General features: G+C 41.9%; 2 protein-coding genes across 3 annotated transcripts; one reads left to right on the top strand and one right to left on the bottom strand.

The window, feature by feature from the left end:
• Positions 1-64,089: 64,089 nt before the first annotated feature.
• Positions 64,090-249,361, top strand: CEP85L (centrosomal protein 85 like). Of its 2 annotated transcripts, none has more exons than XM_060238619.1 (13): positions 64,090-64,543; positions 83,645-83,806; positions 139,939-140,723; positions 177,438-177,559; positions 201,346-201,466; positions 205,412-205,594; positions 207,358-207,510; positions 211,030-211,184; positions 219,234-219,351; positions 221,110-221,160; positions 234,254-234,361; positions 245,399-245,612; positions 247,754-249,361. In XM_060238619.1, exons 1-13 carry the CDS (start codon positions 64,492-64,494, stop codon positions 247,912-247,914), a joined length of 2,385 nt encoding a protein of 794 aa, XP_060094602.1. In that variant the 5' UTR covers positions 64,090-64,491; the 3' UTR covers positions 247,915-249,361. The 2 variants fall into 2 exon arrangements, with proteins under 2 accessions (XP_060094602.1, XP_060094609.1); XM_060238626.1 differs by lacking the exon at positions 64,090-64,543 and adding an exon at positions 71,940-72,073.
• Positions 153,098-159,044, bottom strand: PLN (phospholamban). The gene is made up of 2 exons (XM_060258680.1): positions 158,886-159,044; positions 153,098-153,590 (listed from the first exon to the last, which is right to left on the bottom strand). The coding sequence occupies exon 2, from the start codon at positions 153,483-153,485 to the stop codon at positions 153,327-153,329; it is 159 nt and encodes a 52-aa protein (XP_060114663.1). The 5' UTR covers positions 153,486-153,590; positions 158,886-159,044; the 3' UTR covers positions 153,098-153,326.
• Positions 249,362-259,532: the final 10,171 nt, after the last annotated feature.

Genomic DNA, 259,532 nt, shown 5'->3' with positions numbered 1-259,532 from the left:
CATTCGGTTATCAGAGGACATATTCAGTGGGTGTTATCTACCAATCAGAAATCAACTGATGTATCTGTGTGAACCAACCCTAAATAGCATTTTACAATTTATCAAATTAAAGTTGACCATACATTTTATACCATGCTGAATATTTTGCCTAGTTTTGAAATATAGACCAATATCTCTTTTTTGGGTGCTTTTACATTCAGTTTGATCCAGAGTTTTAGAGTTTTCAAATCGCCTGCCACTGTTCCGCTTTAATTATTTTCCTTTTACATTGGTGGATTTGCTGCGCTCATTTTGCAAAGCCAAACTTGTATATTTCCTGCTGAAAGCATTTCAATCTCGCCAAAACAAATGTAGATGCTTTGGGCAGCAACAATGCAAAACAGTTGTGAGAACATTATGTAGTGTAAAAGGTGAGTTCCCAAAGTGGAGATAGAGAGTCACAAACTGTCAGTGTAAAAATACCCTTTGTTGTTGTAGTTGTTCAGTCGCACAGTCGAGTCTGACTCTTTGCAACCCCATGGACCAAGTCACGCCAGGCCCTCCTGTCTTCTACCATCCTCCGAGGTCTGCTCAAATTTGTGTTAGTTACATCAGTAACGCTGTCCAGCCATCTCATCTTTTGCTGTCTCCTTCTTCTTTTGCCTTCTGTCTTTTCCAGCATCAGAATCTTCTCCAGTGAGTGCTCCCTTCTCATGTGGTGGCCGAAGTATTTGAGCTTCAGCTTCAGCATCTGACCTTCCAGGGAACAGTCTGGGTTAATTTCCCTTAGGACTGACTGATTTGATCTTCTTGCAGTCCAAGGGACTCGCAAGATTCTTCTCCAGCACCACAGCTCAAAAGCATCTATTCTTCTGCACTCGGCCTTTCTTATGGTCCAGCTCTCACAGCCATACATTACTACTGGGAATATCATTGCTTTTACTATACGGACTTTTGTTGGCTGAGTGATGTCTCTACTTTTTAGTATATTGCCTAAGTTCGCCATAGCTGTCCTCCCAAGGAGCAAACGTCTTTTAATTTCATGGCTACAGTCACCATCAGCAGTGATCTTGGATCTCAGAAATGTGAAGTCTGTCACTACTTCCATGTCTTCCCCTTCTATTTGCCAAGGTGTGATAAGGCTGGATGCCATGATTTTAGTTTTTTTGATGCTGAGTTTCAAGCCTACTTTTGTGCTGTTCTCTTTCACCCTCAACAAGAGGTTCTCTAGGTCCTCTTCGCTTTCTGCCATTAGAGTGGTGCCATCTGCATATCTGAGGTTGATGTTTTTCCTGGCAATCTTAATTCCAGTTTGTGCTTCATCCAGGCATGATGTACTCTGCATATAAACCAAATAAGCAGGTTGACAATATGCATCCTTGTCAAACTCCTTTTCCTATTTTAAACCAATCAGCTATTCCATATCCTGTTCTGACAGTTGCTTCTTGACCCTTATACAGGTTTCTCAGGAGATATGTGAGGTGGTCTGGTACTCCCATCTCTTTAAGGACTTGCCACAGTTTGTTGTGATCCACACAATCAAAGGCTTTAGCATAGTCAATGAAGCAGAAATAGATGTTTTTCTGGTACTCCCGTGCTTTCTCCATAACCCAGCGAATGTTGTCAATTTGATCTCTAGTTCCTCTACCTCTTTGAAACCCAGCTTGAACTTCTGGTAATTCCTGATCTACATAGTACGGAAGCCTAGCTTGTAGGATCTTTAACAAGAACTTGCTGGCATGTGAAATGAGTGCAATGATGCGATAGTTTGAACATTCCTTGGCATTACCCTTCTTTGGGATTGGAATATAAACTGACCTTTTCCAATCCTGTGGCCACTGTTGCGTTTTCCAACTTTGCCAACGTAATGTATGCATCACTTTAACAGCATCGTCCTTTAGGACTTTGAATAGCTCAACTGGGATACCATTATCTCCACTCACTTTGTTGTTAGTAAAGCTTTCTAAGGCCCATTTGACTTCACACTCCAGGATGTCTGGCTCAAGATCAGCAATTTCACTGTCATAGTTGCCAAGGACATTGAGATCCTTCTTGTATAATTCTTCTGTGTATTCTTGCTACCTCTTCCTAATCTCTTCTGCTTCTGTTAGGCCCCTACTGTTTTTGTCCTTTATCATGGCCATCTTTGCACGAAATGTTCCCTTGCTTTCTCCAATTTTATTGAAGAGATCTCTTGTCCTTCCCGTTCTATTATTTTCCTGGGGGTTTTTTGCATTGTTCCTTCAGGAAGGCCTCCTTATCTCTCCTTGCTGTTCTCTGAAAATTTGCATTCTGTTGGTTGAATCTTTCCTTTTCACCTTTGCCTTTCACTTTCTTTCCTCAACAAATTGTAAAGCCTCATCAGACAGCTACTTTGCTTTCTTGCATTTCTTTTTCTTTGGGATGGTGTTGATTGCTGCCTTCTGTACAATGTAACAAACCTCCGCCCATAGTTCTTCAGCCCTTTGTCTACCAGCTCTAGTTCCTTAAACCTATTCTTCACTGTATATCCATAAGGAATGTGATCAATAGGGCAAAAGTGCTTTTAAAAAATACATTCAGAGTTAATTCACAGTGTAGAAAATACAGATTTATACAGTGTATTTTAAATTAGACAAAATGAGCCTTGTCTACTTCTATTGCCCATTTCCTTATTATTGCAAAGACCCCTAAAGAAATAAGGAAGCGGAGCAATTAATCAAACTTGGGACAGTGCCGGATCACTGGGAAAAAGTGCCTTTGGAAATCAAGAGTTTTCTTTGTTCTCGGTTGTACCAAGCAACTTAGAAGGGATAGAATTGCAGCCTTCTAAAGCCAGTTGACTTCCATAAACTTCATAGAATCATAGAGTTGGAAGGGGGCATACAGGCCATCTAGTCCAACCCCCTGCTCAATGCAGAATAAGCCTAGTATCCCTGACCAATGTTTGTCCAGCCACTGCTTAAAGATTGCCAGTGAGAAGAATCTTACCACCTCCCTCAGTAGCTGATTCCACTGTTGAACAACTCTTACAGTAAAAAAGTTTTTCCTAATATCCAGTTGATACCTTCCCACCCTTCGTCTAAACCCATTATTACAGGTCCTCTCCTCTGCTGCCAACAGGAACAGCTCCCTGCCCTCCTCTAAGTGACAGCCCTTCAAATACTTAGAAAGAGTAATCATGTCTTGTGAGCAAAAAGCCCCTAACTGCAGAACATCGTAGTCACTCATTTGGTTGCCAGGCTGCCTAGAGATCAGACTCACACACATCTGCCAGAAACTTTGGGTTTTGCCTAGCAAACTGGAAGGGACTTATAAGTACTAACAGTACTAACGTTGCAGCAGCATCCCGTGTCTATGGAGGAGTGCTAAGCAGGAGAACAGATGGTTTCCAGTCGCTCTGCACAACCCCCCACCTTGGCCGTTGTAGCGGAAGAAGTTGTGCTGCCAGGAGCTGTCCAAGCAAGTGGTTTTCAGCCTCAACCATAGAATCGCTAGAGAAAGGCTAACAGCCCCAGCAACTATCTTTCTGCAGCACCAGACTCCATAACAGCAAAGCAAGAGGCTCACGTACTCAGCGGATGTCACCTGTGCAGAGGGCAATCAAGCTCACCCCAGGAGGGGACCCTGTCAAACTGCCTAAACGTTTGTCCCATGGAACCCGAAACAAAGGATGGTGCCAGCAGAGGAGCAACATCTTTACACCTAAAAACCAAGTATCTTTGTGTAGACCTGGTGTTACCTAGGTAACAATTTGGCCAGCCACTGTCACCTTTTAGACATGTTTAACAGCTTTCAATCACCCTCACCCCAGGAGTTTTCCTCCCCATTCTTTCCATTAATGGTCATTCTGGAGCCTCCCCCTTGGCCCATTGTTACCTGGTAGCCCAATCAGATAACTAAGGCCAAATCTGCTCATTGGCTAGCTATGAGCATCCAAACAGGGGTTGCCAATTAACTGGCTATTGGCTACTGCGTAAGTCCAGCCCTTATGGTCACTGCAGAGCCTCCCCTTTTCCTGAGGTCATGCACCAGCTGACCACCTGTCATCCGCCCCTGTACCTCCCATCCCCTAAGGGCTCAGGGGAAGCTTTATAACCTCTGACCCAACTTTTTACACGTGTGCATCTTAGCAGTACCCCAATTCTGCTGTCTAGGTACATCCCTGATTCTTGGCCAGTTGAGGGTCCCCTCCCCCAGTCCTCATTTATCCACCATTGGAGCCTTCCTTGGAGACTACGATTGGTAATTATCACCCTGTTTGTACTATGTCTGAATCTCTATTTTTATTAGGACTGTATGTGTGTTGTATAAATTCATGACCTTGTATGTGTGTGTTCTATATTTTTCTGTAATAAAGTTTTGGTGGTTTCTCTTAGCGTCCTTGGTAATTTTAAGCAATAATTTCTGGAAGTGGAATCCTGTATACACAGATTCAAAGATCCTTTTTAAGCCAGGTGCCCACCTGTCAATTCCCCAACCTCGTTTTGAGGGCATTTTGACTTACAGTCTTCCTCAACCTCCTCTTCTCCAGACTGAACATTCCCAAGTCCTTCAGCCTTTCCTCATTGGACTTGGTCTCCAGGCCCCTGATCATCCTCGTCACTCTCCTCTGAATCCACTTCACTCTGTCCACATCCTTCTTAAAATGAGGCCTCCAGAACTGCACAGGATATTCCAGGTGTGGCCTGATCAATGCTGTGTACAGCAGAACTATGACTTCTTGCAATCCGGAAGTTATGCCTCTGTTGATACACCCCAATATAGTAGTTGCCCTTTTTGTTGCTGCATCACACTGGCTGCTCATATTTAACTTACGGTCCACCTGTACCCCAAAATCTTGTTCACACACACTGCTACCCAGAAGTGTATCCCCCATCCAGTATGCATGTTTATCACTTTTGTTACCAAGATGTAGAACTTGGCACTTATCCTTGTTAAATTGCATCTTGTTCACTTCTGCCCACTTTTCCAGCATGTTCAGATCTCATTGAATTCTAACTCTTATCTTCCAGCGTATTTGCTGCTCTTCCCAATTTGGTGTCATTTGCAAATTTAATTTAACTTAGAAGGGTATAACTCTGTTTAGGATCATACTGTGTATCTGCAGTTAGGTTAATTAAAATAATTATAGTAAGATTAATAATTAACTTGTTAACATGTGCAGCTATAGTTTGTTAGTTAATTTAAGCATGTTGCAGGACAGATTGCATATTTACCTAAATGCTGTATAAAATCTGTTGTATGTAAAGCCATTTGAAATATAGCATAGCCAATCTTATACGTAAAGCTCTGATTCCATACAAGCAACTTCATGTATCACATGCCTGTACCATGTTAGTTTTTTTAAAAAAAAAATTAGACTATCTTTACATTTTTCAACAGAGACTCTTTGGTATTCTATAGCTGCTATGCTAAATATGTTTATTTGCAAGAAATTTCACTAAAGTGAAAGCAAATTTGGATTTATGATCAAGGCACCAGTCATTCATTCTGAAACAAGACTTCTAAGGAGGATCCTTTCTCTCGAGGATCTCTTCTTGCCAATATCTCACAGATGGGCTTTAGATAAAGTCTGTGTGGCTCCAAATTTCTGCTTCCACATTTGTCATTTTTTTGGCATTTTTTCCCAGATAGGGATTTTCCTGGTACAGTTCTTGTCACTGGCATTTTTAAGCCCACAAAACAGAAAAAGAAAAGATATTCTGAAAAATACTCAGAAGATACATAGTTTTTATTCATATAGAGGAATTTGAGAATATAAATATCTCTTCAACAAACTTGTGCAACTATTACTGTTTGCTAAATTGTCCTAACCTGTCAAATATTTACCAGAATTTACTTGTATCTATAATTTGTTTGCAGCAGAAGAAAAGCAGAGTCCAAACCTTGCAATTCACCTCTTTGAACTGAGGAGCAAACAGCAAATCTTTGTTTTTCCGCACCACAGCAAGCCAAAGCAGGAAGTTCCAACTCAGCAAGAAGTCAGGTGATCCAAAAACTCCAATGATATGAGTCCTCACCCCAAAATGTGGATGGCAATATGATTATTCTGATACCTGCTTGTGTAGTTAATGACAGAACTTGATGCTGAATTTAGCCCCAGGGGCAATAGAATCATAGAGTTGGAAGGAACCTCCAGGGTCATCTAGTCTAACCCCATGCACAATGCAGGAAATTCACAAATATCTCCCCCCCCCATACATAAATCCTCAGTAACCCCTGTTCCATGCCCAGAAAATGACCAAAAAGGCCTATTTCACATTGGAAGAATGCTCCGAGGTGACTCCTGGTCCTGGAATGTTGTTTTATACTGAAACTGCATTCACCCTTGCATTTATCCCGGAGCAAAATTTGCTTTTACACCAATCCATGGCAAATCCAGTGTCATGCCCCCTTTGCCTCAAGATATCTCAATGCTGGTTTTCCAGGGGTTAGTTGCCCCACTTTGCTTTGATCTGATATTAACTGAGGCTGATTCTGCATTAACCTTGCTCCACACCAGGCTTCCATTTCTCTCCGGAGCAAGTTAGCAATTTCGCACCTGCTGCTCCACATCGCCATTTTCCACTGGGGCCACCTGCGATTTGTTTATGCTGAGGTTTATGCTGTGGCACAGCAAATCGCGAGTTGCGTCGGCACATAATGGTGGTGTGGAGCAGCTGGTGTGAAATCGCAAGTTTGCTCCAGAGAAAAACAGAAGCCTGGCGCAGAGCAAGGTTAGTGCAGAATCAGCCTGAATGTGAGAACACAAGGGGGTTTATTGTTCCGTTCCCTCCTGATGGCTGTCCTGAATTTCTGACTATCCACTACTTGTCAGTGCATGAAGGGCTGAATTTCCCCTGTCTTGATTCCACATAAATAAAATCTGGACCCTTCATCCTCTTTGTTCTTCAAAGAAACTGTTCAGGCCAAACTGGCCTGGAGAAAAAACTGCTGCCTGACCCCAAAGTGCTGAACAGCATTTCCTGGATGTGTAAGAAAGGGCCATGAGAATTAAGCACTGATGTAACCAATGCTCCTTCAGTCTAAACTATGGAGTCTAGTGAGCAAAAATTCTACTTTGCGAGCTAGGCATTAAAGTTATGAGCTACTGCATAAAGTTGTTTGCTTTGGGGCCATTTTTCCTGTGCTGACAAAAATGTGTAAACCAGAGGCTAAAAGACTGTGAGATAGCTCACACTATGCTGTGTATGTAACATGATGCTTTAATGGAAGTTGTTTGTTCCTGTCTGGCTCACTGGAGCCTTTAGGACTGAGCTTGGGGGCACTGAAACAATGGGAAGCAGGATCTAAATCTCTGCTTCCTCGACCAATAACAAGCCCCCTGCTGGTTCTCCAATCGTTGCCATGCTATAATCACTAATAAAGAGCTGTGATCCACTGTTACTGAATTGCTAGTCATTTTGAAAGACAGTTTTTTGTTCCAAATGTAGCCACCAGGATTGCTTTCTTGAGTGCAGTGGGAGGGTATCTATTTAACCCTTTCCCTGCCCATTATTTTCCCATTTAAAAAGCTGCCTTGAGCTATTTTTACCCTCACTTAAGGGAAAAAATAAGTTTTCCCCAGAGGGGATGAAAATGGCTTGCAGGTGGCATTTTTAAGTGGCTCCAGGTGGATAGCTGTGTTGATCTGAAGCAGTAGAGCAAAGTTAAAGTCCAGTGGCACTTGCACACGAAAGCTCATGCCCTTTATAAAACGTTGTTGGTCTTAAAGGTGTCATTGGACTCTAACTTTGCTCTATTTTTCAGTGGAAAAACATCAGGGGTGGGGGGGTTAAATAGTCCCCTCATGTCATCCCCCCCCCAAAAAAAAATTGGAACATTAAAAAAATGCCAGTTTGGTGTAGTGGTTAAGTGTGCCGACTCTTATCTGGGAGAACCAGGTTTGATTCCCCACTCCTCCACTTGCACCTGCTGGAATGGCCTTGGGTTGGCCATAGCTATTGCAGGAGTTGTCCTTGAAAGAGCAGCTGCTGTGAGAGCCCTCTCAGCCCCACCTACCTCACAGGGTGTCTGTTGTGGGAAGAGAAGATATAGAAGATTGTAAGCTGCTCTAAGTCTCTGATTCAGAGAGAAAGATGGGGTATAAATCTGCAGCAGTCGTCATCTTCTTAACAGATCCTGGAGCTAAACATACTATGTAGCTCTGCCATAAGTCAGACAGCCAGGTACCAGAATAACAAAAGATTTCAAAGTGTTTTATAATATCCTTTTGGTCAGATATATTATTTAAAATGCAGTTGCATGCCTTTATTCTCCAGGCTGTTTATTAAGTGTAAATGAATAAACATCTATGGTTTTATCTTGGCTAGCCTTTTTATTTTATCATAAGACTACTGTAGATTTTCTTCAGATTTTTAAAAGCTGCCCCCCTTCTAAACGTTATTGTAGTTTTTAAATAGAGCAAAAAGCTTTACCAGAGTAGCTGACCTGAAAGTTCTGGCCATAATGCTGAATTTCCTTCTCCATTGCAAATTGCTCAGCTGGAACTGAGGCTCATGCTAGCTAGTCACAGAACGTACAAAGCACAAGGATAATGCCCCACTTCCCACCCACTCCAATCAAATCCATGGACTATACTTACCTATGACTCAATCACTTTGAATACTGACTGACTCAGCCTTCAAAGAGACATGCTGCAGGATTTAGATTTACTCTAGGAAAAAAGGGACTGGTTTGCATTTGCTGTTATAACCAAACAGCCTTTTCCAACCTGTCTAGCCGAGATCATCTTCCAAGTCCAGCTCTTGGATTCCTGCTTCCAGTTTAGCCCTCTTGTCCCATTTAACATCAGTTTTACCCTTTTTACTGCCCTAGAAAGAATCTTTCCACATTCACAGGCACTTTCTCTTCTTGCCATTCAGGTCTCCTTTTAATGGAACAATGGTTCATTACAAATTGTAAGAGATGTGCAGAAGATCTGCATCTATCTCCTTCATATGTATACCCCACTGTTGCCTGCAGGTGGCCTTAGAAAGTCCCAAAGAAAGTACTACTTTCAGCTCTTTGCTGTATCAACTTCCCAGCAGTGCTGCTCCAGCTGCAATCTATAAAAGAGATGGTGGGGGTCACTTCTCCTAAGGCATCTCCAGCATCAATGGAGCCTGTATTTTGTGCTATAGCAGCAGTGCTTGTGCTACTATTTCTTTAATGTTTGCTTGGAAGTCAGTCCTACTTTATTCCAATTAAGTGTCCATAGGATTACAGCCTTCCTTGGTAAAACTGAGACATTCTCTGATACTCCTGTTTAATTAATTATAATCCGCTTTTGTGCCTCTTTTATATATTTACTGAGTTCTGTATGCTTACTTTATTTATTTATGCTTTATATCGATTTTCAAAAGCAAATAACTTGAGGGTATTGAATGAAGAACTGTTACATGCACGTGAATGAAAGCAAGCATGGTGAGGCCTTAGTGTAACTTGCTGCTTCTCCAAATAGAGAGATGGGAAGAAATGATGCTAGGCAGGCCAGTGGAAAAGCTCTTCCCCTCCCCCCTTTGAAGGCTGGTTGGTCACTGACAGAGTATCTGAGGAAGGGTCCCAGCGACAGCAGAGCCAAGCAGTCTGATGGAAGGTACCTAAAAAGCCCCATTAAGTTGAGTGATCCTGACCCTATACTGCATGAGGCTTCTCACTGTATTTGGCTTCTTTGCAGTTCTCTAGAAATTTATATGAAGAATTCAAGTTTGATTGTAAATTATTACTACGGTGGCCTCAAGAGTACACACTGACTTCTTGGGAAAGGAACATTTGCTACATAACTTTCTCATTTTTATGCACCTGGCTTACTGTCAAAAGGCCTTTCACAGGGCCAGAGCAAATGCACAAGGCTTCTTAAAGAAGTCCGCAGTGGGCAGACAATGAGGCAAAATACTCTGGATTACCAGTCTCATTAGTTAAGGCTGCACAAAGGGCCTTCCCAGCAGAATAACAAGGATTCAGGAGCAGCGGCTGCAGAAGCTGCCACTTCAAGGCTGCTTTCTCAAACCAAATCATAAGACAGCAGGGGAGGCAAATCTGACAGGTCACATTTGCTGTCACTTGAGTGAAAAGATTAATATTAATGGATGAGAAAAATCAAATTAGCCAGCCAGCCTTCTTTTTATAGATGCTGGCGTGTCAAGGGCTATTCCTTCCCCTGAGGGAAATGGGGCTCAGGTGGCTCAGAAACCTGTCATGACTTCATACAAACCCAAAACAAAATAAGCCAGAAAATGTTGGCTCTGGCACTCACAATTTTTTATTTTTCACCTCTGTTCTCTTCTCTTTTAAGACGGAAATCATATCTCTGAATAGCTGTTCATCCTTCACTCCAGCCAATTCCATCTGGAGTAATCTTTCCTTTTTAATTGAACAGATTCTCGCCCAGATTGGGTAGCCGCATGACATAGTTTTTATGTGAATGTCAATAAACTGACTTCAAAACAGTGTTATAGATATTCAAATGAAACCTCTTTCCCATTCATTTTTATTCCTCTTCAAAAGCATATATTTCTCCCAAGGGGAACAGGGCTCAAGGACAGTCTTTGGAATGGAAGGAAAGTATAACAGGTTTCTAGTTAGTATGCATCTTTCGGGATTTATTGTTTGTTGTGGTGGTGGCTTATTGAAGGATTCCCCCCACCCCCCACAATCACCTTCAAATATACCAGTTCCACTTCATTTTGGCCTTGTTGTTTCTTCCTTTGTGCTGGCGTTCAGTTATATGGTTTGGCAAAGCACTCGGAAGTCAATGCATTTTAACTGCACTAGTATCTCCATTAAATCACTCATTATCTCTTTCCTCAGTGAAGTGCAGAAGAACGTATGGATCATTAAAGTTACATCTCCCTTTTCCTCTAGAATGTAGAATTTCACAGGATTTGTCAAACTGGATTAGCCTATAAATCCACTGATCACTTTTCTCTACTTTCATAACTAGAGCTTCAGAGGAAACTGAATATTTCCTATAATAATCAAACCAGAGAGCTTCACAGCCAGAAGTCTAGCAGTGCAATCCTAAACAGATTTACACCCTTCTAAGACAACTGAAATCATATAGGCAAAATGGGAACATTTGCATCTTGATACAGACAGAATGAGTATTCGTATTAGCTTAGAACCCAGTATTTGAGAGGATGTGTATATGGAGCTCCTGTGTGCCCAGAACGAAGTAGAGAGCACTGCATTCACATCACCTTGGCTTTCCCCCTCCACTGAAATCAAGGGGGAAATCATACAGATTGGCAAATTCTGTATGGTCACAAATTGCTCCATAAAAGATTGCTAGATCAAATGCGAACTTCTATCAATTAAATGGGAACTTTAATCAACAGTTGCTTTGGTACCCCTCTTGATACCATTTTAGTACATCAAGTCTTTCAACAGCAGCCAAACTACTTATTGTTTACTACTGATTGTTTTTGGAAAGCTTATGATTTTTAGAAGCAGGCATCTTTGCTTTTAGAAGTCTAATCATATGTTCTAAATATATAAAGTGTGCATTACTACACTTCCCTATGCAAGAAATGGAAATATATATCGTTAGATGTCAGATATGCTGTAGGCTGATTCTGCACTGAGCAGGGGGTTGGACTAGAAGGCCTGCCCCTTCCATCTCTGTGATTCTATGGGCTAAGCCCACTGATTTCAAAGGGCTTCAGTAAATCCCCCCCCCCCATCATGGGGAGTCTACTATTACCCAGGAACACAATTTTGGGGAGCATTTCACATTGCTGCTAGAGGGGAGAGGGGAGATAGTTCTGCTCCACAAGTGGGTATTCATCTGCCTATGGAAAAACTCTGGGGGACCTAACCCATGGTGTGTTAATCTGTGTCTTTTAGCCATCTGTCAGCATTTGGAATGTATAAAAGCTCTGTGAATAGCATTTCAAACAGCATTTTAAACAGAGTTACACCCTTCTAATTCCATTGATTTCAACTGACATTCATAGGCTTAGAAGGATGTAACTGCACTGTTAGCTGGTAGTTATCTCTTGAATTGATAAATCAGTTCACCAGATTTCCAGACAGTTCATGCAAACAGGCCTCCAGGAATTAAATTTTGAATTCCAGCCAATTTAACCACAACTTTCTTAATCCATCTCTTTTCTCAAGATAGTTCTCCAGTTCCATCCAGTATAATCATAGGATAGCGGACTTCTTCTCTTCTCAGCCCATAGGCCTGCTTCTACAGCTGGATGTTTTCCATTTCAGCTGTGGCCTCTTCCTTAGCCAAGTTCTGACTTGGTCCCCTACATTGTGGTTTCCCTGGTAATACTTGTAAACAGAAATAAAAATTGTTGGACTTTAAAGCCCTGTTCTATTCTACAGGCTCAAGACAGCTCACAGTATCCCCCCCCCAAGAGAGATTGCTGTAGTTATTTATACTGTCCTTATGAAACTGAGCTGAAAGATTAAAATTTAAATGTTAACTATGATGAGAATATGCCAGATGGATAACCTACTCTGAGGCACTCCTACCCAGGCAGCCCCACTGTGCTCAAGGATGCTTACTTCCACGTAAGACCCATTCAGCAGCATCGTTCCTCCTGCTTAACACCCCTGCTCCATTTTAAGTCACCTCTCTCTAACCCACATGTTTCACTGCTCAGCTATTGATTTTTATTTTCAGTGGACAGCTTAAATAACCCTTCATAAAGAGAAAATTAGGCATACCACTTTAAACAATTGCTTACCAGCAATTTATTGCCATTCCTTCCTTTTTGATCAATAGGGTGCAATTGGAACAAAATAAAGCAGCAAGAAATCTAATCAGCAGACAGACTAGTGCCTCTCTGTTCTCTTTCCCTGTGCACTAGTTATAGCACTCTAAATAGGCATGATTGAATAGAGAAGCTTGTCACTAATGACAGCAAAGTAAGTATTTTCAGAGCCAGATACTCATATAGGTGATGAAATTGAACAATCTCTGGCATGTTGTTATTATATGAACCTAGTTCATCATGGATCTTAGTCAGCTACTTAACACTAGATGTCTGTGTGCTTATTATATATTATTTTTTGTATATTATGTCCAAGATTGTACTTAGTCTGTATTTTTAGTGTAGCTTTGCAGAAAGGAATCCTACATTCTGCACTTGGAAAACTACCTTGCCTAAATTATATAAATGATGGGCATATGTGCGAATTTGCTTATTTTGCAGCAATTCATTTAATCTGCACACTATTTTACAAAACAGTGTTTACATTCTGTGAATTTGGAGGTGTTCTTTTTGGCAAGGAACAATTGGAATGTAAGGAAAGAACAAAGGCTGACATAAAAGGACAGCTCACAAAGCAGAGAACTGATTACAATACACGGAGAGGAGCAAGTTAAAGGACAGGTTTCTTACCTGTAACTGATGATCTTCGAGTGGTCATCTGTGCAGTCACACATATGGGTTTATCCGCCAGGATCGAGCCCATCTTGGAGAATTCAAAGCAATCCTAAAGCGTTATTTTTGGCGCGCCTTTCCCCTCGTCCCGGGGAGGGGGCAGTGACTGCGCATGCCCAGACGAGGGGGAGGCGGCCAGCCCACTCAGTTTCTTCCCGCCGCCGGGTAGGTGTATAAAATGCAATGATGTGAAAGTCCAGCAGCGGGGAAGGCTGGGTGGGTATGTGTGACTGCACAGATGACCACTCAAAGATCATCAGTTACAGGTAAGAAACCTGTCCATCTTCATCGTGGTCTCTGTGCAGTCCCACATATGGGTGACTGGCAAGCTACCTTGCAGGAGGCGGGTGCTGGATCTGTAAAGAAGGTCTGCAAGTTAGAGTAGGATAAGTAGAATAAATTTGTACTCACAATAGGTCGCAGATGACTTCAGTCGAAGATTGATCTCAGCACAGCCTGCCCAAAGGATGTGTCACGCCGGGCACGAACGTCGAGAGCGTAGTGCGAGGCGAAGGTAGATGGGGACGACCAGACCGCAGCAGCGCAAATGTCCTCCATCGGAACGCCCTTACAGAAGGCTGTTGAGGTTGCGACCGCTCTGGTGGAGTGAGCTCGCAAGTGCTCAGGTACGGGCTGCTTAGCCAGTTCATAGCATAAAGATATAGTGGAGGTAATCCACTTAGAGAATCTTTGAGTCGAGATTCTGGCACCCTGATTATGGGTAGCATAAGAGACAAAGAGTCTATTGTCCTGTTGGAACTGTTTAGTCCTTTCGATGTAGAAGGCCAGAGCTCTACGTACGTCTAGGTGATGCAGGGTGCGCTGGGCCGTGTCTGTAGGGTTTTGAAAAAACGCAGGTAAGACGGAAGGTTTCCCAAGATGGAAAGGCGATACCACCTTAGGTAAGAAGGCGGGATCAGGGCGCAGCACCACCTTGTTATGGTGGAAAATAGTGTACAGAGGGTCCGACCTGAAAGCGCAGATGTCGCTTGCTCGTTTGCCAGTAGTGATGGCTACTAGAAGGGCAGTCTTCCACGTCAGAAGGTGTAAGGAGATGGAACCCATTGGTTCAAATGGTGGCTTCATTAACTGACTGAGGACCAAAGATAGGCTCCAAGCAGGTTGTATTTTGTGAATTGGAGGGTGAAGGTGAAGGATTCCCTTCAGGAAGGCCTTAGTGGCGGAGTGCGAGAATACAGTGGAGCCATCGATGCATGGATGGAATGCAGAGATAGCTGCCAGGTGCACTTTCAGAGAGGAGTGAGAGAGTCCAGCCTTCGAGAGAGTCAGGGTGTAAGTTAAAATCTGATTGATATTGGCTGACTCAGGTCGAAAGGAATGTAATTCCACATACTTAGAGAAGCGTTTCCATTTGAGGTTATAGGCTTTTCTGGTAGCCAGTTTCCTAGCATTGAGGATGATATGACGGACTTCTGGTGTGAAAGTTAGGAATTGATTCTCCATGCTGTAAGGCGGAGGAGAGTAGGGTTGTGATGAAGAACCCTGCCCCTCTGCTGAGAGAGAAGGTCCTGAGTTTGCGGGAAGCAGTGAAAGAGACCGTGAGACAGCAGGAGGAGAGTGGTGAACCACGGTTGACGTGGCCACCAAGGAGTCACTAAGATGCAATTGGCACTGTCCGTCATGATTTTCTGCAATACTCTCGTAATGAGAGGCATTGGTGGAAACATGTACAACATTGGGCAGCTCCAAGATTGCAGGAAGGCATCCCCTGCTGACAGTGGAGACGGCTGGCCGCGGGTGAAGAAGCGTGGGCATTGAGTGTTCTCTTGCGTTGCAAAGGCATCTATGTCCGGCGTACCGAACTTCTGAAACACGGGAAGGAGATAACGGCGGTTGATGGACCACTCGTGATCGTTGATGGGATGTCGACTTAGAGTGTCCGCTTGAGCATTTTGGACTCCGGGTAGATGCACTGCAGATAGGAAAATGCCGTGGGCAATGCTCCAGTGCCATAGGCTCAAAGCTCTCTTGCACAGTCTGATGGAAGCAGTGCCCCCTTGTCGGTTTATGTAGAAGACAGTTGCAACGTTGTCCGATGCGACTTGGACATGCTTGTTGTGAAGTGATGGAAGAAAGGACCGCAGAGCCCTGTGGACTGCCATCAACTCCAGACAATTTATATGAAGGGAGCGCTCGTATTCTGTCCATTGGCCTTGTACGGTGAGCTGTCCTAAGTGGGCTCCCCATCCCCACTTTGAAGCGTCCGTAGTGACAATCACCAAGGGAGGAGTCCGAATAAAGGACATTCCCTTGAGAAGGTGATGGCGCACAGTCCACCATTTGAGAGACGGAATGATGTGAGCCGGGACAGTGAGCACAGTGAGCTGATGTTGACGCTGAGGATGAAAGGTCCTCACGAACCAAAGCTGAAGAGGGCGCATATGTAGTTTGGCAAACAGGAGCACAGAGGTGGTGGCGGCCATGAGGCCTAGCATCCTCTGAAAGGTGAAAGCTGTCTGGGAACGATGTAGGACAATGTCTCTGGCCAGAGACATGATGTGTTGTGCTCTGTCTGCTGGTAGATATGCCTTGCATGACAGAGTCGAAAGATGAGCCCCTATAAATTGAATGGATTGAGTAGGTGTTAGGTTCGATTTGGAGGTGTTGACTTGAAGGCCCAGAGTGGCCAGGAGGGACAGTGTCGCGGAGACATCGGACTGGAGCTGTTCCTTGGAATGGGAGACGACCAGCCAGTCGTCTATATAAGGGTAAATGGAGATGCGCTGTTGTCTCAGAATCGCTACTACTACCGCCATGCATTTCGTGAACACTCTCGGGGCTGTAGAGAGGCCGAAAGGAAGGGCACGGAATTGGTAGTGTTGATCCCCTATGGCGAATCTGAGAAATCTCCTGTGATGATGGCTGATGGAAAGGTGAAAGTATGCATCTTGGAGGTCTATCGAGGCCATCCAAGCTTGTTCTGGGAGCAACGGAAGGATGGATTGGAGTGTGACCATCCGAAATTTCTTGTGATGAATATGGTGGTTGAGTTTTCTGAGATCTAGAATGGGACGCAGGCCCCCGTCCCTCTTCGGAACGAGGAAGTAGCAGGAGTAGAACCCGGTGCGATGGTATAAGGGGGGGACTGGCTCTATAGCCCCCTTGGCCAGCAAGGTTGCTACTTCCTGGAGAAGATGGGGTGACGGAGGAGTAGAGATGAACCTGCGGTGAGTTGGGGTCGAATTGAACTCTATTGAGTACCCGTTTAGAATGATTGAGAGTACCCAGGAGTCGGATGTTATGGTTTCCCAGTTGTGGAAGAACGGCTGCAGTCTGATGTCCGAGCGATGAGGTGTTAGAAGGGGAGCAGGAGAGTCAAAGAGACTGCTTATTGGTGGGTGTTGTCTTCTTTGAGGTCTGAGGGCGAGCCCTTTGTTGGAATGGCTGCTTAGTCTGGGTAGGCTTGCGTCTCCAGGGCTCATTTTGGCGTGGGGATCTGGACCGTTTGAAGTAAAAGGTCTTTGTTTGGAGATGGATTGTGGCTGGGTGTCAGGGCCCGGGTTGCAGATAAGGAGCGATGGCTGCCAACGTCCGGCAGCTGGCCAGAACTCTAGCAGCCGGCTGGGGAGGAGCGCAGGGGTGGTCGTTAAACAGTCCAATTATTTCAACACCGTAAATCAGTCCGGCCGAAGGAGGAGACAGAAAGCTTGGTCGCAGGAATGCAGGGGGTCGGAAGCCAGAGAAAACAACGCCAATTACCTAGGTCAGTCCACAAAGCAAAGTCAGAGTCCAGAAGTTCAAGTCCAAGGTTCAGGCCGGGTCAGGAGTTACACGGGTTCTCGCAGCAAGCAAGAGGGTGCAGAGCGTAGTCACGTCCCAGGAGGATCGTTCGTTGCCAGCACAGTTTGCCTTGAGGTCAGGGTTACAGATATACTGTGCTGGCTTGTTAACTTGTTAGTACTCCGGGCTGAGATCTCTCCTCCCACGCATGCGTGCATCTCTCCGTCTGTTTCTGAACTCCTGTCGCCTCCTCTCACGTAGCCGGCTTACAGGAGGTGGTGATTCAGGAGGGGATGCGCTAGGGCCTGGTGTGGCCTGATCAGTTTCAGGTGGCTCCTGCTCTGAGTTAGCAAGGGCGGGGGCTGAGCTAGGGCCCGGTGTGGCCTGATCAGTTTCAGGTGGCTCCTGCTCTGAGTTAGGAAGGGCTGGGTCTGGGGCAGGCACGACACTGGGTGACTCCTAGCCGCTTTGCTCGTTTTCTGCTATCGTCGACGTTGGTGAGTATGTCATCCGTGGTAGCATTAAACAGTCCTAGACCATCAAACGGCAAGTCCTCAATTTTGAATTTGATGTCCGGCTGCAGAGAAGAAGACCTGAGCCAGGCGTGCCTGCGCAGGGCAATGGCTGAAGCTAATGTCTTGGAGGAGCATTGGGCTGCATGATGGGCAGTATTTATCTGCTGCTTGCTCACTCTAGAAAGTTCCTGAAGGGCATGATTGGCTTGCTTTTGGGCAGCTTCCGGAAGGGCCGTGACCAAAGAGCTCAGTTGTGTTGTAAGGTTGTAGGCGTAAGCAGAAAAATATGCCATGTAATTATGTATCTTGGTAGTAGCAGTAGTGAGGGAGTAAATTTTTCTCCCAATGGTATCTAGTTTTTTACCCTCTTTCTCGGGGGGAACAGGGTGCCTGGTTTGTTTGGATTTTGAGGAAGAGTGGACGATCATAGAGTTGGGAGCTGGGTGGCTGAAGAGGAACTTGGACTCTGGCGCATGCACCTTGTATAGCGCCTCAACTCTCTTGGACGTCGGCGGAACAGAGGCCGGCTTGTCCCAGGCTTCCTTTAAAGTTTCCAAATGGACTGGGAGCATAGGAAAGGATGATCCCATAGGGAGGTCCGTATGTACGAGGTCATAGACCACGTCAGAGACTCTTGGGACGTCCGATGTTAGTTTTACATTAAGAGATGTAGCCATGTTGGGTAGAAGGTCAAGGTATGACTTAGGGCCCTTGGATGGAGAGAGGTCTGCCGGCTTGGCTATGTCTGAATCCGGGGAGTGGAGGTTTGAAGCTGAGGAATTGGATGATACGGATTGTTCAGCCTCCGAGTCATCTATGGTTTCAACCTCTGGAGTTTTTCTGAGCTGCTCAGGTGCAGGAGGCTCAAGTGCAGGCGGTTGTGTCGGATTGATAGGGGACGGCAGTTTAGGCCTGGGGTCACGGTACTGATGGCGATCGTGGTGGGGCCTCTGGTAGTCGTGAGGAGACGGGTCTCGGTACCGAGGGCGGTCACGTTCGCGGGAGTAATCCCTGTAATAAGGTCTCTCTTGGGATCTGGAGTCTTCACAGGCCCGAGAGTGTTCTCGGGTGCGATGTCTGTAGGAGCCGGGTGAGGGTGATCTAGAGTATCTGTGGTATCTGCGAGGAGATGGTGATCTAGACCTCGAAGGGGAATAATAATAATAATGGTCCCTGCGTCCACTTCGGGATCTATCATCTCGGGGCTGAGGGGGTTCTCTCGGAGTCGAGGGGTTCCTCGTTAACACCGGTGAAGTGATCGGTTGTAGCGTAGGGAGCTCACGGAAGCGGTCCTCGAGAGGAATCAGGCGCTGGCTCCTGGGCGAAGTCGGAGTCTCGGTACCTAAGATTTGGTCTGGTGGTGACTCGTGCACCGATGGGGATCTTGAACTAATGCGCACAATCTCCAAAGGCGTGATGGCCGGAATCGAGGTGGATATCGAAGCCGGGGTAGTCCGTGTCGAGGCAGCAGCAGTCATGGCAGGCCGAGGTGTAGGAGGCCTAATTATGACGACGGGTTCGAGAGGAGGTCGAATTGCGGCGTCGGGTTCGAGAGTCTTATGAACAAGTTTTTGCTTCTTGGGAGACTTCAGATTCGAAGGGTCCTTCGGAGTCGAGGTCGAAGGGTCCCTTGGGGTCGACTCGGTACGATGCCGTTTCTTGGAGTCGTCAGACTTCTTGTGGTGCTTGCCGGATTTATGCTTGCTGGGAATCTGCGCCACGGAAGCAACCGGCTGAGTCATTCCCTTTAGAAGTAGGGAAGACGGCGATGACTGCGAGGCTGCGGCTTGCGCCATTCCCGGGCGTAGAGACGACTCTAGCAAATGGCTTTTGAGTCTTGCCACGCGGTTTTTCCTCGCCTGCTTGCCGAACTGGCTACAGTGCACACAAGAGTCTGTTTGGTGTGCTTCCCCGAGGCAGAAAAGGCAAAGAGAGTGCCCGTCCGTAGATGGTAGTTTCGCCGAACAGCGAACGCACCTCTTAAAGGTAATTTTTTCTTTTTCCTTCCCTTCCATCCGCCCGGAAAGAGAGGGGGGGGGGAGAGGGGGTCGAAAAAACGAAGTAAAGAGAAAGATTTTTTTTTTTAACGATACCAGAATGAAGAGAAGAGGAATTGGAAAGAAGAACGTAGATCGAAGAACGGGAACGTAGATCAGTGAAAGGACTGCAATGAAGCGGGAGATCAGCGAGATAGGTGTTTTCCGGACGGCGGTAAAGAAGAAACTGAGTGGGCTGGCCGCCTCCCCCTCGTCTGGGCATGCGCAGTCACTGCCCCCTCCCCGGGACGAGGGGAAAGGCGCGCCAAAAATAACGCTTTAGGATTGCTTTGAATTCTCCGAGATGGGCTCGATCCTGGCGGATAAACCCATATGTGGGACTGCACAGAGACCACGATGAAGATAGTATAATTACTGCAGACCCAAAATGACAATGCTAGAGACAATGGCTGAAACTAAATTTTTCTTTCTTTCTCTCTCTCTCTCATTCTCTCTTCCTTCCTTACAAAAATGTATGTTCTTGTCATCATACTGACAGGTTTTGCCCTTTCCTTCTAGTTAGTCATCCGTACTAGAAATTTCCTTTAGACTTGCTCATTTTCTTTGATTAGTTTTGTTCACATTCTTAAATATCATTATATGACATTTGCTTGGGCAGACTGTTATATTTTAACAATATTCCTATTGAAACCAACAGAAAACACATTTCATTGGCACTTCCTTTGACTCCTAACCAATTCTGATAAAATTGGGATTGTGCACCTTACTGAAGGTCTCTTCTTTTCCAACTTTCAAGCAGATAGCCTTCGTTCCATGCCCAATTACATTAGCAGGAGAAACAAATGCTTCCTGCAGCCAATCACTCAGTCTAGCAACATTAATAAGGGGTAGCAGAACCCCTCCCCTACACCTACAGAAATGGGAAGTGAGAACAGAGTCCCACTGCAGACATCACTGCACTTTCAAAGATAATGTCTGGATGTGGTCTATTCAGCTCCCTGTCAGAATTTCAGTTAGATGGTTACCTTCCAGGGTTAATGAACAGAATGTGCTTGGTCTGGATTTTGTTTAGTTTCTTTCTGAATACACATCCCTAGTTTAGCCACCATGGAAGAATAAGGAATATGCATCACAGTTAGTTAAGGGATATCTCAATATTAGAACCAGGAGTTAGAGGGTTTTTACCCCACCCAGTGCCATAATAACTCCTATCACTTTTTGTGTAGTTATGCAAGAAGCAAAATTAAAGCTACTTTTTTGTTGGGCATTTAGGTACACGGTGGCAAATGCTTTGCATTTTCTGACTGGTGTTATACAAAATCTGCACATCTGAAAGCCCTTGGCCAATAAAAGACATACAGCTGAAGTCCAGGTGTGGAGAAAGGGGAAAAAAAAACATTTACTGGAATAACCAAAGATCAGAGCCAAGCCAAAGCCAAGTTGCTCTGACTACTTTCAAAATGGTCACAATCTTATATAACCTTGATGTCATGTTGGTACATGTTAGCATATACGCAAACTAACTGGTTGCAACATGCAGCATAATTTCATTGGGAGAGCCAGCTATACACTACTGATACTCTTTGCCATTGTGGCATAACTCCATTGGACAGGATCTATGTCACAGAAAGAAATGCAATTTTGCATGTGCGTTGGCCAGATAAAACCAGTTTGGGCTCTACTTCTAATGTTGCTTAGAAACACACTAGAGATTCAATAAGGCATAGGACAAGTTATGCTTATGCTAAGACCAGAATGCTGGTAACTCTTCTGTTGTTTTTGGTCTTCTGTCAGGCCTAGCTACGTGCTAACCCTTAAGGATGTCACTTCAGCATGCTTGTGGCCTTTCCAACTAAACCTGTGTCCCACAAGGCAATGAGTATCAAGAAGTTTTTTACCAAACCATTGACAAAAATGTATTCAGTTTCTCCAAAACAACAAGAAACAACAACAAAATGTTGTATTAACTGTCCATTTCCACTTTATTATTAAATCCCAGTCAATGAAAGTAGTAGGAATTGACACTTCATTGTGTCACTCATTAACAATGATTAGCTGATACTACCTCTTTCCTTAAACAAAGCCTTTTATGTATCCACTTCCAGGGAGTTCTTGTGGGTGCTAATTAACTGCTGGCTTTTATATTCTCAAAGGGGACAGTGGCTTTTTTTTTTTTGTCACAGTAATTCTTTGGTACATCTTCAGTTCTCTTTTGCACCCAGCACCATCTGACCCAATTAATTCTGCAACACACTCTGTATTCAATTTTATTACTACAAATGGTCTATGAGAAGTCTATGAGCTTTAGCATCATACCCTAAAACACACCTCTCAATCAGGGCAGTTTTGTATATTGAACATCCAGCCTGATTAAGAGATGAAGTATGGCAAAATCAACAGCTTACACACTCTGTTGTACCATTTCAATGTGTCTAATAACAAGGTATAACATTACTGATGCTTATGGATAGTGAAACTCCAGTGTATACATGGAGTTCACCCCACACACAGTTTCTAGGGATGCCAGCCTTCAGATGGGACCTAGGGATCCCTTGGAATTACAGCTCCTCTCCGGACTACAGAGATCAGTTCACCAGGAGAAAATGGCTGCTGTGGAGGATGGTCTCTATGGCATTGTACCCTTTTGAAGTTCCTGTCTTCCCTAGGCTCCATCCCCAAATTTCCAGGAGTTTCCCAACCTGGGGCTGGCAACACCTTTCCCATGTTTCCCATCACTGTAACTGTCACAACATCTCTTGCCCCCGCCGGCTTTCATCCATCACAAGATGATTGACTCTTCCCCTGAGCACTATGAGATTCAAAAGCACTTGCTCAGATTGTGCCTGCAGTTTTGTTACACTGACATCACTGCATTTTATTCAAGGGGGAATGGAGCACTTCTACCGCCACAGCTATCAAGCTCCCTCAACAACAATTCTGAAAGGCTGGTAGATACTTTGTATGATTATTTTAAGAAAAACTATAATGACAGTAAAATTATAGTTGTCTTGCATGCAACAACAGTTACAAATATTTCAGCATGATCCTTTTATAAAGCTTAATCTCCTATAATTCAAAATGGCAGAAGAACAAATTTCTGCTATTCTGTTAACCAAAATCCGAAAGCAGTTCAGAACAGGAATAAGATACTTCTGTTTAAACTACCACTGGAATACAACATAATTCTTAAATGAATGATCAGTCATTCATAGATGCTTACATACTCTTCAGTAACTAGCAAGTGGAAGCACAACATTTAAGGCCAGAGGCACCTTTAAGATCAACAAGGTTTAATTCAAGATGTAAACTTTTGTGTGCATGTACACTTCTTTAGAGTTTAATTCTGAGTATAAGCTTTTACGTGCATGCACACAAAACTGCATTAGGTCCTGCAGGGCACATGGATGCTGTTCCATAGCCAAACAACCCAATTTCTAGCTTAGCCAGAAACAGCTATAGCTGGGAACAGAAAAAAAGAATGTAAGGTTTGAGGAGAATATGGAGCTTTGCTTGGCCGTTTTGAAGAAAGAGCATAGCTCTATTCTCCTCCCCAGATTGGCTGTGTGTGGAGCATTCATATGGCGGCTCTGCCTGCCTGAATGGCCTTCTTCAGAAAGGAGGGTTTTTTTCCCAGTTTGAAGGAGATAGTCCTGGGAACTACATGAGTTATGCTCAGAAAGAGCACATCATTGTACTGAAACTCACCCCCAAAATATGAGGGCTTGCCACTTTCCACATGGACTAAGGGTGGGGGGGTTGTCTTTTCTTCTCCAGGCTACAGTGAATTCTCAATTTAATAATTACTTCTTTTTATTGTAGTTCAATAGTACTATGTCACATATTGGGTCCATGGCAAAATTATATTTTTAAAAAATGTAGTACTGATGAAACAAGGAAAATCCCCATGGTCTGATGATTCCTTTGGTGTTATATGCAATGTATAGTGGATTGTCATAAGTACAGCTGGTGAGGTTTCAGCAAACAGATTGTTGGCAATGTACAGGATAGAATGGTATTCAGAGCTCCTTCTGTACTAATGGAGAGCCAGGTCCTAGACAGCCCTTAGCACTTTCCTTACTATGATAATGAAAATAGTAACATGATCAGAATGCGAGAGTAGTATGGGTCTAACCATCCTCCAACAAGTGACTCTTCTGTTTGCTCATTGAAGTGGTAGGATAGGGAGAGAAGTAGGATCCACCTACTAGTTCTATACTTAGGCCATTATTCTCAAACAAATCAGTTTTGTTCTGGCATGACCTGTATGCAGAATTACAGCTGAGAATCTATGTCTTGGTAAATGTTTTACCCTTGGAACTATATTTATTTCTTAGATTTTTCCTGTCTACACAGAGGGTAGTTCTGTTCTGGTCATGACTCTGCCCCTCCCACTGCCTATTGAAATCAGCAGAAATATGCTTCCATGATCTTTTTTTGTGAAAACAAAACAAAAATGCCATTTCACAGTATCATTTCATGGCACCATGTTGTTATCTCACTGTCCTATTAAATAGGAAATCCACAAACCTTGCATCCAGTTTCCAGGGAGAATTTGTGTGACCTCCCTGCCTCCCTCAGTCAGTTTCAGGCAAGTGCCCCTAAAACTCCAAATTCTTCCTCTCAAATTCTCCCCCTCCCCTAAAATCACTTGCAAAGCAGATCTAACTTTAACACCATTATAGTGTCAATAAAAACATTTTTTTTAAAAAATTGTGACTGTAGCAGCTGTACCTAGAGATTTCAGATAATATGGGCGTGTGGGGGTGGTTGGGGGATGCTAGAAAACAGAAGTGTAAAGATCACACACAACTGAGATTGTGCTTCTACTCCAAGCAAAAACTGCAGTAAATTGGCTCTTGGAAAAATCAGAAGTCAAATGGCAAAAGAATAGGAGAACTACAGGATCATTATAACTGCATATGATTAATGGCAATTGTCAAAGGTATAAATCTGCTTTATTTGAGCTGCAGCACACAAAGCCTCAGCCAGGCATCCATCTTGGAATCAGGCCTAACTTACTCCACTTTTCACAGGAGCATGCCTGGTGTGACTGTTCAACACAAGGTTATCTGCCGTTTGACCTTCAGGTGACAACTAACAGGAACATATATTACACAGAAATTCTCAAGACTGAACATTTGGGGAGTGTGAACATACAGAGTGTGCTGTATGCCTTATAGCAGGGGCAGGGAACCTTTTTTCTGCTAAGGGCCATTTGGATATTTATAATATCATTCGCAGGCTATACAAAATTATCGACTTAAAAAACAGTGCTCCGCTGAGGGAGAATGATTCAGGACAGCAAAATTAATGTAAATAATTGTTTTTCTATTTGAAGTTATGTGGGGAGAGTCTAATTTGGCACACACACAAACGCCCAACCCACCGCCCTAGGCAAATGCCTAGGTTCAGAGTTTTTGTAGAAAAAGCCCAACAGGAATCTATTAGCATATTAGACCACATCCCCTAATATTAGCATCCCCCTGATATTAGAAATGAAAAGAAAGAAATGGGGAGAAGAACGGAAAATAAATGGGGAGAAGAAATGGAAAAGAAGGAAATAAAGGAGGGAAGAAAGGGGAATTAAGGGAAACAAAGAAATGGGGGGAAGAAATAGAAAGAATGGGAAATAAAGAAATGAGGGGGAAACTTACCTGAACTGTGACAGTGACTTTTCCAGGCCCCACAGCAATCCTGGCCAGCCAGCCAGGCCCCAGGGATGCTGCTGTGATCCCTGCTGGCCAGCTGGGTCCCAGGGAGACTGCTGCACAGCGTGGCGGGGCCCCACGATCCTCACTGGCTCGCCAGGCCCCAGGGAGGCTGCCACATGGCTAGGCTCGGGCCAGCAGTTCCCGAGGGCCAGACCAAGTGATTTCAAGGGCCGTAAATGACCCTGGGGCCAGACGTTTCCCACCCCTGCCTTATAGCTATTTCCCATGCTATAGAAAAACAGTGTTTACAATGCGTCTTCCAACTTTCCCATGGTGAATCCCATAACATTAGAAGGGAAAGCATACTGCAAACAACATTTTCATACTATGAGTTTCCTTACTATGGAAAATGGTAATATGAACAGAATCTGGGGGCGGTAGTTGACCTACCTACCCTAAAGCGTAGTGACTGAACTGGCCTTTTGAAACTGATTAAGGTGGGAGGGAGAAATGTTTAATTTAAAATAGTTTTAAATAGGTTGACTTCCTTGAGCTAAATTAAAGTGACCATGACTTCTGAGCAGCTCACAGTGAGATTTTTGCAAGCTACAGCCAGGCTGTTGTGAGTAGTGCCTTTTTAGTATGTCATTTAAAGATAGGCATGTAAAGTGCAAGCAGAGCAGAGGAGAAGAGTGCCGTTCCATGTCTTGACTAGCATGCTCTCTTTGATATATGTTATCATTTCTCACATTTGAATACCACAGTTTCCTGTCATTATCTGTTCAAATGAAAATGTTCACAAGGACAGTAGTTAAAACATATAAAGTGCTACCAATTTGAGATATTTTATTAAGATTCCTCCCCCCACCCTTTGTATAGCTTTTGTGATTTAGTCAAAGTGCTTCTTAAAATTCAGTACAAATAGGTGAACTCTGAATCAGAGGGATATACCCAGGACTTTTTTTGAGCAGGAACGCAGAGGAATGCAGTTTCTGGCTGGCTTGGTGTCAGGGGGTGTGGCCTAATATGCAAATAAGCTCCTGCTGGGCTCTTTCTACAAAAAATTGCTTAGCAAAACAATGGTGCCATCAGGGGGTGTGGTCTAATATGCAAATGAGTTCCTGCTGGGCTTTTTCTACAATAAAAGCCCTGGATATACCATCTTAGTTTAAAATTGTACCTTCCTCCTTTCCCCTTTCAGCTTGTAGTTTATAACATGCAGCTGTAAGTGGTTAAAGGAAATGCTTAAATGTAGTTATTCTGAAACTGTTAGGGCAGCTTTTAAAAATTTGGCTGTGAAACATTATGTGTGGAAGATGCTAAATCAGGAGTAGCCAAACTTGCTTAACATGAGAACCACATAGACTAAATGTCAGATATTTGAGAGCTGCCAGACATGAATGTCAGATATTTAAGGGACGCATGACAAGATGGAAGGAAGGAAGGAAATAGATGGGGAGGAAGCCGAGCAGAGGTGGAAAGAAAGCAACTTTAACTTCAAATGCATTCTCCAAACTGTTGGCTGGCTTGGCTTGAAGAAGTGATGTAAAGAGACAAATGCCTTCTCCAAGCTGGCTGATGGGGATTGGGGACTTCAGGAGCCACATATAGGTGTGAAACAGCCACATGTGGCTCCCGAGCCACAGTTTGGCCACCCCTGTGTTAGATGAACAAACAGAGCCTTTTGCTGTACAAAACTAAAGCCTAGTGTACATGTACCACAGACTAAGATGGGAACCTGGTGGTAGAATCCTGAGGCACACAATTGGACTATATTCCTTAAGAATGTAGGTGGGAATAAAGCTTTGAATGCTCTTTGTATTTTCAAAAATTACTTGCAAATAGAGCACTGAGAGCCAGTGCAGTATAGTGGTTAAGGTGCTAACTAAACTAAGGTCAGTGATCTATCTAGGATCTAGCTCACAGCATTATGAAGATAAAATGGAGGAGAGAAGAATGATATAAGTTCATTGAGGAGATAAGCTGGGTATTCAAACAGAAAACTGGCCACGTAGGAAACATGTTGCGATAGGACATTTTTCTCTCTTGGGCTAGCTTTTTACATTCAGGGAGTTATTTATTTGTGGAACGTTTAAGAACAGCACCTCCACTTGTAGCCCCTTCATTCTGTTGCACACATAGTCCAAGTCTTATTGTTTTTAGAAGCAAAACCCCAAAAAGCAAATGCAAATTTTCAAAGTGACAAGAATTATTTATACCTTTGTTTACTACTAGAGTACAAGCTGCAGACCTTTCCTAACATTAGCCATAACACAGCTGATTTAGTATGAATATTATTTGTACCTTTAGCTTAATGGTTTTGGTTTCCTGACCTCAAAACAGGAAATGGGGTGGAGGGGAAAAGTGAACAGACCTGCCACTGCCTGACCTGCTCAGATAACCTGTTCCAGAAGCGTTGAATTATGGTGCTCTTCAGGGGAGACACTATCAATACAAACCCATTTAGAGGCGGATCTCTCAGCCACTGCAGTTCGATTTTTAAAATGCACTTACATTGCAGCTACATTTCAAAAAACAAAGGGCTGTTCAACAAAAAGAGAAGGCTTTTTTTCTCTCTGAGTAAGGAAATGTTGTGAGAAAATTTGGGTTGCTGTGCAGCTGTTTCGCTGGCAACGTGGGAGGTGAGCCAAACGCAAGCAAGACATGAAGGCTGTTTATACCGGATTTTGTAGCAACACAGGGCCCTAATAGTTTGCTTGGCAATCCTAAACTTCCATAGTCTTCACACTATGCAGTTTCTTCTTTAGAAAACAGTTACTGGAATGTACACTATCTAGGTGCAAGAAACACCAATGAACAAACTGGTGCTTGAAGTTTCTCACTGGTATGTTCGCTTTTCCTCACAATACTGATTTGGAGTCAGATCTTGAAATGCATCAATTCACTTGTATGTTAAAACACTGTTACTTGTGTAGGAATGATTGATTTGTGCTTTAAAAAAAAGTTAGCAGCGAAAACAAGTAACAAAGGATTTCTGATCAGTGTGGTAGTTATTTTTGCAAGATGCCGCACAGAGAATAAGATCCTCTAACATTTTGAGGAGACATTCTGCTTTTTGGTGTATAATGCTTTATTGACAGATTGTTACTTAATATTATTAAATAACCAATCCAGTTGCTTGGTTCTTGGAACAATAATGTTACTATAGCTACACTTGCTACATTCCTCACAAACAGTAGTGGATACATAAAATTTTTCTTTTTTAAAAAAACTATCAGAAAATGCAGACCTTCTGGAAAGCAAAGATGCCAGTTTATATTACCCAGGGCTCTGTAGTGATGCAGTAGGGAGACACTGAAAGAGATCTCTGAGTTTGAGGAAACTTGAATATGCCAAAATCTTGAGGCCAATGTTTCCTTAATTGGAACTCATTTCCATTTCCGAGTTAACGCTAAGAGTAAAAATTCACCTCCCTGGATAATACATGGATGCAGTTCAATGCATTGCAAGGGGAATTAAGCATTTCACAGAACTAAAAATGCAACTCTGATCAAGAAAGCAAGAAAATGAACTGGACAGAAGCAGCTTCCCGAACTGCACTGATACTCCCAAAACAGCATTTTTAAATACAGTTGATTTGTAAATATTGTTAGGAATGCATGTACACTGACTGGATAAGGGAGGGTGAAGAGAGTGCAACTGCACCCATTCATATCCAACTGCACCCATTCATTTATTAAACATTGCTATAAAATTAATACTCCTGGACTGAAAATAGCACAGTCCCAAGTTTATCAGTCTACAAATATTATCGGGTCCTGGAAAATCGCAAGACACTATATGTATATACACATTGCCTGTATACTAGTTTCTGTATGTGTAGTTGGGTGGCTCTGAATTCTGCAGGGTTCTTGATACGCATGCACACTTTGTACACATAGCCTGTTGCATAAATTATGGCAAAAACGCAAAGGGAATAGGGCAGAGCCAGTGGATACTATCCTGCTCCCCTCCAGCTATAGCATATATAAAAGCCCTGTTCACAAGTTACAGTGAATTCATGTACAATTTGTGTAGTGTATACCTGATTTGTTTTAAAATGTGTTGAATAATTCTCATGTTACACTCAATGCATGTACAGCTGAAGATGTAATACGAACTCCACATTCATTCAGATACTCTTCCTTAGTTTTGACTGCAAAGTGAACACACACTGGCTCTTTCTTACAAACAAACTGTTATCCACTGTTGGCCCACTTTTGGGTAAAGCGATACAGGGATGGAGGTTTCATACAGCAAATTTAATGTTATTAATGAACTGGCTCTGAAGTGATCTGGCCACTTCAAACAGCACTGCACTTCCCACCCTGTCTTTTTTGCCACATGAACTTCCTCAAACTTTAAAAAAAAACAATTTAAGTTGAACACTAGAGTTCTAGACCAATATAGCTCTTCAGTGCTACAGCAGCACAACTGAGATGCCTTGACACAACTGAGATACATTGAGATTGTGGCTGTTCTTAGTAACTTCAATCACTGATGCCCTGAGCACCAGCTGCCCAATGAGCTACTTCTCTCCTCCTGTATACATGTAACAACAGCTGCAAAAAAAGAACAAGGAAAAAGCGTGGTGCTATTGGAATCACTGCACACAGCGATTCAGGAACACAAAGAAAAAGTGAAAATGGAGGGGAACAGTTCTGGATTAGCAATTAGACCAATTAGGCACTGGCCTATGGGGCCCCACGCCTTTATGAGCCCAGGGCTGGCTTTCCCCCCAGTCTCCCCCCTGCTTGCAGCCCTCCCAGTCTGAATGCACAGCCAGCAACTGTTGCTCTTTGCCCAACTTGCCTGGTGTGACTGCTGCTGGCGTCATTGCCAAGTCTGCCTCTCTCTGCCTCTCCCCCGCAGCTTAGTAAAAGGGGCTTTTAAGAAGGTGCCTGCACGCTGTAGCAGGGATCATGGGCGGCCAGGCAGGTACTCTGATTCTGAGACAATTAGTGAGGTTTCAGGGGAAAGTAGTTTACCTCAAGAATAGCTCAACTACACTTTGCTAACTGGACACAAGCAGCTTTGTATAAAAAGGTAAATAAAATCTATTAGCAGCTGGTCAATAGAATGATGGGAAAGAGTGTTTGCATGTTTAATAAATAGGCATGGGCACAGACCTGGAAAACCTGGTTTGGTCTGGGGCTCGTAAACCGGACAACTCCAAACCGAACCCTGAACCAAACCTCTGAACAAAAAACCTGGCCAAATTAAACTGGTTTAGGTAGCATTGGGCCCAGGCCCATAGCCAGAAAATTTGGGGGGGGGGGCATGGAATAAAATTTCTGATGAAGGGGGCCACCAGTCTGGCGGCCCCCGCTCTCTCCGCTGCCATTGCTCTGGCAGCCCAATCTCCCACCACTGTGGTGGCCCACGCCCTCCTCGGTGCTGCCTCCCGCCCACCCGGTGAAGCACCAGCTCCTGGGGCTCTTTCAAGGCCCCCCTGCACCAATGAGTTGATTGGCGGGAAAAGCCGCACCGAGGCTGGCACTCCTATGCCGACCATCAGGTGCTCTCCTGACCAACAGGCCACTGAAAAAGTGTCCGCCGCCTCCACTCCCTCCCGGGGAGGGAAGTGGGGAGGAAGCAGAGAATTTAACTCAGAGGATCACTGGATCTATTACTGTGGGAGACAGCAGGGGCCGCCAGAGCTGTGGGGAGAGCAGAGCTGCTAGGAGGAGCCATATAGGTTGAAGGGGGGGGGGTTGGTGGGGAGGCCAGGCCCCCCCCAGGCCTATGGGCCTGATTGGGCCTCGCCCCGGCACACCCACATTACCTGGAAGTTACACAGACATGGTGACATGCTTGTGTGGCATGCTACAGGTGTGCCCACCCAGATGCCAAACATGCAAGCCAAACTGAACAGAAAAGCTCAGTAAGTGCTTGGGGAAGGTGTCTTTCATGAACCTTGGCTCATGAACTGTGAACCGGCCAAAGTCCAGCCCTGACTATGGCTCAGGGTTGGGTCTGTGCTCATCTCTAGTAATAAACATATTGTGATGAAGATAAAAAATACCACTGGAACCAAAAGCCATATAGTAGCACCCGTAAAGAACAGATGTAGCATAGTGGCTTTGAGAATGAACATAGGGCCCTGGTTTAAACCTTATCTTATTTGGTAATCCACTCCTTCTAAGCCTCAGTCCCTTCTCTACAACATTAGAATACTACTACTCGCCTACTTTACAAGGTTATTTCAACAAATCAGTGTGTGTGAAATGTTCTAAACATTGAATGTGTTATATAAATTAGGAGGAGATGATGATAGAGAGCATGGAAGAACAAAGTTATCTATGTCAGCTGTTTACATTTACAAAAATAAATGGCACTTTAATTAGCATATTGAACATGTAATTGGTGGTTTACCTGCAGAAGGCTTGGTATTAACCAATCCCCATTATTTTAGCTTATTTATTATAATAATATTAATAGTGCACTGTTTAGGTCAAAAGTGCTTGTGGATTCAGCTACATTAAGCACAATATAAATATAGATGCATCCTTAACCTTTATGTATGCAGGTAAGAACTGCCACTTCATGTTTTTTAAAGTTCTTTAGTAAAGCTAATCCTATATATAAAGGTTCTTCAGTAAAGTTAATCATATGTGTGTGTGTATATACACACATACACACACACACCTAAGAGTATTGGCATTTTCTGGCTCTTCCATTGGCTGTGCTGCTTGCTGCATCAGCCATTTGACTGTCAACCACCATTCAAGTGTCCAAACATTCTATTGGCTGGGTCTACTGCTCCTCCTCGCCCATTGTCAGTCTTGCCATGTCTTCCCTGTCTCAATAAATCGCAAAAACAGATATCTCTCCTGAGGAAAACATTTCTACTGCCACTCCTTCTCATCTGGCTGCCTACTAAACTGCCTGTTTCTGCTCAGGAAGGGCCTTCTACTGCCACTGCTTCTTCTGCTTGGCTCCTCCATGGCTGGCTGCCTACTGAGGTGAGCCACCAACCCTCAAACTATTCTCTTCTCCTGGGAGACAGACAGCATGGGGCCCAGTGGCCACTGTTTTGCCCTCCCTCCATGGTAATAACCACCAACGCCAGCCTCCTATCCATATCAGCATTAGATTCCACCGAGCCTTTGTGAGGCCTATAGCCAACACTTTTTTCTCCCTCCTTCTGGGCCACACAAAGAGGCTCTTGTTGCTGCCTGGGTGGCCAGTCCGAAGAAGCTGCTTTTCTGTTCTATAGGCCCTTCCCTCTGGGTCCTCCATTTTCTCTCAGCAGCTGTTGCTAGGTGATGATAGCAAAAGATGGGGGGAGGCCCTTTCCAAGCCTATTTTGGCCTTTGAGGGAGCAGCAGCCCTCCATGACAGCCAGTGTGCGGTAGTAGTTAGCACTTCAGAGCAGGGTCTGTCAGACGTGGTTCTTGCTGTGGAAACTGACTGGATGATTTCTGACCAGTCAGACTTTCAGCCTAACCTACCTCACAGGTTGGTGTGCTGATCAAAAGGGGAAGAGAAGAATGATGTAAGATGTTTTAGTCCCCACTGCAAAGACTGTACTTTTTCTAGGTAGAACCTTCAGGGACAGGGGAGGAGATGGAAAGCTGAAGTCAGAGGGGCAGATAAAGGTAGGTTGATGGTTGGCTGGGAAAGAGATAAGGTTGCCAGCTCCAGGTTGGGAAATCTTGGAGACTTAAGGAGCGGAGCCTGGGGAGGGTGGGGCTTGAGGAGGGGTGGAACCTCAGAGAGGTACAATGTCATAGACTCCACCTTCCAAACCAGCCATTTCCTCCTGGGGAACCATTGCTGCCAATCTCCAGGTGGGGGCTGGAGATCACTCAGGGCTACAACTGCTTTCCAGATGGCAGACATCAGCTCCACTGGAGAAAATGGTGGACTGTGTCATTATATCCTGCTGAGGTCGGCCTCCCTATGATAGCCAGTGTGACATAGCTGTCAGCATTTCAGAGCAGGGTCTGCCAGACCCAGGTTCTTGCTGTAGAAGCTGAATGGGTGATTTTGGAACATTTACAGACTTCCAGCCTAACCTACCTCATAGGGTTGTTGTGCAGAACAAAATGGGGTGAAGAGAATGTTGTAAGCTGTTTTGGTCCTCATAGCATCTGTGTGACCATCGTCATGCATCCCCCCGCATAATTATTCTTCCTTATTTCCATTCTGGGTCTATTTCAGAGGTTTGAGCCACCACAGACACAGGGACATACACACACACACAGAGGGGAAGCCTGCATCTGTTTCAGCTGCAGGGTGGGTGGGAAGACAGCAGGGGAGGAAGTGAAGGCCAAGGGTTGGGGGCTGGGTGAAAGTCATGGGTGGAAAGAGTAGTAGAGTGCCAAGGGTGTGGGGGTAGTTAAAAGGAAGGGTGGGTGGTAACTAAAGGGGGTGGGAAGTTGGGGGTGGGAAGACACCAAGAGTGGGGGGAGTGAATGCCTTCACTTGGGTGGGTGAGAAGATAGCAGGGATGGGGGAGCACTCGCCCAGATCCCCTTTCTAGAGTTTGTTGTTTTTTCTCCCACAATGGGCTGTATTCCTAGTGTAATATAAATTGCTTTCATCCACAGATGAGAGTTATTATAGCATGGCTAAAGGGCAGCATTCCCTTTATGAACAGATTCACATCATTGATTTCACTTAGTTTTACCATTTAATTAAAACTCTATAGCTTTTGAATAACTGCTACCAGTTAAAATCTCTTTTTACAAGACATACTTAAATGTTTCTCTTTATCATATTTCAGACACCTTGAACTGGGAACAAAAAAGGTGAATAAGATTGGTTGTGAAGACTTCCTAAAGCAGCTCATGTATGTCTCTATTTTCATCCCACCTTGGCTTGAAGGAGATCAGGACAGTGCAGTCTTCCTCCTTATCCTCCAAATAACTGGATGGAATAGGTCAGGCTGAGAGAGAAACTGGCATAAGGTCACCCTGTGAGAATTTGATTGGAAGCTAGGCCATATCCACTTGCAAACAATTGCTAAAGTGGATTGAAATACATTATTCAGCATGTGTGAAAAGTGCCTTTGTCAAACACTAACCTCAACACACTGGCTGTCAGGATTCTGGCTACAACTGTACAAACTGCAATGCCAGTTCAGTATTTTAAAACAGCATATTATACCAAAGAAGTGGCACTGTCCCAGATAGGCTCCAATATAAATGTTTTAGACTGTGCTATCTGCTGCCTTTTAAGGATTAGTAAGTCTTGTACAATCATTTTTTGAATGCCAAAATAAATGCTATATTAGCACATGGAGGAATGTAGTCAAATACACATAGTTATGACTTTACTATTACAGAGTTTGGGGGTTGTTTTAGAAAAAGCAAACACAATGCTAATTTCTTGCCAGATACAACTTTGTGCAGTTAAGTCCCAACCGTCTGCTGAAATTACATCATTGTTCAGCTTGGAATAATGTCTTCTTGTTTTTTTAAATCTTACTTGGCAGTTCTGATGATACTCTGGTTTGTAATTTGAGGTTTTCTCCATAGTGCATTTTTGTCAGCAGCAGTATGCAGGGCTGGTTTCAGGATGGGGGGAGGGGCTGAGCTGGGAGTGCCCAGGGGTCCCTTATGCCCACTGCGAACCCCTCTTCTTGCTCACCTACCCACTCACATGCCCCACCTCCCTGTGCATCTTTCTATTGTCCACACACAAGCTCTTATGCCACCTGCAGTCACAGCTGCCCTCATAGCCTGCATGTCCTTTTCACAGAGTTGCTGGATTTGGGATGCAGCTAACAGTGCCACTGTCGTGGCTACCAGGAATGCTGATGCTTTGTGCACCAGCTGCAGGCTGTTCTTCAGCAGTTCTAGGCAGCATATACAGCTGGGAGCACAGGTGACAAAGTCCTCACAAGTAGAAAGGGTGTAAGTGCAGGCATCAAAAGTGCAGGCATGAGTAGAGATCCATTAGCAGTTGGCCCTGCTAAAATCTATGGGCCCAGGCAGCTGCTCCACTTCAGGGTATGCTGATGCTGGCTCTGGCAGTATGACTAGTGTACAATATAAGCTTTTGTGCCACCTTTCACAATACCTCAGAGTCATCAAACTAAATTGAGCAACCGTAGATTCAGCATAGACAAAAGGAAGTACAGTGTCCCATAATTCAGTTAACTTAAGGAAATCACTACTACAACATGCAGTGATGGCCTAGTGGCCTACACATACAGTACAATAACTTGTAAGGGTCATGAGTTCTCACAGCAAGGTTTATTCTACATTTGTTCTTTGCATGGGGTTAACAGTGCAACCCTAGTTATACCCTTCAGCGTCCATTGAAGCCAAGGGCTTGTCACTTGGTTTAGGGTTAATCCTGAACAAGGGCTTTCTCTGTGGCAGCTTCCTCATTGTGGAATTGGCTGCCCAGTGAGGCAAGGGAGATGTCAAGCTTGTTAGTGATCAGCAGGCCTCGGGTTCAGTGGGAGCTCACAGGAGTACAGCTCCTGAACCTTTATGAGAGTTCCACCTCCTTGTCCAATGAATAGTAGGTGCAGCTGCATAACAATCCTTGGATGAGCTCCACCACCTATTTTTCTACAAAACGGCCCCTGGTGATCAGGCAAATGTAGAAAGCTGACCTGATTAGAAAGGCTGTGAGCTGATACTGTGTGTTTTCTGCTTATTTTTATTATAAATCACGGATACTGTGATTTGATTGTTTCTGTAAACTTTGATTTTTTTTCTTAGAGAAAGATTTTTATGCCCTTACAGGAAAAGAAAACCTTCAATTCCAGTAGAAAACTGCAAAGCAAGAGTAGCTATAACAGTTCTTCATTTGCTAGCATTTTGATGGTGGAAAGTGCTTTCAAGTAACAGCTGACATGGTGACCCTGTAGGGATTTGAAGGCAAGAGACATTCAGAGGTAGTTTGCCATGATCTGCCCCTGCATAGTGATCCTGGACTTTGATCATCCAACCAGTACTAACTAGTGCTGACTCTATTTAGCTTCTGAGGTCTGACAAGATCAGGCTAGCCTGGGCTATCAAAGTTGGGGCACTACTGTCTTACTATCAATGATTTTACTATGTAGGGGAGCATTTTAAAAATGGCAGCCCATGAATGCTGTATGCACTGGTACAGTTGATTCTACCACCTCATGCTCCTGCAAATGTAGGCCAGACCTCTACTGGCATTGGAAAGGGGTTAGACATCTTCAGGGAGTATATATAAGCTATTAGCTATGGTAGCTAAGCAGAGCCTCCAAGTCTAGAGGCATTATACTTTTGAAAAGTAGATGCTGGGGACAAGCAACAAGGAAGGGCTTGTATCCTTATTATCCAGCTGTGAAATATCTGGTTGGCCACTGCTGGATGGATGGGCCTTGGGTCCAGGCCAGCTAGCTCTATTTCCAGTTTTGTATTTTTAAAAAATATATATTTTAAGAAAACTCACTAAACAGTTTTTAAATTACTATGTCAGTCTTGTAAATAAAACTAAATAGTATACCAACATGAATTTATTTTCTTAACTTTTATAAACTGCCTTCTGTGGGCCTGGCTGGCTCCTTCTCCCTCCCTCCCTCCTTTGTAGAGGTGGGGCCTTTTTCCAATGCCATTTTTCCCCTCCCAGTCCATGTTCTTGCAAGTAAGATGCACCTTAGGGTTGCCAGTCCCTGGCTGTGAAATACCTGGAGATTTTGGGGGTGGAGCCTGAGGATGGTGATATTTGGGGAGGGGGAGGGGCTTCGGTGGGGTATAATGCCATGAAGTCCACCTTCTCCAGGTGAACTGATCTCTTTCACCCAGTTGTAATCCCAGGAGATCTGGAGGTTGACAACCTACTGCACCTTATTTAAATGTCTATAGGATTGTATCCCTTAGTCCAATTCACTTGAAAGTAGAGAGTTATTTAATGGACAAGCAGCAATAGATCCCCTGCAATTTTGGTATAATTTGGGTGGAAAAAGCCACTCCATCCTTGTCCAAGTCCCCCACAGGGAATAATGAAAGCCAAATAATTCAGGATAAATTCAAACTGGAATAAAAAAAATCTAAATTTAAAAATACAATTTTTTTTTCAGATGCACATCCCTCATCATCAGTATGTAGATAACACATTTCTGGGTCATCTGGTCTCAGGAAGATAATAAATCTGCTAAACCAGTGCTTGGAATCATTAATGGACTTGAAGAGGGTGATCACATAAATAAAGTGGAGTTGCAGTTCACTAAGGATTCACTGGACCCAGAATTCAAGGTTCAATTTATTTAATGGGACTGTCCATTCCCAAGGATTCGAGTTCACAGTCTGTGAATTCTCCTCAACCCATTCCAAATTCCATATATAAACCTCATCTGGGGCCAGATTTTGGGGTAAGGTATGGGACCTTTTTAATATCCTGCTTTTTACATTGAGGCTTGCACTAAAGATAGAGACTCCTAGGATTTCCAAACACCACACTCACTTTATGCATATAGGAAGAGTAAGAGCTTCCAGGCAGCACTACATATTTATTCTCATAACTTTTGTGTATAATGTTACAAATGAGGGATACGAAACACAGCTTAGCCAATGGAGATTCTGCAGCTCTTGAAGTCTCTGCTACCTCTTTCTGCCAGGAATGATACACTATAATTAGAAAGCTGTTTACTCTCTCCTGACCCTCCTTGTGTTTCTTATACATTGCAGCCCATGTGGAGCAACACCACCTCATATTGAGCACATGTTGTGGAACGTGCTGCATGTGACAACAGCCCTTCACAAGTTGCAACCTGAGATCCACTTCATAAGAAGAGAAAGAGGGCAAAAACAGAGCTCCCCCCATCTTGTTTTCACAAAGCTGATCCATCTTGGGTGGTTTGTAAAGTGAGACTCCTCCACACCCATTTCAGTGCAGGCTGAAGAAAGAAAATAACCTGGGCCCATTATGCACTGACAACTTATTCCGGAGAATCTGAGCAGTCAAGCCTTTAAGCGTGACTTCAGATTTGTGTGCCTGCCATACTCACCATTCTTTTTCTCCAGTGTATTTATGCAGTAGTCTGCATATTCTGCATCTACAACTGAAGCCCATCTTTTTTGCTAAATTGTAGAGGAAACATCACTTGTGACATGTGAGGGGTGGTGGAGTCCAAAGGGTTTTTTAATTGCCCTATTGCAACTGTGCGGTTGTAGCCAATAACCACCTTCCATTTAAATCCTCCTCGTTCGGTTCTGTGAATGAAACTGACTAGAGCTAAGCTCCCTTTTCTTACTGCCAGTGGATTCTCTATTGTGTTATTGGCCACTGTGAAAAAAGAGCCAACCCGATGCTAGTCTTTCTCCTCCTGGAGAACTGTTTTCAAAGCAGTGGAATTCCCTTTTCTTATTGCCAAGCTCTAGTGGGGAGGAGTGCCAAGCTGTGGTGGGAGCCTACCAGCAGGCAAATCGGGTGGTGGGACATATGGGGCTACATGCATATCCAATGGGAGGCCTGCAGCAAGAGAGGTGGAAAGTTGGAAAATCAAGACAAGGAGCGGGTGATGATGTTGAGTACAGGCAGATGACCTATGGGGATGCATGGCAGGAGGCATGGAAGGTGAAGATCCTAGGGCCCAGTGTTCAAAAGGGGGGATCTAATGGGTGGTCTAGCACAGGAGGGGGGTGGAAAATTGGAAAAACAAAATGAGGGGCAGGCATAGCATGGGTAGCTGATAATGTTAAGCCAGGGGCTGGGTGCCCGGAGGTGCATAAGTCGAGGATCCTAGGGTGCAAAGTGCAAGGGGGGGGGGAGAAATCATGCATGCAAGTGCCCTGAATTAGAGGAAAAGTGGCAGGGAAAGGACCAGCGAATAGCCAGGTAATCATTTGTGGGGGGAGACCACTGTTTTAACTTCGAACATGGACATGCTTTTATAGGAAGGAGTGCCAGTTCCTCCACAAGAAGCTTGACAGCACCACCGCCTCCGCTGCCTTCCCAGGCCTGCCACCCTCAGGTACCTTGGCAGGCTTCCACTGGGCCCTGCTGCTCCTCCTGTTGCTGCCTTGGGGGCTACCCAGGGCATGGGACAGTGGCAGCAGTGCCTAAGAAAACTCCTGGGTTTGTGGCATGGGTGGCAGACACGGAGGAGCAAGCAGTGGAGCAGGGATGTTCAAACCCCAGCTGGCCATTCCAGAAATAGATGGAAGTGCTCTAGCTGAAGCTACTCTTAAAGACTCCTACTTCAATATTGATTTCATTGTTGTTAATGGCTTCCCATCCCAGTGTCTCTCTTTACATTTATTTACATTTTATTCTGCACTGAAATCCCCCCTCTTGTTTGCATTCAGTACTGAAATTGTACACTGATGAATGGGGGAGGATAGCAGCTTTGTGGCTGCTCAGGTGCACTTGGCTTGGAGTGGCAGGCAGGTGAGGGAAGGAGAGATAAAGAGAGGCAGAGTCTCAGGGCAATGCATGCCTGCCTGCTCACTCCCTTCCTTTTGTCCTTGGTGGTACACCCACTGCTGCCTCTCTGACCATGTGTTCAGTGTCTCCCCTGAAGGCATGGCTCTTTCAAAACATTCAACTGTGCACACATGTGCATGCTGTATCTAGCCAAACCTTTAAAGCATTCTCTGCCAATGACTTTTTTTTTCTCCAACAATTCTAGCAAAAAAACCAACAACCTCATATTGCTAGACTAAATTTCAGCACTACAAGGTCCTCTTCCCATAACTGAAAAAAATGAAACACAGGTTTTCTAAATCTGACAGCCATACTCTGTGGGAGATGGTACACTTGCTGGCATTTCCCTCCCTCCCCCCTTTAAAGGGATACAAGGTCATTTCTATGCTTGATTTAGGGTTGCCAAGTCCAATTCAAGAAATATCTGTGGACTTTGGGGGTGGAGCCAGAAGACACTGGGGGTGGAGCCAGGGGCAAGGGTGCAACAAGCATAATTGAACTTCAAGGGAGTTCTGGCCATCATATTTAAAGGGACAGCACACCTTTTTAAATGCCTTCCTTCCATAGAAAATAATGAAGGATAGGAGCACCTTCTTTTGGGGCTCATAGAATTGGACTCCCTGGTCCAATCTTTCTGAAACTTGGGAGGTACTTGGCGGAGAGGCGCTGGATGCTATAACGAAAATTTGGTGCCTCTACCTCAAAAAACAGCCCCTCCCACAGAGTCCCAGATACATGGATCAATTCTCCATTATTCCCTATGGTAATAATACTCCATAAGGAATAATAGAGTTCTCAGCAGACATCCCCCCCCCCCCGCTGCTTTCTGATGACCCTGAGGGGGAGGGCCTCCAAACCGGGGGATCCCCTGCCCCCACCTGGGGATTGGCAGCCCTAGCTTGACTGGTCTAGTAGGACAGATTTAAATAAAGAAAAAAAGTTCACAAACACTCTGGCTCAAACAACACATGATGGAAGCAAATTCCTTAATTTAAATCTAGATCTGCCCCAATAATGTATAACACAATGGGAGGAGAGGGAGGGAGGGAAGAAGGGCAATTTTAAGATTAAAAGGGTAGGACACTGAAACTCCTCAGTGGCCATAGGCTGGACTATTCCCCTCTTCCCCCAATCATCCAGAAGTGAACGCTTCTGACTGAAAAGTGTCCAATATACCTGGTGCCTGTGATAGTAATATCATAATAAATAATAAAAATACACATCATTCTATCCTACACATGTCCCATAGAGCTCACTCCAAGTAAGAGTACGCACGATTAGTCTGTGAACCAGTCCAATTGATCATGCATAGGAGTCTAGGGAAGTATGTAAGTCTGCCAACAGGCTTCAAGGAAAATTGTCCCTTTAACAGACTTAATGGAATATAATTTACCAGATAATGTTATGTATCTCCATGCCAGGAAAGCTTCAACTGTTCATTTCAAAATGCTCAGCCTCACTTAAAGGGAGAGGACATTTTTCTTTAGGCCTTTTGGCAACCCTAACATTAATTATGTTTAGGTTAGTATTATGGTTTCCAGTTATAGGTACCAGGCATTCTGCAGGTTTTCAAGCTGACAAAGATCCTACAAAACAGAGCAAGAGTCCCAGAGTGAGCTGCGCCCTGAGAAACTGCTTGGCCCTCGTCCCTTCCCCATCTCCCTTCACTACCAAACAAAGGAACTACAGCAGAATATGGTTTTACTTAATGCACAGAAGGTTTCATTTAGCCTTCCTTGGGCAGGGGGTCCTACTTTTGTATAAGGCTTGTGTATATTGAAGGTTTTATGTTGGATTATTCCAGAGGTAGGATAATTTAAAGTCACCAGGCATGATTCTGCCAGTCTATATTTCTGCATACTAAACTTTGAATGAAAGTCTTAGGAAATCTTATGTGAGGCAAAGCACCCTTTTACCAAGTGTTAGCACGAATAATAATGGCTCTGCTTCAGCTTGCAGGTGTTTCTAATTAGCCTTTCCCATAGCTACTATCTGTATCTCTTACAAGGCCTGGTATCAGAATGTGGTAATTTTGGCTAAGTGAAAAACCTGCGCTCAGTTCAGTAACTAAGTGGGAGGGGGGAGCCAGGAGCAAGTTGCATCATCTCTTGGAGGACTCCAGTGAGTAAGCCCTCTGATTATATTCTGGAGACTGCCTGATGCCAGAGAGCAAGAAACTATAACTGGGCCTTGGATAAGGACAGGCCTTTTTTTAAAAAAAGAAAAAGTTCAGCAGGAACTCATTTGCATATTAGGCTACACCTCCGGACACCAAGCCAACCAGAACTGTGTTCCTGCTCAAAAAAAGCCCTGGATAAGGACGATGTTACACTAACTTTTGATCCCATGGGACAGATGCATAAGCTTCTAGCCTAGACTTTGCAATTTTGAATGGTGCACCAGTTAATACCACATACTAAAGCATTGCATGGGAAGTTAGCTTTTGTTGTGTTCCTTGCTAATTAACTCTAGAGACTGTTGCCTAGTAGTATTTTTAATTTTACTTGCTTAATAAATCTGTGTGTACTTTATATATTTATTTCTGTACATTTATAGTCTGCCCTTCCCCACGAAAGGCTCAGGGTGGATTCCAACAAGCTAAAACATTAAAATCAACAGTAAAACATCAGAATAGTTAAAACAATTAAGCCAATAAATTAAGATTAATTGTTTAAGATGGCATGGATAGTATGAGCACGAGGCGTAATTATCATGGGCAGCCTAAGTTGCCTAAAGATGTCAATAGTATTGGCCCCAATCATTGCTGGGAGGCCAGTTGGATGGTATAACAGGATGAGGATGTCCGCTTGCCTCAACCACAGACCTGGCGGAACAGCTCTGTTTTACAGGCCCTCCGGAATGGTAACTAATTCAGAAGCGCCCAAATCTCTATAGAGATCTGATTCCACCAGGTTGGGATCAGGGCCAAAAAAGCCCTGGCCCTGGTTGAGGCAAGCCGGACGCCCTTTGGGCCAGGGATGGTCAGAAGATGTTGGCTGGCCGATCATAATGGCCTTCAGGGCTCATATGGGGAGAGACGATCCCGCAGGTATGCCAGTCCTAGGCCGCGTAAGGCTTTAAACGTCAATACTAAAACCTTGAAGTGAATCCAGTACTCAATTGGTAGCCAGTGCAGACTGTGCAGCATCGGCCAACTGCTTGCCCATAAAGGCAATTCAGTTCGCAAATCGTGCTGCTGCATTCTGCACCAGCTGAAGTTACCGGATCAATCTCAAGGGCAAGCCTGCGTAGAGTGAGTTACAGTAGTCCAACCTGGAAGTGACTGTTGCATGGATCACTGTAGCTAAATCCTGAGGAGCCAGATAGGGTGCTAGTTGTTTGAAGATGATGAAAGGCAGATCGTGCAACAGCTGTGACCTGGGCATCCATAGAGAGGGCGGCATCCAGTATCACACCCAGACTCCTCACCTTCTGAGCCGGCACAAGAAGTGCACCATCCAGGGTGGGGAGCCGGATGCCCAATCCTGGCCCTCCATGACTCATGTACAGTTGGATTAAGCTTCAGCTAGCTCAGTTGTAGTCAACCGGCCACTCCTTCCAGTGGCCTGGTCAGATGGTCTGGAGCAGAGTCTGATTGGCTGTCCATCATCAGATAGAGCTGGGTGTCATTTGCATACTGGTGACAACCCAGCCCAAAACCTAGGCACATTTTGTAAAGGTTTTGGTCTTCTTGTGTGCATTGAACCTCAGGGACCCACGAGTTTGGGCACTGCTTACTAGCCTGAGAGTCAGTGGTTCAGAGGGACTTAGGTTTGAGATTCCTGACAAGGTGTTTTGTAATAGCTTATGCACAACAGGGACAGGAAGGCACATCGGAAAATCGCGATGGAATCAAAGCCAACCTTGGAGAAGACCCTACAAATAGCCACCGCTGCCGAGGATGCACACAAAGAGAAGGCCCGCCACCCGGGGACCAGCACTCACCAGCTGCGACCGGCCGCAGAATCAGACGACTCAGACAGGAACAACGCCCTCAAGCATGGCTCCAGGACTGTTTCAGAACTTGATGGACTCCCTTCTTAAAGGCATCCCCAGGGTCCAGCTGTTCTTTGACGATGTGCTGATTGCGGCAGCCACCGAAGACAAATTCGGCAACTGCCTCCGAATGGTGTTACAGCATTTCGAGGGGGCAGGGTTAAAGGTAAAATGGGAAAAATGTGTATTGGGAGTTCCCACCATAGATATTCTGGGATGAACGGTGGACACGAGCGGCTTTCATCCGGCCCAGGACAAAATAAAGGCCATTTGTGATGCGCTGGCTCCCACCAACAAGGCAGAATTACAATCGTTCTTGGTAATTCTCAATTTCTATCATGCCTTCCTTCCCCACAAGGCGGCGGAAGCAGAGCCCTTACACAGACTGCTGGACAAAAGGGCACCGTGGGTTTGGGGTCATTGGCAAGCTGCCGTGTTCCAAGCAGTAAAAGACATTTTGACTTCAAATAGCTTGCTGGTGCACTTCGACAAGCAGCTACCCATCGTGTTTGCATGTGACGCTTCGCCTTATGGGGTCGGCGCCGTGTTGGCCCACAGGCTGCCGGATGGTTGCGAGGATCTGGTAGCTTATTATTCAAGGACTTTACAAAAACCGGAGCGAAACTATGGTCAGATAGACAAAGAGGGCCTGGCTATCGTGGCGGGGTAAAAAAAATTCCATGATTACCTGTCACGATCTTGACGGACCACAAGCCCCTGCTAGGCCTGTTTGCCCCCAACCGACAAATGACCCAAATGCTTTCACCGAGGGTGTTGAGGTGGTCCATCTTCCTGGCGGATTATCTGTATGACCTTAAGTACCACCCTAGGAAAGTGATGGGTCATGCTGATGCTTTGAGCCGCCTGCCGCTACCCTCCATGGACCCGACGTGCCTTCCTGTCCCTGAGGCCGTGAGTGAACTTCACGAGCCGGGTCTCTTCCAATTGTGTGCTGTACTCCGCCTTCCTGCCCAAGTCTTACAGGCGGGCTAGGAAGGTCGCTACGGTCTCGTTTGGCTCCTGGAAGCTGTCGAGAAACTGTAGCTTCTGGGTGAGGAGAGTAGGCTTTGGGATGAAATGGCCGGTCAACGCCTTGATGATCTTGTCAAAGGAAGAGATCTAGAGCGTCTCTGGCACGACCAGGCTCTCCGCTAGCTGTAGTGTGGTGATGCCGCAGTTGCTCAACAGGATGGCCTTCTTGATTTCGGGTTCATCATCCTTGATTCGCTGTGCCACGAGGTGGTACTTGAGTCTTTTGACTCAAGCTTCCCAGGCCTCGGGCTATGCCATGTTGAACTCCGGAATGGAGTTTTGCGATCGGATGTGGCAGCTATGATTGGGCTGGGCGGCGGTGCCTGTTGCACGGCGGCGCTGGAGCTCGGTGCGCTTGGTGGTGCCGGAGTGCCCTGGACCTCGCTCATCCAGATCCCACCTTCGTCACCACTATAATATAGTGGGTTCTATGCATGGCAGAGTCTTGGAGTAAGGGATAACAAGCTCTTTAATCGGAATCACATAGTAAAAGGTTACAGTACAAGACTGGCTTTGGGGACCACAGGCCGAACTTATATACATCTCTGGGTTCCCGCGCAAGCACGTTATTGGGTCATTCAAACTGGTGGGGGCTTGTGATTGGTCCTGGGCTGCGGGGGTTTGAATCCTACAGCCCTTTGTTCCGAAGTCCCCAAGCTCAGTCCGTATGGCTCCAATGAGCCAGGCAGAAACACCAAAGTCTTCCCTTGAGTCCACATACATAACAATAGACATCTACTGCACAACAAAAACAGAGAATACTGCAGTCAAGGAGTAGTCCTCCCAGTAACAAGAGCCCCAACCAGCCACCACATCAATATGATTTTAAGGAAAAAACTGTTTGGTCAACTGACTGGAAGGCATTTTTTTTCTTAACCAGGTTTGAAAAAAAGAATAGTGAGCAATTCTGCCTTTTCAACCTGTGCTAAACAGAAGCACAAGCTGCCCTTCTTCCATCTGTATCTGCTTCAGTTTCCTGCCCGTTCTCTACAGAGTCAAGGTAAAGTTTTGCTTGAACACATAAAATATTTCAAATGTGAATTGTTTTTTTTTTTCTTTGTCAGGGCTGTGAAAATAAAGCACAACAAAAATCAGGTTTGAAATGAACCAACTATGTAAAACGAACCATCCCTCAACACCCCTGTTGAGTTCTTTGTTTCCCTGCCACCAAACAATTTCAGTAAGACTCCTGTGTGGCTATTACATAGACACACAAACAAGATTTCTGTGTTAAAGGCTAAAGGAACCGGACAGTGAGAAGGCTGGCTACTTCCTTTATTGACATGTAGGTCATTAGATGATGCCCTCTGGTTCCTTCATCATACATGAATAATATATGCTGAGGGCTGCGCTAGGCATTTCAGTCTGGAGACGCAGTTAAGTTGTAAACTTCCACAAATGGGTTTATGATGCACTCAGTGCCAGTCACATCCTGAAGTGCCGTAATGAAAGTAGGTGCTATTACAATAATAGAACCCCAAAGGAAATCTCTGGCATATTTCACAGCTGCTTTCTATTGTTCCCTTTTTTCACAACCTGCAATTAATTGTATGGAAAGATGGGAATCAAACAATATGTAGAAAAGGGAGAAAGAGCAGAGGCCAAGGAGGGAAATTGGATTGCTGAACTGGAGTCCTTTTGCTTTAATAATTGTTGCTGCTGTTCCTTAGAAACACACACTGTAGCCAGTGATAAGAGTCAGCTGTTGGGTTTTCAGTAGATCTGTGTCTGTTTACTGTGACCAAAATAATTTTTAGGAAAGGGTGAAGGCTTGTAGGGAAACTGCAAAGCTCAGAGCAATCATTTCTTAAAGGGACAGCTGAGCTTTCAGCAAGACACAGAAAAAATATTAAAAGCTGGTTATTGTCAATCTTTCTGGGTCCCATTGCACATATTTAACTTAAAGATATACCAGAATCTATTGTGATTTAGTTTATGTTGCTTGATTTGTGGTTTCATTCTGCAGAAATAAGTAATTTTTAAAAATGAGAATGTTTAAATAATCTGTAGAGGGATGAGTTCTGAAAGGGGTATCTTGTTAACTTCCATAGGAGGAACCCAGAGAGATGATGCTCAAGGATGGGGATTGCAATGCTTGTAGTTGGAATAGAAAATCCAGAGCTATCTGAACATGGTTCCTAACACAATAGAAACTGCTTGTAGGTATCATTTTATAATATAGTCATATAGTGGGTTCAACGCAAGGAAGAGGCAAGGTGGTAGTGATCATAGCTCTTTATTCCAGTACAGCATAGTAAGGACTGCACTCTAAGACTGGAGAACTGGGCCAACAAGGTCAACTAAATACGCCTCAGGGTTCCTGTGCAAGCACGTTATTGGACCATTCAACCAGCAGGGGGCCTACGATTGGAGTGGAACAGCAGGAATTTGGATCCTACTGCCCATTGTTCCTGAGTCCCCAAGCTCAGTCCTACAGGCTCCAATGAGCCAGGCAGGAACACCCTTTAATATATATGCTTTAGATCACATACACAACACATTTAAATGCATTATTTTGCACTTCATATTGCTACAAGTGGAAGGAAGTGACACTATTCATTCAGTAGCAGTTCTCTTGTGGAAGGAGAATGGAGACACAGGCTCAATTGGGATGGCCAGGAGCATGCTGGGAGCTCCCTCCTTCCATCTCCCTCTCTCAGATGCAAATCATTTCCTCCACTTCTGCCTTACTGGCAGATTGAGAACAAAGATAGCACTTGGACTGTGGTAGAAGCTGTGCTAGCAACGCCCTGGAATAGAAGTACTTGAAAGCCCACCTCTGCCTGTATTGGCCAGCCTATCAGTTAAGATCCCCATCCCCTTCCCTAATCCCTGCTGTCTGTGCACCCTGCAGAGGAAAGGCTGATGACAACTAAAGGCAGGGCTTGTTCTGTGGTGGTGCCTTACCTTTGGAATGCCCTCCCTCTGGAGGCCTCTTTGACACCTGCCTCAGTGTCATTTAGGTGTGAGGCCAAAACATTTCTTTGTTACCCAGGAAATACATCTTTTTTAGATGTCTTTTGGTTTGTTACTAGGGTTGCCAGGTCCCTCCTGACCACCAGTGGGAGATGGGGGTTGGGTTGCCAGATCCAGGTTGGGGAATTCCTGGATATTTGGGATGGAGCCTGGGGAGGATAGAGACCTCAATGGGGTGCAATGCCATAGAACTCACCCTCCAAAACATCCATTTTCTCCAGAAGAACTGATCTCGGTTATATGGAAATGAGCTGTAATTCCAGGGGATCCCCAGGTCCTACCTGGAAGGTGCCACCCCTATTTGCTACTAGCCTGGACTCTTTTGCAGATATCATTTTAGGCTGCTGACTGCTGTTCTATGCTGTTATTATGCTTCTGGCTTGTTTTATTCCTGTTGTTAATCTATCCCCCATCTCTGACTGTTGGGAATGTTCCATTCCCATGTTATCACTCTAGGGTCTCCCCCGCCCCCGCAAAGTCCAACTTTGGGGACCCTAGAGCGATAACATTGGAATGGGACTCTTAGACCTAAGGACTTCAAGGGCCTGTATTCATGATGCAAAACTCAGCCTGAAGTCTGTGCTGTATTTGATTAGCTGCCGTAAAGCAATCAGAATCTCTCATGTCTGATTTAGTGTTTGGTGCAGCTGAGATGTGGCCTCTTTGGTCTCCTTTAAGATTTTGCATTTTGTCTTATAGCTTCAGCAGAATGACCATTGGTACTTACCGTGAGGGGTCATTCTCTGAGTACAGGAGGACATCTTGGGTGCTTTCCACCATCTTGTCAGGGAGGCAGGAAATAGAATAATTCTTCTTCCTCTTCCTTGACCCTGGAGCACCCAGATCTCCTCATTTGGGATACTCCGAGAAGCAGTTTCTAAATTATCAACCATACTCAGAAGAATGAAACAGTAATAACAGTAATAACATTAATAACAGTCAGTTAATATGCTAAAGGCATAACAGAAAAGAACTGTAAAGCAGCAAGAAAAAATGAAATAGATATGGCAGAACAGACCCTAGCATGAGCGATGTGATGTGGCGGGCAAGATGTCCTCCTGTACTCAGAGGAGAATGACCTCTCACGGTAAGTACCAATGGTCGTTCTTCCTCTGAGTCAGAAGCCATCTTGGGTACTCCTATAGCAGTAGATTAATGACTGGGTGGGGCATTGATCTCTTCTGGTAATACATGTTGTAACACTTTTCTGCCAAATGCTGCTTCTGCTGAACTGTAAGTATTTAATTTGTAATGTTGAACAAATGTTGAGATGGAAGACCATGTCGCAGCCTTGCACACTTCGTCCACTGAGGCATATTTGTTAAAGGCTGCATTAGTTGCCGTGCTTCTGGCTGAATGTGCTGTAATCCCTTTGGGTACTTCTAATTTCATTGCTCTATACACTTCCGTGAGGCATTGCTTAATAGCATAACTGATGGCTGAGGCTGACATCTTCTGGCCCAACCTTGGTTGCGTAATGTTGATAAACATGGCATCCGTCTTCCGAATTGGTTCTGTCCTGGCTAACTATGCCTTCAGGCAACGTCTAACATCTAAATTGTGCCACATTCTTTCCCTAGGGCGTTTAGGGTCTGGACAGAATGATGGCAAATGTAGTTCCTGTGATTTGTGGAATTTAGATATGACCTTGGGTTGAAAGGTAGGATCTGTACGAAGAACCATTTTGTCTTTGTGAAAGATAGAGTTCTTTCTTTACAGACAAAGTATTAATCTCTGAAACCCTTCTTGCTGATGTGATCGCTATCAGGAAAATGGTCTTCAAGCGTAGCCATTTTAGCGAAATATCCTGTAAGGGCTCGAAGGGTGATTTTGTGAGTGCCGACAAGACTGTTTAATGCCACATTGGAAACCTGTGTGTTTATGGAAGGCCCCCCGTAAGAATCTTTGTACGTGTGCATGTCTGGAAAAATCTTTGCCCTGTATCAGGCCCAATACAAAGGATATGCTGCTACTTGCCTATGTAAAGTGGCTGGTTTCAGGCCAGATTGTAGCCCATCTTGCAAAAATTCTAAAATGTATTGAATTGAGGGGTTTAGTGGATCCCTTGCTTTCCTTCGGCACCACCTATGAAACGCTTTCCAAGTAGCATTGTAAATCCTGGTGGTGGACTCTTTTATGGAGGCCAATAATGTATTAGTAATCTCTGAAGAGTAACCTAACTTCAGGAATGTGGACCGTTCAATTTCCACGCGGTCAATTGCAGCCATTCTGGGTGTTGGTGCCAGATTGGGCCCTGTGTCAACATGTCTGGAAGGATCTCCAACCGCAGTGGTTGAGTGGTCGATAGTTTTTGAATAGAAGAGAACCATGGGCGCCATGGCCACCACGGAGCTACTAGGATAATTTGTGCTTTCTGTTGTTGTACTTGCTGAAGGAATCTTGATAGTACCGGAATCGGAGGGAAAGCATACAGAAGTCCCTGCAGCCAAATCCCTGTGAAAGCATCCACTGCCACTGCAGCCGGATGGAAAAACCTGGTGTAAAATGTTGGTACTTGATAATTGATGTGAGAAGGTGGAGAACAGAACCTGGGAGGTGATGCTGGAAAAGAAGGCATTGTGAAGGAGGTGGCTACGTGGTGGGCCAGGGAAAGGCCTGAGACACTGGGAGAGACCTTGGGGCAGCAATATGAAACAATATTATTTTCATGCGCTATGGACTTACCTCTACTTTAAAACAGTTTCCCTTGGCAAGAGCAACAGGTTTCTTGCGCTGTCCGGCTGCTTCCCCACTCACCCGCAGCCACTATCAGGCATCCTCTCATTTGAATCTTATTTTTTAAATTTTGTTTCAATAATTTTGTGATCTCACAAGTGACATCATACTCCCTGATTGCCGCTCATGAACTTTTAGGCATTTTTTTAAAATGTTGTTTCCACAAAGAGGTTCTGGAATTCCGTTCCAGGGCATTTCCCCAGAAATAAAGCCATGAATAAATATAGTTACATCTGTTCTGTTTGGCTGTTTCACATCACCTACATTACACTTTGGAAGGTTCTTGGAGGAGGCTGGGATGACGAGAGGGCCCAGGACAAGCCAGGAAGGCTTGGTAATCCTCAGCCTGAGGGAGGGGCCTATCTAGGGTTGCCAGGTCTGGGTTTGGAAATATCTGGAGAATTTGGCGGTGCAGCTAAGGTTGCCAGGCCCAGCTCAGGAAATATCTGGGGACTTTGGAAGTGGAGTCAGGAGCCTTGGTGGGTGGAGCCAGGAGCAAGGTTGTGACAAGCATGATTGAACTCTAAAGGAAGTTCTGGCCACCACAATAAAAGAGACCGTTCTCCTTTTAAATGACTTCCCTTCATTGGAAATAATAGAGGATGGGGGCACCTTCTTTTGGGGCTCAAAGAATTGGGGAGGGTTTTTTTTAGGAGAGCCACCAGATGCTATGCTGAAAATTTGGTGCTTCTATTTCAAAAAATAGCCCCCTCAGTGCCCCAGATACTCAGTTTGATTCTCCATTATACCTTATGGGGACCAGTCTCTATAGGGTATAACGGAGTGCCCAGTGGACTTTCGACACCCTTTCTGATAAGCCTAAAGTGGGAGGAGGGCCTCAAAACCAGGGAATCCCCTGCTCCCAACTGGGGATTACAAATAAAAAAAACATACTGCTCCAGGCACAACAAGAAACAATTTAGCAATTGCCAGTCAAATCCCAAATATAAAGTATGGACTACGGTAGGTCGATCCAATACACCATTTCAAATCTTCCTCAGGTCCAAGGATGCATAGATTGAATCCAAAAATTGTATAGTTTTCTATCATTCTGAAGTGGGATCAAACCCGACTCCAAAGAGTTTACAATCTTAATAAAAAGAACTTGTGTTTATGTGGGAATCACGCAAACACTCACCAGTAGCTAAAGCCTACAATGATTATACAGGGAAATAATCTTTTGGGGTTCATAGAATTGGATCCCCTGGTCCAGTCTATCTGAAACTGGGGGGGCAGGTTTTTTGAGGAGAGGCACCAGATGATATGCTGAAAATTTAGTGCTTCTATCTCAAAAAACATCTCCATTATACCCTATGGGGACCAGCAGCTGGCCCCTGACAAAAGTTAGGCTGCTGTATTCTGGAGCAGTTGTAGTTTCTGAGCTGTTCTGGACTGCTTATGTCTCTTATGTCTTTTAAAGACATTTTGACTGTTCAAATGTCTACCAAGGGAAAAAAGGAGAAAGAGGGAGCAATTGTGAATAATCCACAAATTTAATTCTATGCTACATGCACTGGTATGGGAGCTAGCCCTAATACTCAGAATCTACAACTCAGGGTCACTGAAAAAATTGTGCAATACATATACTGTTTCCTCAAAACATATTATTTTTATTTGCCACCAAGCTTGATTGAAATGCTTAGAGTGTGAGAAAAATAAACTGGATCTTTTTTAGCATTTAAAAAATAGACACCTCTAATGTGCTCTTCCTTAATCCATGGCCACATGACTAAGTGCCAAAAAAAGTGTTTCATAGCTACTTTTAGGTTTCATAAAAATAAAAATAGCAACCATAGCAAATGGAACAGAAGACTGGAGCATGTCAACAAAGATGTAAGAAAAGAGCAGAGTACATAACATCACAAACTTTTCCACAAGCCCTTGTTTTCAGTTGCTGAAGATCATTTTGCAGATCTCAAATAAAGCAGCTGCAGAATGCCTTGTGTTAGCGAACCTAGACAGAAGGCCATTCATAGGGAGCATATGGGACAACTGTTACCTGTGGTAATCAGCACAGATGCTTATGGGTGCAGTACATGATGACACAGTGGTGGTTAGAAAGTGCGGGAGTACCTGAAGACTAATCTGAAGTGCACCTGTTTCAACCAAGAGATGGCACTATAGGGATGAGCATAGGGTTGCCAGGTCCCTCCCGGGAACCAGCAGGGGGGTGGGGAGCAGGAAGGAAATGTGGGAGGGCTTCTAGTGTCCTGGCCCCACTGATGGACCTCCTGATGGCACCTGGGTTATTTGGCCACTGTATGACAGAGTGTTGGACTGCATGGGCCACTGCCTGAACCAACATGGCTGCTCTTATGTTCTTAAGCCAAGGCTATATCACTGGTAACATGGCAGTGGAAATGACATCATCACACTGGAAAATCCCAGCAACGCTCTAACATTTGGACAACACTGTTTTCTTTTCTGTCATAGAGTTTTTGCCCAAATACCAGAGCGTCTCCAGACATTGTCAATGTGATTATGTCACTTCTGGCACATACTGGAAATGACATCACCACACTGCCAGGAACATAGCCTGGACCTCCCTCCTGCTCCTGTTAATCCCCTAGCCATCCAGCTGATCAGCAATGGAGTCAGGGTGGGGGTGGAAGATCTGCCTCCAACAAGGGGCTGGCAACCCTGCATGAGCACAGGATTTCCTAGGCTGCAATCACACACACACACACACATGAAATAATGCATCTTCAATCCACTTTCAGTGCACTTTCCACCTGGATTTTGCCAGTTCACACAGTAAAATTCAGTTGGAAAGTGGATTGAAAGTGCATTATTTAGCATGTGCAATCTCAGCCTTACAGTCAGGGCTGGCTCTGCCACTAGGCAAATAAGGCATTTGTCTAAGGCACTGGGGAGGGGGGATTGGAAGAGAAGAGTGAAGCCAGCCGGCCAGCCTTTTATCTCCTTTCCCGGGTGCTCTCCCTGCCCTACTTTGCCATGTGGTTGGCAGGATGCAGCACTGCAGAGAAAGGCGGGGTGGTGGGCCTGCCTAGGGTGCTGTGTGCCCTAGGGCAGGCCCTGCTTACAGTTTTAATTTGGTTTAGAATTACTCTAATAAGGTTGCCAACTCCAGGTTGCAAAATTCCTGGAGATTTGTGGATGCAGCCTGGGGAAGGCCGGGTTTGGGAAGGGGAGGAATCTCAGCAGGGGCGTAGCTAGGGCTTTGGGGGCCTGGGGCCCAAGATTTATGTGGGCCCCCCTATGTGTGTGCACGCCGCCACAAACAGGATATGATGTCACTTCCGGTGATGTCACTTCCGCAGGCTGGCCACCACTTGTGAGGGAGCCCTGCTGGAAACAGGAAGTGATGTAACTTCCCCAAAATGGCCACCACTTGTGGGGGGGGGAAACAGGAAGTGGTGTCACTTTGGGGGAGGCACCCCCCCCCCAAGATGGCACTGCTGGTGCGATCTAGGTCATGTGATTGATAACCTGATTACCCCACCACACCATGTGACAGGGAGAAATGCCACAAGCAGCCTGCTGGCCCAGCTGTTCCCCTTGTGCCCTGAACTTGTGGGACTTCTATATTAAGCAAGCTTACAAGAAAAACAAGGAAAACAAAAACTGGCATGCTGATGTGGTTTTCAACAAGCAAAGCTATAAGGAGGTCCCCATGTACGCATGTATGAAGCAGTTATGGAACCTTTACCTACATGTTTAATCAGAAACAATGCCTCTTGGCAGAGTTCCCAGTCACCCAATCCAGAGGAGACCCCTGAGACAAAGTAGAATATTTGCTCACAAGCCTCCGCAGCTTAGAGGGAACACTGCCCCAGAGAAAACTAGTTTACGCAGTAGCTCACGACTTTAATCCCAGTAGTTGCTCACAAAGTGGAATTTTTGCTCACAAGCCTCCACAGTTTAGAGGGAGTTGTCTCCAGGTCCCACCTGGAGGCTGGCACCCCTAGGGCCGGCCCCCCCACCCTCCAGCGTCTTTTTTGTCTTCCCAACTTACCATCCGCTGGGCCCGTAGCTGTGCAGCAGCACCGAGTAGCCAAACAAGGTGCCCTCTGGCCCTTGGAAGACCAGGGCGCTGGGCGCGTCCAGGTTGTAGGGCTGAGCCGCCCGGAGGCAGCAGCAGCAGCAGAAACCCAGGGCCAGGAGCAGCTGAGTCCCTGAGAAGAAGAAGCCGCCTTCCTTCAGCTCCTTCCCCACCGCCCTCATCCCTTCACAAAGCGGCCCGTCCCCAGACTTTCGTTTCCCCCCTTGGAAAACCCGTCAGGCGCGCGGGCAAGGGGACCCCCGGGCAGGGCAGGGCCGAGGTGGCGCCGACGGGGGGGGGGGGAAGGATTTGCCCGCCTTTTTGCGCCCTCATGGCAGAGGCGGGAGCCGGGGGAGAGAGAAGGCGATACACAAGCACCCCCCCCCTTAGGGCCCGGCTCCCCGACCGACGACCAGGCGGCCTCTCCGGCTTCCCCCCAACGATGCGCTCTGAGGAGGGCGAGGGGAGGGAGGGAAGTTTGGCGGGCCGGGCAGGAGACAGCGAGCGAGAGATAGGGCGGGGAATGGCCGTGGGAAACGGCTGCCTGGGACACCCCCTCCCCGTCCTCCGTCCCAGCTTCCACTTTTTTACCCATCTATGGCGGTTTTCCTTGCAGTTGTAGGGGTGGGTGCCAAGCCTCCTGGGGATCTCCCGGGATTACAGCTCATCTCCAGAGTAAGGAATCCAGTAGCACCTTTTAAACTAACGCATTTAGTTGTAGGCATAAGCCGAAACAAGTCTCCAGTGCATCTCACGATGTGTTTCTCGAAAGCTTATGCAGCGCAGCAACACGGCCATTGTTCGGGGACCCCCCTTGGCAATGCAGGGGCCCCCCAGGCCCCCCAGACCTGGGGCGACCCGCCCCCCCTCCCTACGCTACTGAATCTCAGCATGGTGTAATGCCATAGAGTCCACCTTGCAAAGCAACCATTTTCTCCAAGGCAAATTATCTCTCATCCAGAGAGGAGTTGTAATTACGGGAGATCTCCAGGCCCCCACCTGGAAGTTGGCAACCCTACTCACATTATTCTTTTTAATACCTGCCCTCCTGTTTAGATAGAAATTCCAGCTTTCAGGGCCTTAAGCAGCATAATTCTGACTCCAATGTCCCATTGTGCTTAACATTTCCTATCAAAATGCACATTTTTTTCTGTGGGAGAGATGCTAACTAACGAACTAGCTAACTACACACATGCGCGTGCACACGCATACTAGAATGGTTCAAGGTATTCAACTACAATCAAAACATGATGTAGCAGCTTTGCAAAATGAATTAACCTCCAAGGCTTGAGATATCAACTATACACCTTCTCCAAATATGATTTTGCAACAGGAAATGTTATCAGTTTCTGGTTGCTTATACTTTCGTTTGAACCATAAATACATCATAATCTCTTCCTGATGCTAATTTATTTTGCAACAGTGGCCACAACTGTGATAAATAATGTCAAAGAAAACACTGCATGGGGAGGAACGGTGGCTCAGTGGTAAAGCACCTGCTTGGTAAGCAGAAGGTTCCAGGTTCAATCCCCGGCATCTCCAACTAGAAAGGGTCCAGGCAAGTAGGCGTGAAAAACCTCAGTTTGAGACCCTGGAGAGCCGCTGCCCGTCTGAGTAGACAATACTGACTTTGATGGACCGAGGGTCTGATTCAGTACAAGACAGCTTCATATGTTCATATATGTTGGCCCATTAGGAAAAAAATCCAAAAGCAGTATTACCACATGAGCTGCCTTTCATTTGTATTGATATGTGTGGACTCTCTAAATTGGGCTTGGGACAATCACTCAGAACCAGTTTGTGGGGGATTAAGCTCAGTGCGTTGAGGGAAACCTCTTCCTGCTTCCACAGCCTGGCTAACTTGGAAAACTGACACAATTCACCAACTAAGTGGGGACAGAACTAGCTCTAAATGCTGTTACTAGTAAACATGAAACAACCAGATCTTTTCCAAAGGAAGGTTTAGAGTTTATTTAGTTTAATACTGGGGAACAGGAATTTAAAAGGTACTTGAGCATAAGAACAATTTAATTGTATTCAGGGGGATATGCATACAAAGAGTTCCATGTGAGGACAGAAATTAAAAGAGAACTAAAGCTTTGGCTGAGTGGGAATTCTGCACTAGGGAATAGCCACAAGGAGAAGCCTCCCCCCTCAAATTTAAAGAACGGGAAAGAAGAGAATGACATGATGCTTGGGTGTTTTGCCTCACTTTCATTGTGCGCATCCCTTGGCTTTTCTTTTTCATTCTGCATTGTTGTTCTTCCCTTCAGCACTCAGTTTGCATTCCATTCACTGTTTCCCAGGTTTTCTGAGAGTGCTTTTGTGCCATTTTGTCCCTTGCTTCACTTCCAAGCTGAAGGTAATTCAAAAGCATGTAGATTCCCTCGGATTTTCCCCGTCCTTCCCCCACCCCTTGAAGATCACTCCACTGTCCGCATTGAGGTTGTTCTGGTAACTCTGCACCTTCTGCCATCCTCCCCCCTTCATCCTGTGTACAAGCTCCCTTGTTTCAAATTTTTAGTTTTGATAAGCAGCATGAGCCTAGTGATGAGACTGTTGTTAGTCTCAGATTGCTGAATAAAGAAAATTAAAATGATTGGGGGGGTTGAGTTTAAAAGGAGCTGTGCGAGGTTTAGTTCCCTGCTAGTACTGACTTGAAAGGGGGATTGAAGTGGACACAAACAGCAGCATTCTCAGTGCAAAAAAAAAGATGATTTCAGTGCTGCATGCAAACAAAGGGGGGAAGGGTGGAGTCCTCTGCAGAATAAAATTGATATGAGATGTAAAGAGAGAGAGAGACACTGATATGGGAAGCCTGAAGCTTTGAAAAATACCTACTTCCCAATTTTTCTAGTCTTGAGCCATCTCTCCCTCCATCCTTGCACCTCCCATGAAGCTATGGTTCTTCCAGGTATCTCTGCTTCTTTCCCCTCTTCCTCCCTTCCTCCCCCCTCTCTATTGCCTCCCAGTCTGCCAAGCATCTTTCCCCTGTGCTTTCCCAAGCCAAGAAGTCAAAGCTAGAGGGAAGAGAAATGCAAGGAAGAAAGTGGGGTCAACTCACCTCAGCCAGCCCCCCTCCCCAGTCAGCCTAGCCTGCTGCCTGTCAGAACTTGTAACTATTGCTGATGCTTCACTGCCTTGTAACCAGCACTTGTATTGTGATCTCAGTATTGCTCATGTATGGATTGTAACTGAACCAAACTGACTCCATGTTGTAACCTCCTAATAACCCCAAGTGCCTATGTAGCAATTAACCTTGCCCTACTGGTATCCAAAATATTTAGGGCTGTAGACTGAATTATGATGTGTCTCTGTACATTCTCACACTGGTGCCCTTTGAAGCCAAGCCGTGTGGCCTTCAGAGCGAGGAGGCAACCTCCCCGCTGATAGTGGATGGTGGGAAGACAGATGTGCTTGTAACGGTGTGAATTGTGGCTTTGTGATGTGTTTGCTTTAGTGTATAAAACTGCGCTGGTGCTGGCCCTCGCCATCACTGTTATCTCGTCTCTTCCAGTACTTAGTTCTCTCTAATAAAATCCTAGCTTTGTAACCAAGTATGGGATCCGTTTGAAGTTCTTAAGTTCTGACATTATAACAGTGATCCCATTGTCTTGTGGCTTATCTGAACTGGAAACCTGGTCCGATGGCGGCAAAAGTTCCAGACAGCGGAGAGCCCACCACCCCTACAGACGATCCGCCGCTCGACCCGAAGGTGACGGGGGTTAGGCGCAAAATTAAGGTCCCAGCGCCTTTCTCGGTCGACGCGTTCCCCGCCCCGCGACCCTGGAGCCCGCGGAAGTCCACGGCAGCGATCGACGCCGCGGAGCAACGGTACCGAAGCATGTTGGGCGAAGGAGGAACCGGAGACGACAACGAGGACCAAGGAGAAGGTCCGGGGGCGCGAAGTGGGGACGACCCGTTCCGGACCCTCCGCAACGACTTGTTCGACTGGGTGCGGGAAATTCACGACGACGTGCACAGGTCCCGCGTGTCGATGGCGGAGGACATGCAGCAGAATCTGGGCGCGATCTACGATCAACTCCGAACCCTGCAAACTGCGGTCCTGGGGATCCCGGCTTTAGGAGGAGGGCTGCCGCTGGGGCCGCCGCCCGCAGCGCCACCGGCCCCGCCAGTCCCAGCACCGCCGGTGGCGCCCGTCCCGGCCCAGCCGGCCCCGCCGCCACCAGCACCGCCTGCCCCGGCGCCACCGGCACCACCCGTTCCGGTGCAACCAGCGCCACCCGCCCCGATGCTGCCGGCCCCGCCGGGTCCGATGCCGCCGCCAGCGGTACCCCAGGCCCCGCTCCCAGGGGGACCCCCGGTGATCCCTGGCCCCGCTGCTCCGGGGGGGGGGGGGCGACGGCAGGGGCAGAGAGCTGAAGATTACATTCGACGGGAATGCAGAGGACGTGGAATATTTCACGATACAGTGCGACACGTTCTTCACCCACTGGGGTGCCGACTACCCGACAGAGGCCAGCCGAGTAAACCACATCGCGTCCCGACTGAGGGGCCCGGCCCGCAAGTGGTACGTGGGGCTCTACACGGGAAGGAAGCCCGAACTGGCAACAGTAGCGGGGTTCCTGCACGCAATGCTTCGCCAGTACGGCGACCCTCTTCGAGAAGAGAAAGCCATCGCTGCCCTCCAGCGCATAGAACAAGGCAACCGCACTACTCGCGAGTATGCCACTGAGTTCCTAGGATACTGTGCGGCGGCCCGGGGGTGGAACGAAGTCATGAAGTACACCGCGTTCCGCAATGGCTTGAATCCGAACATCCTCGACCGCTGCTACAGCCAAGGGAGGCCCGACACACTGGTCGGATGGATCCAACTGGCCGGGGAGGTGGAGACCAACCTCCAACATGTGGGGATGCGCCGGCAGCAGTTGGGGAAGAAGGGGGCCAAACACACCCCGACTAGAGCGGAAGGGAGGAAGACCCCAACGACCTCAACCCCCTCCGCCGCACGCAAATGCTTTAGATGTGGAGACCCGGATCATCTCGCCGCCAACTGCCCCGTTAAAGCAGGAGCCACACCACCCTCGGCGAAACCTGCCGCCTCGGGGCCGAAGAAGAAAAAGGGTAGCCGCTCGAAGGAGCCCAGTCGGGGCTCCGTCGCCACTTCCTTGGCGACTGACGAGGATTTTACCACCGATCTGACAGCCGTGGAGGAATCAACCGAAGAGTCGGATGACACCGAGTCGGCGGGAAACGACAGCGACCTGCTTTAATGGGTGCCGCAAAGCAGGTCCAAGAACAGCCGGCACTCCTCACGCCTCCTTCGGAAAGACCCTGGTGCTACGTCATTCCATCCCAGGGCCCTGCCGCCCCCTCCGACAACAGTGAGGGGTCAGAGTCACCATGAGGTCCAGGAGATTCTGGATTCCAAAGTAAAAAGGGGCCAGTTGTATTACTTGATCAGATGGAAACACTTCCCTCCGAGCTGTGACGAGTGGGTCAAGTCACAGGATGTATCCGCACCGCAACTGCTGAAAAAGTTTCACCTACTGTACCCGCACAAGCCCAAGTTGGCTCCCCGGAGGGGGGGCGCTTGGGGGGGCAGTATGTCAGAACTTGTAACTATTGCTGATGCTTCACTGCCTTGTAACCAGCACTTGTATTGTGATCTCAGTATTGCTCATGTATGGATTGTAACTGAACCAAACTGACTCCATGTTGTAACCTCCTAATAACCCCAAGTGCCTATGTAGCAATTAACCTTGCCCTACTGGTATCCAAAATATTTAGGGCTGTAGACTGAATTATGATGTGTCTCTGTACATTCTCACACTGGTGCCCTTTGAAGCCAAGCCGTGTGGCCTTCAGAGCGAGGAGGCAACCTCCCCGCTGATAGTGGATGGTGGGAAGACAGATGTGCTTGTAACGGTGTGAATTGTGGCATTGTGATGTGTTTGCTTTAGTGTATAAAACTGCGCTGGTGCTGGCCCTCGCCATCACTGTTATCTCGTCTCTTCCAGTACTTAGTTCTCTCTAATAAAATCCTAGCTTTGTAACCAAGTATGGGATCCGTTTGAAGTTCTTAAGTTGTGACACTGCCACTGACTCCAGTGGACCATCACCCCCCACACACACTTCCTGGGACTGCCCACCTTGCAGTGCTTGGGGAGATCTGCTTGGGCTCTTCTTCCCCCTTTCCCGCTTCAGGCTGGAGCCTCCAGGCAGATGAAGGAGCTCCACCTACTCCAGAGTCTGCCCTAGGCAACCAGAGAGTAGGTGAAGATGTTGGAGGTTCTGCCCTATGGTAAGAAGCTGAGGCCCTATGGATTTTTCTTTAGCCTCCAACGGGTACTGCTGACCTGTGTAGCCTTTTCTCAGTACTTCTTTCTCAAAGAGGTATGATGTAAATCCAATTCATTTTAAAGCGGACAGCCTAATTTCAAACATCAATTTTCACGGAAAAACTCTTTCCCAGTAATTCTTATGCCAATGTATTTGTCACATAGCATGGGACCAGGAAAGGCTGCCATCATTCTTGTAAGGGTCTGGATGGGAGTGCCCAGAGCTCCCAATCACCCCTGTATCTTCCTTTTTAGCAAAACCTTTTAACTGTAACTGAAGAGACATGAGGACCCAGGCAGTTTAACAACAAGAAGTTTAATATAAGTGCTCTAGAACAAGTGGGTAGTAAAACATTTAGTGCAACAGTGAAATAAGAAACAGTAAAGGTTGGTGTAAAGAAATAAAAAGGCCTAACGCAACTAACTGGATGTTCCCCTCTTCCAACTTCAAATCAACTCACCTTCTTTGGATGAGGGATCCCGCTTTGGCTGCAACCTGCCTCCAGCTCCACAGAGAGCCACATAATACCATATACAGCCTCTCCAGAAGAGAACAACTTCCCTTTCCAGCCAAGCCTATTTATGCTTTCCTCCCAGGTCCCACCCCCTCTGGGCTAGTTTTCCCTCCAAAATGTTGCTACCCAATCAGAGGGACAGAAGGAATCCTGGGAGATGCAGGCCCCTGTATCTACTCCTACACAGACTTCTGTCCTTGTCCTTTAGGCTGCACTAGGCCTCAGATAATGACAGTATTATTTGCCATGATGTCCAGGACTACCTTTCCTTCCACTCCAAACCTTTAGGTCTGCTTGACCACATTATTCCTGCCCTCCAGTTCTCACTTATTCTTACCTTACTGCTACCTTCACTGTATTTATTTAGATTTTATTTTAAACCCTTCCTTTATAATCAAAAACAATAAATATAACACAGTATTATACATAAAATCAAATGCCTTTCATAAGTCAGCCATTAAGAACACCCTGCTCACTCCTCAAGCTTAAAGTACTTATTCTGAAAGGGCAATACCCCCCCCCCCCCAAAAAAAGTCTTGCATTCAGAAGATGCTCTGGAATGGGTTGGTCATGCTTATGGGAAAGGGATTGCATTGCACACCACGGGCCTTTCCTTTGAAATAATATGTTCAAAATATCTTTGTCACATCTGCTATAAATCCTAAATGTTTTGTCCTTGAGAACATTTTAAGAAATTGTATTTTTCCAATCAAGTTGTCTGGACATGGTTAGTAAATATTCAACTCTACAGTGATGGCACTGCTTTTATTCTTACCTGGAAAGTTATTATCCAAATAGGGACAAACCATCATCATCGATTTGATGTCAGTGCAGCAGCACAAAGTGTTCCTTATGTTTAGTGAAATCCAGGGTGCAGTAAAGCATACGAAACTGTATAATTTCACATTTCTGGGTCAGGTGCCTTCCATTGGTCCTATTCCAGCTAAAATTGTCCAGGATTTAATGCGCTTGCTTCTATTTTTGTGTGTTTTGATTTTGAGGTTGTTTAAAGGAGATTGCAGCATTTATACATCCACAAACAAAAGCCACATGATACCATTTATTTATTAGGACCAACCAAAATGACACAGAATAGTGGGCAAGTTTTCAAATTCTCTAGAACACTTTATCAGGAAAGATTAGAGGTTGCCAATGTCTAGGTGTGGCCTGGAAATGCTGACTGTGTGTACTGGGAATATTGCAGGTAGTACACACTCTTGTTGGTGAGCTTCTGGTACCTATGGTGGTCATGTCTGAAAAGGACTCAGCTGCCCTTTAAGCATTCTGTGGAAGACTGTGAGGAGGCATGCAGATCTGAAATGGTATTGTTGCATTCCTGCCCTTCTGAGGCCACATTACAAACATGAGTCGAGTTAAAGATGTTGCACACAATCCACTAAGAATTTCTTCTGCATATGCTCTTGCATATTTCTGTTTTAACACATATTATGTGGGAAACAATTGTGCTCATTGTGTTTTTAAATGCCAGTAAACCAAATGTATTCCCATGTCATTTTATTTCAGTTTGGCCAGTCACAAGACAAACATTCATAATAACCATAATCTCAAAATAGGTGTTCAGGATTCATTTCATGCAATGTTTGTCAAAAGCTCATAAAAAGACAATACTGCAAAATAAGAGCTCAGTTCTACAGTGCAACTATAGCAACGGCAGTGTACTGCACATTTGACTAGAAAATCTGAAAGTATAAAAATTCAGCCATACAAATCTAAATGCCTTACAATGTGATTTATAGAATCCCCCCCCCAATGAACCTAATTGGGAAGAATACAAGATCCATGTATTTATATTCAGTTTATTTATTTAAAATGTTTTCTTCCTTATGGATTTCAAGGTAGCTTATAATATAGATAAAATATGTTTAAAAGAGTACATTTATACATTAAAACCAAACTTTAAAATCACGGCTTGGGACTGCTAGCAAATTCAATCAAATTTAGTCCTAAATAAAACCATCTTCAATGGCATCCTAGAAACTGAAAGTAAGGGGGTCAGACACACCTCCCTGGCGAGGTTGTTTCATAATAGTGGGGCTGAAGGGTTGCAAGGTCTCCCCTGGCCACAAGAAGGGGATGGGAGGGTAGGGTTGCCAGATCCAGGAGAGGAAACTCCTGGAGGTTTGGGGGTGGAGCTTAGGGAGGACAGGGACTTCAGAGTCCACCTTCCAAAGCATCCATTTTCACTAGGGTAACTGATCCTACTGGAGTCAAATGCTCCTGGTAGCTGGCCCCAACCAGCAGTCTAGCCACACTTGCAGCTTGTGGACACTCTTCAAAGGTAGCCCCAATTAAAGTGTGCTGCAGTAGTCCAGTCTTGATGTTATTATGACATGAATCAGTGTGGTTAGATCTGACTGAACCCAGCTGATGCACTAGTGAAGCTGGATAAAAGCACTACAAACCAGTGCAGCCACCTGGTTTTCTCAAATGACTGCTGTGTTAAGTAGTTATTTGGAATTGATACTCTACTACCCCAAGCTGCAAACCTGCCTTTTCAAGCACTGTATAACCCCATTCAAGACAGGAGAAATCTCAAGTCTTTGGCCAGAAAACCTCTGCCATGTCAGGATTAGGTTTCAGTTTGTTCAGCCCTTATCCAGCCAATTACTGACTCCAAGCCCTAATTCAGAACATCATCAAGATCCTCTCTGAATGGGTAATTTTTTTTAAAAAAAAGAAGTACGTGTTTTTCAGCCTCTTGCGTGTGAGTGGCTTGCAAGGTCTTTGCACGTGGCCAAAGCCACTTTTGCTGTGAGTCGCTTGCCTGTACTTGGCCAGACTGCACTCTCTTCCATGAAGCCCCTCCTTTCCTGCTCTCGTTTCTCCTGTTACCCTCCGGGGCTCAGTCGGGTTACGCGGCCACATCCTCTCCTGCCTGTAAACTCCCCCCCCCCCCCCTCCAGAGTAGCGGCAGCATCTGCTGAGCTCCCGCCTCTGTCTCCGCCCGGTGTGAAGTAGCAGCAGAGAGGAGGAGGAAGGAAGCTGCAGTGAGTGGGAAGCAGCAGTAACGGAATAAAGCGAGTCTTGTCCTTTCTGCTCTGCTGCTGCTGTCACGGCGAGGAACGGGCCGCCAATACTATGGCCTCAGCTCCCCTCAGGCCAGAGGCGGGCTGCAGCGCGGCAAAACCAGCAGCGGCAGGAGGAGCACACGCGCGGCAGTGAGCGGCCTCCCTCCCGTCTCCATCCGCCAGCCCCCTCTCTGGGCCAGGCCCCGTCCCTCAGCATCTGCGGCGCGCGTGTGGGCAACCGGGTGGCCGCTCCGTCTCGGCACCCCGCTTTTTGCCCGCGGCGGCGGCACCACCACCATGTGGGGGAGGCTCTTCTCCGAGCTCGGGCAAGGCAGAGACCTCACAGCGGGTAAGGAAAGGCCGGCAGGGAGGCGATGTGGGGTCCAGCCCCTTACGCGCGTGTGTGAGAGAGAGGGGAGGGGGAGGGCATGCCTTTGGGCAAGCTCGATGCCCTTCTGTTCGCTTGGAACGTCTGAATGATGTGACCTGGAAGACTCCTGTACATCCCGCCCCTCCCTTCAGTTTCCTGCTTAAATCTTCTGACTCAACTTTGACACTCCCGTGTTTTGGCTCTTTAAATGCTTGGTCTGCGAAGGGCTCCCCTCTCTCAGAACAGGGTGAATGGTCGTTAACGCACGTCGCCATCTGGTTTAGAGATTTGGAGGCGGGCGGGTGGAAGTGAGAGTTTGCTGGGCGTGAGTCTTAGGAAGAAGGTCACTGCAACAAATCCGCACGGTCGCTGGTGCAGATTGCAGCCAGCCTGGCCTGGCTTGGATGGCAAGGGGGGCGGGGGCATGGCGCTTTAGAGAGCCATTTAAGCTTTAAGTAAAGGCAATGCAATTAGCTGCCGGCTATATTTAGGGCGGCTTTCTAATCGCTATTAAATCTAGAAGTCGTCATAACCACGATTTTTTTAAAAAAATCAGCCCTTGGTCTTTTAAAAAATACTCCCACCTAGCTTGTTTCTTTCTTTTGAAGTTCAACTAACGAATTTGAGGTTAGGTTTTCTTTCTATCCGTTTTTGCACAAAGTATTTAATAATTAAAAAACCTCGGCGAGACTGATCATGGAGCCCCGTTTCCTTGCTGGGAATGCGTGAGCTTTGCTTCCGGGAAGCAGCGATAAATCATATTTAGGACGTGGTTTTTGAAGAGACGTTTTCCACGCTTCGTAGCGTTAAAAACATGCATTTCCGTTGTGACTTCAGTGTGATGATGAAGTAAAAAAGCAGTAGGAAGTTCCTTTGCCACATCATGTTCTCACTTGATTAATTAAATAATGCAGTTACTTCTCTAATTAAACTTCCCCAAGCCAGGAAAATGCTGGAGATTCTTGCACCCAGGGTCAGGACTGGGCTTTAGCCACCAAGCTCCAAACTTTATTTCTTGCAGTGTCCGAGTACAAGCCGTACTTGGCTGCATAGCATTTTGGAATAAATTATCATTCTTTGGCTACACTCTGAATTATTGTGCTGTACTTCTCAGGAGTGGGATATATAGTATTAAATCGTCAGATGTTCCAGGGAGTTAACTATTTATGGGCCATGCAGATGTCAGTGTACTGTGCTGCATTCATTAGGTACTTTTGTAATTAATGACCAAAACAGGTTGTTTAAATAACATTGGCTTTTCCTTTAGTTACTCCACAGTCCCAAGTGAAAAACGTTTCATTAAAAAAATGTGTTAGTTTGGGTGACTGTCACCAATACCAGAAACAAGTTATAGAATTTATAAGAACATAAGGGAAGCCATGTTGGATCAGGCCAATGGCCCATCCAGTCCAACACACTGTGTCACACAGTGGCAAAAAAAAATATCTATCTATCTATCTATCTATCTATCTATCTATCTATCTATCTATCTATCTATCTATCTATCTATCTATCTATCTATCTATCTATCTATCTATCTATCTATCTATCTATCCACACACACACACACTGTGGCTAATAGCCACTGATGGACCTCTGCTCCATATTTTTATCTAAACCCCTCTTGAAGGTGGCTATGGTTGTGGCCGCCACCACCTCCTGTGGCAGTGAATTCTACATGTTAATCACCCTTTGGGTGAAGAAGTACTTCCTTTTATCCGTTTTAACCTGTCTGCTCAGTTTCAAAATAATTATGCATAATTCCCCCAAATAATTTTGTTTTAATTGATATATGTAAAGGAAGGCAAAGGTAGCTGTTTTCTGTGTCAGTGTTTCTTTCTAGTACAAGTGGTATACCTCCCCATAAAGCTGCTGATTTGCTATAATTTGAAACAGTCTATACACAGTTGCTTTTTATAATTACCTATTACTTTCCAAGCACAGCACACAAAATTTGCTGAATATGTTTAACTTTTAAAAGATTGTCTACTTTATCCTTATGTTTTGGGAGCTTTCTTGGTGAAGGGGGAAACATTTTGTATTTCACAAAGGTGGAACACAAGTAAGTTGGAAACACTACAACAGTTCAGTTATATAGACACAAATATGATGGTAGTAACTAAGATCTTGCAGTGGATTAACTAGTATAGCATATGAACCATTCAAGTAATTTGGTTGAGCAATTGTAAGTGCATCTACTGAATCCTACTCTGCTCTGTTCAATGGGGTTTTCTTTCAGGAAAGCGTTCTGCCTATATAGTGCCATTCTAAGAATTATACACTTCCCAATCCATTGAAGTAAATGAAGGATGGCAGTAGCTTGCTAACAGAGGCTTTTTGTGTTGTAGAGCCAAGGAGCAGCCTGTTAAGACTCTATTAAAGGAGCAGGACATATTTTTCTCAGACAGTTTAGCTACCCAAACTGTAAGGCAGGACCAGAGGTTGAGGAATTACTACCCCTACTCCTCTGGGCCAAGTAAGCAGCGGCCATTGCCCTGTCTGAGATGAGTGCAAGACAGGTGCCTGAGGCCCATGTGAGGCAGGTACAAGTGGTGAAAAGAGCCTGCTCTTCTTCTCCCCATTGAGGGTGCTGGGCTGTAGTCAGTCAGAGGCCCCAAGTGCAGAGCCCAAGGAAGCTGTCCTGTTGCCCATTTGCTTACACTGCTCCTCCTGTAAAAGTAGGTACTATGCTTCTAAGCAATTAAAAACAATGAAATTGCTTTTATCCTTCATGCAGTATTTGTGAGAGAGGGTGTGGGAAAAATCTAAAAATTATGTACAACATTTATTCTCATCTGTACAAGACAATATGTAGCAGAAGAACATATTAAGTGATTAAAAGTCTTTCTAGTTCAGGAGTTTCAGGGCAATCAGTAGTTATGTCCAATATATTGAGGCTTAATTTAACTGAAAAAAGGAGTAGAGAGGATTGTGTGAAATGCACAGATGTTATAAAGAAATGACAGTGCCTCCCAGCATGTTCTGCTGTTACATCAATGTTGTTTGTGTACCTAGTTTACGTAGATAATGCTGGAATGAAGGATAAAACCAATTTGTTAAAAAGAATGTTGCCAGGGGATAATAGTGACCTGCTGATAAGCAGAATGTTGTCTCTCTTGTCAAGACTGAAAATCTTTTTGTGCTATGATCCTTTTGCTGTATGTTTACTTAAAATCTATATCACCAACTTGAAGCAACAATTATGCCTGCTGAGTGTGAGAATACTGGGGCAATTGAATGTACTGTTATTGACCAATTGGTGATGCATTGTGATTGGTTGAACAGCATATAGCTCAGATCAGTTTAGCTATGAAGGCACACTGATATATCCTGAAGTTTACTTTTATATCCATGGAGAATATTTCACTCTGATGGTTAATAACCTCTTGCTTTATAATGTAATTTTTAGAGAGCCCTATATTTGTTCAGTGTTCTCACCACAATGTTAATTCTTAAATATTTATATCAATTCCAAATAACTATTCTGTGGGGAATGGTGATTAATTCATAAATGTCCATTTAAGAAACTGAACATTTTAATTCTGACTTTCTCATAATTTATGTCCCATTGTTTGGGTTTGTTTTACTGAAGCAATGAGACCTAGTCCTGTGTGAATAATCGTTTAAATGAAAGAACACCCATGGGTTATTCCATACAGTAGGTTTTTAGTGCAGCGGTTGAATAATTGTCACATATGGGAGTGTTCATGTATCACCTGTGGTTCTTTTGTCTGCAATTTCTAGAGGGGAGATGTAAAAGCTGGGCATTAGCCTATAAATGGCATGAAGAACCATTATGGTGCAGTGGTTAGAGTATTAGATATGGACTAAGACTGGGAAAATGTAGGTTCAGATCTCCACTCTGCCCTGAAGTTCAGCTGGTGGTCTTGGGTCAGTCCCTGTTTCTCACCCTCATTTTCCTGTTACAGCAATTGCAAGAATAATATAAGGAAGGGTTTAGGTGAATGATGGACAGTTGTGTGTCATACTAGTCTTTTGTTCCTGCATTTTATTTTGCTTTATACCGATGTGAGCTGAGACCACTTCTAGACATTATTTTATGAGAGAGGGGGCTGCAGATTAAATCATGCATATCCATGGCATGCAATTAACCACTTTTATATAAATTCTGTTAATCTAGCACAGGGGTGGCCAACGGTAGCTCTCCAGATGTTTTTTTGCCTGCGACTCCCATCAGCCCCAGCCATTGGCCATGCTGGCTGGGGCTGATGGAAGTTGTAGGCAAAAAAAACCTTCTTGAGAGCTACCATTGGCCATCCCTGAAATTCCTATTGGAGATGCTAGAAAAAAAGAGGGAATATGTGATTTGACAGTGTCTACAGAAATTAGTATGTTTCTTATGCATTGGTACTTCATAGTGTGTTTAGTGTATTGTGCACTTTGAATATTTTAAGTTATGTTTATGTAATGTATGACATTGAACAAAGGATGTGAAAATTGAAACACAAACCTGGAAGATTCCAATTTATGGTCAGTTAACATGGGATGTTCATTGTGCTGCATTTTTAAAAAACCTTTTGTCTTTGGGGGAAAGGCATAATTCATATCATGAAAAGGCATTAATATTTATTTATTGTGATAAATTTATTTATACTCTGCTCTCCCCAATGGAAACCAATAGGGATTTACAACATTATTCTTCCCTCCCCCATTTTATCCTTGCTACATCAACCCTGTGAAGTGAGACTGAGAAACAGACAGACTGTAATAGTCCAGTGAGTTTGCATGGCACAATGGGGATTTGAACCTGGGTGCCATGGGTCTGATAATCTACCATATGGCTCACTGATGCTTTGCTTATTCATTTATATGTCATGCTTCTCAATTGGGACCTTTCCATTTTATTTTTGTAACAACCCTGTGAGGTGGTAGATTAGGCTGAATGTGCATGACTGGCCCAGTGTCACCTAGCAAGCTTCTATAGTGGAATGGGGATTCCTCCCTCCCCCTGCCATCCTACTTGAGCACTCTAACCACTAAACCACACTGGATTTTAAAACATGCAAATGTAGAAAAATAATGAGTTCAGACTTTTTATTACTTATCTTTGATTGGTGGCCTTTTTGCCATTTTTTTCAAACTTCACTTTAGTGCTTTGGGAAATTGAGATTTTTTTAAAAAAACAGCTAGAGTTGGGACTCTCTATAAACCTAGTAAGCATTTGATCAGCATGAATGTTCTGTAGGAGCTTTTAAACTGCAATTTATGTCCTCAGAGGCGGAGGACATCTTGGGTGTTTCCCACCATCCAATCAGGGAGGCAGGACTTTAAAAACTTCCTCTTCCTGTATGGTGTGGATACTCCCCTTTCTCAGTTCTTTTCCTGCCTCAACAGGGAGAGCAGTGCTTAGGATAGGCTGCTATCTCTTTTTTAGCTGATTAAATATCCTTTCCCGCTTCCATTTTTCACTCTCTCACCCTGAAATGACCTCCACAAGTCCACAGGTTCCCAACTTAGCATTTACATACAGTTGTCATGGCCTTAATGAAGCCACCCTTTGAACCTTTACACTCAGTTGCTATGAAGTGGCTGCGAATGAAGACCATCTTCTTGGTCGCAGTGACATCCGCAAGAAGAGTATTGGAAATAGGAGCTTTTTCTGCTAAGCGAGAGCTTTGTATTTTTCATAAGGACAAGTGATTTTGCGTACAGATCCCACATTTGTACCAAAGGTGACATCAAGGTTCCATAGGGCTCAGGAGGTGTTCCTCCTGCCCTGATCCTAAGCACCCCAAGGAGCAGGCATTGCGTACTCTGGACATGAGGAGAGCTCTTAAGATCTATTTGCACCAAACAGCGTCTATTCGAAAGGCAGAAGCAATGTTTATAAACATCACCAATCCTAACCTAGGCTTGCGCATGTCCAAGTCTGCCATCAATTACACCATTCACCAGTGCATTGCAGAAGTGTACAAGTCTCTTAATATTCCAGTCCCTAAAGGCATAGTAGCTCATTCCGTCAGGAGTGCAGCCACTAACGCGGCCTTCGACAAGAACGCATCAGTAGAGGAGGTGTGCAGGGCGGCCACCTGGTCCTCAATCTCAGCCTTTGTATGACATTACAAGTTGAACGTGTTCGATTCAGCATATGCTGCCTTTGGCCGGAAGGTGCTGCAACACGTCCTAGCAAACTAGGGCGACTCCCACCCTTACTAACCTACTGCTATGGGAGCTCCCAAGATGTCCTCCGCCTCTGAGGGAGAACGACCCTTGGCACTTACCGTGAGGGGTCCTTCTCCTCAGAGGAAAGGAGAACATCTTGCCCTCCCTTCTGTCGCCCTATGTTCTACTACCTACCACTATTCTGTGCACTATCCTTCAGCTTGTTTTTAAACTGCTGTTTTTCACCGTAGTTAACGGTTACTTGTTACAGTTTTTTGCTGCTCATTTTGTTTTATTTTGGAGTTTCATTACTAGTTATATTTAGAGTTTTGTGGGAACAGCTTCTTGGAGTTTCCTGAAATGAGAAAGGGGAGTTTCCACACCATACAGGAAGAAGTTTTTAAAGTCCTGCCTCCCTGATTGGATGGTGGGAAACACCCAAGATGTCCTCCTTTCCTCTGAGAAGGACCCCTCATGGTAAATGCCAAGGGTTGTTCTCATCATGTGGTTCCTCAGTTCATATGGTAGAAGAGCACTCCTTCATTACACAGACAGTGTGAATTGTGGGCACACCACATAGATGCCCATATATGAAGTGGACTAGTCAATGTAATTTCTCCCATTTAACAATAAGGAAGACATTGCATCTACAAGCAGATCCTTGAGAGTTTGAGGCCATAAAGTCTTCATGTACGGAGTGCCCATATAATGTACATGGAGGAGGCCCACTGAGAATATGCTGCAAAGCTCTGAATTCTTATAGTACCCATGTGCTTCAGTTAGCAGGAAAGCATTTCTAGCAGGTCTATACTGTGTAAAATATAGTTTCAATTTGTAAACCTTTTGGGAAAAGGGAATTTGGCTAATTAATAATTTAACCATGTTTAGATCCTTGATCCATAAGCTGATCATAAGGCATTCGTTAGTAATATTATCATAACCTTAATTATCCCATAGGAAAACTTACCTGACTTTATGGGCTTGGTAATGGTTGTCATCATCTGCAGCTTTTTTTGTTGTAGTTGCCAAACCTGAGCCACAGGTAGCATGTAACCAGAGTGAATAGCCTCAGAGGCAATGTCATAATTTAAAATGTAACAGATTTAGTGAGCTCATCGTAACCTATTATGAGCTTTGTGGCCCTAATTGGATGGCTATGTGAAAACATAAAATAGCTGCTCAATTTTACCCTATAGATAACTGGCTAGCTAAGATAATTTATACCCTACTTTTGTTTGGGCTGGGGGTGAGATGGGTTGAGGGAGGAACAAGTCATTTTGAACTTTTCTGAATCAAAATAAAAATCAGAGCACTGCAGATGAGAATGCACTGGGAGTGTTTGCCTGTAAGAATGCTGCTATGCTCTTACAAGAAGGTGGATTAATGGTGAGTTAATAGCACTTTTGTGTAGTGGCACTGGCATGTGTGCCCTTCGAATTCTTAGAATGAGATTGCCTGATGCAGTCTAATTGTTACTGGGATATCTTTGGTTATGCACTATAATCTTGTAGACTTCTCACTAGTCTGTGTCTCTGCTGCAGGAGTCTCAGGATTTATAGCATATCTGTTTTGTCATCTTATTTTATATTTGGTTTGACTTTTAAATTTTATATTCTGTTTTATCCTGTGGTATTTGTACTGTCATTTCAGTGTAGAAGGATTGCTTTGTCTCCCAGTTTGACCTTTTTAGTCTCTTATGAGGGCTGTGTTCTCAGATAATGTTGTAACAAGTATGCATGGGTGCACAACTGCATAATGATTTAGCAAGAGAGAAAATAAAACTGAAACCATATGGAGACACATGAGACCCTTTTATCCCAGGTGGATAGCTAAAATGGAGGGAAAAAGAGCCCAGCTGGGTATACTTGCAGCTAGCATTTTTGAAGGCTGATTTCTGGAGCTAATGTGCAATTGTTGTATCCATATAGTTGGTGGGAATATTCATGAAGGAACAAGTGATGAGATATCATACTGGTAACTTTATTCGTTTTTAAAAATTAATTCTTTGGTATTTTATGTTTTATTCCAAATTAAAAAATACACACTTTAAAAGGAACTATAACTATTTTAAATTTCAGTGTAAAATAAAATCAGTATTATTATGAAACAGCAATGAATAGAAAGTTTATTCAGTATGCCAGGGGTGTTGAACTCATTTGTTATGAGGTCTGGATCTGACATAAATGAGACCTTGTCAGGCCAGGGCAGGCTGTGTCAGGCCAGACCATGTGTGTACCTATTTAAGATTAGATAGCAGAGATATGAACTTTTTACAAACACGACTTTAAAAAAAACCCCTTAAAACATGCTTAAAACATTGGTCTTAAAGGTGCTTTCGTTGTATTTCTCCCATTGGATCCAGGGAACTGGGCAAAGGAAGCTCTGCACTTTTCCTCCCTCCCCAGGGGACCAGGAGGGGGAGGAGCTTCAGCCAATGGAGAAAATTGAGGTTTTGCTCTGTAGCTCCTGTGTAATTGAGCAAGCCTTGCAAATCAAGTTGAAATGCAGAAGGAAGCAAGAGAGAGGGAGAAGGAAGCAGACAAGAGCCAATTGCTCGGGGCCTGATAGAAGCCCTCCGGGGGCCTGATTCAGCTCCCGGGCTGCATGTTTGACACCCCTGTGCTTTAACAAAGACTTCAGTCTTCTCAACTGCATGTTGTTTTTATACTCTTTTGGCACTGGAAGCTACTCTTGGCTCTCTGCAAACATACAAGCATAGAACCTAGCAGTGTGGGCATTTTATTAAATAGTTAATTTTAATTTATTAATATATTAAGAACAGTACACTTTGGTTTCCTATGAAATGCTTTTGTATACTGCTTTTCCTTACTTTGGCAATCCAGTTTGATAGATGAAAAATCTCTTCATTTTTTTGGAGTCTGAAATGTCCTGAAATGGTTTCATACGTGTGGGAGCAGATGTCTGGAAATCATTGTTAAAGAAAATCCCCTTTGTTTCTGATAGGCTATTATGGGAGAAAGGTTGCTTCTACACTTCTGTATCAACTGCCTTCCAGATAATTTTAGAATACTATCTTTGGTTTGTAACCTGACGTCTAAAGGTCGAACATGCAACCTTATAAGCTGCTTATTGATTCCAGTGGTGTACATTTCATAAGTGTAGCGGTACAGGAGGCTTTGTTAGCGTTGTTGGCATTTCTTATATAATGGTTATAGTTCAGTCAGTACAGTCTTTCAGAACGTGGAATATTCTTCTAACAGTTAACAAATTGTAACTCATTTTTCTACTCTCCCTTATGCAGCTAGATGTATTGTAGGCAGTGGATCTGTCTTCAAGTCATTGTACTGGAATTGCATTGTTAGTGTATACATAGTGTATACATACATATGTTGTAAGCCGCCCTGAGCCACTCGGTGGGAAGGGCGGGATATAAATCCCAGATAAATAAATAAATAAATAAATAAATATTGTTTGCAAAAATGCCCTCTCAGTTTCATTTGTTTCACTTTCTGAAAGAAAGCTTTTACAGCCAGTCATAGGATGAATTCGTTAGGTCAGAAAGATGTGTGTTCAATAATTTAGAGATTAGGCCTCAGTAAAGTTGGACTAAGTGACCAGTGCCCAGATTGTTGTTTTTGCTTGCTTCTAGCAGAATGTACAACAGTCTAAAGCCGAGAATTCCAGCCATTCAGAAAACTTGTTGAAATGGTTTCCTAGCCATTACAATAAATTCTGTTTTTCTGAAGCTTAAATAGTGTGTATAAAATGTGGAGTGTAGTCATATGCAACCAATCTTTTTCTGTAATTGGGCAATATTTGTGTAAATATATATAGAATGTGCAAAATTTGGGTTCCTTTTTGGGAGTTGCAATCAGTGGTAATTGTCCCCTGACTGTGAAAACAGTTTGAAGTGTGGACTGACCTGTATATAATCTCAAGGATGATAAAATATTTGTTTAAATGTACAGCTACCCTTAACTGAAACTGAAAATAATTTAGCAACCCACGCTCCAAGTGCTTTTAAGTCTTGCCACTGCTTGTCAGAAGAGACTATTCCATCAGGGGTTGAGCTGCGGCTTTTCAGGGAAGTCTATTTCACCTGCTCACCCCACCCCACCCATGGCTTCTGTTCTGTAGTTATATCCTGATTTACAGATCATTGTTCAGCTGCTTTGGGCCCTGTTTTGCAGGAGAAAAGTGACATAAAATTTTACATAAAATCTAATAAATATTTAAAGTCTTTTTTAGTGTAGTGTAAAATTTGTGAATACAGGTCAGGATCCAGAAAATGAGTCTGTTCCTAATTAAAATAAACCAGCTATGTATGATGAGTGGTGTTGCCAGGGTCCCAGGCAGGGGCCCCTGTGCACACGCTATAGTGTCATGTTTGAAATATTGATTAGTACCTGAAGAACGGCCCATATTAAGCCTGGAGTCTGTCATTATCTTAGTGCACCAGTGCTTGTGATCTTAAAAACACAAATGTCTATATCAGATGGTGATATGAGTTTTCTGGGAACAGATGAATGGGAAAGTTTTCTGATTTAAATTTAAATAAATAAAGTAAATAATATTAGTAAAAGAAGGCAAATACTGATGTCCATGCTTTGTTCCCCACATATAGCCCACCTAACATGATCAGTTAGCAGCACAATATTTACATAGGTGGGGTGCAAACTTTTCCACAGATGACTATACCAATGGAAGTTTTTCTGCTCTATATGACTAATATCATATCTATATCAGATCTAAATAGAAATTCTAGCATGATCAAGTAGTATTCAGTTTTGTGTTGCAGAAGAACATTGTTTAGATCTATATCGTATCAAAATAGAAATTCTAGAATGATTGAGTAGTGTTCAGTTTTGAGTTGCAGAAGAACATTGTTTTAGGCTCTAAAACAAAATTGCCTGGTTCTGATTCTTTTTACAATGTGGTTTTCCCAGATGGTTTTGAAGGTTTTGTTTTACTGCCAAGGCTTCTGAAATTCTGATTCTTTTTGCAGGAGGAAAAAAATGTTTTTAAATGTATAGCCATGAACTGCTGCCATGTAGTGAGATAACGCATATGTATAGCCATTCTTAAATATTTTGGAATTTCAGTTGCATGAGCAGAAAATTAATACATAAGAGCATCAATTTTTAACATTGTTTGGGGGCTGTAGCTTCTGTGGGTGCACTTACACAGATGAAAGAGACTCAACCTAGCTGGATATTGGAAAAGATAGGGTGAGTACTTAATTTTTTAAAAAAATCAGACAAATGCATGAGCATCTTTGCGCTTGTAGAGATTATACGATTAGTGTACTTTTAATTTTGGTTTTGTTCTGACAATCTTGAATGGTATTCAGCTTCCTGTTAAATTCATTGACTGTGCAGAGTGGTACTGATAAAGGTCCTGTCCAGCTTTATGTTCCCCTTGTAAAATGGGGATGATAGTGATCATACTTCAAAACCTGTCAGCAGAATATGGATGTGAATGGAGGCATAAGAATTTGTTTCCTGTTTTTTTTAAACATATTGCAATGTAAAATGACATTAATAATAGGTATTACAACCTCATTTACTTTCCCCATAGGGAATTACAAGAATGGATTTAGGTATGTATATATGCCATTAGGTTACAGAAGGCCCTCAAGACAATTGAGAAGTAGAGGCAGTTTACCATTGCTTACCTCTGCAGAGTCTTTCTTAGTGATCACCCATCCAAGTAAAAGCCCTGCTTGCAAGATTTCATGTGGTAGCTATTGAAGGGGGGGGGGGCTCAGAGTCCTTCTGGACTGGAACATTCACTTTAAATGGCTTTTGCAAGTGGGCTCTGTGCATGAGTGAGTTCCAAGCACTGCTTCACTTGTGCTTTGTGCCCATCCAAGTAAAAGCCCTGCTTGCAAGATTTCATGTGGTAGCTATTGGAGGGGGGGGGGGGGGGCTCAGAGTCCTTCTGGACTGGAACATTCACTTTAAATGGCTTTTGCAAGTGGGCTCTGTGCACGAGTGAGTTCCAAGCACTGCTTCACTTGTGCTTTGTGCCTGCTTGCAAAAGCCTTTAGCAGAGTGAAATGGATGCAAGCCATTTCAATGATCCCTCTCGCCCCCCCTCACCACTTCCCAACATGAAACCCCAAAAACCATGTGGAGGGTCGTTGAGAAATATTTATTCATACCATTCCTCTGCTTGTTTGCGGGGGTTACTACCTCATCAACTGTTTGTGAACACTAGGACTAGAGAAATAACTTTCTAGAAACTTCAGAACTTTGTAAATACTAAAGGCAGCATTCCAAAAGTTAAATTCATTAATTTAGGTTATTTGTAGTCCATCTTTCTCACTGAGACCAAAGGCAGATTACATAGTATACATCAGTACAGTCAACAGGATGGGATGTCCAGGAACCAGTGTAATAGGTCCTGGTGGGCAGCCGTGTTGGTCTGAAGCAGTAGAACAGATTTTGAGTCCAGTGGCACCTTTTAAGACCAACAACAGTTTATTCAAGGTATGAGCTTTTGTATGCAGGCACACTTTCTTAGATATATAGAAATGGAAGTTAACAGTTCATATATTTGGTGATCACCTATGCAGAGACATCTGCCTGTGTATATGAACTGTTAACCTCCATTTCTTTGAGGAAGAGTGCCTGCACGTGAAAGCACATACCTTGAATAAACTTTTGTTGGTCTTAAAGGTGCCACTGAACTCAAAATCTGTTCCAGTGTAATAGGATTAGGATTGCAGAATTCTGAAAAAAACCCTTAACTACCAGCATGGTATGTTAAAACACACATATAAGTAATATGTGTGTATATGTTTTTTGTGGTAAATTTCTGCAGAGAGAAGGGATTCAGTGAGGGAGGACTCCGCCCCTCTCTTCCTGCAATCCCAAACGCCCCCGGGGCCCTTCCAAAATGCTCCTCCTGAACAGAGAGCCAGAGGTCTTCAGAAGGAAGGAAAATTGCTCCCTCTGTTCTGTCAGCAAAAGTTTTCTGTGCGATCCAACTCATCATCTTTACAGCACAGCAGTATAATCTGTGCAGCATGGAACTCTTGATATGAAATGGGCTAACAGTGAAGTGGTTTATGGTACTGTTCCCTGATCTTGCAAACAAACCACTCTGCTTGCATTAATTTGGTTGAATATTGTGCAGGAGAAGAACTGTTACTATGAGGTGAAGAGTCCATTGGTTAGGAAGACAGGGAGGTGAGCCAGTATAGCAGGCATGAGCTAATGCATTCATTGCCTTGGTATGCCAAAGTAGAAATAAGAAACATCTGTTGTTCAGATTTCCATTTCTGCTATGTATTAACAGTTCATGTAAAAGTTGATAGGCAAAGAAAAAGCATTCTGTTCTGGAATTCTCAGATTCTGCAGGCATTCCCTGCTTCCATTTTCATATTAAAAAAACATGAACACTCCACGTGGAATAACTGGAACCAACTCTTCTACTTTGACAGGTTCATACTATTTGCATAGTTCCAAAAATTTGTTTGAGGAGGAATTTTATTTTGGGATAGATTCCCTCAGTTTAGCTTTACTGTTACTCCTCTTATGTGCTATATGTAAAACAGGGGGGGGGCATAGTGTGCCAGTAAGAGTTTTTATTTTTTACTCTTAATTTTAAAAAAGTTTTTGCAGGAGAATGGAATTGCTGCTCTTCTGCTACATAAAGGCTCTTTGTATTTAAAAAAAAGTTTTTCTTTATTATGTAGAAGAGTGTAATTGTGCTCAACTTCTACATAAAACTCTCAAAGAAATAGCCTCAAAATTTAACATGTGGTTAAAAACATACTTTTTAATTTAAAATACTGGGACTGAAAGGTTGAATTTTGAAGGGGTCTCTTTGAGGTTTTTTACCTGCTGCCATACAATAATTCCTGGAGTGATCCTTATCCTGACAGTGTTAATCAAAGAAAAAGCATTCTTTAAGGTTCTTTTTTTTTATTAACAGCTGCAATTTGGATTCATTAGGTTGTATTCAGTGCCAAATTTTGGTTTGCACTAGAGATCTTGCGTAAACAGAGGAAAAGGAAAATGTCTGTGAAAGTTTCTTGTACTAAATCAAGCGTATTTTTCTTGCTTGCACAAGATCTTCTGCAACTAATTTCTGGGTGCTATAATATATATATAGAGAGAAAAGCCCCAGGTGTTGTGCAGTTGGAATTTAATTTCCATTTATGTTTCTGCTTGCGCATTCTGTTTTGGCCTCACCTACCTCATAGGGCTGTTGTGAGGATAAAACAGCAGAGGGAAGAACAATATAAATCTCCCTAGGTTTCAGGGAGGAAGAGTGGGCTGAAAAATTTAACAGTGGAAACTTCTTCTAGAGAAAGACAAATTACCATGCGTCAAATTGGGAGCATCTGTTTCCCTGCTAGAACAACTGTGAGAAATTCACTGAATGTAAAACAAGAACATAATGTTTTTATTTTTGTAACAGGTGAAAAGACAATTCAGTATTGTTGAAACTCCCTGACTGTTGGGCTTGAAACTGCCTTTTAATAGGTTTTAGTCTGGGAATTCTGATTTTAGTTTTTTAAAAAAATCCAGTGAACATAAGAACATAGGAGAAATCATGCTGGATCAGGCCAGTGGCTATCCAGTGTCATTATCTGTGTCACACAGTGACCCAAACCCGGCACCATCAGGTCCACAAGTGGGGCCAAAACTCCAGAAGCCCTCCCACTGTTATCCTGCAAGCACCAAGAATACAGAGCATCACTGCCCCAAACATAGTGTTCCATCTGTACGTTGTGGTTAATAGCCACTGATGGACCTCTGCTCCATATGTTTATCCAGTCCCTCTTGAAGCTGCCTATGCTTGCAGCCACCACTGCTTCCTGCAACAGTAGAGCACACACAAGCAGGAACAAAATGTGGTGCTTGTGATGGATAAGAAGCACCATGATGCTTGGGAGATCTCTGGAACCTGAAGAAATTCATTCGCAATAAATCATTGTATTTCTTTGGGTTGGTCTGACTTTGTCTGGAAATGAGATGTCCACTGGCTGCAGCACTGTGTATACTAAATAGAAATAGAAACAATCAAAGTGCAGACCATTCATTCCTGCAGAACATTTTGCATGCAGAAATTTGGAGTGTAATCCTAAGCATGTTTACTTGGAGGTAAGCATGTACAGGATTTAGTCTAATATATACTTACCTGAAAATGAGCCCTATCGAACTTGGTGGTAGCTGAATGTGAGGCAGCAGTTTGAGGCAACTGCAAAAAGGTCAGTGCTATTTTAGGCTACCTTAATAGAAACATAGAATCCAAGACACGCAAAGTAATAGTTCTGCTCCACTCCATGCTAGCCGAACCCCATTAGGAGTACTATAATCAGTACTGGGTGTTGCACTATAAGAAAGAGATAGGCAACTTGCATTGTGTTCCAGGAAGTACAGCTGAGATGTCTGGAGTCTTGAGATCAAGTCTTCAGAAAAGTGGTTGAAGGAAAAAGAGAAGACTGAGGAAGCATGACCATGCTCTGAGGGGCTGACCTATGGGAGAGAGTGAAAATTTATTCTCTGCTGTTCCAGGGGATAAGACTAAATCTAATGACCTTAAATTACAGGAAATTTCAATGGAATTTTAGGAAGATTATCCTAATAGTAAGGGCACTTGGACAATGGAAACAATTATCTGGGCAGAAGCCTCCCCCCTCTTCCCCTTGTTAGAGGTATTTAAGAGACTGGAAAGCTATCTGTCAGGAGTGCTGAAGCTCTGGATTTTGTATATTGAGTGGGGGTTGGATACTCTTGTGCTTTTGGGGAGGGCACAGTGGAAGGGCTTCTAGCCCCATTGGTGGAACTCTTGATGGCACTTGGGTTTGTTTTTTTGGGGGGGGGCACTGTGTGACACATAGTGTTGGACAAGTATGCTTGTCACAAGAGTAGCATACTGAAAGTGAAGATGCCTTGGAGGGGGCAGGGAGGCTACTCCTTTGAGAGGTTGTCCTACAATTTGCTCCACTTTTGGATTCTTTTGAGAGGCTACCCTACAACTTGCTCCATTTGCACTGGGTAAGCTTCAAAATCAACCATATTGGATTGATTGCTGAGCAAACTGAAAAATACTTTAACATCCATTTATATTCTGTTTGCTTTTTAGGAAAAGGAAAGGTCCCCTGTGCAAGCAAAAGTCGTTTCCAACTCTGGAGTGACATTTCTTTCACAACGTTTTCACGGCAGACTTTTTAACAGGGTGGTTTGCCATTGCCTTCCCCAGTCATCTACACTCCCCTGCCCCCAGCAAGCTGGGTACTCATTTTACCGACCTTGGAAGGATAGAAGGTTTAGTCAACCTCGAACCGGCTACCTGAAAACCCAGCTTCCGCTGGGGATTGAACTCAGGTTGTGAGCACAGCTTAGGGCTGCAGTACTGCAGCTTTAACACTCTGCGCCACGGGGCTCTTTTTGTTTGCTTTTTAAGCCTTCTGTAAATCTGTGTGAAGTAAATTTATCCATGCAAAAATTTTTGTGGTGTTACATAAAATATATAGCTTCTACCCTAATTGTGTGTAGACAATCACTTTTTTTAGTAGAAAAGGCAGTTTGCAAATACAGATGTGCTTTAATATTGGCTTGGTATAGAAAAAGTACATTTCAGGGTACTTTTTGTATCCTGCTTCTGTCTGTCTGTTAAAATAAACTAGAGTTGTTAATTGTACTTCTTCATTAACAAAACATTACATATAGAAGAACTGGAATTCCCATTTCTTCTCTCAGCAGAAAATGTGATTTTAATCAAATTGTTGTTGTTAATATGTAAATAAGACAAGTTATCTTTTGACACAGTTAAGAAATTGGGGATGAAGAAAGGCAAAATAAACACTGTTGAGAATTATATGGGCTTAAGGCACAACCTCATCTGGAATCTAAATTCAGATCTTAGCACAAGGAGCAGAATACTTTCTCAGCTAGTGTTCACCTATTCCATTGCTGATAGACCTCGGCTGTGCAAGGTAAACATGTTAGCCATGTAAACTTTACTAGGTGAAGCTTAACAGGTTTTAAAAAAACAACAACAACCCAGTAGCACCTTAGAGCATAAGCTTTTGAGAGTTAAAGTTCTCCTTGTCAGAATGAGGGGCAGAAAATTAGCATCAAATGCTAATTTTTTGCCCCATAGCATTTCACATTTGCTCTAATGAAGCTGATTACAGTGTGCATTATACTTTTGCATCCTATGTCCCTTCTTTGCAACTCTCCTCCCACATTCTTATTAGGATATAAAGTCTTGGGGATCTCCATTCTGATTAGTATCTGACAAAGGGAGCATTGACTCTCAAAAGCTTGCACCCTGAATATCGTGTTAATCTCTGAGGTGCTACTGGACTTGAATCTAGCTGTTCTACAGTTGACCAACACAGCTACCTTATTAAATTAGGTGAAATTAGCATATAGCACATGGCAAGGTTTCCCCAAAACTAGTTTTCACGCTGGTACTGATTTTAAAAATCACCGGAGTTTTTGAATGCTTTCACTTGCATGTGTTAGATTGGAATATGTCTGACTTTTACTAAACTTGCTGTGTTTTCCATTGTATTTGCTACCTCTTAACAGTCTTATGTATTCGATTTAAACAGAACTCTATTGCATTGGAAACAGTTGAAAACCACTTTTCAGTACCTTGGAGTTTGGTAAACTAAATTTTTTACATTTTTAACCGTAGCTCTTGTAAATTATTTCAGCCAAACAAAAAAAGTTCTAGACAGAATCAGCTTTTAAAAATCCTAAATGACACATTCCATATTTATAAGTCTTCCTCTCAGTATTTGTGGTGAAGCAATATGCATTAAAAAACAAACAAACTGGATTTTGCAATATGTAAGGCTCAGTCAATTCAAGTCGATGGTAAGCAAAATAAAAACAAAAGTGAAATGACTGGGTAATGCTGTTTGACTTTATATTATCAAACGCCTTTAATTTGTATAAATAAATTAAAGGCGTTTGATAATATAAAGTCAAACAAGCATAATCTCAAATTGACAAGATCTGCTGTGTACAAGGAGAATTTGTACAAAATGGTGTATCGTTGGTACCTCACTCCGGCACGATTGGCAAAGATATACCCGGAGTATAGTAACAGATGTTGGAAATGTAAAAAAACGAAAGGAACCATGTACCATATATGGTGGCAATGTGACCAGGCAAAAAAATATTGGGCTCTGATTGGTACTTGGATCAAAAAAATTTTGAAAATTGACTTACCCCACGTACCAGAACTATATCTGTTAAGTATTTGTACAAGTAATCTCTCTAAACCCATTATGAAACTGTTACTACATATTGTAACTATAGCAAGAATTCTCTATGCCAAATACTGGAATACAACTATAATACCTAACAGAGAAGAGTTTATTATTAAGCTATTAGAGGCCGCAGAAATGGATATTCTAACTACTAGATTAAGAGAGGGGAATATCCAGAGATGTAATGAAACGTGGAATCCAGTATATCAATGGGTTAAAGGAAAAGGTGTTGGTTTGGAATAATAGAACTTATAATTTGATAACCTCAACCGCTCCTCGTATGAATGAGGAGTTAGTATGATGTTAATATGTTGTCAGTCTGTTAGTATGTTGTGTTTGTTGATTGCTTCTTTTTTTTGTGTACTTTTCTTTTATTATGCAATAAAATTATCAAATTGGGAAAAAAAAAAAAGGATCAAGTAGAAATGGTCATGCGAAGGTCTTGTCCCTGGCACCTCCCGCTAAAAGGATCAAGTAGTATTCTGACCATTTTTATTGCTTCATCTCACAATATTTTTTCTTTAAAAAAAACCAAGATTTAGAATTTTTTTTTAAAACCCTGTAAATTAAAAATGTAAATAGTTTTAATTTGTATAAATACAAACCCATGTTTGGCTTGTGTAATTGCTGTAATTTTATGCCATGATTATTAAATGGTTCACAAGATCCTAATTATACAAATGAGAGGACCTTTCTTCATAATTCTGTTTCTTGCTGCATTGTATGAGACTGACTCTGGAATTTCTTTGCAGGCTCAGAATATTCCTCATCGGGATGGTTACCTGGCACTGAATCACTGTGGCAAGCCACAGGCGGCCCATCAAGCAGTCGAAGTACCCATATCAGAAGACACAGCATAGCTTCTGACAGTGGGGACACTGGCATCGGAACCTCCTGTTCTGATAGTGTAGAAGGTGAGTAGATGGGCTTAAAACCAATGATTGTTGCTTTTATGGGAAGTGGAGAAAAAGAGTGAGGCTTAAATATTTAGGGGTAGAGTGTAATGTAAAATATGAATGATCAAACTTAGCTGCTGAATGAAGAGTCAGTTTTCCTGGTGGTGTGAAAGGGACTGTGCCATCCTAAGAGTTATACCAGAGTGTCAAACTCATTTGTTAGGAGGGCATAAATGGGACTTTCCAGGGCTGAGCCCTGCGTGTCCTAAAACATAATGCCAGATAGCAGCGACATAAACTTTATAGAGGACACAGGCCAACACAATTAAAGATATAATTTTTAACTTAAAATACAGACATGCTTAAAACTCTTGCAATATTGTGTTTAAAATGGAAAGGTGGGGGAATAGTAGAATTTTGCAATGCAATTTTAAAAATAAGACATCAAATAAAAGCACAAGGATCACAGCAGAACTAAAAAAAATAAAATGCTCTCAGCCTGGGAAAACATTAAATGGCAGGGCATTGCAAGCTTCTTTCCCCCCCTCCCCAGTCTACTCAGATTAGCAATGGCTCTCCAGTGTAATATCCCCCTTTGGCTGTGGGTCCCCAAGTTACTCAATAGGCACTAGTTCTCATGTCCATTGAGCAGACACAAAACTGACTCACAGCATCAACACTTGATTTGCAAGGACACAACTCCAGGAAGCTTCAGCTGGCCATAGGAACACTGGGAAGTTAAACTGAGTTCCATTCGATTGAAACACATAGACAAAGTTGCAAGAAAAACATGGAGTGGATTTTCCATTCAGGTCTGCTGTGCCCAGAGGCCTGAATGAAAATCCATTCCGCATTTTCTTTGCAACTTTGCTTTCTACTTTAGCCTTTGCATAGAGAAGGAAGAAGGAGCTGGGACACTGGCAGCCTCAGAGCCTCAAAAGGTGAGGGGAGGAGGGGTGAGAAGAGAACCCTGTGGGCCTGATTGAAACCCTAGGTGGGCCGTTTTGACCCCGCAGGACAGACACTTGACACCCCTGAGTTATACCTTTTGAAGCCTGTTGACTTCAGTGGATTTAGAAGTGTAATTCAGTTTAGGATTGCACTGTGAGTTTCTCAGAGTTGAAACTGAACTTTGTTCAGTAATTCTTAGATATTTTGAGGGAAATAAAGGCAATTATACATTTAAATATACTAGGTCTCCAAAATAAATGATCATGAGACAACTCCGTGATTGCTTCTTGCTTTTTTCCATTTCATAGTATCCTACAAAATCACTAAAAATTCAATTTGGGGAAGAAACCATGTAAAATTGATAGCAGTAGTTTGCTTTACAGGTTTTGCTGTACTGCTTGGGAAGCTGAAGGGGAAGGCATTGTTTTTTCAGTTCCCTGTAGATTCTTATCTAGTGAATTGTCCCAGTGTAATGCTGTCCCCATACTTTCCATTAAAAACTCCAGCTGTCACTATTTAATATTATTACCAGTCTTCAAAGAACTTTAAACAAAATTATTTTTAAACAGGCTATTTAGCCACTGAGAAAAAGGTTATCAGAAGAATAGGAAAATTAAGCTGTTAACCAAATACAAGGAAGTCTTATAAAGCTGTATTAACAGTGCTATCATAGGAAGTATACATCATTCCTACTTTGGTCAGGATTCCTCTGTATTATTTGTCTTATTTGGTCACATTCTTGTCTTATTTGGTCATAATGTTTCAGAATTATGCAAACAAACAAAAAAAGGAACCTGAAGAGAAGAATTGATTTTGAATATATGATGTACAGGGGGAAACTTAAATAAATTGATGTTAGAAAAAGTAGACTGCAGGAAGGGGGGGAGTAAGGTAAGCATTCTAAAATAAAAAAAGAGAGAAGGATGAATTCTATAGTCATTGAAAGAAAATGGGATATCAAAGTTTGAGTTTGATTCCGGGAAACAATTTGTGATTGTAAAAGTAGTTTTATAATGGAACCTTGTGGCACTTTCTTGCTTGAATGTTTTTAAAGAGAAAACCAATGGAATATGGGTTTTGGGGGATTTTTATTTGTTACCCAGCAACATAAACCCAAAAACAAAATCTGCAGTTACCAAAACAACCTGCAATTATCAGAAGGCTAATACATACTCACTGGTAAGTTTTAAGACCTCATAGATAAACTTTATTAGACTCCAAGTTTAGAAAAGCAAAACAGTTTATTAGACTCCAAGTTTCTTCTTTAGGAAAAGGAAAGGTCCCCTGTGCAAGCACCAGTCGTTTCTGACTCTGGGGTGATGTTGCTTTCACAACATTTTCACGGCAGACTTTTTTAACAGGGTGGTTTGCCATTGCCTTCCCCAGTCATCTACACTTTCCCCCCAGCAAACTTGGTACTCATTTTACCGACATCGGAAGGATGGAAGCCTGAGTCAACCTCGAAACAGCTACCTGAAAACCCAGCTACCGCCGGGGATCGAACTCAGGTTGTGAGCAGAGCTTAGGACTGCAGTATTGCAGCTTTAACACTCTGCACCACGGGGCTCTTGTTTCTCCTTTAGACAGAAGGCTTAAAATATATGGATAGAAAAGCAAAACAGAAAACAGTTTAAATAACTTTCACAAAACAGTTACACAGTTAGAATTCAGTCAAGCATAAAGCATAGCTCTACAATAAAGCAGAGAGCATTATGAAAAATATAAGTCCCAACAGGGACTTCACCCTGTTAGTCACATTTTTTCATTTAAAATATAAATCCCAAGTCCCATTTGTTTGACTTGATCAGCCTAGGGATAATCTCCTGTCTCTATTCAGATCAGGCTTAAATTAACAAAGGTTTGTTAATTTCTGAGCTGAGCAGCATGGAGGTACCTGTCTCTCATGCCATCCAGCCCCTTCTGCTCAAAAGTGCAGGGCTTTTAAAGGAAAGCCCTGTTAGTCACATTTTTCCATTTAAAATATAAGTCCCAAGTCCCATTTGTTTGACTTGATCAGCCTAGGGATAATCTCCTGTCTCTATTCAGATCAGGCTTAAATTAACAAAGGTTTGTTAATTTCTGAGCTGAGCAGCATGGAGGTACTTGTCTCTCATGCCATCCAGCCCCTTCTGCTCAAAAGTGCAGGGCTTTTAAAGGAAAGCTTTATCATTAGGGTTTGTAGAATCTTTCGGGCCCAAGTGAAAGCTTTATCACTTATCTCTATTTCATCTAATGTTATGAATCCAGAAAACTTCCAGCTGCATTTTAAAATAAACAATAACACTTGCCAAATCAAAACATTGCCCTCAGTTCACTCTTACCTTTAACCTACTTATACAAATGGCTAGTTCTCTTGCTTCCTGCCATACCATATAAGGATCATACCAAATAAGGAGATTCCTGTTCTGAGACAGCTATGAACTTACACACATTGACCCACTTATGCTTTTCTCGGAGAGCAATATGATTGCTATGAACAGTGCTGAATAGCTCAGAACTCTTGTTGTCCATTCCATAAAGAGTATGGCTACTTTCATAAAGAGTATGGTTAAGATCATAAAGAGGGCCAACTTAAAATAAATCCTGCCGCATTCTGTATCAAAGGAGATATCTGTTATTAATTGGGTGTGATTCATTATTGTATCTGGCTGCAGAGATCAGCTGGCTGTTCGATTATTTCATTGCTGATTCAGGATCTCTAATCATGGGCTGGATTCTGAGCTTGCAGAATGGAATTTTTCCACCTTTCCCTTCCAGCTGAGGAATGCTGTGATCCCTGAAATTTTGTGATTGGTGGTGGACTCTTGGGAACAGTATGGGGTCTGCACAGAGCCTTGTGGGAAAGGGACATGCAAGTATCTCATATGGGTGGAAGTGCTCCTTGGGAGAATAGAGTAAGGTATCAGATCAAACACTTAGAAATTGGGTATGTATGTGTACTGAGATACAAAATATAGCTGTGCTGCCTCAACTCAAGTGATTTCTTCCACTTTTAAATTAACAGTGAACAGGAAATACTTGGACATATGATTTATTTTAAAGGGAATTGTTGCAAGCCTCTTGCATGGTATGTATATAGTTGTAAACAGGTATCTGCTTCAAAGTACAGAATATCTTGTGACAGTTGGCCTTTAGGGATACTAGTTGCTTCATCACCAGAGAACTGAAACATTTTGTTCATTTCATCATGCACTGACTGGTGAGCTAAACAAGTGATGAAGTGATCAGATGACCACTTGGCTATGAAGACTGTTCCAGTTCAGATTAATTTCATCATGTTCCTTTAAGACAAGATGCAATGCACCCTTCTTGAATTGACTGAAGGTCTGGGACACTATGTGGTTCTAGTTTGGAATCTTGTTTAATCTCCTAGTTTGCCAGTTCTTTTTTGTGTGTCTTGTTTATACTTCCAGCAAGAATAAAATAAATCACTTCTACTGATGGCACATATCTACATTGTTCTCTTGTGTTACGCTAAATCATTTTGCTGTTTTCTGATTGATATTCTTGCATAAAGTTAGTTTTCAAGGAAAAATGAAAATGCTTGGAGGCAAAACCAGGAACTCTGAATTTGATTCCCTTTTGGTCAACACTTGAATAGGCTTTGCATTGGCCTCCTTTTGAGGGAATATTAGGATGCAGCATAATTTATGATGCAATCTGGGTAGGCTTTTTCAGGAAGACTTTTTTCCAAGCTGTTACTTAGCCATGTGTTCTCCATTCCAATGCTGAGAATGCAGAACGTCTGTGAGTGATGGCAAAAAACATAATTGAACATCCTGGTAAATCATGACAGTTGCAAATCTGTAAGAAAAGGAAATTGCATTGTCTGAGCATCTGAAAGTATGAAAGGTTAAACTAACCTCAGATTTTTCTTTATCTCTTTTTAAATTTCATTAGATTTAGTTATATAATTTAATCATGTATATTTTTTGTCTCATAGTATAGTATCTTTACACAGCTAACTTTTCTTTCCTCTAACAAAGTGCTATATGCCCAGTTTACCTTAATATATTAGCAAGGATTAGCTATTCTAAGGAATATTCTTGTATGAGAAATTCAGTTTATTAAGAATTTTCACACTTTCCCCCTCTTCCCAACAGAAAAATGTTTATGCTGTTTGCAGATCAAGAGGAATGAGTACATATATTTTTCAAGATTTTAATTGGTGGTCAAAAGTGATGCAGTCTTTTGGAGAATTTCCTTATTTTTCTTGTAAAACATTTTCTCTAGAGTTGGGACAAAAAAATCTCAACTTCAGGTGTAGACTAATGTGGTCTGAACTTGCTGAGATTCAGAGGGAAAAAGATTTTGGGGGTCATAGTGGATAGCTCAATGAAAGTGTCAACCCAGTGTGCTGCAGCAATGAAGAAGGCAAACTGTATGTTAGGGATAATTAGGAAAGGGTTTGAGAATAAAATGGCCAATATTTTAATACCCTGTCTAGAACTATGGTGCTGGCTCATTTGGAATACTGTGTACAGTTCTGGTCACCATATCTCAAAAGGACATTGAGAGCTGGTAAAAGTACAGAGGAGGGCAGCCAAGATGATTAGGAGTGGAGCATTTTTCCCATGAGGAAAGGCTGAAGAGTCTGGGACCTTTCAGTTTGGAAAAGAGATGACTAACTGGGGACATGATAGAGGTTTGTAAAGTTATGCATGAGGTGGAGAGAGTTGACAAAGAGAAAATTTTCTCCCTCTCCTAAAGTACTAGAACGTGAGGACATCTAATTAAGATGATGGGCAATAGGTTCAGGACAGACAAAAGGGAGTACTACTTTCCACAGAGAGTAATTTAAATGTAGAATTAACTGCCAGAGGATGTATTGATAAACAGCTTTAAAATAGGATTAGATTAATGGAGGATAAATTTAAAAATAGCTACTAGCCATGGTAACTGAGGGGAATTTCCATGTTCAGAGGCACTAAGCCCCTGAGTCCCAGTGCCAAGAAGCAACATCAGGGGAAGGCCTTGACCTCTAGGCCCTGTTGTTTGCCCTCCAGAGAAGCTGGTTGGCCATTTTGTAAGATAGGATGCTGGACTAGATGGATTAATCCATCTGGGCTCTTCTTATGTTCTTATATTTAAAGGGCACCAAAGACTGTCGGAATCTTTAGAGAGTTTTTTCCCCCTTTCCAATTCAAAGATTCCATAAGTGCTTAGGGGAAGATTGTCCTCTTAGTTAAGTTAAAATAAATTATTGTGCACGGAATCATTTTAAGTCACTAGGGTTTGAGAAGGGAGAAGATAAAAAAAATTATATAATTTTTCACTTTTTTTGGACAGAAATGCAGCTGCACCTTGGGCTATAAAATACATCCTCTAAAATTGTCTAATAGCCCCTGAATAGTTTGTTTTCCCGTTGACAATTCTTCCAGTACCATGAATGTAGCACCATGAGCTACAGCAGGATTCATATGTCCAATTAATGGCAGCAATTTTTATTAGAAAACTAATTTCAACAGCAACATACTATGTCTTAGAAGGCCTTGTAATAAATAAATAATGCAAGTAGATTAGGAATACAAAATGATTACTCTACAGGGAACCCTGAAAGAGTGTCAAGTCCCTACTCACAAATGACAAATGAATGAACAGATGGTGAGATTCCAAATCAAGCTTAGTATTCAATCTTATTGTCTTGTACTTATTTTACCGGAGCCTGCCATATTAAATGCTTCTGACCAAATAGAACTATAGTTTATGCGAATTGCGAGCCTGATACTTATTCAGGTTACCTATAAAGGACTTTGTCGCTTGACCTTCTAATTTCCCACAGTTTTATGTAAGCATATGTGTATGTTGCACCCTGAGAAATGTGGTGTTCTTTATCTGTATCTGTACAGTCTTGCAGCATGAACATTTGGAAGTGGAGAAACAGAAATTACAAGTTAAGGACTGGGAGAGTTGCTCAACCTTCCAGTGAAATACCTTTCTCTTATGGGACATGGTTCGTTAAATATGGATAAATAAAAATACCAGATTGATCATCATTTATACTCCAGCTTTAATGTAGAATGCTTTATAATATTGAAATTGCAGCAGCAAGTGGGTTTCAGCATCTGTGTGTACTACGGATGGGCATGAACTGACAAATGTGAACCGCAGTTAGAGCACAACCAGCGGGTTGGCTCCCACGATCTGTCCATGAACCTCCATGTTTTCATGGCGGTTTGTAAGGTTTGTGGGAGGGTTCATATAGGCTCTGAAAGCATTTAAATATCTTTGGAGCTTACATCCATGTCCGACGGCCTGACCAGAGTGAGCTCCAAAGGCATTGATGCATTTAAATGCCTTCAGAGCTCACTTGGCTTGGGCCATAGGCCAGCATTTACATGCCTTCAGAGCTCCTGCGTGGGGCTGTGGCCCAACAAACTTCCCAAAGCATGAATCAATCTGTTCTATGGAGAAGTTTGTGGTTTGGAGGTTCATGAAATCCATGAACCTCTATTTTTCCAGTTCTTGCCCACCCCTAGAGTGTACACAGTCCTGCTATTTCAAAGATTTCTTAGATCTGTTTCTTAGATTTAAGAACTAGAAGAAAATCCTTTGATTTTCAGGATCCTCTCACTCTTCAGAAGCATTGTTCCAACCTCAGGTAAGGGGGGAATTGATGCTTTTCCGTTCCTTACATCATTATAGTGCATTTACAGGATATGGTGGATAAAGTGCAAGACTGCTTCCTCTTTGTCTTTTCTCATTTGCGGCTCTAACTTGCTGCCCAGAATCTGGCCCCTGTTTTGATGGTGATTCCAGGTCAGGAGGCAGGACTTAATGGCTGGTGTGTGAATGGAACTGGTACAATGCTAGGACCAGATTGGTGTACTATACTGTGAATAGGAGGCAGGCTTATGTAATGGGCTTTGTGCCTCCTTGTTGCTCTAGCATGACAATGAGCTGGGGCGTTGGCATTTTATTCCTGTGTTTTGTCCATATTTTCTTTTTTTCCTTCTCCTGGAATAAATATGCAAGGGGGCCACTATACGACTTGCCATTGTCAGCAGTTGTTGCCTAAATATGAAAAAGGTCTCAACTAAATTAGTTCCTTGAGATTTGTTTTCTCATGGAAACTGCAAAACAATGTAAGCAGTGTTTGAACTGCCAGGGACGGAAGGGAGGCTGATGTCTCGCCCTTCCCTTGTGAAAGCAAAACTTGCAGCAGTATGTGCCAACAGCTACTTTGCCAGTGGAGACCTTGCTTTCCCAAATACCCAGTCAAGATTTAAGTGCTAAATTAATAAATACCACTTTTGATATATAAGAAACCTTAGTGTTTCAAATCAATTTTAAATATTGTTAAAATACAGGAACTGTCTTTTGCTAATTGAGTGACTTCTCTAATTTTGCTGCTCTGCCTTAATGTGAATAATAAGAGAAAGGTACAAAAATCAGTTATTGGGCAAATTTAAAATTCTGAAAACTGTACATTTTGAATTTGAAGTTCCTTAAGAGAATACTAGTTTATTGAATTACTATATACAATTTGGTGTAGTGGTTAAATTTGCGGACTCTTATCTGGGAGAACCAAGTTTGATTCCTCACTCCTCCATTTTCAGCTGCTGATTTGGAGTTGGCAGTAAGCAGTGAAGTGGCCAAGTTTGCAGATGACACTAAATTGTTCAGGGTGGTGAGAACCAGAGAGGATTGTGAGGCACTCCAAAGGGATCTGTTGAGGCTGGGTGAGTGGGCGTCAACGTGGCAGATGAGGTTCAGTGTGGCCAAGTGCAAAGTAATGCACATTGGGGCCAAAAATCCCAGCTACAAATACAAGTTGATGGGGTGTGAACTGACAGAGACTGACCAAGAGAGAGATCTTGGGTTCATGGTAGATAACTCATTGAAAATGTCAAGACAGTGTGCAGTTGCAATAAAAAAGGCCAACGCCATGGTGGGAATTATTAGGAAGGGAATTGTAAACAAGTCAGCCAGTATCATAATGCCCCTGTATAAATCAATGGTGCGGTCTTATTTGGAATACTGTGTACAATTCTGGTCACTGCACCTCAAAAAGGATATAGCATTGGAAAAAGTGCAGAAAAGGGCAACTAGAATGATTAAAGGTTTGGAACACTTTCCCTATGAAGAAAGGTTAAAACGCTTGGGGCTCTTTAGCTTGGAGAAACATCGACTGCGGGGTGACATGATAGAGGTTTACAAGATTATGCATGGGATGGAGACGGTAGAGAAAGAAGTACTTTTCTCCCTTTCTCACAATACAAGAACTCGTGGGCATTCAATGAAATTGCTGAGCAGTCGGGTTAAAACGGATAAAAGGAGGTACTTCTTCACCCAAAGGGTGATTAACATGTGGAATTCACTGCCGCAGGAGGTGGCGGCGGCTACAAGCATAGCCAGCTTCAAGAGGGGGTTAGATAAAAATATGGAGCAGAGGTCCATCAGTGGCTATTAGCCACAGTGTGTGTGTGTGTGTGTGTGTATAATTTTTTTGGCCACTGTGTGACACAGAGTGTTGGACTGGATGGACCATTGGCCTGATCCAACATTGCTTCTCTTATGTTTTTATGCTGGAATGGCCTTGGGTCAGTCATAGCTCTTGCAGCAATTGTCCTTGAAAGGGCAGCTTCTGTGAGAGCTCTCTCAGCCCCACCTACCTCACAGGGTGTTTGTTGTAGGGGGCGAAGGTAAAGGAGATTGTGACTGCTCTGAAACTCTGAGATTCAGAGTGAAGGGTGGGATATAAATCCAGTATCATCGTCGTCATCATATGGAGAAAATGTCTAAAACAAAATATCATAGATATAATAAAAGCCTTATGGGTGGCTCGATCCTCAGTTTTATTGGAAGTTGTGACTACCACAGGAGTGGCCTTGGACTCTGTCTGTCACCACTCCCCCCTGTCATTGGGTAGCCTTGCTGTGACCTGCCCACTGCTGGCCCTGTCAGGCTAGAACCCCATCAGTCAGCCTCTGACCTCTGCTGAGAGCTTCTCCTGGAGTCTTACTGATTACTACTGCCTTTCCTCAGTCCATCTCCCTGCCCCAAAACAATGCTGCCACCGTTTTGCCACCTCCAACGAACACTGCCCGCCAAAGCTGCACTTGCCCAGTACGCTCCCCCTGCCCCTACTGTTTGGGAGGTGAGGTACTTATATTTATAAATATTCCAGAAAATCCTCCTTATGGGGCAGTATTCCACCTCTTCACTTACAGTGCAGTCTGTGGTTGAATCTAGTGTGAATTAATATCATGTGGCACACATACTTGCTTAAGTAACATTGAACAACGTTTAATAACTATATACATGGAAGCAAACTCTGACAGAAAACGGTTATATCTCTTCAACAGAAAAGGAATGTTCCATCACAATAGGGGGAGGGGCAGTTCATGAGAGCAGATAAACAGCTCTCTGTATTCACTATACTCAAGCCCCATTTCCACCTGCAAATAGTCTTCACTTTTTCTATTCAAATTAGGCTACAGTGGGCTGCTTGCTTTAAGAGGCAGGAAGCCTTTTGAAGGCTCCCTTTCGCTCTCCCCCCCACCTGCAAGTGAGAGGCAGTGGAAGGCAGGCTTCTAACAAGGCAACTGCAGGTTTAAAATGCTTTTGTTGCACATTCAAAAAAATAAATGTAGAACACTTAAGAAATTGCAAAGCAAGACAGAAGTGACAGCGATATGCAATGTAAACAATTACTTTTAAATACGCACAGACAGGATTTTCTGCCAAGTGTAGAACCAGCCAAAGAGAAATGGAAGGAAGGAAGGCAGACAGACAGAGGCTGCAGTCACACATGCTAAATAATGCAGTTTCAATCCAGTTTCAAAGCACTTTCCATCTGGATTTTGCCAGTTCACACAGTAAAATCCAGTTAGAAAGTTCACTGGAAGTGGATTGAAAGTAGAGTTGTCAATCTGCAGGGATCCCCCAGTTTGGAGGCCCTCCCCCCGCTTCAGGGTCATCAGAAAGTATGGGGGGGGAGGGAAATGTCTACTGAGTACTCCATTATTCCTTATAGAGACCAATTCCCATAGTGTGTAATGGAGAATTGATCTGTGGGTATCTGAGGCTCTAGGGGAGTTGTTTTTTGAGGTAGAGGCACCAAATTTGCAGCATAGCATCTGGTGCCTCTCCTCAAAAAAGTGTTTCAAAAAGATTCAACCAAGGGATCCAATTCCCTGAGCCCCGCAAAAGGTGCCCCTTTCATTATTTCCAATGGAGGGAAGGCATTTAAAAGGTGTGCGGTCCCTTTAAATGTGATAGCCAGAACTCCCTTTGCAGTTCAATTATGCTTGTTGTCACATCTTTGCTCCTGGCACCATCCTGATGCCTGCTGGCTCCACCCTGATGCCTCCTGGCTCCACCTCCAAAGTCTTCTGACCCCATGCCCAAAGTCCCTAGATATTTCTTGAATTGGACCTGGCAACCCTAATTGAAAGTGCATTATTTAGTGTGTGTGTGGTCACAGCCAGAATGAAATAAAAAGAAATATAAAGATACAAAGAAAGAATGAGAGAAAGAGCAGAAGGGAGGTAGAAAAATGAGGGGGGAAAGGAGTGAGAGCAGGGATCATTTTGCAAAAGAGGTGCTAGAGCTCATTAGCACAATTCATTTGCATAACTCTTTCCATAAGCCACACACCCCAGACATCCCTGGAAGGTGTACTAAATTATATCAGCTCAACATCTACTTTAACATGCTATTATATTATATTAATTTATTTATGGTTTATATCCTGCCCTATGACGCGAGTGGGCTCAAGGCAGCTTACATGATATTGTTAAGCAACACTCAATTCAAAAGACATTCAGTAACATTCAATGACATTAAGACTTAAAATGACTAATCTAATTTTTCCAGCCAACAGTTTGGCAGTTTGTTTCATTCTAATGTATGTTAACCCATGCTAGAATGGCCAATGGAACAGAATGAATTAGGTCAGCTGCACCTAAAGGGAACTGACAGAAATGTGGGTATTATATTGTATTGTTTGCAGGGGTGAAATGCGCTGAATTCTGAAGCCTTAAAAATACAATAGGCATTCCTTAGGAAATATGTCTCAAGTTAGAAATGCTCAGTTCTTTACATGCTGATCTTGGCTAGCTCATTCTCCTTCTACTACACTGGTCAAGAATGTAAAGTGAGAGTGAAATATGGAAACCGAGATCCATCTGGAATATTGGCTTTTGCATGCCAAAAGCAAACATTGAAAAACGTTGTGGGTAGTTTAGTGATCACTTAAAGTATCCCTCCACCCTTTTGCTCCTCTACCAATCCATTCCGATTAAGTGGCCATTTGTGGACCACTGGGACTTTAGCCCCCCTGCCCCATTGAACTGTGAATGAGGAAAAGCTTATACAATGCTTATATATCTTGCTTGGAAACAATGAGACACATACCAGTTGGCATCAGAAATATTTTTCACTGAATTTTTATTCTCTTTGTTGTAATCTACCAGAAGCTAACACAGTTGTATATACTTTAGGGGCACACACTGTTTGAAAAAGAGAAAGCTATATAGAGAAAATGGGTATTTTAAAGAAAGAAAACTGTAATTTGTAATAAGATTACAGTAATTGAACTTGTATTTTATGGTGTTCAGTTTTTAAAAGAAAACAGCTGTAGTTATTTTGATCATGGTAATAACCCTAGAAATGGCTACATGAAAAAACTTTTCTGCTTGCAGCACACACACACTCCAATCTAAAATCATCCCCTATGATTTTTATGGTTCAAGTTTAGCATTGAGTGAGTATTGATGTGTTTCCCTCTTCTCCAAGTAGCGGGAAGTTCCAAAGGCAAGGTTATAGGGTTTAGTTTCTATTAGATAAGAGGTGTAATAGAGGCTTAATAATACCTTCGTAATATTGGTTTTATTTATAAATATACAGATAAAACATAAATGGAAAGCAGACAGGCAATCCTTAAGAAAGTCACAGATATGCTAACCCCGTATCAGATTTCCAAAGAGGACTTCTTCACCTCCATTTCAACCAGCTAGAATTTTTCTGCTCAGTTTTTGCCTGACTTCTTTTCTAAATGAAAATGCAGCCTGACTCTAAGCATTTTTTCTGACCCTTTCCACTAGCTGGCGGGTGTCAGATTTTCCTTACTCTGGTGGGTATTGCCACCTAAAACATGGAGAGAGTTCCAACTCATGAGCAGGACATTGTCATTAGTAGCTTTTGATGAAATACCAGTTGATCATCCTGGATTATCAGCAAGCCATCACTCTAACAATGGAGTATCTCTTAGCAATCATCGTTGTCTATAATAGAATGTAGCCTTTATATAATTTCACCAGTGACTTTTTAAATTTATTGATGTAGGAGGACCTAGAATGACTTTTTGAAGGGGTCCTCATTTTTCCTGTATCCGCTCCCCTTCTATTTCCTCTTTTCCTTCCCTGACAAACCTGCATGTCTTTTCCCACTTTTCCTGCTTCCTTCTCCTTCCTACTCACTAGCCAACCTACCTTTATTTATCCCTTGTCTTAAGCTTTCCTTCCTTCTGTATTCCTGACAGAAAAGTCTAGCCAGGCTTACATGGCAGCTTATGGTGGGCTGGGCTGCAAAATGCCCAAGCCCATTTGTGTGGTGGGTGAGGCCAAGCTAGGCTAAATACCTACCCCTGGTGAGTCCTCTTCCATTCACGGACATGACAGTGAAGTGGAGTGGGGACTTTTATAGGGCAGTTTCAGTCTCCCACGCCACTCTCCCTCCCTCAGCTTTGCTTTGACAGTGTTGTTGTAGAGAAAGGTTTGTAGAGAATACTGTTGTAGAGAAGGGTTTATAGCAACCCCCCCCCCTCCAATTCTGCCTCTAGTTTCATTTTGCGACTGTATGATATTCTGTATGTTATAGTTCAGAAACATATTGATAGACCTGCCTTTCTCTTGATGAACCAGTATTCAGGACTGGTAACAACTGTAGAAAAAACACCAGTAATATAAAATAATTCAAACTACAGCTAGAAAGCATTTTCATTTTTGTCTAGACTCAAAACTGCTTTACAGAATATCTCTTATTTTACAGCCCTGCTGAAAAGCCTGGCCTCTTTTGGGAGGCTGTTCTACAAATAGTGGTGATGGAAAGTGCATTTTGAAATGCCCTGGCCTCTTTTGGGAGGCTGTTCTACAAATAGTGGTGATGGAAAGTGCCAACAAGTTGCAGCCAACCTATCATGATCCCCCATGGGGTTTTAAAGACAAGAGTTGTTCAGAAGTGGTTTGCCATTGCCTGCTTCTGTGTAGCAACCATCCAAATACTAAGCAGGGCCAACCCTGCTTAGCTTTTGAGGTCTCATGAGATTGGGCTGGCCTGAGCCATCCAGATTAGGACAGACACAACAGAGAAGTGAAAGAGCCGGAGTTTATGCAGTTGCAGAACAAACCGGAAGTAGGGGGGTGTCAGTAAAAAAAAACTTGGTTAGGAAAAGAGAAGCTGAACGACAGGAATATGCAGAGTGAGGGAATATGCAGGGTGTCTTCAAGTATATGAACCCTACTATATATAGTGTTATATATCAAAATTACGTGTGTCTTTGTGATATGCATTCCTGTGTTTGAAAGTGTTTGTTGTGATTCCAGATGCATGTATTCTCATTGGTTATAGATACTTGGGCTGCATTCAGATGTCATGTCAAGCTGACATGAAGTTTGAATGTGCATGAACGCTGCTTGTGTCTTTGCACACACACGTGGGTGAGTGAAGGGATCCTGGTGTATAACTAACTCCAAATGCAGGCATGTACATTAGAATGGAGAAACTAATTTGATTTTAAAGTCATCCCTGATCATAGAATGGCCAATCTGGTTGTCATTTTGTTTACAAAGATCGTATTCTGTTGCTTTAATAAAAGCAGACTAAGGTCAAAATCTTTTTGATATGATTAGGAATTCTGGTACTTATCTTCCCATTTCGTAGTACCTCCCTTACATGCCAGTGGTAAACAAAGATACTGGTTATTACGTACCTGAGAGGTACTCTATCAGATGTGTGATGATTTGTGCTTGTTTGCATGTGCCTTCCTATCAGGGATTAAAATCTCAGGTTGTGATACATTTGCTATATATCTGTAATTACAACTTCCTGAGAAGGGTTATGTATGTGAGATCTAAATGCTGACCTGTAGAAAAGTTTAGCTGTGGATTGAGAAAATCAGGTTAACACACCATTTCATTTTATTTGATTTATATCCCGCCCTACCTCACCAGTATTGCTTGCTGTTGTGTTTAGTTAATTTTGTCAACTCTTGTCAGCTCTACTTGTGTGTCATTCTTCTGTGTCAGCTATCCTAAGTGTAGTCATACTCTTCTAAGCCCATTGACTTCAGTATACTTAGAAGAATGTAACTCTGGTTACAATGGTAGTATAAGCCAGCCATTGCCATGCAGCTGGTATTAAGTAATTCTGGCAGGCTATATTACCAGATCACAAATTTTAATTTGGGATGTTTTCATGATTGACAATAGCCTGGTGGACGTTGTGAAGAACTCTTAAACCTCTTGCAACATTTCACTTCTAAATACTCATTTATTTTTCCTATAACTATAGCATTAACTTATGTTTGCATCCGAATGTGTTTGAGAGTTGTCCCAAGTACATACTTTACTTTGAATGGTTCTTGTGTAACATAACATGCGTTTCCTGTGATTTGAGACTAAGTAATTGCCCTAGTTGAATATTGTCTTTTGAATCTCAAATAGAAACATGCTGTGTATATTTTGTACAACTTTGGAGGACTGTTAATGCTGCACCTTTTTGGTATGGTTCTGGTCAACAGTATTAAAAAGCTTTTTAAAAATACATTAAACTCATGCCTCTGTCTTTTCAGCTGAGTCCTGAAGGCAGGTTTCTAATATTCAGAAACATCTGAAGATTCTGTTCATGTTCACAATTTCTAACATGCTGTTTAAACTATAAGATTTGAACTTTCAAAAAAGGTAGCATTTAGTGAGTACTTGAATCTGGTATAAATGGATTCTCATCTTTAAAATTATAGCATTTATGTTGAAAAGCTACATATACTTTTTGCCTTAGAAATTAGGGTTTCTGTATTTATTCACCCATAGCTGACAGATGACTGGCTCGTTTTTACAATGAAGCTACCCGTTGTGGTTGATGGTAGGGTTTTTGCACAGGAAATGGAACCTCAGGGTGTGCTGCTCACTGCAATCCTGTTGCTGGTTATTTCAGGTCATTTTGGAGTCCTTAATTGCAATGAATTCTTGCTATGACTTACATTAGACTTAATCAAAAACTTTGACCTTTTATGCAGTAGCAGTTGCTCCACTCTTGGAATTCTGCTTTTCTCTGCTCAAACAATCAATTCCCCACCATCGCCTCCAATTTAAAAAACAAGATAAGAAAGATGCACAGGAAATTGGAGGGAGATGCAAGTTAAAATGCACCTGTGCAGCCACTGATGGGGAATCAATCATTTGAGCTGGGGAAAGCAGAAGCCTGAGGGCAGAGCAACTACTACTGTGGAAAAAGTCTTTCTGTTCTCCAGTGAGTGACATATTTTTTGTTTTAATGGGTTAACTAATTGACTCTTTATCATTCTTGTAGTAGTACTAATATGTCAATCTTTGCTTCTATATAAAAGTAAAGACGACCGATCAAGGCAGTTTGTAGGTTTGACAATGGTGAGGGTAACACAACTGTTACAGGAACTGAGTGTGAGCAATGCGATTAACCTTATAATCTCTATTGCTTTGCTTATATACTTCTGCTTCAGCATCATCTTCTGGGTACTTAAATAGATGCATAAGAAGAAATGACAAAGTGGGAAGTGCCTAGACTGTGTGCCTTTCCTTCACTATGGAATAATCACCATCACCCCCTCATGCTCAAAAGACTAAATACTTTGTTGTACACTTTTGAAATCTGCTTGGAGAAGGGAGGAGGAGGGTAGTTACGACTTCTGATTGATGCACAGGCCAGTTAGTCAATGCCTTCTCGATTGCACCCCCCACTAGTGGAATCAACTGCCAGAGGAAGTGAGGGCCTTGCAGAACCTTGCCCTCTTTCTCTTCCGGTTGGCGTTTAATTGATGTGGAGCTTATACTGTAAGAAGCTGAAAACATACTGTTGCCACTGGAGAAATATGTATTACCAAAGAGATTAGCACTGAATTAATTTGATTGTTTTGATTACAGAATGTGTTTTATATGTAGTGTAATTTTATAATGTTTTGATCCGTCGTTTGTTGTAATTTTATGCTGTGAGCCACCCTGAACCTGCTTTGGCGGGGAGGGCGGGATCTAAATCCAGTCAAATGAAATGTATGCAGCCTATTCGGAGAAGCAGGTGGGGAAATTGATTTATGATTGACGTAAGGACTAGTTAGTCATTGTTGTGCAACTCTGGCTTTCCTAAAAGCAGAAGGCCTGATTACGGCAAGAAAGTTGTGTGTATGTCTATTGTACAGCTGGTGAGCATCCTTCCATAGCTTGTTTACTTCTAAAATTATGTCTATCCATACACTATTTTGGTTACGTAATGTATTATTTCCCCAGTGATGATAAATACTCAAACTGTAAGTTGACAGCCTAATTTGAATGACAGTATTATGGGAGGGTCTGGTAATAAAGCAGATCAAAGATCAGAGGAAAAAATTAAAATATCCTGCTTCAGGATAGGATCCATAGGGAAAAGCAAGAGACTTACAACTGGAGTTCTTCCTTCAACTAGTGCAATTGGTTTAGGAGGCAGATCTCTTGGCAGCCGGTTGTATTGATTTCTAGGATGAAGTCTGCCGGTCTGTAAGATTCTGTAACAGAACACTGTAATTAGTTGGAAAATGAGCTGACTGTAAATAAAAATATCTTTGAAGATGAACTTGCTTATTTTGTACAGGACTAGAGTTAAAGATGCTTCTGATTTTCTGTATTGCTGAGAGCTGTTGCTAAGCAACTGTGCACTAATAGGACTTATACAAATGTATGGCTGTATTTTATCACATTTAAAGCACATCATAACAACTTTGTCAGGCATGAAAGGGTGTTTCTTCCAGCTTATGGTTCCCTATGAATTAATGTCTTCCCAAAAAACCTATTGTTAACAGCCTTGCCTCAGGTCTTGCAAACTGAAGCCCATGGGTCCTTCACTGATTCAATCCATCTTACGTTGGGTTTCCCTCTTTTCCTGCTACCTTCAACTTTTCATAGCATTATTGTCTTTTCCAGTGACTCTTGTTGTCTTGTGATGTGACCAAAGTACAATAGTCTCAGTTTAGTAATTTTAAGCATCTAGGGAGAAGTCAGGCTTGATTTGATCTAGATCTACTTATTTGACTTTTTGGTGACCTACAGTATCCATAAAACTCTCCTCCAAAACTGCATTTCAGATGAGTAATCTTTCTTCATTGTCCAACTTTCACACACCCACATATAGTGACGGGGAATACCATGGTATCAGCTATTTTGATGTTGACCTCTAGGGACAATTCCTTACACTTAAGAATCTTTTCTAGTTATTTGTTAGCTGCCCTCTCAATCTCCTTATTTCTTCGTTGTAGTCTCTCTTCTGGTTGATGATTAAGCCAAGGGATAGAATCTTTAACAATTTCAGTTTATTCAATCCTAGCCTTGAAGTTATATAATTCCTCTGCAGTATAAAATATACTTTATAAAATGTAGTGTGAAATTTTACAGTAAGTGTAAATATTCTCTCATTCTGGAGAGAATGTGATAATGGGCTTTGTTCCAGAGAGTCTGTTTGTGTGTGGTCTATCAGTTACAGACTTCTAGAGAGATTCTGTTTGTTCTAAAACAATAGCCCCCCCTTTACTTACCACAGTCTCCTTTTAAATGCAAATGTGGCTTGCATTGCTGAACTGGGGACAATGGATCTCTCCTGGAAAGTCAGCAAGTTGTAGTGGTTAGTGTTGTACTGAGAAATTAAAGTTCAAGTTCCCATGTTGCTATTAGTCTTTGCTGGGTGACCTTGGATCCCCCTCTTTTAGCCTAACCTACCTCACAGGGTGGTTGTTGTGAGGATAAAGTAAATGATGGAAGCAGAATGTGGTTAGCCACTTTGGGTCCCCATTGGGCAGACAAGCAAGGGATAAATTTTGAAATAAAATTTGACACATGGATGTGCACTCTCCTTTGATTTGGAACCAATAGCTTAGATCCAAAGAACCATGAGCAGAGCTTTACTTGTGGAACAGGGCTCTGCCACCTTTCTTTTCTTGCTTCACCTTCCTGCATCCCCAATGACTCCTGGGGTCAAGAAACCAGGATGGTATGTAGCACTTGGGACTCCAGTGGAAAATGAAAATCCGCACCCACCCTCAAGTGGTAGTGCCCTTTCAGTCATGCAAAGAATGGATTCAGCCAAAATGTTTTGCAGTATAATCAGAAGTTGTGCTAGAATGTGTGTGTATTCAGACCTGTCACTAACAAATAAAAGACTCAGATTCTTGTTTCTAGATAGTATTTTGGAATGCATGAATGTGATACATTAACTTTTTCATTTTGCTTTAAACAGAAGGTCTGTCACAGTTTAGCATGGAGGCTGTTCAGATTGTTTCTCACTAGGTCATTCAAGCCTGCCCACAGAATTACTTTATTTTTGTTTGCAAGCCTGCTAATGTTACAGTGTCAAATTTTTATTTATTTATTGGCTAAACGTTTGTTTGTCACTACAGTGGTCACTACAACAAACTAGTTCAGTGGACTCTTGTCAAGGTTGTGCAGTTGATGTAATTGAAGTTTTAAAATTGCAGCAGTTCTATGCACCCTAATATAGCAAGATTATTTTACAGCTCCCAAGTCAGATCTTTACTACCCCATCTGAAAAGGTCTCTGATCTTTAAGATAACCTTTAGCTTTCCCCCACATTTTCTAATGAGATGATGCTCTTACTTTGATTAGAATTTTGACTCTGTTGTCATCTTAATACGAGGATAAACCAACAGAATCTTGTTCAGATAGTGCAAATAAAAATCTGTTTAAAGCAGATGTTCTCCCTCTGAGTCGGAGGACATATTGGGTGTTTCCCACCACTGTGTCAGGGAGGCAGGAAATAGAATTTTTTCTTCTTCTTCCTCTTCCTGTGGCACTGGAACACCCATCTTTTCAGTTACTTTCCTGCCTCGAGAGGGAGAGCAACTAGTTGAGCTTAGCTCCACAAATTTATTCTTATTATACTATTACCTCTATTCCCTTCCTCTTTCACCTTACTCAAATACCTTACTTCATTCCTTACCTTCCTCCCTTTTATCCTGTTCTTCCTAGCTCAATTCTCTGTAGTAAAAAAGAGAGAGAGAGAGACGAGGGACAGTGCTGCCGCGGCGACTTCAAAGCAGCCGCTTTGCCACCTAGAGAGGGAGGCACGAATAGAGCGATTCAGGGACAACTTCCTGGAAGACTCACCCACTCTTGGGCCTCAGACAGAGGCCGCAGGGGAAGAAACCAGCATTGACATGCCTTCTCAGTTTGTCTCAGTCTCTGGCAACATTTCCCGCTCAAGTGACTCAGGTCACCGCGGGCAGAAGCGGTCAGCCTCTTCCAGGGATGCAGCAGAGTCCTCCCGTTTGCAGTGGGTCACTAGAGGAGGCAGCCTTTGTGGAAGAAATTTTTTGGCACAAAAGGATAGCTGCGGGCACCATGATTCTCAAGCCGCAGCTGTGGCTTCAGTTGCCAATCTCCAGCCAGGAGAGCAATCCCTGTTGGGACAAGGGATACAACTCAGCTCGCATGATCCAGTAACGTACCAAACCTTCGGGGGCCCTTTCCTAGGGAGTTTATTCACATGCTACAGCAGTGCATCAGGGCAGAAATTTTCAATGCCTGCCAGAAAGAGAGCTTGAGCACTGGGTCAGTGGGGTCCAGATCCCCTTCCCCTCCTCCTCCATGCCATCCTTTGCAGCAGTCTTCAAAAGAGGGCATCTGGCCAACTAAAGCATCCAGAAAACAGACTCCAGAGCATAGGCTTACAGGGGAAGACTCAGAGGATGCTGCCTCTGATTCTGAGTCACAGTCCAAAGAGCAGGGGGATTTTATATCAGATGAGGAGGTAGAGGACGTCAGTGTTCCAGAGCAGTCTGTTCGTTTCTTTAAATCTGATGACTACCAGTACCTACTATCCAGAGTCATGGCAGCTCTAGCTCTCCAAGATCCTTCCTCTGAGAAGGATGTTTCCAATTCTGAGACTAATCCTAGAAATAAAACTACAGGGGATAGAGAATTCTTCCTTGGCTCATCCACCTCAGCAAAGGTATTCCCTTTCCCTCAGTTTTTTGGTCGGCAGCTTAAAGCCGAATGGATGAAGCCTAATTCTAACAGGCAGTTCCCACGGTTTGTTAAAAAGTTATATGATTTACCGGGGTTTGCAAATGAAATGTTACAGGTACTGGTGGTGGATGCCCCAGTGACAGCTCTCCAGACACGAGGCCTAGTGTCTGAAGACAGTCATGGTACTCTCAGGGATAGAAAAATTGATCTAGCACTGAAAAGATCACATGAGGCAGTGGCCATGGCAGAAAAGGCCTGTGCAGCCTCTTCCATTGTATCCAGAGCAGTGATAGTCTGGCCCAGGAGACTTACTCAGTTATTGCCAGAAAATAATAAAAAACTCCTGGAAAAGACCACTAGGCTACTTAAGGCTGCAGAATTTTCTGCTGATGCGTCTCTAGACGCTCTTACCTTCTGTTCCAGGGGTTTGGCTTCTGGTGCTATAACGAAAAGAGGTGTTTTGCCTAGAGCAGGGGTGGCCAACGGTAGCTCTCCAGATGTTTTTTGTCTACAACCCCCATCAGCCCCAGTCATTAGCCATGCTGGCTGGGGCTGATGGGAGCTGTTGGCAGAAAACATCTGAAGAGCTACCGTTGGCCACCCTTGGCTTAGAGCATGGCCTGCTGACAATCATTCAAAAGATATAGTAATTTCTTATCCTTCCCAAGGGGAAAAATTATTTGACAACTCCTTAGATAAAATACTAATAGAGACAAAGGATAAGAAAAAAGCTATGCCCAAAAAGCTCCAGCGGTCGGAGAGGTTTCTCTTCACAGTCCTTTCGTTCCTCACACACTCTGGCTAGACCAAGACAGGAAAACAGCAAATCAACCTGAAACCAGCCTAGACATCGCTTCAGAAAGGAATTCACCAGGTTGTCCAGGCAGAACACTGATCGGTCAGACAAGCAGGACAGAGAGTCCAAGTCCAACAAGGTGTGACTGCCTATCAATTCTGGTGGGGGGACATCTGTATCATTTCCAAAGAGCCTGGGTGGAATCCAAGGCAGACTGGTGGACTTTAGAAATAGTCTCACACAGCTATGCTGTAGAATTCAAAAGTGTCCCTCTTCGACCAATGCCGCCAAAAGGGTTATTATGGACAGAGCTGTACAACATCTGCTCGACATACTGACCATAGAACCTGTCCCGGTGAACTAGAGGAGTCAAGGGCTGTACTCCATTTTCTTCACCATACCCAAGAAGAATGGAGACTGGAGAACAATTCTCGACCTCAAGTTCTTGAACAGGTTCGTAAAACTTCAACATTTTCGTATGGAGACTCTCAAGACAATCACAGAAAAGCTGCAACGGGGGGAATTTCTCACTTCTTTGGATTTAACAGAAGCGTACCTGCATATTCCGAGAGACTGGCAGTACTTTTACTGTTCCAACTGGAAATATCTCCAGACATGCTGTCGCAGGGTCCCATTTGGCATCCTCATCCAGAATGGCTTTAATTGTCTGTCTGGAGATTGAATGGGCTACTTTCCTGAGGTTGGGATATTCTCCAGAGATTACCGACACGTTATTGGCTTCCAGGAAAGCGTCTCTGACCAGGATATATAACACCACTTGGAGGGCCTTTCACAGGTGGTGTTGCAGAAAATCCAAAGTCCCACTTGTACCTTTTATCCAATCCATTCTGGAGTTCTTACAGGATGGTCTACAGTCTGGTTTTGAAACCAGCAATGCTTCGCAGACAGATTGCAGCTTTATCCTCGGTCTTTGGGGTGGTACAAGATGTGGACATTTCCGAACATGTTCACATACAAAGATTCCTGAGGGGAGCTTCTCATAAAAGTTCACCACAGGTGCACAGATTTCCAACATGGCGCCTCCACACAGTTCTATCAGCCTTTACTAAGTCACCATTTGAACCCATCCAGGACATATTGCTGAAATGGTTGCATTTAAAACTGTTTCTAATAGGTATAACTTCAGCCAGAAGAGTGTCAGAGATTAGCGCACTCTTAGCAAGGAAAGAACTCTGTATTTTTCACAAAGATAAAGTTGTACTTTGCACGGACCCTGCCTTTCAACCCAAGATAGTATCAAGATTTCGTAAGTCCTAAGAAATGCACTTACCTTCATTTTGTCCGAATCCAAAACATCCCAGGGAAAGGGCGTGGCACGCCTTGGACATCTGGCAATGCCTCAAAATCTACCTGATTAGGACTCAGTCAATTAAAAAAACAGACTCTATGTTTATCAATATTACTCCTCCAAATATTGGCTTAAAGATGTCAACTTCTGCTATTAGTTATGCTATTAGACAGTGCATTTCCGAAGCCTATAAGACAATGAAAATGGAGGTACCAAAGGGAATTACTGCACATTCTGTTAGAAGCACAGCAATCAATGCAGCATTCAACAATCAAGCTTCAATAAACGAAGTTTGCAGAGCTGCAACTTGGTCTCCCATATCAACGTTTGTAAGGCGTTACAAACTTAACACCTACAGTTCAGCAGAAGCAGCATTTGGAAGAAAAGTCTTACAGCACATGGTTTCAGAAGAGAGCGATTTCCCACCCAATAATTAGACTACTGCTGTAGGAAAACCCAATATGTCCTCCGACTCAGAGGGAGAACGACCATGGTACTTACCGTGAGGGGTCATTCTCCTCTGAGGACATATTGCCCACCTCTATACATCGCTCTTATCCTTCACTTGCTGTTCTAATTCACTTTTCTCTTTGCTACTATACAGTATCTGTTTATATTGAGTTATTTCGTTACTGTTTGTCGTTTTTTCATGAGTAATGTCCAAATGGGGCCCAAAGTTATTAAGTTTGAACTGCTTCTTGGAGTTACCGGAACTGAAGAAATGGGTGTTCCAGTCCCACAGGAAGAGGAAGAAGAAGAAAAAATTCTATTTCCTGCCTCCCTGACACAGTGGTGGGAAACACCCAATATGTCCTCCTGTCCTCAGAGGAGAATGCCCCCTCATGGTAAGTACCACTGGTCAATTTATTTAAGCAGACTAGTTCAGTATTGGTGATTTTAATTTATTTTAATAGCTACATTGAGTGTCTTATAGAAAGATGGAGGTAGAAATGATTAAAATAAATTAGGTCACCAGTGTTGTGCTAGACTGTTGCAGAATTTCTGCTAAGGAAAATAAATCAGTTGGCAATATAAAAATCAGTGACCTGATTTTTTGGATATGTTGAGTAATGGGTATGCATTTGAAAAGTAATCCTGTTTAAGTAAGCAGAATTTGAATAGCAAAAAATTGTACTTTTAAACAATTTTTCAACGAAAATAGAAAATCTGTGATGTACAGAACAGAAAATTATAGAGCAGGTAAATGACAAACATGCATTTCACTGGGCTTGAATTACTAGCAGATATATTGGGTTCAGAATAATACATATAATGAAGGTGTCTACTGAAAACATTAAACCAAATACCCACTGTGACAACAGGTCAGGTAAGGGAAAGAGAGCTGATCTCTGTTTATCTTTACTAAGCAAAGAATAAAGTTTTTCTGAAGAGTGTAAAAGTTTTTGTTTTCTGATTTCCATGCTCCTTACAAGGTACAGTAGATCAGATAAAGGCTTACAAATAAAGTCATTAAAAGAAGGCAGGAATTACTTTGTCTATTTTAAAATATACAGTATGTCACAGAAGTGCGTACACTCCCTCACATTTTGTAAATATTTAAGTAAATATCTTTTCATGTGACAATACTGAAGAAATGACACTTGGCTACAATGTAAAGTAGTGAGTCTACAGCTTGTATAACAGTGTAAATGTGCTGTCCCCTCAAAGTTACGCAACATACAGTCATTGATGTCTAAACTGCTGGCAACAAAAGTGAGTACACCCCAAGTGATAATGTCCAAATGGGGCCCAAAGTGTCAATATTTTGTGTGGCCACCATTATTTTCCAGCACTGCCTTTAACCCTCTTGGGCATAGAGTTCCTCAGAGCTTCACAGCTTGCCACTGGAGTCCTCTTCTACTCCTCCATGATGATGTCACGTAGCTGGTGGATGTGAGAGACCTTGCGCACCTCCACCTTCCATTTCAGGATGCCCCACAGATGCTCAATAGGGTTTAGGTCTGGAGACATGCTTGGCCAGTCCATCACCTTTACCCTCAGCTTCTTTAGCAAGGTAGTGGTCGTTTTTGTGGTGTGTCTGGGGTCATTATCATGTTGGAATACTGCCCTGTGGCCCAGTCTCCGAAGGGAGGGGATCATGCTCTGCTTCTGTATGTCACAGTACATGTTGGCATTCATGGTTCCCTCAATGAACTGTAGCTCCCCAGTGCCGGCAGCACTCATGCAGCGCCAGACCATGACATTCCCACCACCGTGCTTGACTGTAGGCAAGACACACTTGTCTTTGTACTGCTTACCTGGTTGCCGCCACACACACTTGACACCATCTGAACCAAATAAGTTTATCTTGGTCTCATCGGACCACAGGACATGGTTCCAGAAATCCATGTCCTTAGTCTGCTTGTCTGCAGCAAACCATTTGCGGGCTTTCTTGTGCATCATCTTTAGAAGAGGCTTCCTTCTGGGACGACAGCCCTGCAGACCAATTTGATGCAGCGTGCGGTGTATGGTCTGAGCACTGACAGGCTGACCCCACAACCTCTGTAGCAATGCTGGCAGCACTCATACGTCTATTTCCCAAAGCCAGCCTCTGGATATGACATTGAGCATGGGCACTCAACTTCTTTAGTCGACCATGGCGAGGCCTGTTCTGAAATTAAGCCTGCATATGGTCTGGCCCTGTCCTGTTAAACCGCTGTATGGTCTTGGCCACCATGCCGCAGCTCAGTTTAAGGGTCTTGGCAATCTCCTTATAGCCTAGGCCATCTTTATGTAGAGCAACAATTCATTTTTTTCAGACCTTCAGAGAGTTCATTGCCATGAGGTGCCATGTGGAACTTCCAGTGACCAGTATGAGGGAGTGAGAGTGATAACCTGCTCCCCCTTCACACCTGATACCTTGTACCACTAACAAGTCCCATGACACCAGGGAGGGAAAACAGCTACTTTGGCCCCATTTGGACATTATCACTTAGGGATATACTCACTTTTGTTGAATGTGTGTTGCATAATTTTGAGGGGACAGCACATTTACACTGTTATACGAGCTGTAGACTCACTACTTTACATTGTAGCCAAGTGTCATTTCTTCAGTGTTGTCACATGAAAATATATACTTAGATATTTACAAAATGTGAGGGGGTGTACTCACTTCTGTGTCATACTGCATATAGCAGTCCTGAAAAGAAATTAAGCCTGCATATTTTTCATGTATATACAGCCTTCAGATTCATTTGTTCTGTATAGATTAGAAGGGGAAAACTCATGAATTAAATATGAAGGCAGACTTCAAAAATCCCATTTGTATTATTTATAAAGTTTTGTTTCTCTGTATTCAGTTGCAGGTTCTGGATAATAAAGCTAGAGTTAGTTGCTGGATTGACTCCTGTAATTTATAGACCATCTCTGTTTTTTACTGTATCAGTTTTGCATAGTCTATTAGAGAGTTTACTGTTTTTGCAGAACAAAGAAATAATCAAACTTGGTTGAATACTGTGTATTTTGTAGGTTGGGCTCCAGTCTGGGAACTGAAAATGCAAAACTAGTATTTGAACAAGTCTGCTGAGTTGTCATTTTGATCGAGCCCTTATAACAAGCCCAGTAGAACAAAATAGGAGTCAATTGCACCTTTAAGACCAACTTAGTTTTATTCAGAACGTAAGCTTTCATAAAACTAAGTTGGTCTTAAAGGTGCAATTGACTCCTATTTGTTCTACTACTTCAGACCAACATGGCTGTCTATTTGAATCTAACAAGCCCAGTAGTTGTTTTGAATCATTGTATGAAATTCAGTGCTGTTCTACCTTCTGAGCACTTCAGTCTCTTTCCTCCTGTGATGGATCTTACCATACTTATACAGTCTACTTAGTTCCTAACTACCTAGTCTTTAGAAGTGACTGCAAAGTAGAAAAGAAATACCTTAACTCAGGGGTGTCGAAATTATTTGTTATGAGGGCTGGATTTGACATAAATAAGACCTTGTTGGGCCGGGCCATGTGTGTCATAAGATGTAATGCCAGGTAGCGGACATATAAACTGAATAAAGGGGGCGCAAACAAACATTTTTTTTTAATTTAAAACATTAGTACTCAGTATTTTGTTTGCAGTCTGATAAATGTCATCTCTTGCTATGAATAATTGCATCAAAAACTGCAGCCAATGTCTGTGCTGTACCAATCTTGAATATGTTGTTCAAGTGTGCACATCTATAAGTTGTAAACCTACTTTTGATTTATTGACATTCATTACAAAGATCTCATAGTCAATGCTTTGAGCCTCAGAACTAGAAGAAAACATGAAGCATCTGGGCATTGTGAGCTTTTGTACATAAATTGCTTCATGTGCTGGTCAAGATTATGTGAAGGCACCATGGCACAGACTGAGGGCTATGTGCTTGTCTGCAAAACTATAGTCTTCTCCAGACAAATAATTACAACTCTTATGTGGCAGTACAAGAACAGAGACAGCCATGGGCAGTGATCAGTATCAGCCTACTATCTGGGAAATCTAAATTCAAAATTCCCAATCAAAGGAAAATGTGAAAGAAAAATCAATGGAACCTGGGCCAGACACACATACACTAAGCCTAATGCTAGCTTGTTGTTATTTCTCTTCTAAATAGTTCACATACTTTCCTTTTGAGAGACTGGAGGGCATGAATACAATGAAAAAGATGAGGGGAACCCAGTTTCACCCATAACAAGCCCAACAAATCTCCCCCCCCCCCCCCCCCGGTAACAAGGCAAAAAGCTCATACCTTCAATAAAACCTCACAAGTTTTAAAAGTGCTCTTTGTATTTCTCCCAATGGTGAGAACTGGGCAAAGGAAGCTCTGTCTCTTTCCTTCCTTCCCCCAGGGCACACGGAGAGGGAGGAGCCTCAGCCAGTAAGGAAGAGAGGCTGGGCTCAGTAGCTCTGCAGGGTGATTAATTGAGTCTGGCAAACTTAATCACCCAGCAGAGCTATAGAGCTAGGCTCTTTCATTGACTGAGGTTCCTCCTCTTTCCTCCTCCCTTTAGGAAAAGGGAGGGGGAAGGAGCCAAGAAAGGCTGCTTTGCTGGCAGGTTGATCTTTGGGGAGAAACACAAAATGGCGACCAAACACAGCAGGCAAGGGAGAATGAAGCAGACAACAGCCAGTTGGAGGGCCTGATTGGAGCCCTCTGCGGGCTGGATCTAGCCCGCGGGCCACATGTTTGACACCCCTGCCTTAACTGAACATGTCTTGTTTCCTTTCCGATTGGTTAACCTGTGATCTTAATTATATTGGGTTGGTTTTTGACATATATGTGTTTACTTATTTTGGGAGAACAGGAGCCATTCTTTAAAATGCTTGACAAAAACTAACACCAGTGGAATATATTGCCAGTTGTGTGTCATTTGTTCACTGAAAGGAGTATGATAATATGACTAAATTTTAAGCACTCTGTTACTTTTGAAAACATATCAATAGTTGAAAGTAACACTTTTTATATGTTCATGATGTGACGTTTTAAAATTTTCTTGTGTCCCATCTATAGGTTTTTTAGTGAACCTTCATCCCTATGAGACTAAATGGTAATTATATCCCTGGTCACATTTCCATCAATGCCACTGGCTGTTGTTTGTTTAACATTTTATCACAGTCAAGACCCATATGTATGCCCCACACTATGTAAAGCTCTGGAATTCTTAATGCCAGTGATGTTCTCCATTTAGCTGTGTAATAACATTAAATTGAAATTGGATTTGCATTTGTTTGTAATAGGATTGGCTAAACATCTTATAGCTTGTTCTCTTGTCCTCTGCAGCAGACTTCAGAAATGGTCAGCACTTTCTGTGATTATTCTCATTAGAAGTTTATAATGTTAACTTCGTTTTTAAAAATGAAGGTTTCAGCATTTCCTGAAGATTATAGCTGTCTGATTTTCCTCTGTTCCACTGTATGGTGGCCAGTGATTCTTGGATTTAAGAGTCATTCCTAATTTTCACTAGGATAAATGGAAGTAGTACAAGACCCAGATAGGATTTGGATATTACTGATATGGATTTTTTGCTTGCTAGTTTTAGGTAACAAATTGAGTCTTCTCATGTTGAAATAAGCCATTTCAGTACCAGCATATAAGAACATAAGAGAAGCCATGTTGGAGCAGGCCAGTGACCCCATCCAGTCCTACGCTCTGTGTTACACAGTGGCAAAAAAACAACAGGTGCTATCAGGAGGTCCATCAGTGGGACCAGGACCCTAGAAGCCCTCACACTGTTGCTCCCCCAAGCACCAAGAATACAGAACATCACTACCCCAGACAGAGACTTCCAACAATACACTGTGGTTAATAGCTACTGATGGACCTCTGCTCCATATATTTACCCAATCCCCTCTTGAAGCTGTGTATGCTTGTAGCCACCACTGGCTCCTGTGGCAGTTAATGCCATGTGTTAAGAAGTACTTCCTTTTATCTGTTCTAACCTGACTGCTCAGCAATTTCATGGAGTGTTCATGAGCTCTTGTATTGTGAGAACGGGAGAAAAGTACTTATTTCTTTATGTTCTCTACCCCATGCATAATCTTGTAAACCACTATCATGTCACCCCACAGTCGACGTTTCTCCAAGCGCTTTAGCCTTTAATCATAGGGAAAGTGTTCCAACCCTTTAATCATTCTAGTTGCCATTTTCTGGACTTTTTCCAATACTATAATATCTTTTTTGAAGTGTGGTGACCAGAATTGTACACAGTACTCCAAGAGGCCGCACCATCAATTTATACAGGGGCATTATGATACTGGCTGATTTGTTCAATTCCCTTTCTAATAATTCCCAGCATAGCGTTGGCCTTTTTGAAATAGCAGTTATACACTGTCTCGACATTTTCAGTGAGTTATCTACCATGAACCCAAGATCTCTCTCTTGGTCAGTCTCTGCCAGTTCACACTCCCATCAACTCATATTTATAGTTAGGATTTTCGGTCCCAATGTGCATTACTTTGCACTTGGCCACATTGAACCTCATTTGCCACGTTGACACCCAATCACCCAGCCTTGACGGATCCCTTTGGAGTGCCTCACAATCCTCTCTGGTTCTCACCATCCTGAACAATATAGTGTCATCTGCAAATTTAGCCACTTCACTGCTTACTCCCAACTCCTTACTCCCAGCATGTTCTACCATGGTGTTGCGCTGAGATAGCAGTTAAGAGACCTAATTTGAAACACCTATTTGAACAGCAGATCATATGCTCTGTCCATGTTTATTAGCATGTCAGGATTGCAAAAGTTTTAAGCCTACCCTTGGGTCTCTCCACCACTCCAGTGGTGAATGGTGGTATTCTCAGGAAATACCATAGATTCCCTCCTGAATGCCTGGAAGCCATCCAAAAGTGCAAGAGATCCACAAGAGGAAATCAGTGGATCTTCTTCATGGTCTCTGTGCTTCACACTCATGGGATGAAGCGCCAGCGCCAATCTCTGATCAGTAACTCCAAAGTCTGGGATTTTTTGTTGTCCAACCCCGGTAGGCATGCACGACAGCCCCAGCGCGAATATTCCACCGGTTCCTTCTTTACCGCTGCATCGGATAGACTTGTTTTTTGTCACTCCGGTCTGTAGTTATTTACCTTTTTCCTTCTCCGGATTTCTCTTCGTTTTTTTTTCTTTGTTTTTCGTTGTTCCTATTATATATAAAATTAGAGACTATTAGTTAGTTGTTTCACCCCTTTGGGTTCCCCCCCCCCCTTCTCCTGCCATCCCTGACTATGGAAAAGCATTGGGGGGGGGGGGTTTAAGCAGTGCCTTAAGTGTGGGAGTAAGATCCCTCCTCCGGATGGACATTTTCTTTGTCTGCTGTGCCTTGGGGAAGGTCATCAGGTGGAATCCTGCCATCACTGCTCAAAAATTTCCAAGCAGACTAGGAAAAACGAGACTTTCGGTGGCACTGGTAAAATCGGCTCTCGCACCACAGATGTCGACAAGCACTTCGATGGCTGCCCTGGCATCAATGTCGGTTCCGGTCTTGGTTTCGCCCCGGCATCGATTTCGGTTCCAACCATTCCAGTGAGCCAACCGCCCCCATAAGTTTGCGGGCTTGACATCCCATTCGGAACCATCAATCCCGGCCAAGAAGGCCAAAGGGGCCTGGGACTCATGCTCTGCTGAGCCCAGGAAACACAAGGAGAAAAAGAGGTGCCAAGACAGGCAGACCCCTTCTCCGCCACCGAAGGACCCGGCGATCGTTTCAGGGGAGCCTCTGGAGAAAATCCTCGCTTCACTGATTCGACTGAAGAGCCCCTTGCGTCCGACGGATGTTCCGCAGACCTCTCTCTCCGGCTCTGACCAGGAGGTCGACCCTATAGAACAGTTGGCAGACTCGAAGGAGGGCGGCAATCCTAGCTTGGCATTGGACTTAGAGGTCTCGCAGCCGAGGGACCGCTCAACACCGAAGATGCCCTTGATCCAGCCCGAGAGATTTGGGGAGCCTTCGGACCCTTTTAGACATCCTCATCTTCTGCCCAACTGGGACCCGCGACCGTGGGCTTACCAATTTGGGAGCTGTCCCTATCATTCTCCATACCCTTGGTACCCTCCTCAGAACATGTCATGTTGAACAGTAGAAAGCTGTCAACTTGCTGCTCCTATGCGGGAAAGTGGTCTAAGTTCCTGAACTTTCTGCAGAACAAGGGTATTAATGCACGTTCTGCTGGTCTTGAGCTTGTGTTTGAGTTTTTACTTTCTCTTGTTGATTCTGGACTTAATCATTCTTCAATTCGAGTATATCTGGCTGCAATCTTGGCTCATCACGGCCCTGTGGATGGCACTTTGGTTTTTACCCACCAGCATACAAAACTTTTTTGAAGGGTCTTCTGTGGCTTCACCCGCCGTCTAAGGTTCCTCCTCCTGCTTGGGATCTGATGCTCGTCCTGAACCGGCTCTCGAGGCAGCCTTTTGAACCCTTGGCTACCTGCCTGTTGCATCTTCTAGCCTGGAAGACTGCCTTCTTAGTGGTCATCACTATGGCCAGGAGGGCAGGTGAGCTCGTGGCTCTGCGATGTGATGTTCCATACATTTCTTTTCAGGACGATGGAGTGTCCTTGGCCCTAGACATCTCGTTCCTCTCTAAGGTGGTGTCTAGTTTCCACCTTAATATGGAAGTCTTTTTGCCTACTTTTTACCCTTCTCCTTCTTTGGTGGAAGAGAGACGTCTGCATGCCTTGGATGTTAAGAGGGCATTGTTTTTTGTGCATCGCACCAAGCCATTCAGGAAGGATCCCGCTCTATTTGTCTCTTATGCGGCACCTAGGTTGGGTCTCAAGATCTCTTCACAGAGACTTTCTAAGTGGATCACAGAAGCCATTAAACTTTGTTACCTGTTGGCAAAGCATCCCTTGCCGGGGCTGCTCCATGCGCATTCCACTAGGGCTATGGCTACATCCACAGCGTTTCTGAAGGGTGCTTCTCTGGTGGACATCTGTTTGGCTGCAACCTGGGCATGTGACATTATGCCCTGGATGTCCGGAAGAGTCGCAGATCACAGCTGAGTACCCTGGTCCTTCAAGCCGCTACTTCTGCATAACCACCAGCTGCCTCCTTCAGGTAAGCCTAGCTTGCTAATCTCCCATGAGTGTGAAGCACAGAGACTATGAAGAAGATAAACAGGTTTCCCACCTGTAACTGATGATCTTCGAGTGGTCATTTGTGCATTCACACTACCCGCCCTCCTTTCCCTCTGCTGCCAGTCGTGGTACTCTTGATAGGTGGTGGTGGGAAGGAACTGGTGGGATATTCGCATCCACTGGGTGGGCATGCGCACTGGGGCTGTCGTGCATGCCTGCCGGGGTCGGGCAGCGAAAAATCCTGGACTTTGGATTAACCAATCAGGGATCGGCGCTGGCGCTTCATCCCATGAATGTGAATGCACAGATGACCACTTGATCATCAGTTACAGGTAGGAAACCTGCTTATATCTTGCGTTTGGCGGCGTTGCTGGAACTATTGTTCTCCTCAATGGACCTAGTTCCCTGGGCTTGGTTCCATGCCTGACCCTTACACTGGCTCCTTTTCCCTTTCCAGAAAGACATAAGGAAGAAAAGGCACAGGTAGGTAAAACTGGACAAGTTACTGAGGCTCTCTAGTGGTGGTTGATTCCTGCTAATCTGGAAAAAGGTGTGCGTTTTCTTCAGTACCCCATTTCAGTTATGACAGTGGATACCAACACAAGAGGTTGGGATGCACATTGCCTGGGACTGGTGGCCCAGGGCAAGTGGAGGTCGGAGGAGTTAGTTCACAGCATAAACTGGTTAGAACTCCCGAGTAATTGGGTTAGCACTTAATGGTCTTTTGTCATCTTCTAATGGGAAAAAGCTACTTGTCTGCACAGACAACATAACAACCAAAACACCTGTTGACATGTGTCTTGGTTGTTGGTGGTGCAGTTAACAACTTTTTCCCATTAGAAAATGACAAAAGTCTATTAAGTGCTAACCCAATCACTCAAAATTCCAGCCAGTTTCTATATATTTCATATATTTGGACAGAACAAAGAACTTTCATTTATTATATGCCTTGTTTGTATCTCAGAGTAATATAATGCTGGCCAGGAAGGCCTCAAAATTGAGGATTGCTTTGTGCGTCAAACTGTGTATAAGCAAGGTGTTTGAAGTACAAGGCTTTCTGCTTTTTAAGAATGTCATGCAACATTCCACATGGGCAGCAGCTTCATTGGCAGCATTCTCCAAAGGGCTTCAGTGGAGGAGGTTTGTAGTGCTGCCATGTGGGCTGGGTCCAGACTGGCATTTTGAGCCGGTGCAGGGACAGGATGTGGGCAGACCAAAAAAATGTGACCAAATGTGCATGTCCATCTCCCGTCCTGCCCCCTACCACTTTTGTGGTGCAATGTGGATGGTCCTTGGGTTGGGGGCAGGACCAGGACGGGAGGTGGATGCGCACGTTTGGTCGCGCTTTTTTGATCCCCCCACGTCCCGTCCCTGTACCGATTCAAAATGCTGGTCTGGACCCAGCCTTAGTGTACCTTTTCTACATTTGTCAAGCACTGTTGCGTAGTCCAGATACATTAAATAGAGAGTTGCCCCAAAAGACCAGCACAACCACGTTTAATTTTAAAAGGGGTAAATTCTCTGAGATGAGGAGGCATGTGAAGAGGAAACTGAAAGGAAAGGTAAATACAGTCAAAACCCTTGGGGAAGTTTGGAGGCTATTTAAAACTACAATCCTAGAAGCTCAGATAAAATATATACCACGTTAGAAAAGGCACAAACACGTATAAGAGAAGGCCTGCATGGTTAACAAACAAAGTAATGGAAGCTATAAAAGGTAAGAAGGACTCCTTTAAGCGGTGGAAAGCTAGTTCAAGTGAGATTAATAAAAGGGAACACAGGCAGTGGCAAATCAAATGCAAGACTGTGATCAGGCAGGCAAAAAGGGACTATGAGTAGCATATTGCAAAAAACATAAAGACCAACAATAAAAATTTCTTCAAATATATTAGCAGGAAACCAGCCAGGGAGGCAGTGGGGCCCTTGGATGACCAAGGGGTCAAAAGGTTACTGAAGGAGGATAGGGAAATGGCTGAGAAGCTGAATGCATTTTTTGCCTCCATCTTCACTGTGGAAGATGAGAAGTGTTTGCCTGCTCCAGAACCACTTCTATTGGAAGGGGTGTTGAAAGACCTGAGTCAGATTGAGGTTACAAGAGAGGAGGTCCTACAACTGATAGACAAATTAAAAACTAATGTCACCAGGTCCAGATGGCATACATCCAAGAGTTCTGAAAGAACTCAAAGTTGAACTTGTGGATCTTCTGACAAAAATATTAAATCTTTCAAATTGAAATCTGCCTCCGTTTCTGAGGACTGGCAGGTAACAAATGTCACCCCCATCTTTAAAAAGGGTTCCAGAGGAGATCCTGAAAACTACATGCCAGTCAGTCTGACTTCAATACCGGGAAAGTTGGTAGAAACCATTATCAAGGACAGAATGAGTAGGCACATTGATGAACACAAGTTATTGAGGAAGACTCAGCATGGATTCTGTAAGGGAAGATCTTGCCTCACTAACCTGTTACATTTCTTTGAGGGGATGAACAAACATGTGGACAAAGGAGACCCAATAGATATTGTTTACCTTGACTTCCAGAAAGCTTTTGATAAAGTTCCTCATCAAAGGCTCCTTAGTAAGCTCGAGAGTCATGGAGTAAAAGGACAGGTCCTCTTGTGGATCAAAAACTGGCTAATTAATAGGAAGCAGAGAGTGAGTATAAATGGGCAGTCTTCGCAGTGGAGGACGGTAAGCAGTGGGGTGCCGCAGGGCTCAGTACTGGGTCCCATGCTCTTTAACTTGTTCATAAATGATTTGGAGTTGAGAGTAAGCAGTGAAGTGGCCAAGTCTGCAGATGACACTAAATTGTTCAGGGTGGTGAGAACCAGAGAGGATTGTGAGGAACTCCAAAGGGATCTGTTGAGGCTGGGTGAGTGGGCGTCAACGTGGCAGATGAGGTTCAATGCGGCCAAGTGCAAAGTAATGCACATTGGGGCCAAGAATCCCAGCTACAAATACAAGTCGATGGGGTGTGAACTGGCAGAGACTGACCAAGAGAGAGATCTTGGGGTCGTGGTAGATAACTCACTGAAAATGTCAAGACAGTGTGCGATTGCAATAAAAAAGGCCAACGCCATGCTGGGAATTATTAGGAAGGGAACTGAAAACAAATCAGCCAGTATCATAATGCCCCTGTATAAATCAATGGCGCGGTCTCATTTGGAATACTGTATGAAGTTCTGGGCACCGCCCCTCAAAAAGGATATTATAGCATTGGAAAAAGTCCAGAAAAGGGAAACTAGAATGATTAAAGGTTTGGAACACTTTCCCTGTGAAGAAAGGTTAAAACGCTTGGGGCTCTTTAGGTTGGAGAAACGTCGACTGCGGGGTGACATGATAGAGGTTTACAAGATTATGCATGGGATGGAGACGGTAGAGAAAGAAGTAATTTTCTCCCTTTCTCAAAATACAAGAACTCATGGGCATTCAATGAAATCGCTGAGCAGTCGGGTTAGAACGGATAAAAGGAGGTACTTCTTCACATGTGATTAACATGTGGAATTCACTGCCACAGGAGGTGGTGGCAGCTACAAGCATAGCCAGCTTCAAGAGGGGGTTAGATAAAAATATGGAGCAGAGGTCCATCAGTGGCTATTAGCCACTGTGTGTATATATATGTGTGTTTGTGTGTGTATACACACACACACACACACACACACATATATATATATATTTGGCCACTGTGTGACACAGAGAGTTGGACTGGATGGGCCATTGGCCTGATCCAACATGGCTTCTCTTATGTTCTTATATTCTTATTCTACAGAGGCTGCCTTCAACTGAAGGGTGTTGCAGAAATACATTTAAAGCAATATATTTTCCCACCCTAGGAGGTAGCTGTGGTACATAACCATTCTGAATGACTTCCCCCGTTAAAGGAGAATGAAACATTGGAACCTACCTGACAATTTCTTCTCTTCAGGGGGCAAAGTCATTTATTTACCTCCCACAAAAATAGCAAAGAAAGGGAATAGTTTACATCTTTGGAACTGGGGCTGTTCAAGGACTGGAGAAGTCAGCCTAGATCCAGGCAGTAGTGACTCACAATCAAAATTTGCATAACCCTGCCTGGAGCTGTAGGAGGCATGGACTAATCATTCTGAATGATGCTGCCCTACTGAAGAGAAAAACAGATAGATTAAAATGTTTGTGTCTCTTAAAACTAGATATGGTCAATGTTCCCTCTAAGCTGCAGAAACTTGTGAGCAAAAATTCTACTTTGTGAGCTACTGGCATTAAAGTTATGAGCTACTGCGTAAATTAGTGTGCTCTGGGGTCATCCTTCCTGAGTTAAGACAAAAATGTGTGAGCTGGAGGCTAAAAATCTGTGAGCTAGCTCACATTAACTCATCTTAGAGGGACCACTGAACATAAGAACATAAGCGAAGCCATGTTGTATCAGGCCAATGGCCCATCCAGTCCAACACTCTGTGTCACACAGTGGCCAAAAACCCCAAGTGCCATCAAGAGGTCCACCAGTGGGACTAGAAGCCCTTCCACTGTGCCCCCACCAAGCACAGTGCCCCAACAATAAGCTGTGGCTACTAGCCGCTTATGAACCTCTGCTCCATATGCTTATCCGTTCCCCTCTTGAAGCTGTCTATGATTGTAGCCGCCACCACCCCCTGTGGCAGTGAATTCCACAATTCACTGGATATGGTGTGTGTGACTTCTAAAAGATGTGACATTTTAGCTCAGTCCCAGGTACTTTATCAGGTTCTTATAATACTCAGGAAAAAAGGATATAAAATCCCTGCGGCTTCTGAATCTCTAAAGGGATGTGTGCGTTTGTGTGTACACATGCCTACATGCTAAATTTCAGGTTTCACAGTAGTAGCTGTTCTGTCAGCCAAATGTCATTGCAGTACGAGATTTGCTATTACTATTAGGTGACACAAGGTAACCCATTTGGCGATGCACTGTGTGGAATGGCTCCTTGTATGTTTCCTTCTGCTTTCCCTTCCTTCCAGGAAAGTCAGAGGACTTTAAATTATTAACATCATTAGACTAAACTGCAATAGCTTTTTACACTAAACTGAATGCAGGAGGCTGAATAATTTAAAGTGTCTCAGGTCAGATGATCAGAGGAGTTGCTGTTTATAGTAATATCTAATATTTATCTTTGATATTTTGTTTTATTTATTTTAGTATATTTCTATTCTGCCCCCATATCCCATAGGGCTCAGAGCGGAGTACAACATATGATAAAACAATAAAATACAATAAAAACATAAACAACTGAACGGCACTCAGAAAATTTTCCATATCATTGCATATTGCCCGGCCTGGTTGTCTCAAATCATGATAAGATGTTATCCCATAGAGATGGCAGATATTATTCCATTTTATAGCATAGGTGACAGTGCTGGCAGGAGAGGCCAACCAGATCAAGAATAGACGCCTGCAGCCTCAACTAAAAGTCTGGCAGAACATCTCCGTTTTACAGGCTCTATGGAAGGCTAATAAGCCAGGTAGGGCCCGGATCTCTGTAGGGAAGCTCTTTTTTTGCTCCTTGTAAAGTTCTGCAATTTTTAATATATGTACATATTTTACATAGTTTACTTAGGTGGACTTTGCTAAGCCAAAAAGTAACTTTAGGGTTGAGATGTAAGACGGAGGTCCTGTACTGCATGCAGGTTAATGTTGACAACTACAAGAATTACTTTTCCTAATGGAAAAATATTTTATATAAGCAGGTTTTCCAACTGTGACTCCTCTAGAGTAATATATGTTGCTTTCTGTCACTATGGCCTACCCTACTTAGGAAATACCTCAAGGTCCCTTAAAGCCAGGGCTCTTAAACATAAATCAGGATTTAAATTAAGAATTCCAGAAGCCCCTATGACCAATCGTTTCATAAAAATGGGTCATGAGCCTACAGATGTAAGAATAGCAGCCTTATACAGATTCCATCCTCATCCTTATAATAGGATAGATATCAAGAAAAAACTATGTCAAATTGAAGCTACGTTTATTTACCTTTTTGAAACTATGGAACCTAAGGGTCTTAATCAGAGTTATGATTTAAGCGGTTTCTTGTAAGACTGCTATCACTTAAAAACCTTTGGGGAGTGTAATTGCTTCAGATCTACTGTAACACATTTAACTGAGATATACTGTATGACTGTGAAGAATAAACAGTCTAGATACTGGTGAAGCTTATGCTCTGTGTGATTACTGGAGTTCCATTTGCAAGAAACTATGCTCTGTGTGATTACTGGAGTTCCATTTGCAAGAGACACTAAGTTTTCATGCATTATGGTACAGTTGACAAATTTGTTAAGACGAGTATATATATTGATAGACAGCTTCATTTGTCTTTTAGAATTGAGAAAGGATGGAGCTTTTGAGGAAGACACGAAACTGCTTATATTCGAATAGCAAGTTGGGCTCAGGGATCCTTCTCTCCTGTTTGGAAGCTTGCCTCTTGTTCAAGAGAAGTCCCATAGGCTAGTGGAAAAAAGGAGGAAAGCACTCTTTATGGGACTATATTTGTAGAACACCTGATTTTGGACTGAAAAGGTTTTTCACCATTCATGGGTTGTAACTTCATCCAATTTGTTTGATTATTCTACACTGCAATATACTTATATATATGTTTGTTGAAAATTGCATGGTCTTTTCATTGTTTTTGTCAACCAGGGCCAGGGCTTTTTCAGTCTTGGCCCCGACCTGGTGGAATAACCTCCCCACAGAGATCCGGACCCATACTGATTTGTTGCCTTTTCATAGGGCCTGTAAAACTGAGCTATTCCGCCAGGCCTTTGGTTGAGGCACCAGACATCCTATTCAATCGGATGGCCTTCTTTGCTGCAGTACCATCACTCACCATATTCTTAGACCAGGGGTGGCCAACGGTAGCTCTCCAGATGTTTTTTGCTTACAACTCCCATCAGCCCCAGCCAGCATGGCCAATGGCTGGGGCTGATGGGAGTTGTAGGCAAAAAACATCTGGAGAGCTACCGTTGGCCACTCCTGTCTTAGACCACCAGTATGCTGAACTTTAGAATGTGCCCAACTGGAATCGCCATCTATAACTTGTTTACTGTTTTAGTATATTGTTTATATAGTCTTGATTTTAATTGGAAGTTTTCACTGTTGCTAACTATGCTGTTATGAGCCCCCTCCCGGGAAAGGGCAGAATATAAATTAACTAAAATAAATAAATAAATCTAGAGTTCATGTATTCAAGAATGAAAAGAGGTAAGACTGAATAATGTGTTTTGGTAACTGTTTTTTACCTTATCTTTAATTAAAAATTAGTGGTGAAACCAGCAGATTTCTTTTGCGCCTCCCTGATAGTATGTTTGGGGAAAGTTGGTATCTATACACTTTTCTGTGGCAAATGTTGTTGAATTCTGTAAATAGTTAGGCAGGTGAGGTATTGTAGTGCAAATAAAAAATGAACAAAGGATTGGATTCTATTAGCTTTCCTGCTCAATCACTTCTGATTTTCCCTTCTTTTTGTAGCCACTGTTCATTGTGGCTTTTATACACATGGATCCCTGAGTCTTTAACATTGTCTTTTCAGTAGGCCTGGCCCGTCTCTCTTTCACCATTGTAAAAACTGGTGAGGTAGCTGTCTAGTACAAATTTGCCTGTGATCAAAACTGATAGATTATTAGACTATTTGAAAATCTACTTTGCCTTTTCGCCTCTTAAATTTGATGTCATTAGAACATCATTAGAAGCCTGCAACTAAGAATTTGCTAATGTAAAATTCAGTCCTCTACCTATCATAGCTCTTGCTTTTCCTTAGATTGTATAGGTCAGGGGTGGCCAAACTGTGACTCAGGAGCCACATATGGCTCTTTCACACATATTGTGTGGCTCTCAAAGCCCCCACCACCCTGTCGGCTGGCTTGGAAAAGGCATTTGTCTCTTTAAATCACTTCTCCAAGCCAAGGCAACCAGTTAAAGTTGCTTTCTTTCCACTTCCCCGCTCTCCCTATATATTTTCCTTCCTTCCTTCTTCTGACCTTTATTATGACATTTATTCTTTGTGGCTGTTAAGTTAAGCAAGTTTGGCCACCCGTAGTAAAGGTGATAGCAGAACTGAAACTTTATACCTCTAGCTCATCCTTCCAGCTTTCCAAACTTTTCTTGCTTGGCCACAGGTGTACATCTTATATCTGCTTCATGTCCTAGTCAGGTCTTGCCCTGCTTAGTTGGTTCCTTTGGTTCTGTGTCTTTGAACCAGCTGAGTCTTCAGATCTCTGAATGAACTTATTAATATCAATACTGAGAAGATAGAATATGAAAGCAGGCAAGCAGCTTTAAACTCTGATTTGTCTGTTTTATGTTTAGATTCTCAAATTCTGGCTTGGTGCCAAGAGTGTTGGTGCAAATAATGATTTGCCATGATGTCTGAACTGAGGCAAAGTGTAACTTAGCCTTAAGAACTCTGTTTTATACTAGATGGATATTGCCCTATCTGAAATCAAGATAATGTTGATAGTTGTTTTCTTCCTTCTAGCAGTCTGGATAAATAAGACTAAACCTGTAGTGAATTTTCCCGTTAACCACTATTTATTGGTTAATGGTCCATTGGGGTGTGGCATTAAACAAATTACTGCTTAGTCTGGTTACCTTATATGAGCCTTACTCTGTCTTAGCAAAATGTGATCACTGTCCTTTCATAACGTGGCTGCAGCAAGAATGTACCACTCCAGACTGAAGTTTGAACAATGCCTTTGTGGATAGTTCTCTGCACATTCAAAAGAAATGTGCCAGTGAAAAGGTGAAGCTAGACCTTCTCTTTGATTCTATATTTAGACCTTAGAACAGGGATGTCAAACTCATTTGTTATGAGGGTCAGATGTGACATAAATGAAACCTTCTGGACCAGGCCATGTGTGTACTTATTTAAGATTAGGTAGCAGGGAGATAAACTTTATAAAGGATACAGACAAACACAATTAAAGGGTGGGTTTTTTAAAAAAACTTTAAAACATGCTTAAAACATTAGAACTTGATTTTAAAGGTGCTTTCTTTGTATTTCTCCCATGTGCTCCAGGAAACTGGGCAAAGGAAGCTGTGGCTCTTTCCTTCCTTCCCCGGGGACCAGGAGTGGGAGGAGCCTCAGCCAATAGAAGGAAGAGAGGCTTGGCTCAGTAGCTCTGTTGTGTGCTTAAGAGAACCTGGCAAAGCAAGCTCTGCATCCCCCCTTCTTCCCCAAGGGTGGAGCCTCAGCCTATGGAGAAAATAGAGGTTTTGCTCTGTAGCTCCTGTGCAGTTGAGCAAGCCTTGCAGAGCAAGCTGTTATGCAGAAGCAAGCAATAGAGAGGGAAAAGGAAGCAGATGACAGCCAGTTGTTTGGGGGCCTGATAGGAGCCCTCCGGGGGCCTGATTCGGCCCCAGGCCGCATGTTTGACACCCCTGCCTTAGAAACTCTGGTTTGTTATTTCGGGTTCATGCATTATCTCTCTCCTCTCCGTGAAAGAACACAGAATTGAAAGTTTTCTTTTTAGGATGAGTTCAGTACTATCACAGTTTACCTAAGATCTGAACTTGGGTAGTACAGCAAGTATAGAACAAAAGGGGAGTGGGAGAGTTGCTCAGATTGTTGCCATGGGAACTATTCAGACTATGATATTATATAGATCTTCTCAATAAAGCATATGAAAAATACATAGGGGTTGGTCTCAGAGTTGAATTAAAATTAATTGTTACACTATACCAGTTGTCTTTTGTTTTTTGCTCTGCTTTTATAGAAAGACATTTTTCAGTCATAACAAGTAAAAGATAAATTTTGATGGACAAGTTCTGATTGTGTAGCTTTTGTGAGAAGAAACTGCATTTGGCAGAAATTTACTTGAATTTATACTTTGATAATGTGGATGTTTGTGAAGTTATGAACTCTTATATTCCAGCATATCCCATTCTTAATTCACAAGTGTGAATTAAATGTGAATTGTGAAGCATAGGCCATGAATTCATCTACTCAAGGTGACTGAAATAGCCCATCAAACAATAAAGTAAACATGCCTTCTCAATTTAAAATGTGTACCAGCTGCACATTTAATTGATTAATAATTGTTATGTAAGATTAAACTTTGTTTGATTTTTCTGGTCTTCTCAATGACTTTTGAGATCCTGGAGCATGGTCCCTCTCTGGACCAGTTAGCCAAAATAGCAATTGGAGCACAATGACCTGGTAGCTCCACTTCTTCCTGACTGGCTGATTTCAGAAAATGGGTATGGAGTCAACTACTCAGCACAATGGTATTTGAAATACAAAGTTCCACAGGGCTCTGTTTTGCTCCGCTATGTTTTTTAAAATTTACAATGAGGGTGATGACCGACTGTAGCCTGTTCTGAATGGGATTTCACTCACTTTGAGGAGCAGGTTCATAGTTTGGGGATGTTATTACATGCAAGCCTGCTAACATGTCTGCATCTGCAGCACATTGCGCCTTCAAAGTTTTGACTGGTGTTCCTGCTGTGGTTCCTGCTTAGAATGGTTACATTCAGAATGAACTACTGCAGTGCCTAACAGAAATGTCAACCTGTTTAAAATGTGGTTGTGAAAATTTTCAGTGGATGCAAAAAGATTAATAATACAGGTAGAAGGAGAACTGAGAGTATTAAGTCCATACTTTCTAAAAAAAATTCCATTTTGGCATGGTGGTTCTGAAATTGCTACCTAATATTTGTTTAGTACAGTCACCTATAGTGACTCTTAAACTGAAGATGTAATAAAGTTAATACTTAGCATTGAAGTACTCAGCATAAATGAATATAGTATCTATATATAGTATCAGAGAGCCAGTTTGGTGTAGTGGTTAAGTGTGAGGACTCTTATCAGGGATAACCGGATTTGATTCCCCACTCCTCCACTTGCACCTGCTGGAATGGCCTTGGGTCAGCCATAGTTCCGGCAGAGGTTGTCCTTGAAAGGGCAGCTGCTGTAAGAGCTCTCTCAGCCCCACCCACCTCACAGGATGTCTGTTGTGGGGGAGGAAGATAAAGGAGATTGTGAACCACTCTGAGACTCTTGAGTGGAGGGTGGAATATAAATCCAATGTTGTCGTCTTCTTATTTATAACTTAAGGTAAGATCTTTCAGTTTTGTCCACACCACCTCTCTGAAAAAGTGGCGTTTCAGTGAATCATTGGGTGTTCCCAAATTATTTACTTGTGAAGCACAATTGAACTTGGCCTTCATTTTATAGTGCACAAAATTGCTTTGGTGCTTAAGAACAATATAATTTTTCATAACCGTTTGTACTAAAAATGCAAGTCTATTTTTCCAACTCAAGAGATGTAAAGACTCTGAGAAGTTTATAGCCCAAGTATTGTGTTACAAGGAATATGAGAATGGCGTACACATGTGAAGGATAAAAAGAGTCTCATAAGATTTAATTACCCAGGGAATGAGAAATGAAACATAACGCATAATCAACAGGCAGCGGACTGTAGAAACTTGCCAAAGAAGGAACTGTTCAGCAGTGTATGTAGTTCACTCTCTTGCACTAAGTTTTACTGGCAGAATTTGGGTGAAATTAACATCTGCTGAAATACTTCCCTTGCAGATTCAGGCCAGCAGTGTTTTTGTTACTTTTTCACCACCTCTGTATTTGAGCAGTTGGCCAGACCTTGTTTACCATGTTTAACTAGAATCTCCTTCTCTTGAAAGGACCAGATCATTTGGTTTAGGTCTGTAAATGGAAAACCCCAAATGTCTCTGTACTGTAATGTAACTATAGAAGCTGCCCTTCAAACACAGAGGTTGCTGCATTTTTCTTTCAAATGAATTTGAGAAAAACGATCAAGTACACTTTCAGAACATCCTGGCGAATCCCAGAGTAATTCACACAGTGAATAGTTGTATGGTCTTAATTAATTGCTGTCTAATGATAGATTCCTACTGTAAAATGAGAGCAACTATATCAGGGAAGAAATGCAGTGTTAGAATATTCTCAAAGTATTCAGAGGGACAATGGATAAGATTCAGGATAGCTAAAAATAAAACTGTAATATATGATTACTTTGACTTTGCACTCAAGTTTGCTGTCCTTTCAGTAAGTTTAATTTTTAAACATCACTTAAATTACAAGAATTACAAAGTAGAGGGAAAATGAAGGGTAAAATTGAATGAACCTGGGCAGTTTGCTAGGAAGTTGGAAATGGTAGTTAATTAATATATTGTACAGGACAGGGTAACAGAATGTCAGAAAATTTATCCTTGAGATGTTGGTGAGTTACTTTCATACAGATACATGGAGAAAGTGTCTTTCATTTGTAAACCAGGCTTTGCTGCTTTTGGGATTCAAGTCTTCATTTAAAGGCTGCCTTCTTGCCCTAATTTGGTGGCTGCTCTCTTGCTACTTCTTCATCTGTCATGGATGTTGACTTTGTTGTAACCTGCCCAGAGTCCACTTGCAGGGAGGAAGGGATATAAGCAGAATCTAATAAATAAGTAAATATCTTGCCTTTTGTTTAGGCTGTTTCACTTGCTGTTATGTATCGAAATTAACAACACATACAAAGTGAGTACATTTTAACAATTTCACATTACTTTCACAGTGATCATTTTGAACCATATGATTGAGCTTGATAGCTGACCATTTGAAATAACTTCTGCTGTTTTATGATAATCTGTATTGTTTGTGATGGCATACTGAATGATGGTGGTGTTATGGTGTTTGCAGGAGTGGTGGTGTTACTGTATTTACTTGCAAGGATGATATTTTTCACCTTTTCTGGCTGTCTTTAAAAAGAGAGGGGCGGGTCATCTTCCAATTAGGAATGCAGGTATGCATTTCATGTGGGGCGAGTCCTCTTCCATGGGAGAGTGCAGAGATGGTGGGGAGTGAATGTGAAAAGTGATTCACTATACACACAGTGTTGGTGAAAGGGTATGAACTCATTCACCAGAAGAAAGGAGAGGAAAATGCTGCAACAATTGGCAAACTCTGTCTTCCAGGCCATTTTGACTTTTGAGGGGAGAGAGGGGAAATTGGGTGGAATTGCGGGCTTTGGAACAGCAGTCCTTGCCTAGTTAATGGTAAGAAGCTGTAGGAATTATGGTGATGGATGTGCTCTTCCACTTGCACTAATCCATGTTTCTGTCTCAGAATTTTCCTCTTTACTGGCTTTTTCTTTTTCCCTTGTGCTTCAAGAAAGTAGTTCAGCTCTCCCTCCACTCCAGAGAGAACTCCACAAAATCCACAGATTTCACAGAACTTTAGCCAAACATTAGCAATAGCTATTAGTTTGTAGCAGTAGAGAAGAGCAGGAGTCCAGTAGCATCTTAAATACTAACAAGATTTGTGATAAGGTTATGAGCTATTATGTGAATCACATCTCATTTCTTCAGAATCTTCAGTATCCTTCAGATACTGTGAGCAGTGATACCCTGCCACAAATTTTGTTAGCCTTTAAGGTGCTACTGGATTCTTTTCTACTACTAAAGAAGACAACACAACTGCCCATCTTGATCTATCAGTTTGTGGACATTTTAGACAGGGAAAGAGACAAATATCCATCCTATATTGATGATACAACAGTCTCTTAGAAAAATATGATGTCTTAGCGTACAGAAAGCACTGTAATGGAGAGGAGAAGAAGAAGAAGATATTGGATTTATATCCCGCCCTCCACTCCGAAGAGTCTCAGAGTGGCTCACAATCTCCTTTACCTTCCTCCCCCACAACAGTCACCCTGTGAGGTGGGTGGGGCTGGAGAGGGCTCTCACAGCAGCTGCCCTTTCAAGGACAACCTCTGCCAGAGCTATGGCTGACCCAAGGCCATTCCAGCAGGTGCAAGTGGAGGAGTGGGGAATCAAACCCGGTTCTCCCAGATAAGAGTCCGCACACTTAACCACTACACCAAACCGGCTCTCCCGGCAGTGTAGGGGTGCATTTGTCAAGAATAGTTAAACTCTAAGGCCACTGATTTCAGTGGACTTTGAAGGCTGTAATTCTGTTTAGGATTGCACTGCTAGTTGGGCAGTTTTGAACATTCACCTAGAAATTGACTGGTCTTAAAAAAACCCAAAAAAACTACAGGAGCCCTGCGGTGCAGAGCAGTAAGCTGCAGTACTGCAGTCAAAGCTCTGCTCTCTACCTGACTTCAGTCCCGCGGAAGCTGGGTTCAGGTAGCTGGTTCAAGGCTGACTCAGCCTTCCATCCTTCTGAGGTCGGTAAAATGAGTACCCAGCTTGCTGGGGGTAAAGTGTAGATGACTGAGGAAGGCATGGCAAACCACCCCATTAAAAAAAGTCCACCAAGAAAACGTAATGATGTGACATCACCCCATGGGTCGGTAATGACTTTGTACTTGCATAGGGAACTACCTTTACCTTTAAAAATCTTTTTTTAAAACACGCAGTCTCTTGCCTGAAACAGTGTGATCCGATACAACTGTGAAGAGTTACAATGCAAAGCTGTAAAAAATGAAAGTAATTATTTTATTCTCTAGTCTAGTCTATAGTGTTTGTTGAATACTGATTACTATTTAATACAAACTTTGTTTATGCTGCTGCCATTTATCAGGAGGGTTTTTTGTGATTATGCAGATATTGAATTAATTTAGGATTGAATGGATTAAACCTAAAAGAAAAGAAATACTGCAGGTGATTTCTTTCAGTTAGTTGTCAAATCTTAAAGTTTGAATGGTTTTAATCTGCTTTGTTTTCATAAACAGTTGACCATAATACAAGAAGGGAACCCCAGTGGGGAGGGAAAATATTACCTTTGTCTCCTTTGCTTGCCCTCCACTCTTCTGTCACTACCACTTTCTCTCTCCCTCTGTTGCTTTCTTCTACTACTCTTGGATTCTCCTTGTGTTTAATGTCTAGTTGTGTGGGGTTGCTAGGTAAGTTCATAGTGTCAATCACACTGCACACAGGATGAAGTATTCTCTGTGTCCCTCATATATGGTCACAGTACCTGTTGAAATAGATAGTGGTACTAGACACTCTGATGTAATTCTGAGCCTCTCTTTCCTCCTCTCCTTCCCCACATGTGAGCATTGTCAAGTCTACCACCATCTGTGTAGTGAGTATATGGCCACATCAATAGATAGGGAGTGGGAAAGCACTTAGAAAACTTGGCTTAGCTGGGGCGTGGGGTTATGAATGAGAAGTGGAATCAGTAAACTAGTAACGTTCAAGATTTTTAAAAAACTGAAATGTGGTTTGGTATTAGGAAGTTCTCTTGTTTTAAAAGATTGAATTATAATATTTAGCTTGATTGAATAGAACATTGTTTATAATATCATCTCTGCTTCAGGCTCATTTTCATGTTGCTTTAGAGTAGTGATATTCACCTGTGGTTCTTCTCAACCCTGTTCCCTAGTGTGGCATGTGCCCCATGTTTCAGGCAATTGGGTAAGGTAAGGAAAGAACTTACCTGGAGGGGCTTGTGATTAGCAGGAGGCTCCCTCCTTGAAACATCTGCTACCAGAGGAACAGATAAGCTGCAAACCTCCCAGAGGTGCAGGCCTCATCCTGATGATGGAAGTAAATGTAGGTTAATAGGCTTCTGGTTAATAGCAATTGCGAATGTGACTCTCTGTACCACTGCTGTAGAACCTTTTAGTTTGTCTCCATGATTAACTTGTATGATTTGTTGCTAAAAGATATATTGATGATTACTTCCCTACATTCCTTTAAAGCAGATTAGACAAATTTGTGGAGGATAGATCTATCAATGATTTTAGCCACAATGACAAAAATGCAATATTTATGTTCAAAACCAGGATATCTCAGCATGCCAGTTGGTGAGGGGGGTAAAGGGTATTGTGGATTTTAAAAATCTAATTATATATATCTGGTGGTTTTGGTTTATGGGTTGCTTGCCAATTTTTATTCTTCCAGCAGTGTTTGGTTATGTGTGACCTTGGAAGGAGTTGTTCTAATCTCCTAATTAATGGTTACTCTCAGCTGCACTAGGAGAGTCAGCTTGGGTTGATTTGCTCTTCCGGGATGCCCATTTTTGGTTTGTCATTAGCCAGCTGGAGGGGATTTATACTGTTTCCCAAAACCGCTTTTTTATTACTGTTTTCTTGGAAAAAAGCCGTCCTGCTTACCGGCTGGTGATTATGGTGTGATGTAAGTCGTATTAGTTAGTTATATTTTATAACGTTGTTGTTTTGTTTGCACCAGTCTATTCTAAAACTGCCTGCCAGCTCAATAAAGTAATATTTTTGCTTATCTTTGAGTTGTATTGCCTTGTCTGTCACTGTAAAGAAAACACCTTGTTCTGCCTCAAGCTGAGGGGAGTGTAGGTTGTTACATAAACCCACATCGCTTAAAAAAAACCCGAACATGCTTGATTCAAGGTCCTGATCTCTCCCCTCACCCCCGCACATACCCATGCTCTCTTCTTACCTTCGGCTTGGACTGTGCCACAACAGTTTTGAAATATGAAACGCAACCAGGTCTTGGCCACATGAAAACATAAAGCTGCCTTATAACCATCTCTCTAGTGCAGGGGTGGCCAAACTGTGGCTCAGGAGCCACATGTGGCTCTTTCACACACATCGTGTGGCTCTTGAAGCCCCCACCAGAGAAGGCATTTGTCTCTTTAAACCACTAAGGTTCCTGGGCTAGGACGCCATTGGATCATTCAAACTAGCAGGGGGCATGTGATTGGAACAGGGCAGCAGGGTAAGCTTTCTACATGGGGCTACCCTTGACACTGACTCGGAAACTGCAGCGAGTGCAGAATGCTGCAGCACAGCTGTTAATGGGGCTCCCCCATGGGAGCCCCATTAACAGCACTGGCAACCTATTGTGTTCCGAGTTGGTTTCAAGGTGTTGGTATTGACCTTTAAAGCCTTTTATGGTCAGGGGCCTGTCTCTCTGCGGGATCGCCTTTCTCCACATGTTCCACAGAGAACACTGTGTTCAGGGACAAAAAATCTATTGTCCATCCTTGGACCAAAGGAGGCTAGGTTGCGTTTGACGCGAGTTATGGCCTTCTTGGTGGCAGCACCAGAATTTTGGAATGCTCTCCCGGAGGCCATAAGGGCCCTGCGAGATCTTTCCACTTTCCGCAGGGCCTGTAAGACCGAACTGTTCCGACAGGCCTTTGATATCTAACCGGGAGAGAACTGCCACCCGACATATAGAGTACTAGGTGATCTCCATCAGAAAAGAAGAACTCGCTTATATTGTAGTAATACAGCACCACGAAATGTTTTTAAAGTCTTAAATTGTAATTATGTTTTATTGGTTTTAACTTGTGAATTTGAATGTTGTCAGCTGTCCTGAGTCCGCTTGCGGAGAGAACGGGATAGAAATTTGAAGTAATAATAATAATAATGATTTAAAGTTCAAGTTGCTTTCTTTCCACCTCTCCCTCCCTGCTCCCTCCCACCATCTATTTTCCTTCCTTCTCTCAGGCATCTGATGTTTGTGTCTGGTGGCTCTCACACTTTTGACATTTATTCTATGTAGTTCTTATTTAAGCATGTTTGGCCACCGCTGCCCTATTGGGTCCCATCTAACCCCCTCCCTAAAACTGCAGGAACACCTGCAAGGAATTTTCCTCTGTGTGTTGTGCTTGGGGGCTGCATTGTGGTTGCACCCCCCCACGTCAGAATTCCAAAGATACCCACGAGCTCAAAAAGGTTGGAGTGCCCTGTTATCTCTCTGAAGGAGGCCCAGTTAGGGTTACCAGGTTTGGGTTGGGAAATACCTGGAGATTTGGGGGAAGGTGCCTGAGTTTGGGGAGAAGAGGAGCTTCAATGAAATATGACTCCAAAGTCCACCTTCCAAAGCAGCCACCTTTCCAGGAAAACTGATCTTTTTTCACCTGGAGATTCATTGTAATCCCAGGAGGTTTCCAGCCACCACCTGTGGGTTGGCAACCCTGTTCTGCATCCATGCTCAGAAGGGTATAATGCCACAGGGTCCACCTTCCAAAGCAGATATTTTCTCCAGGCGAACTGACCTCCATCACCTGGAGATCAGTTCTAAAAGCCAGCAACCTCCAGCTACCACCTGGAGCAGGGGTGGCCAAATTGTGACTCGGAAGCTACAGATGGTTCTTTCACAACTATTGTGTGGCTCTCGAAGCCCCCACCGCCCCATTGGCCAGCTTGGAGAAGGCATTTGTTTCTTTAAATCCTTCTCTAAACCAAGCCACTCAGAACCCTCCCTGTGGGCATGTGCACTCCCTGCCCCCCCCCATGCACGAGGCTCGACTCCCCCCCTGTGGCCCCCCCACCTTCCCTCCCTCCCTGGAGCTACAATGCAACCATGCTCCGTGGCCCCCCTCCTCCTCAGAGGTGTGCCGAGCTGCGTTGCACCGAAGCTGGACCCTACCGGCTTCCATGTAGTCAGCGCACCTTCTAACTCTTTGAAGCTGGAAGTGAGGGGGAGTGAAGCTTTCTCCTGCATGGACTTCAAAGAGTTAAAAGGCATGCCGGCCACATCAAAGCCGGTAGGGTCCAGCTTCGGTGTAGCGCAGCTCGGCACACCTCTGAGGAGGAGGGGGGCCACGGAGTGTGGCTGCATTGCAGCTCCGGGGAGGGAGGGAAGGCGTGGGGGGGAGCCAAGCGGCATGCGAGGGGGGGCGAGGGAGTGCGTGTGCCCACAGAGAGGGCTTTAAGTGTCGTCTCTGTAACCCGTGCCATAGGTTCACCACCACTGATCTAGATGGCCACCGGTTGAAAGAGGATGCTTTGCTACATTGATACAAAGGGTATATGTTAGGTTTTTACATTATGCTATGTGGGTAGCCATTTCGTGCATCTTTTCTGCCACAGAGAAGTATCTCTCAGTACTGCATCACCTAAGTTTACATACCTACCTTTAGTGCTGTCTTCAGAGATTGCACTTTGTTTTCCCAACTGGGGAAATGTAGAAATGCTGTGGCAGATGCATGCATGTGCACTCTGTGCTCTGGCTTTAAGGGCATTGAGAGTAAGAAAAAAGTCGTTTTGTTTTCTTCCTGGGGAATGTGATGCAGCATGGATGCAAATTGTGACTATTCCAGGCTAGTTAAACAAATGCAGTGCTGTACTGTGGCAGAGGTGATGGTAAAGGGGGAGATGGAGACACAGAGAACCACTCTCACTTAGGCTGTGTGGTGTGTGTATGTAATCTTTTACAATTCTTTCTACATCTCTAATGAACACAACCAGTTTTGCTGTCTTATTATGTGTGTTGTTTAGTTTAAAATGAAATCAGCTAAGTGTGTATTTACTGATCAGAGTAAACTGTCAAACAGAATTAAATCCATACAGGTCCAATAAATAGTCTTCCAAATAGCCCACTGGGTAGCAATGCCAGTCCTGAAGGCTTTGGGAGAGAGGTAGACATTTACCAACAAAATTTATTTTGGGCTGGTGGCGGTCTTAACTGCCATTGCCAGATTTGTGGGGCAAGGGGGAAGAGGAGATGGTTTGCCCAAGTTATTTGAAATAAAGCAGAGTAGACCCCCATAGGGCCACCCTTTTAGCCTCTCTGCAGGCAAATTAAGTGAAGATTAAGATTTTGAGTAGCCTCTGCAAAAACTGTGTTGTGGATGTAGCAAATTTTCATTTTACTGTGATTTGTAATTCTTAAATTTATTCTATAGTGTATCGCCTAGCGGCTGATAAAATTGAACTTGAAAACCATAGAGGCAGTTACTCCTGTGGTTGGCAAGCAGCTTCTTGAACAAAAACAGTTTTGGTTTTTTTTGCTATGTGTGGTGTTACGATTTAGATTGAAATCATCCAAGTGTGCATTTACACAGGCTTCTCAATAGGGCATTAATTTAATTATGACTGAATAGATGACAGTACTGATAACTGAACTTTTGAACAATGCCCATAGTGTCTTTTCCCTCTCTTGCCACTGTTTCAGTTGGTATGTAGGAGACATGTTTGCCAGAGCTCTTGTAGTTCTGCAAACAAACATTTCAGTTCCAAGTTTTAATTGATTGCCCAGTTTGATTAATTAAATTAAAACTTTTAATTGAAGATTGGCTTTCCTTCTTTCACCCCGCTTAATTGATAGAAATGAAAATAGCTGAAATCATTACCACTGCAATCTTCAGTAGAGTCTTTCACCCCGCTTAATTGATAGAAATGAAAATAGCTAAAATCATTACCACTGCAATCTTCAGTAGAGTCACACCATTCTAAGTCCATCGAACTCATTGTGTTTGAAAGAGTACATTTCTACTTAAGATTACACTTATCTTCACAGTTTGGTGTAGTGGTTAAGTGTGCGGACTCTTATCTGGGAGAACCAGGTTTGATTCCCCACTCCTCCACTTGCACCTGCTGGCATGGCCTTGGGTCAGCCATAGCTCTGGCAGAGGTTGTCCTTGAAAGGGCAGCTGCTGTGAGAGCCCTCTCAGCCCCACCCACCTCACAGGGTGTCTGTTGTGGGGGAGGAAGGTAAAGGAGATTGTGAGCCGCTCTGAGACTCTTCGGAGTGGAGGGCGGGATATAAATCCAATTTCTTCTTCTTCTTCTTCTTCTGTAATACTACTGATAGGTGTTCTGTATTTTAAGCCAATGTGGGTTCAGTGTTTGAATCTAATTTCAAATGTTATCTTCTTATCTCATGAACAAAAACACATTAGAGAGTGCCTTTTCTTGTTTTTTTTTAAATTACTTTATAGGTTGCGGTTCTCACTGAGACTAAAGGTGAATTGTAGAGTGTAAGTCAAAGACCTGAATGAGACATCTGAAACAAAACATATACAGAGTATTAGACATGATGTGTTAAACAGTACAGAAGATGGTATTACAGGTTGTCACATAAATGCTCAAATGAAATGTCCTATTTTCAGGATCCACAAAAAAGGGCTATCATTGAGGTTTTGTATGGATACAAAATTAGAAAGCCTTGGATAGAGTGATTTATTGGTTTGTGTTAGAGCCACAGTTGTAACACCTACATAGGATGATGATTCAAGTAAATGGAAACACTTTTTAAAAGCCTTCTGTATAGGAGCAATATGAACAGCTTGTGGGAAGGTTGAGCCTTCTGACGCAGTAGAGGCTAAGATTCTAATGCCAGGATTAGCTGCTTATTTTTGGTTGTCTGCAGGCTTTGATGCACAGTAGCAGTTGCTGGGCATCAGAGATCTGCCACTCAGATTCTAGTAACCTCTGCCTCACCTTTGTTAATTTTAACTTGTTCATCTGTCTAGGAGCACTGGCACCTTGGGTTTTCTGTAAGCCTACCAATATTTCAGGTTGAGGATGGAGCCAGAACCAGATAATAAAAACAGTAGCAATATCTTTTACTACATATTTTGCTGTTTTTCTGTATATAGCAGGAGTGGCCAACGGTAGCTCTCCAGATGTGTTTTGCCTACAGCTCCCATCATCCCCAGCCATTGGCCGTGCTGGCTGGGGCTGGTGGGAGTTGTAGGAAAAAAACATCTGGAGAGCTACAGTTGGCCACCCCTGCTATATAATATACCTGAGTCTGCCTGAAAGACTCAAGTGATTTTAGAAGCACAACAGTTGATATTTGCCAATATTTTATCATAAAAGAAAAGAGTATTATTTATCACCCATAGCTGAACTGAAGAATATTGTTCAAGGAAAGGAAAGGTCCCCTGTGCAAGCACCAGTCATTTCCAGCTCTGGGGTGACATTGCTTTCACAACGTTTTCACGGCAGACTTTTTACGGGGTGATTTGCCATTGCCTTCCCCAGTCCTTTTCACTCCCCCCCCCCCCCAGCAAGCTGGGTACTCATTTTACTGACCTCAGAAGGATGGAAGGCTGAGTCAACCTTGGGCCAGCTACCTGAATCCAGCTTCTGCCGGAATTGAACTCAGGTCGTGAGCAGAGAGTTCAGACCACAGTACTGCAGTACTTCTGCTTTATCACTCTGCGCCTTGGGGCCGCTATATTGTTCAAAGATGCATGCAAATTCAAACTAATTTCAACTTTCTCATACCTGTCAGGTCCCCTGTGCTACAGAAGAATACCTGAGTGTTAAAAACAATTCTTGAAAGTCTTTCCAGACCGTGTTTTGAAAATTTTTAGAGAGAGTCAGCTCTTCAAAGTTGTTCTGCCATTTTCATTTGAATAATACAAAGTTTCTGCTATTGAGACTACTTTTAAAGTCATTTTTGTTTCTGTTTGCAATGTAATTTATGATGTAAAGTTCAAATCTGTTGTGTCTTTAGCTGTCCTAAGTAGGTGTGGTAACCAGGGTTTTTTTTTCTTCCCCCATATCTCTGCCACTGATGCCCTTGGAGCATTGAAGTTTAGGTGAAACCACCCCTCTAAGATTTAGCTTCCCCAAGCTCATGTTTAAAGAAAAACAACTAAGTTATATTTAAACAGTGGTTTAAAACAGGGTTTTTAGGTATCTAGGAAAGAGAAATCTCTGCAGTGTTATTATAGCGCTATAAGCATCCATAACTTACAAGAATGTACAGTGTAACAAATCTGATATCCTTTTGCATACATAATTATTTAAAGAATTCTATTCTTACACATAAACTAGTTTAGGGCAGGGGCGTTGAACTCATTTATTATGAGGGCCATATCCAACATAAATGTGACATTGTCAGGCCATGAGTGTCATAAAATGTAATGCTAGGTAGTAGAAATATAAATTTCATAAAGGACACAGAAAAACGCAACTAAAGATTTTAAAAACATACTTAAAACATTAGCACTCGTTAGTTTTTTTGTATCTCTCCTGGGCGATCCAGGGAACTGGGCTAAGGAAGCTCTGGGCTCTTTCCTTCCCTCCCCAGGGGACCCGCAGGTGGGGGAACCTCAGCCAATAGAAGAAAAAAGGGCTTGGCTTAGCAGCTCTGCTGTGCAATTGAGAGAACCTGGCAAAGCAAGCTATTCCTTCCCCCCTTCCTCCTCAAGGAAGGAGCCTCATCCTGTGGAAAAAATAGAGACTTTGCGGCTCCTGTGCTATTGAACAAGTCTGGCAAGGGAAGCTGTGATGCAGAAGGAAGCAAGAGAGAGGAAGGAGGAAGCATATGACAGTGAGTTGCTTGCAGGCCTGATAGGAACCTTACAGGGTCCTGATTTGGCTCCCGGGCCACATGTTTGACACCCTGGGTTTAGGGTACTTTATTTATTCTGGGACTTGTAACTCTGTCTGTAAGTTTAGTTAAATGCATGTAGGTATTATAATAAGAATGGAAACTCAGAGGAGTTAGTTTAGTGTTGAATGTCTGTTAAAAGAAAATCCTGAAGCGGACTATTTGGTAAAACTCCCCACAACCACCAGACCAAAAATACCTTGTAATTGGTCAGTGTATTAAAGTTATGGATTCCTAAACATATGAATTTTTAAAACATTCTTAGCTGTGTCAGCATATTGTCTTTCATTTCTTGAGATGAGTAACATTGATATGTTTTGTTTGTGCTGTGCTCTACTCACATGATGACAATCTTTCTCCCCAGATCATTCCACCTCAAGTGGTACTTCCTCGTTTAAGCCCAGCCGTTCACTGGTGTCAATTCCTACTGCCCATGTGATGCCGTCTAATGCCAGCTCTTCATTTTCCAAACACAGGGAACCTTTCAAGTCTGATGGTTCAAAGTGGAGTATGAGCCTTTTGAGGAATGCTGAAATCAGGCATCAGGGCATGCTGGACAGTCCTCTTGACATGAAGGACTTAAGGCCTGTAAGGAAATGGTCATCTTTATCTAAGCTAAGCACGCCTGCTACCTGTAGCCAGGATCGAAGTATTCACTCAGCAGAGTTCAAAACCAGTATGGATAAAATGGGAAGAGAAGAAACTGTGGCACTGCAGTTAAGAACAAATGGGACAGGCTGCTTGCACAATAGTATGGAACTACTCAAGATTGAGGACAGAGACATGGGGAAAAAAAGGAACTCTACCTTGGACTGCAAATACAAATTTGAGAGTTGCAGCAAAGAGGACTTGGGTGTTCCTGACCCTTCAGACAGGAGAAATGCCTTAGACATGACCTATAGTGCCTTACCAGAAAGTGAGCCTGCTACATCAAACTGTGAGGTTTTTGGACAAGGCTATATACCTTTAAGACCACAGGCTGTGAGTGGGATTCCCATTCAGCCTTCCGAGAGGACTCAGAGGTGGCTTACTGAACAATTTCATACAAATCCTCCAGATTTCAGGTCTTCTGAAGGGTCGTGTAGTTTATCCTCTTGGCAGTTACAACAGCTTGAAGAACTTAGAGCTGGAAGTGAATATCCTCTGCAGGTAAGGAAAGCAATGTGGTGTTTGCTGCCACCATGTGGATAGAAAGACAGATGACATCAAACAGCATGCTATTGACTAAAGTAAAGGCCCTTTAAATAATGTGTGGTACAGCATGTATATTCTAAAGACTGTTATTTTTTTTTCAAGGTGATGTTTATAGATTTTATTCACTTCATTCTCTTCCTTTTTTCCAGCTTTGCAGAGATTCTTGATTTAGGGGTATATATGCACCTTAAATATTAACATATTTGTGGCTAGATCCATATGCAGCCCATTGCATTCTATAGCAGCCTTATTCTCAAGCCTTGTTAAAGTTGGTGGGGCTGAATCATGTCTGGCACTGTGTTAGAGTTTGGCCATCACCTAATTTTGACATTATGAGTGAAGGAAGCAGTTAAAACAAAAAAGTGAAATTACTTTTTATCAATAACCATTGCACCATGTATGGTGCTTTCTGTTCAGATACCCATGTCCTGTATCTCATAAAATACTCTTTACTAATATCACAGAAACAAGGCTTCTAAATTTTTGTTATATTAGATCATAACTCATTTGAGCAAAATTTTGGCTCTTCAATATTTTTGGCATAGATGTTTTTTACATGATGTAAACATCAGTCCAGGTAACTCCAAATATGAGTGTTCCAGATATAATTTATGTAACCTTTCAGAGAGTTTCACACACATTGAACAACAATTCTATAAAGTAGGCCAGCATTATTACTTATGTAGTTTCTATAATAGGATTTTAAGTGAATGTGGAAGATGAAACAGCATATTGAAGGGAAGAGAGGTGTCTAAATGATTCTGCATGTGAAAATTATCATGTAACAAGTAAATTTATATTGATGCAGCAATGTAAGGTAATTCAGTATTTTTATAGTTTATCTTTCGAGGAGATTGTGAGTGAAGGAGAAAACACATGAATATAGTATTGGAGATCTTTCAGACCCTGTAGAAATTAACAGGTCTTATAGGTATATCACCCCAGTTCCAAGGTGCCACTGTACTATAAACAAGAAGGGCTGTGTAACATTATACAGTTGTTGTTAAATGTGGCTTATTGTTAATTTAAACTGAGAACAGATATAATTAGCAGTTTACTGAAGTTGATAAAAAGATCACACTTTCCATATATCCAATATGTAGGGCTAATAAAAATGCTACAATATCGCTGTAACGTCAGCGCAGAAGATGCATCAATTTAAAAGTATGATGCAAGTTATCTTAATATATAAAAAGTTAATTATATATCGGGACGGGTCTTACCACAACACAAATATTTGACAAAAATTTCTGCACAGCCCCAGATGCAGTTACCCATAGGTAAACTCAGCATTTGCAGAGTAGCCTAAACTAAAAACCTAAGTTTCATGATCTGATTAGTACCACACTCCCTCAGTTTCTCTATCTAAAGTCAATTTAGAAAGATACAAAAAAATGTAACATGAAAACTGATTACAGACTCAGACTGATTACAACAGTAATCCTCGCCACTGACCTAAGTTATATTTCCGAAAGTCTTTTTTGAAGTTATGTAGTTTAACCCTGCTAAAGAACATTTTGCTAATCATATCTGTTCTTAGTTTAAATAAATAATAAGACACACTTAACAACAACTGTTAAGGGTGTTTGGCTATTATCTAGAAATTTTGTCTTCTGTTGGTACAGGAGTGAATGCTTTTGCTGCTGGAAATGGTTCTGCCATGGCCTATTATGCACAGGTGGTTTCCCTCACTTTCACTGTGCCTGTGCATTGAGTTGTCTTTGTTGTTCTGCATTGATTTTCCTCCCTTTGGTGCTCATTTCACTTCTTGGTCACTTTTTTTTGGGGGGGGGGGGTTCTGGGAGTGCTTTTGTGTCAATTTCCTCTTGTTTTGCTTCCAAGCTGAAGGTAATTTTTAAAAGCATTCAGATTTCTCAGATTTTCCCCTGCCCTTTTGCTGCCCATTGAAGGTCATTTCCTGCTCACATTGAGGTTGTTCCACCTGCTCTGGACCTTCTGCCATCTTCCCACCCTTCTTTGGTGTACAAGGTCCATTTCCTCTTCATTTTTAATTTTTTTTACAAGTGGCATGAGTCTAGTGATATGAAACTGTTGCTAGTCTGTTTGCTAAATTAAAAAAAAACTAAACCAATGGGGAAAAATTTAGAAGGAGCTATGCGAGGTTAGGTTCCCTGCTGATATTAACTTGAAAGGGGGATCGGAGAGGAGGTAAATGGCAGTGTCCCCAGGGCAAAAAAAAGGATTTCAGTGCTGCATACAAACAAGAGTGGGAGGAATAGTCAGTGCTGAATTAAATTGACATGAGATGTAAAGAGGGAGACACACACTGGGATGGAAGTCTAAAGCTGAAAACATTTTTCATTTTTTCCCTTTAATACTTTAGTGAACAAAAAAATTGGGGGGGGGGGGGAGTGGGGACCATTTTGACAGTCTCTGGAAGCCTAACAAAATGGTAGCTGAGCCGCATGGACCTTCTGCAGCCCCCAGAACTTAAGAATTGCTTGGAATTGATCCATTTGGAGGAAGAGTACAATCCACACAGGACATGCTTTTTAAAACATTGCCAAGATGAAGACCAGTGTGCAGGATCAAATTAGAGAATCACAAAGAGAAAACCACTCAAATTTGCAAGGAAAAGCAGGGAATTAGTGTTACTATGCAGCTGCACTAGGGCATCAGTGAAACTACAGACCCCCGCCCCCTCCCCCTGCCTTTCAATGTAGTGGCGCAAGACTAAAAAGCTCTCTAGAGGTTCTGCCAGAAGACTCCTCTCCCATACAGATTTTAGACCTGTGCAAAGCGTGGTGGAGTTACAACCAACTTTACACAGGCATGCACATGGGTACACATACACACACAGAGCCCTTGCCTACAATCACAGCCTGCAGTGCCAGGGTCAGTGGGTTCTACCACTGACACTCAGCATGCTCCCCAATATTATGAGATCGTGTGACTTTCCAATTTTTCACTGTGGTCAAAAACACAGCAGAGAATTCCTTAGTGCTTAACAACATGGAAAACAGGTCTTCTCAGCTGTTTGTCAATTTCAGAAAAAGTCTGGTCACTTTCAACAGTGATTTCCCCCCCCCCCCCACCCCACCTTTGTCTGTAGGCCTTTCTGTTCCCTTTCATTCAACAAAATAATGCTAAAATGCATTTACAGAACCTGAACCAGGAGGATTTAAATGGAAAGCACTTACTAGACACTACTGCACAGCAGTGATAGGGCAATTTGCATAGATTAAAAAAAAACTTTGGGCACAACTCCCTCCACATATCACGTGACATTCCACCCCAATTTAGAAAAGTGTGTTTTTAAAATTGTAGTGGCAGGATAAATACACTGGACCAAAAAGAATGATGTGTAACACGGCCACAGAATCCAAAGTGAAGATTAAAAGCTTACTGCTCTGAATATCTGCAGTAAGATATTTGTGTGTAATAGGCCCATGTCCAAAAGGTGGACATGGTGGTCTTCAGAATTAAATGTCTCTCAGTAAGTTGTTCAGTGTTGTCATTGCTAACTCATGATTTGTGAAATGGTTATGAAGGTCTGTGGTTGTTACCCCCAACATAATGCAGGGTGTTTGACTTCTGTAGCATCAACTAGATAGTTAGCCTTGCAAGTGATACCCTGTTTTTGAAAGTGACAGTTTCAATAAGCAGTATATATGTAAACACAAATGTATCACAAAGATGCTCAGTGACATGATATGTAAAGTTCTTGTTGTAAAGTCTCTCTTTTCTGTGTGAAACGTAAATATCTAAATAAGCTAACAAAACTACATTATGTTAGTTAAGGGTAGTAAGGTAACAGCAGCAGAGAGAAAAGAAACCTAAATAGAGCTGTCTGTTGTTTTATGTCTGGTTAAACTGTTTTAACTTGCTGTTGAAAGACTTTTGAAGAGGACTAAATAACTGTCGGCCTAAAGTTAATCGGGTAGCTGTGAGCTTGCTGCCTTGACCTGGGTCATTAGATCTTGGCCCTGGCTAGTATTTGGATGGGAGACTTCTAAGGAACACTAGGGTCATGACATGAAGGCAAGCAATGGCAAACCACCTCAGATGTCTCTGGCCTTGAAAACCCCATTTGTTCACCATAAATCAGCTGTGACTTCACTGCACTTTCCACCCCCACCATGAGCTTGTTGGCTTAAAGCTCCAATGAAGCTTTCAGCAAACATTGAAGTGATTGAGATCTACTATGGAAAATTGGATATGCTTTCATTTAAAGTGTGTGGCTAATATGCTGCAATTGAATAAACTTTGAAAACAACAGGTCTGAATAGCTGTAAAAGTTCCCCATTACTCCCTGTTATTACTCTCTCCCCCTTCCCCAAATAAAAGTCACAGAACTCCTTTCTTGCTTCTGATAAACTACATTTCTCTTTTCCTGTACTTTTTAAACACTTTTTAAAAAATAAGCCACCCTTTTCTCTATATTTTGGTTTTAGAGCTGCAGGGTTTGTTTAGTGTTTTTCTTTCTTTCTGTCCCATTTGCAGAGTCTGTCATTTTACAAATCTGTAATCTATCTGTTCTTTGGTACACATATAAATATAAGCAGTTGGTATATCATGCTGGTGACAATGCTGTAGTTCACCTTCATCCATACCATCAGGTTGTAGCCACTCCAGGACAGGCTTTGGAGTTCTCCACGTACTGTATTGTGGTATAAAAATGCCCACACCAGCAAATCAGCGTTTTTAATTTGTCTGCTAAAAGTGATGGTTTCCTGAACAGCAGTTTGTTGGTTTGCAGGGTCTCTGTATACGTTCACATGGCTTGAAGTCTCAAGTTACCATGTTGGGATACAAGTAAACAAAAGCAATTCACATGAGCTTCACAAGGATGAACATGAGAACAAGAACCAGGAAAATAAGCAGGAAATTGAGTAATAAGTTGAGTCCTCTGTTGGCAGCAAGATCCATTCTGGGATAGCTCTTGTGCGTTTCTTGTATTTGAAACAGAGGCTTTGATTGAGTTCCAGGCTAGTTCAGTTTCAGTGGTAATCGGCTCAGGTATAATACATGTCACATCTTCAGTTCTTGGCTCTATCTGTTCTTTTATTTTCCACCACCTAGGACAAAATGGGTGATGAGTAAAGTAAATAAGCCAGTTTTACCCTTCCACTATCAGAAAACCTGCTCTGAAAGCAGATACAGATGACCATTGGCTAGGTAGTAACTTAACATACACGTATAACCACTTAAATTAGTTGTAGGTATTCTCCTACCAAGTAGTAAGAAGTTTTCCACCAAACAACTGTAATTGTATTGTCAAATTAATGTACTAATTTATTTTTGCATTTATGACCCATTGCATTTATTTTTGCATGATAAAACAACAGTGCCCTCAGGTTCATCTGGTATCTGTATCTATTAGCACTTTTCCATATAACTGAGTATTCACAAGCAGTATTTATTTGAGAAGTTAATTGATAGAACTGGCCAGTTGCTGAGTAAATCCATATGTGGAAACAAGTTCCGCGGTGTACTTGGTTCATAGCACATTATATTACGCAGAAATCTACAAGAGATTAGTTGTATGTGTAGAGCAGCAGCCTCAACATGGTGCCCCGGGGGTGCCACCAACACCCTTCCTGGCACCCACCTTGTGTTTTTAGAAAGTGGGCAGGGCCAGGTGGGGCTTTTGCCCAGCAAGTCTTCTGATTGGCCTTTGGAGAGTTGATTGGCTGTGCTGATTTTTAGAAAACATTTTTTTGGCAATGATTGCTGCCACAGCACAAAGACTGTGTGATTGAAGATAAGCTGTGGCTGCTGTTTGGTGGCTGGCTCCGCCTCTTGCAGAAATCATTTGTGACTCTGCCCACCATGCTGTGTCAGTATTCCAAAGTTCCCACATTCTCAGAAAGGTTGGGACCTTTGATATAAAGGATCTTTCCTTAGAGCAAGGGAGTATTTTCAGACACTCTGATTTTACCCTTTCCTAAAGAGCTGGTGTTGAAAGTATGGTGGTGGTTTCTTCCCTGCTTTTGCCATATCTGCTTTCCCAGGTATGTCTTTCGTGGTGGTAGAGGAGACTATGATACGTTGTTCACAAAACTGGATTCCAGTAAGTTTAGCTATGTATGCTTTTGATCACTTTGAACACCTTTTCATTAGTCTTAATTGATTAAGGATCCTTCTACATGGTATGATCCTGCCAAAATTACTTTATAAAGTCCTGTTGATTTGAGTAGAAGGGCATATGTTTAATTCTCTCACAATGAGTGGGGCTTGTTTTAAAAAACTCTGAACTTTGGATGTATCATCTTTATGAATCATGCAGTGTCCTGCTGAGGCTATGCAAAACAAAAAGTAACACATAAGAGGCTTTTAAAAAAATCCAAATTAGCCTTAAAATGTACTTTTTAGCAAACTGGTAAACTTGTATTGTCCCATAGTTCAGAAAATTACATTGTATGCATGACAAGGTTCACAGTATGCCAACAATTTCTCTGACCTGTGTTGAATATGTTTAATTTTTTGTAACTGACCTACCCATACAACTTAATTTAATATTCTTAATCATTTCCCCATATAGAAAGTGGACTAAAGGAGACTTGTATACATTATTCCAATAAGCAAGTCCGTATTTTATGAGATTAATGACTAGCAACTAATGAATCCTGGGTAAAATCATGACTGAACATAGCTGCCAGTGACTCTACATAAAATAAGTTTCTCTTATTTGAGATTCTGATTGTGATCCAGTTGGCAGCTGTTCCTGGAACCTCCCAAGCAGGAGGGTGGGGTTGTAGGTGACCGACAGGCATGCTGTGCTCATTCTTGCTGCCACCTAGAAGCTTGTGGTAAGGGGGTGTTAAAAGGGGGTGGTATTGTTGGCTTCAGGCCTGTTCTATAGATGAGAAATGCATGTATGTCCCTACATCCTAAAAATCCTCCTCTACTGATTTTGAGGTTGAATATCCATCAAATACCTGGTATAAGTTATTTGATGCTGGTGTTTATCTGATGGCTGGCATCAGATGCATGGCCAGTTATATACCGGGTCCGATACAAAGTGCTGGTTATCACCTTTAAAGCCCTATATGGCCGAGGACCTGCCTACCTGAGGGACCGTCTCTTCCCATATGAGCCCCAAAGAGCACTGAGGTCAGCAGGGAAGAACACGCTGACTATCCCTGGGCCAAAGGAGGCAAAATTACAGAGTACCCGGGCACGGGCCTTCTCTGTTACAGCCCCGTGCCTTTGGAATCAACTCCCGGAGGAGGTACGGGCCCTGCGGAATTTGGACCAATTCCACAGGGCCTGTAAGACCATTCTTTTCAAGCAGGCTTTTGTAGACCGCTGATAGGATGGCTGTTTAATCCACCAACGATTTTATCTAGTGACCCCTGCCATAATATAAAAGTACAGAATAACATCAGGAAGATCACCGCCATTTAAATTATGGAACGACCCAGACAGCTGGAACTGGTTTTTAGATTGTTGTTTTAAAGTATTGTATAATTTAAATGTTGTTTTAAACCTACTTTATATTGTATAATTTTATTGAACTGTTGTTAGCCGCCCTGAGCCTGCCCAGGCGGGGAGGGCGGGATATAAATAAAATTTATTATTATTATTATTATTATTATTATTATTTGTACCTGACTTCCAATTATTTGTTTGATATTTTTAAAGTGTTTGTTTACTGACAGACAAAATGAGGATAAGAGAGGGATAAAGAGTCATTCCCCAAGGTAGATGATGGTCTAATCTAAACTTTAATTACATTTCTAAATCCAAATTTCTTCAATATTAGGCAGTTTCAAGCTTTCCAAAACTTTAATTGTAGCTTCAGTAATGAAAGGAAGAAACACTTTGCTTTCTGTCTGAGTGTGGACAGGACTAGACAATAGTATTAACTAAGAACTTTGAGCCAAATGCAGTGGCATATGTTAATTCTTTCACTGATAGAAACTTGTATCTGTTGCTTATTCTATTGCTTCCAATTGTATTAATGCCATTCTATTCAGTTAGTTGGCATAATTGCTTTCCCAGTAATTTCCTGTCTTCCCTTTTCTCCAGTTTTCATTACAAAGTAATTGAAAACATTGTGTTTGTAATGGTTTTATTTCTTTCTTTGAAAGGTTTTTTAATATTGTTGTATGCTTTTTAGTCAGTGGAATGCTGCTAAACTTTACTGTTCAAAACAGAATGCTTGTGTTGGTGGGATTTTTAAAAAATAAACAACACTTATTTTGATTGGCTGCTGTGTTTGTGGGGTTACTAGCAGTATGCTTGCTAAATTGCGCTAGTGCACACTTGTGCACAAATTTTTAGCCCTTAGCGCATGGCTTTTTGACTGAGCCTAAGGCAACAAAATGCTCCCCTCCTTCCTCCTCTGGGGCTGCTACTGCATGGCAACTTTTTTTCACATGGCTCCCTCAATTATTCAGGAGAGATACAAAGCTAAGCCTCCCTTCCCTCCATTGACTGAGGTCTTCCCCATCCACTTTTGAGGAGAAAGAGAAGGGGAGGGAAAGAATGAGAGAGAGTGCCCATGAGAGACAGAACAAACTCAGAGTCCCATGGCACCCTTAAGACCAACAAAGTTTTATTCAAGGTATAAGCTTTTCTGTGCATGCACACTTCTTCAGAGCGAGGGGAATTCTTCTGGCAAGCACAATTTACATTGCAGTTGCCCTGGTCTGTTGTTTGCTTTGGGTCTCTCTCTCTCTCTTTCTCACATACACACGCAGAGTCAGGGTTCAAAGAGATATGACACTAGAAGAAGAAGAAGATATTGGATTTATATCCTGCCCTCCACTCCAAAGAGTCTCAGAGCGGCTCACAATCTCCTTTACCTTCCTCCCCCACAACAGACACCCTGTGAGGTGGGTGGGGCTGGAGAGGGCTCTCACAGCAGCTGCCCTTTCAAGGACAACCTCTGCCAGAGCTATGGCTGACCCAAGGCCATGCTAGCAGGTGCAAGTGGAGGAGTGGGGAATCAAACCCGGTTCTCCCAGATAAGAGTCCGCACACTTAACCACTACACCAAACTGGCTCTCCAAACTAGGAGTACCCATTTCTTCCCATTCTTCAAAAATTTAGGGGCCCCATGCTTCCTGGTCCATTTTTACTGCTAGTCCTCCTCAGCAGCCACTGAGCAGCAGGCTTTAGCCACAGCAAAAATCCTCTTTTGCTTGAGATTCCTGGAAGGAGGAAGTTACAAGCGTGACTCCTGCATGATGCCACAAGCCTTGTGTGCTGGGCTAGGAAGCCAGGAATGGAATGGTTGCCACACCTGTAGCCTCCAGAGTGGTTGAGTAAACGTTAACATTTGTGACTACAAGCCAAAAGCATCATGATTTCAAATTCCTTCATGGCACTCTGGCCACAGTTTTCCCCCAAACTGACTTCAGTACAGATAGGCCCAACTAACTCTGAACTCTTGCAAAAGCATGTTCTGATCTTGAAGAAAGGGCTGCAAAGCCGACCTTCCTCTTTATTGCAAAGATCCCTGTCTCAGAGTCTAAAGAGTTACATTCAAGTGCAGTTTTTAAAATCTGCCCGTTCTCCTTTTCTGAGCCCAGTCCCGCCTTTCTGTGTAAGGATTTTCTGCCCACCAGCCCCTCCTTCTTGATGATCCTGTCTCCTCTTCAGTTCTGTGCTTCCAAAAGTTGACACAGATCTCAGTGAACATGCAGAGCAGATTTACTTTTTACAGTTACTGTTATTACTTGAATAGCTATCCTGAGCAGGTCTACTTGGAACAACTCAAGTGTTTTCAGTGTGGCTCACACCCAGGATTGTTGTACTGTTAATCATTATACTGTTAATAAATTCACCTTATGTGTTGACTTTTGAGAGTACAGAATAGTCTGCTTCCCTTTTATGGATAATTCTTGCACTGCTTTTTTCCAATGACTTGTTTTTAATATTGTGGTGGTTTTAATGGTAGACCACCTTGAGTCAAGACTCTGAGGAGACAACACAGAAATATCCTAAATAAATAAACTTTCATGAGCCAGATCCCAACAGCAGATGCATGCATTTGTATATGTGTGTCTCCTTAGAAAATCAACACAAACAGTGAGAATTCATTCTGAGATTTCTTTTTTACAAGGTTATGGTAGTAATCTTCTAAAAAACTAACTTATGTGATAGTCAAATGTAGGCTTGCTTACAACTTTAATGCTAGTAGTACTTTTGGCTCACAAAGTAGAAATTTTGCTCACAACACCCCACAGTTTAGAGGGAACATTGGTTACCAGTGCAGTTTCACTCTTCACTTATTTGAACACAGTGGCAAGATCCAAAGTTCCTGTATTTCATAGGATAGGTAAGCTAATTGATGGTGTAACATAGGCATTAACCAGACTCATTTAGTTTATGCATAAGAGGGTATACTCTAGTTACAGCCAAAATAAATAGGAAGAAAGCAAAAACTTGCTTATCACTTAACCTTCAGTTTTATTTTAGGAACTTTGGAGTAAATTACTGTTTCTCAGCATGGGAGAATGAATCAATATATAACATTCTGGTATGAATACATTATCATTGTGTGAAAAGGCTACAATCATGTAATGGGTTATTACCTCAGTTGATACTGTATACCTAGTAAGATTATTGTCTTCCATTTTCTCCCAGTATGATAAAAAGAAGCTTAATGTATGATACAGGTTTTACCCAAGGAGGGTATATTGTATGTGAAATCTGTACATAGCAGACTAGAGGAAATCATCTAAGAAATTCACACAGTAAGAGAACACAAGTGACATATCTGTAATTGATGTATGGAAAATACAGTGGACTAGAGCACCAATTCTGTTGATTTCTGGAGCATATGTATTTTTAGCACTGGCTGAGTTAATAACAGGCCATTGCCTAGGTATTATTCCTGGATAAGGTTGGCACAGGAATTTGTATCAGATGAGTTAAGAAACAGGACAAGAATGCATATAATTCCATGGTGTAATCATGATTGGGAGCATTATGTGTGAACCAATCTGTATATGAAATTGTATTACTGCACTAAGTATATAAATACACACATACTGTGTGATATGGACTTCCTGTGCACTGAAGCCAGGGATTAAAAATTTAGTCTCCTAACTCCAGATGTATGAGAAGAACAAGAAATACATTACAGCAGTCCAAGATACTTGGTTCAAACATTTCTCTACCTTCTATCTTCTGTGAGTAATTCTTTTTAGCTGGAACTCAACACTGCCAAAATGCAAAGCATTGGGTTGAATCCAAGGAGGAATTTCAGGGAGTTTTTTGGGCTGCAGCAGGATGCAAAGGTAAGAAAGCCATGCTCTGTAGACACAAATCATTATGCCCATGGAGTTGCTTCATTGGATCCAAACGTTTGATTGCCCTTTTTTCTCTCCCTTGATATTGGAGAATACTGCTGATGTGTATTTTAATCCATTGTTGCTTGAGGTTCTGCTCAACATTAAATACTCAACTTGTTATATGCTATCTGGGTTGATATCTTCCATCTGCAGACATTTCCATCATTTATAACAAAAAGAGGGTTTGCTGGTATATTTTTTTTCAACCTGGATCAGGCTTTTCAGACAGATTCATTATATAAACCTATAATTTATATATCAGGCAGTTTATGAGCATCACTTCTCTAAAGGATGTTTTAATATATCAGATGAAAATATTAGTCACTTTATCAGTTCATTTTCACCTGTATCTGCTGGAGTTAGCTTTTCACCGGTTGAAAATCTCTAGTTTCCAAGTGAGTTATGAAGGATCTTTCTCTTTGTATTTTAGTTACTTTGATAGGAATTAGCCCACATCCTATATGATCATCATGAACATATTCCATGGTAATTGTTTTAGCAAGGTAATTCTAGCTATGTTTTCTGAAGATAATGTAAATAATGAATAAATATGGACCTTGTGCAGCTCTTGGCAACACAGGAAGCCTGAGGAAGAAATCCGGGGGATTTTTGCCCATTATCTGCCTTTCCTTTAAACAGGAATAAAGTATTCATCTTACATACTCACCAGATTCATATGTGATTTTTTTTTTAAAAGTTTTACATCATGCTTAAGGTTTTAGTCAAAAAGGTGGTGAAACTAGGTTAAGAATTGACAGTTATTGATAGTCAAGATCTTAAAAGTAGGCTTTGCAGATCGTATTCTAAAATGCATAATTGTCCAAGTACGTATGTTGATAGTTCAGTCCTGATAGCATATTTACTATTATAATATAGAACTGAATGAATGAATGGTTGTAATGATATATGAAGCACCTAGAACTAAGGATACAAAATTGGACATATTGTAGCTCTTTGTACCTAAACATCAATTCATTCTCACAGTTAACCAAAGCCCATGCAACATTCACAAAAAACTTCAGATTTTGTTTTGTTTTTTAAGCAAGGTAAATAGTAGCTCATGCATAGGCTTGTGACAGAAGGTTTGAAATCATAGTTCAATACAGGAGCACTTAACATTGTAATGAATGCTAATAATGAATAGTGCAGCTGGTGAGAATCACTTAGTCCAAATGCTGGACCTTCTTGCAACTTTTTCTTTTGCTGGAAGTTTCTTGGTTCCTTTCCTCCTCTGGACGTGCCTTTCTCATTGTATAGCGATGTGAAGATCAATCAAAGAAACGGGACTTCAGAGAAGCATCACAATGATGCAGATAAGCAAGAGGCATATTAAGATAAGACAGAAATTTACAAAAAGCTCCTGAAGCCTTTGGCGTGTTTGTGGATTCACCTCAATAGTGGAGGCTCTCCTCATAGCGGAGCGGGTTATGTACTGGACCTTCTCCATGACAACAGGAAAGCAGAATAAGGAAGTGGTGCAGATTTTTAAGAAGCAAAGTATAAAGTGCTTAGTATCTTCTCTCTTTTTTTGTTTTAAGAACCTTTTGTGGAGCTAGGAAAAGCAGGAAAGTGAAGTATTAGAAATACAGCAAACAGTGCTTTGACAAAGGCAGATTATTTTCAAGTGGATAGATGTAGTTTGAAATGTTTTCTTAGTGGAAACAAATCTTAATATAAGAAACAAGACTTGTTTTGACAAACACACACACACAAGCACGTACACGTGCACAGTCTCTTATTCTGAATGTTGGTGCGCACTACATGGAAAAGAGCACATGGCAGCAAGTCTACCATGAATTATCGTTGTGAAAACTGTTACTTTTGATGGAGATATGCATGTGTTTCAATGCCTGTTTGCAGACAGATGTGGGGAACCATGATAGCTTTGCTCCAGAAATTTCTATATTACATTGAAGAGACTTGGAAGATAGTGGATATTTTGTTGTGACATATCAAACTGAATTTAGTCCACACATCATTCTTGGAGGTCTGTCAGGGGCTCATTAAACATCCTTTTTATTGCTTCACAATGCAGGTCTTTGTTTTGCTTGGGTTACAACTTGTGTAGGTATGTTTTATATAAATACCCTGCACAACCCCAGTTGGTATGCTTATGTTTTCTTTTAAAATAATGAAAGCTTTCTTGATTCTGGGTGGATACAGTTCAACAGATAATTAGGCATTAAAATAATTGCTTGATACTATAGTCAGTTCTTTTGGCAGGATTATGTTTGTTAGGGGGAAGTAGTATAAAAACAAGGTAGGCGCAAGAATTCTCAAGGGACCTGGTAAAATTTAAACCATTCCTTGTAAATTAATGTGGGTCAACTTATGGTTAAGAGTTTATCCTCCTCTAAGTAGTCTACAGTGAATTAAGTACTAACAGATTTGTATTAAATTGATTCTGTTAACTGTATCTCAGCACATCGCAGACATGCCTCATAACTGATTGACCTCTCTACATTCTTGAGAAGGCTTGGCAGTGTATTTGTTGGTGAAATAGCAATTTGGCAAGCAAAGCAATTACTTCTTTCTGTAGTTGGAAACTCTCTTTTTTGAAAGTATAGGTCTCAAAGTGTTAGGAAGAATTGTCAGGTTGTCATAATGAATGATAAGCGGTCCCGTGATGCAGAGTGGTAAAGCAGCAGTACTGCAGTACTGTGATCTGAACTCTCTGCTTATGACCTGAGTTCTATCCCAGCGAAAGCTGGTTCAGGTAGCCGGCCCAAGGTTGACTCAGCCTTCCATCCTTCTGAGGTCGGTAAAATGAGTACCCAGCTTGCTGAGGGGAAAGTGTAAAAGACTGGGGAAGGCAATGGCAAACCACCCCGTAAAAAGTCTGCCGTGAAAACGTTGTGAAAGCAATGTCACCCCAGAGTCGGAAATGACTGGTGCTTGCACAGGGGACCTTTCCTTTCCTTTTCCATAATGTGAATGAAAGCAGCATTAACTTGTTTCACATGGAGACTATAACTAGGTGTTAATGTTCATTAATAGTTTTGCTTGTAACTGTTAACTTAACAGTAGGAAAATAATTTGTGAAAGCACATTAGAGCATCTCTTTCTTTACTTTCCCATTCAAATGCTAGAAAAGCCCTCCAAAAGAAATGAAAATCAGTTTAATTTCCATCAGATTTGAAATGCGTAGCAGTGATGTTGAAACTATAGTAATTTATTTTCTTGTGCTAGAGGAATGAATTGTTAAAGAAGCAGTTGTATCACTGATATCTGACTTGTTCCTTCTTACTGAATATATTGCAGGCACTTGAAGTTAAATCCCTTGATTCAAATCAGTTCATTTTATAAATACATTTGTAGTAACTTGTCGTTATACAGTAATGCTACATTGAAAGAGACACAGCTGGGTTATGTGTCTTATTGAATACTAATTAAACCAAAATAGAGTTATCCAGCAACTTCACTTGGTTTCTTTGTGATGCATGTAATTTGAGTAACAATAGATAAAAGTCTATGAAAACACTAATGCAAGCTTACTTTGTCTTTTAAAAACCTCTCCTTGGCATAAAATAGCATGGGATATTTTTGGAACTGTTTTATTGATGTTACTGTTTGATTTATTGATTTATTAGGCTCTGTTACATAAAGAAAAAACATAAAAAACCAATTTTGTATGTAGAATAAAGTTTGAGTCCAATGGCACCTTTAAAACCAGTTTTATTCAAGGTATAAGCTTTCATGTGCAAGCACACTTCCTCGGGTACTTGGGAAAGCACACGTCCTCAGATTCCTGATATACCTTGCATAGGAAAGTTTATTCATTGAATTAAACTTTGGTGGTCTTAAAGGTACCACTGGCCTCAAACTTTGTTCTGCTGTTTCAGATCAACACAGCTACCTACCTGTATCTGATTTTGTGTGTGTGTTATCCCTGAAAAATTTGGGGAGGGAAGGTGGCTCAGTGGTAGAGCATCTGCTTGGGAAGCAGAAGGTCCCAGGTTCAATCTCTGGCATCTCCAAAAAAAGGGTCCAGGCAAATAGGTGTGAAAAACCTCAGCTTGAGACCCTGGAGAGCCGCTGCCAGTCTGAGAAGACAATACTGACTTTGATGGACCAAGGGTCTGATTCAGTATAAGGCAGCTTCATATGTTCATCATAGTTTCCTATCAATGAATAGTTTCTCTAAGGGTAATTCGTACAAGAATTCTTATATTTATTTAAAGCATTTCTGTTCTGTTTGGTCCCAAAGCAATGCAACTCAGGTTCAAAACACAAATGAGGTGCAGGTTTTGAAACATCAGGCTTTCCAAATGCAGCCTGACTTACAGTGTAGATATTTCAGACTGCTCACAAGATTAGAGTGCATATTCACAATGATGTAACAACAAAAGCCACCTTCTGGTAGGAAAAAGCAATTACTACATCTAATAGTAAACTAATTGGCCTCATTGTGGAGCAAACCTGCCCTCCCACCCACTATGCAGTAATAAAGAAAAATAGGACTTTGTAAATTAACAAAAAGAAAAACCATGTAAGGAGAGCCCAGTGTGGACTTCATATGCCCTTGGAAGAAAGGCCTGTTGAATTAAGAATGGGGTGAAGGGCAAAGAAAAAAAATCAATTTGCCCAAGTCTGTTTTTATCCTGCCCTTCGATGGAGCTCAGTGCACCCTACACTCTTTTCTTTTGATATTCTTGTATATTTAATGTGTGTGTCTGCACCTGGAAGTCATGTTGACCTCTGGTGACGACCCCTATAGGGGGCCTGGATGATACTCACAGCGGTGGCTGATTAAAGCTTGACCCTGTCCTCTTAACTGGGTATTTCAAGGAGGTTCTTCCATCCATGTACTAACCACAGTCACCCCTGCTTAGCTTCCAAGATCTGATGAAATTAGGCTTGCCGGGGCTATCCAGGTCAGGGCACATCTGTACTGTTTACCATCCCCTGTTTAATCTTTACAATATCCCTGTGACGTAGGTGAGCCAAGTGTATGTAACTGGCTCAAGGTCAGCCAAAAAGTTTTGAGGCAAAGTAGGGATGCAAATATAGGTCCCTGAGAGCTTAGAAAATCCTAGAGGGGAAGATTTTTTGTGAGGTGATTTTCATATTATCCTTCCACTCATAGATATTACTGTGCCTCAACTCTGATTATGACCGGAGTGAAAGTCAGCATCTAAATAGTGCTAGATGAAAAAACTGTTAGGAAGAAGAACTAGAAAAAAATTATCCTGTTGATATGATGCATTTATGAATGGTGATTTAATAGATTCAGACAATCTTTCCACAGTATCATTTATAATTTCATTTTAAATATATACCCTTTAAAAACTAGTCAGTGGCTGCTGTTTTCTTAGACCACTAAAGGTCATCAGTCTATTGGTGATTTTTTTAAAACCTGAAATGTAGACATAGGCCTACATTGATGATTTTTTTGTGTGTGTTATGATATAAAATTTTCGGTAATCTTTTGGAATTTACTCAGTGCAGAGGGGGGGTGTTTTGGTGGAAATACGACTTTGTTCTAAGAATATGGTTAATTCTTTACTGATGCAATAGTAGCACCTCAAATTTCTCCAATAATATATGACATTTAGATAGATATGAAAAGGAAAATCTACATGGTAAGCCTGGACTTCAAGGCTCTGAATAATTGTGTTCTTTTCTTTCCAGTTTTGGCATTGTGTTTATATTTACAATAGTTTTAAATTTTGATCAAATGCTTCAGGAGTTGAGAAGATTGCGTATTATCTATAAAATGTACATGGTGAAATATATTTGGATCCTGGGTGAAATTTCGAAGAATGACTGGAATCCTGTACAAGATTAGAGTACTTAATCCATGTGCCTTCAATGGGATTTAAGCAGCCTGAACATGCCGGATTGCAGCCAGTGGCCAGGATCCAAAGAATCATGCGACTAGTTATGTATGCCCAGCAATGTTTGGGCTTATGTTTCTTCAGCAGCACCTCCCCACACACATTCATCATGCCAAATGCTTTCAAAAGTGTGGGGGCTTTCATAAACAATTTACAATATAGCACAGTGGTCCGCTTATTAATAGAAAAAGTAAAAAAAAATACCCTTGGACAAATGTGAGCCTATTGGGTTGTCTAAATCTCAATCAATATATTATATAGTTCACACATAAACCACAAATATAAAATATACTGGATTCAGTTGGTTGGCTTCAGTTTAAAGAGAAAATTAGTGAGAATCCGGATTGAAACTAGGCATGCATAATTGTTTAACTGATGATACGTACTGAATAAGAATTGGGTGTGTAAACTTTTTCAACATGAAGTCAATATAATTTGTGCTCTTGATTTTAATTTGACAAGAATATCATCTTGTGCTTCCAGAAACTTACTTCCTCTCTCACCAAGACACAGAGAGAAAGTGCCTCTGAGCAGCAGCATGTTAGTTACAAACAGAAACTGAAATGTAATCCCCTTAATGTTAAAATTCCTTTGATGGGAGAATGCTTATGATTTCGTTTGAGTGAGATACATTTAAAGAAAAACTAAGAGTAGGGTAAAACTCATAATAAAAACAGAAATGTGGAGGAAAATGGGGAAAGCTGGTTTTTATACAGTATTGTTTAATTGCTCCTTTCCAAAGAACTGAAATATAGCTTAATAAAGTTTTAGTTTTGTTTGTTCTGCCATGGTATATTCCACCTTCCTCATAACACTTGATTAGCCTGTTTCTTTCACCTAGTCTAAACAGAAAGAGTTGAAATAACTGTGGTTTTAAAAGTAAAACAGAAGGCAAATAGATATTGAATGATCTTTTCTCAACAAAAGTTATATAGGCTTAAAAAATAGGGTAGTTAAGAAAATCACAACTCCTAATATATCTATATTTGTTAAAAAGCAAATTCCCTTACCTCAGCTGCCAGTGGTTACTGAATTATATGCGGTTTTGCTGTGGAAAACTGTAAGATGTCTCCGTCACCCGGTTTGTGGGAACAAGTGGAGTTGGTGGAGGGAAAAAATAACAAAAGTTTCATAGGCAGGGCTCATGATGTCATTCAGGAATGTGGCTTTAGTGATTGGTTATAGCAAGGCCTTTATAAGAATATGGATGTTGCACAGCTGACCTCATTAGAGCAGCAATGTTTAGTTCATGAACTGTCATGAAAGGAAGAGAGTGAAAAGGAGCCCTTGTGTCTGCAAAGCAAAGAACCCCAACAGGCTAATGATAGTGAATTTGGGAGTAATGAAGAATAATATAGTGTACCTCCTTTTTTTAGTAACTTTTAAGTAACTGTTCTTCAAAACTGTAGGTAGAAATGAAAAACTGGAAACACCTTGATTTGTTCTCTATGTGTCAATTTCCTGTGGTGACTAGAACCACAATCCCTCCAAAAGTATAACCAGCTTTCTACATCAAGTGAGGCTTTTTGATTCTGTTTCTCAGCACATGGGTGATGAGTAAGGCGCACACCAATGTGCCACATCCCTAGCTGCTTTTGAAAGTTGGAGTTTAGAAAAAAAAGATTTTGAACTGTTCTGGGTATTTGCTGTTCAAAGGTGAAAACTGAAAAACTCATTTCGCAGTGTGTCTGTAGTAGCTCTTTGGGTTGTGACGCAGATGTTAGTCAACAGTGTGCAGAAAGAAGTAAACAAGATATCATTAATTTGTCATTTCTGGCTTGGATGAATTTGAAAGAGTATTTTTGTAAAGTATTTTTAGTAAAGTAGTTTTATTGTTTTACCTTTGTGACATACTTTAAAATATTTTGTAAACCTCTGTGCATGCCATGGATAGAATATAGAATATAAACGTTAGATTGGATTAGTGCTTTACGGGCAAATAAGAAAGAGTGAGTCACCTCTTACCATAGGTGATTAGTTCTAGTTTACAGGAGAAGTGTGATGTGAAGTTTGTGTTGGATGATTATTTGGGGGGGGGGGTGATTGTAAGTGGCAGTCCTGTGTACAGTGTTTCCTAGCCCTCCAGACTTTGGTTTCCTATCTACTTCTTTCCTGCCAACAGTACACGGCTCCTCAGTCATTTCTGCCCTGAGCCCTATGAGAGGTTTGCCCTAGTCACATTTCTTTTACTCCCTTCTTTCTTCAACCAGATGTTTCTTTCCACTGTTGTTTCTCAGATTCCTTCTTTAAGCCCTATGCATACCACAGTCTGTATAATTTTGTTTAGACTTTTGACCAACCTCAGTTTTTTGTATACTTGATAGCCTCCCTCCACTGCCTTCTTGACATGAATTCCCTCCTTCTTTCCATTAGTGGCTCTTTTCCTTGGTTAATTGGGTTTTGTGTTTTTTCTCTGGCTGTGCTTTCTACTTCTCTTGGATTCCCAGATAACAGCCTATTCCCTCTTTTAGGTGGACTGTTGTTCTTGTTCCCTACCACTTAGTTTTCTTATTTCTTATTTTTTAAAACATGAGGTGGTTAAAACCCCACAAAATAATATAAAGCTACAGTACCTGTAGCTTTAAGAAACAAATTACCTCTGTGCCTGTTGCTCAGCAACCAAATAATATTGCCAGCCTTAGTTTCTGTCAGTAAAAGACAGAAAGAGGGAGCAGGGTCCTTTCCAGAGCTGTTCTGGCCTTTACTAGGGCCAGGGCCAGCAACAGCCATCAACTTGCATGACTTAAAACTTGCATGACACCCAGGCCAAGCTGCTTGCTACTGTTCAACAGCAGCTACTGCATGAAAGCCAGTGTGATGTAGTTGTTACTGTTTCAGATAGGGATCTGGGAAATCCAGGTTTGAATCCCTACTCTGCTGTGGAAGTTCACTGGGTGACTTTGGGCCAGTACATTCTTTCAGTCTAACTTACTTCACAGGATTGTAAAATGATGTAAGCTGCTTTGGGTCCTCATTATAGAGAAAGGCAAGGTATGAATGAAATAAATAGACACAGTGCAGTTAAGAGGTATGTTGGTTAGTGAGTGGAAGAGAGAGAAGGAAACCTCGAAAGCTGAGCATATGAGGACTTGTGGGAGGAGAGAACTAGTGTAGGGAGGGGAATAAGGGGAAAGTAACGTGCTTCCCACAATTTTTTCTCAGAACCTTCGTCATTGTATAGGAGATAATGCAATTTTTATATTTTATCCTAATAATATTTTTAAAACAGATTTTCAGATAAATCTGAACCACAGTAGTCCCATGGCTAAATTTTATGGTTAAAAAGGACATGGAGGAGTGATATTTGTGAAGATAATTTTAAAAAAAAAACTTTGAAACACCTTCAGTTTATTAATATTATTTAATTCCTAGGAGAATAAAAAACCCTGGAAATCATGGAGTGATTTGGAATATAGGCACAAAACAGCAGAACATGTATTTAAACTTTGGGTCAACTTCCATTTTCTTCAGGGGACAAAAATGTGCAGCTGCTGCTACTTGACCTTAAATGGCAATGATCTGGGCTATCTCCAGAGGGATTAAGAATCTACCACAGAACATGTTTCTCTTTATTTAAAGATCCAGTATAAATACTTGGGGATCACATCTAAGGAGAGATGCATTTTGTGCTTTGGTGTTACAGCATTTTTTTTTTTAAAAAAACCTTATCTGTATTGTAAAGATAAATCTGTTGTTCTACATACTAATTTTTAAAACTCAGTTTTTACAACATCTATTCACCTTTATGAAGTGCTTAGCAGAATCATTTTATTAATTGTTAAACTCAAAATGTTTGTTTGGAGCAGGGTTGAAGGATTGTTGAGCCACCATTATTTCATGACTTGTGGCAACGCCTGGCATAATCTGCTGGTTCAGGATGTTTGTAGTGTAGTTTATGACTACGCATCTAGGAACTGTCATTCTTATCGAGTGTGGCATAGTTCCTCTATTGGCCCCTGTTGAGGCAACCATGTTGGTGCAAATGTGTGTTTGTGGAAAGTATCATTGCTCATTGGTATAGCATGCAGAAGAGCCAAAATTTATTTGCCAGCATCTGCACTTATAAAGATGTTGGTTAATAAAGGTGTTGAAGTCCTTAAGGCCAATCTTGTGTCCTCCACATGGCCACCATGAGCCATTGTGATCAAACAGGCATGATGTTCCATTCTCAGAACTTAATTCACAACTGTGTGGATTGGGACCAAAGGGTGAGGAGGCATAAGTTTTGCCCCACGTATCATTTTCTCAACCTGAAATGGGCCCAGAGAGCTACTACTTGCCCAGTTGTGGAAACTTAAAAGTACTGGTAGCTCAGGTTTCGAAAATGATACAAGGAGCAAAGCCCCATCCCCCTGTGTGCTGTAGACCTAATCCAAATAAGGTTTATAAACACCCAGGGATTAAGTTCTGAGTACAGAACTCCCAGCTGACATCTGATCAAAGTGGTCTCTCTGTGGAGAAATGAAGACTTTGTAAAATGTGAGTCAGCTCTCAAAGCAAACAATACTGGTCCAGCAGTCTGAATTAGTAATGTATGTAATTACTAATAAACAGAAATCAGATAGATTTTATACTCTGCAGTCAAAGATGAAGAAGCTTCTTACAGTCAGCAAAAACAAGACCTGTTGCTGACTGCGGCTCAGATCATCTCATTGCAAAATTCAGGCTTAAACTGAAGAAAACTGGGGAAGCCATTAGGCCATTCAGGTTTGACGTTGGTCACATCCCTTATGAATATACAGTGGAGGTGAAGAATAGGTTTAAGGAACTAGAGTTGATAGACAGAGTGCCTGAAGAACTATGGACGGAGGTTCGTGACATTGTACAGAAGGCAGAAATCAGCACCATCCCCCAAAAAAAGAAATGCAAGAAAGCGAAGTGGCTGTCTGATGAGGCTTTACAAATAGCTGAGGAAAGAAGGAAAGCGAAAGGCAAAGGTGAAAAGGAAAAATCCACCCCACTGAATGCAGATTTTCAGAGAACAGCAAGGAGAGATAAGGAAACCTTCCTGAATGAAAAGCAATAGAGGAAGATAATAGAATGGGAAGGAGAAGAGATCTCTTCAAGAAAATTGGAGAAATCATGGGAACGTTTCATGCAAAGATGGCCATGATAAAGGACAAAAACGGTAGGGACCTAACAGAAGCAGAAGAGATCAGGAAGAGGTGGCAAGAATACACAGAAGAATTGTACAAGAAGGATCTCAATGTCCTTGACAACCATGATACTGAAATCGCTGACCTTGAGCCAGACATCCTGGACTGTGAAGTCAAATGGGCCTTAGAAAGCATTACTAACAACAAAGCGAGCGGAGATGATGGTATCCTTGTTGAGCTATTCAAAGTTCTAAAAGACATCTGAATCGGGACGGCTCAGCAGTACTGTTGTTATTAGATATGTCAGTCGCATTTGATACAGTTGACCATCAGCTACTGACTAGCTATCTTGCCGACGTGGGGATTCAGGGGTCCGCCTTACAGTCGTTGGCCTCCTTTCTCCAAGGTCAGGGACAAAGGGTGGTGATAGGGGAGGAATCATCCCAAAGGCACCCACTTATATGCGGTGTGCTACAGGGTGCAGTTCTGTCCCCAGTGTTGTTTAATGTCCTTATGCTCCCCTTGCCCAGGTTGTCAGGAGGTATGGGCTGGGATGTCACCAATATGTAGACAACACCCAGCTCTATCTATTGATGGGTGGCCAGTCTGACTGTACCCCGGAAAATCTAGACCTGGCTCTTCAAGCCATAGCATCTTGGCCCAGGCTGAGTCGGTTGATTCTGAATCCGACAAAGACAGAGGTTCTGTATCTGAGCCGGTGTGGTCCAAGGGGGAGATCCCTCTGCCGACTCTTGGCAGGGTGCAGCTAATACCAACCCCTAAGTTTAGGTGTGCTCCTGGAGTCCTCTCTTACAATGGAGGTCCAGGTAGCAGCAACTACTAGATCTGCCTTTTTTCATCTTCGGCGGGTGCAGCAGTTGGCCCCTTTCTTGGAGCATGACAACTTAGCAATGGTGATCCATGCTTGAGAATAGATCACTGTAATGCTCTCTACATGGGGCTACCTTTGACCCTGACTCGGAAACTACAGCTAGTGCAGAATGCTGTGGCACGGCTGTTAATGGGACTCCCTCAATGGGAGCACATTCAGCCAGTGCTGAAAGAGCTGCACTGGCTACTGAGTCTGTTTCAAGGTATTGACCTTTAAAGCCCTTTATGGTCAGGGGCCTGCCTATCTACAGAACCGCCTTTCTCTGTATGTTCCCCAGAGAGCACTGCGTTCAGGAACACAAAATCTGCTGTCCGTCCCTGGACCAAAGGAAGCTAAGCTATGCTCTATACGGGCTAGAGCCTTCTTGATGGCAGCTCCAGAAATGTGGAATGCTCTCCCAGAGGCCATAAGGGCCCTGCGGGATCTCTCTACTTTCCGCAGGGCCTACAAAACTGAACTGTTCCAACAGGCCTTTAATATCTAACCGGAAGAGGACTGCCGCCCCACATCATTATAGAGCTACGATACTACATGATCACCATCAGAAAAGAAGAACTCGCTTATATTGACGTGGTACAGCACCACATAATGGTTTTAACATTGTAACTGTATTTTATTGGTTTTTAAACTGTAAATGTAAATGCTGTTAGGCGCCCTGAGTCTGCTCGCAGAGAGGGTGGGATAGAAATTGAAGGTAAATAAATAAATAAAATGCTGTTAAAGTGATGCTTCAGTGGGGAGGGTGGGATATAAATCCAATAAACCTTAAACCTTTTGATGCACACATTATGTCAGCAAATTTGGAAACGCAATAGTGGCCACAGGATTGGAAAAGGTCAGTTTATATTCCAATCCCAAAGAAGGGTAATGCCAAAGAATGTTCAAACTATTGCACCATTGCATTCATTTCACATGCCAGCAAGATCATGTTAAAGATCCTACAAGCTAGGCTTCAGCAGTATGTAGATCAAGAACTACCAGAAGTTCAAGCTGGGTTTCGGAGAGATAAAGGAACTAGAGATCAAATTGCCAATATTTGCTGGATTATGGAGAAAGCATGGAAGTATCAGAAAAACGTCTATTTCTGTTTCTTTGACTACACTAAAACCTTTGATCATGTGGATCACAACACACTGTGGCAAGTCCTTAAAGAGATGGGAGTACAGACCACCTCACATGTCTCCTGAGAAACCTGTATAAGGGTCAAGAAGCAACTGTCAGAATGGAATATGGAACAACAGATTGGTTTAGAATAGGAAAAGAAGTTCGACAAGGATGTATATTGTCACCCTGCTTATTTAATTTATATGCAGAGTACATCATGCAGAATGCCGGCCTGGATGAAGCACAAGCTGGAATTAAGATTGCCGGGGAAAACATCAACAACCTCAGATATGCAGATGATACCACTCTAATGGCAGAAAGCGAGGAGCACTTAAAATTCCTCTTGTTGAGGGTGAAAGAGGAGAGCACAAAAGTAGCCTTGACATTCAACATCAAAAAATGTAAGATCATGGCATCCAGCCCCATCACACCTTGGCAAATAGAAGGGGAAGTCATGGAAGTAGTGACAGACTTCACTTTTCTGGGATCCAAGATTACTGCATATGGTGACTGTAGCCATGAAATTAAAAGATGTTTGCTCCTTGGGAGGACAGCTATGGCGAACCTGGGCAGTATAATAAAAAGGAGAGAAAAGTTTGCATAGTCAAAGCGATGGTATTCCCAGTAGTAATGTATGGCTGTGAGAGCTGGACCATAAGGAAGGCCGAGCGCAGAAGAATAGATGCTTTTGAGCTGTGGTGCTGGAGAATAACCTTGAGAGTCCCTTGGACTGCAAGAAGATCAAATCAGTCAGTCTTAAGGGAAATCAACCCAGACTGTTCCCTGGAAGGTTAAATGCTGAAGCTGAAGCTCAAATACTTTGGCCACCAAATGAGAAGGGAGCAATAATTGGAGAAGATCCTGCTGCTGGGAAAGACGGAAGGCAAAAGAAGGAGACAGCAAAAGATGAGATGGCTGGACAGTGTTTCTGATGTAACAAACACAAATTTGAGCAGACTTCGGAGGATGGTGGAAGACAGGAGGGCCTGGCGTGACTTGGTCCATGGGGTCGCAAAGGGTTGGACTCGACTGTGTGACTGAACAACAAGTCTGAATTAGTAGAAGGAAGTTCATATTTATGTTGCCGCCCCAAGCAACATTGTAGGGATCTGTCTCACTTGGCCTCATAAGGAACTCCATGGATAGGGTTACTTCTGTGTATTCATGTGAATTGAATATCTGACCTTAAAATGGAATAATTGTTCAGAAGAGTGAAACAATTTTAAAACTTTTGTATGTATGTGTGTGTGTGTATACGTACACTTGGGTTTTCTTTGCTTCCCTGTCATTAAAAAAACCCAAAACTTTCCCCTCTGAGAAGACAGACCTAGTGAGACTAGTTGTTAAAGTTGGTTTTCTTTTTAAAAACAATTTATTGCTTTAGAGAAAAGAAAATATTCATCTGGGAACACTACCAAAACGTTGGCTTGTCTAATAAATAAGACCAAATTTAGAATACTAACATAAAACATGGAGATGTTTTTCATTCCTTTTTGAGGATTACTTCTCTTCTGTGCCATATTTCTTACCTCTGCTCTAAAGAACAAGATTTTCAGCCTGTTTGTATTCTGCTTGCCCTGGAGCTTGAAGTAGCATTGATTCCAGGGGCAGTTCTTTTTCAGCCACAATCATCATGGGAATTACTGTAGCTTTATTGCCATGATCACCTACTAGTTAACACATTTTGTTAGACCACATTCATGGGCATGAGATGTTGGGCTGCTGGCATCGTAAAAAAAAGGATGACATGAACCAAGTCCTTTAAGAATTCCTAAGTGCTAGTGTATTTGAACTGTTATTTATAAGGCAAAGTGAAAATAAGCCAGTGAATAGTAGTCAGTTTCCTCTTGGATGCAAATTAGTTTTAACAGTTTAAACAGTAAAACATTATCTTTGAATCTTCAGCATAATCATCAGGATTTTTGCCCTTCTGGAAATGCTGATATTACATGAAGGATGTCTAATCTGTTGTTAACATTCATTTTTAATACATGCAGTCATTTTTCAGGTTTCAAAGTTGAGAAAGATATGAAGCTTCTTTTGAAATTTTGAAATATTAAAAGTCTTTTTAATATATATAAAGGCTAACATTAGTTGTTGAGTTTGAACACCCAGTGTGAATTCATGATAATTTATTCCCACCAAGTAACATGTTACTTTTGAAAATGTTGTATAGTTGGCATAAACAGCAGCAGTTGATGTGCTAAGAGTCTTGTAATTTAGGGACTGTGTTGAGTGCTTTTCTGATAAACTGTTCCAGGAAACACTAAGATTAGCTGTGTTCTTTGACATGTTATGAGTGCTGGATGAACACAGAGGCAAAGGCGTATGAAGGAGAGATAAAAGGCTGGAAGGCCATTTGAAGTTGTATTCCAGTTAACAGGAATGCTGGGACTAGATTATCTCCACTTTAACAGCAATTATAGACTAGTGGTTGGAAATTACATTTGTAAGCCATGGCTTACATTATTACTAGGAGAGCATTCTAGCTCTGCACAGTTACAGAACATTTATTACAAGAGTCTAGAATAATGGCTTTCAGAGCTCTTCATATACTAGTCTTTGTCAAGCACTTTAAGCTTCACTTAAGGACAGCTAAGAAAAGTGGCAGTATGCCTTGATGTCATGCTTGCTTACATCATTAAGGAAGGTCATGAACTGCATTTTTGCGGCTCAGTTTGTGGTTCGTGGCTGAACCATGAACTAGTAGGCTGGTTTGGGAACCGAACCAGTTTGTATTGGTTTGTGAGCCATTTAAAGTTTAAACCCCTGCTTTCTGCCTCCTGCAAACATTGTAAAAGTTGCAGCAAGCAGAAAGCTGGGGGTGAAATGGCTCTGAGATATTTAAATATCTGCTTTCTGATCTTCACGAACCACCATGAACTGTTCCAAATTTGTGGGAGTTCATGGTGGCTGTTCAGTTCATGAACATTGTTTCACAAACCATGAACCAGCCAAAGTTTGCAATAAACTCTAGTACATAGATCATAGAGTTGGAAGAGACCTCCAGGGTCATCTAATCCAACCCCCTGCACAATGCAGGAAACTCACAATTACTTCCCCCTAAATTCACAGGATCGTCATTGCTGTCAGATGACCATCTAGCCTCTGTTTAAAAACCTCCAAGGAAGGAGAGCCCACCACCTCCCAAGGAAGCCTGTTCCACTGAGGCTTCCACTGAGCTCCTTCAACCTTTCCTCATAGGACTTGGTCTCTAGACCCCTCACCATCTTCATCACCCTCCTCTGGACCCATTCCAGCTTGTCTATATCCTTCTTAAAATGTAGTGTCCAAAACTGAACACAATACTCCAGGTGAGGTCTTACCAGAGCAGAGTAAAGCAATACCATCACATCACATGATCTGGACACTATACTTCTGTTGATACAGCCCAAAATTGCATTTTCCTTTTTAGCCACTGCATCACACTGTTGACTCATGTTCAGCGTATGATCCACTAAGACCCTTAGATCCTTTTTGCACATACTACTGCTAAAACAAGTCTCTTCCATCCTATAACTATGCATGGGATTTTTCCTACCGAATTGCAGAACTTTACATTTACAGTTTTCCAGCCTGTCAAGGTCATCCTGTATCCTGTTTCTGTCTTCTACTGTATCTGCAACCCCTCCCAATTTAGTATCATTGGTAAATTTAATAAGCATTCCCTCTATTCCTTCATCCAAATCGTTTATAAAGATATTGAACAAAACAGGTTCCAGGACAGATCTTTGAGGCACTCCACTTGTCACTCCTCTCCAAGAGGATGAGGAACCATTCACAAGAAGAAGAAGAAGATATTGGATTTATATCCCGCCCTCCACTCCAAAGAGTCTCAGAGCGGCTCACAGTCTCCTTTACCTTCCTCCCCCACAACAGACACCCTGTGAGGTGGGTGGGGCTGGAGAGGGCTCTCACAGCAGCTGCCCTTTCAAGGACAACCTCTGCCAGAGCTATGGCTGACCCAAGGCCATGCCAGCAGGTACAAGTGGAGGAGTGGAAAATCAAACCCGGTTCTCCCAGATAAGAATCTGCACACTTAACCACTACACCAAACTGGCTCTCTTTGGGTACGATCTGTCAACCAGTTACAGATCCACCTAATGGTAACAGGATCCAAATCACATTTTACTAACTTGTCAACAAGGAACCTTATCAAAAGCCTTACTAAAATCAAGATAAACAATGTCTACAGCATTCCCCTGATCCAGCAAGGTAGTCACTTTCTCAAAAATGAACTGGTTCATGCCCATCCCTAGACATTATCAATGTGTACATGGGGCAGTTATTGAGGCAATAACCACATTATTCCATGGTAATGCATGGGGCACCTGTGTCTCTTGTCACCACCCCCCTGCCCTTATCAATGAGACAAATAATCTCCCCCTCCCCCACTGTCCATAATGGAAGGCGGTTACAACTGCTGGCTAAGTTGAATTGTCAGGAACAGTTCACCCTTACTCCAGACATAAAGCCAAGCACATTAGTGGAAATGGAAGAAAGTTTGACAGTATAGGCAATGGTAACCTGTGGATGAGAGAAAGGAGCCCTATGCCTTTACTGATGTGAGCCAGCAGAGAAAAGATGCAGCTGTCAATCCCTTTAAATGTGTTCAGAGTGAACTCTCTGGTCCTCTCTCTCACGCACACACCCCTACTTCTTGTAACATGTAGTAGAAACCAAAGACCTGTATGTCTAAATAAATATGTAGACTTCATAGCAGACCCCCACCCACCTTAGAATAACAGTAATCTTTCAGCAGTGCACCAGGATTTCAGTTCATTTCCTCAACTTGCTGCTTTCCAGGAACTACAAAAACCGGTTGTCAAACACCTGGGTAGTACAGACTATGGGTGGTAAGTTTTATTCTGACTTGGGAGGTCATGGGTTGAACAAACTTGCCACATATGGTACATTTTCCTGAGAGATCCATAAGATCCTGGTTCTGAATAATGCAGGTTTGTCAGGGAATCTGGATCACATGCTGCTAATCTGCAAAACATCCTTAACTTTTTCTTTGCATACATAAGTGTGACTTCAGTGCTTATGAAAATAAATGTATAGATATTTCTATTTGGTTTGCCTTTATTTCCCATTTTTGTGACATGTTGATAAATATAACAGTACCTGTTTGGATGATTTGGCATTTTCTGATCCTACCCTTTTAAGACATTAAATTCAGCTCTAATGCAGGTGTGTCATTCCTTTGATGCTGGTTACATTTGATTTGGCGCAAGTATAAGTATAATCTGTATTGTACATGTTCATGTATCACAGAACAAGGGAGCCATTATTGGTTAGTGACCACAGAGTTATCAATTCATTAGACTGTGACAAAGTGAGAGAATTTCTAATGGAAGCAAGGTGTCTGCACTCCCAAATACAGATGTAGTTCTTCAAATCTGTAGAATTCTTTTGCTGTAGTAGGCAGTAGGAGCTCTGAGCAGCAAGAGATTAGTAAATTGCAGACAAATCCTGCTTAGTGTCAAGTTGGAAGCAAGACAGGATAGAAGTGTAATACATAAACTTTCTATTGTGTGCGCAGAGTTTAGTTTCATTCATTTTAATTGAAAGTGTGTCCCAATCCTATTCATATTTACTTGGAAATAAATGCTGCAGAGTTCAGGATATGATAAGATTTTAGCCTGGTTGCCTTATTGCAAGAGGCCATAAGTGATTCTCATTTGAAAAACTGTGTTTTGAGTGAGAGCCATGTTGAGTGAAGATGATATGAAACCCCTCTTCCTCTATTATAAATAACCATGTAAAATAATACTGCGTGTTTCTCGTCCAGCATCCTTTCATGGTTGCACATACCTGATGTTTCAGTCTTAAATAATGATAAGCACTTAAACATACATAGAAGAATCAAGTCTCATTCTTAGAACCTTTTTATTCCATATGTTGTAGTTATATTACATATAAATGCATGATTATCTGATGAAGTGTACATGCACACAAAACTTATACCAAGAAGTAAACTTTGTTGCTCTTAAAAGATGCACTGGACTCAAACTTCGTTACATTGCATTTATATATGTCATATCCATGAGTCACATCTATATCTAGTAATGCACACGTGTTATGAGAATAATAATACACATATCAGAAGACTCAAGAATGGCACAGCTACATCTAGACTTACTGTTTTCCAAGGAGTACTTGCATATTTTATCATAAATTATATTTATTTGAATGCTTTATTAAGTATGGATGTAATTTGCATTCACATAAATAATGAGTTAGGATTTCTATAAAAAAGATGGGCGCACAGATTGTGTTCCCCTCAGATGGCCTTTGTCAGGCTGATGATTTTTACAAGTCAAGTGTCATATCAAGCACCATTCATAGAGTCAAGTGGCAGGGGTTCCTTCTTTGGAATGAAGCCAAATAGTTAAACTCTTTATCTTATTCCCCACAATACATTGTTTTAGCAATTGTAAACCTGGCAGAGATTAAGATGGATTCCTTTAGTTGATTTCTTTATTCTTACCTTCTTGTTCCTTTTGATAAAAGGAGATCAAAAAGAATGCCAGAGACTGAATTTGCTGCCAGTACTGTGGAATTCACATTGAGCCAGTCATCTAATATTGTACCAGGCCCCTATTAAAGTTTATAGCCTAGCTAGAGTGCTTTCTTATTTCATTCTTGTTTCTGTAACATATGTCAGATTTATGGTGAGGCCATATAAAGATATTTTTTGAGCAGGAATGCACATGAATGCCATTTTGGCTGGCTAGGTGTCAGGGGTTGTGGCCTAATATGCAAATGAATTCTTGCTGAGCCTTTTCTACAAAAAAAGCCCTGCTTCAACCTTTGTTTAAACCTATTTGTTTCTACCTTTCCCACAGAATGTAAGGGGTATTTCCTTGGGGTAAAAGAAGAAGATTGTCTGACTAGAAATGTTCCATTGTCAAATCTGGCCAGACATACGTGTTTCTGTCTTATAAAAACAGAAACTGGTCTTAAAAATTAATCCTTTGTTTTGTGTTGAACTCACATAATATACTGTAATTAAGCATATGGCAGCCATTGTACACACATTTCTTTGGCAGTAAACATTGATTAACATAAACATTGTATTTATTTATTCAACTTCTATCCCACCCATTCCCACAAAGCAGGCTCAGGGTTCACTACATCAAAGACTCAAACAAAACAGTTAAAAACAAGGTAAAAATCTAGTATAAAACTGCTAAAGTAAGAAGAGGAGGAGGAGGAGATGATGATGATATTGGATTTATGCGCTGTCCTTCACTCTGAATCTCAGAGTCTTAGAGCGGCTTACAGTCTTCTTTACCTTCCTCCCTCACAACAGACACCCTGTGAGGTAGGTGAAGCTGAGAGAGCTCTCACAGAAGCTGCCCTTTGAAGGACAGCTCTGCGGGAGCTATGGCTAACCCAAGGCCATTCCAACAGCTGCAAGTGGAGGAGTAGGGAATCAAACACGGTTTCCCCAGATATGAGTCTGCACACTTAACCACTACACCAAACTGGCTCTCTTAAAATCTGTGCCTCAACAGTTGTGACCTATCTGTCCAATAGTCCATCAGACACTAAGTTGCTGGAATGGGAGGGGGGAGGCCTAATAGCAGGTGACATCTGCCACCTCAGCTAAAAGCCTGTGGAAGAGGACTGTTTTGCAAACCCTGTGGAACTGGAGCAGGTCCCACAGCGCCTGGATCTCTAAAGCAAGTCAGAGACGAGGGTCAAAAAGGCCCTGGCCCTTGTCGAAACACATCAGATGTCTCTGCATATTTTTTAAGTATGTGCAACTTGCAGGTGAGGGCTGATACACATATTGAAATATTATATGGTATATCTTTCTGGGAACTTCATACATTTAGAGTGCATGTGAGCAATCATATGTGAACAGCAGCTTATCCCACCACTGTTTTATATCATAAAGGCATATGTAACAAGAAAGTACCACTTAGCCCATAGTCTTGCTGTGTTGCTGAGCCTGTTGTTACACAGTTTGAGATGCTTCTGCATGATTCATTATAGGTTCTGGATATCAGGTGTGCAGAGTCTTTGTGTGTAACTCTCGGAAATCTTGCATTTGTAAATGCCCTTTTACTTAAAAATTTTACAGATCATATAGCTGCATCATGTAAACAGTTAAAGGTCATTGTTGTAAACTGCTACAATATTATTAGTTCTCAGATATTTTGAGATCTGTATATATGAACATATAGTTCAAACTATCGCACCATTGCACTCAGTTCACATGCCAGCAAGGTTATGTTAAAGATCCTACAAGCTAGGCTTCAGCAGTACGTGGATCGGGAACTACCAGAAGTTCAAGCAGGGTTTCAGAGAGGTAGAGGAACTAGAGATCAAATTGCCAACATTCAATGGATTATGGAGAAAGCATGGGAGTATCAGAAAAACATCTATTTCTGTTTGATTGACTATGCTAAAGCCTTTGATTGTGTGGATCACAACAAACTGTGGCAAGTCCTTAAAAAAGATGGGCCTCACATGTCTCCTGAGAAACCTGTATAAGGGTCAAGAAGCAACTGTCAGAACGGAATATGGAACAACGGATTGGTTTAGAATAGGAAAAGAAGTTCGACAAGGATGTATATTGTCACCCTGCTTATTTAATTTACGGTATATGTAGAGTACATCATGCGGAATGCTGGCCTGGATGAAGCACAAGCCGGAATTAAGATTGCCGGGAAAAACATCAACAACCTCAGATATGCAGATGATTCCACTCTAATGGCAGAAAGTGAGGAGGACCTAAAGAAACTTTTGTTGAGGGTGAAAGAGGAGAGCACAAAAGTAGGCTTGAAACTCAAAGTCAAAAAAACTAAGATCATGGCATCCGGCCCCATCACACCATGGCAAATAGAAGGGGAAGACATGGAAGTAGTGACAGACTTCACATTTCTGGGATCCAAGATCACTGCAGATGGTGACTGTAGCCATGAAATTAAAAGACGTTTGCTCCTTGGAAGGACAGCTATGGCGAACCTGGGCAGTATAATAAAAAGTAGAGACAACACACTGCTAACAAAAGTTTGCATAGTCAAAGCGATGGTATTCGTAATAGTAATGTATGGCTGTGAGAGCTGGACCATAAGGAAGGCTGAGCACAGAAGAATAGATGCTTTTGAGCTGTGGTGCTGGAGAAGAATCTTGAGAATCGCTTGGACTGCAAGAAGATCAAATCAGTCAGTCCTAAGGGAAATCAACCCAGACTGTTCCCTGGAAGGTCAGATGCTGAAGCTGAAGCTCAAATACTTTGGCCACCACATGAGAAGGGAGCACTCACTGGAGAAGATCCTGATGCTGGGAAAGACAGAAGGCAAAAGAAGAAGGAGACGGCAAAAGATGAGATGGCTGGACAGTGTTACTAATGTAACAAACACAAATTTGAGCAGACTTCAGAGGATGGTGGAAGACAGGAGGGCCTGGCATGACTTTGTCCATGGGGTCGCAAAGAGTTGGACTCGACTGTGTGACTGAACAGCAACATATATAAACATGCCCTGATCTGAATGGCCCAGGATAGCCCTGTATCATCAGATCTTGCAAGCTAAACTGGTTAGGCCCTGATTAGTACTTGAATGGGGGACCACCAGGGAAGTCCAAGATTGCTGCACAGAGGCAGGCAATGGCAAACCACCTCTGATAATCTCTTGCCTTGAAAACCCAACAGGGTAGCCATAAGTTAGCTGTGCCTTGGGGGCATATTCCAGCACAAAATAAGAGCCAAGCGGTAAAAGAGCAGTTGAGAGGACTAGAACAGAAGTGAATAGCACGAGTAATAAAACCATCAAATAATACTAATTATCATAGAAGGCCTTGGGAGGACAGTTGTGGCGAACCTGGGCAGTATAATAAAAAGTAGAGACATCACCCTGCCAACAAAAATCCATATAGTCAAAGCGTAACATCTTGCTATGGCACCTAAAGCTGAAAACAGTAGGCAATAGGCAAACAGATGCAGGGAGAGAATTCCCTAGTCAATGTACCAATTTAGAGAATTCCTGCTATCTCCACTAACTACTCTTAGCTTTGAAGATGGTAGCACACAGAAAAATACCTCAACTGGAAAGGTTTAGATTTAGAACGGTATATTTGTATTTGTGGAATTCACTCATAATGTTTCTTTTTCTCTCTAGCCTTTTCCTCTTGCATTCAGAATTTATACTTGAAAGTGTCATGACAGAAATAACACCAAGCCCGCTCCCCTTCCCCTTAAGAAAAATTCCCAGTGTAGCTTTCCCTTCACATATCTGGTGAGTTGTGACTCATAAGAGTTCAGTGAAATAATTGTTGTTTAGTCTTCAAAATGACACTGGACTTTTATTTTGCTCTGAAAGTATAACATGATACCATATAGGTGAGGGCAGGGCTTTATTTGTAGAAAAAGCCCAGCAGGAACTCATTTTCATATTAGGCCACACACCCCTGACACCAAGCCAGCCGGAACTGCATTCCTGTGCATTCCTGCTCAAAAACCCTGGGTGTGAGACCTGCAAGTCACAGGTTTCTTTAGTTGTCTGCCAGTCAACCAAAATATTTAGATTTGTATGACTGCTTGATGTTTTATGTTGTTATGCCAAATTAATAATTAAATCAATTCATATTTCAAAGTACTTTTTAGATTACTGTTAAGTTTTTAATAGTGTGATTTTGCTGTATGATGCATTAAAAAGAATCAAAAGCAGGTAAAAGTGTGTGATGATCTTCAGTGAATTCAAATATAATTGGAAGATAATATGAACTCTTAATAAAACGAGTGTTTCTATACTTAGGAGAGACCTTTGTTATCTACGGAAAATTCCAGTCACACTTGCTTTGAATGTCATCTTGAAGTACCACCTAGAAGTGTTGTCCATAACATTCACCAGAATATTGTGGAAGGCTTTTTGGCAAATGCATTACTGCATTTGATGCAGTATTTAAAGGACTTTCTTCCTTTGATGATATGCACTATTATTTTAGTTGGTTCATAGATAGGCAGGTGATACAAAAACCATCTTGTGATTTTATGTATTCATTGAAAAATAACATCATATTCAAAAACAATTCAGCTAAAGTCCCCCAAAAGCTGGCTTTTGGAATTGTATCATTATTTTCTAGGGAATGGGGAATTGTTCCAGAATGGGGGAAAATGCAGCTTTGATACTCTTAGTTCTTCGGACTTAATGTTTGGAAATATCTGATTATTAACATACATTTTAATCTGCTTAGAAACCTGTTGTGAGTATTCAACACCATGTGCTGTGTATGAATAAAGTGTTCTTTGTTGTTCTGGGCAGCACCAGAGAGAGTATATTTATAGCACCACCCGGGGGGGGGGGCGGTGGAGTTGGATGCAAGTAGTGGAAAAATAATGTGTATGTTTGGAACAAGGAGGATAAACAACTTAGCCTGATCAAGAAGATGGCAAACACTTTTCTACACATACACCCCTCAGCTCTGTACCCAACGTTTGTTTACATATTCAGAATAGCAGAATATCTACAGTCTTTGCACCCATAGTTCTTAAGATAATTTTATGGGAATCTGGTTCAAATGCAATAGATAGTAATGAGTATATTGTCCAGAACTTTCCTGGAAACGTAGGAAAGAAACCTGTCTGAAAAATGTATAGTATTCTTTTCCAATTGTCTTAGAGAACATTCCCACTGTTGCTGGCACTTCTTCCAAGTGCACCCATCTGGAGAGTAAAACATTCTGTTTATTTCATAGTATTTTATATGAAATTGTTCAAGTTCTCACTAGCTTATATTTAAAAAGATCTTGTTGCTTTTCAGTAAGTTACACCAATACAAAATTAAAGGCTGAAGTGCAAATCTGATTCACAAACCAATTATTTTTGGTGGGGCTGCATAGCTATGTTATTTTGAATTGCTGTGTGGAAATAGCAAGGGAGAACTTTGTCATTGTTAGGTATCAGGATGTATTGATGCATACTCTTCTCTCTCATCCAACAGAGCTGATTTTAATCACTCATCATAAAATTAAAATTCAAGAATGAGGTCTTCATCTTAATGGTTTTTATAACCTACAAGATACTGTTTCTCTGACCTCTGTTGCACAACATGGACTGTCAGTAGCACAGCTGATGTGATGTTAGGTGCTTTATTTGGAAGTACAAATAAGAATCTGCTGGAAATATTTTTAGTGACAGTGAAAAATCAGGATATAGAAGCCAATGTGTAACTCTTCAGCTAGATTCCTCTTAGATCAAAATACAAAGTAAGAGCACATAGATGGAAACACTGCAGATTAAAACTTCTAGAAAGTGCAAAACAACCCTAAATCATGTTCCACCTAAGTCCCATTGGGAAAGATTGGTTTCCTGTAGGCCTCTTGAAGTGATTTCTGAAGGATAATTATGCTTTTCTCAACTAAGTACTTTGGCAGTATTTTTAAATGTATGTGTAGGGATATTCCTTAATTTTGCTAATTTTCAATGGTAATTTTCCATGTGCATTTCTGTACAGGTTCTGAGTGGATCATCTCATCAAGGTTACCCAGCTACAGGTATTCAGGAATTCAGCAATTGGGAATCCCTGATGAAAATCAAAGAAGGGCTGTTGAGGCAAAAAGAGATTGTGATTGATCGGTGAGTAATCCTCTTTTACCTTCACTAGTTTCAGAGTTAACTTGTAGAGTAATTGAAAGATCTTGGTCATAAGAAACTATTTCCAAAATAGGCTGTGAAAGATAGGCACAATGGGAGTCCTATCATTTCACATTTAAATATGCAAATGATCTAATGAGTTTTACCTTTTATTCTATGGATTTTTCATAAAAGAAAACAGTAGTTGGTATTTAGGATTGTAGGAATTATTAGGAAAGAGTGGAAAAACATGGCAAGTATCATGATACTAGTGTATAAATGTTGTTCTGCTGCCATATAGGTGTAGTTATTAGCACATGAAGGAGTCTGTCAGGACTCTTTTCTGACAGGAAGCAGCTCTCCAGGGTCTCATCTGGATGTCTTGTCCATTCTCCTGCCTGAGTTCCTTTGACTGGAGATGCTAGAAATTGATCCTGGGAGCTTCTGCATACTAACGAGGTACTCTGTTACTGAGTTTATCTACGTCAAAAGTGATATTATAGAACCAGAAATAGTGTAGAAAAAGCAAATACCATCTAGTGGTTTAAACACGTTCCTCATGAGGGAAAGCTAAAATGTTTGTTTGTGATTTTTAGGTTTAGAAAAAAGATATCACAGGGGGCAGCACAAGTAGAGGCTAATAAAAACAAACAGAATATAGGGAAGTAAAAAGGATCCCCCTCAATGATATTAGAATTTGGACTCACCCCATAAAATTGGTGTCCCATGGTGTTTTGTATTCTTGAGTACTGAACACACTTTCTCACAAACATCCTAAATAATAAGCAGTCTTCCAAGGGTCTCTAGTTTATTCATCAGTGATAAAGCTTTAAAGGGTAGTTAGCATTTAATGTGTTATTCCAGACTGAATTTTCCATCAGCTGAACAGAACTTTCCTACCCCCTCTACCCCTCCCCAGTTTGCTGATTTTTGTGAAATATGCTGCTCAGGGTTGGGGGTGAATGTCCTAAGAAACAATATTAGGAGGCTCTGTATCCAACCTGTTTAGTTTGTATCCAACCCTGTATTTAATAGCTTGCTCTCAGTAAATCTGTTGTCCCTAGTGGCTTGATGAGCTGGGTATGTATGTTTAGCATATATGATCTAGCACTTGCAGCAATTTGGGCTTACACAGTTAATGACAATTTTCTCTCATCCTGAAAGGAATCTGCAGAACTAAGATTGCAATGCTGCTAGGGTATTTCAGTAGCGCATCAGAGTCTGAGCAATTGTCATGTTTGTTGCTTCTGGGTAATGGAAACAGATTCATAATTTCCGGCTAGTAATTGCATCCATGTTTGCATCACTAATTCACTATAGGCAAAGTGGCTTGTTAGGATCATGTTTGCCAGGTGCATGAGGCTTAAAAACAGCCATGTTGACTTTAAATTAACTTGGTTATGAGAAATTTTATACTGGTGCCAAGAATGTGGCAGACTACAGTCAGACATTGTTCAATACAGTATTCAGATATGTGATCTTTCTGTTATGATAGATACCTGCATTCAGACCATTAAATTTAGGAGAATAATAATGAAACTTTTTTAAATAAATCAACTTGTTTTGAATCTTAAGTTATACTAAAGTAACTTTTCCTCTGAAAGATATTGGAAGGATGAAGAAATCTAGTAGCAGAAAGCTGAGCTAACATTTCAAATCTCTGTTTTTGATATGTTGTGCTGAGACATTGAATATTGCTTCACATTAGCATCACAACATTTTTCAAGGAACTTGATCTACACAGCACTTAAATCCTTGTATCTTCTCAACAACCTGAGGAAGAATCTTGAGATATCTTTAAGACTAACAAGTTTTTATTCTAGCATAAGCTTGCCTGGTACTAGGGCTCATGTGTATGTTAATGTCCCACTAGAAGACCTGAGTTCAAATTCCCACTCTGCCTATGTGATGTTGGACCAGTCACACTCTCTACACCTAATATTCCTCCCAGAGTTGTTGTGTGCATAAAATGGGGACTGAAGCATTATGTGTACCACCTTGAGTTCCATGAAGAAGAGCAGAATAAAAATGTATTAGATAAATAGACTTGAGCCACTTTTTCAGATGAATGTCAATGGCATCTGACAATGTGGGCTCTAGTGCATATGAATGTGTGCTAGAATGAAATCTTGCTGGTTTTCAATTTACCACAAAGCTTCTATTGTTGCTGCTACATGCTAAAATGGCTGCTACTCTAGAATTGTTTCTTGGGAAGAAGGTGTAGAAAAACAGCTATCAAAGTTCTTCCACTGTACCATAGGAGAATTCATTCAACTGGCCAAGGTCCTAAACCATAGGACCTCAGTGAGGAGTTTACCTCTCCAGACTAGTTAACTCTTTTAGCTACCAACTGAGGGTTGCTCTGAAAAGTAAACATCTATTTTTATCTTTTTAGAGACTTTGCATCAGATTAAGATTTCTAGGCCTTTCCCAACCTCTTTCAGACTCTTTTGGGTTGCGTGGGCAAAGTTTAGACTTTTATGTGCATGCAGAAAGATCACAATAACACCAAATTCATAAGCAGAAAAAATGGTAGTTGTGCAGGGATTAACTACACAGCACAGTAATAGAAATCCCACCTTTTTCAAGGTTTGAAACTTTGCGGATGATGTTAGTTACCGCATTTTAACTGATTTAAACGTATTTGACTAGACCTTGAGTATTATTGTTCTGTATTGTGTAGTAAACCACCTTGGGGGCTTTTTACTTGAAAGCAGTTTATAAATAAACTAAACTCAACTAATAGTTGCATTCCGAAGCAGTGTTATGTCGTCTGAGTCTTTTTAAGTCAGTAGAAAGTTGAGATACACCTTTACTTAGGATTGCACTATATAAGAAGTGAAATCATCTTAGTTTCAGTTTCCAAATTGTCACATTTCTGAAGTAATGTTTCCTACTTTGAAACCATTTCTTTATGAATCTTGAGTATCTAGATCCTGAAGCAAATTGGTGGATATGGTCTGTGGTTTTTTCCATTATAAGGTTGTCCCAAACCTTGGTAGACTACTCACTATCCTATAGCTCTAAAAGCCCTTTCATCTGGGCAAAACAGAGCTCTCCCATTGGTTGGGGGTTCACTCCATCAAGAGTACTTGCATGCTATTGGTTGAGTCCACTTCTCTCTCCCATCTGAGTGGCTGTTGCTAGCCAACCAAGCTCATTCTGTCAGTAAAAGGCAACCAACCTTGTTTCTGGCAGTTTCTGCTCTCTCTACACTACCATTAGCTGAGCCATCTGTCGCACTGCTTCGCAGAGGAGAGGAGAAAAGCATTCCCTTGACTGGCTGAGGGAGGGAAGAGGAGGAAAAGAGCCAGAGAAAGCCTTCCCTTGATTGGATGAAGGCCCCTCCCTATTCTCCTCTGGAAGGGAAACAGCCAGAGACAGGGCGGAAATGGTGTCCTTTAGCAGCAGACCAGATACACAGAGAGAGATAGAGAGGGAAAGCAAGAGACAGAGGGAGATGGAAATCCTCTATTATCAGAGAGAGTATGTTGGTCTGAAAGGTATCACTAAAGGCCTCTGAGGAAGAACTCATTGGGACCAGTCCTAACTAGGGCTTTCAGTTCCAGGTTGGTGGGAAATTCCTGGAGATTCTATGGTGGAGTTTGAGGAGGGCATAGTTGTTAGGACTTCAGAGTGGGTACTGTCAGGTTCTTGCTGTGGAAGCTGATTGGGTGATTTCGGACCAGTCACAGACTTTCAGCCCAACATACCTCACAGGATTTGTTGTGCAGGTCAAAGGTGGGAGAGGAGAATGTTGTAAACTGCTTTGGTCCCCCCCACTGTGGAGAAAGATTGCAGGGAGGGGTGAGATGATGGAAAGCTGAGGGGCAGATAAAGGGAAGGAGATAGGGCTGCCAGCTCCAGGTTAGGAAATTCCTGGAGATTTAAAGGATGGAGCCTGGATAGAGTGGGGTTTGAGGAGAGGTGGGTCCTCAGACAGATACAATGCTATAGACTCCACCCTTCAAACCAGCCATTTCTCCAGGGGAACCACTGTTGCCAATCTCCAGGTGAGGGCTGGAGATCACTCAAAATGACAACTGCTCTCCAGATGACATAGATCAACTCCCCTTGAGGTGGGAGGGAGTGAATGCCTTCAGTTGGGTGGGTGGGAAGATAGCAAAGGGGAGCACTCGCCCACAGTCTCTTTTTAGAGCCCGTTGTATTTTCTTCACAATGGCCTTATTTCTAGTTAACATAAATAGCCATTCTCCAGCTTCATGTAAAACTGAATGCTAGGTTGGAGGAAAAAAAATATGTATACCCTTTTGCCTTCTTGGAAAGGCTGTTGTTAGGTTAAACATTTGTCTTCTAAGGTTGTCCATTTTATACCTGTGGAGTATAAAAGTTACCTATTGGGTTGCTGTTGTGTGGATTCAACATTGGGGAGGCAGGTTTGTCAGTTCATTAGTTCTGATGGAGCCATGACCCTTCACTCACTTTCTCCTAACTAAATCCAAATGCTATATATGGCAGTAAATACCATAAGTCTCAATCATATTGTAGTTGCAAAGGAAAACAAAACAAATGCATATGACCAAATCAGCAGTTAGTTGAGAGCCTTAAAATCATATGACCAAATCAGCACTTGAGAACATGAGATCCACCCTGACCTGGGTAGCCCAGGCAAGCCAGATCTTGGAAGCTCAGCAGGGGCTGAATTAGCTGAATTAGATGCTTTTTGTTTTACTTTTGGCTGAATATGTTTGCTTTAATATGCTGAATAGACAGTGTATGATTCAATGTGTGTGTGCAACACCAATGTGTTGCTTGGTGTATAACTATATTAGGATCAGGAAGCAGAGGCAGTCTGTATCAAGCCACTTCTCTGAATGTCGTGTTAGCCCTGGACCCTCTCTCCCACCATTAATGGACAGTGTTCACTCTGGCCATGGTGCCAGATTCACAGGGACTTTTAGTTATTATGGACTTGTATTACTGTACCCACATGCATCCTGCCTTTTTTGACATTTAGTCTTGTTGGACTTTTAAGTATTGGGCACGTATGCCAGCCCAATATGGACATTTATCCTGTGTGAGCCAGGCAGCAGTGCTGTCAAGCCAGGTTCCAGACAACTCCTTTGCCTGCTCCTGCTATTGGTGTGACTGTTTGACCTTCTCTTGCCAAGAAAGACTGCAGCTGCGTTCCTGTCATCCAAAGACAGCTTCAAGCAGCAGCACTCATAGAAGCCATGTTCCTGTGATGTCCTAAAACAACAACCTTTGATCCTGCTGAATGCCATTAGTAAAAGATGAGAGCCTCACGTACTCCAGTCGTACTATGGAGATGTAAATGAAGAAGCCAACGGTCAACAGTGGGTGTACTGTCATGTCTTCACACCCAAAAAAAGACTGTTCCTGCCAACCATTGAAGAAAACATCTGGCACAATGAAAACACCCAAAAAGATTATTACTATCAAGGACTTAATCCTGTCATATAGATCTTCCCCATTGTGTTTGCTCTGGTGTCACAATAGATAGCGATTTGGTGCTAAATTCACCAGTCATATTTCTTTGTTTTAGCCATGGTTTGCAATAGGTTAAACCATCAATGCCCATTAATCCTTTTGTCAGTTGCCTTGGGAGCCATCTCCAGGAGTGATGTCAGGAGTCACCTGATAGCGCCCCAGGACACAAATTTGGGTATAAGAAGGCTGGGTTTTGCCCAGTAAGGTGTGTCTCTTGCTACTGCCCCTACCTTTGCTGCTTGAGCTACCCCCAAATACCTGATCAGTATTGAGCCCATTATTTGCAAGATACGCTGACCATTTCTTGCTCCCCTCCCTGTATTGTCATCATTATCGGCTCATGTTTCTGGATTCTTTCAGACTGGTGAAGTATTTGCCCTGTCTGCATTATTTTCCTATGCATTTCCCTATCCTATTTTCTTAAGACTGTGTGATCATTAGTCTGATTTATTTCCTTGTATACTTGATCTATTTTTCTAATAAAAATCCTTTTCATTTACCATCAATATTCGCATTATTTAAAGGGTTCCTGGGTAGACCACCTCCTGTATACATAGGTTATTGACCCTGCACATTTGCCATCTTTGCCCACTGAATAAATTCCCCCAGAGGGCAATTTGGCTAACAGTCCTCCATGCCCAGTGTGAGTCATCAGAAGTCACAATGACTTTCAGGCATGCATACATGCATGCGCGCACTCACAATACCAAGAGAGAGAAAGAGAGTGAACATAGGATCCATAAAGAGATGGTCATTTGATGAAATAGCATCAATAACTGCCCTAACTGCCAAAAGAGATAATTTGCAGAAAATAGGATTGAGCAGTGTGCTGAGAATTTGCTGGAGCAATCAGGCTGCCACTAAGACTGGCACAGATGCACAAATTTCACTAATTAATTCAACCTGCGTTTCCAGTTCTCCTAGTTATATGAATTGATCCAGAGAGAGCGAGAGGTGGTTCTGTGGATGAGTGAAATCATTTAGGAATATTTGGCTCATAGTGTCCTGGGGTTTGATTTCAGAAGTGGTTCAACTGTAGCTTCTTCATAATGCAAATTAGTATTCAAATCCAGCATAGTATATATCTAACACTAGAGGGCACAGTGGATTCTTGTATGATTTTTGCCTGTGGTACAGGTTTCTGCTTTGCTTCCTTGAAAACACCCACATAAACATATATGCATGGTCACCTTTCCTAATACTTGAAATTGATCCAACCTTGATAGGCCATTGCATTCTACACATTTTTACTGCCGTGCTTAGGCCAGTACTGGCATTGTTTATTTGGCAAGGATTGCCAAGAATGGTAGCATGAATAAATGCCAAATGCTAAACGTATGACATAACCTCCTGAGAATATTAGTACACCCATCAACAATTGCTGTGTTCTCTTCGAAATGGCGTAGAGGCATTCAAAGGGCTTTTTAAGGGAAGGTAAATTCAAAGGTTAGGATTTGAAGGATGTTTGAAATCCTGAAGCAGCTGTTCTGGTCATTGACTTGCCGCTAGTGCTACCACTCTAGCTGAATTAGTTGCTTCTTGTTTTTACTTCTGGCTGAATAATATGCTGAGGAGGCAGCATATGATTTGATGTGTGTGTGCAACACCAATGTGTTGTTTGTTGCATAACTATGATCCCAAAATAACCCCCCCCCCTCCAAATGAGTAACCCTGGCCATTTTGGGATCTGCATTGAAACTGAAAGTGTCAGTTGGCCAGTTGCAGAAATGGGTGGCTACATAAGCTAGGAGCAGTACTTTGGTGGTCATGGAATTTCTTGCTGACTTTGCTCATGATCGCTCAGTAAACACATCTGTCTAATACTTACCTGGAGGGAGATTGTATCTTTCTTGACTTCAAAAGTCCTGTAATGTGCTGGTTAAAGTTGCACTTTTCAACTTCATGTAGCACCAAGATTAACTTCATACCTTAACTCTGCCAAGCTAGCCACACTGTTCCATGTTCCAGAAAGCTATGTGGGGCTATATTTGAAGAGAATCTGGGAACATCCCCTTGTACAAAATGAGGTAGTTTGATTAGTGTCAGGATCAAGCCACTACATACATGTTATACCTATTCTAAGAGCATTACATGGATGGCATATATGTTTCCAAATTCAAGATTGTAGTTCTTCAAAGCCCTTCAGTCTGGGTCAATATACTTGAATGCCCATGTGTTCCAATAAGAACCTGTGAAGCACTCTGATTCTGACTAGGTTTTCTTTCTGTCTCCTCTCATGATCTTGCTAATTCTTCTGCTGCTCACTCTCAAGCTTGTGTCCTTTTTGAATGGCACCCAGTTTAGATCAGGACCATGGAAGAGGAGATATCCAGCCTCTCCCTGCACTATTTTCTCAGATGGAAATGGCCCCAGTGGTATTTGCCTCACCATGGGGCTGAATGTGCAGATACACATGCAGCTCCTCCCCCATACAGCAAATATTGCTCTTCCAGTGTTTCAGCTTGGAAAAACATCATGGGGGGGGGGGTGTTCTGGAGCCCTGCCACCCCTGAGCTGTGGTGCCAATCTGAATCGCCCCTGTGGCACTTTGGAATCGAGCTTCCATGGGGAACTCGCAGCTGACAGCCTGCTACAGTTTCCCATGCTAACCACGTATGTGTTAAATGCAACATGTAGCTTGGGTCAAAGTGGAAACTAAACTTGTGTGAGATCTAGCTGCAAGTTACTTTTTTGTGCTCTAGTGTATCTTGTTGAGATGGGTAATCAAAACATATTCTGAATATGGCTGGTCCTTATTTGTACAGTGATTTTAAAACTTGGAAATCTTGACTGCTTACGGAGGCAAAAGAAAGAAAAACTCCAAATGAGCTAATATTTTGTTTTCTGTTGCTACTTTGCAAATCGATGTTGATAGGTGTATATGTGTGTATACATGTCCATTCAGCTGCCAAATATGACTGAGTTCTAGAAGATGAGACATTAATGTCAAAAATTTGCATGTTTTAAAAGATAATATTATTGCATGTTTTATTACATATTCATTTTATAGACTTTACACTAGAATTGTAAGTTTTACATTAATAATTCAATATAAAATGCATCTAATCTTCAATCTTGTGTTCAGATTTGCTGAACTAGTTATTGAAGCTTTTCTTAAGTTAATATCTGAAACAGAAATTAAACCTGAGCAAACTGTTTAATGGTGGTTCTTGGTGCCACTACTGACTTGCTCTGCCTGTGCCAAAGGAGTGGTTTTGGTTGGCTTCCCCAGGTGGTCTGCCTTGCCATTGGTTGGTCTGTTGGCCTGCTGCCACCAATGGCTATTGACTCGCTCACCTGCTTAATTGGATGTGGAAGAGACCGAGAGGACTGGGAACACTGAGGAGACTGGGCCTAGTGCAATCAATGGGTGGAGACTGTGTTTTCTGGGCAGTTTGGGACATTGATGGGTGGTCCCAGATTGCATTTGAGGAGCCTCAAGTGGCTTCAGATATTTTTTGGGGTTTCTGGAGGCTGCCAAGGCTTGCTTAAGTGTGCCAAGTTCTTGGGCATTCTCCAGTGTCTTCAGTGATGGTGGCTGCTGAAGCCCTGTGAGACCTGGGGCTACTCTGGTGGCCAGGAGCTGCATGATTAAACTGCCAGAGCTGAGCCATTGGGAGTGCCTGAGCTGGAGTAAGAGAACTGCAGAGTCATCCAGCTTAGATTTGGACGATTGTAGTACCACAGTCTCAAGTGACTTTTTTGCTGCCTGTCTGTCCTGATTTTTTAAAAATGTTTATTTCATTAGGCTCAGGAAAGGTTATAACAGTATTAAAACATACAAAAATTAAGATGAAATATATAACCATAAAACGATATCAGAGCAATATTATCATGTGAAAACCTTAAGAAGTGCCAGCAAAGTTATGTGCTGAATTGGATGAAGTTTGCATTGTTATGTAGCTGCAGATCTAAATAGTACAAGGGAAATGGGTGGATGAGTAAGCAGCTCTCATGAACCAAAATGCTGCTAGGCAAAGCTAAACTAAAAAGGGCAAAGCAGAGCAGGGGAGTATTGTTCCCACCCCTACCATAGGCCTGGTGGAACATCTCCATTTTATAGGCCCTGCGGAACTGCATTAGGTCCTGCAAGGACATCTTTGGGGCCAGGGACAACAAATAGATGTTGAACAGAAGAGTTCAAGGCCCCTCGGGGCAGTATAGAGAGAGCAGGTCCAACAGATATGTTGGTCCTAGTCAGTTCAATCTACCACATTTGTATTGTCAAGTTTGTAGAGCCAGTGTGGTGTACTGGTTAAGACTGGCGGACTCTAATCTGGAGAACTGAGTTTGATTCCCACTACTCCGCATGAAGGACTTCGGGTGACTTTGGGTCAGTCACAGTTCTGTCAGAGCTCTCTTAGCCCCATCTACTTCACAGAGTGTCTGTTGTGGGGAGAGGAAGGGAAGGTGATTGTAAGCCATTCGGAGACTTCTTATGATAATGAGGAGTGGGGTATAAAAACCAACTATGCTTTTCTTCTTTGTGCACCTTAGAGTTGAGAAAGTATATATAGCCCATTTAGATTTGGAATGTTTTTCTCAGTTAGCGCTAACTGTGATTTAGCTGGTATAAAGCAGGAGTCAAGTGTTACCTTTAAGACCAACCAATTTTTATTTAGAACGTAAGCTTTCGTGTGCTCTTAAGCACACTTCATCAGACAAGGAATCCAGCACAGTGAAATACTTTGAATAGTGATGTTCTTGTCCACCTAATTTACTTTTTAACATGTAAACATCATTCTAGTTTGCCAAAGGAAAAAGGAATACAATACAATATAGTGAAAATGGGTAAAGTATATGTAATGAGATATACAGCCAATATCCCTATTTTGAGTATGTCAATACAAATAATTACACTGATACACAATTCTAAAAGAGAAACACATTGGAATACTGTGGATGTATAGCTATACTCACTGAGAGTGGGTTTAGCATCTGTAATGAGGTAAAAAACCCAATATCCCTGTTCAGTCCTGGGGAGGTGTTTGTTCCAAGTTTCATAATAATTTGTAATTCAGCAATTTCTCTCTCCATTCTGTTCTTGAAGTTCCTTTGCAGTAAAACAGCTACCTTGAGGTCACCCATTGAACGCTTTGAAAGGTTCAAGTGTTCTCCCACAGATTTCTCAGTTCTGTGATTCCTAATGTCAGATTTATGTCCATTTATCCTTTGGCGTAGGGTTTGTCCTGTTTGCCCTATGTAGAGAACTGAAGGGCATTGTTGGCATCCAATGTATTTCTCTTTTAGCTGTATTGACACACTCAAACAGGGACTTTGGTTGCTTATCCCATTACATATATTGAACCCATCTCCCATTGTCATTGACAGACAATCTCACATTTTGACATACTACTGTTTTGTTGCTTTCGCATGCTCATGCCACTCAGATCAAAGGTTTGCTCAATTTGTTAATTTTACTGTTCTGTCATTGTACCATTTTACATTCTAAACCACTGCCTACCGGATAATTTTACTTCACTGTCATTGGTTCTTAAATCTGTACCATGTGGCATTTTGGGCCACTGCCTACCAGCTATGTATGGCTCTGCTAAGCTATGTATGGCTTTGCTCACTGTGCTGGATTCCTCGTCTGATGAAGTGTGCTTAAGGGCACACGAAAGCCTACATTCTAAATAAAAATTGGTTGGTCTTAAAGCTGCAATTTGACTCCTGCTTTGTTCAACTGCTTCAGACCAACATGGCTGCCTGCTTGGATTTAGCTGGTATAAGATTGTTTAATTAATTACTTAGGATAATATTTAATTGACTGGCTAATTTAAATAATTAAATGTATTAACAAGGTAGGACTTTATGGGCTTTAGGGGGTGAGTTTGTAAATAATTGCTTGGAGAGGTCAGTGATTGCTGGATGGGTGGGAGGGTATAAAATAATCTAGGTTATATTCTGATGGATTAGTGGATTTGAGTCTGACAACAGGAATCAGAAGGATGTTAAGTAGTTCGGCTAGTAAACCAATTGATACATTGTATTATATTGGTGAGGGGAACTGTAAAGGGTAGATTTAGAGCTAGATTATTTTCTGCATGGAGGAGGCCAAGATGGGTCTGGGGATCCCAGTAATTGGGGGATGAAGGAAGTTTGGTGATAAGAGAAGGGCTTCCTTTGAGGCTGACCTAAAAATTGCATCTGGTTCACAATGCAGTTACGCAGTTTCTGATATGAATGTCCTTTAGAGCACATATTCAGCCAGTGCTCTGCCAGCTTCACTGGCTCCAGATTGAGGACTGGATCAAGTCCAAAGTTTTGGTGTTGACCTTTAAAGCCCTAAATGGTCTGAGACCAGCATATAAGAACATAAGAGAAGCCATGTTGGATCAGGCCAATGACCCATCCAGTCCAACACTCTGTGTCACACAGTGGCCAAAAATCCCAAGTGCCATCAAGAGGTCCACCAGTAGGGCTAGAAGCCCTGCCACTGTGCCCCCCCCCCCAAAGCGCAAGAGTACAGAGCATCACTGCCCCAGACAGATAGTTCCAACAATAAGCTGTGGCTAATAGCCACTGATGGACCTTTGCTCCATATGCTTATCAATTCCCCTCTTGAAGCTGTCTATATCTTTAGGACTGCCTTTTCCGGCATATCCCCCAAAGAGCATTATGACCAAAATCTGCTGGTGATAAACTGGCCCAAGCCTGGTGGAACACTCTTCAGAGAGAGATTAGGGCCTGCAGGACTTGTTACAGTTCTGAAGGGCCTGTAAAACAAAGTTGTTCTGCCAGGCTTATGGTTGAGAGCAACATCAGGTTCCATTTTGGATTTGCCTCCTCCTTTTATCCCTTTCTCCCCTTTCCCCTCACCCTCTTTATCAGACAATTATACATTACTCCCCCCTGAGCTTTTACAACATCTTTTAGCTGTATACTTGGTTATATTTATTATGTATTTATCATATTTGTTGTAATTATGTATTATAATTATGTTTTAGATGGTTGAATGTTTTTATAAATGATGATACTCGCTGTGAGTCTGGTTACCAGGGAGTGTAGGTTATAAATTTAATACATGAAATGAAACAAAATTTTAAAAGTTAATGAATCAAAACTGGAACCTAAACATTTTTTTTAAATTATTTCATTATTCAGCTGTAGGATACTATAGGACATTGGATATTGTGCTGTAATAATAATTTTAAAAACCCCATAAAAGTCTTGAACCTGTATCTTGAAGCTGTACTTGAGTAGCCAAAAGACAGGTGCCTTTGTTGTGACCATATCTTTTTCCTCATTAGTTTAAAATCTCCTTTATATAATGCCATGGCCAATCTCTATTCCTCCCTCCCCTCAAGGTTCCCAGTCATAAAATTCAACAATAACATGTATAATTGGACCTAAAACTGAAAGCACAACTGGTAACCTTTCTTCAGCATGTCAGTCTCCCTAAAAGCCCGTTTGAGTTCATTGCAGATGTTAAAATAAATCTCATAAATTGTAAATTAACAGAAATAGAACTGGTAATTTAATCAAAGCTGTATGACAAGTGACTTTTCTAGAGTTGTTTGAACACACTATTGTGTATTTGCAAGTAGATTTTTACATACACAAAACATTGTGATTATTTGTATACTGCCATACAATTGGCATTCCTGACATTTTAAATGAATGGGAGTTAATTGAATGTTCTAACACTTAAATACTTAATTACTGATTTATGCCATTCTTTGAAAATAATCCAAGGTCTTTCACATCCTAAGGAATTCTGCACATTGCTATCTGCTGCTTGTTTTGTTCTTGAATGTTGGTTATGAGGAATGAGGGGCTTTTGTTTGTTTTCTTGGCAGCCACTATACATATTGCTTTCAGCATATACAATTTCTGATGTGTTAAATGAAACTGAATCTCTCATGTTGTACTCTACTATTTACATTCCACCCAATAAATTAGATGGAATTGGGGTTTCCAGGTCCCCCATGGCCACCGGTGGGGATATGCTTTGTAAAGGGAGGGCACCTCCAGCACTAAGATAACCTGCATATGTAGATCACCTGGAGCAGAGGTGTCAAACTCATTTGTTATGAGGGCCAGATCTGACATAAATGTAACTTTGTTGGGCCAGGCTATTAGTGCCATAAAATGTAACACAAGGTACTGGAGATATAAACTTTATAAAGGTGATTTCAGATGTCAGATGGCAATAGCAGGTGAATGACGATAGCAGGCTTGATTGGATTAGGTGTTATATGCAGAGAGGAAGTAGGCATGGAAATACCAGAGCTGGTAATGAGACAGGAAACCTAGGTCTCAGTTCCATCCAGGGGGATTCAGTCCAGGGGGATGTTTTTATTGTTGTAAGCCACCTTGAGCTCGGTTGTGGAATATGGCAGGGTATAAATCAAAAAGTTAAATTAAATTAAAGAATAAATGGACAAAAGTCTGACATTAGAAACCACAACATTCAGATGCTGAGCTAAGAGTGCTCTTACAAAGGAAATGCAAAGGGAGATTAGAGAGACTGCTGAATTGCAATTGATAAGGAAGCTCAAGACAGTGCATCCTCCTAGACTGAATTGAGAGCTAGTTTTCCTCTCTCATTACCAATGTGTGCTATTATCATTTAGCATCTGAAATCATTCCACTTTCCAAGATATAGGAACCAATCCAAGTGTTCTAACTCCTAATCAGGGTCTCTAGGAAAGAAAAGAAAATCCAGATAGGAACAGAGAAATCCAGTCTTTAAAAAAAACCTAAGAACTTTTCAGAATAAGCCAGAATAATTTCCTCATTGTGCTTGTCAGAAGACTTCAACCACTCTCCCTCTGAAGAAAAAGTGTGCTTGCACACACCTGGAATAAAACATTGTTGGTCTTAAAGCTGCTATTGTGGGAGTCCAACTTCATTTCTCTTACACAAACACACTTTCCTCCCCCCCTTCCTCCCCAAAAGAGGAGGAGCAGCCCTGGAGAGTGAAAAAGAATCTCTCTCTCTCAGAGGAGGAGGCTTATTTTTTTAATCTCTCCCTCATGAAGCAGGAAGCAACCACAGAGCTGTGTATGTGTGTGTAAGAGAGGGAGGGAGGCATGAGGCAGGAAGCAAAGAGCCACTGAGGGAGATGGGGGGAAAGCAAGCACCAATGTGGCTACATCAGCAGCCCTGAAAAGCAAGCAGGAGAAGGAAATTGCTCCAGGCCAGATTGGAGCCGTACGTGGGCCAGATGTGTCCTACAGGCTGCACGTTTGACACCCCTGATCTGGAGAGATCCTCTTTCATTTCCCCCCTGTCATTGGAGTCTCAGTGTCTGATGAAAAGAGCATCAAATGTCAAACTCTTACACACCCAAGATCTTGTTGGCTTCTAAGTGCTACTGGACTTGAATTGAGCAATGCAAGCAGGCATACAATTTAGAATTAAAGGCTGTATTTTGATGTGCTGAGAGAAAAGATAAGCAACTTTTAAAGCAAATTCTAAGTACTGGTACAAAAAGAATGCTTGCTGAGAGAGCAAATTTTCAAATTCCTTCTAACTGTAATTATTTTTATTTGGCAAAGCATACATTTTCTTTGGCTTGTCATGTAGAGCTGAAGATCCCCCCCCACACACACACAGTCAACAGAACCATGGAGAAATTCTGTTGAACTGCATGGTAAGCCTGTACACACAGAACTCCTAAAGTGATTAATTTAAAACAGATTTCATGTGGGACAGTTAAAGGCAGGGGTGTCAAACTCATTTGTTATGAGGGCTGAATCTGACATAAATGAGACCTTGTCAGGCCAGGCCATGTTGGACCGGGCCATGTGTGTATCTATTTAAGATTAGGTAGCAGAGGCATAAACTTTATAAAGGACACAGACAAATACAATTAAAGGGTTTTAAAAAAAACTTAAAACTTAAAACATTAGCACTCATTGGTTTTACAGGCGCTTTCTTTGTATTTCTCCCTTGGGATCCAGGGAACTGGGCAAAAGGAGCTCTGGCTTTTTCCTTCCTTCCCCAGGGGATGAGGAGGGGGAGGGGTCTCAGCCAATAGAAGGAACAGAGGCTTGGCTTAGTAGCTCTGCACGATTGAGAGAGCCTCACAAAGTAAGCTATCCCTCCTCCTCTTCCTCTCCAAGGGAGGAGCCTCAGCCAATGGAGAACATAGAGCTTTTGCTCTGTAGTTCCTGTGCAATTGATCAAGTCTTGCAAAGCAAACTGTTATGCAGAAGGAAGCAAGAGAAAGGGAGAAGGAAGCAGATGACAGCCAGTTGCTTGGGGACCTGATAGGAGCCCTCCTCCGGGGGCCTGATTCAGCCCCCAGGCCACATGTTTGACACCCCTGGTCTAGCCTATGCTTTGGATCCAATAACTCACAGATAGAAGGAAAACACACATGAAGCTGCCTTATAGTGAATCAGACCATTGGTCCATCAAAGTCAATACTGTCTACTCAGACTGGCAATGGCTCTCCAGGGTCTCATCCAGGTCTTTCTCATCACCTACACCTTTTCACTGGAGATTCAAGGGACTGAACCTGGAACCTTCTGCATGCAAAGCAGAGGCACTTCCACTGAGCCACAGTTCCTCTTTATTGTGAGGCTCATCACCTATGCAGACTGCTGCACTGATAGAAGAAGAAAGAGAAAGGAAAGTTTTTATTCTTTCCCCCTCCTGAACCACCTCAGGAATAAACTTCAGGGTCAGAAAGGGCTGCTAGAGCAGTGGCCCCCAACCTTTTTGGCATTAGGGACCAGTTTTGTGGAAGACAATTTTTCAGAGGACAGGTATTGTAGGAAAACACATTCCACTGATGGATCGCTGGATTCAACCTGGTAATTTTTACTTAAAATAAAAGGACCAGTCTTGTTGCAAGTGTTTTGTTGGGAAGTCTGTTGTATCGCTATTTGATTATTTTAATATTCCATCCAAAAATTTTACTGTTCAAAATAGACAGAACTATTTTAATGTTCATTTGATTCTCATGCAATAACCTTCCATAACATTAACTATATAAGTAATATAATATAAGTAATATAAGTAATACAATCTCCGGGGGGAAAAACCACAGCTGACTTTGCCACCAAACTTTGCCATTTTGTTCTCACCCATAGCTACTTCAGATTTGGCAATGAACTTTTCCTACAGATCAATGGTACAGCCATGGGCACCCACATGACCCCACAATATGCTAATATCTTTATGGCTTATTTGGAGCAATGCTTCCTAGACTCCCACGCACTCCCACCTCTCTTATACCTGCGTTACATTGATGGCATTTTTATGGTCTGGACACATGGGAAAGAAGCCCTGGATGTATTCCACCAGGCATTCAATGACTTTCACCTTGCCATCAACCTGACAATGCACCAGTCTACGCAAGAATACATTTTCTGGACACCACTGTAAAAATACATAATGGACACATAGACACTACCTTATACCAGAAACCTTTTTGTTGTTCATTCGCACATTTTTTTTAGCAGATTAAAAGAATCACAAGTTGGGGTCTGGTGTTTGTTAGTTTATGTTAACTGGGCTGAAACGACAACGAAGGGTAATTAAGTTGGAATAGCAGATTGATGTCCATGTACTAAACCCATTAAGTATCCTGGGTGTGTCCTGTTGAAAAGTTGCTATTGATTTGGTCTTGCAGACTTCTGAGTCCCATATGGCTTCCCATTGTGTGTTGGTAAGTGTGAGTTTGCATTCTTTGTGCCATTTTTCGCAGTAGGATGGTAGACTGCTACAGACCTGCTGTATTAGAATGCGGTAGATTTTAGAGATAAGGCCCTTGGTTTTTAGAGAGGGTTGAGAAATCAGATATTCAAAGTCCGTTTTGGGCCTAGTGGTAGCCAATTTTGAGAAAGAGCTGTTAAGGAAGTGGCAGATTTGTAAGTATTCGAACCAGGGGATCTTAACGGTTGTAGATTCCTCTAACTGAGCTTTCATTTTTATTCTGTTTTTGCTGAAGAGTTGAAATAGAAAGACCATTGAAGCAGATTCCCAAGAGCAGAATGAGGGAAACTGGAGAGCTGGGGGGAACCAAGGCTGTTTTAGAAATGAGGAGAGAATAGATAGGTCCGGGGCCAGGTCCTTCCGGACCTGGTCCCAAATTGTGATTAAAGCCTGACTAAAAGTATTGAGAATAGTCCAAGAAGGGCGGTCTTTTTTCTTTAGCCATAGAAATTCATGGTATTTGTAAGGGGATATGTGAGTCGTACCGCACCCCTTTGCACTTCGCCAGTATTGACAATAACTACTCCCCACTTTGTTGGCGTAATTGTGGCATGCAAGCCTCATCACTACACTGTTGGTGGGACTGTCCGATTGTCAACTCTTTTTGGCAAAAGGTTATTACCCAGGTAGAAAAAATTTCCGGAACTACAATCCCAAGACAAGTTGAGACCATCATTCTAAACGATTGGCACTCAGTAAAGGCTACAAGCTCTAAACTATCCCTTATTATCTCGCTTATAACTGCAGCTAAAAACATAATAGCCCTGAACTGGAAATCTAAGCTCAATCTGTCCATAGATAATTGGATCCTCAAAATCTGGGACTTTATCACGATGGAAAAAATCACAGCCAACATAGACACCATAGATCCGATAAAGGCAGCCAACGATTTCTATGCAAAATGGTACCCAATTCTGGATAAGGTAGAGGTGGACACCACTCTCTCTTCCTCACTTAACCAACGGGTTATCCACAAGAGTATTCTTTTCTCGTGATCACTTTATTGCTGTACAACTTTATTTTATATAACGGTATGTATGTAGAATGAAAACCATGACATTACTGTAACAATGTTATTCGCTGTTTACAAACATTATATTCAAAATAAAAATTGTTTGGAAAAAAAAAAGTATCCTGGGTGTGAAGTGCAATAAATGAGAATCTATTGTAATGTTAACTCGGGGTTAAAATGAGGCCATAGATTTCTCAGAGGTTTGATTTAAATATGTAGCACAGATATAAACATAATTCTAGTATGGCATTTGAAAAAAGAATACATTAAAATATAGTGGAAGATGGGTTAGTATATGTAATGAGATAAACAGTCAGTATCCCTATTTGAATATGTGGGGTCATCAATCTGCTATTCCAACTTAATTACCCTTTGTTGTTGTTTCAGCCCAGTTCTATTAACTCTCACAGTAAAACTTAATGTCAGAATTGTAACAGAAGTTTTCAAAGGTTGCTATTTAAGAAGTATACCAACATTAGCTGCAGAAAGATTCCCTATTTTACATCTAACCCTATACATATCCAGAATTGTTTGACAATAAAAGACTTCATGCCATGTGGATTTTGCTGCTGATTCTTTAATCCTTTGTTACCCCCACAGCTGTTACTATTAATCCAGCATATAGTCACAAGCTGGTAGGGCTTTGCTTAAAAAAATAGTATGATGATCTCACAGATCTAGTCAGTGTACAACAGTGAAAATAATACACTCAACACTCTGAAGCTAATTTTAGCAGATTCCAGTAGATCCTCCAGTCTCCTCCACACAGCAATTGGCATCTGTATAAAGAAACAGAATACCTTACTCCCAAACTGAAGTTATAAATTTATCTTTCAAACCCTGGTAATCTATAGTTTCCTCTCCTGCAAATCTCCATGATGCCCTATACTGTCTGTGATGGAACCGGTGCAATTCTGCCTTCAGACCCGGTCCCGTCAACTCCCTTTTGAGTTGCCAACTCCTGAAGGGAGCTAATCTTCTTCCCGCCACTAGGGCACACTGCCACCACCTGTTCAATTTAGGGGTTCCTGACCGAGAGGAACAGGACTCCCAATCCCCCTTCCTGCCAGTTCTGCGGCCTGGCCTCAAGGTCCTCTGCCAGCCCAACACCTGGTTATGACAGAGACCAAAGTCCTTCTTTGGGAGACCCCTGGAGGATTGGCACCCTTGCCAACTGTATGCCTTCCCTGGACTCCCCTCTTGCAGTAGTGTGGTCTAAGGCGGTTGAGGAAACTATGTGATACAGAAGGACTATCTTTTAAAAAGACAAAACATTGATTTAAAATTTACAACTATATACAGGCATTTTAAAATAGTGAACAGAAGAAATAAATCAAACTAGGGGAAAACGCTTCTTTCCCTATTATACCGTACTTGCCCTGACCATACCATCCAGCACAGACAGACTCACCAACCCAACTGACGGAACTCAAAGCCCAACTCAAACTGAACTGACTGTCTGCTTCCCCTGACAACTTTGGGCTTTCCCACCCAAAGTCTTCAATATAATGCCTTTTTTTGCAGCATTCTGGGAGACCAGCCTAACAAACTTCCTGTCGCTCTAGGAGGCCTTCTTAGAATTGCTGTTCCCAGACAGGAGAGGCGGGGGGGGGGGGAGGAGGAAGAGACTAGGCCCAAAGCCTGCCTAGAGTTTAATGGCCTCTTCCTGCCAACTCCCAGATAACCATAGCCTAAAATGGCATTTCTCCACACTGTCAGAATTCTCAGAAGCACTTCTCCATTTCTCCTTAACATTGCCTCCAATGTTCTCCTCCAAATGAGAGCCTTTCCCTATTGGCACTGCTCCAACCCCCCCCCCCCAGTTTTGACATAATATTTCCTTATTTATTCATTACTTTCTCATCTGATGTCCACTTCTGAAAGGAATGCCTTTACTGCACAGAGACCATGAGTAGAGAATACATTGCCTATATGACATAAACTGAGGGTTTGGGATAGAAGACTTTGTCACCTTTTTATGTACCCTCTAGGGCCACAGTCATCCATAACCCTCAGAGCAGAATATCTGCAGGCCTTTCTTCTCTGTGTTCAAACATGATCAACGCTAAACTCATATGCACTACAATTGTCACTAAGTAGTGAAAGGTGGTACAGCTCTGAACTTTCAAGACACAGAGTGGTAACTGATTCATTTCCCTCTCTTCAGAACTGTGGGTAAGGCAGCAGCAGACTCATCTGTATGCCTGCTGATATGGCATCCACCTTGTATCCAAATGCTTAGAGTGGAACATAGATCCCAAAACATTTATAGAGTATGTGTACAACAACATAAACTGCAGAACAAAAGTGATCATTTAACCTTTTAAATAAGATATCCAGTGTACTTAAGCAGTGATTACAAATGAATGTGCCCAGAATAAAGTATACATTTTAGCCCTTTAATGAAACAGTTGATGTACAAATAATACATGAAAGTTGGTCATTGAGAGCAAAAGCATCTATAAAACATGTAACAACTTTCCAAAGAAGCGACAGAAGAAATGCTGAAAGTTTTGTTAGTTCAAAGGAAAGGTTCCCTTTATTCCTAAGTATTATTCAGTATTTAGAGAACATTTCCTGTACTGAAATCTCTTTCCCCTTTTGTTTTTGTTGTTGTTGGGGGCAGGATGGGGGACAGAGCAATTTAAACCTTTCCTTCACAGATTATTGAATCAGGATATTCTTACCTCAATAAGATTGTTTGAGAGCATGTTCCTTAAACCGGCAGTGTCAAACATGCTGCCTGGGGGCCAAATCAGGCCCTTGGAGGGCTCCTATCAGGTCCCCGAGTGACTGGCTGTCATCTGCTTTGTTTTCCCTCTCTCTTGTTTCCTTCTGCATTACAGCTTGCTTTGCAAGGCTTGCTTAATTGCACAGGAGCTACAGAGCAAAACCTCCATTGGCTGAGGCTCCTCCCTTGGGGAGGAAGTGGGGGAGGAAGAGCTTGCTTTACCAGGCTCTCTCAGTTGTACAGAGCTACTGAGCCAAGTCTCCCCCTCCTCATCCTCTGGGAAAGCAAGGAAAGAGTTAAGAGTTCCTTTTGCCCAGTTCCCTGGATCCCATGGGTGAGCTACAAAGAAAGCACCTTTAAGACCAATGAGTGCTAATGTTTTAAGCATGTTTTAAGTTATTTTTAAACCCCTTTAATTGTGTTTGTCCGTGTCCTTTATAAAGTTTATGTCTCTGCTACCTAATCTTAAATAGGTACATACATGGTCCAGCCCAACAAGGTCTCATTTATGTCAGATTCAGCACTTATAACAAAATGAGTTTGACACTCCTGTTTTAGAGGTTGATGGTGAATATATTTCAAACATGAGCCTCCACCTCAGTGACTCGGTAAATCTGCATCATCATCCTGTTCATATAATTAGTATACCAATCACAATGTGCTCTATTATTTGTGCTGTGAATGATTCCAGCAGCACTGAAAGTTGGCTTGAAGATTGAAAGACTTGTTTCCTCTCGAGGTCAGGTTTCTCTGCCCCTCCCTGGGGGCAGTCTCTTATCTTTGTCCGCCTCACCAACACAGCCACCTGCTTGTCTTCTGCTTTAAGAAGAGTCCTGCTGAATCATACCAGTGTTCCATCTGGTACAGCATCCTGTGTCACACAGGGGCCAACCAGTTTACCACTAGGGTTGCCTGGCAACTGGTGGAAGGCTTGGTGATGATGCAGCATCCTAGCAGATAAGACCTCATCTACATACAGGAAGTTCTGGCCATAGAGTTCCTGGCAATTCTTAGAGCTACTCAGAAGTGACAAAGGAATTGCCAAAAAAAAAAAAAATATTTGTTAGTCTTAGAGTTATTTCTGGCAATTTCTTGAGTTTCTCTTTGTCACTTCTGGCTAGGTCTTGGAATCACCAGAAACTCTGTGGCCAGAACTTCCAGTAAGTACACGAGACCTTATTTTTAATTTTTCTCCCCAGGATGATCCCCCCTCCCTTTCATTTGGCCCCAGAGTCTTCCCATTGAACATTGGCGGGCTGCAGTTACTTGGAGGTCTCCCACCATAACCTGGCAAATGGGAAATCTGGTTTCTACAGCTTTTCCCCACTGTGGCAGGAGAAAGTTCCTAACAAGGTGAAAATTGTCCTCCTCCTTTGTGGTGGTGCTAAGCAGGTGAGCGATCAGTGATTGAGCTCATTGTACAGCAGAACTCATATCGAAGCAGCAAATTAGCTTTGTGCTAGAAATTTTGCAGGGATTCATCTATAACAGAGTACAGGCCAAGGACCACCAGAGCTCTGTGTGCCAAAAGCAAATTTCAGGTTGCAGTGGCAACTTGGCACTCAGAATTGTCAAGGCTGAATCCGGCGAAGACAGAGGTCCTGTGCCTTGGTCGCTGCGGCCCGGGAAGGGAAATCCCCCTGCCAGTTTTTGACGGCGCGCCACTAACAGCGTCGGGCAGGGTTAAGAGCCTGGGGGTGCTGTTGGAGCCTTCACTGACAATGGAGGCCCAGATAGCAGCCACTGCCAAGTCCGCGTTTTTTCACCTTCGGCGGGCGAAGCAGTTGGCCCCCTTCCTGGAACGTGACGACCTGGCAACAGTGATTCATGCTACGGTCACCTCGAGGTTAGACTACTGTAATGCCCTCTACATGGGGCTACCCTTGTGCCGGACCCGGAAACTGCAGTTGGTGCAGAACGCTGCTGCCCGGCTGTTATTAGGGCTCCCAAGACGGGAGCACATTCGGCCGGGGCTCCGGGATCTGCACTGGCTGCCAGTAATATTCCGAGTCCGGTACAAGGTGTTGGTTATTACCTTTAAAGCCCTATATGGCCTAGGACCTGTCTACCTTAGGGACCGTCTTTCCCCACACGTTCCCCAGAGAGTACTACGCTCGGGTTCACAAAACCTGTTGGTAGTCCCCGGGCCAAAGGAGGCCCGTCTAAAATCCACCAGGGATCGGGCCTTCTCAGTAACGGCACCTTATTGGTGGAACCAGCTGCCGGAGGAGGTGCGGGCCCTGCGGGACCTAGGGCAGTTCCGCAGGGCCTGTAAGACAGCCCTCTTCCGGCAGGCCTATAATACTGACTGACAAGGAAATCTTTTGGATGGAACAAAATGCATCTGTAGACCGCCGGTTTTTATCTATCTTGCTTTTATTAATTTATGGTTTTAATTTTATTTGTAAGTGTTTTAAATTGTAGTATTTGAATTATCATGTTGTAAGCCGCCCTGAGACACTTCGGTGCGAAGGGCGGGGTATAAATCCCAATATAAATAAATAAATAAATAAATAAATAAATAAGGCCTGAGAATGATATGGAATCCTGGTTCTCCAGTTTGCTCAGTGAAGTGCAAAGAATGTTGTTTTGCAAGAGTCCTTCATCATACATTTCACTCTGTGCATCATACGTAACCACTCTGTGCATCTCTCAGTGCATGCAGAGCTATCAAATAATCTGATGAAAATAAGGAAGGCCTAAGAGGAGTGTGTGTTTCCCATGCACATCAGAACTTGTACACATACTGTAAGATATTACTGAATATATCATGGAAATTCACATTCCACAATCAATATAGAACCCAACATTTGCACTTGAATGAATGAAAATGGAAACATTGATAGTTTGACTCAGGTTTCACATGCTTTTCCATTCTCTTCTGATTGTTACGAATTACAGGCAGAACCAGCAAATTAACGTCTTATACCAGAAGATTAGGGAGAATGAATTTCGAGCTCAGCAAGCAAGACTGGGGCACATTGTGAATCGTGAGGAATCTTCTTTCATGAGTAGTTTCCAGGTAAGATGAAGGTCTGTATGTTGTTTATGTCTGGCCTTGAAAAATCCTAAAAGTGTCTGATAGCTTGGAGGCAGCTTGTATACCACTGCAGGCTAGAAATCTTTTAATCCAAATGTATGTTGTGTTTGGAGAAATGCAGTAACATGTTTTGTCTTCAAAACTGCTGTTAAATCAAATTATGCTGAAGCATGATCTTTTCTGCGTGGTTCCCCTCCCCCCCCCCTCCAAATCTGTTCTGGCCCCATACTTGCTTCGCTGTATCCCCTGATTTCTGCATATATTTTTCTACTTTTTGCTTGTTTTTGTTGTTCTTTTTGTCCCCCCCCCCCCCCGATTTTTCTACAGCAACATGCCAGTATTTTAGTTTTTTAAACTAGGGTGTGTGTGTGCCTGCATGCGCACTGTGATGCTACTGATAATGACAGCACCCTCCACTGAAAATTGTCATTATTGATAGTCAAAGGCTATTTGTGTCAGTGGTTCTTTTAATCACATTTGCAAGAAAGATTTGAAATAGATGTTTAAAACTTTGGGGCTTTGAACAAAACAAGACTGAATTTGAAGCAGAATTATGTACAAATGATGATCATGTTATTGCTGAAATGAACAGACTTCTGTTGAAATTCAAGTCAGAAGGAGTAAAAGATTCTATGATAAAATGTGCTAAAAATTTTGGGTATAATATACAAATAGAATAATGGGAGAAAATGTGGCTGAAAGGTCTTAAATTTACCTTGAGTTCTAATCTCAAAGAGATTTTTTTTAAAAATGATGTATCATTGGTATACAGAAAAAATTAGCTAGAATATATTTTTACAATTTGGACAAATGTTGGAAATGTGAACAGCTTGAAGGCACATTTTATCATCTTTGGTAGACTGGTAATAAAGCCAAAAAAATTTGACAGCAAATTCATTTGCTGATACAGACGATCTTGAAAATTAATGTACAACTTAAACCAGAGGCTTTTTTGTTGGGAATAATGGATAGACAGCTAGAAAAAAAGACATGGTACTTTGTTTTTATACATGACAACAGTGGTAAGATTTTTATATGCTCAAAAATAGAAGAGTCTAGTGTTGCCTACAGTAGAGGAGTGGATTATGAAGAGGGTGGAGTTAGCTAAGATGGCTAAACCTATGGCTTTGGTTAAAAAGAAGACATTATCCACAGTTATAGCAAACTGATGGAAACCCTTTATTGACTGTTTTGTGTAAAACTGAAAGAATGAACTGATGATTTGTGGTTTTGAAGACTAAGGGGGGAAAGGATTATAGAATCATAGAGTTGGAAGGGACTTCCAGCGTGATCTAGTCCAACCCCCTGCACAATGCAGGAAATCCACAATTCCACCTATACACACACACCCAGTGACCCCTGCTCCAAGCCCCGAAGATGCCCCCCCCCCAAAAAAAATAAAATTCTCCAGGATCTCTGGCCAAACTGGAAAAATTTCTGCCTGACCCCAGAGTGGCAAACAGAATTTCCCTGGAGATGTAAGAAGGGGCCTGAGAACTAAGCATTGATGCAACCCATCCTGCCTTTCTTCTCATGATCTGCCCAAGTTCACAGAATCAACATAGCTGTCAGATAGCCATCTAGTCTTTGTTTAAAAACCTCCAAAGAACAAGACCCTATTCTCCTCCCAAGCAAGCCTGTTCCACTGAGGAACCACTCTGTCTGGAAGTTCTTCAGATTTAATTTCAACCCATTAGTTCTGGTCCAACCTTCTGCAGCAACAGACAACAACTCCACACCAATGTTCCCTCTAAGCTGTGAAGTCTTGTGAGCAAAAATTCTACTTTGTGAGCTACTGGCATTAAAGTTATGAGCTACTGCATAAATTAGTTTGCTTTAGGGCCATTTTTCCTTAGCTGAGACAAAAATATGTGAGCTGGAGGCTAAAAAATTGTGAGCTAGCTCACACTAACTCAGCTTAGAGGGAACATTGCTCCGCACCATCCTCTATATGACAGCCTTTCAAGTACTTGAAGATGGTTATCATAATACCTCTCAGTTGTCTCCTCTCCAGGCTAAACATACCCAGCTTCTTCAGCCTTTCCTTGTAGGACTTGGTCTCCAAACCCCTCACCATCTTCGTTGCCCTCCTCTAGACACATTCCAGTTTGTCTACATCCTTCTTAAATTGTGGTGCCCCAAACTGAACACAATACTCTAGATAAGGTCTAACCAGAGCAGAGAAAAATGAGACATTTTATTTTGATAACAGTAGAACAATTGTGAATTCTGTAATTATGCCAATATTTGTTAGGGAGAGGAATGAAAGCTTTTCCTTTAAATTCCACTTACTCCCCCCTTCTTTGTCTTTCTTTTGTCTTTTTTTACTTTTAAAATCCTCCAATAAAATTTGTATGAAAATCCTCATTATTGAAGCCATGTGCAGAAGAAAATAAATGGACTCCATAGCTGTAAAAATGCAGAGAGAGGGCAGACCTGCAGAAGAACCCTGCCCAAACTGATTCCAACACTAGATGACCCTGAATGTCCCTTCCAGTTCTGTGATTCTATAATCCTTTTCCCCAGTTCCCAAAATTAGGAGTAAATCGTGCAGGAAAGGTCACATATCTGTAAAATAAAGCAACTCTGTATTCTGTTAACTATTTGCATTCAGTTCAGTGTATGTGTGTAGACTGCCTTAATTATGGCAGAACTGGCATCAATGGCCTCAAGTTCTATGAAATATATTTATTTTTGTTATATCATGAAGGGTCTGTGGCTATACTTCTTCCAACATGATTACATATATCTTCATCCTTTTCTGGCATGCTGTGGTTTAGTGGTTCGTGGCAGGTGGGATCACACAACTCTTGACTCATGAACCATGAACTGGGAGATGTTTATTACAAAATTAAGTTTGTGGTGAGGCTTGTGCCCATCCCTAGTCAAAAAACAAACAGTAAAAAAAACTGATAGGACTTAGATTCTGCTGAAACTTCCGGTTAATATTTTTGCTATGTTTGTTCTGACTGGGATATACATTCTAACTGGAATATTAAAAATGACTTCATGGAAAACTAGTTATCATGGTGACTTGTTGAAGCCTAACTTTGTCCTCAATTTGGTACTTTTCTGGGAGTATTAGAAACATTCAGAATATCATACCTCAGTCTCATGCAGTGTAGTCTCAGCTAACCATTTGATAACATGAGTCTTGTAGCACCTTAACAACTAGCAAGGCTAATAATCTCAGTCCTTCAGATGCAATGTAGTGTGTCTTAATTATGCAGTTATTTATATTTGAGATTCATTATGCAGATATTTATATTTGAAGACAATAAACCAGCAACAGAATTAAGAGTCCATGAAATGCAGGGAAGCAGGCTAGGCTTTAGTTTGAGTCTCCTGAAACTAATCTACCTCCAGGGAGAGTAAATTTATGTGAATTCAGCATTCTGCTTCATTGCAGAAGATGATTTTAACCACATTTTGTCAACCTCAGCTGTTCTATGAATATCATTTTTTTCTCTCCATAAGATAGTTTGCAAAATTTTATAAAATTCTGTAACAGAAAAGCCTGTAAAGAAAATTATTTATGTGTAAAATAATTCTGCTGCTGTGTCCTATTGCAAGGTCATACTTCAACATAAAATAATCAGCTTCATTTGTCATGTATATCTATCCCCAGTTATTATACCTAGGAATACATATTGCGTTGTTTGCTACTAAAGTATTTTCTGGGCTTGGATACGAGCTGAAAACTGGATTCCACTCTTTGTGTATGTTATAGGCAGAGACAGTATCTGGTTCAGTATATTTATTATATGTTCCTGCTTTTTCATTTTTAAATATGATGTAGAATATATTTCTTACCTTGCCAGACTACCTTATTTCAGATGTTATATATGAGAAATGAGGAAACATGCTCTAGATGTGTGAGGATAATGCCAGCAGCGTATCCATTAACTCCTCATTTTTCATTCAAAGCATCCTCAGTATGAGAACACACCAGTGCAGACTCAGTTTGCAGAGAGATCTGTCGCCCCCTGTGAAAGGGAGGAGCTGGAACGAAAGCTCACATCAGTACAGAATAAAGAATTGCAACTCAGTGAATTCCTCAAACAAATGGCAAACAAATCTAATGAGGACAAAAAGAAGATGGAAGAGAAGGTAGGGTTCTCACTGAGCTTCTCAAGGACTTTATTGTTGTCATAGAACATGTTATGGATGAAATGGCAGCTTGGTTCAGATATCATGTAAAAACTATGGTTTAATTAAACTAGCTTTGGTTAATGTGATTGTTCAAATGTGAGCCAGTCCACTTACCTATGATTGGTTGACTGAGATACATAAAACCATGGTTTTGCATTATAACTGAACTGCTGTTAGTTCAGACATAAACTGAAGACTATGATCAGTACCCCAGCTGGTATCCTTGGCATCACAGTTCTTAGGGTAGCTGTGGGGAACAAACCAGAATCAATAGGATGTCTGCATTCATGTATCACATGAACTATGGTGAAATGAACAGGTGGTGCTTCTTCAGGTGGTTCTTGAGCCCAGTCATCAAGAGATGACAGGTCATTGTCTCGACTGATCCTAGCCCCACACAGTGTGCAGAACAGGAATCCTCCATCCTCTGTAAGTGCTTCCAGACCTTAGTGGTATAAAGACTCTGCGGCAGTCATTCTTAAATTCCCACCTCTCCTCCAGGGCCCTGAATCAATCCTTGTGATTTAGGCCTCGTGCAAATCCAAGTGACTGTCAGCCAATCAGGACCTATGGGACTCCGCTGGATGGCAGTGAGTAGGTTAGACTTAGCTTAAGAATGGAGAAGAAACCTTTTTAATTTTTGGATAGGGATTTGTGTCTCTGCAAAGGAGTGTCAGCTTAGCCAGACTTTTATTTGACTTTTTAGTTAGGGTCTGGGGATCAGCTTACGGAAGAAAACTTATTTTAATGTGACAAATAAGCATCCTGTTAAGGGCACATTGTTCCTGAATGTGTGCAGGTTCTGTGGAAAGGTTCTCTCTGTGGGAAAAGAATAGCCTTGAACCTGCTGAGGTAACCAGGGTTTATTTACTTTATTTTAGACCCAGTTTTACAATATAAATTGAAGTAATCCACACATAATATTTACCTTATTAAATACTTGTCTTCCACTTAGCTTTTCCTTCAGGTCCACTGGACTATTTCACCAAACTAAGCTAGCTGCTATAGGCAGGGGTGGCCAATGGTAGCTCTCCAGATGTTTTTTGCCTACAACTCCCATCAGCCCCAGCCATTGGCCATGCTGGCTGGGGCTGTTGGGAGTTGTAGGCAAAAGAAAATCTGGAGAGCTACCGTTGGCCACCTTTGCAGTATAGAGCATTCTAACTCTGAGCTCTAACTGATCTTTTGTCACTATAACCACAATCTAAGATGGAAGAATGAAACTCTTTTTAAAAGCGTAGGTTTATTTTATTTTCCGTAGTTTGCAATCAAAGCCTAATTCCTTCCCCACAGATTAAGCTAATCTCTAGTTGTTCTGAAATCCTGGCTTCAATTTTTGGAAGGCTGAAAGGACAGCTAAAACCACCTATTAAAAAAAAAAACACCTGGCTTCAATTGTTTTGAAACCCATGCCAGTAAAAAGCCAGTAATCATAACCATTAGTGTGCTTGAAAAATAATTTTGTGATCTCTGAACTGCTGTCTTAAAGCGAAAACACCTGTGTGTTTAACTAACAATGGAAATGATAAGCAGGAAATCTTAGCATCAAGAAAAATAAATACAATATTGCCATGTTTTAATCACACTTAAATAACACTTAACTTGGTAATGTCTGGGAATAAATTGATATTGTATGAATTAAACAACTGGTTTCAGATTACTATGTGTATATGTGTTTCCTGTCTCATATAATGAAGCATTTATTCTTCCTACTTTTATAGCTCAAAACCAGGGACAGGTACATAAGCAGCTTGAAAAAGAAATGCCAGAAGGAATCAGAACAAAACAAAGAGAAACAAAGAAGAATAGAAACACTGGAAAAATACCTGGCTGACCTGCCAACCTTGGATGATGTTGAAAGTCAAAGTAAACAGGTAATCTACATTTTGTGGTATCCACGAATCATAGAAATTTAGAGCAGGGGTGGCCATACTGCTCCCCAGGAGCCACATGTGGCTCTTGAAGCCCCCACTGCCCTGTAGGCAGGCTTGGAGAAGGCATTTCTCTCTTTAAATCACTTCGCCAGGCCAGCCAGCATTTAAAGTTAAAGTTGCTTTCTTTCTACCTCTCCCTCCCCCATCTGATGTCTGTGTCTTACTGGACTCAGATATTTGACATTTATTCTGTTTGGCTCTTACATTAAGCAAGTTTGGCTATCCTGATTTAGAGCTTTTGCTGGATACATATTGTAATTTACCATGTGTAATATTTGCTCCCTCTGTACTTCAGTAAAATGTTTAAAAGGGCATAATCTCCTGAAAATGCCACTGCATAAGCTCCTGGAAATGAAAGAGTGCTATTCAACAGAGCTAACAGCGGAGGATTTCCAGTGGATTGTGCTCAAAGGTTTTTGAAAGGCATGAATATAGTACACTGCCTCTTTCATGGACTGAAAGCTCCTTCTCCTGGAGGAAAGATTTCTGCTAGCAGAACAGAATTATTAGTGCAACCCAGAGGATTTAACCTTTGTCGTTTCCCCAACTTAAAATATGCCATTACTAAGGTTGGCCATTTAATAAGGCAAAATGAATTGTTTAATTGACCTGTCAAATAGTAGTTATTTTTAAAGCATTACTTTTATCAGGGAAAAAACAAAGTGCAGTTTAATAGGTTCATATCTGTGTTGCTTTCAAAGGCAAATTAATTTACTTCTATTGTGAAAAAAATGACATGAGAATTTTAAAAACTGTGGCAAATTGTTGCAGCCTTTAACAAGGCTAGGGAAGGTTTCCATAAATGTGAATGATTTATTGAACAGTTCTAAGCAGTTATCTCTGATTTTTATCATTAAACAATCACAGTGAGTATATGATTTCACAAATATTTAAAATGTACATTTAGAACTAAAATAAAACAAAATTACAATAACTATTTTAAAAGAAAAATAAATTTAAAATGCAGCTATAGATAGCAGGCCAGCACTTCTTTGTATTTCCTGTAGTTACTGAAGTTGTTCAGCAAGAAAAGCTTTGCTATGCTAATAGCTTTGTCTCTGCCTGCTATAGGAGGAGGGTGCAAGAAGCTCTGGTTTCTGTCACTGCTGACATTATAATGGAATAAAAAAGATGTAAGCTGCCATCACTTGCAAAAAATCATTTTGACATTCAGAGAATATTTAATATGTTAAAATAATCAGCAGTTAGTTGACTGGCATGCCAGTTTTATAAACCAAACGTCTAATGACACTGTAAAGACCAACAATATGTATTTCAATATGAACTTTCATCTCCCTGGGGAAATTGATCCAGAGCTGACCGAGAATGCCCTCTTCCAGGTTGCTACCTGCCAAATCTTAGAAGACGGGGACACCCAAAGCAGAGCATCTGAAGATGCTTATAGCGATCAGGTGGGTTCTTATGGAGGTAGGCAGTCCTTCAGATGTGTGGTTCCAAACCACATAGGGTTTCCAGGGTCAAGACCACCACCCTGAATTGTTCCCAGAAACAAATTGGGAACTAGTATAGATGGGCCAAGACTGGAGTGATATGGTTCCTCTGGCCCACTCCAGTCAGTATCCTGGCTCTAGCATTCTGTGCAAGTTGAAGTTTCCAAACACTTCTCAGGGGCAGTTGTATGTAGAGCATAGGGTTGCCAAGTCCCCAGTTTTCTGTAGCAGGGGGCTTTCACGCACGCAACACAATGACATCACCTGGAAGTGACATCAAAATGGCAGCGTGCACGTGGGCCGCTCTAGGCATTTCTGGGAAAACTATGGGACGCTGTAGCCATTTGGGAGGTAAAAACTCTATGGTATCTATTTATTTATTTATTTGATTTGTATCCCGCCCTTCCCGCCAAAGCAGGCTCAGGGCGGCTCATACCATAAAACCTCACAGAATTAAACCAATACCTATTATAAAATAGTACATTCTATAAAATTATATATTTAGAAATTAAAGCAACATATCATTTAGTACCTATTGTACCATAGAGTTGGCTGCAGCTTCCTGGAAAACTATAGAGTTTTCCAGGAAATGGCTTGAGCAGCCTCATGTGTGCGCCACTGTTTTGATGACATCACTTCCAGGTGATGTCATTGCGCCAGCAACATAGTGGGAGGTTTCCCCTGCTGGCCCAATGTGGGCCAGCGGGTTGGGAACCTCCCAGGCGGCGGAACCCCCAGCCCTAGCAGGAAAGGAAAGGTCCCCTGTGCAAGCACCAGTCACTTCCAACTCTGGGGTGACGTTGCTCTCACAACGTTTTCAAGGCAGACTTTTTACAGGGTGGTTTGCCATTGCCTTCCCCAATCATCTACACTTTCCCCCCAGCAAGCTGGGTACTCATTTTACCAACCTCGGAAAGATGGAAGGCTGAGTCAACCTCAAGCCAGCTACCTGAAAACCCAGCTTCCACCAGGGATCGAACTCAGGTCATGAGCAGAGCTTAAGACTGCAGTACTGCAGCTTTTAACACTCTGCGTCATGGGGCTAGCCCTAGTAGAGCACAATCTATTTTAGATTTAGCCAGAGTATATACCACAATAGCCAGATCTGTTCTGCCCACAAAAGGCCACAGCTGGCTAACCAGTCAGAGCTAAAAAGAAACACTCCTGGCCACTGCTGCCACCTGCTTATCCTGCAGTAGGCCTGCATCCAAGAGCACCTCCCAAACTGTGGACCTGTTCCTTCAGGAGAAATGCAAAACACCTTAAATCCAAGGTCATACCTTCCATCCACCTGTAGCACTTTGGTCTTATCAGGATTAAGCTTCAGTTTAATTAGCCCACATCCACTCTAAAATTGCCTCCAGGCACTGATTCATGGTTTCTGCAGCCTCTCTTGGATCAGCTGGAAGAGCAAAAAAGAGCTGCAAATGGCTATATCTATCCTTCATACTTCTGATAGGACACATACCTAAGATAAACAAACAGAAATTGTATTTGCTGCAGACACAATTATCTACTGTTTGAAACACCACTGTGACAATCAGTGCAATGGAAAAATAAAAATAAAACTAGATATGGATTGTGGCCACATAATAGCAGGAAGCCATAAGGTAGTACTATTGATCTGATCAAACCTCTCCTGAGGAAGGTGCTGAGCAGGTAGGAACTCTTTCCTGACTCTTCTCAGGAAAGAGCAGGAAGCTGTGCTGTGTGCATGCGTGCTCTCTCTGTCTTTCTCGCACATGCACACCAGTCAATATAGTGAGAAATTATGAGCTCCGCCACTGAAGACTCTTCTCTTTTGCTAATAGTAAGATTTCCTAGGTATAATAAGATTACTTTGTGGCCAGATGGTTCTACTCTCGCCATTTTGCTATGAGCTTTTTCCAAGCCCAGTGGAAGAGTGGGCATCCCAGAGGGAATTTTGGGGTAAGCAGTTTTCTTCGTTAAGAGTCTCTGACCTGTGCTAAGCATGCCTCAGTAAAAAAGGTGTTTTACTGTTGTATAGTTGCAGGTTCTAGAAGAAAAGAACAAGCAGCTAAAAGCTACAGTGGCTGAGTTAGAAAAGGCACTTGAAGAATCCAGAGCACAATGTACAGAGAAAGAGTTGAAGCTTGTGTGTCAGAAAAAGAAAGAAAAAGAATTGGTAACTTCAGTACAGAGGTATGAGTATCCTATTTGTAATTGGCTTGTGAATTATATATTTTACTTGAATAGGAAAGCAGAACTAGTAGTCTGTGGGCACAGTCCAGCCCACAGAAAACAAATTTTCAGAAAGAGGGATTTGTGAAATTATAGATGATCAAACTGACTTCAATACCAGGGAAAGTACTAGACAAATTAAAAAGTGGTCAGTCTGTAAGCATTTTGAGAACAACAGTGATTAGTAGAAGCCATCATGAATCGGTGAAGATCTCATTTTGCCAGATTATTGATGTTTTTGTATGGGTTATTAGCCTATTTCTATTCAGGATCATAAAAAAATAATATAAATAGTTGAGAAATTCCACATAACATGTCACGCTGAGCAATAAATATAACATGTTGAGCATACTGAATGTAATATACCTTGATTATAACAGGGCACCTAACCCAAGTGTCTCATGGTGTTTTGGCTAGCAAGCTGGTTAACTGTGGCCTAGATGATAACACCATTGGATTCAGAGCTGGTTGGAAAACTATAATTAGAGTGCCTTCCAATGGCATTCCATCATGCTTGAGGGAGGTGTTGAGTTGGGTGTCACTGGGCTCTTTCCTCGATCCATCCATTATGGTTCAAAATTTTTATCAGTGACATGGATGCAGAAGTAGAGGGAATCTGTTAGATTATGACAAAAAGCTGGGGGAAATGTTGGCCAAATGACCTTGACAAGTTAGAAATCTGGGTTGAAATTAATAAAAATAGTTCCACTCCTATACTAGTCAGGCCTTATCTAGAACACCACATGCAGTTCTGGGTGCCATACCTTAAACCGGAACAAGTCAGAGGAGCATGTTTAGAAGTCTCAAAAATGAGTCCTACAGGAAAAGGTTGAATGAACTGGGTATGTTTAGCAGGGAGAAACAAAGGCTGAGGTGAGATATGACTGTGTTCTTCCTCCTGTGGGAGGAAGTACAAGGGAAGGTAAATAAATATCTGAAGGGCTGTCGCATGGAAGTGGGCAAAGTCTTATTCTCTGATGCTCCAGAGAGCAAAACTAGATCTAATGGGCTTAAGTTACAGGGAAGTAGATTCTGGATGGACATTAACAAACTTTATAACAGTGAAAACAGTTGGAGAGTGCAACCAATACCGCATTAGAGGTCTTCAAGCAAAGACTGGATAGCATTTGGATTTCCTGCACTGAGTAAGGAACCTGAACTAGATGGCTTATAAGGTGCGTTCTACTGCTAGTGTTCTGTGGCTCAGTCATTGGGACTTTTCCAGCAGTCGCCATCAAATTTTAGATACAGTGGCAGCAGTTGTATTCCTTTTCAGTTTTGTTAGTGGAATTGCACATCTACAAGCAACAATACAAGCATCACCTATTGCTTCCAGGGTAGTAAGAAGCATTAGAAGACATTTGTAGTGAAACCTTTTATCTACTCTTTCCTCCTTTTTCTCTTTACTCCAGCTTAACAGCACATAGCATCACACAGCTAACAAATCCTCAGTGAGAAGTTTCCCAATAGTTGCAATGGCCCACCTACATTGGAAGTAATATTAAGAACATTCCTCCTGCCAGTGGGTCACCTTCATGATACAGGCTAGTAGGAGTGTGAGGAAGAGAGGAAGGAAGAAGCAGCAGCAGCTTTTTTCACATTTGGGTCTATTGGACTTGGAAAATATTGGTATTTCCTGACATTCCTGAATCCCAATATCAGTATGATATCATTATTTCAGAAAATAATCAGGATTGCCAAACTTATTCAGCATTTAAAAATGCCTTCCATTAACTCACAGACTTGTGTCACATGGTGGCATGCCTCTATGATTGAAGGGAAGACATTTTAAAATTAAATGCCTTCTTCTCACTTGTGAAGGCATGCTGCCAAGGCAGCACGACTCCACAAGTGAGCGGAAGGAATTTTAAAATGCCTTCCCTTCATTCTCCGGTGTCATGCCATCTCAGTGGCACACCTCCACAAGCGAAAGAAAGGCATTTAAAAAGGCGACATAGCTGTCCTGAATAAAAGCAAAAAAACCCCAACCCTTTTTTATTTGGGCCAGCTATTTCAGTAGCTGAATTAGATTGTCTTATTCAGTTCAGCTTATACCAAACACACACCCCTACAGGGGTAGCATGGGTGAGGGAATCAGGCAGATGATATATGAAAAGAGTAGTCGTCAGTTTAGAGCTTGACTGGCCAATTTAGTTAATGGCCAGTTGGCCAGTTTAGTTGATGATCACAGGACTGAAGGATTTTGGTTCATGTTCCTGGTGGAAGCAGTGTTCTGGTAACTGGATTTTATAATTGGTTCCCAGAGATCAGAATTCAAAATCCTATTTAGCATTTAAGTTGTTGAATGGCTTCAGTCAAATTACAGCATCCTAGCTCTCTAACTGTAAAATGGAAAAGTAGTAAGTTTTTTCACAGTGGGAGTGGGAGGAAGTACAAGGGAAGGACTGTAAAGTAATTTGCAAAGCAGAAATGATATAGCAGTTATTAAAATGCATGCAGAAGTATTCTTTTGTATGTTTGTGCCAAGGCAGGTGAATATCACAAAAAAGTTTTAGCTACATGTGGTGTGTGCTGTCTCTGTACATACATAATTGCAAGAGAACAAAAAGGGGAAGATTGCTGTAGAACAATAGATGTTAGAATCAGAATGTCATTACAGAATAAATTAAATTCATTAGGATTATTTTTTTTTTCATTTTAGGGTAAAATTCTAAAGAAACAGGATAATTTAGAATTATGTAATACAACAAAAAGGGGGTCGATTTTTATTTCTAATGGTGTGACTTGTCACTTTGTGATTCTCTGTTATTGAAAGGTACATACCACAAACATTTTTTCCAAATGATGAAAGGTTAGGTATTTGGGACAGTTAGCCAAATCACTGAGTGCATTGTTTCCATTGTATATCTGGCAGCTCTTGTATATGTGAGTGTACAATATACCAGGCTGGCTTTGTGCTGCTCTAAAAGTGTACAGATACTTGAAACAAACTCTTGTTTCTAAATTTAAATGACAATTGTCATTGTCATAATTTGTGTTTTATTTTTGATAGATGGTGGGTATGAGAGTGAGCAAATGTGTGTGTAGTTTTTCCCTTTTGCTCTGGGACTTTTGTATATCAATGATGGTAAAGATTAGGAGTTGAGCTGCAAAGGTTTCTGAGAACAACAACAGTCTGAACAACAAAAAAGGGTTCTTATGTTCTGAGTAAGAAAAAGAGCCAGGACATTGTAGGTCCATTGCAGGGACAGGAAAGTGAAATTGTTAACAAGTGATGAAGAGAGGGCAGAACTGCTCAATTCCTATTTTTCCTCAGTCTTCTCTTGTGAGGGAAAAGCGGCTCAACATGTCAAAAGAACATTTCAACATGTAACTACTGACCTGTCAGCTTGATATCTATACCTGGAAAAGTTTTAGAACAAATAATCAAAAAGTCAGTCCTTGAGCATTTAGAAAAGATGGCAGTGATTACTAAGAGCCAGCATGGGTTTCTCAATAGTGAGCTTTCTTTCTTTCTTTCTTTCTTTCTTTCTTTCTTTCTTTCTTTCTTTCTTTCTTTCTTTCTTTCTTTCTTTCTTTCTTTCTTTCTTTCTTTCTTTCTTTCTTTCTTTCTTTCTTTCTTTCTTTCTTTCTTTCTTTCTTTCTTTCTTTCTTTCCTTCCTTCCTTCCTTCCTTCCTTCCTTCCTTCCTTCCTTCCTTCCTTCCTTCCTTCCTTCCTTCTTTCTTTCTTTCTTTCTTTCTTTCTTTCTTTCTTTCTTTCTTTCTTTCTTTCTTTCTTTCTTTCTTTCTTTCTTTCTTTCTTTCTTTCTTTCTTTTCTTTCTTTCTTTCTTTCTTTCTTTCTTTCTTTCTCCTCTCCTCCCCTCCCCTCCCCTCCCCTCCCCTCCCCTCTTGAAAGTTACTACCTTGCTGGATAAGGGGAATGCTGTAAACATAGTTTATCTTGATTTTAATAAGCCTTTTTGCAAGGTTCCACATAGTATTCTTGTTGACAAATTGGTAAAATGTGGTTTGGATCCTATGCCTGTTAGATGGCTCCGTAACTGGATGAGAGATCGCACCCCTAGATTCTTTTCGCACATGCTACTGCCAAGACAAGTCCCCCTATATCCTATAATGAATTTTATAATTTTTATTGATTTTAACTATAAAAAGAAAAAGCATAAGCATAGATACAGAAGCATTAAAGAGGGGGAGGGGTGGATACAGAGTGGGAGACCAGAAACAAAGACAAATGCAAATATATCAGTTACATTTCTACCTCCAAATGAAATACCCAGTTCTTTCTACCTGCAAGTATTAAATTTTCCCCTTATATTTTACCATCTTTATCTTTCATTATACACTTTTTACTAAGCTATTACTTAAAATACAAGTCTAGACTATTCTTCTTCAGCACATTTAAGTATAAGAAAGTCAGAGAAGTCTCAACACGGAACTAACTGGCTAAGCTTAACCATATTAAAACATGGTTGTTATTTTAACAATGTCGTCATTAAAATGAGCATAAGAAACAAATATCTTTATCCTTCTTACTTACTTATTTCAAACGGAAAGAAAAAGAAATCAGATTTAAAATATCATAAAACGTAGAGAGATAAAAAAAAGTGATAAGCAGAAAAAAACCGTAATTTATCTGTCCCAGTATAAACAATTTCTCCAAACAAACATATTAAGAGCAGATCTACCAGATTAGAGAATAATTGCGTAGTCTGCCTTCTTAAAAATTAATCCAAGTTAACTATTTATTTATATAAAATTCTTTTCAAAACTTTTCAGTCCTTTAACTCTTATATCCATATTGCTCTAGGAGGAAAATAAGAACATAAGAGAAGCCATGTTGGATCAGGCCAATGGCCCATCCAGTCCAACACTCTGGGTCACCCTTTGGGTGAAGAAGTACTTCCTTTTATCCATTTTAACCTGACTGCTCAGCAATTTCATGGAATGCCCATGAGTTCTTGTATTGTGAGAAAGGGAGAAAAGTACTTCTTTCTCTACCTTCTCCATCCCATGCATAATCTTGTAACCCTCTATCATGTCACTCTTCAGGCGACGTTTCTCCAAGCTAAAGAGCACCAAACGTTTCAACCTTTCTTCATAAGGAAAGTGTTCCAACACTTTAATCATTCTAGTTGCCCTTTTCTGGACTTTCTCCAATGCTATAATATCCTTTTTGAGGTGCGGCGACCAGAACTGCACACGGTACTCCAAATGAGACCGCACCATCGATTTATACAGGGGCATTATGATACTGGCTGATTTGTATGCCATCCGGACCTGGTGACTTATTAGTTTTTAATTCGTCTATCAGTTGTAGGACCTCCTCTTTTGTCACCTCAATCTGACTCAGTTCTTTCAACACCCCTTCCAAAATTAGTGGTTCTGGAGCGGGCAAACACTTCTCATCTTCCACAGTGAAGACAGAGGCAAAAAATGCATTCAGCTTCTCAGCCATTTCCCTATCCTCCCTCAGTAATCCTTTGACCCCTTGGTCATCCAAGGGCCCCACTGCCTCCCTGGCTGATTTCCTGCTTCTAATATACTTGAAGAAATTTTTATTGTTGGTCTTTATGTTTTTTGCAATATGCTCCTCATAGTCCCCTTTTGCCTGCCTGATCACAGTCTTGTATTTGATTTGCCACTGCCTGTGTTCCCTTTTATTAATCTCACTTGGACTGGTTTTCCACTGCTTTAAGGAGTCCTTCTTACCTTTTACAGCTTCCATTACTTTGTTTGTTAACAACTTGATATGTCCCAAAAATTTCACTTGACCTTTTAAAATTGCATGTCAGTTCTTGTTGAGAATTCCATATCCAATTACCCACAGAGAGAGAAATAGTTCAAAGACCCTTCTTCCTGAAAGATTTCAACGTCTTAATTTTTTTGCTGAGATGTACCTTCTCTCTCCTTAATGCAGTCATCCCTCTCTGTAAAAATAGTAGGGATCCTACGCCACTTGTTCCTCTTGAAAAAACTTCAGTCAGTCTCGATTTCCGGTCCTTCTTTTTAACTGCACAATAAGGTTCCATTTTGGTTTTCTTCTGTTCGTTTCCCAGCGGATCACTCTCCATTTCTAATTCCACAGACGTCACTGAGATCTCTTTAACACTCTGCTCATGTAGATTTGAGATTTCTCTAGCTTTCAACATAAAAGCTCCCATTTGCTTTTTAATCAACTCTGTTAATGAATCAAGATCTTGCTTTAGAGAAGTTATGGTAACCATTATATCTTTTTTAGAAAACATTTCGCTTGGTAATGGCATTTTTCTCTACCAAATAACTCAATCTATTAATCCAAGTTGAAAAGTAACTCAGAGACCCAGTTAGTCTGTCTCTCCAAATCTCCTCCAGTCGTGTGTTTTGGTTGTTGCCATTTCAGTTGCACTCAGACGGCAAAGACAAATCTCTCTAAAATATCTCATTTTTGTTCAGACCATGTTATAGCCAGATAATAGTCTCATTAACACATATTCAATTATAATCCGGGTCAATTTGAGTATCTATATTCAGTCTAATTCAAATTGTTGTCAAAGCTCAAAGTTGTTCTTTGTCTTTTTGAAACCTCATTCACAGGAAAGTGTGTGTGTGTCCCCTTTGTTGTTATGTAAAATGACCCATTAGCCGGTGGTATTGAAAGCAAACTTACTTGCCGAGTAGAATTGCTGTGCTTGAGGTAAGAAAGTGATTCATCAGAAGCTTGTTAAGAGAAAAGAGAGCAAGCGGTTGGGTGTTCACCTCTTACTGCCGTAATAGCGATCATGGCGGCGGAGCTTTGGGGCATACAAGAAGGACAGGAAAAGCCGCCGCTGTGCCCCTGGCTTCTGGCAAAGTCCCATGCCGAAAGGAAACCTCTTCAGGGTCTCCCTGGAGATACCACGTCTGTGGCACCTCTCCAACTGCCTGATTCAGGGGGGCTGCTAGAGACGAGCTCTGCGGACCCCCACTGAGCTCAAGGCGACATAACCCGGAAACTCCCTATATCCTATAATTATGTGTTTGATGTTTCCTACCTAAACGCAGAACTTTACATTTATCCCTATTGAAATTCACGTCATTGGTTTTAGCCCAGTTTTCCAGCCTGTCATTATCATCCTTATCTTCTTTCTTCTAAATATTTGCTACCCTTCCCAATTTAGTATCATCTGCAAATTTGATAAGCATTCCCTCTATTTCTTCATCCAAATCATTTATAAAGATGTTCGAACAGAACAGGTCCCAGCACAGATTCTTGAGGCACTCCACTTGTCTCTCCTCTCTAAGAGGATGAGAAATCATTAACAAGTACCTTGGGTACTACCTGTCAACCAGTTACAGATCCACAACAGTAACAGGATCCAAACCACAGTTTACCAATAGCTTATTTTCATTTCTCCCCTTGTGTAGACATTCTTTTCATTCTTAGACATTTCTTACACTTGGGCTCCAATACATATTGTTACAAAGTGATACAAGTTTGTTTTGTTTATAATCTGTTTAGAGTCATATCATTCTTTGCCCTCTCTAAGGCTGTTCTGGATCCTCATTTGGCATGTCTCAGTGTTTTGCTAAGATACCAGGCCACCCTTTATTCTGGCTTGCAGATGTTCATTCCGTAATCTTTTTGAAGACAAGTAACTGCTCCCTTATATTTCTGGCCATATTTGTGACATTGGTCATTTGGAGACAGTTTCTTCTGACTCTAGCTAGTGGTTATTTGAAAGTCTAATTTTAGATAGGCTTCATTTTGTGCTGTAAACACAGTGATTCATTCTTCTGCAGTTGAGATCTGCTTATCAAAAAGCTCTTGTGAAGTAATATCTGATGCCCACAGGATCATTTAAAATGAATCTGTGAACTCAAAATGTATTAAAATAGTATATGAGCAATATGATTTTTAAAGCCTACGGATTTTGTTTATGAATTTATTTCAGTGATTTCGTGAACACTCAACAACTTTTAAGTGTTGAAATACTTAATTTTTTAAACTTTCAGTTATGCTGTAAAGTACGGTTTTTATTTCTCCTTTCACAGTTTTTGAACTTTTTTGTTTTCTCTAATTTGAACTACAGCCTACAACAAAAAGTAGAAAAATGCCTAGAAGATGGTGTACGTCTTCCTATTTTGGACGCAAAACAACTTCAAAGTGAAAATGAGAGCCTTAAAGAGAAAAATGAGAAAGCTAGCAAGGTCAGTGCATTAAATTAATCAGATGGTCCCCCTATCAACCATAATTACAGGCCAATGAAGTTCATTGTTGATAAGTGTAAGGAGGTGCACACTGGGGGGAAAAATCCCAACTTGTAAGTAAACGTTGTTCTAAATGACTAAAATGTTTTGGTCAATGACTTGTAATAATATACTGAACTGAACAACTTGTAAGTGTATGCTAATAGGATCTGAACTTACTGAGACTGAGAGGAGAAAAGATCCTATAGTAGATACTTCAGTGAAAGTGTCAACCCAGTGAACTGCAGCTGTGAAAAAGGCAAACATTATTGGGGATTATTGGAAAGGGGAATGAAAATAAAATGACCACTATTGTAATGCCTCTGTATAGATCTATGGTGTTGCCTCACTTGGAATACTGTGTACAGTTCTGGTCACCATATCTCAGCTGAGCTAGAAAATCTCTTATCATGTCCTCATTTAGATCCAGGTGGGCAGCTTTGTTGGTCTGAAGTAACAGAACAAAGTTCTGTGGCACCTTAAAGATCAACAAAGTTTAATCCCATTATAAACTGTATGTATGTTTTATAATTGATTGTAGCAATTTTACCTCTGCTCTTTCAGCATAATTTGTATTGTTTACTGAAACTGGCATTGGTTTTATCTGTATTGTTTTGTCTGGCTTCTGCTGTGAATAAGCTTGATTTGACTTGACCAACAAAGCTTTATTCAAAATATGAGCTTTTGTGTACTAAAAGCACATCTCATCAGACAATAGTATGGAACGGAATTAGCTGTCCTACATATAGCGAGTGGGCAGTGATTTAGTATGCAAAATAGTGAACATGTTTTTAACAGATTAAAAGGATAACAGGTTTGGGTATGTTGGCCTGGGTTCAACTGCAGGGGGGCGGGGGGGCAGCAAAGGCAATAAACATGTCAGAATTGGAGACTGATGTCTATGTATAGGACTGCTAATTCTATTCCATACTATTGTCTGATGAAGTGTGCTTTTAGCACACAAGAACTCACATTTTGAATAAAACTTCGTTAGTCTTAAAAGTGCTACTGAACTCCAGCTTTGTTCTATGTCCTCTCTTAGTTCTCTAAATAATGCACAGGGTAGAAAGAGTTGAAAAAGGGAACTTTTTCTCCCTCTCCAAAAAAGCTAGAACTCAAGGGCATCCAATGAATCTGATAGGCAGTTGATTAAAGAGGGACAAAAGGACAAAAAGAGGGACAAAAGGAAACACTTCTTTACACAATGAGTGATTAAAATGTGGAGTGACCACAGGCATAGACATCTTTAAAAAGGGATTAGATTCATGAAGGATAGGTCTATCAGTAATTACTAGCTGTTGTGACTAAAGGGAACTTCCATGTTCGGAGGCAGTCGACTATGAATGTCAGTGTCAGAGGGCAACATCAGGAGAAGGCCTCAAGCAACTGTGCCCTGTTGTTGGCCCTTCTTGTGTTTTTATAATCCTGTATGGTGTTGCTGGGGCTTTTTATTAGCCACCTTTCCCTTGTGTGCAGCTAGTTGATTTTTTAAATTATTTATTAAAGCATTTACCTCTCACCATTCTTTGTAGTTCAAAGAGGCTTATGATAATAGTCAAAAACATTTTCAGTTAAGACCATAATAAAATAGCAACCCCACAAATAGCCATGTTAGTTAATTGTAGAAAAACAAAATAGAAGGTCAGTGTGCCCTTAAAGACTAACAGCATCTCAACATGAGCAATACAGATGTGATTATTTGTCTCCTTTTCCCTACAGGTCATAGACAATCAACAGAAACAGATAGCTGAGATTACTTTAGAGATTCAGGTAAGGGAACATAGTTTTTACAGGTTTCATTTTTAATTAATTAGCAAAGTTAAAACATGGTATTAAATTATGCCATCATCTGGGGATTCAAAATAAAAAACAATGAACCATGATAATCTTAAAATATGTTAACACTCATCAAACACTATATAATTACCCACAACAGAATTCATAACCATAAGTCCATAGCACATTCCATTAAACCATATACTGTTGAAATTTCATAAATGGCATGTGCTGTCAGTGTTTTTTCTGTGAGTCAACAGAGACAACTTGCTGAGATGTACCAGCAACAACCAATCAAATGTTATCATCAATATACAAATCCAGTCCTTCCTGTTTCCTTCCTTTTGTGATGGTGAAATTTAGAAATGCCATATCAGCTTCTTCAATATAGCAAAGCAATGTATTCCAGATGTCCCGGCTGACAGAGTCGCTAGCTTGTAGATCCATTTCATCTAGCATTTTGTCAAAGGTAGAATGTTTTGGCTGTCTTACACATCAGATTGCACATCCCACTTTGAAAAAATACAAATATAATTACAATATTCCATACTTATAAAACACACATACATATATCCAAAAAGCATTAACAGCATACAGCAGCACACTTACCATAAAGTTAAAAAATATTTCCAAAAAGATTTCAGTGTCTCATAAATATATAATCAAAATCCATCAAAAACATTAAAAGAGTTTAATAAATTACCACTCCTGATATTTTACAGCTGGGGCATGATATTCTGACTTAAAGAGATACTGCTACAATTTAATATAACTAAATTACCACCAAAACATGCCATTTTCTTATGAAAACCAAGAATAATCTATACCACAGGTGTCAAATGTCTGGCCCATAGGCCAGAATTGGCAATCCCAAGGCTTTAATTAGGCCTGCAGGGCTCTTTTCTCCCTCCTTTCCCACTCCTGTCTTCTCCCTTTGAAGCTCCGAGGCTGCCAAAGTTCCCAGCTCCTTCTTCCTTGTCTTTGCAGGCTGAAGCAGGAAGCAATTCTGGACTTGCAAAGCTGCAAAGAAAATGTGGAATGCACTTTCCATTAAGGTCTCTCTGCCCAGATAGACTTTCATGTTTTCCTTGCAGCTTTGCCTGTGCTGCAATGTATTTAATGGAGTGAAGCTCAGTTTCACTTTTCAGCATTCATATGGCCAGTTAGAAGCTGTTCCTTGCTGGAGTTGTGTGACCTTGCAAATAAAGGATTGCTGCTTTGAGTCAGCATGTCTCTATGGAACAGACTTTAGAACTGGTGCCTAGTGAGTACTCTAACCTGGGAACCCACAGCCAAAGGGGGATATTACACTGAAGAGCCATTGCCAATCTGAGTAGAGCTGGGGTCAGGAGGAGAAGCTTGCAATGCCCAGCCAATTCATGTTTTCCTAAGCCCAGAGCAGTTTATATTTTTGGTTTATATTTTTAGTTTCTGCTGTGATCCTTTTTATTTTTAAAATTGTATTGCCAAATCCCACTATTCTACCTCCTTTCCATTTTAAACAAAACATCACAAGAGTTTTAAGCATGTTTGTATTTTAAGTAAAAAAATAATATCTTTAGTTGTGTTTCTCCATATTCTTTATAAAGTTTATACCTCCATTACCTGGCATTACATTTTATGATATGCATGGCCTGGCCTCACAAAGTCCCATTTATGTCAGATGCAGCCCTTGTAACAAATGAGTGAGACACCCCTGATTTATACTTGAATTTCAAATGGAGTCATGGTGTTTTAACTCTTAACGCCAGGCTAAACATCTGCCACGTTTGTGGTGCCCAGCTTCTTCCATGGGTCTCCTCGGGATGCAATTGATATCAGAATGGACTATATCAGGATGCAATTGTTATCAGAAAGGACTATATCTAAATCCAACATACTGTGGATCATTACATCCTGGAATATCCCCCAATGCCTATGTCTCACCAATATCCGACATATAGAGTTGGGGAAAGGAGTATAGTTAAAGGCACAAAACACTCTATCATGTGCCATTCTATCTCTGTCTTCAAAAAGACCCCTTTGCTCTGTCTGAGGGGATTGGCATAAACTGGATATGGCTGATAAGGAGCAGAGCCTTTCAAGAATGAAATTGAGGTTTTGTTGGCCCTCTGCTGTGACCCAGCAAAATCTTATATTTTAACAATTTATTAATAACATACGGTTACAATGTTTAGTTATATCTTTTCTATCCCTAACCCATATGATATTTTCAATCCCCCCTCCCTCCATTATTAGACTTACCCCGAAGTTATGTATTTAAATCCGAATATAAAGGTAACCCAAACCCATCAAAATACAATGTCTTTTTCTTCTCATTCATATTAAAAAATTGTCCAATGTCTTTTTACGTTCCACTCTAACTCTATATAGTGACCCAGCAAAATCTTGATTGTGTCAGTGAATTGTGTATTGAATTTCTTTATTCTGGTGAGAGCACGTCCCCTGACTCATGACTTTATGGCTTGTTTACAAAGTTGTATGTTACTATCGCCAGAGGCTCTACAAATAGAGAGTTTAGCTGCCAACATGTGGCTGTGGAAATTGCAGCTGACTTAGGGTGACCCCATGGGGTTTTCAAGGCAAGAGACATTCGGAGGTGGTTTGCCATTGCCTGCCTCCATGTCACAACCTGGTATTCTTTGAAGGTCTCCCATCCAAATACTAGCCAAGGCCAAAATCTGACAAAATCAATCTAGCCTGGCTGCCAACATATCCCTTTATATTTCTAGTCTTTTCCCTTGTTATTTCATGAAGTTGCATCATATAGTGGTATAAGTACAACCTTGGTGATATGAGTAGATTTTCACAGCCAACTCCATCCTCTTGTGAGGATCTCATTCCATCAGTTGTTAAGACTTTCTAGGAGAAGGCACCCTGTTTAACTTGCTCCAGAAGAGTCACTGTATTAGTCTGTTCCTAGTTTTTACGGTGTTTTTATGGAGCAAAAGTACTGAAACGTGTTGCCTGTCTAGCAGGACATGTATATTTAATTTTTAGTTTGAGCCATTGTGTAATTGTAAGACAACAATATCCAGCAAAGAATAAAAACTGGAAGTGAATATAATTTTCCCATTTTAGTAATGTTTGCCAAGTGGTAGAGATTCATATGTTAGATATGAACATTGGGTTTCTTGTGTGGGTCTCTGTTCTACCTTACAGAAATTTATTTATTTATTTAAATGGCCTGCGAAGGGTCATTCCACAGGTTAACACTGCATCAATGGGATTTCTAAGCCCCTGATGAAATATCCTCACAAAGGACAATAGCACAGATCCAACCCTGTCATGGGAGGGGAGGATGCCCTTTGCATGAGAGGAGTGTGGATCTTATTTTGCAAGCATTCCCATCTTCTCTCTCCCAAAACTATAAAGCTTAGAGAAATAGTCTCTCATCCAAGACAGAGCTTATTCAAAGAACAATAACAGACAATTAGAAGCAATCTCTCACAGACTGGCAGATTGTGTCAGAGACACACAAATGCACATAGACACAGATTTCAGGTGGGCAGTTATGTTGGCCTGAAGCAGCAGAACAAAGTTTGAGTTCAGTGGCACCTTTATGACCAACAAAGTTTTATTCAAGGTAGTGTGCTTGCACACGGAAGCTTATACCTTGAATATAACTTTGTTGGTCTTATACCACTGGACTCATGTTTTGCACATAGAGACAATGTAATTACCCAAAAGAGTTTAGGTGTCATGGACAAAATGAAAACTGGACTGCTAGAAATGAGTGGACCCTCTTATGAAGAAGGATTGACCTATGCAACTTTTGGTGGCCAATCTTTATACCCTGTTACAAACGAGTGTTCTATGGGGCAATTGTGTGTCAGAATGATCACACAAAATTATATGTTCTGTATGTACTGCAAGTCTCTGGTATGACGACAGGCTGTGCCCTCCTAGGGCTGTTATCAGGTCTTCAGAAACTGTATATTATTGTGTGTGGCTTTAGGATCCTCAGCTGAGATAAGCCTGCACTCCCTGCTGTCTAGCAGCTTGTGTTTGCAGATATGTTGTTTCTGGGAGAGACAGGCAGGCATTTGCTTCTTAGACAGAGAAGGCTTAGAGGCACTAAAATGGCTTGACTTTGGACAATAGGGAAAAGGCCTAGAAAATGCAGAGGAAAGCTCGGAAAATGTAGGATTGGTTTTCATTTATAACAGTTCATGATTATGTGATCCACTGCAGGTCTAACGAAATGTTTCTAGTTTGATAAGGAGATGCATTAGAATGGTCCGCTGCTGGTGATGCCATCATTGCTGCCATGACCACTAGAAAAGGGCTATTCACTGCTTTGTTCTGGTGGTTAAGATCCAAACTTGATGTTACATCTAACCTGAGCCCTGATCTGTGCACATGACATCAGGGCCCGATTTGGATCAGGACCAGGGCATGAGGAGAGGGAGGGGCTTCAATCATCCCTCCCTGTGCTACTTCCTCAGATTAAAATGACTGAGGGGGCTATTTGCCCCAATGCGAGGCTCCATATATACTGTTTAATGCATGTCAGATTGACCCCTGCATCATCCCATAAGATGATGTTCTTGGCCACATAAAAAAGGCATCTGCTGCAATAGTAAAAATAAGCAGAGACATCAGCAACAGGACATTTTCCTCTCCTACACATTCTTTCATTTATTAGTTTTTCACATTTTTCTCCAGTCTTTCTACCCCAAAGCCTCTGAGACAAATTAAAATAACAATAGAAACACTATTGGTATCAATATATTAATTGCAATAAAATATAACTATTGTTGCAACCAGTATTTGAAAAGTTAACTTTCATTAAAAAGGAATGTGTACATTGTCCCTAATGCAAGACTGCATGTGAATATACCTGACCTGTTTTTAATGCAACAAGTGAAAACCTAAATGAGTTTTTGAAAATCAAATGAAAGCCCCCTTCTTCTGTCCTCCACTTTATCCACACAATCTTGTGTGGTTGGTTAGACTGAGAGATTGTGATGGACCCAGGGTCACCCAGACAGCACTGTACTAATTTTTGTTGTGGTGCCATGCATAATGACTGCAGTTCTGATTTAAGTGGGAATCTGGTCATGAAAAACATGTGGCCAATGTCCTACTTACATTGGGCCTCATGGTTTCTTTGACAAGAATGTAATTTGCTAATAAACACCATGGAATAGTTTGAAAAGACCTTGTTTAACATGAATCTCTGAGGCAATTATTCTTCAGAGAGGGATGTTGTATTGTATAAAGTAATTTGTCAAAATTCCATCGCAGTATATAGCAAATCCTTTATTGGGATTTGAAAAAGACATTGCCTTCCACTAAGCTGTGGACAAAAAACTCCAAATTATTCCCAAAATGAGATTTTCTGTGGCAAACAGTATCACGAAGAAACCTCACTTCCAGTTCTCTGCATTTCTGTCAGATAAAGGGGGGAAATATAGAACAGACTTTCCTTATAGATGTTCTGATTAGAGCTTGTGGTAGACCTTTTGGCACACAGCATACAAGAATGGAGACTTAACTGTACAGACCTGAACAGAGTTACCCCCTTGTAAGCCCATTGCCTTCAGTAGATTTAGAAGGATGTAATAGTGTTTAACATTACACTATAACTTTACTAGTATAAGGTGGAGGAAGGATTACTTTTTGAAGATTTACAATAATAGAATGAATTAGAAGTTTTCATGCTCAGCAGCTTAGCTTTTATTAATATTTAGAATGAGGCAGTTCAAGCATTTCTGTTTTCTAGATTTCAGTCAGAAATGCATCCCAGCACATTAGCTGGGATATAGGAGTAGCTGGTTTGCAGTTCAACAAAGGGGAAAAATTCCTAATATGTAACAAAGTGCTAAGTGATTATATTCATTGTGAACTAATGACTATATGTGAAAAGCATCCCATGATCATAACTTGTTGTCAGCATTTCACAGAAAGTACAAGTGGTATTTGACAATTACTTATGTATTTTTTTTATATTATCAATTATACAGATGTTGGCAAATGATCACATCTCCACAATAATGAAAAAAGAAAACAAAAAACATATATCCTAGTACTTTGAAAGAACTGGTATTTAGTGAAAATGGTGCTACTGGCTAGTCAGAGAGAGAATTTTCCTATACCGCTGGCCATGTGACATAGCCAACAGTATAGGAAAATTCTCTCTCTGACTAGCCATTGCAAGGGCAGAATTGTCCTAAAGAAGCATTATGAATTAGCTAAAGATGCCTGTGAAGCAGGCGAAGGTGATGATAACAACACAAAGCATAATGCCCAAGGTCGGCTCATTGCCAGCTAATCATAAATGAGGGCTGGTTTATATGCTGTAGCTCCTTTAAACTGCTTCATTTTGGTGGCTGTAACCATGTGACATCTATGGCTCACCATGCCACTGGAAAGCTTTCTTCATGGCTATTTTTGGTGGTGCAATGAAAAATAGCTCAGTCTGCTGGTAAGCAGCTGTATATAAACAGTTCTGCACAATAGCAGCTGTCTTATGAAGTTATTTAAAGCACATATGTGGCAACAATGGCATAGAGCCTGGCTCTGCCTTACTTAATTATAATCTTAACATTTTGTAACTGATTGAACTGACACTAGATTTGCAGGATAAAATGCGAGGGATGAACTCTGAAGCTTGAAACGTTACTCATTTTTATAATAGTTAACATGTAAAAGAATATCATTCTGAGATTCAGAGTATAGGGTGGGATATAAATCCAATATCATCTTCTTCTAGTTTAAGAATATTTCTAGACTTCTGTCACAGGAGTGAGAGTTTTGTTGTGGATAGGGAGTGCCTTCCAAGGATCCCTTGAGCTTCACACATCACTCTTCTTCCATTCTGCCCACATCAGCCTCAGAGCAGGCAAGGGCCTTGACCATCTCTCACCACTGTTTCAAGAGCTTGATGGAGGAGGGCCTATAGCACCCTCCCTGTCCACGCCATGCAGCTCCCTCTTCAGTCAGGGTGTGCCCTGCTGTAAGGCCAAGTATCAAGTGTGAAGGCAGAGTGAATGGAAAATAGGGGTGTGCAGGTTTTTTTTTCTTGACCTGTGTTTTTCAGTTCAAGCCTGGAAAATTTGAGGGATTAAAAAAAAATCCCGGATCCCAGTACTAACTAGTATTTGGATCTGAGTTGTTTGGTTAAAAAAAAATCCTGAATCTTTTCAGGCTGAATAGACCTGAGAAGGAACCCTGGGAGGGGTTGGAGTAGCAGTAAAGCTGCAAAAAACAGCTAAATGACAGAGCAGATTGCTTCCCTATCAGCTGTTTTTCAGGCTTTTTACTGCATTTCCCTTTAAACATGGGCCATTTTTAACAATTTAAATAAAATACACTGCCGGGGGTCATCAAAAGGGGGGGAGGGTAGAGAAAATGTAATGTATATGTATTAATCTTTAATAACAATTGATGAGTGTGCTTACAATATATTACAGTACAATAAATGGTTTTATACAATAAAGGGACTGCAGCAGACAGCCTGGCAGACAACTGATCTGTGAGGAGCAGTCTCTGGGCTCAGCTGAGCGTTAGTCTGGCTTCCCATGTAGCCTCATTTAAACCAGGCTGTAGGAGACCTTCCTGCCAGCTCAGCTGATCCTTGGGCTGGCTTCTGCAGTCCCTTTAACTTTAACCAAATATTTTTATTAACCAAATACTACAACAGTTGACTAAATCTAGAACAGTTGTGGAAATGGGCAAGAATTAACACACGGGAAGAAAAACTCTTAACACAAAGAAGACAGGCAGAAACAATAGAATGTTGTGATTCAGCTTGACTGTTCTATATCATCTCCTGCTGATAGCAGCCTCTCTGCTGCTTAGCTTTTGAGAAAGAGAAACCTGTGAAGGGTTTTATAGGTGCTCGCTCAAGGCACTACATCCTTAACAGATAAAGGCTGAACTTTGCATGGAAGTTTGGTCAACATTCTTGGCACTACCACAGACAAGGCTTTGTTCCTGAAACGACCAGTTTGCATTAAAGTGACACACTTTGAAGCAGAGGAGACATATCATGTTGGAAGAATTACATTCCTTGAAACTAGGCACAGTTGTGAAATTACTGTATTTGTTAAAAAAGAAAAGAAAGCCTCTGTTTATTTTAACAAAGATCTGCAAATGCAAGCTCAGGTTGTGGAAATTCTGGACCAAACTAGACATGACAGTGTCCTCAGGTCTGACCTGTGAATCTCAACATTTTAAGCCTAACAAGACAATTTGATAAAGCTGCTGTGGCCCAATCACATCAGAGATGGATGAGACACTCTTGTTTCCCCTCTCTTGCCTTTTCAAGTGCTGAAACAGCCCCAGTGTGACTGTCTGCACTTGGAAAGATTCAGGGAAGAAAAACAAGAGCACCTCATTCCACTGCATTGCAGACCCAATCAAAACCAGTCTGTCATGGCATTTTAAATCATCTCATTAGGCATGAAAATGGCGATGACATCCACAGGCTTAATCCGGGGCACTGTCATGTCTTGTGTGGCCCGTCTAGAGTAGAGGAAGCAAAAGACACGATCAGGATTGGGTCAAGGAACATGACTGGAGGCAGTGGGTCTTACCAAGGAGGTACTAGAATCCAGAGCAAACAGCAGACTCAGATTTACAGGAAAAGGTGTATATGGTGAAGAGAACAAGAGATCTAAGTGACAAAGTTTCAGGGAAATGATGCTTTGCAAAGGAGATTTTCTTTGTTTCCTTTTCTCCAGGGGTGGCAAGTGAAACTGAAATCAGGTATTCTTATTAGCCACACTACAGAATGTACAGCTGAGGAGTGAGCCTTAACAGTGGCGAATAACATAGTCTCTTAGTTGTTGCCATCCAGAGTAATAGCTGTTCAGCTCTCAGGGACGTAGGAGCAATCAATCCAGGGAACCATAAAAGTTCTTACTTTTGCCATGTTTGAAACAGCCATGTTTGAAACTGGAGAAGCTATTTGATATGAAATGAGATGCAGAATCAGTCACTTAATACTTCTATCCTTGTGAGTGAAACTTTTCTAAGTTCTTAATAACAGAAGAATACAGTTCAAAAGAATTCCATCCTGCTAGTCACGATTAAATTAGCATAAAATTGACACAGTGGTTAAGACACATGCTAAAAAATAGAAAGTTTGGAACAGATTGTGTTGAGCAGTAATTTTAGACACAGCGCAATAGAGTTCTATTCTGAGTTACTTAAAATCCACTGATATTATTGTTCAGCTAATCCCAGCTTCTCCCCAAAGTATGATCTGGACAGAGGGGTGAATCCTCCTTTTCTGTTTCCAACAGTCTGGACTTCAAAGATGACTAACTATGGATTCAAGAAGAGTGCCCTCTCTCCAGATAGTCTTTCTGCCTGAAAAAAAAGATCTGGAAAGTTTCCAGTCTCCTGCAGTCTACAATTCTAGGGGAGTATTAGGGGGAGAGAAGCTCAAGCCCTATCTCCACTCTCATTTTCTTGCTAGCCAGGCAAATAGGCCTTATACTGGGGAAGGGATGAAAATATGAGTGACAGAGACAGATGGCAGAATTGAGGGAAAATACTATTGTTCTGGTGTCCTTTTTCTAAGAATTAGAGAACTGGGGCTATAGGAATAGAGGCAAGGAGATACATGTTGCTTCACCAGCAGAGATTAGGCAACACGTCTAAGTAGTTTACAATGTGCACCACTTTCTATGAGGCAAATTTTTCAGGATTGATGTATATTCATTAATCAGGCAGTGGAAGGGGGGGGGGGGGACACTTCTAGTTCTCTTATCAGTATCATTTCTTGTTAAAGTCCTATTGACAGAAAGCCTATCCCAAACAGAAATACTAACTTGTCTATGAATCCTCCAGGAAGAGCTTCTAGCGAGTGGAGCAAAGCTTCAGATCCCTTCAGATTAATATTGTATCTTTTGCATAGATCAGTAGACTTTTAAATCCTTGAGATACTTAGCAGGGGGATGTACTAACATTGATTGAGTTGAAGGGAGTATATCTCCATATTGAACATATGAAGCTGCCTTATACTGAATCAGACCCTTGGTCCATCAAAGTCAGTATTGTCTGCTCAGACTGGCAGCAGCTCTCCAGGGTCTCAAGCTGAGGTTTTTCACACCTATTTGCCTGGACCCTTTTTTGGAGATGCCAGGGACTGAACCTGGGACCTTCTGCTTACCAAGCAGATGCTCTACCACTGAGCCACCGTCCCTCCCCAGGAATATTCCAAACCATTAAAGGTTTGTGTATTAAGTCTGCCCTTCAGTTTGTCATCACCACTAAGAATGTTCTTGAAAGACTGTGGCAGCTTGCCTCCAACAAAGAGAGAGCAACTGACCTTACCTGGATAGCTTGTAAAATCCTCCATGATTTAGAGATAATCCAGAAAATCAAAACCTTGAATGCTTGTGAGTTCACCAGATGGAAGAATTCCCAGTTTCATCTTCCATTTTTTTCTGTCTTGGCATCACAATAGACACATAGGAATGACATCTGTCTCACAAAGCAAGCTCTGATCAAACCAAACCTGTAGTTTATGTTAGACGCCTGGACACAATAATGTCATGTGGTGACCCCTTTTGGGGAACTCTGTCCTGATTTCAACTTCTCTAGCTGTTTGTTTTTGTATTCCAGACTCAGATCTTGAATAGCTGAGAGTCTGCTTATCTGGGAGAATCCACATTGGTGGTTCATTCACAGGCAGCATCAATTCTACTTCAAAAACCAGAAGCCTTTAAGGATAGCAGGTGTCTCATTGTGTTTTCTGTATGGCTCAGGCAGCCAGGACTCATAAGGATTATCAGATCAACTTCAACTGGATGATGAGCCTGCCAGTCTAGTTCAGGGGTCTCATTTTAAGTCTGGGTATATTGGACAGTGCTTCTGCTGTGGAAAATAGTAACTTCTGGGGAACCAGGTAGCAGAGATATAAACTTCATAAAGGACACAGACAAACATAATTAAAGGGTTTTTTTTACTTAAAACATTAGCACTCCTGCAATATTTTGTTTATTTAACACTCTCTGATAACTGACACGTCTTGCTCTGAATTATTGCTTCAAAATCTGGAGACAATGTCTGTGCTGTAGCAGTCTTGAGTATACTGTTCAGATGTTGTTCAGGTGTGTATATATAAGTTGCAAACCTACTTTTATTTATTGATATTAATTACAGAAATCTCATTGTCAGTGCTTTAAGTCCAAGACCCAGAGGAAAACATGAGATGGCTGGGCATTGTGAGATTTGTACGTAGGTTGCTTCATGTGCTGGTCAAGAACATGTGAAGGCACCATGACAGAGACTAATAGTTAGTCTTCCCCAGAAAAATAACTAGTCTTCCCCACAGAAATAACTACAACTCCTATGAGGCAGTGCAAGAATATAAAGAGAGCAATATATAGTGGTGAGTATCAGCTTACTTATATGAGAAGCCTAGGTTAAACTCACCAGTCTACAAAAGAAATGTGCTGGGTGATCCTGGTCTGGACATACACTCTCAGCTTAATCCACCTCACTGGCTTGTTATTCTTCATCTAAATAGCTCACATTGCTTTCCTATTGAGAAAGACTGGCTCATGACGGTATGAATACAGAGAAAAGGGGGAGGCGAGCCACGTTGCACTCAAGAGGGCCGTGGCATAATGAGCTGACAAAGCCAAAGTTGCCACCCTCCAGGTGGGCCCTGCAGATCTTTCACTCCAGCTGGCAGAGTTCAGCTCCCCTGGAGAAATAGCTGCTTTGAAGGGTGGACTCAATGGTATTGTACCAAGCTGAGGCCCCTCCCCTTCCAAACCTCACCCTCTCCCAGATCCACCTCCAAAGTCTCCATGTATTTTCCAACACAGACCTGGTAACCCTGAAACAGACACTCTCCTCTCTCTGTAGCAAGGCAAAAAGCACATATCTTGAATAAAACTTCATTGGTCTTAAAGTGCTTTCTTTGTATCTCTCCCATGGGATCAAGAGAAATGGACAAAGGAAGCTCTGGCTCTTTCCCTCCTTCCCTAGGAGACAAGGAGGAGCCTCAGCCAATAGAAGGAAGAGTGGCTTAGCTCAGTAGCTCTGCTGTGCAATTGGGAGAGTCTGCCAAAGCAAGTTCTCCCTCCCCCCCTTTCCTCCCCAAGGGAGGAGTTTCAACCAATGGAGAAAATAGAGGCTTAGCTCTGTAGCTCCTGTGTGATTGAGCAAGCCTGGCAAAGCAAGCTGTGATGCAGAAGAAATCAAGAGAGGGAGAAGGAAGCATATGACAGTGAGTTGCTCGCAGCCCTGATAGGAGCCCTCTGGGGGCCTGATCTTTCCCACAGGCTGCATGTTTGACACCCCTGCACTAATCTTTCCTAGCTTTACTTCAGAATATCAAGGTGGTGATCCTGTTAATCCTATGGCATACAGGTGCTATTTTTTGAAATTTGTAGACTACAAGGAGTAACTGCCTGCAATGCAAACACCTCTGCAAGTGGGTCTCTTGTAGGGCAACAGCTGATTACATGATTTTACCTTCCACAATAAATTTGCCCTTCCTCATAAGCCAGGACCCCATACCTCTGCCCCCAGCATCTGACACTAAAAGCACCACACAGCAGAGTATAATTTAGAAGGTAATTTCAGATTAAGCACAGTACATTTTTGGGAGTCTGACTCAGGAAGCCTATTGAGGGAAATTGTTTTGACCTTATACTACCCTATTCTGTTATGTGTTAAGAATGTGTGTATTAGTACATTATAATTTCCAAATTAACTAGTTTGAAGAGTGAAAGTAATGTTAGTAACCTCTTTTATAGAAAGTTTTAGATCTTTTGGCTTCAGTATGTAACCTAGACATCTTCCTTTCTCAGTTTCATTTGCCTCAGTCATCTCTGAAGTTATGCTACTGAATGCACTAGAGAAGTTTTTGCCAGATGACTAGATTGTACTCCAGTGAAGAAAATAGATGGGAAATTCATCAGCTTAGAAACTGCAATTTCATTTTCTTTCTTGACCAAACTAAACAACCACAATAGCCAGTGCAAAATTATGTAAAATGCTTGTAGGTGGCAGAAACTGCAGGAAGGAAGTGTACTACAAAGAAAGGTGTTGTTCAATCTAACTGCTTGTTTGTTCTGTAAGTTTTAAAGTGATTCCCCTCCTTTCCTACCTCTAGTCTATGCAAGAGAAACTTTTGCAAGAAAAACTGACAGTTCAGAAGCTGAAAAGTGAACTTGAAGAAAAGGATAAGAGTATACAGCAGTTACGTAAGACTCTGCATGAGGTAAGTGTTTTGAAATCACAAGCAGACTTAATGCTTGTGATTTCTGACTCCATGATTTTTATGCATTGCAAAAATGAGTTCATGCTTTGGGACAGAGGGATGAGGGCAAACCAGTTTCATGTCATGTGACTGAGAACCAGCCCTTTACTTTTCAGGGGTATTATAATATAGGATAGGTGCTGCCTGTGGTTCCAACATATTTATGCACACATTGATATATGTACAGCTATTGCCAGGACCAGGACCATCTTTGACATCACCTTCTAGAAGCGGGAAAATGACACCTGGATTTAGTCATAGAACCTCAAATGAGCCATTATTGTCCACTGTTTATATATTTAAAACATTTATTAGCTGCCTTTCTACTTTGTGGGACTCAAGATCAGTGTTCCCTCTAAGCTGAGTTAGCATGAGCTAGCTCACAGATTTTTAGCCTCCAGCTCACACATTTTTGTCTTAGCTCAGGAAAAATGGCCCCAGAGCACACTAATTTATGCAGGAGTTCACAACTTTATTCCAATAGCTCACAAGGTGGAATTTTTGCTCACAAGACTTTGCAGCTTAGAGGGAACATTGCTCAAGATGCTTCCAATATGAATAAAATGACTATAAAACCCCAATAAACAATATGAACAACCAGGGCTTTTTTTGTAGAAAAAGCCCAGCAGGAACTCATTTGCATATTAGGCCACACAACCCTGACCCCACTATTGTTTCACATAGGTCTTTTTGTAGGAAAACCCCACCAGGGCCTCATTTGCATATTAGACCACACCCCCTGACACCAAGCCAGCCGGAACTGTGTTCCTGTGCGTTCCTGCTTTAAAAAAAAGAAAGAAAAAGAAAAGCCCTGTGGACAACTATAAAAACGTGTAAAAGGTCACAATTTACAAATTACAATTAGGACTGCAAATAAATAAAAACTAAACCAGTCATATGCAGTCGCAGATTAATGTTGTCAGTTTCCTTCTAAAGCGTGACAGTGAGGGAGCCAGGCACACTTCCCTGGGGAGATTGTTCCATAATCTTGGGGGTGCCACAGAAAAGACCATCTGTCATATGCTCATCAGACAAGCTTCTTTGATTGGTGGGATAGTCCAGGAGGGCACCTCCTCACAATCTTAATTTGTGAACAGGAACATATGGGAGAAAACATTCCTTCAGATACCCCAATCCCAAGCCATGTAGGCATTTAAAGGACAAAAACAATACCTTGAATTTGATTTAGGAGTGGATCAGTTGCCAATATAATTGCTGTAGTATTAGGTTCATATGCTTTTGGTAGCCAGCCCCAGTGAGCAGTCTAGCTACAGCATTCTGCAGTAGTTGCAGCTTTTGAGCACTCTTTAAGGGTAGCCCCAAGTAGAGCACATTGCAGTAGTCCTCTCAGGTTGTAATTAAGGCATGGCTAGATGCAACTGAGACAGGAACAGGCATAGCAGGTCCACCAGTCAAAGCTGGGCAAAAGAACTTCAAGCCATCATAACCATGCTGTGTCAATCAGCGCTCCCAAGTTGCAGTCTGATTTTCACCTCATCCAAGACCAGAGGGGTTGTAAATCCCTGGTCATATGAACACCACTTTCTTGGTGGCCAGTGCAAGGGATTATGGCACATGCAGCAACAACTCATATGCACACACAGACTGGAATCCAAAGATCTTCATACCCTTCACAACTTTGAGCTTGTGTTTCTCGAGCAGCGCCCCCCCCCCCCCCCATGGACATGACAAACTTTTTTTTAACTGAAGGAAGTTTATGATATAGCACAGAAGTCTGCTGTTTAGTTTAGTGGTTAAGTGGACAGACTCTAATTTAGAAGAATTGGATTTGATTCCCACTCCTGCACCTTCTGGTATGACCTTGGGTCAGTCATAACTCTCTCAGAGCTGCTCCTCTCAAGAGCAGTTCTGGAAGAGCTCTCTCATCCCCACCTACCTCACAGGGTGGGGAGAGTAATGGAAATGAGATTGTAAACTGCTCTGAGACCCCAGATGAAAGGCAGGTATAAATCCAATCTATTCTTTTTCTCTTCTTCCTCTGTTCAAAAGGGTGGAGAGGTGCTGCATACTTGCATTTGGTTTGATTAAAAGGTTTTGAAGAGTGATGGGATTTCTATAGTCATATCATACATGGAGTGAGTGCACTGTGGTTTTAGTTAGTATAATTATTCCTTATATTTGTATCAGAATGAGCCTAAATTATGGCTATGTTAACATTCAGTTTTGTTTTGGGTTTTTTTTAGGCCTACCACATTCTTATTGTTGAAGGTACTCAAGTTTTCAAAAAACTATTTATTAGCTTTTGAAATCTCCATATGGTACTGGGTCATGAGATCATGAATCCATGCACCTTCTTTGAATTCAGTATGTTGAGTTAGGGTTTCTTGTAAAAAAAATTGAGTTGTATTAGGAGCATATATTGTTCCTAATGTGATAAGAGTGTTGTCCATTAAGCCTTAAATGAATAAAAATCTACCTTTTGGATCTCGTAAGGTGTCCTGAATAGTAAATCTCACATTTCTGGATATCAGAATTGCCACTCCCTGTGATTTAGAAGATCCAAAGATGTCTTTCCAAAGCCTTGAGAGACACAGTCAGCACACCTTTGTTAAAGAAACCTTCTGCAGATAAGCAGCTATTAGCCAACTACAAACTTGTGTCAAATCTGCCTTTTCTAGGAAAAATTATTAAATAGGTTGTGGTGGAACAGCTCCAGGTTTACTTGAATGACAGATGTGCCTATGAGTTTTAAAATCAAACTTTAGGCTTGGATTTAGGAGAGACTGCTTTGCATCCCCTGCTACTTTTATTACCTCTATCAGCAATTTTTGACACCATGAACTATATCATACTGCAGAAATGCCTAGAGGAGGTAAGTGTAGGTAGTATGAAAATAGTTTAGGTCCTTTAACAAGGGTGATAGTGAGAGGTGCAGAATCAGATCCATGGGATATGCACTGGGGAATCTTCCAAGAATCCCAATAGATTATTTCTGCATCCTGTTGATGTTACAGACTTGGGCTCTGACTATTTGGTGAAAGGTGGGGTTTATTAATAAATAAATCACTGCTTTACAAATTGAAACAGCTACAACTAGTGCAGAATGCTGCAGCTAGACTGCTTGTTGAGGCCAGCTACCAAGAGGATTTCTCTGATCCCCTAATGAACAGTAAATGATATGTACTGTTAATAATATATCACAATCAATTGTTCACTATAATTCATTGTTTGGGATTTTGTGTACTGGAATATCTGCCGACATAAGAGTTTGTGGAGTGGTCTTGAAATGGTTTACCTCATTCCTCTATGGTCAGGGACACAGAGGGTGGTGCTAGGAGAGAAGGTTTTGTCCCGACACCCCCTGGTATGCTGGGTTGCTCAAGGGGCAATCCTCTCTCCAATGTTATTTAATATCTATAATCACACCCTTCCCCAGCTGGTGCAGAGTTTTGGGTTGGGTTGTCATCTGTACACTCATGACACCCAGCTGTATATGCTGATGAACAGCCAACTGAATACTGACCAGATACCACCTCGTCTATTTTGACCAAAGGGCTAGAGGCCATAGCTGAGTGGTTGAAGCAGAGCTGGCTGAAGCGGAATCCTTCAAAGACAGAAGTTCTGTGGCTGGGCAGAGGGTACTGGATTGGGGTGCTAACTCCTGGATCTTCTTCGTGGTCTCTGCAGTCCCACATATGGGTTATCCGCCAGGATCGGGCCCACCTCGGAGAATTCAAAGCAATCCTTAAGCATTAATTTTGGCGTGCCTTTCCCCTCGTCCCGGGAGGAGGCACCGTCTGCGCATGCCTAGACGAGGGGGAGGCGCCCAACCCACTCAGTTTCTTCTTTACCGCCGTCCAGAGAACACCTACCTCGCTGATCTCCCCATTTCATTGCAGTCCTTTTGATCTCTACCTTCTTCCGACTATCTTCACGTCCTTCCCTCCTCTTCATTCTCCATCTGGTATCGTTAAAAAAAAAAAAAGATCTTTCTTTATCTTTCACTTTTTGTCCCCCTCTCCCCCCCCCCCCTGTCCGGGCGGATGGAAGGGAAGGAAAAAATAACTTTCAAAAGGTGCGTTCGCTGTGCTGCGAAAATCCAGTCCACCGACGGACATTCTCTCTGCCTTTTTTGCCTGGGTGAGGCACACCGAACAGACTCTTGTGTGCACTGCAGCCAGTTCGGCAAACAAGCTAAGAAAAACCGCGCGGCGAGACTCAAAAGCCATTTGCTAGAGTCATCACTACGCCCAGTAATGCCGCATGCATCGGGTTCGCAGACCTCTCCGCCTTCCCTAACTCAAACGGGAATGGTTCAACCGGTTGCTTCCGTGGCTCAGGATCCCAGTAAGCATAAATCCGGCAAACACCTGAAGAAGTCTGTCGAATCTAAAAAACGGCACCGTGTCGAATCGACCTCGAGAGACCCCTCGGATCGGAAGTCTCCCAAGAAGCCGAAGACGCATAAGGCTCCTGACTCGGCCTCGACAACCAGACCTCCGACGCCTCACCCGACTACAACCATGACGACCTCGATTCAAACTACTCCGACTTCAAAGTCGACCTCGACCCCGGCCATTACGCCACTGGAAATTGTCCGCATCAGCTCCAGATCACCGTCGGTGCACGAGTCGCTCCCTGATCAGATCCTAGATACCAAGTCTCCGGTTTCTACTAAAAGCCAGCGCCTTAACATCTTAGACGCTCACTCCTTTCAGGAAGTCTCCAATCCTCAGCAGACAATTATGACTCCGTTACTGACCAGAGCACCTTCGACTCCGAGAGAACCCTCCCTGCACCTTCGAGAAAGAAGATCCAGGAGCCGTCGCAGAGACCGATACTATTATTACACTCCTTCGAGGTCGAGGTCACCATCTCCTCGTCGGTACCGTAGATACCATAGGTTGCCCTCTCCCGGCCTCTACAGACATTGCACCCGAGAACGCTCTCGGTCCCGTGAAGACTCTAGACTCCGAGAAGCGGCGTATTATCGAGATCGAACTCGTGAGGATATCTGCCCCCGCTATCGTGATGCCTCTCCGCGTCGTCAACACTCTTATCACGACCACCAACGGTACCGTGAATATGTCTCACTACCAAGACAACTTTCTCCAGCTGCTTCTATGGCTGTCAAACCCGACAAACAACGGACTTTTCTCTCTGCACCAGAACAAGTCATCAAGACCCCAGAAGTCGCTACCCTTGACGATTCGGAAGCAGAGCAATCCACATCCTCTCATTCCTCAGCTTCTGACCTTCATTCTCCGGCATCAGATATAGCCAAGCCGGCTGACCTTTCTCCTTCTGAGGGACCTAAGTCCTATTTAGGCTTGTTATCTAATATGGCTAACTCCCTCAACGTGAAGCTAACTACAGACGTGCCTAGGGTCTCAGACGTAGTCTACGACCTAGTACATGCAGACTTCCCAGTGGGATCATCATTTCCTATGCTTCCAGTACATCTGGAGACATTGAAAGAAGCCTGGGACAAACCTGCCTCTGTACCACCAACATCTAAGAGGGTTGAAGCACTGTATAAAGTACATGCTCCCGAATCTAAGTTTCTTTTCAATCATCCTGCCCCCAACTCTATGATTGTCCATTCGTCATCTAAATCCAAACAAACGAGACATCCTGTTCCTCCCGAAAGGGAGGGCAAGAAACTTGACACCATCGGGAGAAAAATATATTCCCTCACCACTGCCACTTCTGAAATCCATAACTATATGGCATATTTCTCCGCGTATGCATACAACCTCACGACTCAACTAAATTCTCTAGTTTCGGCACTCCCTGACGATGCACGGAAGCAAGCTACCCATGCTCTAGAGTTAGCAAGCAGCAGATAAACACCGCTCGTCACGCAGCTCAGTGCTCCTCTAGAACCCTAGCATTGGCAATCACCCTACGTAAGCATGCTTGGCTCAGGTCTTCTTCTCTGCAACCGGACATCAAGTTCAAAATCGAGGATCTGCCATTTGACGGACAGGGCCTGTTCAATGCCACAACTGATGATATCCTCACCAGTGTAGATGACAGCAGGAAAAGGGCCAAGAGACTAGGAGTTACTCAGCCACTGTCATCTACCTTGAAGCAAAGAACTTGGAAACCTAACTACTATAAGAGCTCCAGATCTCCCCATCAGAGTGAGCCTTGGAGGCGTAAGCCTCCCCAGACAAAACAGCCCTTCCAACAGAGGGCACGCACCCAAACCACAAAGAAGACAATGCGACCAACAAACAGTCTCTTTGACTCTCTTACTCCTCTCCAACAGCCCCAACATCGCACAGACATCAGACTGCAGCCGTTCTACCACAACTGGGAGTCTATAACTTCAGATTCTTGGGTCCTCACAATCATTCAAAACGCATCGAGTTCAGTTCGACCCCAAGACACCACAGGTTCATAGTTACACCTCCGTCCACCCCCCCCTGCTCCTAGAAGTAGCAACCTTGCTGGACAAGGGAGCTATAGAGCCGGTTCCTCCTCAGTTTCACCACACAGGATTCTACTCCCGCTACTTCCTAGTGCCGAAGAGAGACGGTGGGCTGCGCCCTATACTAGATCTCAGGAAACTCAACCTCCATATCTGTTACAAAAAATTTCGGATGGTCACACTTCAATCCATCCTCCCTCTCATTCCAGAACAAGCCTGGATGGCATCGATAGATCTACAGGATGCCTACTTTCACCTCACTATCAACCATCACCACAGGAGGTTCCTCAGATTCGCCATAGGAAACCAACACTTTCAATTTCGCGCTCTTCCCTTCAGGCTTTCAACAGCGCCGAGGGTATTCACAAAGTGCATGGCGGTGGTAGTAGCAATTCTGAGACAACAACAAATCTCAATTTTCCCGTACATAGACGACTGGCTGGTCGTCGCCCATTCCAAAGAACAGCTCCAGGCCGATGTCTCTGCTACCCTTTCCCTCTTAACCACCCTGGGTCTCCAAGTCAACACCGCAAAATCCAACTTGACCCCCACTCAATCCATACAGTTCATCGGGGCTCGTCTCTCTACTGTTACATGCAAAGCATATCTGCCAACAGACAGAGTGCTACACATCAAATCCCTAGCCAAGGAGATAATTGCACATCGCTCTCAGACAGCCCTCACCTTTCAAAAGATGCTGGGACTGATGGCGGCCACTACTTCCGTCCTCCTATTTGCCAAGCTCCCCATGCGTCCTCTCCAGCTGTGGTTTGTACGTACATTTCGCCCCCAACGTCAGCACCAGCTCACTGTACTAACCATGCCAGCTCACATCATTCCTTCTCTGTCATGGTGGACAATCGACCATCACCTACTGAAGGGAATGTCCTTTTCTCAGACTCCCCCCTCTGTGATTGTCACCACCGATGCTTCCAAGTGGGGATGGGGAGCCCACTTAGGAGAACTCACTGTACAAGGCAAGTGGACAGATTACGAAAAATCTCTCCACATCAATTGTCTAGAGTTACTGGCAGTTCACAGGGTGCTGCGATCTTTCCTTCCGTCCCTTCAGAACAAACATATTCAGGCCACATCAGACAACATAGCGACTGTCTTCTACATAAACCGACAAGGAGGCACAGCCTCCACCAGATTGTGCAAACGGGCCTTGGCCCTTTGGCACTGGAGCATTGCCCACAGCATCTTCCTTTCTGCAGTGCATCTACCCGGAGTCCAGAACATACAGGCGGATGCTCTGAGTCGACACTCTGTCAACGACCACGAGTGGACCATCAACAGTCGATACCTTCTTCCTCTGTTCCTGAAGTTCGATACACCGGAGATAGATGCATTTGCATCACCGGACAATGCACAATGTCCCCGCTTTTACATGCGAGGCCCTCCGTCCTCACTGTCGGCAGGGGATGCCTTTCTACAAACTTGGAACGGACCACTACACTACATGTTCCCGCCAATACCACTCATAACGAGAGTATTGCAGAAGATTATGGCAGACAACACCAACTGCATTCTAGTGACCCCATGGTGGCCCCACCAACCATGGTTCACCACTCTCCTCCTTCTATCGAAAGGCGCATTTCACCAATTTCCTCAAACACAGGACCTACTCTCCCAACAGGGCGGCAAAGTCCTACATCACAACCCTACTCTCCTCCATCTTACGGCATGGAGAATCAGTTCATAACGTTCTCACCGGAAGTCCGACATATTTTACTCAATTCTAGAAAACCTGCCACTAGGAAATCATACTCCTTCAAATGGAAGCGCTTTTCTCAATACGCAACTCAGCACAGATTCAAACCCGAATTAGCTAATATTAACCAAATTCTGACTTACACTCTGACTCTCTCCAACGCTGGACTCTCCTACTCTTCTCTTAAGGTCCATCTAGCGACTATTTCTGCCTACCACCCGCACATCGAGGGCTCCACCGTATTTTCGCACTCAGCGACTAAGGCTTTCTTGAAGGGTATCCTTCACCTTCATCCTCCAATCCGTACAATTCAGCCTGCTTGGAGCCTATCGTTGGTCTTGAGTCAGTTAATGAAGGCGCCCTTTGAGCCCATGGCCTCCATTCCTTTACACCTTCTGACGTGGAAAACTGCCCTACTAGTAGCCCTTACTACCGGTAGACGAGCCAGTGACATTTGTGCCTTCAGGGCCGATCCACCATACACGGTTTTCCACCACAACAAGGTAGTACTGCGTCCTGATCCCGCATTCCTGCCTAAGGTAGTATCACCCTTTCATCTGGGAAAGCCTTCCATCTTGCCGGCGTTCTTTCAGCATCCCACAGATGCAGGACAACGTACCCTGCATAACTTAGATGTACGCAGAGCCTTGGCCTTCTACATAGAAAGAACTAAACAATTCCGCAAGGACAATAGACTTTTCCTAACCTATGCAACCCATAATCAGGGTGCTAAGATCTCAACTCAGAGATTCTCGAAGTGGATTGTATCCACTATTGCACTATGCTATGAACTGGCAAAGCAGCCCATACCTGAGCACTTGCGAGCTCACTCCACCAGAGCCGTCGCAACCTCAACAGCCTTCTGCAAGGGCATCCCAATGGAGGACATCTGCGCTGCAGCAGTTTGATCGTCCCCATCTACATTCGCCTCGCACTACGCTCTTGACGTCCGTGCCCGGCGTGATACCTCCTTTGGACAGGCTGTGCTGAGATCGATCTTTGATTGATGCCATCTATTGTGAGTACAAATTTATTCTCTTGAATAATTAACAATATCTACATTCACAGGTCCAGCACCCGCCTCCTGACAAATAGCTTGCCAGTCACCCATATGTGGGACTGCACAGAGACCACGAAGAAGATGGACAGGTTTCTTACCTGTAACTGATGATCTTCGAGTGGTCATCTGTGCAGTCACACATGCCCGCCCAGCCTTCCCCGCTGCTGGATATCATATTAATGCACTTACCACACCTCTACGGCGGCGGGAAGAAACTGAGTGGGTTGGGCGCCTCCCCCTCGTCTAGGCATGCGCAGACGGTGCCTCCTCCCCAGGACGAGGGGAAAGGCGCGCCAAAATTAACGCTTAAGGATTGCTTTGAATTCTCCGAGGTGGGCCCAATCCTGGCGGATAACCCATATGTGTGACTGCACAGATGACCACTCGAAGATCATCAGCTACAGGTAAGAAACCTGTCCTTCTTGATGGTGCATGTCTAACCCCCAGTGCCAGCCACCAAAAGTTTGGATGTGTACCTTGATGCCTCTTTTTCTATAGAGACCCAGGTCACAAATGTTGCCAGACTGGTGTTTCTCCAGCTCTGCCATATCAGGCAACTGGCCCCTTTCCTGTCCCACCCTGACTTAGCCACAGTAATCCATAAATGCTCACCTCCAGGCTAGACTACTGTAACGCACTCTATGCAGGGCTGCTCTTGAGACTGACCCGGAAATTACAGCTTGTCCAGAATGCAGCAATGTGAGTCCTTTCTGGGACCCCATCAACAGCCCATATTCAGACAGTGCTTCACCAGCTGCACTAGCTCCAAGTTGAGTGCCAGGTTCAAGGTTTTGGTACTAACCTTCAAAGCCCTAAACAGTCTGGGACCAGTGTATCTTCAGGACCATCTATCCCTATATATCCCCCCCAAAGGGCATAATGCTCAGGAGATAAGAACCTCCTGGTAACCCCTGGCCTGAAGGATATCCAGCTGTCCTCAGCCAGAGCCATGGCCTCAACACAGCAAGTTTAGTGTAGTGGTTATGAACGGCAGACTCTAATTTGGAGAGCCAAGTTTGACTCCCCACTCCTCCACATGCAGCCATCTGGGTGACTTTGTGTCAGTCACAGTTCTCAGAGCTGTTAAGAGGGTGTCTGTTGTGGGAAGAGGAAGGGAAGGAGATTGTAAGCCACTTTGAGACTCCAAGTGAAGGGCGGGGTATAAATCTTCTACTTCTCTCCCCCCCTTCCCCGGCAGCCTGGTGAAACTCTCTACCTAATGACATCTGGGCCTTGTGGAATCTAATGCAGTTTCTTAGGGCCTGTAAGACAGAGATGTTCTGCCAGGGCTATGGTTGAGAATAGCAATGTTCTGCCATCAAGCCCTGCCTCCTTGTCTCCTCCCTTCTAGAGAAGGATATGGAATATTTAGTGCCATCTGATTAGTTTCATTATTGTTGTTTTTACTGTTTTAATTGTGTTTATAACTTGTTGACTACTCTGAGCTCCAAATTGGGGGGGAAGGCAAGTATATAAATTTAATAAATAATATTTGAGTAATTTTCTGGAAATATGAAATGTATGATAAGGTGAACATAAGATTTTTTGTGCTGGATTTATAACCAAACCCACACAGTCTAGCATTATGTTTCAAGGAATAGACAGCCAGATGTCTTTGGAAGCTGTGAAGCAGGACATTATGGTGATGGCTGTTGTTGTTCCCTAGTGCCTAGTTCTCAGAGGTGTGCTGCCTATGAACAGAGGGATTTTATTTAGCTACTTTGGCTAACACCTTTTGATATATCTGTATAAAGTTTTTTCCAATAAAATGAATAACACAAGTGAATAAAATGATGAATTTTTCCTGTTTTTGTCTTTTTAATGAAGAACCAAAGATTTATGGACGAAAATGCCTCTTTGAGAGAACAGATTCATCAAATGGAGCAGTCCAGACAGCCAGTGACTGAGAAACTGCCTGTGGCTGACCAGTTGTTCAAGGAAATGTCTCACTGTTTGTTTGACTTGAAAGCACTTTGCAGTATTCTTACCCACAGAGCTCAGGGCAAGGAGCCTAACCTATCTTTACTGCTGGGAATCAGATGTAAGTGCTATTAATAAGATTAATACTGCATTTTCTTTTGATATTAAGATGCCATGATCTGTACAATTAAATTCCATGGGTTTCATGAGGAGTGAGAAAGGAAGATAAATAAAAGAGGCAGCAGACTGACTTATGATTTCTAGTTATTTAAAAGACAAAATAGACATTTTCCAGTTTGACATGTAGTCCCTCAGGAGTTGTTCTCAGATTTCCTTCTTACATGCCTAAGTCTAGAACTTGTTACACCACCAACAAAACAACTAGAAGATGTCCATGTACAATTATAGGCAAGTGTGAGAAATAGTGTGAAGTAGTAGTTAGCGTGTCAAACAAAGATGAGATCATGCAGGTTCAAATTCTAACTCTGCCATAGAAGCTTGCTGAGTAACTCTGAACCAGTCAGATGCACTCAACTAGTCAGATGCACTCAACCTACCTCATAGGGTTGTTGGGAGGATAAAATGAAGAAGAAGAAGAGAATGATTTAAGCTGTTTTGGGTCTCCATTGAAGAGAAACAGATATACATTAATGCTATCAAGTTGCAACCAGTTTATGGTGATCCTAGCAAAGGGCTTTCAAGGAAAGTGAGAAGTAGAGGTGATTGGCCATTGCAGTCTTCTGCAGAGTGTTGAGGAGAGAGGTGGGGTATAAATGAAGTAAAAACAAGTAAGAAGGATGGTGGTATTTTGAGCATTTTTCCTAATCTAAACTGTAAATATCATGGCTTGGATCTCAGATTTCCATAGGCGCAAGAAGGGTGGATTTTTGTTGGTTTCCCTCCCATGGGAGACTTCTCCCCATCTATTCTTGGGATCCTCTCATCACCCAGGAACAGAATTTGAGGGGTTGGGATTGGACTGTCATGGGAAGGATGAAATAGCAGGAGGGGAACCTTGTTGGCAGAAATCTTGGTGGGATCCAAGCACATGTGATACAGAGAAAGTATGCCATGAGATCAGGCAGTACTTCAACTTTTGCATGAGCTTCCTCCCCAATTCTAGTTTTCCTATTACTAGAAGAAACAGGGATATGGCATCATTGCAGATCATTTAAGTGTCCAGCAGTTAGTGTTCTCCACCTGTGCACCTTTCCCAAAACCTGATCTACACATTCATGTCCACAAATGCAGTCTTATTATTTTCCTCTCAATATTGCATTACAACTTAAGCAAAGGAGGCAACTGAATCTGTACTAGATGGGACAAATGGTTGTAAGTTCCATTGTTTTAGGCCCGCTTATCAGTTTACTCTTTAAAGATGCAAGCTATATGAAAAAAATAACTGAATTTCCTATGTGCTTATAGGAAACCATGAGCTCAGATCTTTGTATCTGCCTCAAAAGAGAAAACTAGTGTACAGGCACAACTATATTCATATATTTCTTCACTATTCCAATTATGGGTGTGTGTTTTAAGAGAGAATTGGCTTACATATTGAAAAAAACTAATTTGCAAAATAGCTCTTAGAAGCCCTCCTGTTAAATTAGGTACATTGAAGCTTTTTGGCAGCCTAACTTGTATATTAAGAATTACTTACTGGCAAAGTTGAAAATAATTTCTAGGGTTGTGTGGATTGGAAAGAAGCTGGCTTTTAAAAATGTAAGAGCATACTAAGAAAAGGCACTAACAAAGTCAGCATAAAGTTGACCTTTTGGGCAGGAAAATGAATTTCTCTATGTTCTAGATTACATTTTATGTTCCATTTTTCCTTTTATTGTTATAGGAAGGTACATTTTTCATATCTTTGTGATTCCTTTAAAATTCCAGCACTGTAATGAGAAGCACCCTCAAACTCTTCAAGGTCTCTAGGTCTGATGAAGTGGTGTAGACATTACCCAAAAGCAACATGTATCACATTTATAACAAGCACAGACAGAGAAATGCATCTACTGTTTGTTTAACCAAACATCACTTCCTGAAGAATCCATCCTTCCACTGAATGTTTGGCTTTCTGAAATAAGCTTGACAAAGCTCCGTCTCTACCTCACCAGATTTTTTTTTAAAAAAAATTTTTTGGCCTAGAATAGATTTTTTTTTTTTGGCCTAGAATATTCGGTGCAAGATCAGGTGTATAGTGTACTTATAATTTGCATGAAGATGAATATAGTAAATTCCAGCTCTGTTTTGTTTCATTTTTCACAGCAATGAGCTGCTCAGCAGAAGATGAAAACTATCACAGCACAGAAAGCCTCTCAAAGAAACTCTCAGAGGTCTGTCAGCTACGAAAGGATATTGATGAGTTGAGGACTATAATATCAGATTGCTACGCTCAGGACATGGGAGAAAATTGCATCACACAGTGATAAAAGGGTTGTCCTCACAGCAACAGTGACTAAGTTATTAAATGCTGCTCTGGTGGTAGTTCCTTGTATTTCTGTTATGGAGCCATACTGGAAGACGCACTCTTTGTAGCAGGTCAAAGGATTTCAAATGGCTGCTCATGCAGATGAAGCAGTTGAAGAATATGGTACGTGCTAAGAGAAATTTGATTTCTTCAAAACTACTGAATGTAGGTCCAAGCTGTGAAGAATGTGCTACTATGGATTGAAATACAGGATTTTGTTTCTTTTCTCATGGCCCATAAAAATAACTGTCTGTATTGTGTTCTAGAGTCAAAACATATGTCCAGAAGAGAGCACTAATTACTGCTGTATTATTTCCCCCAATCTAGTAATAGCATGGAAGATGAGATAAGCTCTGAGAATCTTACTGTGGAAAATAGTTTAAAACTCCTGACTACCTGTGGGCATTAAATCTGTGAACAGTAATATGGATGCTCCTACAAAGAATTGTGTACTTTGGGCAGGCACTGAAATAGTTTTGGCATGATAAATCCAAGTAGCCTACTTCTTGACATCTCAGTTTGGTAAGAGCTGCTCCCCACCCCCCACCACCACAACAGTTAATTGTCATTGATATCAGTATTTTTCTCTTGCACAAAGCAGAAAAGAACCACCCACATTTAGGCTAAGCATGAGTTATTCTTAAAATTAACCGCCATACTATTAGCCTTTTTGAGCTGTATTAGAGTTTGATAAATACTGCTTTGAGAGGTGAATACATAAAGACTAGGAAAGATTTTTTTAAAAAGCACAAACCGCTGAAGGTTAGGAGAACATTGCATCTTGTCAGTTGTTCTGCATTTCAGGGATCTTGAGGGACTCATTCTGACTTCTGAACAGATTAAAAATCTAGAAAGAAATGTTTTCTGTCCACAAGAACTGAAAGCAGCAGTTCCAGCTAGAGAGATGCCTAGGAATGCTCCAGTTCTGACAAATGGTTGACCAAAAGCCACTTTGTGACCTGGACATTGTGCTGATTTATTTTGCTGCACTGAAGCAAATACATTCTGTCAAGCTACGCTTGCTGTCACTTTATTCTGTGATAATCAAATTAAGTACAGAAATGGAACACTTTCTTTTAGAAGAGAGAGAGAGGAAAATAAGGTGCATTTGGCTTATTTTTATTTCAACTAAACCCAGTGTTCACAAAGCTTGAGACTGGTCTTGATAGTGGTCATTGCTCAGAGAGAATTAAGAGTTTGTACTGATTGAATTGCCATTTTCTGTTTCTTGTGTTGATCTCTCCATAAGCCATTTTTATAAGACTATCAACTTTGATTTTGATTTTTTTCAAATGTTGTGTGAGTTATGTTTAAATACTGGGTGTATATTACCATAATTAATTTTAAAACAAATGTTGGTCATTTTTTTTCCCAAAAGTATAACAAGATTTATTTATTTAAATAGGTGTTCCTTGTTATACTGTTCTGGCTTTTGTTTGTGGAAGTTTATTTTAACCACTGTTCAGTGTTTTCAGGTGCAGATTTGTAAGTATTAGATTGAAGCACCTTTGTAAGTATTAGACTGAAGGAACTTGAAGGAACAGTGTTCTATAATGTTCAGTGAACTAACAGCCAAAACTTCAAGGTACTACAGCTTCAGTCCTAAATACAGTCACTAGGATGCAAGGCCAGCTTAAATCTGTGCAAGTGCAACTGAATAGCACAGAAATTTAGTATTGGACTATGAGTTTGTTTCAGTTTAGGCAAGTGCTTGAACAAGCGAAAATGGTTTTTGTCGCTTAAATTTTATTCCAGCAACCAATCAAAAGTGAGAGAAACTTCCATAACACGCTGTGCTGTTCAGAGACGAAAGTTCTGTATGATTGTTTTAAACAGCTTTTTCTATTTACACCTTTGGGTTGCTCCTACGGCACTGTTTGGCAATGTTACCACACTGTAGAGCCCCCCCCCCCCCAAAAAAAAGGATCTTTGAAAGATGTTTCTAGTTTATGTAAACAGTACGTTCTTGGACAAAGAAATGAGGTAATTTCATTTTTACATTGCTTATAAGAGATGGCCATCAGTTGCCTGGCTAAACAGGCTTCAGTTTAACTGCACAGATTGTTTTCTACAACTTATCACCCTCATATTTGTGGAAGATAAAGTTCTGGAATTAGGACTGTTGCATTTTTAGGTCAAAAGAAGACTGGACTGGGGAAAGTTTCAGGATATCACTCCACTCACCCACCCTTCATTTACCTTCTTTCACTTCCAGTTTACACATACTTCTTTCCCTTTGGTCCCATTTTTGTTTAGAACTACCTTTGTCCTAAAACAGTAGGGCACCACACAAATAACACAACATCATGTTGTCACAAGAAGATCAGGCTAACATAAGTCAGGGCTGTGTTGCCTGCCTGGGGGAACATTCTAGTTTTGCAGGGACTCCCAAAAATATTCCACTCAAAAGAAGTTTGTTGGGGAGGGTAAAAAAAATCACAAATTTTGACTTAGTTCTCTTCTGTCAGATTTTCTGTTTTATTTCTTTCATTTAACATTTCTTGTTGTAAAAGTAGTTTGTTTGTTTTAATTAACCCGCATTTGAACAGAATTTTTTTTTTAAATCAACTGTATGGCTTTGACTGAATATTTTGGAGTGCTTGCCTTTTTAAAGACCGACCACTAGGAACAAGAAAACTGCATTACTCCTTGACAGAATCAAGAAGAAAACTTCCAAAGGTGCTATAGAAGATTTTGAAAATGATCCAGATTTTGCACTTGCTGCTGTTTGTCAGGGTATTACAATACAGGGGTACATACACATTAAGATTTTGATTACTGTTATACATAATACATTAAATAATATGTATGTGCAATACAGTATAAAACTAACAGAATTTATGAAAAGAATTTTCCTTTGGGTAGTAATGGAACAATTATGCCATTTTAGATTGTATGTATACATACTGTATTTGTAAAATGCCTTGGGGACCTTTGGGTAGAAACGGAATATAGAAATGGGTTTAATAAATACATCAGAAATAATATATCTCTAAAAGAGCAGCAAGCTCAAAACACACTAAGCCATTTTCTAGAAGTAAAGTCCTCTAGAGCATGTTGGATGTTTTGTTCTCAGTTGTCACATTGTGATTAACCATAAATGCTTGTTCAAAGTAGAAGGGTGAGTTGGGTTCAGTGTTAACTCTACCCCCAGGAGTTGATTGATACTGACAGAGCTTAAGGTGTCAACCATCTGTTCAGAGATCCCTACCTGGTCCCAATCCAGCAAGAGGGATAGAATATGAGCACAGCCTTGGGTGCTGGAGGCAGGAATACAGCAGCAGGCAGCTGAACAGACATATTACTTCCAGTACAGAAGAAAACTTCTGCTTATTGGTGACTACTGTTTTCTGCCTCCATCAAATTAAAGCAACTGAAGAAGGCGGTAGCCAAAGACAGAAATGACGTGAGCAAAATTAAGTGAGCCATAAAAACTCTGACTTTTTTTGTCCTTGGAATTAATTTCTTAAAATAGGACCTGCTGTTTTAGAAGCTAAAAAGCCTACCAGTTTATGGTGGTCTTTAACTGGTTTAAACGTTGTGTAAGAGGTATGGTGGCTTTTTAGCTGCTTAAAGTGTATGTCTGGTCCCATTCAGTACTTTTGTGAGAAATATTAAAAATGGTATTAATTAATAAGCTGATTTAGTCATGACAACCTTTTGCCACACTTATAAGAGACAATCTCAAGGGCTAAAAATTTATATTACTGTTGAAAAGACAGTGTGCAGTTTTGTCTGGTGAACATGAAGATATATGTATTGGTAATTTTCATATTGCAGGATGAATTTATAGAATTGTGTAGATGACATGTTTTAGAAACTACTGTAATTCAAGAATGTACTTCATAAAGCAGTTTGGGAAGTTGTGGTGTTTGCAGATAACTGATGCTTTTATTTATGTACCAGACAAAATGTATATACAGGTTTGATTCAAGTTAATTGAGCAAGCTTGACTTTACAGTTCAATTGATTTCTTTGTTGTAGTCCTGCACACTTCTACTTTGAAGTACTCAATTAAGTCCCAACTTAACAAGACTTACTAATTATTGTGCGTAGGATTTGGTGTTGATTTTTTAGCTTTAAATGTGTATGTTTAGAAGTACACTAGATCTGTATTTTATTTAAATAGGTTGCCACTGTCACCCACTCAGGCTAGAGAGAATTTTGAAAAACATAACAACAGAAATAACTGTATGAACCAAAGTTATTTTTGTCTTCTGTTATTGCAGCTTATGTTATGATTTTCTTTTTTCTGAAGGAAAATGGATAAGAATTATTTTTGCCAGATTCCAGAATGGGAAAGAGGGGAAATGCAAAGCAAAATATGCACCCAGTTTTCTTTGTGTAATAACCCAATCTAGTTGCAGCTGACTCAATCACAGAACACCACATCTGTCTTTTGTGAATGCCACTGTAAATCTGTTTATTTCATCATATAGGTTTGATTCAACATTCTGGATTTGCATTAATTTCATTCTAAAATGAAGAAAAAGTTACTACTTTGGAAAAAGACAGTGGATATTAAAAATTGGGTGACCAAATCAATACATCAAGATCCCATTTAGCAATATTATTCCACTGCTATGTACCTCTGTGCCTTTTATTTTGCTTATTGCTCAAAAAATCTCTCATTTTTTAAAATTTTGAGGCGAAGTATCAAGTTGTTGCACTTTGTTGCCTCTGCTTACAGATTTTTAGCTTGTTAAGCTTGTGAGAAACAACTTTCATAAAGAGAAATATTTTGTAAGGTCTGTGGGTCAACCTTGGAAAAGGCAGTCTGGTATTTAACAACCAGCTTTTCTGTATATGGGTAACATGCAGGAAATTCAATCAGAATGTATTCATTTTGTATATATTAGCTATAGCTCATCATTGGTAATCAGTGGGAAAAGACAAGGGAAATGGATGCTCTTTAAAAGCACAGCTGATATATCCTGATCAGTCTCTTTGGACTGGTAGTTTTTCAAAATGAGGTTCAGTTGTTGAACCACTCAGAATACCTCATGTGTAAATAGAGTTGTCATGACTTAATCGAAATGCATTCAGTATTTTTGTTGTTATTATTATTATTTTTAAAAGAGCCACTGGCTGGCTTGCCTCTTCAGGCCTGTCATTCTTGCCTCTTTTTGTAACTTTTTTTAAAAGTAGAGTTTACAGCTAGAATTTTGAATGCCAAAGTTCTATTTATTAAATAATAAAAGTTTCATTGTTAATTACTAGTATTTTTCCACTCAATTTGTTTGTTTGATGTTTAAGTTTTGTATTTACAGAGCAAAAATAAATTTTGTTACAAAATCTGAATTCCTGCTAATTGAAATTACAAGATGGGTGATCATGCTAAATGCCATGTAACTACTCATCAGTGCATATTTCTCTCCTAAAATTGGGGGGAGGGCATGAAAAGGGAATATTGGGCACCCAGTTGAACAAATGGAGCCTCTTGACATCAATGGAAGTCCACCAGTGGAAGAACAATGAAGGGCAATGTCATCCAATTCCCCGGGGGGGCGGAGCGTCGCGAGGTAATGGCAGACGCAAAATAAACGAGCTCCGTATACCTCCTTCCCCTTTCAACAAATTGAAAGACTCTACAAACTCCAATGACAACTAAGTCATCCAATTCCCCCTCTCCACTACAGCCTTAAGAGTCCTGTGACCCTTAACCTCAGTTTTTCAGAGCTCATGAGGCTGCTGTGGGAAGGGGAAGGGGGGAAAGATCCACATCTACAAATGCCCTTGTGCTTAGAGTTCCAAGGAACCAGTCCTTTGTGTGGCATGAATGAGGTCTCAGAATACCACTTGGGAAGTACAGCCTTTGATATGCCTAAAAAATCAACCAAAGCAAAAAAAGTGTGTTGGGGGAGGGGAGTCAAAGATATAGCTGGAGGGGAATTGCATCATATGTTTCTACTTTAAGGCTTATGCTATCTTTGGCTGATGTTTCTAGTCAGAAACAGACTTGCCTTGAAAGACTAAACAGCTTCTTAGTGTGGATTCAGTCTGGATACAGCCCTCATGAAGTTTCTTTTTCATCAAATTTGGCACAAAGAGAAACATTCTGGCATGCTTTTCCTTGTCCCCTTCAATTTTACTTCCATGAATTAAGTGGGGAGAGAATAAGACCCTTATTGGATTAATCTGCTAATAAAATATACTCAAATTTGGAGCCTTATAAATATGTGACTGGACTGAAGCCAGTTCATTTTATACATTTTACTGACAAAGGAGTAAATGAATTTCAAGGATTGTATAGATTATATATTTCAGAAACAAATTCATCCAGAAGATGTCACCAGAACACAAGCAGTGCATAAGGGGCTACTCTTGCAGTGAAGATTGGTAATTAAAGGGTTTAAAATTAGAGTTTAAAAAAATCCCTCTTAAGAGAACATAAAGTAACTCATAGTGTTATGCAAAAGTTGTTAATTAAAGCCAACAAAAAGAGCTTGGGTCAACCCAGCAAGACTTTTGGCATATTAATTAAACTCTGAGAATGCAGAAAGACTGCATGCTGCTCATCATGTCCTTGTGAAACATTTAGTAAAACCTTTGTTACCAAAAGAGAGAGAGAGAAAAATCCAGATTATTGCCATATTCCATTACAGTCAGTGCTGCAAGTCTTGTTTGTTAATATAGTCACAATAGCTCCATTTATACTAGTTCAAAAGGTTCCAGTTTTGGCCAGAAGATAGGATATAAATTTAAGAATCCTGCTGAATGCAGCCAGTGGTTTATCTACAAATTCATCTGTCCCCACCTATGCCCAACCAAATGCCCACAAGCAGGGGCATGGAGATCCAAACTGCCCTCTGATCAACAACTGGTTTTCAGAAACGTTCTGCCACTGAATATAGAGGTTTATGGTTTAATAAGACAATCTTCTCTGTGTTGCACCTTTTTTGTACATGGGAGTGAATCCCTCTAAGGAGGCTTGGAAGGACCTTTTGATTGATACCAGACAGATGCTGCATACCCAGCTGCATGGAGAGAATAGAAACTGCTAGCTAATTCTACTCTTCCACACCTCCGCATAAATTTACCTTTCCCTGCTTCCTTCTATCAGGTGCTGCTTCTAGGAAAGTATCATTACATCAGGCCACCAAACACTTGAGGGCAAGCACAACAGGTTTCACAGATGTGCTCACAGTATAATGAAAATGTAAATCTAACATATATTCTCTAACACTCATTCCCAAACTGTGTTTTTTAACTATATCATGGTGTGATGAGTTTATTTCCTGAACAAGTCAGTTTATTGCTACATTTAATGCTGTAGCTACATATGCAAATCACATTGTCTATGCTAAATTAATCCAGAATGCTATTATCCCCTGATCATGCATTCACAATTACTAATGTTTTTGGAGACACTGCTTCACTCTGGAGCATTCTTTGAAAAAATGTTTTAGTCACTCTCAACTTCTTCGAAATACTCCCAAAATTGCAATTAAGACCACAATAATTGTAATTACAGAGGGTAAATAATCCATGTTTAGAAACTTAAATGTCTTTCTGTGTGTTATACAACTGGCTGTCAGCCTGTTTTCTGCAAGTCCTCCCTCTTCAATATTTCAAACCGCAGCAATGTCAGAATGTTCATAAACACTGCAACTGATGAATGTGAAGGGCCAAGCTTAGAATGCAGTGCACCTCCCCACACCATGAAATATGTGTATAATTCCAGTCTTTTCCACACCCTGGGCGGGCATACTCAAGCAGATGCTTCCATTTTCCAACACGCTTGCCTATTGTTCTTTTCCACAATAGAAAAAGCAAATGCAAACTTTATTGCCTGTTAGGAGATCCAACACTAATAATCCTCCCATGTACCAGACAACTTGAAAGGAACAGCAAAAGGCTGAAGATCATGAAGAGCCTTTTGCTAAGGAAATAATTCACAATTGGCGTGAATTATTAGTGATTATGAGCAATTGAGTTCCTCTGCCCAGTCAAGCATTCATTTAAGAACCGGCCTCTCTAAGGTAAGTGCTGAAAATAAGACACCTGTTTTAGTACTTTGCTGAAAGAGGATCCGGACCTTTGCTGTTAGTTAAATTATTTCTTGGATCATATTGGAGCTTCTGTGCACAGAATGTGGCACAGAATGCTTCTGTGCTGTGATTTAAAGGGAGTCAATCCAATCTGAAAGGGCATGGGCTACTCACTGTTAAGTATTTTACATCCAACTAATTTCAGTGTAAATGTTAAGCAACTGTACAATGCTCACTCATGAAAATTATAGTTGATTATAAATGGGTAAATGGAGGATCACACTAGGATTCATCAGGAGATTCTATACCAGAAACATTGAAATGAAAGGGAGTTTAACAAAATACGCTAGAACTTCTGTGCAGGTATCATTCACTTCATTATTCAAGAAATCTTTCAAGGTTGAAATCCCAAAAGCATCAGTACATTTCAGGTCTATTCCCTGGCCTAGTAGAGCTACAGAAATGCTTCCACACCTGCAGCAAGGAGGAAACATTCAGTATTTATGTTGTGAGGATCTTTTGGGACTTAATGAACTGGCTGAATGCAACTTTGGAAATAAATGGTCTTTTTCATGTGGCTAAAGGTGGGTTAGGGTCATAATTCTCAGAACTCTTTTGACTTTAGTAATTTTTTGATAAACCAGTTTAAAAATATGCCATGCAATAGATGTAATGAACATTAAAACCCACGCATCCATAGTACAGGCTTGTTAATCTGCTGAATGAAATAGGTCTCACATAAAATAGATACCCAGGTCTTATAAGACAAAAGAGAAGACCCTTTTATGCGGTATGAAAACTGTATGGACATTTAAACAATACCGTTCCAAACATGCATGACTGTGGGGTGACTGTGCACATGTCAAGACAGTGTGCGATTGCAATAAAAAAGGCCAACATCATGCTGGGAATTTATTAGGAAGGGAATTGAAAAATTGATGGTGCGGTCTCATTTGGAATACTGTGTGCAATTCTGGTCACCGCACTTCAAAAAGGATATTATAGCATTGGAAAAAGTGCAGAAAAGGGCAACTAGAATGATTAAAGGTTTGGAACACTTTCCCTATGCAGAAAGGTTAAAACGCTTGGGGCTCTTTAGCTTGAAGAAACGCCGATTGTGGGGTGACATGATAGAGGTTTACAAGATTATGCATGGAATGGAGAAGGTAGAGAAAGAAGTACTTTTCTCCCTTTCTCACAATAGAAGAACTCGTGGGCATTCGATGAAATTGCTGAGCAGTCAGGTTAGAACGGATAAAAGGAGGTACTTCTTCACCCAAAGGGTGATTAACATGTGGAATTCACTGCCACAGGAGGTGGTAGCAGCTACAAGCATAGCCAGCTTCAAGAGGGGGTTAGATAAAAATATGGAGCAGAGGTCCATCAGTGGCTATTAGCCGCAGTGTGTGTGTGTGTGTGTGTATAAAATTTTTGGCCACTGTGTGACAGAGTGTTGGACTGGATGGGCCATTGACCTGATCCAACATGGCTTCTCTTATGTTCTTAAATTAATAGTTCACCATTGCAGCTTGAAAACAAGCTGACAGAGACAGTCATGTAGATAGATCCAAGTGGGCAGCTGTGTTGGTCTGAAGCAGTTGAACAAAGCAGGAGTCAAGGTGCACCTTTAAGACCAACCAATTTTTATTTAGAACATCAGCTTTCATGTGCTCTTAAGCACACTTCATCAGACAAGGAATCCAGCATAGTGACCAAAGCCATACATAGCTGAGCAGAACCATACATAGTTGGTAGGCATTGGCCCAGAATGCAACATGGTACAGATTTAAGAACCAATGACAGTGAAGTAAAATTATCTGGTAGGCAGTGGTTTAGAATGTAAAATGGTACAATGACAGAACAGTAAGATTAACAAATTGAGCAAACCTTTGATCTGAGTAGCATGAGCATGCAAAAGCAACAAAACAACAGTATGCAGTAAAATTAACAAATTGAGCAAACCTTTGATCTGAGTAGCATGAACATGTGAAAGCAACAAAACAGTAGTATGTCAAAATGTGAGATTGTCTGTCAATGACAATGGAAGATGGGTTCAATATATGTAATGGGATAAGCAACCAAAGTCCCTGTTTGAGTGTGTCAATACAGCTAAAAGACAAATACATTGGATAATGATGTTCTTGTCCACCTAATTTACTTTTTAACATGTAAACATCATTCTAGTTTGCCATAGGGAAAAAGAATACAATAAAATATAGTGAAAATGGGTAAAGTATATGTAATGAGATATAAAAGCAATATTCCTATTTTGAGTATGTCAATACAAATAATTATACTGATACACAATTCTAAAAGAGAAACACATTGGAATACTGTGGATGTATAGCTATACTCACTGAGAGTGGGTTTAGCATCTGTAATGAGATAAAAAAACTAATATCCCTGTTCAGTCCTGGGGAGGTGTTTGTTCCAAGTTTCATAATAATTTGTAATTCAGCAATTTCTCTCTCCATTCTGTTCTTGAAGTTCCTTTGCAGTAAAACAGCTACCTTGAGGTCACCCATTGAATGTTTTGGAAGGTTAAAGTGTTCCTCTGGAAGTGGAGTTAGTCTCCGTGCCTTCGAACTTGGTCTTGAGGTATAGGAAAGACTACAGAATATGGGAATGAGATTCCCCCCTCTCATTTCCAATTTTATTTGAGGAATCCATCCATTTCTTCCTGATGTGCTGCTGGGTAGGGCTGGCTCTGCTTCCAGCAACGGCAAAAAACCCCCAACAACATTGAATAGAAAAGTGACACAATACAGCCAGTTGTGATTGGTGGTACACACTGTTAACTTATTGGTGATGTGCACTATTGGCACTACACTGATACCAACATGATTTCCAGTGAACAAAAGAGCCTCTTTGGACTTTTTCCCATTTAGAAGGAGATTTGCCTCCCTGACAGCATGACATTGTAGCGAGTACTGCAAAGAAAGAAAAAAGCCTTCCAGGCCTTTATTTGCAGATCCATCACAAGATTCTGTTTACAGTTCTGTACTATGAATGCAGATTTCTTGGGCAATCTTGTGTTTACTTAATTATTGTATTGGAATATTATAGTGAATGAATAAGAAACAACACTCCTACACTGAGTATAATCACAGTTATATGAATAACTATCATTTCTATTCAGTAGCTTTGTACAGAAATTGCTACTGCAGGACTCCACTATCTAAATACACTCACCAAAGTCAATGTTTCAAAGGAGTGGGGTTAAAATTCCCATAAACTGGTTTATGATGCAACATGCAATGCCCCAAATTTTTTTTTGCCTCCTTTCTCTGTGGTGTTGAAGAAAAGACAGCAATCACTCCTTCCATTGTGCAAAGCAAATCCCTTCTGTGTTCCAGTCCCCCAACTGAAAAAGCAAATTGAATTATGACACCCCTAACAAAAGGCTGCACATTTGAATTCTTAGTAGCCGATAACTATTTTCCCCCAGAAACAATCCTTGGACTGGCATGAATACTTCAGATTTCCAGGCACTAACATCAGGATTCTATCTGCTCAGAATTATGCCAGCCCTTTTAGAGAAAAAGATACCATTATTTCTACATTGCCATCTTTTCCCTGCCCAAAT

Source organism: Heteronotia binoei, chromosome 1 (genome assembly GCF_032191835.1).
Source record: "Heteronotia binoei isolate CCM8104 ecotype False Entrance Well chromosome 1, APGP_CSIRO_Hbin_v1, whole genome shotgun sequence".
Classification (NCBI taxonomy): Eukaryota; Metazoa; Chordata; class Lepidosauria; order Squamata; family Gekkonidae; genus Heteronotia; species Heteronotia binoei.
Note: the sequence above shows the minus strand (reverse complement) of the source record. Positions and strands in the feature narration are given on the sequence as shown.

Coding starts and splice junctions, on each gene's coding strand:
- CEP85L (XM_060238619.1), top strand. CDS start 64,492: ATGTGGGGGAGGCTCTTCTCCGAGCTCGGGCAAGGCAGAGACCTCACA. Junction 205,595..207,357: donor AAAAGAAGATGGAAGAGAAG/GTAGGGTTCTCA, acceptor CTACTTTTATAG/CTCAAAACCAGGGACAGGTA. Junction 219,352..221,109: donor AAAATGAGAAAGCTAGCAAG/GTCAGTGCATTA, acceptor TTTTCCCTACAG/GTCATAGACAATCAACAGAA.
- PLN (XM_060258680.1), bottom strand. CDS start 153,485: ATGGAGAAGGTCCAGTACATAACCCGCTCCGCTATGAGGAGAGCCTCC.